At 42.9% G+C, this 288358-nt stretch overlaps 1 protein-coding gene across 1 annotated transcript; it reads left to right on the top strand.

Moving 5' to 3' along the window:
* The first annotated feature begins 66058 nt into the window (after positions 1 to 66058).
* Positions 66059 to 198782, top strand: KCNK2 (potassium two pore domain channel subfamily K member 2). Its single transcript, XM_069768497.1, has 7 exons — positions 66059 to 66362; positions 94902 to 95212; positions 112397 to 112514; positions 142331 to 142491; positions 147760 to 147946; positions 148251 to 148390; positions 193569 to 198782. The coding sequence occupies exons 1-7, from the start codon at positions 66356 to 66358 to the stop codon at positions 193884 to 193886; spliced, it is 1242 nt and encodes a 413-aa protein (XP_069624598.1). The 5' UTR covers positions 66059 to 66355; the 3' UTR covers positions 193887 to 198782.
* Positions 198783 to 288358: the final 89576 nt, after the last annotated feature.

Below are 288358 nucleotides of genomic sequence, written 5' to 3'. Positions count from 1 at the left end.
GATGCTGTGCCGGTCTCTGATTGGTCGAGGCCTGGCGGCCTCGACCAATCAGAGAGCCGGGATTTCCAGGACAGACAGACAGACGGAAAAACCCTTAGGCAATTATATATATAGATGGTCCTGCTCCCAGCATTATGATGTGTGGTGGCATAGTGTACAATGGTCCTGCTCCCAGGATTATGATGTTTGGTGGCATATTGTACAATGGTCCTGCTCCCAGGATTATGATGTGTGGTGGCATAGTGAACAATGGTCCTACTCCCAGGATTATGATGTGTTGTGGCATAGTGTACAATGCTCCTTCTCCCAGGATTATGATGTGTGGTGGCATAGTGTACAATGGTCCTACACCCAGGATTATGATGTGTGGTGGCATAGTGTACAATGGTCCTACTCCCAGGATTATGATGTGTGGTGGCATAGTGTACAATGGTCCTGCTCCCAGGATTATGATGTGTGGTGGCATAGTGTACAATGGTCCTGCTCCCAGGATTATGATGTGTGGTGGCATAGTGTACAATGGTCCCGCTCCCAGGATTATGATGTGTGGTGGCATAGTGTACAATGGTCCCACTCCCAGGATTATGATGTGTGGTGGCATAGTGTACAATGGTCCTGCTCCGAGGATTATGATGTGTGGTGGCATAGTGTACAATGGTCCTGCTCCCAGGATTATGATGTGTGGTGGCATAGTGTACAATGCTCCTTCTCTCAGGATTATGATGTGTGGTGGCATAGTGTACAATGATCCTACTCCCAGGATTATGATGTGTGGTGTTATGAAAGGCAATTCAGTACCACAATGGACATAGCGGTCAGAGCACATACAGTGATCTGAAAATAACTCAAAATCATAGAACGAGCTCTGAGACGTGGGAACTCTGCAGACCGCAATCCCTAATCCTCTCCAAACAACACTAGAGGCAGCCGTGGATTGCGCCTAACTCTGCCTATGCAACTCGGCACAGCCTGAGAAACTAACTAGCCTGAAGATAGAAAATAAGCCTACCTTGCCTCAGAGAAATACCCCAAAGGAAAAGGCAGCCCCCCACATATAATGACTGTGAGTAAGATGAAAAGACAAACGTAGGGATGAAATAGATTCAGCAAAGTGAGGCCTGACTTTCTTAACAGAGCGATGATAGGAAAGATAACTTTGCGGTCTACACAAAACCCTAAAGAATACCACGCAAAGGGGGCAAAAAGACCCTCCGTACCGAACTAACGGCACGGAGGTACACCCTTTGCGTCCCAGAGCTTCCAGCAAAACAATTAGACAAGCTGGACAGAAAAAATAGCAAACAAATAGCAAAGAAGAACTTAGCTATGCAGAGCAGCAGGCCACAGGAATGATCCAGGGAAAAACAAGTCCAACACTGGAACATTGACAGGAAGCCAGGATCAAAGCATTAGGTGGAGTTAAGTAGAGCAGTACCTAACGACCTCACCACATCACCTGAGGTAGGAAACTCAGAAGCCGCAATACCACTTTCCTCCACCAACAGAAGCTCACAGAGAGAATCAGCCGAAGTACCACTTGTGACCACAGGAGGGAGCTCTGCCACAGAATTCACAACAGTACTCCCCCCCTTGAGGAGGGGTCACCGAACCCTCACCAGAGCCCCCAGGCCGACCAGGATGAGCCACATGAAAGGCACGAACAAGATCGGGAGCATGGACATCAGAGGCAAAGACCCAGGAATTATCTTCCTGAGCATAACCCTTCCACTTAACCAGATACTGGAGTTTCCGTCTTGAAACACGAGAATCCAAAATCTTCTCCACAATATACTCCAACTCCCCCTCCACCAAAACCGGGGCAGGAGGGTCAACAGATGGAACCATAGGTGCCACGTATCTCCGCAACAATGACCTATGGAATACATTATGTATGGAAAAGGAATCTGGAAGGGTCAGACGAAAAGACACAGGATTAAGAACCTCAGAAATCCTATACGGACCAATGAAACGAGGTTTAAACTTAGGAGAGGAAACCTTCATAGGAATATGACGAGAAGATAACCAAACCAGATCCCCAACACGAAGTCGGGGACCCACACAGCGTCTGCGATTAGCAAAACGTTGAGCCCTCTCCTGGGACAAGGTCAAATTGTCCACTACATGAGTCCAAATCTGCTGCAACCTGTCCACCACAGTATCCACATCAGGACAGTCCGAAGACTCAACCTGTCCTGAAGAGAAACGAGGATGGAACCCAGAGTTGCAGAAAAATGGCGAAACCAAGGTAGCCGAGCTGGCCCGGTTATTAAGGGCGAACTCAGCCAAAGGCAAAAAGGACACCCAGTCATCCTGATCAGCAGAAACAAAACATCTCAGATATGTTTCCAAGGTCTGATTGGTTCGTTCGGTCTGGCCATTAGTCTGAGGATGGAAAGCCGAGGAAAAAGACAAGTCAATGCCCATCCTACCACAAAAGGCTCGCCAAAACTTCGAAACAAACTGGGAACCTCTGTCAGAAACGATATTCTCTGGAATACCATGTAAACGAACCACATGCTGGAAGAACAATGGCACCAAATCAGAGGAGGAAGGCAATTTAGACAAGGGTACCAGATGGACCATCTTAGAAAAGCGATCACAGACCACCCAAATGACTGACATCTTTTGAGAAACGGGAAGATCTGAAATAAAATCCATAGAGATATGTGTCCAAGGTCTCTTCGGGATCGGCAAGGGCAAAAGCAACCCACTGGCACGAGAACAGCAGGGCTTAGCCCGAGCACAAATCCCACAGGACTGCACAAAATTACGCACATCCCACGACAGAGATGGCCACCAAAAGGATCTAGCCACTAACTCTCTGGTACCAAAGATTCCAGGATGACCAGCCAACACCGAACAATGAACCTCAGAGATAACTTTATTCGTCCACCTATCAGGGACAAACAGTTTCTCCGCTGGACAACGATCAGGTTTATTAGCCTGAAATTTTTGCAGCACCCGCCGCAAATCAGGGGAGATGGCAGACACAATTACTCCCTCCTTGAGGATACCCGCCGGCTCAGACAAACCCGGAGAGTCGGGCACAAAACTCCTAGACAGAGCATCCGCCTTCACATTTTTAGAGCCCGGAAAATACGAAATCACAAAGTCAAAACGGGCAAAAAACAGCGACCAACGAGCCTGTCTAGGATTCAACCGCTTGGCAGACTCGAGATAAGTCAAGTTCTTATGATCAGTCAATACCACCACGCGATGCTTAGCTCCTTCAAGCCAATGACGCCACTCCTCGAATGCCCACTTCATGGCCAGCAACTCTCGGTTGCCCACATCATAATTTCGCTCAGCAGGCGAAAACTTCCTGGAAAAAAAAGCGCATGGTTTCATCACTGAGCAATCAGAACCTCTCTGCGACAAAACAGCCCCTGCTCCAATCTCAGAAGCATCAACCTCGACCTGGAACGGAAGAGAAACATCTGGTTGACACAACACAGGGGCAGAAGAAAAACGACGCTTCAACTCTTGAAAGGCTTCCACAGCAGCAGAAGACCAATTGACCACATCAGCACCCTTCTTGGTCAAATCGGTCAATGGTTTAGCAATACTAGAAAAATTGCAGATGAAGCGACGATAAAAATTAGCAAAGCCCAGGAACTTTTGCAGACTTTTCAGAGACGTCAGCTGAGTCCAATCATGGATGGCTTGGACCTTAACAGGATCCATCTCGATAGTAGAAGGGGAAAAGATGAACCCCAAAAATGAAACCTTCTGCACACCAAAGAGACACTTTGATCTCTTCACAAACAAAGAATTAGCACGCAGGACCTGAAAAACCGTTCTGACCTGCTTCACATGAGACTGCCAATCATCCGAGAAGATCAAAATGTCATCCAAGTACACAATCAGGAATTTATCCAGGTACTCTCGGAAGATGTCATGCATAAAGGACTGAAACACTGATGGAGCATTGGCAAGTCCGAATGGCATCACTAGATACTCAAAATGACCCTCGGGCGTATTAAATGCAGTTTTCCATTCATCGCCTCGCTTAATACGCACAAGATTATACACACCACGAAGATCTATCTTGGTGAACCAACTAGTCCCCTTAATCCGCGCAAACAGATCAGATAACAATGGCAAGGGGTACTGAAATTTAACCGTGATCTTATTAAGAAGGCGGTAATCTATACAAGGTCTCAGCGAACCATCCTTCTTGGCCACAAAAAAGAACCCTGCTCCCAATGGCGACGATGACGGGCGAATATGCCCCTTCTCCAGGGATTCCTTCACATAACTGCGCATATCGGTGTGCTCAGGCATGGATAAATTAAACAGTCGACCTCTTGGGAATTTACTACCAGGAATCAAATTGATAGCACAATCACAATCCCTATGCGGAGGTAGGGTATCGGACTTGGGCTCATCAAATACATCCCGGTAATCAGACAAGAACTCCGGGACCTCAGAAGGGGTGGATGACGAAATTGACAGAAATGGAACATCACCATGTACCCCCTGACAACACCAGCTGGACACCGACATGGATTTCCAATCTAATACTGGATTATGGACTTGTAGCCATGGCAACCCCAACACGACCACATCATGCAGATTATGCAACACCAGAAAGCGAATATCCTCCTGATGTGCAGGAGCCATGCACATGGTCAGCTGGGTCCAGTACTGAGGCTTATTCTTGGCCAAAGGTGTAGCATCAATTCCTCTCAATGGAATAGGACACTGCAAGGGCTCCAAAAAAAAACCACAACGCTTAGCATACTCTAAGTCCATCAAATTCAGGGCAGCGCCTGAATCCACAAATGCCATGACAGAATACGATGACAAAGAGCAGATCAAGGTAACGGACAGAAGAAATTTTGACTGTAACGTACCAATGGTGGCAGACCTAGCGAACCGCTTAGAGCGCTTAGGACAATCAGGGATGGCATGAGTGGAATCACCACAGTAGAAACACAGACCATTCAGACGTCTGTGTTCTTGCCGTTCAACTCTGGTCAAAGTCCTATCGCACTGCATAGGCTTAGGTTTAACCTCAGGTAATACCGCCAAATGGTGCACAGATTTACGCTCACGCAAGCGTCGACCGATCTGAATGGCCAAAGACATAGATTCATTCAGACCAGCAGGCATAGGAAATCCCACCATGACATCCTTAAGGGCTTCAGAGAGACCCTTTCTGGAAATCGCTGCGAGCGCAGCTTCATTCCATTGAGTGAGTACGGACCACTTTCTAAATTTCTGACAATATACCTCTATCTCATCCTGACCCTGACACAAAGCCAGCAAATTTTTCTCTGCCTGATCCACTGAATTAGGCTCATCGTACAGCAATCCGAGCGCCAGGAAAAAACGCATCAATATTACTTAATGCAGGATCTCCTGGCGCAAGGGAAAATGCCCAGTCTTGAGAGTCGCCACGCAAAAAAGAAATAATAATTCTCACTTGTTGAGCTGGGTCACCAGAGGAGTGAGGTTTCAAGGCCAGAAACAGTTTGCAATTATTTTTGAAATTCACAAACTTGACTCTATCACCATAAAACAAATCAGGAATAGGAATTCTTGGTTCAAACATAGGCTTCTGAACCACCAAATCTTGAATCTTTTGTACATTTATAACGAGATTATCCATTGAAGAGCATAGACCCTGAATGTCCATGTCCACACCTGTGTCCTGAACCACCCAAATGTCTAGGGGAAAAAAAAGGCAAAACACAGTGCAAAGAAAAAAAAATGGTCTCAGAACTTCTTTTTTCCCTCTATTGAGAATCATTAGTACTTTGGGCTTCCTGTACTGTTATGAAAGGCAATTCAGTACCACAATGGACATAGCGGTCAGAGCACATACAGTGATCTGACAATAACTCAAAATCATAGAACGAGCTCTGAGACGTGGGAACTCTGCAGACCGCAATCCCTAATCCTCTCCAAACAACACTAGAGGCAGCCGTGGATTGCGCCTAACTCTGCTTATGCAACTCGGCACAGCCTGAGAAACTAACTAGCCTGAAGATAGAAAATAAGCCTACCTTGCCTCAGAGAAATACCCCAAAGGAAAAGGCAGCCCCCCACATATAATGACTGTGAGTAAGATGAAAAGACAAATGTAGGGATGAAATAGATTCAGCAAAGTGAGGCCCGACTTTCTTAACAGAGCGAGGATAGGAAAGATAACTTTGCAGTCTACACAAAACCCTAAAGAATACCACGCAAAGGGGGCAAAAAGACCCTCCGTACCGAACTAACGGCACGGAGGTACACCCTTTGCGTCCCAGAGCTTCCAGCAAAACAATTAGACAAGCTGGACAGAAAAAATAGCAAACAAATAGCAAAGAAGAACTTAGCTATGCAGAGCAGTAGGCCACAGGAATGATCCAGGGAAAAACAAGTCCAACACTGGAACATTGACAGGAAGCCAGGATCAAAGCATTAGGTGGAGTTAAGTAGAGAAGCAGCTAACGACCTCACCACATCACCTGAGGTAGGAAACTCAGAAGCCGCAATACCACTTTCCTCCACCAACAGAAGCTCACAGAGAGAATCAGCCGAAGTACCACTTGTGACCACAGGAGGGAGCTCTGCCACAGAATTCACAACAGTGTGGTGGCATAGTGTACAATGGTCCTGCTCCCAGGATTATGATGTGTGGTGGCATAGTATACAATGCTCCTTCTCTCAGGATTATGATGTGTGGTGGCATAGTGTACAATGCTCCTTCTCTCAGGATTATGATGTGTGGTGGCATAGTGTACAATGGTCCTACTCCCAGGATTATGATGTGTGGCGGCATAGTGTAGAATGGTCCTGCTCCCAGGATTTTGATGTGTGGTGGCATATTGTACAATGGTCCTACTCCCAGGATTATGATGTGTGGTGGCATAGTGTACAATGTTCCTACTCCCAGGATTATGATGTGTGGTGGCATAGTGTACAATGGTCCTACTCCCAGGATTATGATGTGTGGTGGCATAGTGTACAATGCTCCTACTCCCAGGATTATGTGTGGTGGCATAGCGTACAATGGTCCTACTCCCAGGATTATGATGTATGGTGGCATAGTGTACAATGGTCCTAAGCCCATGATTATGATGTGTGGTGGCATAGTGTTCAATGGTCCTACTCCCAGGATTATGATGTGTGGTGGCATAGTGTACAATGGCCTACTCCCAGGATTATGATGTGTGGTGGCATAGTGTACAATGGTCCTGCTCCGAGGATTATGATGTGTGGTGGCATAGTGTACAATGGTCCTACTCCCAGGATTATGATGTGTGGTGGCATAGTGTACAATGCTCCTACTCCCAGGATTATGATGTGTGATGGCATAGTGTTCAATGGTCCTACTCCCAGGATTATGATGTGTGGTGGCATAGTGTACAATGGTCCTACTCCCAGAATTATGATGTGTGGTGGCATAGTGTACAATGCTCCTACTCCCAGGATTATGATGTGTGGTGGCATAGTGTACAATGGTCTTACTCCCAGGATTATGATGTGTGGTGGCATAGTGTTCAATGGTCCTACTCCCAGGATTATGATGTGTGGTGGCATAGTGTACAATGGTCCTACTCCCAGGATTATGATGTGTGGTGGCATAGTGTACAATGGTCCTACTCCCAGGATTATGATATGTGGTGGCATAGTGTACAATGGTCCTACTCCCAGGATTATGATGTGTGGTGGCATAGTGTTCAATGGTCCTACTCCCAGGATTATGATGTGTGGTGGCATAGTGTACAATGGTCCTGCTCCCAGGATTATGATGTGTGGTGGCATAGTGTACAATGGTCCTACTCCCAGGATTATGATATGTGGTGGCATAGTGTACATTATGCCTTCAACCCTTTAGCCTTCAGTCCAGGTGCCCAAACAGCACAGTGTAATATTGATTTGGTTAAAGGCTCCCATGAGTTGTTTTTTTAACACATGTTGCTCACGCTGCAGCCAGCATTGCCTAAACATGCTCCCCATGGCTGGGAACCTCTGTCAGAAACGATATTCTCTGGAGTACCATGTAAACGAACCACATGCTGGAAGAACAATGGCACCAAATCAGAGGAGGAAGGCAATTTAGACAAGGGTACCAGATGGACCATCTTAGAAAAGCGATCACAGACCACCCAAATGACTGACATCTTTTGAGAAACGGGAAGATCTGAAATAAAATCCATAGAGATATGTGTCCAAGGTCTCTTCGGGATCGGCAAGGGCAAAAGCAACCCACTGGCACGAGAACAGCAGGGCTTAGCCCGAGCACAAATCCCACAGGACTGCACAAAATTACGCACATCCCGCGACAGAGATGGCCACCAAAAGGATCTAGCCACTAACTCTCTGGTACCAAAGATTCCAGGATCACCAGCCAACACCGAACAATGAACCTCAGAGATAACTTTATTCGTCCACCTATCAGGGACAAACAGTTTCTCCGCTGGACAACGATCAGGTTTATTAGCCTGAAATTTTTGCAGCACCCGCCGCAAATCAGGGGAGATGGCAGACACAATTACTCCCTCCTTGAGGATACCCGCCGGCTCAGACAAACCCGGAGAGTCGGGCACAAAACTCCTAGACAGAGCATCTGCCTTCACATTTTTAGAGCCCGGAAAATACGAAATCACAAGGTCAAAACGGGCAAAAAACAGCGACCAACGAGCCTGTCTAGGATTCAACCGCTTGGCAGACTCGAGATAAGTCAAGTTCTTATGATCAGTCAATACCACCACGCGATGCTTAGCTCCTTCAAGCCAATGACGCCACTCCTCGAATGCCCACTTCATGGCCAGCAACTCTCGGTTGCCCACATCATAATTTCGCTCAGCAGGCGAAAACTTCCTGGAAAAAAAAGCGCATGGTTTCATCACTGAGCAATCAGAACCTCTCTGCGACAAAACAGCCCCTGCTCCAATCTCAGAAGCATCAACCTCGACCTGGAACGGAAGAGAAACATCTGGTTGACACAACACAGGGGCAGAAGAAAAACGACGCTTCAACTCTTGAAAGGCTTCCACAGCAGCAGAAGACCAATTGACCACATCAGCACCCTTCTTGGTCAAATCGGTCAATGGTTTAGCAATACTAGAAAAATTGCAGATGAAGCGATGATAAAAATTAGCAAAGCCCAGGAACTTTTGCAGACTTTTCAGAGACGTCAGCTGAGTCCAATCATGGATGGCTTGGACCTTAACAGGATCCATCTCGATAGTAGAAGGGGAAAAGATGAACCCCAAAAATGAAACCTTCTGCACACCAAAGAGACACTTTGATCTCTTCACAAACAAAGAATTAGCACGCAGGACCTGAAAAACCGTTCTGACCTGCTTCACATGAGACTGCCAATCATCCGAGAAGATCAAAATGTCATCCAAGTACACAATCAGGAATTTATCCAGGTACTCTCGGAAGATGTCATGCATAAAGGACTGAAACACTGATGGAGCATTGGCAAGTCCGAATGGCATCACTAGATACTCAAAATGACCCTCGGGCGTATTAAATGCAGTTTTCCATTCATCGCCTCGCTTAATACGCACAAGATTATACACACCACGAAGATCTATCTTGGTGAACCAACTAGTCCCCTTAATCCGAGCAAACAGATCAGATAACAATGGCAAGGGGTACTGAAATTTAACCGTGATCTTATTAAGAAGGCGGTAATCTATACAAGGTCTCAGCGAACCATCCTTCTTGGCCACAAAAAAGAACCCTGCTCCCAATGGCGACGATGACGGGCGAATATGCCCCTTCTCCAGGGATTCCTTCACATAACTGCGCATATCGGTGTGCTCAGGCATGGATAAATTAAACAGTCGACCTCTTGGGAATTTACTACCAGGAATCAAATTGATAGCACAATCACAATCCCTATGCGGAGGTAGGGTATCGGACTTGGGCTCATCAAATACATCCCGGTAATCAGACAAGAACTCCGGGACCTCAGAAGGGGTGGATGACGAAATTGACAGAAATGGAACATCACCATGTACCCCCTGACAACCCCAGCTGGACACCGACATGGATTTCCAATCTAATACTGGATTATGGACTTGTAGTCATGGCAACCCCAACACGACCACATCATGCAGATTATGCAACACCAGAAAGCGAATATCCTCCTGATGTGCAGGAGCCATGCACATGGTCAGCTGGGTCCAGTACTGAGGCTTATTCTTGGCCAAAGGTGTAGCATCAATTCCTCTCAATGGAATAGGACACTGCAAGGGCTCCAAAAAAAACCCACAACGCTTAGCATACTCCAAGTCCATCAAATTCAGGGCAGCGCCTGAATCCACAAATGCCATGACAGAATACGATGACAAAGAGCAGATCAAGGTAACGGACAGAAGAAATTTTGACTGTACCGTACCAATGGTGGCAGACCTAGCGAACCGCTTAGAGCGCTTAGGACAATCAGAGATGGCATGAGTGGAATCACCACAGTAGAAACACAGACCATTCAGACGTCTGTGTTCTTGCCGTTCAACTCTGGTCAAAGTCCTATCGCACTGCATAGGCTTAGGTTTAACCTCAGGTAATACCGCCAAATGGTGCACAGATTTACGCTCACGCAAGCGTCGACCGATCTGAATGGCCAAAGACATAGATTCATTCAGACCAGCAGGCATAGGAAATCCCACCATGATATCCTTAAGGGCTTCAGAGAGACCCTTTCTGGAAATCGCTGCGAGCGCAGCTTCATTCCATTGAGTGAGTACGGACCACTTTCTAAATTTCTGACAATATACCTCTATCTCATCCTGACCCTGACACAAAGCCAGCAAATTTTTCTCTGCCTGATCCACTGAATTAGGCTCATCGTACAGCAATCCGAGCGCCAGGAAAAAACGCATCAATATTACTTAATGCAGGATCTCCTGGCGCAAGGGAAAATGCCCAGTCTTGAGAGTCGCCACGCAAAAAAGAAATAATAATTCTCACTTGTTGAGCTGGGTCACCAGAGGAGTGAGGTTTCAAGGCCAGAAACAGTTTGCAATTATTTTTGAAATTCACAAACTTGACTCTATCACCATAAAACAAATCAGGAATAGGAATTCTTGGTTCAAACATAGGCTTCTGAACCACCAAATCTTGAATCTTTTGTACATTTATAACGAGATTATCCATTGAAGAGCATAGACCCTGAATGTCCATGTCCACACCTGTGTCCTGAACCACCCAAATGTCTAGGGGAAAAAAAAGGCAAAACACAGTGCAAAGAAAAAAAAATGGTCTCAGAACTTCTTTTTTCCCTCTATTGAGAATCATTAGTACTTTGGGCTTCCTGTACTGTTATGAAAGGCAATTCAGTACCACAATGGACATAGCGGTCAGAGCACATACAGTGATCTGACAATAACTCAAAATCATAGAACGAGCTCTGAGACGTGGGAACTCTGCAGACCGCAATCCCTAATCCTCTCCAAACAACACTAGAGGCAGCCGTGGATTGCGCCTAACTCTGCTTATGCAACTCGGCACAGCCTGAGAAACTAACTAGCCTGAAGATAGAAAATAAGCCTACCTTGCCTCAGAGAAATACCCCAAAGGAAAAGGCAGCCCCCCACATATAATGACTGTGAGTAAGATGAAAAGACAAATGTAGGGATGAAATAGATTCAGCAAAGTGAGGCCCGACTTTCTTAACAGAGCGAGGATAGGAAAGATAACTTTGCGGTCTACACAAAACCCTAAAGAATACCACGCAAAGGGGGCAAAAAGACCCTCCGTACCGAACTAACGGCACGGAGGTACACCCTTTGCGTCCCAGAGCTTCCAGCAAAACAATTAGACAAGCTGGACAGAAAAAATAGCAAACAAATAGCAAAGAAGAACTTAGCTATGCAGAGCAGCAGGCCACAGGAATGATCCAGGGAAAAACAAGTCCAACACTGGAACATTGACAGGAAGCCAGGATCAAAGCATTAGGTGGAGTTAAGTAGAGCAGTACCTAACGACCTCACCACATCACCTGAGGTAGGAAACTCAGAAGCCGCAATACCACTTTCCTCCACCAACAGAAGCTCACAGAGAGAATCAGCCGAAGTACAACTTGTGACCACAGGAGGGAGCTCTGCCACAGAATTCACAACAGTGTGGTGGCATAGTGTACAATGGTCCTGCTCCCAGGATTATGATGTGTGGTGGCATAGTATACAATGCTCCTTCTCTCAGGATTATGATGTGTGGTGGCATAGTGTACAATGGTCCTACTCCCAGGATTATGATGTGTGGTGGCATAGTGTACAATGGTCCTGCTCTGAGGATTATGATGTGTGGTGGCATAGTGTACAATGGTCCTGCTCCCAGGATTATGATGTGTGGTGGCATAGTGTACAATGCTCCTTCTCTCAGGATTATGATGTGTGGTGGCATAGTGTACAATGGTCCTACTCCCAGGATTATGATGTGTGGCGGCATAGTGTAGAATGGTCCTGCTCCCAGGATTTTGATGTGTGGTGGCATATTGTACAATGGTCCTACTCCCAGGATTATGATGTGTGGTGGCATAGTGTACAATGTTCCTACTCCCAGGATTATGATGTGTGGTGGCATAGTGTACAATGGTCCTACTCCCAGGATTATGATGTGTGGTGGCATAGTGTACAATGCTCCTACTCCCAGGATTATGTGTGGTGGCATAGTGTACAATGGTCCTACTCCCAGGATTATGATGTATGGTGGCATAGTGTACAATGGTCCTAAGCCCATGATTATGATGTGTGGTGGCATAGTGTTCAATGGTCCTACTCCCAGGATTATGATGTGTGGTGGCATAGTGTACAATGGCCTACTCCCAGGATTATGATGTGTGGTGGCATAGTGTACAATGGTCCTGCTCCGAGTATTATGATGTGTGGTGGCATAGTGTACAATGGTCCTGCTCCGAGGATTATGATGTGTGGTGGCATAGTGTACAATGTTCCTACTCCCAGGATTATGATGTGTGGTGGCATAGTGTACAATGCTCCTACTCCCAGGATTATGATGTGTGGTGGCATAGTGTACAATGGTCCTACTCCCAGGATTATGATGTGTGATGGCATAGTGTTCAATGGTCCTACTCCCAGGATTATGATGTGTGGTGGCATAGTGTACAATGGTCCTACTCCCAGAATTATGATGTGTGGTGGCATAGTGTACAATGCTCCTACTCCCAGGATTATGATGTGTGGTGGCATAGTGTACAATGGTCTTACTCCCAGGATTATGATGTGTGGTGGCATAGTGTTCAATGGTCCTACTCCCAGGATTATGATGTGTGGTGGCATAGTGTACAATGGTCCTACTCCCAGGATTATGATGTGTGGTGGCATAGTGTACAATGGTCCTACTCCCAGGATTATGATATGTGGTGGCATATTGTACAATGGTCCTACTCCCAGGATTATGATGTGTGGTGGCATAGTGTTCAATGGTCCTACTCCCAGGATTATGATGTGTGGTGGCATAGTGTACAATGGTCCTGCTCCCAGGATTATGATGTGTGGTGGCATAGTGTACAATGGTCCTACTCCCAGGATTATGATATGTGGTGGCATAGTGTACATTATGCCTTCAACCCTTTAGCCTTCAGTCCAGGTGCCCAAACAGCACAGTGTAATATTGATTTGGTTAAAGGCTCCCATGAGTTGTTTTTTTAACACATGTTGCTCACGCTGCAGCCAGCATTGCCTAAACATGCTCCCCATGGCTGCAGCATCTCCAGACTTGTCTCCCATCGAGCTAATCTGGGACATCGGTGATTATACAGGAGCTGCCAGCAGAGGATCTTGATGATTTGCCTTCAGAACTTTCTGAAGTTGAACATTAATAACCTCAGTGATAGCAGACGATGCTGTAAGTGTCCGGATTTCTGTACGTGATGCTCATTCTCAATACTGAATAAAACAAGATGTTTTGAAAAGGTTTACATTTTTGCCTCATTTCCATATCATCCATTAGCATGTCTAGCGATTTTGTGATTCCAATCATTCCACCACTTTTCCTTTGTGTTGTAATTTCAATGCGGAGCAGTGTATTTTGCTTCCCCAGTCCCGAAACCTAACTCTATCCCGAATGATAGAAGTTTTCCTAATCCTAGTTCTAACCTTAAGCTCAGTCCTAACTCCCCCCAGCCCTATACATACATTCTAGTAAACTAAGCAAGCCATTTGCTCCATGTGTTGTAATTTGTGCGAGAAATATAATGTTTTTTTTCTGTGTACGTTCCCAAGAAAATAAACCCCAGAAGTTTTATTATTTTAGAATTCAAATTATGTTCAAATGTATCACTAAGCAATGGATCCGTGAGACACAAAAGCAAATCAGAAGAGAATCAGAAGCCTCCAATTGTATCCCTGTGTTACAGATCATCATAGACTCGTATGGTTGAGTTTGATCCGCAAACAGGGATCTTCTACGAGTCTGAAGGATCTCTCACTCGGATCTGTGATTGTCAGGGATGAATGTATAGATCCATGAAACTCTATGAGAAGAAAACCAAATGGTACAGGGACACAGATGTGTGAATGTGGCCTGAGATAGTTCGTAGCTGCGACTCTGCTCTCACCAACTGCTGCACCTTCAGGAATATTAATACTAAGGCCCTAGTCACACTAAACGTATATATAAAAAAAAAATTGATCGGATTCTCACTGCTGAGAGTCGCACTAGTGTAATTCAAGTGTCATGCGAGTACAATCCGCTTTTTCACATCTAGCATCCAATTTACATCTGACTGCAATGCGATTTTAACATGAGCTTTTACATAGAGCAATTCTCTATGTCACTTACACATCGTTTTCAAAGGAAATATTCTTCAATATATATAGATAGATATGCATAGATATATAGATGCCAGTGACACACACACACATATATATATATATTACATAGATAGATAGAAGAAAAGCCAGCAATTCAGCAGCCACGTACTGTAGAATCACAGCAGGAGCCGACAGGATAGAAGAGATGGATTGCATACAGTAAAAACACATAGAATAGATAGATATATAGATGTCAGTGACACACACACACACATATATATATATGTATATATATATATATAGATATATATTACATAGATAGAAGAAAAGCCAGCAATTCAGCAGCCACGTACTGTAAAATCACAGCAGGAGCCGACAGGATAGAAGAGATGGATTACATACAGTAAATACACATACAGTAGATAGATATATAGATGTTAGTGACACACATATATACATACAGTATATGTACAGTATATATATTACATAGATAGTTCGATAAAAGAAAAGCCAGCAATTCAGCAGCCACATACTGTAAAATCACAGCAGGAGCCGAAAGGCTAGAAGAGATGGATTACATACAGTAAATGCACATAGAATAGATAGATATACAGATGTCTGTGACAATTATTATTATTATTATTATACATTTTTATAGCGCCATTTATTCCATGGCGCTTTACATGTGAATACGGGGCAAATATAGACAAATACATTAAACATGAGCAGATAACAAGGCACACGAGTACATAAGGAGGGAGGACCCTGCCCGCGAGGGCTCACAGTCTGCAGGGGGTGGGTGAGGATACACTAGGAGAGGGAAAAGCTGGCTGTGCGGCTGTTCAGTAGGTTGAGGATCACTGCAGGCTGTAGGCTTGTCGGAAGAGATGAGTCTTCAGGTTCTTTTTGAAGGTTTCTATGGTAGGCGCAAGTCTGATGTGTTGGGGTAGAGAGTTCCAGAGTATGGGGGAAGCACGGGAGAAGTCTTGGATGCGGTTATGGGAAGAAGAGATGAGAGGGGAGTAGAGAAGGAGGTCTTGGGAGGATCAGAGGTCGCGTGTAGGTAGGTACCGGGAGACAATTGCAATTAGTACAGTTTATGTGCAGCTTACTGTACATATATTTAATTAATAAAAGATTATTTTTCTGAAAAAAAATGGCATGGGCTCCTGCATAATTTTCTTAGCCAGCTGAGAGAAAGCCGACGGCTGGGGGCCGATGTTTATAGCCTGGGAAGGGGGTAATACCCATGGAGCTTCCCAGCCTATTAATATCAGCTCACAGCTGTATACTCACCAGGGATGCTGATTATCTGTCTATAGCAGTTATAGGTTAATGTCAGAATCCCTAGTATTTATGGGTTCTGGATTACATTTGGTGATCTAGAGCAATAACGGGTTAATGTAAGCATAACTGGTAGTCTACAGCAGTATTATGTTAACCCTTTAATGCTGTAGGCAACAATAGAACAGCTGATTGGCGAAGGTGCCGGGTGTCGGACCCCGGATGATCAGACATTGATGACCTATATTATGGATAGGTCAACAATGAAACAGTAGTGGACAACCTCTTTAATCACTTACTGCCCTAGACCAATACATTACATTAATCTTTTACTACCTGAGACCACCATAGATGTTGACATTGAGCCCATACTGCAATAGTATCTTCACTCATGTCAAACTCTTGGGGAATCCATGGAATCTTTTTGATGTCTCCCACACTCGTTGAAGTCATAGTAGCCAACAATCTTGACTTAGATGGAACAAAAAGGGTAAAACTTAGGTAATCTCGCCCCAAATTGGACGTCATTCACTGACACTATAGTCATCCTCCTATCTGACTGAAATGGGTGATAAAACGGAGCAGAAAATTGCATTCAATTGCACAGCAAAAAGTTAGGTTTTACAGTGTAGTATTCCTTTAAGACATAAAAGGCAATCCCATCAAAGAGACTTTATTATAAAATTCAGTACCATGATACAACTACTACAGCTGGGGCGCCGCATCAGAGGCGGCCGCACGTTCAGTTGTTACTATGGAGATAAGACGTCTCTATCTGTGCTATCTGGGAGTCATTGCCTTCAAGCGAAATTAACTGTTGGATGCACAATTTAGTCACATTTAGGAACTATTTTTAATAAATGTTAAATGTGAAGGATGTTATCTCTTCCAGATCTTTCCGTTTTATTTACTGTAATGATTAGAAGTTGCGAAATGTGCAAAAGAGGTGAATGGGGCAGAGCTGCAATAGCTGACATAACCTATAGACATAGGGGGCGCTTTTATAGACAAATAAAAAGATCAGGCATATGTTTTTACACTTTCCCGGGTGTTCTAGGATCTCTTGTGGCTTCCAGGACCCTGCTACGTGTCCACCTGTGGCTTCCAGGACCTCTGCTATGTGTCCACCTGTGGCTTCCAGGACCTCTGCTATGTGTCCACCTGTGGCTTCCAGGACCTCTGCTATGTGTCCACCTGTGGCTTCCAGGACCTCTGCTATGTGTCCACCTGTGGCTTCCAGGACCCCTGCTATGTGTCCACCTGTGGCTTCCAGGACCTCTGCTATGTGTCCACCTGTGGCTTCCAGGACCCCTGCTACGTGTCCACCTGTGGCTTCCAGGACCTCTGCTACATGTCCACCTGTGGCTTCCAGGACCCCTGCTACGTGTCCACCTGTGGCTTCCAGGACCTCTGCTACGTGTCCACCTGTGGCTTCCAGGACCCCTGCTACATGTCCACCTGTGGCTTCATGGATCTCTGCTACATGTCCACCTGTGGCTTCCAGGACCCCTGCTACATATCCACTTGTGGCTTCCAGGACCTCTGCTACGTGTCAACCTGTGGCTTCCAGGACCTCTGCTATGTGTCCACCTCTGGCTTCCAGGACCCCTGCTACATATCCACCTGTGGCTTCCAGGACCTTTGCTATGTGTCCACCTGTCGCTTCCAGGACCTCTGCTACGTGTCCACCTGTGGCTTCCAGGACCCCTGCTACGTGTCCACCTGTGGCTCCCTGGACCTCTGCTACGTGTCCACCTGTGGCTTCCAGGACCTCTGCTACGTCTCCACCTGTGGCTTCCAGGACCCCTGCTACGTATCCACCTGTGGCTTCCAGGACCTCTGCTACGTGTCCACCTGTGGCTTCCAGGACCTCTGCTACGTGTCCACCTGTGGCTTCCAGGACCTCTACTGCATGGCAGGCTAAGCCTTACAAGATATCTCCTGTCCGCCTGCAGCTGTGAGGACCTTTGCTACCTGTTTCAGGACTCCTGTCTGTCTGCGGTCACCCGTACCTCTGCTGCCTGCTTCCTGCTTGCCTCATCTGCCCGCTGCATTGATGACCGTGGCCTGTGTGCCCACCCAGACCTTGGGCATTTTCTGTATCTATGTTAAAATTTTCACACTGGCCATGAAGCTTAATATTAGACTCCTACTTCCTGTCCTTCATATGGAAATTAGTAGCAACAACCAGACTCAGACCCTATTTGATTGTATAGAACTATTTTCTGGGCATAGATAGGATCGGGTGAGCTCTGACATCACCATTTGAAATTATGGATTTTGTGTTAGATACTGTGTATAGAGGTGTTATCAAAAGAGATCAAAAGTGGTGCACTCTGTCAGGTATATGGTGCTTAAGGGCAAAAATGATATACAGTAAAAGAATAACCTTTGGCACTCAAGCAGTCAACAAAATGTTCAATTTTCAAATAGTTGTAGATTTATTAATGAACAGCCGACATAATAGGACAACAGACATCATTTTTTCCAACGTTTCAGCAACCTTTGCCTTTGTCAAGGAAGTCTATGAACATTAAGAAAAGATGAACAACTAGTGATTAACATCATCAACTGAACTTAGTTCACCATGTAAAACATCCGATCAACTAAAATATCATACGCGGCTGTACATCTCCATATAACCAGAATATGTATCACCAAACAGTGGTGGAAAACATGAAAGAAAGTGACCTGAAAGCCCGTGCCAACCAACATAAGTAACGTCAAAGGAAAGAAAAGGATAACTAATAATGATACTAATATTAATGCTAGAGGAGGGGATTAGCCCCCCGTGAAAATATCAGCTATCATTCACAGTGTGAAAGAAAAAATTAAGTAAATAAATAAATAAATACCTGTTAAGGGTAAGTTCAGTGCAGCATACTACAAATAATGCCTTACGGCATAAAAAGGAAGCAGCCCATATGCTAAGCACCAAAAAAAATGTATCGCATTCACAATATGTCCATAATAGACCGGTATGATAAGGAAGAGTAAAGTAACAAGTAAACATAAAACAAAAATAAAAAAACGCACAACAAGATCCGATTCGAAGGAAAAATGGATATATGTATGTACGGTATATATATACCTGTAGGAGCAAGATGCCGGCGTGTCTTCGCTAGTTCGCTAGTTGTTCATCTTATCTTAATGTTCATAGACTTCCTTGACAAAGGCAAAGGTTGCCGAACCGTTGGAAAAAATGATGTCTGTTGTCCTATGATGTCGGCTGTTCATTAATAAATCTACAACTATTTGAAAATTGAACATATTGTTGACTGATTGAGTGCAAAAGGTTATTCTAGAGGTGTTATCAGTCATTGTACAGGAGGAGGAGGTGAGCTGTGATATTACCTACTGTGATTGGTGGATCCTGTGTTATCTACTGTATATAGAGGTGATATAAGTCATTGTACAGGAGGAGGAGGTGAGCTGTGATATCACCTATTGTGAATGGTGGATCCTGTGTTATCTACTGTATATAGAGGTGATATAAGTCATTGTACAGGAGGAGGAGGTGAGCTGTGATATCACCTATTGTGAATGGTGGTGTCACGAAGTGACTGTCCTGGTGTAACACGACCTGACCGGTCGGTCACAAAACTACGGAACACACAAGGGTACACCGGGGACACTTTAACAACGGTGGGCCCTGACGGTAGGGAACGGGGAATGGATACCACCTGCACTCACCTGAAGCTGTGCCCTGATCTTACTACCGTCCCTATACGGGTTCTTTCAACCCGTCGCCGACCAGGATACCTTGTCCCTCACTTGCCCTGCTCTAATCCCTATGTAGGGAACTGGCAGGTGAGAGCACTGGTCCCACCGCTGCACTAATACAACACAAGGAGAGTTACACAACAAAGGGACAAAGAAACAATAACACCACATTTAGCTTTCTCTGCTGCAATGCACCCCACAGCAGAGTAAGACACAAGGAATGAGGATTCTGCTCCAGAACCAAAGCACTTAGCAAGCAGCAATTCCAGCAAGGTTGGTATCCAAAGGACCTGTATAACCAACAGTCAGCTGATGCACCAGGTGACATTTTAAAGGAAGATGGGAGTAGTAACAAACATCAGCTGACCCAGCAGCAATGCAATGCAATATCACCAGCGGCCACCGGGGGGAGAAAACTGCATTAACCCCCAATGACCAGAAAGGAAAAAACATTTTAATCTGAAGGAAACCAGATCTGCCACAGATCCAAACATAGATCGTGACAGGTGGATCCTGTGTTATCTACTGTATGTAGAGGAGTTATCAGTCATTGTACAGGAGGAGGAGGAGGTGAGCTGTGACATCACCTATTGTGAATGGTGGATCCTGTGTTATCTACTGTATATAGAGGTATTATCAGACCATTGTACAGGAGGAGGAGGGGAGCTGTGACATGACCTATTGTGAATGGTGGATCCTGTGTTATCTACTGTATATACAGGTGTTATCAGTCATTGTACGGGAGGAGGAGGTGAGCTGTGACATCACCTATTGTGAATGTTGGATCCTGTGTTATCTAGTGTACATAGAGGTGTTATCAGTCTCTGTACAGGATGAGGAGGTGAGCTGTGATATCACCTATTGTGAATGGTGGATCCTGTGTTATTTACTGTATATAGAGGTGTTATCAGTCATTGTACAGGAGGGGGAGGAGGTGAGCTGTGATATCACCTATTGTGAATGGTGGATCCTGTGTTATGTACTGTATATAGAGGTGTTATCAGTCATTTTACAGGAGGAGGTGAGCTGTGATATCACCTATTGTGAATGGTGGATCCTGTGTTATTTACTGTATATAGAGGTGTTATCAGTCATTGTACAGGAGGAGGTGAGCTGTGATATCACCTATTGTGAATGGTGGATCCTGTGTTATTTACTGTATATAGAGGTGTTATCAGTCATTGTACAGGAGGAGGAGGTGAGCTATAACATCACCTATTGCGAATGGTGGATCCTGTGTTATGTAGTGTATATAGAGGTGTTATCAGTCATTGTACAGGAGGAGGAGGTGAGCTGTGATATCACCTATTGTGAATGGTGGATCCTGTGTTATCTACTGTATATAGAGGTGTTATCAGTCATTGTACGGGAGGAGGAGGTGAGCTGTGACATCCCCTATTGTGAATGGTGGATCCTGTGTTATCTGTTGTGAATTCCGCTCTTGGGCTCCCTCCGGTGGTTGTAAGTGGCACTTTTGTGAGTTCTGCTCTTGGGCTCCCTCCGGTGGTTTTAAGTGGTATGGCTGCTCCTTGGATTTAGCAGTCTGCAGCTGCTTCCACTGATTGTCTTTCTGCTCGGCTTTTATGCCTGACTCTTCCCTTCAGCCAGTGCCACTTGTCAATGGTTCCTGGTTGGATTCACATCTCTCTTGGATTTCCCTGATATCCTGACCAGTTCAGCAAAGTTAAGTCCTTGCTTGCTCTTTTCTGTCCACAGATTGTGGACTTATTCATTCTGTGCTTTCTTTGTTTTGTCCAGCTTGTCAGTATGGATTAATTCAGTTAAGCTGGAAGCTCTGGGAAGCAGATTTACCCTCCACACCTTTAGTCAGGTGTGGAGAATTTTGTAAACTCTGTGTGGATTTTTGTAGTTTTTAATACTGACCGCACTGTATTCTATCCTGTCCTATCTATCTAGCTAGACTGGCCTCCTGTGCTACATCCTGGTTTCATTCTGTGTATGTCTTTTCTCTCTCCACTCACAGTCATTACTTGTGGGGGGCTATCTATCCTTTGGGGATTTTCTCTAAGGCAAGATAGTTTTCCAGTTTCTATCTTTAGGGGTAGTTAGTTCTCAGGCTGTGACGAGGTGCCTAGGGAGTGACAGGAGCATCCCACGGCTACTTCTAGTGTTGTGTTGAGCTTAGGGACTGCGGTCAGTACAGGTACCACCTCCTTCAGAGCTCGTCCCATGTTGCTCCTAAACCACCAGTTCATAACAGTTATCTACTGTATATAGAGGAGTTATCAGTCATTGTACTGGAGGAGGAGGAGGTGAGCTGTGACATCATCTATTGTGAATGGTGGATCCTGTGTTATCTACTGTATATAGAGGTGTTATCAGTCATTGTACAGGAGGAGGAGGTGAGCTGTGACATCCCCTATTGTGAATGGTGGATCCTGTGTTATGTACTGTATATATAGGTATTATCAGTCACTGTACAGGAGGAGGAGGTGAGCTGTGATATCACCTATTGTGAATGGTGGATCCTGTGTTATCTACTGTATATAGAGGTGTTATCAGTCATTGTACAGGAGGAGGAGGAGGTGAGCTGTGACATCCCCTATTGTGAATGGTGGATCCTGTGTTATATACTGTATATAGAGGTGTTATGTGTTATCAGTCATTGTACAAGAGGAGGAGGTGAGCTGTGACATCACCTATTGTGAATGGTGGATCCTGTGTTATCTACTGTATGTAGAGGTGTTATCAGTCATTGTACAGGAGGAGGTGAGCTGTGACATCATCTATTGTGAATGGTGGATCCTGCGTTATCTACTGTATATAGAGGTGTTGTCAGTCATTGTACAGGAGGAGGAGGTGAGCTGTGATATCACCTATTGTGAATGGTGGATCCTGTGTTATCTACTGTATACAGAGGTGTTATCAGTTATTGTACAGGAGGAGGTAAGCTGTGATATCACCTATTGTGAATGGTGGATCCTGTGTTATCTACTGTATATAGAGGTGTTGTCAGTCATTGTACAGGAGGAGGAGGTGAGCTGTGACATCACCTATTGTGAATGGTGGATCCTGTGTTATCTACTGTATGTAGAGGTGTTATCAGTCATTGTACAGGAGGAGGTGAGCTGTGACATCATCTATTGTGAATGGTGGATCCTGCGTTATCTACTGTATATAGAGGTGTTGTCAGTCATTGTACAGGAGGAGGAGGTGAGCTGTGATAGCACCTATTGTGAATGGTGGATCCTGTGTTATCTACTGTATACAGAGGTGTTATCAGTTATTGTACAGGAGGAGGTAAGCTGTGATATCACCTATTGTGAATGGTGGATCCTGTGTTATCTACTGTATATAGAGGTGTTATCAGTCATTGTACAGGAGGAGGAGGTGAGCTGTGACATCATCTATTGTGAATGGTGGATCCTGTGTTATCTACTGTATATAGAGGTGTTATCAGTCATTGTACAGGAGGAGGAGGTGAGCTGTGACATCATCTATTGTGAATGGTGGATCCTGTGTTATCTACTGTATATAGAGGTGTTGTCAGTCATTGTACAGGAGGAGGAGGTGAGCTGTGATATCACCTATTGTGAATGGTGGATCCTGTGTTATCTACTGTATATAGAGGTGTTATCAGTTATTGTACAGGATGAGGAGGTGAGCTGTGACATCATTTATTGTGAATGCTGGATCCTGTGTTATCTACTGTATATAGAGGTCTTATCAGTCATTGTACAGGAGGAGGTGAGCTGTGATATCACCTATTGTGAATGGTGGATCCTGTATTATCTACTGTATATAGAGGTGTTATCAGTCATTGTACAGGAGGAGAAGGTGAGCTGTGATATCACCTATTATGAATGGTGGATCCTGTGTTATTTGCTGTATATAATGTAGAGGTGTTATCAGTCAAGGTAATTATAATGAGTATACTGAAAAGTCATATTATTATTATTATTATTATTATTATTATACATTTTTATAGCGCCATTTATTCCATGGCGCTTTACATGTAAATACGAGGCAAATATAGACAAATACATTAAACATGAGCAGATAACAGGCACACGGGTACATAAGGAGGGAGGACCCTGCCCGCGAGGGCTCACAGTCTGCAGGGGAGGGGTGATGAAACACTAGGAGAGGGAAGGGCAGGTTGCGCAAGTCATATGCACAAGACAGGAAATATTAAAGAAGTATTAAGCCTAGTGGCCAGTATAACAATTGCAATATTTCTGATTTAGATATATTTTTTATTTATTCATTTTTCTTACTTATATAGCACCATTAATTTCCACTGTGATTTTCAGACTCTGCCATTACGGTCCCCATTAAGGCTCGCAGTTCCCTATAAGTTTGTCTCTGGAGTGTGGGAGGAAAGCGGAGAACCTGGATGAAAGTGGAATAAGAAGAGCCGAGTATTTCGAGAATGGCACCACGATGATTCTGACCCTGGAATCCAGGAGGTCTCCCCCGATTCACGGAGAGTGGGGAAGTAGCATGTGCCACCTGTTTTAGTATTTAACATAAGGCAGTTTGAAGAAACGTGCGTAGACATAGAACTGCCAGCCTCCTGACTATGTGTAGGAAATCATACCCATGGGGCGTCCTTGATGAGCTGATATGGTTTTTCTGTGCATTTACATAAAGTGATGTTCCTCTCTTGCATATTTAATTCTGGTTATTTGTCACCGTGGGAAGAACATCAGAATAAATCTCCTTTGCAATTTGTGCCATTTTATGTCTTTTGTCTATTTAGCTTTATCTTGAAAAATGCAACAATGTTCTCTTCTTTAATTTGAGCATTTAACTGTATATAAATGGGAAATTGTTGGCTGAAAGATGGAGATGAAAAAAAGAGACAACTCCACAGAAGATGTAACCTATAAATCACCAAATGTCCCAACAATCACTTAGGGCACCTCAACCACTATAAGAACACTAGTCCCATAGATATGATCAAGGGGCTAAGAAGAGATCCCAGCTAGAGTCTATCCTATAAAAAATAAATGGAGATCTGCAACAAATCTATATACCCGGGACCCTATTAAAATCTGGATCCCAATACCAAAGTCAGAGTATCAAGAATACCCCAGGCCATAATAGGCACCAAATACAATAGGCTAAGCCAGCCTCGATATGCAGGGGAATATTGTGCTCAAGCTATAGCTTATAGCTATATTGTAAAGTATATATTACCTGCTGCAGAGCTTCTCCAGGTGTCCCCTCACCCCGACGCGCGTTTCGCGGCCAGCTTCTTCTGGGGGCGTGCCAGGGTGAAGGGCGGCCGGATTTTTATATCAGTGATATCCAATAAAAATGGAGGGGTAAGAGTCAGGTGCCGGTGTTATCGGCGCATGGCTCGTCTGCCTGCCTCCAGAAAACCTTACTTCCTGCCGCCACTCAATGACACGCAAGCCAGAGGCTGCGTGTCAGTGTAAGAGCGTCACAGGAAGTGATGGAGGACCAGGACGGCACGCATGTGCTCCATCAGCAGCGACTCCACTACAACCAGAACAACGGTCTAATAGACCAGGGGAGGAAAACCAGCGAGGGAGAATATCGATACCGGACAGTGATGTACCAATAACAGTGAAGACATGCACGCGAAGCCGATATTACACTAAATAAATATACATATATTTATATAAAATGTTGCTACTAATAAATAGTGCTACTAATAAATCCTGAAGTGATGTAATCCAAAGGATATATATATATATATATATATATATATATATATATATAATTACTTAAATGTCTCAATAGTCTTCAATAGCATATGACATATACAAAACATTAATGTAATCCCCCACTTTGCGGCATTGCGCATGTATAAAAGACATTATAGAGAACTATTGAGCAGTGTAGCTGCAAATTCAGCTCTGGGATGAGATAAAACAGAAAGCAGCAGCACCATTTCTGTACAGTATGTGTCTTTCTGATTTTCTTTCTCACATGCTCCTCCTTCCTTCCTACTCCTCCACTCTCTATAGACTTCAATAGGCATCTGTAATCCGATCCCTCGGTTCACTGAAAATTAATGCAATCATGACAAAGATGAATTTTAGCAATTTTTCGTAGAGAATGATAGGTTCACAAAGTTTGTTAAAAAGACTGTGACCAATTTGTGATTAGTGCCACACTGTGCACATATAACTATCAGGACAAATGTCGTTCAGGCATACAGGGAAGCCAAGCAGGAGTCAGGATAGGCAGAAAACAGTATAATGGGGGTAAGAAACAGGCATGAAAGCTAAATTATGCAAGTAGAATCTTTCATCTTTGCACATTGAAGGATCCAAAATGACCTCATTGCTCAGGCACTGGGTTATGAGAGAAGAGTCCTTAAACTATGATGACTGAGCAAGTCTTGCCACAATGGGGATTTCGGTCTGAACTGTGACTTTGTTATTTAAACACATTAATATGCTTCAATCAAGTTTGATAGAATGATTAGGGTTGTTGTTCTGCAGAAGGTATTTAGCCCTATCCATCTTTGCATCAACTCTGACCAGCTTCCGTGTCCTGCTGAAGAAAAGCCTCCACACAGCATGATGCCAACACATTTGACGGTGGGGATGGTGTTTTTAGGCTGATGTTCAGTATTAATTTAACACCGCACATAACATTTGCATTTAGCCCAAAAAGTTCTACTTTGCTCTCATGTGACCAGAGCGCCATCTCCCGCTTGCCAGCTGTGGACCCTAAATTTTTTTTTGCAAACTGCAATTGGGACTTCTTATGGCTTGCATTAAAAAATGACTTTCTTTTTACCATTCTTCCATAAAGGCCAGATTTGTAGAGTATAAGACTAAAAGTTGTCATCATGACTCTGTTGTTGGGTATCCCAGAAGCAGGAGCCCCTTCCCTATCCATAAGGGGTGCCCTAGCTTGCCCTGTTCCACTGTTTACTTCTGATGGTGAAGATGCTGGGGCCACGTACCTTGCCTTAGCTCCTGAATCCACCCTCAGTCTGTACCCTTCCCTCACCCAGGGAAGAGGGGAGTAGTAGTGTACCATAATGCACCAACTAGACTAACAAGGTAGTACGAACAGGGATAAAGGAAAATAACAATCATAAAAATATTCTCACACAAACAACAGAGGTAAACAACAAGGAGTGGAGGATGGGGAAAAACCGAAGAAGGGGATTAGCACACACCCAAAACCTCGCACCAGTCTCAGATAAATCCACCAAACACCTTCTCAAACAACTACAACAAACCACCATTTCCTAACAATGCAGCATAAGCTACGCTGACAATGAGTGCTTGCCATGGCCAAGATTATATAGGATATGGGAATGGCTAACAGTGCATAGCTGAGAGCCTTAATGTAGGATTTCTTCTTCCCAGGATAATGATACAATTCTCTCTTTATACATATAGGCGTTGATACCCTAAGTATTTTCCACAGTGGCATTAAGGTGATTCTGTTTACATGCACTTGCACTTTTTATGGGAAATTTGGAATTTGTTTCTACATGAGCTGCCGGTATGCTTTTTATAACATCACTGTATGCTTTAGTTGCATTAGTATATGCAGCACCCCAGAGTCCTGGTTCGTTGCAGTAATGTTGTTCTTCCACCAGTGGGAGTGATGTTACGTCTGAAGGCAATGAAGGAGATCTTCTGTCCAGGTATCACAGCCACATACACCAGGGGGAGCAAAGGGTTCTATCTATTAGGCCACTCCTCACATTAGGGTAAAACTGGTGGGTTGGGGAGGAAGTTAGAGAGAGTCCCTGGCTGGGGACCGACGAGGAAAGGTCTCCAAGTCGAGCTGGCTGGAGTGATCTCCAGTCAGATCCAGACTACGGTCTGAGGAGGGAGAAGGACACGGAGCTGCGCCTGCAACCCATGCGGCAGCATCCCAGGAAAGGACACGAAGAGAATTGTGCTGTAGTGAGTGAGAAAAGAAGTCATAGCAACAGGAGTGAAACATCAGTGCGAGACCAGCTAGAAGCAGGCTGCCTCCATCTGAAGCGCAGAACCGGTAGCCAGAACACCGAGGGAGTAAAGAGCTCTATGCCGTTACTTCAGAGACTGGCAGGACAGTTAATTCCATGTTAGCTGCCCGACCTTTAATATCTAAGAAGACACGGTGGCAACTTGTGGGGGCTGGGGCGTCTCTAGGGTCCCTGTAAAAAGCCTCAGGCCATCAGTCATACGGGTTTGTTCTATCCGACCACGGGGAACAGTGAGAGGAGTAACAACAGTGAGGACCTTATTGGAGCTTATGCAAGTAGGGACCTACTGAGTTACTGTGCGCTAGGGGAAGGCTATTGAATTCCTCCTGGATAAGGAGACTCTGGATTTGCCTTCAGACCGGCCGGACTCTGCCTACCCTGTGGTCCCTACTCTGGACTGTGGATGCTGAAGCCTTCAGTAAAGGTAAAGAGACTGCAACCTTGTGTCCTCGTTATTCACTGCGCCTTACATCATCCACCATCCACCATCTACACTCTGGGAAGCCCTGGGGACACACTTCACCTGTGGGAAGGTATACCATCTAGCTGCCATAACATCACCCCAGCGGACCCCTAAGCAGCGTCGGTCACCCTGACCGAATAACACAGGTGGCGTCACGAACACTATACCATAAACTGTTGTCCTTTTATTGGACGCCCCTCAAAGGGCCACGGGCCGGGTCCAGCCACCGTGACATCCCCACCGACTACAGAAGAAGGGGGCCCGGTACCAAGTACCCCATTGCCCTGACGTGGGGGCAATCCATATATATTTCATTGTCCCTCACACTGGAGGCACTTGTTTTTGTGTATATTATGTGTTATTATTATGCATTATTTTGTTTATTTAATAAAATAAAATATCTTCTGTTGGGTGTTGTTCACTTTGCTCACCTAACCTTTTTCATGTTGGATACTTTGGTGGCAGTTTGGATTTATAGTCTTGATAGTGCATTGTGGAGTCTACGTTGGCATCACCGCTGAGTCCAGTGATTGGCTGCAGCAATTTTAAGAGCGGTAGGTGTGATGTCACCGCTGCAACCTGTCAACAAATATCAGCGCAGCAGGGAACAGACCGGGAGAGTGAGTAACAGCTCCAATTATTATTTTAGACCTCTGCAACCCTACGATACAATAAACCTTTAAAAGTCCTGCATGGATATTCAGGCTTTATGACCTGCCATCATGTATAGATCCAATCTGCAAAATGACCTTTCGACCATTTATAAGGACAACACTTGGATCTTTTCTAAAAAGCAGAGAAGCGTTGTCATTGCTCCATTGCATTGCGTGACGGGAATGGAACGCAGATTAAAATGTATTTAGAAAAACGTATTTTTTTTTTATTATTACAAGAACTGTTCTGCAACGATGGTACGGATATTTCACACATTTTATCACAGATTGTAGAGGTGCTACTTAAGTGCTAATGCAGCACAGCACGAGGGAACGACTGGGAACATTGCTCATACAGTGACATTATCGATCCCGATGTCTGAGCACCTCAGCTATTCAGGAAGTTAACCCACGGGTTGCACCGGTACTCCAACCAGCTCTTTCCTATTCACTGCAATGGAGCTGAGCTGCAATACCGGACACGTCCTGTGAGCAGAAGTAGCGCTGTTTTGGGGGGAGAAAACATTTATGTTTTTCTAATGCTATACAGCCCATTAATAAATATTTCAATTCAGAGGTAAAATATAATGAACTTTGTGAACTTTAAATACATTTATATACAGTATATAGTAAATATAGGACATATAGATATAATTGTGACGCTTATTATATACAGCGACAAGCAAGAGGGTAACAATGTGTTGAATTTTTGACTTTCAGGCTCCATATCTCGCCATCCACTACAGCTACAATCATCATTTTATAGAAAAATCATCTTGGCTATGTCATGCATAAATTTGACTTGCAACTATTTAGCATATGATTAGTTATGCAGATTCTTGTCGTGTCACCGCATTGTTACTGTTTTTGCTCTTAAAATTCCAAATTTGAATTTTTTATTATTTTGTAAATCCACCTTTGGCTTTCAACACCTGCCTGAAATCCTTCCGGTGTGGTCTCGATTCAAAGAAGTCTCCACCGAAATCTCATCCCAGGTCTCTTGTAGACGATCCCAAAGTTAGAGCATACTGGTCGACTCCTTTGGGTATCTATACAGCTTTTTCTTCGACACACGTTTGGAGTCACTGGCAGAAGCCCATAGGCTATAATGTTCACATGTTGCGTTTTTGCTGCGTTTTTTTCTGCAGGCAAAACCTGTTTTCTTGGCAGTAAAGGAGCTGCTTGCAATAAACAGGTTTTGCTGTGTTTTTATTGTCTCTTGTGCATGTTGATAAAGTTTAGTGCCCCCCCCCAAAAAAAAAACATGATGCAACTTTCCTTTAGGTTTTTGCATCAAAAATCACATTTTTTGCTACATTTTTGCAAAACAATGCGAAAACCGAAAATGCGCAGAAAAAAGTGACATGCTGCTTCTTTCAAAAAACGCAAAAAAAAAAAAACCCACAACGTGTGAACATAGCCTTAGTCCGGAAAGTCATGTGAAATTCAGCACATACAAATGTCGCTGGTGCAGAAAGAGAAGCAGAACTAAAACTATGGGTATAGATAAAGCAGAATAGAAGTCATGGAAACTAGAGTAGCAGAATGGGACAGCTGTATCCCGGAGGCGACCCAGAGAAGAGGAACGAGACAAGCAGAGCTGAGTGACACAGGAGGATCTGAAGCAAAAAAATGGACCAGTGATTTTGCAGAGTTAACTCAGCAAAATAGCAGAGCTGAATCCAACACTGGCACGCTGGTAAGGCAGGGTTATCCCATGATATAGGAAAGCTAGTGAGAACTGGCCAGTGAAGAAGCAGAGTTAACCTTGTGATTTAGCAGAGCTAGGTTTGTCTCAGAGTTCAGACAGAACCAGTCGGCTTCGAAGCAGAGTTACCCAGCATTATAGCAGAGGTGGGTTTGTCGCAGAGTCCAAACACTAGAAAGCAGTGCATGATATTGGTGTACATAGCAACTACCTGAATACTCAGGCGAGATGCCACCATTTGAGCCTGCCGTAAAGACGTTGGAATGTGAAATCACAGAAGCGCATCAGGATACCTTGGCAACCTGATGCACTTCTGTGATGAACAAAAGATAGGAATGAGCTGCCCAAGGTTGGAGGAGGATTCAGAGAGCCAACAATGGAGCCAGGACAGGTGAATAACAAGCAGGAAGAAGACAGGCGGTGCATGGGGCAGTTTCAGAATAGGATCCGTGGGATAAGTAAAATGAGAGTTCCTTAACCATTTCTGAAAATTTTGTACATCATTTTTTACTACTCAGAGAACCCCTTTAATAGTGTATCTGTATGTAAAAATTGGTCATTCTGGTTTCTCGATACTAGTCTCTTTTTCTTGCTGTTTGCTCACTGGTTGGTCAAGCTTGTATGATGTATGGCAGTGAACACACAGTATCGTTATTCCCAAGCTCAGTCCATTCCAGTCGCGGAAATACAAGGTTGAGTGAAAGATCTTCTAATGTATGGCATAACCGAATAAAGCAGAAGCATTAAATTTTAACGTAGCAAAGCACATAATGTCTCCCTGTAAAGCAAGGAACGTAATTTATGGCTTGTATCGGAAATGAATTTATTTTTCAAAGCGAAAACCACTGAACTCTGAACAAACAACTAATAAATGCCGTCCAGACGGCGTCTAAGAAGTTGTGCAACAGTAAGTAAACTAATTAAGGATCACTATAACCAATGTGTGTGAAATAACTACAGTATCTACTGTGCAAAGCGTCATTTTTTCTCAATAGGAACTCAATTTTTTCTGCTAATGCTGGCAGTTACCAGAAAATGTTCACCATATCATATGATAGAAAGTTAAATCTACCATATAATTATATAATAAAAAAAGCTTCTAGCCTGACATTTCCAAATTCTAAATAATTACTATGGCAGAAAAATTATATAACTTAAGTAAGAAAGGGAAAGATTTATAATTAGTCCCCCTTAAGGGGTGTGTCACAACCGCTGATACTTACCCGCCTGGCCGGCGTGCCCCCTCTTTCCCTCCTGACGTCCCTCCTCTTTCTTTTCTGCCCGGCTTCTCTGGCTCCCGGCACGTCGGTGGTCCGCGCATGCGCCGTAGCGTCTCTTCCGCCACTCGGGTTTCTGGGAGGTTGTGACCCGGTAACCCCGTGGAGCGCCCCCAGACACAGGGCCACAAGTCACTCGGTACCGGTCCCTTCTCCTTCAGTTCTGCGGTTGTCATGGTGGCTGGACCCGGTCGTGACCCTGCTAAGGGGCGTCCAATGAAGGTGGTAGTGCAGTCTGTCAGGGGTTCGTGACGCCACCTGTGGTGTTCGGTCAGGGTGACCGACGCTGCTGTGGGGTCCGCTGGGGTGATGGAATGGCAGCTGGATGGTATACCTTCCCACAGGTGAAGTATATCCCCAGGGCTTCCCAGTAAGGTGGATGGTGATGGTGTGAGGTGCAGGTAATAACGAGGACACAAGGTTGCAGTCTCTTTACCTTTTTACTGGAGGCTTCAATATACTCAGTCCAGGGCACGTTCAACCGGGCACACAGGTGCCTACCAATAGCACCTGTGTGTTGTAGTCCTACCCTGCTGAGCATTCGGAATAGTCCTCACAACTGCTGCTCTCATTCGTTCTCTACAGCTCTCTCTCTCTCTCTCTCGTTCTTTGGTTCCAGATGTTGCTAGTTTCTAACGTCCCCCAGATATGTTATGGCTAGGACGCCACCCGTATGACGGGAAGGCTTGGAGGTCTTCCGGGACCCTAGAGACGCCCCTCTCCCAATGTTGCCCCCTATGTCTTCGTAGGTGTAGAAGGTAGACAGCCAACCTATGATTAACTGTCCAGCGGAATTTGAAGTAAGGCCTGAAGTTAGTTACTCCTACGGTGATCCGGCCACCGACTACGCGCCTCAGTAAGATGTTGCCTTCCTCTCTCGGCACGACTCTTACTAGCTCTCCTTTGTGCTGATCTCGTTTGTTATGATTAGGCAATTCAGTACCACAGTGAACATAGAGGTCAGAGCACATACAGTGATCTGACAATAATCCAAAAACATAGAACGAGCTCTGAGACGTGGGAACTCTGTTGACCGCAATCCCTAATCCTATCCAACAACACTAGAGGCAGCCGTGGATTGCGCCTAACGCTACCTATGCAACTCGGCACAGCCTGAGAAACTAGCTAGCCTGAAGATAGAAAATAAGCCTACCTTGCCTCAGAGAAATACCCCAAAGGAAAAGGCAGCCCCCCACATATAATGACTGTGAGTAAGATGAAAAGACAAACGTAGAGATGAAATAGATTTAGCAAAGTGAGGCCCGACTTTCTGAACAGAGCGAGGATAGGAAAGGTAACTTTGCGGTCAACACAAAACCCTAAAAACTACGCAAAGGGGGCAAAAAGACCCTCCGTACCGAACTAACGGCACGGAGGTACACCCTCTGCGTCCAAGAGCTTCCAGCAAACAAATAGATAAGCTGGACAGAAGAAAAGCAAACAAAATAGCAAAGGAAAACTTAGCTATGCAGAGCAGCAGGCCACAGGAACGATCCAGGAGGAAAACAAGTCCAATACTGGAACACTGACAGGAAGCCAGGATCAAAGCACTAGGTGGAGTTAAGTAGAGCAGCACCTAACGACCTCACCACATCACCTGAGGGAGGAAACTCAGAAGCCGCAGTACCACTTCCCTCCACCAACGGAAGCTTACAGAGAGAATCAGCCGAAGTACCACTTGTGACCACAGGAGGGAGCTCTGCCACAGAATTCACAACAGTATCCCCCCCTTGAGGAGGGGTCACCGAACCCTCACCAGAGCCCCCAGGCCGACCAGGATGAGCCATATGAAAGGCACGAACAAGATCGGGAGCATGGACATCAGAGGCAAAGACCCAGGAATTATCTTCCTGAGCATAACCCTTCCACTTAACCAGATACTGGAGTTTCCGTCTTGAAACACGAGAATCCAAAATCTTCTCCACAATATACTCCAACTCCCCCTCCACCAAAACCGGGGCAGGAGGGTCAACAGAAGGAACCATAGGTGCCACGTATCTCCGCAACAATGACCTATGGAATACGTTATGTATGGAAAAAGAATCTGGAAGGGTCAGACGAAAAGACACAGGATTAAGAACCTCAGAAATCCTATATGGACCAATGAAACGAGGTTTAAACTTAGGAGAGGAAACCTTCATAGGAATATGACGAGAAGATAACCAAACCAGATCCCCAACACGAAGTCGGGGACCCACACAGCGTCTGCGATTAGCAAAACGTTGAGCCTTCTCCTGGGACAAGGTCAAATTGTCCACTACATGAGTCCAAATCTGCTGCAACCTGTCCACCACAGTATCCACACCAGGACAGTCCGAAGACTCAACCTGTCCTGACGAGAAACGAGGATGGAACCCAGAGTTGCAGAAAAATGGCGAAACCAAGGTAGCCGAGCTAGCCCGATTATTAAGGGCGAACTCAGCCAAAGGCAAAAAGGACACCCAGTCATCCTGATCAGCAGAAACAAAACATCTCAGATATGTTTCCAAGGTCTGATTGGTCCGTTCGGTCTGGCCATTAGTCTGAGGATGGAAAGCCGAGGAAAAAGACAAGTCAATGCCGATCCTACCACAAAAAGCTCGCCAAAACCTCGAAACAAACTGGGAACCTCTGTCAGAAACGATATTCTCTGGAATGCCATGTAAACGAACCACATGCTGGAAGAACAATGGCACCAAATCAGAGGAGGAAGGCAATTTAGACAAGGGTACCAAATGGACCATCTTAGAAAAGCGATCACAGACCACCCAAATGACTGACATCTTTTGAGAAACGGGAAGATCTGAAATAAAATCCATAGAGATATGTGTCCAAGGCCTCTTCGGGACTGGCAAGGGCAAAAGCAACCCACTGGCACGAGAACAGCAGGGCTTAGCCCGAGCACAAATCCCACAGGACTGCACAAAAGTACGCACATCCCGCGACAGAGATGGCCACCAAAAGGATCTAGCCACTAACTCTCTGGTACCAAAGATTCCAGGATGACCAGCCAAGACCGAACAATGAACCTCAGAGATCACTTTATTCGTCCACCTATCAGGGACAAACAGTTTCTCTGCTGGACAACGATCAGGTTTATTAGCCTGAAATTTTTGCAGCACTCGCCGCAAATCAGGGGAGATGGCAGACACAATTACTCCCTCTTTGAGGATACCCGCCGGATCAGATACACCCGGAGAGTCGGGCACAAAACTCCTAGAAAGAGCATCCGCCTTCACATTTTTAGAGCCCGGAAGGTATGAAATTACAAAGTCAAAACGGGCAAAAAACAACGACCAACGAGCTTGTCTAGGATTCAACCGCTTGGCGGACTCGAGATAAGTCAAGTTCTTATGATCAGTCAAGACCACCACGCGATGCTTAGCTCCTTCAAGCCAATGACGCCACTCCTCGAATGCCCACTTCATGGCCAGCAACTCTCGGTTGCCCACATCATAATTTCGCTCAGCAGGCGAAAACTTCCTGGAAAAGAAGGCGCACGGTTTCATCACTGAGCAATCAGAACCTCTCTGCGACAAAACAGCCCCTGCTCCAATCTCAGAAGCATCAACCTCGACCTGGAACGGAAGCGAAACATCTGGTTGACACAACACAGGGGCAGAAGAAAAACGACGCTTCAACTCTTGAAAAGCTTCCACAGCAGCAGAAGACCAATTGACCACATCAGCACCCTTCTTGGTCAAATCGGTCAATGGTTTAGCAATACTAGAAAAATTGCAGATGAAGCGACGATAAAAATTAGCAAAGCCCAGGAACTTTTGCAGACTTTTCAGAGATGTCGGCTGAGTCCAATCATGGATGGCTTGGACCTTAACAGGATCCATCTCGATAGTAGAAGGGGAAAAGATGAACCCCAAAAATGAAACCTTCTGCACACCAAAGAGACACTTTGATCCCTTCACAAACAAAGAATTAGCAGGCAGGACCTGAAAAACCGTTCTGACCTGCTTCACATGAGACTCCCAATCATCCGAGAAGATCAAAATGTCATCCAAGTACACAATCAGGAATTTATCCAGGTACTCTCGGAAGATGTCATGCATAAAGGACTGAAACACTGATGGAGCATTGGCAAGTCCGAATGGCATTACTAGATACTCAAAATGGCCCTCGGGCGTATTAAATGCAGTTTTCCATTCATCGCCTCGCTTAATTCGCACAAGATTATACGCACCACGAAGATCTATCTTGGTGAACCAACTAGCCCCCTTAATCCGAGCAAACAAATCAGATAACAACGGCAGGGGGTACTGAAATTTAACCGTGATCTTATTTAGAAGGCGGTAATCTATACAAGGTCTCAGCGAACCATCCTTCTTGGCTACAAAAAAGAACCCTGCTCCAAATGGCGACGATGACGGGCGAATATGCCCCTTCTCCAGGGACTCCTTCACATAACTGCGCATAGCGGCGTGCTCAGGCACAGATAAATTAAACAATCGGCCTTTTGGGAACTTACTACCAGGAATCAAATTAATAGCACAATCACAATCCCTATGCGGAGGTAGGGCATCAGACTTGGGCTCATCAAATACATCCCGGTAATCAGACAAGAACTCTGGAACCTCAGAAGGGGTGGATGACGAAATTGACAGAAATGGAACATCACCATGTACCCCCTGACAACCCCAGCTGGACACCGACATGGATTTCCAATCTAATTCTGGATTATGGACTTGTAGCCATGGCAACCCCAACACGACCACATCATGCAGATTATGCAACACCAGAAAGCGAATAACCTCCTGATGTGCAGGAGCCATGCACATGGTCAGCTGGGTCCAGTACTGAGGCTTATTCTTGGCCAAAGGCGTAGCATCAATTCCTCTCAATGGAATAGGACACTGCAAGGGCTCCAAGAAAAACCCACAATGCTTAGCATACTCCAAGTCCATCAAATTCAGGGCAGCGCCTGAATCCACAAATGCCATGACAGAATACGATGACAAAGAGCAGATCAAGGTAACGGACAGAAGAAATTTTGACTGTACTGTACCAATGGTGGCAAACCTAGCGAACCGCTTAGTGCGCTTAGGACAATCAGAGATAGCATGAGTGGAATCACCACAGTAGAAACACAGCCCATTCTGACGTCTGTGTTCTTGCCGTTCAACTCTGGTCAAAGTCCTATCGCACTGCATAGGCTCAGGTTTAAGCTCAGGTAATACCGCCAAATGGTGCACAGATTTACGCTCACGCAAGCGTCGACCAATCTGAATGGCCAAAGACATAGACTCATTCAAACCAGCAGGCATAGGAAATCCCACCATGACATCCTTAAGGGCTTCAGAGAGACCCTTTCTGAACATAGCTGCCAGCGCAGATTCATTCCATTGAGTGAGCACGGACCACTTTCTAAATTTCTGACAATATAACTCTATCTCATCCTGACCCTGACAAAGAGCCAGCAAATTTTTTTCTGCCTGATCCACAGAATTAGGCTCATCGTACAGCAATCCGAGCGCCAGGAAAAATGCATCGATATTACTTAATGCAGGATCTCCTGGCGCAAGAGAAAATGCCCAGTCCTGAGGGTCGCCACGCAAAAAAGAAATAATGATCAAAACCTGTTGAACTGGGTCACCAGAGGAGCGAGGTTTCAAGGCCAGAAATAGTGTACAATTATTTTTGAAACTCAGAAACTTAGTTCTATCACTAAAAAACAAATCAGGAATAGGAATTCTTGGTTCTAACATAGATTTCTGATCAATAGTGTCTTGAATCTTTTGTACTCTTGCCGAGAGCTGATCCACACATGAAGACAGACTTCTAATGTCCATTGCTACACCTGTGTCCTGAACCACCCAAATGTCTAGGGGAAAAAAAAGGCAAAACACAGTGCAGAGAAAAAAAAAGGTCTCAGAACTTCTTTTTTCCCTCTATTGAGAATCATTAGTACTTTGGCTTCCTGTACTGTTATGATTAGGCAATTCAGTACCACAGTGAACATAGAGGTCAGAGCACATACAGTGATCTGACAATAATCTAAAAACATAGAACGAGCTCTGAGACGTGGGAACTCTGTTGACCGCAATCCCTAATCCTATCCAACAACACTAGAGGCAGCCGTGGATTGCGCCTAACGCTACCTATGCAACTCGGCACAGCCTGAGAAACTAGCTAGCCTGAAGATAGAAAATAAGCCTACCTTGCCTCAGAGAAATACCCCAAAGGAAAAGGCAGCCCCCCACATATAATGACTGTGAGTAAGATGAAAAGACAAACGTAGAGATGAAATAGATTTAGCAAAGTGAGGCCCGACTTTCTGAACAGAGCGAGGATAGGAAAGGTAACTTTGCGGTCAGCACAAAACCCTAAAAACCACGCAAAGGGGGCAAAAAGACCCTCCGTACCGAACTAACGGCACGGAGGTACACCCTCTGCGTCCCAGAGCTTCCAGCAAACAAATAGATAAGCTGGACAGAAGAAAAGCAAACAAAATAGCAAAGGAAAACTTAGCTATGCAGAGCAGCAGGCCACAGGAACGATCCAGGAGGAAAACAAGTCCAATACTGGAACATTGACAGGAAGCCAGGATCAAAGCACTAGGTGGAGTTAAGTAGAGCAGCACCTAACGACCTCACCACATCACCTGAGGGAGGAAACTCAGAAGCCGCAGTACCACTTCCCTCCACCAACGGAAGCTTACAGAGAAAATCAGCCGAAGTACCACTTGTGACCACAGGAGGGAGCTCTGCCACAGAATTCACAACACTCGTTTACACTGTTCCACAATATTCTTCCCTTCGTGTCTCTCTTTTAGGATACCGCCACAAGGTGTGCAGGCGCGGTTCTGTTACGTTCTGTTCTGTTCGCTAGGCACCTGACAGGTTCCCACGCCTGACAGGGACCCCCCTGTGCCTTCTCCCTGCAACACCCCCTGCCACGGGATGTTGCCTGGTTCCAACCCAGTCAGCTTCTGACTAACTTCATCCGCAGCCCCTAGTTTTACCAGTGTGAGGAGTGGCCCAATAAATAAAGCCTTTTTCTCCCCCTAGTGGCCGGAGTGTGAAGTGTAATGTTTTCTAGTGATACCTGGTCAGGAGAACTCCTTAGTGCCATCAGACGTACCGCTGCTCCCCTTAGTGGCAGAGCGCTATACTGCAACGACCAGGTCTATGGGGCGCTGCACTCGCCTCCAATATGGCGGTGCCCAACGGGTATTTCTGCTTGGCGCTTACCCAGGTAAGTGCCTGTATATCTTTGCTGCTGCGATTCTACTTAGCGGCTGATCATGCATAGTTCTCCTGCCTTCTCCCTTGCTAGTTCCAAGTGCTCCTTCCCTCCCATGCTTGTCTCATCCATTCCTGGCTCTATTTTCCCTCTCTGTCTTCATACTCTCCAGTATTGCCATCACTTACTATTTTTGTTTCTTTTTCATCTAAACCATCTTGACCCAGTCGTCCCTTCGGCTCTGGCAGTTGCGGTTCCATCCTCCTTGGGCCTGCTCCTAACACTCCCTGCATAGGGGGTGCGTCCATCAGCTTTGCTCGCCCTTGGGGGCTCTGGGGCTGCGACCCAGAGGGTCCACTCTCATCTACATCAGTGTAACTGCAGCGTGTTTTTTTTCACCATTGTTAGCTGGTTTCTAGGATTTTAGGATTCTAACAGAGCTCCACTCTCATGTGCTTCTCCACAACAGAGCTTGTAATATCTAGGCAGTGCAGAGCTGAGTTGTGATTGTTGCCTGCTGCTAATAGATCAGTGATGTGAAACTGCAAACGCTGCTCTAATGATGCATATGGCAAAGGATAATATTCTGCCGTATGCATAAAGAGACCAGTATTTGCAATTTCACATCACTGTGCTGACTGCTGCAGGCAACACACACAGATGAACTTGTATCTACCTCGTTATTGCAATCTTAATTGTGGAGGAGTGCAGTAGAATAGAGCTCTGCTAGAAATCAGCTAACAATGATGTAAAAACGCAAAGACAAATCCCCGGATGTAGACAGCAAAAGATAAAATCTGTCAGAGTTGTGTGCAGGTGCAAAGAGTGTATTTTAAAGGTAGAATGTACTCTATGTCAGATGTGGAGGCAGAGCAGAACATTGCTGGATGCCATCTGAGAAATACAGCACTGTGCATGATCGAGAAGGAACAGTGGAACTAAAACAGGACGATTATAATAGTGAAGAACAGATACAGAAGTGCTGAAACAGGAGAATTGTGGAGACCAGATGCAGCAGAGCTGGAACACTGAAACAGAGTAATGGCGGCTTGATACAGCATAGCTGAGCAATGGATTAGTGGCAGGGATGGCAGCTACCTGAATACTCAGGCGGCGTAAAACTGCCTGAGCCTAGTTTAAAAGACGCGACAACATGACATTATTGGAGCACATCAGAGAAGAGCCAACGGCAGAGGCTCGGTGCTAGCTCCAGGACAGGTTAGTAACAAATATATATGTTAAGGCCAGAAAATCTTGTACTCCAACATGTTATTAAAATGAAGAGAAAATAAATGTAGCAAAATGTTTCCCATGGTTTGATACCAGTGTTTCACATCAATTCCTTGCTCAATTCTATAGTAAGGGCCAAAGGAGCTAATAACTATGGGCCAGCCCATAACCAATTAGGGGTCTCCACCACCAAATTCTCTCCAGTGCTTTCTGTACTGCGAACTAGATGAAATGTAACTACGTTTCTGGCCATATCACACTGTCACTTGGCCAACCTTTCTGTTCAGAGCTCTCCACCATTCTTGATCCAATACTATAGGATCATTACAAAAAAAAAAACGGCTGCTTACCTCCATAAACAGCTCCACACCAATCCACAATCTGTGTCTGCTATTACATCTCAACAAAAGTCAGGTGACAAGAAGGCACACGTATTAAAAAAAATAATAAAAAATCTCACAACTTCGCCCTTTTGCATCTCAAAATATTTCTATGTTTCTAAATTCCAAAGTTGTGATGAAAACTCCTCCACCCGTGTTTTATTAAACTATTCTGATTTGTGTCTTTAGTGATTTATTGGCCTCATATCTAGCACCGGAGGAAGATGCCGAGGTGTTATCCATCGTCGTGCAAATTTATAATTGAAAATTTTTGCAATAACTTTTTGGTATGAGTGATTAGGACTTATACTACGGCCATGAATCATGGTAAAACCACCTCAATATTCCATAATGGGGGGAAAAGTAATGCAATAATCACAAACATTCTGACCCTGCCCATATATTCTGGCCATCATCGTTTGTCACATGCAACTTTTACCCCTGGCAAAACATGTAAATTGCTTGTGAATCCCAGTGATGCAGCAAAACCAAGATCTTGGGCATCGACACTACAACTCATGCAACTGTCCTTATCAACAACCCAAATTCACTTATTTTGAAAAAGAGTCATAAGAAAAATTAAGTACACCCTCTGTGAATTCTATTGTTTTACGTATCATGATATATACATGAAAAAAATCATGATCTTACAAAATGATAAATGAGTTAAATGCAACATCAGATCAACAACACGTGACAAATTACACAGCATCATTATTAGGCCAATATGCAGAAGCAGTGTGTATAAAAAGTAAGTACACCTCATGAATCAATAGCTTGTAGATTCACCTAATTAAAAACTAAAAATATATTAAATACACAGCATGTCAGCTTCTTTCCGACCCTGGGTTTCACCTATCGGCTTCTTCTTGGGACATCCTTGGATTCCTGATTATGTGAATTCTGCTCTAAAAGTCTTAAATTAGATAAAGTTGCATTTTATCTGTTTTTACTGTGACATTTGTTAATACAATAATTGTATTATACTCACTCTATGTATATATATATATATATAGATGTATAATTATAGTAGTATAGTTGATTGCAATTCATTGATTCTTTTCTTTTTTCAGCCATTCTCATGAAGATTTGCTTTGTGTTTGGGAGCCTATTTCCAGTTGAACTTCTAGCCGCGGGATCATGCCGAAGAGTTGCCTCATCTAATAAAAGTCTACAAACTATTTACTTATCTTGTGACACAGCTTGACCATTCTTACTACCATTTACAGCACCAAACTCTGACCCATTGGTGATCTGTACTCCGACCTGTCTCAATGTAAGATGCCCAAGTGAGGTAGTCGTGGGCAAGCTTCGGTCCCCACTCGCTCTGGCATCCTACAGACAAGGTGTGTCTCAGTCCCGGTATGCAGCTGTATATGTGATGCTTTCCACTTCTGGCCTGCAGGACTCTTCTGACTCCAGGAATCCTTCTTCTGGAACCAGGGCAGCAAATAATCCAGGAGACATGTGGTTCATAAAAACCAAACTTTTACTTTGTGAATGGCAGTCTGTACAGTATTTACAAGCAGATTTAAAGGATAAGACCCAACAGGTCACCATCTTTCCCACACGTAGCAGATACAACTTCAGCCCTCGGTCTTGGTATAGGTGGCATTTCCCCCTCTCTGGCTTTCCTAGCTCGTGGAGATCTTCCTCACCTCTAGCAGTATATCTGGATTGCAATACCTTCCGCCCCATGTAGTCTGAGTCCATTTTTAGCTGTAACTTCACAAGCTGAGTGTGCCTCTGGCACCCAAAGAAGTCCATCTCGAGGTTGCCCCAGGCCATTAGACAGAATCACATGGAAGGGTATTTGCAGTAATCCACTGCCCCGAGTATTAGGCTCACACTGTCCCTAGCAGCCTTAGTACTGTTACGTTACTCACTGTTGCCCTCGCACTACTGATTGACTAGTCAATTCCTGCTCTTGTCACTAACACTCAGTTCCCCCTCCCACACTGGGCCGGCCACTACAGTTAACCCTGTTCCAGATAACTGCGGCTCCACTGGGTATACCTTTATCACATACATGAGGATCCAACACATTTAACATTTGAGTGTCAGGGAGCAATCCATCAGCTCCTACCACTGTTACATGAGCACAATGGTGACGGTTAGCAAATATGCTGGACATACTGCAAGTATAGGCAGGAATGGTTTATCTAGACAACCAATATTAAAAAGTAAGCAGCTATGTAAATAGTCTTGTTTTACCGTTTTGTGTCTGTAGCTCTTAAACAACTATGGAAAATGTGCCCAGACGTGTTAGCATAAAGCTGATGAATATGTAGATCTGGTTAATCAAGCAGTCAAATCATATGTGGCCATATCAGTCTTTAATGATTTGTCATGCCTTGCGATTCGATCTGGAGGGCCTGTGATTTGTCCACAGCAGGTTCTGACAGTGTCTGCACTCTGATTACGTTTTACTTTTCTCCATTCCTGATGCTACTATTTAAACCTTCCCTCTGCTGGTCTTCTCTGCTGGTGATAGTCATTTGTGGATCCTACTTGGTGTACTAGTCCTACTGTTGATCATCTAGGCTTGCCAGCTAACTGTTGGTAAAAGGTCTTTCAGGGAGCCAGGTTTGAGTTGTCAACTCTAGGTTTCCTCTCAGGGTTTATCAAGGTCACTCTGGAACCGCTAGGGACAGTGTTTCTAGATAATTTAATTTGTATGAGTGGGTCACGTTCGCCTGGGAGATCTGAGGTTAGAAGATCCTTACATATTGTGAATTGCAGATCTTCCATTTAGCCTGTGTGTTTGTGTTCCATATTCAATGGATTTTGTTTCCTTTGGTGCTGAAAAGGTTACCGATCCTTTCTATGCTGGTTAGAAACTTGCGCTCCATCTCAATGCTGTTCCTTACCTCGTAATTTCCTCTCATATAAAATCAGGCCAGACCTTCTCTTTCTTGGCAGTGAAAGTTTTACTTCCTAGCTCCTTGGAGTCACTGTGCTGAGTTGGAGATCATTGTTGCTGCTGAAGATTGTTGCGTGCTGTTTTGAGGTGGACGCTTTCCTCATTGTCCTATTTCCATTTGGTTTGTACATTCCTACCCTTCCCTGTATTCCTCTCTACCTTTTGATGAGTGTTTTGTATGTTAGTTGCTGTTTGTTATCCTTCTTTGTCTTGTGTGTTTATACCCTAGCATTTCTGTCCAGGCCTCCTGTGGAAGGTGGAGGGGACAGCTTAGGGTATAACAGGACAACAGTAAGGTTGGTGGTGCAAACCTCCTCAGCTTTAGATGTACCTTTGGAAGCAGGGATAGTTAGAATCCCAGCTCTGGGGACAGTGCAAGGGCTCCTTTCCTTATATACGTACAGTCACAGCGTGACAGGTTTATGCAGTTTTTCCTAGCTAGATCCCTCACTGCCATGTTTTTTACTATATTTGTATAACATGTCAAGTGATTGTTTGTCAAAATGGTTTAAGCCTCATGGAAGGAATGAAAGAACGATTATAAAGATTCTAAACGGAACTGTGTCTCCACGGTAACAGACTACAAACAAACACTGTGTAGTCTGATCCAACAGTCATACTTCTCTACTTTGCCACAGTCATATACTCTGCATAGCTCTGCATAAGACGGCTGTGTACACAACCAATATGAATTTTTAAGTAAGTATATTTAGCAAAATCATTAAATACACTTGTGCATGAATTTAATTCTATTTTGTCTGCTTTCTTTTACCCCATAATAAAATTGATCCAGACTAGAAGCACCAAGCGTTATTTTCACCTTTGATTAAAAATAGTAATGAGATGGAACGTAGTTACTTACAGGGATATATATTTAGGTAAGCAAGATCCTCGGAAAAGCTCGAATGTGTAGAGAAAGATCTGGGAATGTGAGGCTGTTCTTACATAGAAGACTGGCTTGTATGCTGTGTATATTATATGGTACACATGACTTATAAAATGAGCTCTCTTAGGTATAATTTCTGTCTCATTTGAGTCACTAACTTGACTAGATAAGATATACTGCCCGGTTATTTCATTTTACAGCCGACTTATTTCCACTTGTGATGAAATTAATAGTCAATTCCAGCAGAAACAGAACAATGTCTCTGTGATATATGGCCTTAGCTAATTAATTTGTAAATAATGGATTCCTACAAGAGTGGAAAGATGCATCTGTACAGTGTAAGCAAATACAATGCCCAGATCCAGGTTCTCTTGAAGGTTTTTTTGGTTGGAAATGTAACATTATGTGTCACCATCGAACATGTGCAGCCATATTGCTATAAAAGTCTTCTGGTATCCCACTCAACAGGTTATTAATTCAATCTCCTGGGATGACGGCTTAAAACACGAGAACATGTAAATATTATGTAGCGACAAACTAGAAATTAAAAAAAAGAGAGAAAAACTTGTATAACGTATTTTTCGGACCATAAGGCGCACCCCAAATTTGGTGTGAAAATTGCAGAAAAAAGATTTTTTATAAGATGGGGGTCCGTCTTATTGTCCGAATTTACAGTACCTTACCTGAGGGCTGGCGGTGGCAGAGCAGGGTCACAGGAGGCATGGTGTCGGCAGAGGTGGGGAGGTGCTGGGATGAGGAGGTGCTGGGATGAGGAGGTGCTGGGATGAGGAGGCGCAGTGAGAGGTATGGCGTGAGAGGGGTCCCTTTCCCCGGTATGGTGATGCAGCAGCCCGGTAAGCAGCAGAGCCAGTTGAATCCTGCGGTGGCAGAGGTGTGGCGGCAGAGGAGGCGCAGTAAGCGGGGTCCCTTTCTCCGGTGAGGTGATGCAGCAGCCCGGTAAGCAGCAGAGCCGGGTGAATCCTGTTGTTATCGGTGGGGGCGGCCATCTTCCTGAGGCCGCGCGTGTGCAGATGAAGCGCTCTGCTTCCCGGGGCTTCAGGAAAATGGCCGCGGGAGGCCACGCGTGCGCAGATGGAGATCGCGGCGGCCATTTTCCTGAAGCCCCGGGAAGCAGAGCGCTCCATCTGCGCACGCGCGGCCTCAGGAAATTGGCCGCCACCACCGATAACAACAGGATTCACCCGGCTCTGCTGCTTACCAGGCTGCTGCATCACCTCACCGGAGAAAGGGACCCCGCTTACTGCGCCTCCTCTGCCGCCACACCTCTGCCGCTGCACCTCTGCCGCCGCACCTCTGCCACCGCACCTCTGCCGCCACGGTAAGCCTGCATTGCGACTATTAGACGCACCCCCCATTTTCCCCCCTTTTTTTGGGGGGAAAAAGTGCGTCTTGTAGTCCAAAAAATACGGTAAACTGATTACAAGTAAATTAGGCAGCAGTACTCAATGTCAAGCAGCAGCTGCAAAAGCAAATATAATTTAAGGGTATGTAAAGGCGTTCGCCAATTTCTGAGTTAGCATATTGGGTAGAGTTTGTAGATTTTTTAAGTGATATATTTGACCAAGAATGTTTACTGTTACTCAGCTTTATTGCGGATTGGACAAAGCATGGCTACCAGCTATGAGCTCAGAAGGCACTGCTGGCCACAGGACTGAATTAGGGCAGCAAAGAAAGTGGATTTATGCCTTGGTTTGAGTGCATTGTGTGGGTGAATCCACAATACATTCAAGAAGTCAAATCGTGATTTAGCCTAATGTCAGCTAGAGGGTTGCAGGAACAAATCCATCATGATTAGGTAAAGTGTCTTCCCCACTGAAGTCAAATGAAACTCATTGGAAAATTGATGAATATTGATCTAATGTTATGCAGCCATTGTTCGATCCATCACCTAGAAGAAGAAAGAATATAGCCTGATTTATAATGGGTGCTGACTAGAGGTGTCTTAAAGTGGACTTTTCACTGGATATTTTTGATTTAAACCGAGCATCTCCTCCAATTTCTGCTGCTCTGCTGATTGTGGAACAATTTTTCTTTTTCTCCTGTGCGCCTTAATTCCAAAGTTATGCCTCCTGGTAATAATGCTGCAAAATTTTTCCTTCGACTAAGTGGGCGTAGACCAGAGAACTTCACTGTGGGTGTGGCCGTGTTTTTATTGGCCAGTGTCAATAAAGAATAAGTAAACATCCAGAGAGAGGTTCTGTGGTATTCCCTCAGTTGGCTGAAATGATAATTTGCATAACTTTGGAAAGGAGGAGCACGAAAAAAAAAGAAAACCTGGATCAGTGGAACAGCGGCAATTGGAAGAGTTACTCAGTATAAATTTAAAAACATCAATTGAAAAGTCCTCTTTAAATGGAAACTAAACTTTTATTTTTTTTTAAAAAGAATCTTGTCCGGCATAGAAAGTTATAAAACTTTGTAAAAACACTCTATGATAGGATTTGTCTTCATACCTTTAAAAATAATATGTAAGTGGTTTCCAAACCTCGGCTTCTCTTCATTTGTTTGACAGCCTTCAACTGCATTTGGAGTACAAGAGACAAGAAAAAATACAAAATGAGCAAATATCCAGTAGTAAGTAAATAGTAATAGTGTGTTAGGGCTGGCGGAACGCACCGAGTAATAGGTAGGTAGCTACAAGGTGCGTTCGCAGCCCGGGGTCCACCGTGCAGAGATATCTGCTGCTAAGTAATGGCGGATGGACTCTGAGCTCACACGTGGGTTAAGCTTCACCCCGTGTGAACTGGTAGCGAACTCTGTTGCCTCACAGAGTTGCGCTGTACACAAAACTAATACCCTAACTAGGGTTGTGCTTGCTCTGGGACTCTTCTATGCTAACCGCACACATGAAGGAACCAGATGCTAAGCCAAGGCTAATTGCCCCCATTGACGCTAGCTACCTGCCTGAGTGTACAGTCCCAATGCTAACAGCTTCACACCACATAAGAACAGAGTGGTATAGTATCCACTGGCATAAGCCAAAACACATTTGATACTAGTGGATCGCCCCCAGACACAGGGCCACGAGTTCTCGGTACCGGGCCTCTCTGGTTCGGTTCTGAGGCTGTCACGGTGGCTAGACCCGGTCCGTAACCCTGCTAAGGGGCGTCCAATAAAGGTGGTGCAGTCTGTCAGGGGTTCGTGATGCCACCTGTGGTGTTCGGTCAGGGTGACCGACGCTGCTGTGGGGTCCGCTGGAGTGATGGAATGGCAGCTAGATGGTATACCTTCCCACAGGGGAAGTATGTCCCCAGGGCTTCCCAGTAAGGTGAATGTGATGGTGTGAGGTGCAGTCAATAACGAGGACACAGGGTTGCAGTCTCTTTACCTATTTACTGAAGACTTCAAGATCCTCAATCCAGAGCACGCTTAACAGGGCTATCTGAGACCGGACGGTCCGATGGGCACTTCCAGAGTTTCCTTCACAGATGGAAATCGTTGCCTACCACTAGCGCCTGTGTGTTGTAGTCCTACCCTGCTGAGCATTCAGAATGGTCCTCACAACTGCTGTTCTCGTTCGTTCTCTACAGCTCTCTCTCTCTTTAGTTCCAGATGTTACTAGTTTCTCATCCCCAGGTATGTTATGGCTAGGACGCACCCATATGATGGGAAGGCTCGGAGCTCTTCCGGGACCCTAGAGACGCCCCTCTCCACGCTTTGCCCCCTATGTCTTCGTAGGAAATTTAAGGTAGACAGCCAACCTATAATTAACTGTCCTGCGTAGTTCGAAGTAAGGCCTAGAGTCAGTTACTCCAGCGGTGTTCCGGCCACCAGCTACGCGCCTCAGTAGGATGTTGCCTCGGTCTCACGGCACGACTCCTACTGGTACTCCTTTATGCTTGATCTCGTTTACACCGTTCCACAATATCCTTCCCTTCGTGTCTCTTTCTTAGGATACCGCCGCAAGGTAGTGCAGGTGCGGTTCCGTTACGTTCTGCTCTGTTCGCTAGGCACCTGCCAGGTTCCGACACCTGACAGGGACCCCCTGTGTCTTCTCCCTGCAACACCCCCTGCCACGGGATGTTGCGTGAATCCAACCCAGTCAGCTTCTGCCTAACTTCCTCCCCAACCCCTAGTTTTACCAGTGTGAGGAGTGGCCCAATAAATAAAGCCTTTTTCTCCCCCTAGTGGCCAGAGTGTGAAGTGTAATGTGTTCTGGTGATACCTGTTCAGGAGAACTCCTTTAGTGCCATCAGACGTACCATCACTCCCCTTAGTGGCAGAGCGTCATACTGCAACGACCAGGTCTCTGGGGCGCTGCACTAGCGCATGGCCGTGCGGCCATGCGAGCCTTATATAGCTGCAGCAAGTAAAAGACCTTCCTAGAAGGACCAATGAGAGACTGCCATACCTGAGCATGTGACCCTAAATCTCCACTGAGAGATCTTGCCCTGGGCATACTCAGTGTGTGCAAAGCAGGACTTAGTCCTAGCACTTACAGGACCTTTCTGAAAGGACCAATGGACTTAGGTGCCGTATCTGACCATGTGTGTCAAACAGAAATCAGTCCCAGGAGCGCTGAAGGAAACTCAGACAACATATGTCGTTTGCCACAACGCGTTTCAACGGTAAACACCGTCTTCTTCAGGTGGGAGTTACTCCCACCTGAAGAAGACGGTGTTTACCGTTGAAACGCGTTGTGGCAAACAACATATGTTGTCTGAGTTTCCTTCAGCGCTCCTGGGACTGATTTCTGTTTGACACACATTCTTATCCTCCTTTGGAGGTATTCAGCTGGAGCTGCGGTGGTGTTCGGCAACTCCCTTTTATTTCCCCTTCCCTGGGTCGATTCCTCTGCGCTCCCCTCTGACTGCTTTCACTTATCTTGTATCTGACCATGTGACCCTCGATCTCCACTGAGAGATCTTACTCTGGGCATGCTCAGAACGAGAAAAGCAGGACTTAGTCCCAGAAGCGTCTGCTCACCGCTGCCCAGCACTGACTTCAATGGTAGAAGGAGAAAAAGCAGCAGTAACTCTTTGTACAGAGTCAGACTGAGCAAGACGCTGGGACTGACGTCTCTGCTGAGCAGACTCCACTGCGGCAGGAGAAGAATGGGAGACCGCAGCGGAGATGGCCTGAGATTCCCCCCTGTGCAAAGGCGGTAACTCGACCCCTAATATAGTGCATGTAAATAACATAGGGGACTTACCGTAGTTAACACTATTTTGATTTAAAAAAAAAAAACCATCAACGCCATCCCACCACGACAAGGTGTACCTAATCGGGATGATGTGGCTTCCCTTTTCTGAGCTAGGCATTTTATCTATATAACCACGGATAGGTGTCTGAAAAGTCGGGGCTTCTGTCCTGCTCTACCTATATTCACATTGAAGTTGACTGACACAAGGTGAGGTTTTAATACTAGAGATAGGATAGGGCCATCCTGATTGGGTCACCTTGTCGCGGTGGGATGGCTTTTAACACTTTTTTAACTTTTTTAATCAAAATAGTGTTAACTAAGTTCCTTATGTTACTTTACATTCACTATTACTATTTACTTACTACAGGGTATATGCTCAGTTTGATTTTTTCCTTGGATTTTGGCCACAGCGTGAACGTGCTCCTACACATTGCTCGTATACTAACTTATACTTCTGAACATTTCTTTGGCTTTGCATTTGGAGAACAGATGAATGAAGACAAGTCCCTTAATAAAGTGATTTTCAAAGTTTCATAACATTCCACGCTGGACAAAATTATAAAAAAAAAAAAGAATGAAAGTTTAGTTAACTTTTTAGCATAATGTACATATTGTATAGAATATACTGACGATCTGTGAATAAAGGCGGAACCTGAAATAATAGTGTATCAGTGGGTAGGGTATCCATTATACTGAGTTGACTGGTTCTATTGAAACTCAATGGGAGCTGTATCGCCTGTAAAAGACACATTTCTACCATTTCACCGCACTTGGAGTCTGTTTTCTTCTTTTTATATTATATGGCCGAATGGACGGTGACATTTCAAAACACAAACCACAAAGAAAAACAAAAACAAAACAAGAACTTATACGGCCGTGTTGAAAAAAGTTCTACTGTTGGAGGAAGAAGAGGGAAAACTTGACTGCGCAAAAGTGGAAAATTTCAGGTCACGAAAGGGTTAAGTGTTCTACAGCGCACATTGAAGTCATTGTTCTGTCCGTGTAACGCTCGGTGGTACTTGTTCCGTCGGAGCAGCGTACATTGTTTACAGCCGTTCTCGGCGCAGGCGAATTGATAGATGGAAACATTATATACATGTCTCCAGAACACGGAGCTTTACAAGCCGCAAAAAGCCGAATTCTTGAATCATATTAAAAGGTCATACGAGCATCGATGCAGCGACTATGCAAATAGCTCGCCATAAATCAGGGAGCGGAAAAAAAATAAATAGACGATTGTATTTCACGAGCTGCCTAGAAATGGATGTAACGGGCAGGATTTACCGCCACCGGCAATGTTGCAAGTGTCACGAATACGGCACAATGGAAATAACTCAGTCATGTTACAAGTATACCAGAAAAGCAGCTGGAAGGAGCCGTCCTCTGTAATAAGCGCGGGTCTGGATGAATCTGCACAGCTGTACTAAAGACCTATTTATAATGAGTCTATAAACATCGCATCTAAACTCGCACATTGGAAGGGAGCGCTGACCTCTCCGCAAACTTCGGTGTCACACAGGGACAGGGTAGGTTTATATCCTGCCCGGAGTGCAAATAAAAGAAAAAAAGTATTGTTGTTATATAGCTATTGAATTATTTCAAAATTTCCCAACATCAAAGGCACTTTTTTCCAGTGTGTTTTTTGAACTGGTCTATTTCGAAATAAAGAACTCACAAAATAATCTTCCTATACTTTTCTATGCTGAAAAAAAAATTAAATTGGAGCACAACTTGCAAAATAGGAGCATGTTCATTCCCACTGGCCATCAAATAGACACAATCCAAGACAGAAACAAAATAAACATATCCCCTGCGGTAAGTAAATAAGTAAAAGCAAGTGCACATAAATAACGTATGGTACTTAGTAAACACCGTTTTTGATACAAAAAAAGTGTAGAAAAATAACGACAGTATAAAACGACCTGTGCTGTGAATAGGTGATGCCATTCCAGAGTAAAGCAGAAAAACTTTCTAGGGTATGTTCACATGTAGATGATTTGATGCGGAAATTGTCCTGACTCAATTCTGTCCCATACATCTAAATGGAGTATGTGCAAGGATTTCTGCAAACTCCATCCAGAAGAGTTGGACATTCCTGCAATAAATCTGCAACATGTCACCTTACCCTTACATAGTATAATGTCCGCACAGCTCCCTATACACAGTAGCATGTCCCCACAGCTCCCCTATACATGGTATAATGTCCCAATAGCTCCACTATACATAGTATAATGTTCCCACAGCTCCCCTATACATGGTATAATGTCCCAATAGCTCCACTGTACACAGTATAATGTTCCCACAGCTCCCTATACACAGTATGATGTCCCCACAGCTCCCATATATACAGCATGATGTCCTCACAGCTCCCCTATACATGGTATAATGTCCCAATAGCTCCACTATACATAGTATAATGTCCCCAAACCTCCCTTATACACAGTATAATGTCTCCACAGCTTCCCTATACACAGTATAATGTTCCCACAGCTCCCCTATACACAGTATGTCCTCAAATCTCCCCTATACACAGTATAATGGCTACACAGCTCCCCTATACACAGTATAATGTTCCCACAGCTCCCCTATACACAGTATGTCCTCAAATCTCCCCTATACACAGTATAATGGCTACACAGCTCCCCTATACACAGTATAATGTCCCCACAGCTCCTCTATACACAGTATAATGTCCCCACAGCTCCCCTATACACAGTATAATGGCTCCACAGCTCCCTATACACAGTATAATGTTCCCACATCTCCCCTAAACAGAGTATAATGTTCCCACAGCTCCCCTATACACAGTATAATGTCACCACATCTCCCCTAAACACAGTATAATGTCCTCAAATCTCCCCTATACACAGTATAATGTCCTCAAATCTCCCCTATACACAGTATAATGTTCCCACAGCTCCTCTATTCACAGTATGTCCTCATATCTCCCCTATACACAGTATAATGTCCCCACAGGTCACCTATGCACTGTATAATGTTCCCACAGCTCTCCTAAACACAGTATAATGTCCCCACATCTCCCCTATACACAGTATAATGTCCCCACATCTCCCCTATACACAGTATAATGGCTACAGAGCTCCCCTATACACAGTATAATGTCTCCACAGCTCCCCTATACACAGTATAATGGCTACACAGCTCCCCTATACACAGTATAATGTCTCCACAGTTCCCCTATACACAGTATAATGTCTCCACAGCTCCCCTATACACAGTATAATGTCTCCACAGCTCCCCTATACACAGTATAATGTCTCCACAGCTCCCCTATACACAGTATAATGTTCTCACAGCTCCCCTGTATACAGTATAATGGCTACACAGCTCCCCTATACACAGTATAATGTTCCCACAGCTTCCATTATACAGAGTATAATGTCCCCACATCACCCCTATACACAGTATAATGTCCCCACAGCTCCCCTATACACAGTATAATGGCTACACAGCTCCCCTATACACAGTATAATGTTTCCACAGCTCTCTTATACACAGTATGATGTCCCCACAGCTCCCCTATACACAGTATAATGTCCCCACAGCTCCCCTATACACAGTATAATGGCTACACAGCTCCCCTATACACAGTATAATGTCCCCACAGCTCCCCTATACACAGTATAATGGCTACACAGCTCCCCTATACACAGTATAATGTTCCCACACCTCTCCTATACACAGTATAATGTTCCCACAGCTCCCCTATACACAGTATGTCCTCAAATCTCCCCTACACACAGTATAATGTCCCCACATCTCCCCAATACACAGTATAATGTCCCCACAGCTCCCCAATACACAGTATAATGTCCCCACAGCTCCCCTATACACAGTATAATGTCCCCACAGCTCCCCTATACACAGTACAATGTCCCCACAGCTCCCCTATACACAGTATAATGTCCCCACAGCTCCCCTATACACAGTTCAATGTCGCCACATCTCCCCTAAACACAGTATAATGTCCCCACAGCTTCCCTATGCATAGTATAATGCCCTTTATACTTTAAAAATGCTTCTACGGCAGAACCCAAACTGCATGAAGGCCAACACACAGTATAATGGCCCCAACATTGTATGATGGCTCCCACTCTGTATGATGGCCCCCACACTGTATGATAGCTCCTTAGTAGCCCCCACACTTTATAATGACCCCTTAGTAGCCACTACACTGTTTGATGGTCCCTAGAATAGTCCCCACACTATATGATGGCCCCACAGAAACCCACACACCGTATGATGGCCCCCAACCTGTATGATGTCTCCTTAATAGGCCCCACACTTTATAACGATCCTTTAGTAGCCCCTACATTGTTTCATGGTCCCCAGAGTAGCCCCCATGCTGTATGATGGCCCAACACTATGTCATAACCCCCTTAGTAGTCACCTCTCTGTTTGAGGGACTCCTTAAAGGGAACCTGTTATCCCGAAAATCGCGGGGGAGGTAAGCCCACCGGCATCAGGGGCTTATCTACAGCATTCTGTAATGCTGTAGATAAGCCCCCGATGTAACCTGAAAGAGGAGAAAAAGACGTTAGATTATACTCACCCAGGGGCGGTCCCGCTGCTGGTCAGGTCGGATGGGCGTCTCTGGTCCGCTGCGGCGCCTCCCATCTTCATTCCATGACGTCCTCTTCTGATCTTCAGCCACGGCTCCGGCGCAGGCGTACTTTGTCTGCCGGGCCTCTCTGACCTTTCCGGCGCCTGCGCACTGCAGTACTTTGTTGTGCCCTCAACAGGGCAGACAAAGTACGCCTGCGCCGGAGCCGTGGCTGAAGATCAGAAGAGGACGTCATAGAAAGAAGATGGGAGGCGCCGCAGCGGACCAGAGACGCCCATCCGACCTGACCAGCAGCGGGACCGCCCCTGGGTGAGTATAATCTAACGTCTTTTTCTCCTCTTTCAGGTAACATCGGGGGCTTATCTACAGCATTACAGAATGCTGTAGATAAGCCCCTGATGCCGGTGGGCTTACCTCACCCACGATTTTCGGGGTGACAGGTTCCTTTTAATAACCCAACTCTGTATGAGAGCCCACTTAGTAGCCCCACTATGTATGAGGGCCACCTTAGTAGCTAACTCTATGTAAGAGGGCCCTCTATGTAGCCCCACGTTGTATCATGGCGCTCACACAATATTATAATAAAAAATAAACATATGATCACTTAACCCTGGCGAGTCCAGAGCCAGAGAGCGGCAGGTCCTTGGCCGACTAATGCAGAGAAGTCATTGTGCTGAGAGTCCTGGCGCGGTGACGTCATCAACAGCGTAAAGTGACCTGTGCGTCTCGCTGCTATATCTGAAGGGTTAACTGTATCGGCGTGCTCTGCAGTTGCAGTTAAGTGTGGCGATCCTGCCAGGTGGGCCCCTGTAAGCCCCTCTTCACTTCTCACCTGGTACCTACACTTTTGCACTGTCCCCTTGCAGCTCTGGGGTCCTGGGTTCAAATCCCACCAAGGACAACATGTGCAAAAAGTTTGTATGTTCTCCCCTCCCTTGTTTGTGTGGGTTTTCTCCGGGTTCTCCGGTTTCCTCCCACATTCCAAAGACATACTGATAGGGAATTTAGATTGTGAGTCCCAATGGGGACAGTGATGATAGTGTCTGTAAAGCGCTGTGGAATTAATGGCGCTATATAAGTGAGTAAAATAAGAACCTAAATCCCAGTATACGTTCATGCTGAATGGCTACAGAGGTCACATAAATGGAGGTACGTACTGCAGTGGATCCATCTGATAGATGAGAGGTCTGGTCACCAGCTCTCCCAACCTGCACGCACATGTTGCTGATGTCGTCCATTTTGTTTTTCTTAATTTGCTTTAGTTTTCTGAAGCTTTGAAAAGACAATGTGTTTTCAGCCTCAACTTCGGAGAAATACAACAAAAGAAAAAAAAAAAAACCACACTGTGGTTAAATCATGTGAACACAGCCCAAATACTCTATCTTGTGAACACTTGACACTTTATATTTTATTCATTTAATTCTTGCTCATTTTGGGCTTAGGACTTAGGAGTGTTTGGGTGGTCTTCATTCAAGAGGACCGTCCACTGGACTCCCAAGTCCAGAAAAAGCAGAGATTTAAAGGAAAATAAAATGCTGAATATTTTTGCACCAATCTATAGCGTGATGGAACATCACCTTCACTTTAACCCTTTCTGGATGTCTGAGGAACCACGTGAGAACGTGAGAGGTACCGTAAGTCATGCTATAATTACCTATACACGCACATTGCATATATATATATATGCTCGTATTTTATGGACTTAATGAGGTTTCCAAATGTCAAACACTTGAGACGCTGTATACACTCGGAGGATATTTCTTCCCGCTATACAGCTGTGTTACACTATTTTAGGAGACAACAGGTGGCCGCTGACCGTCGAGAAACTGCTCAATGGAAAATGGTTTCTTTCATCTGCACCAAAATATCCCATAAAATATCACATATCCGATGAGCACGCATTTTACTGAGGAGTGGTGTTCAGGGGTCACATTTCAGAGATGCCGGCCCCATGTCATGCGGGACTTGGGACTTTCTGGGTTTTGGGTGAATAACGATTAATTGGTGTCAAATTTAAAAATTCCGCTACTCTTTTTGTATTCTGTTTCTTTTCTCCACCATTTTCCAGCTCTCTGTTTGCAGTCAGTGAATAAGAACTTGTCTACTTGAAGGAGGCAGTTATCGGCTCCTGAGCTTGTGCTGCTCTCAGATGGAGTGGATACAACTGTATCCAGTGCGGACAATGCTCTGTGAGCCCATCGCCTGCGCTCCAGAGTCATCCAGTGCGGACAATGCTCTGTGAGCTCATCGCCTGCGCTCCAGAGTCATCCAGTGCGGACAATGCTCTGTGAGCTCATCGCCTGCGCTCCAGAGTCATCCAGTGCGGACAATGCTCTGTGAGCTCATCGCCTGCGCTCCAGAGTCATCCAGTGCGGACAATGCTCTGTGAGCTCATCGCCTGCGCTCCAGAGTCATCCAGTGCGGACAATGCTCTGTGAGCTCATCGCCTGCGCTCCAGAGTCATCCAGTGAGGACAATGCTCTGTGAGCTCATCGCCTGCGCTCCAGAGTCATCCAGTGCGGACAATGCTCTGTGAGCTCATCGCCTGCGCTCCAGAGTCATCCAGTGCGGACAATGCTCTGTGAGCTCATCGCCTGCGCTCCAGAGTCATCCAGTGCGGACAATGCTCTGTGAGCTCATCGCCTGCGCTCCAGAGTCATCCAGTGCGGACAATGCTCTGTGAGCTCATCGCCTGCGCTCCAGAGTCATCCAGTGCGGACAATGCTCTGTGAGCTCATCGCCTGCACTCCAGAGTCATCCAGTGCGGACAATGCTCTGTGAGCTCATCGCCTGCACTCCAGAGTCATCCAGTGCGGACAATGCTCTGTGAGCTCATCGCCTGCACTCCAGAGTCATCCAGTGCGGACAATGCTCTGTGAGCTCATCGCCTGCACTCCAGAGTCATCCAGTGCGGACAATGCTCTGTGAGCTCATCGCCTGCACTCCAGAGTCATCCAGTGCGGACAATGCTCTGTGAGCTCATCGCCTGCACTCCAGAGTCAACACGTTGTAGGAACTACCAGAGAGATGTATGCAGCTGCTGATCGTGTAATCACAGAGCACAAAGCATTATGGTGCTGATATATCATTACCGAAATATTATTTAGCTACATTTTGTCCATGTATGCTGTAACACCTGGCGTCTTATGAAGGTATAATTTCCAGAAATGTCAAAACTGGAGGAAGGAAGAAGGAAGGAAGGAAGGAAGGATGGAAGAAAAAGAGAAAAAAAAAGAAAAATGAAGATGAAGAAAAAATAAGGGAACAAAGGAAGGAAGGAAGGATGTATAATAAAGGAAAGACGGGATGAAGGAAAAAGGAAAGGAAGGATGAAGGAATAAGGAAAGGAAGGATGAAGAAAAAAAGGAAAGGAAGGATGAAGAAAAAAAGACAGGAAGGATGAAGAAAAAATAGAAAGGAAGAAATAGGAAAAAAAATGAATGAAGAAAAAAGAAAGGAAGAAAAAGAAAGAAAAAAATGAATGAAGGATGAACGAAAAAGAAATAAAGAGGGAAAGAGAGAGAAAGAAAGAAAAATGAAGGATGAAGAAAAAAGAAAGTAAGGATGAAAGAAAAGAAAGAAAGAAAGAGAAAAGAAAGAGAAAGAAAAAGAGAAAGAAAGAAAGAAAGAGAGAAAGAAACAACCCAGCAGCAGGACCGCTACCTCCGCCTTTGTGCAAGGAGGAACAGGAGGAGCACTGCCAGAGCCCTGCAAAATGACCTCCAGCAGGCCACAAATGTGCATGTGTCTGCACAAACGGTTAGAAACCGACTCCATGAGGATGGTCTGCGTGCCCGACGTCCTCAGATGGGGTTGTGCTCACAGCCCAACACCGTGCAGGACGCTTGGAATTTGCCACAGAACACCAGGATTGGCAAATTGGCCACTGGCGCCCTGTGCTCTTCACAGATGAAAGCAGGTTCACACTGAGCACATGTGACAGACGTGACAGAGTCTGGAGACGCCATGGAGAGCGATCTGCTGCCTGCAACATCATTCAGCATGACCGGTTTGGCAGTGGGTCAGTAATGGTGTGGGGTGGCATTTCTTTGGAGGGCCGCACAGCCCTCCATGTGCTCGCAAGAGGTAGCCTGACTTCCATTAGGTACCGAGATGAGATCCTCAGACCCCTTGTGAGACCATATTCTGGTGCGCTTGGCCCTGGGATCCTCCTAATGCAGGACAATGCCAGACCTCATGTGGCTGGAGTGTGTCAGCAGTTCCGGCAAGATGAAGGCATTGAAGCTATGGACTGGCCCGCCCGTACCCCAGACCTGAATCTGATTGAACACATCTGGGACATCATGTCTCGCTCCATCCACCAACGTCACGTTGCACCACAGACTGTCCAGGAGTTGGCGGATGCTTTAGTCCAGGTCTGGGAGGAGATCCCTCAGGAGACCATCCGCCACCTTATCAGGAGCATGCCCAGGCGTTGTACAGTAGGGAGCTCATACAGGCACGTGGAGGCCACACACAATACTGAGCATCTTTTCCTAGTGATGAGGCATTTCCACTGAAGTTTGATCAGCCTGTAATTTGATTTTCCACTTTGATTTTGAGCATAATTCCAAATCCAGACCTCCATGGGATATTCATTTTGATTTACATTGATAATTGTTATGTTTTATTGTTCTGAACACATTCCACTGTGCAATGAATAAAAATTTGCAAATAGAATATTTCATTCAGAGATATCTAGGATGTGGTATTTTACTGTTCCTTTTATTTTTTTGAGCAGTGTATTTAAGATGCCAATACATCTAAGTCTATGTGCACACAGAGGTTTTTTTGTGGTGATCAAAAAACAACAAGTTTTCCAGTGGCAACCACTTCAGGAAACGCTGATTCTTTGTGGAGTTTGTGTTTCCTGAAGCGGCTTTTGATGAGGTTTTTGAAACATTTTGGAAGAGTTTATTTCCTGAAGCATTTTTTTCAGCCCATTGATTGGACAAGGAGCTACTTCATCGAACTGTCATGCACTTTTTTTTTTCGTAACGTGTTTTTCAAAGTCTGAAGCAGTACAAATTGCTCAAAATCATGAACATATAAACAACAAAATGGTGGTTTTACAATAGAAATGAACAGAGAGTTTTTCAAGTATTTTATAACTTATTTTTCAGGTGGTTTTCTCAGCAAACCCGCTTCAAAAAACATCTCTTTCCTGGAAATTCTGTTCTTAAAGCCACCTAAAAAGCGCTTACTGTTAACATGTTCCGTCTATTGAGCATCGTTTAACTGTTTCATGTTTCCAAAGACGCTAAGCAGTTAAAGAAAGTGACCCGACCATTCTACAGGTGTTTTACGCTCTCAAATTACCTCTTCCGTGTGAAGGAGGACTAGAACTCTAATGCCATCTATTGGAAGTAGCGATCCTAAAGTCAATATTGACTCTCTAACTAGCCTTGTCACATGATTTACGATAAAAACCAAACTCAAAATCTCAATTTCCAGACACTTTGTTTTGCGGTACTGCACCTTGTCAGCGCAAAGTGTAAGATCTGGTTTGGCTGATTGAGAGGCGGATGACTGGGATCCAAGGGGTAATATTTCTCCTTGCGGAGAGTGACATGCCAAGCTTGACATGCCAAGGTGAGTGACATTCCAAGGGTCGTTAGAGGTCGATTGGATTGCTACTTCCTATAGGTGACATTAGAGTTTTAGTTCTCTTCGTCTCAGAAGAATAAATTGCCTATTTCCCAGAAGAATGTTGCAAGGCATAAAAGTCTCCTCATCTTGGCATATCAGTCTTGACATGTCACTTTCCGCAAGGAGAAATGTTACCCCTTGATTCCGCTCTCAAGACACTCTATAGTTTATAACAGAATTTAATGGGAAGGCTTAAAAAATTGCCCGGAAGACTCCTGGGCATCTTTCTGAGTCTTTTGCGCCAAAGTTTTTGCATCAAAAACAGTCAGCCATTTCTTCAATGTTCATTGGAGTTCAAAAAACATTCAGAAAATGCTATTAAGAGAGGCGCCACAAAAAAAAAAAGGAGTAATGCTCAGAAAATGCTCAGAAAACCGCTAGTGGTTGAAACCATCAAAAAACACTCGGTAATCGAACAAACAAACGTAAAAAGGCTGTAAAAGTTGCTTAAAGGGTATCTGTCACTAGGATCATCCCTCGTGAGCCGTGCACATGAGCATGCAGGTCATAGGAAATAAATGGCAGTATCACTAAACTTGGACAAATGAGAAAATCCGACATTCAGTAGGAACATGGCTCAGAAGGTCGTCATTGAGGGAATCCAACTTCACCTATTCTGTCGTCTACAGACTCCGCAAATGGTGTCCCGGAGCTTTTTGAGAAATAAGTAAGTCTTGAAGGAGTATGGAAAAAATAAATGTATATGTCTGAAACCCACCTCTGGTTCCTCGTAAAATGGGAGTGATGGTATTGGGGGGGTCACACTTGTCCATGGCCCCCCTTGCCTGGAGACTAGAGGCATTCTAAAAAGAGTTGCTACCTGGAATGGAAAAGTTTCCAGTAACGTCTCCACATCTCCTCGCCGTTCTGTTAGGATGTGAAGATTGGGCAAACTAGTAACGATGGTCATTTTGGTTGTCACCTCTAAAGCGAATCACTAAATGACCCCAATAATGCCTCTAGATGACCAGACGCGAGAGCCATGGCTTATGATCTGTTCTCCTTCCCATATAGACCTGATTCACCAAGATGGAAAAGATCAGCATGATCGGGGGTGTAGCTATAATGGGTGCAGGGGCTGAAGCTGAATCCGGGCCACGCAGTCTAGGGGGCACCAAAAGGTACTTTTTGTCCACATGAAAAGAGCAATACTATTAAATAATTATTATATTTGGGGCCCCATTGGAGTTTTGCATTGGGGCGACAAGCTTCAAGTTAAACCGCTGAGCATAATACTCCATTGTGAACCCCAAAAGGCAACGGGAAGACAGCGGAAAAGAACAATGGCGATTGTAAAAAAAAAAATCCCTTCCATTATCCAGTATGATCCCGCAGGTGCCATACTATTTATCTGTGTATGACCAATGGTCCTTTAGACCTTTTTTTATGCAGATGTTATTGTGCCTTTCACCCTTTTTGTTGCAATGTGCAGAGGCGTAGCTAGAGCTTTTGCCGCCCGGGGCTGATCCCGAGTTTGGCGCCCCCCCCCCCCCATCCTCCCCCCCCCAGCTCAATACACACAAAGGTTACCAAAAATGGTTTTGCTGTTTTGTAGAACTTAAACTGGGCCTAATGGTGTCACCCCCACATGCCACACCTGTGACTTAATACCACCACACCATGACCAGGCCACATAGTGACCGAATAATACTACATACAAGGGACAAATACCACCGCACCATTTCCAGACCACATATTACCACCACATAGTGACTGAATACTACAATACTGATCAGTAATAAAAAAAAAAACCACAATACTATCACCATAAGTGCCAGTATTCACAGGAGATCTGTACTTAGTATGCAGTGTCTGTGTAGAGGTAATACAGAGATCACTGGTGACATTATACACAGGACCTCTATATAGTATACAGTGTATAGTGTCAGTGTATAGGTAACACTGACTCACCAGTGACGTCTCTAGGTGAAGTCCTTCATCTTTCATCCAGCACAGACCGCCATCATTCCTTCCAGCCAGGACTCGTTTCTGCAGGAAATAACACAGTTATCTCGAGCTCCGCTTGCAGAACACATTACTTAATTTTTCACAACTTCTACATTACACCACATGAAGAAAAAAAGGTGATATAGTGTCACTCTGCACAGTAACAGGACCGCCCCCCCATTTAAAACAGTATACTCAAAAAATAAAATAAATACATCACTGCAGTAACAATATCCCTTAATTATCCCCTATGGTAATAATATTCCCCACCCTGGCCCCGTTTATCTCATTCCTGGCTCCAGCCATATGTTGTCGTATCCTGCCCTCATGAGTATCCATTCTACCCCATATGATCTCCCCATCCTGCCCCACCAGCCTCCATCGTATCCGTCCTGCCCCATGATCCAATCCTGCCCCGTGTCTCCAATCATGCCCCGTATCTACATTCTGCCCATGCCTCAAGTCCTGCCCCCAGTGTGTCCAGCATATTACCCCCATGTTGTCCAGCAATCTGCACCAGTGTGTCCAGCATATTACCCCCAGTGTGTCCAGCAATCTGCCCCAGTATGTCCAGCATATTACCCCCAGTGTGTCCAGCAATCTGCCCTCAGTGTGTCCAGCAATCTGCCCCAGTGTCCAGCCTTTCCCCAGTGTGTCCAGCAGTCTGCCCCAGTGTGTCCAGCATATTACCCCCAGTGTCCAGCATTGCCCCAGTGTGTCCAGTATATTACCCCCAGTGTGTCCAGCAATCTGCCCCAGTGTCCAGCATTGCCCCAGTGTGTCCAGAAGTCTGCCCCAGGGTCTCCAGCATTGCCTCAATGTGTCCAGAAATCTGCCCCAGGGTCTCCAGTATTGCCCCAGTGTGTCCAGCAATCTGCCCCAGGGTCTCCAGTATTGCCCCAGTGTGTCCAGCAATCTGCCCCATGGTCTCCTGTATTGCCCCAGTGTGTCCAGCATTCTGCCCCATGGTCTCCAGTATTGCCCCGGTGTGTCCAGCAATCTGCCCCATGGTCTCCAGTATTGCCCCAGTATGTCCAGCATTCTGCCCCATGGTCTCCAGTATTGCCCCAGTGTGTCCAGCATTCTGCCCCATGGTCTCCAGTATTGCCCCAGTGTGTCCAGCATTCTGCCCCATGGTCTCCAGTATTGCCCCAGTGTGTCCAGCATTCTGCCCCATGGTCTCCAGTATTGCCCCAGTGTGTCCAGCAATCTGCCCCATAGTCTCCTGTATTGCCCCAGTGTGTCCAGCAATCTGCCCCATGGTCTCCTGTATTGCCCCAGTGTGTCCAGCAATCTGCCCCATGGTCTCCTGTATTGCCCCAGTGTGTCCAGCAATCTGCCCCATAGTCTCCTGTATTGCCCCAGTGTGTCCAGCAATCTGCCCCATGGTCTCCTGTATTGCCCCAGTGTGTCCAGCATTCTGCCCCATGGTCTCCAGTACTGCCCCAGTGTGTCCAGCAATCTGCCCCATGGTCTCCAGCATTGCCCCAGCCCCAGACAGTCAGACATAAAGAAAAAAAAAAAAAAAGTAAAATCCTCACCTCTCCCGTTCCCAGCGCAGGTCCGGTGCAGTCAGCGTCTCTCCGGCTCTGCGACGCTCAGGACAGAGAGGCAGAGCGGCGCGCACAGTAGTGACGTCATCGCGCCCTCTGCTCTGAGACGTCGCAGAGTCAGAGGACGCTGAAGCCGCAGGAACCAGGAGAGGTGAGTATTAGAGCGGGGGGCGGGGGCGGGGGCGGGACCCGGGGGTGGGGGGAGCTGGCCCTGGTCGTGGCGGCGGACGGCGCCGCCCGAAGATTTAAAGGGGCGTCTTTTTTTTTTATTTTTTTTTTTATCTTCTTCTCCTGCAGCGCCGGCCGCCCCCCGCATTGTGCCGCCCGGGGCGGACCGCCCCCCCCCGCACCCCTCTTCCTACGCCACTGGCAATGTGTAAAACTAGCTGGAAGAAATCTTTGATTTGCCATTTATAATTATTATTTTTTTATTATTAAATTTAATGCAGTTAGAAACTATGAACTGAACAATCCCTTCCCAAGAAGAGAAGTGAATCAGTCACTTTGCTCCTTGTAAGGGAGTAATGTCAAGGGCTGAGGTGCATTTCTACAGTGGAGGAAGCTAATGGGCAGGCAGGTGGTGGCTCCTCTGCACATGCCATGCCTCTGTCTCCCTGCAGCTGCCTTGGTCTCTCTGTACCTGCCTCTCCTCTGCTGCCTCTGTCTCCCTGCACCTGACTCTCCTCTGCTGCCTCTGTGTCTCTGAACCTGCCTCTCCTCTGCTGCCTCTGTCTCCCTTACCTCTGCTGCCTCTGTCTCCCTGCACCTGCCTCTGTCTCCCTGCACCTGCTTCTCCTCTGCTGCCTGTCTCCTTGCACCTGCCATACCTCTGCTGCCTGTCTCCCTGCACCTGCCTCTCCTCTCCTCTGCCTCCCTGCACCTGCCTCTCCTCTCCTGCCTCTGTCTCCCTGAACCTGCCTCTCCTCTGCTGCCTCTGTCTCCCTGCACCTGCCTCTGTCTCCCTGCACCTGCCTCTGTCTCCCTGTCTGTCTCCCTGCACCTGCCTCTGTCTCCCTGCACCTGCCTCTCCTCTCCTGCCTCTGTCTCCCAGCACCTGCCTCTGTCTCCCTGCTCCTGCCTTTGTCTCCCTGACTGTCTCCCTGCACCTGCCTCTGTCTCCTTGCACCTGCCTCTCCTCTGCTGCCTCTGTCTTCCTGCACCTGCCTCTCCTCTGCTGCCTCTGTCTCCCTGCACCTGCCTCTGTTTCCCTGCACCTGCCTCTGTATCCCTGCACCTGCCTCTCCTCTGCTGCCTGTCTCCCTGCACCTGCCTGTTTCCCTGCACCTGCCTCTGTCTCCCTGCTCCTGCCTCTGTCTCCCTGCTCCTGTCTCTGTCTCCCTGCACCTGCCTCTCTTCTCCTGCCTCTGTCTCCCTGCACCTGCCTCTGTCTCCCTGCTCCTGCCTCTGTCTCCCTGCACCTGCCTCTCCTCTGCTGCCTGTCTTCTTGCACCCGCCTCTGTCTCCCTGCACCTGCCTCTGTCTCCCTGCTCCTGCCTCTGTCTCCCTGCTCCTGCCTCTGCTCTCCTCTGCTGCCTCTGTCTCCCTGCACCTGCCTCTGTCTCCCTGCACCTGCCTCTCCTCTGGTACCTCTGTCTCCCTGCACCTGCCTCTTTCTCCCTGCACCTGCCTCTTGTCTGGTACCTCTGTCTCCCTGCACCTGCCTCTGTCTCCCTGCACTTGCCTCTCCTCTCCTCTGCTGCCTCTCCTCTGCTGCTTCTGTCTCCCTGCACCTGCCTCTCCTCTCCTCTGCCGCCTCTCCTCTGCTGCCTCTGTCTCCCTGCACCTGCCTCTGTCTCCCTGCACCTGCCTCTCCTCTCCTCTGCTGCCTCTGTCTCCCTGCACCTGCCTCTGTCTCCCTGCTCCTGCCTCTCCTCTCCTCTGCTGCCTCTGACTCCCTGCACCTGCCTCTCCTCTCCACTGCTACCTCTGTCTCCTTGCACCTACCTCTCCTCTGCCTCTCCTCTCCTCTGCTGCCTCTGTCTCCCTGCACCTGCCTGTCTCCCTGCACCTGCCTCTCCTCTCCTCTGCTGCCTCTGTCTCCCTGCAACTGCCTCTGTCTCCCTGCTCCTGCCTCTCTTCTCCTCTGCTGCCTCTGACTCCCTGCACCTGCCTCTCCTCTCCTCTGCTGCCTCTGTCTCCCTGCACCTGCCTCTGTCTCCCTGCACCTGCCTCTCCTCTCCTCTGCTGCCTCTGTCTCCCTGCACCTGCCTCTGTCTCCCTGCACCTGCCTCTGTCTCCCTGCTCCTGCCTCTCCTCTCCTCTGCTGCCTCTGACTCCCTGCACCTGCCTCTCCTCTCCACTGCTACCTCTGTCTCCTTGCACCTACCTCTCCTCTCCTCTGCCGCCTCTCCTCTCCTCTGCTGCCTGTCTCCCTGCACCTGCCTGTCTCCCTGCACCTGCCTCTCCTCTCCTCTGCTGCCTCTGTCTCCCTGCAACTGCCTCTGTCTCCCTGCTCCTGCCTCTCCTCTGCTGCCTCTGTCTCCCTGCACCTGCCTCTCCTCTGCTGCCTCTGTCTCCCTGCACCTTCCTCTCCTCTCCTCTGCTGCCTCTCCTCTCCTCTGCTGCCTCTGTCTCCCTGCACCTGCCTCTGTCTCCCTGCACCTGCCTCTGTCACCCTACACCTGCCTCTCCTCTCCTCTGCTGACTCTCCTCTGTTGCCTCTGTCTCCCTGCCTCTCCTCTCCTCTGCTGCCTCTCCTCTCCTCTGCTGCCTCTGTTTCCCTGCACCTGCCCCCTCTCCTGGTGTCTGCACAGCTTGCTCTTTGTAGTTTCATTCACACCAGCTATTGCTCCAGTCCTTTCATTTCCAGCTAAACCCCTAGGATCCTGCCTGCCTTAAACCCTCCTCCTTTCCCACCATCATCATCATCATCACCATCATACACATTCCCAGACTTTCCACAGTAGCTGCTCCTCTCTCTTCTCCAGCATTTCCTCTCCTTGCCTCTCAGCCTTGGCACTCTCTGGACTTTATTATATACAATCTCTCCAGCTGGTGATTGATTTCTTCTGCCTCCTATTCTTGAATGCAACAGCAACACAAGATCAAACAATGCCTTGCTTCCCAGAGAAAATCCTGCAGAGAGCCTGGAAATGAAAAGTAAGTGATGTCTAGACATTGAACATTTGGGGAACTACAAGCACCAAGAATTCCCAGAACATCTGGAGGGGCTGCAGGTTGCAGGATGCTGTGCCCAGTCTATCACATTGATACTTTGTAGCACAATTCCTCTTTGTCCATTTTTCCATATATATTTATTCCAGTGAAACAATGTATCATTTTTTTCCCCCAGCTGAACTGGAGGATTTAACCTATTCACTGCCTCCATGCTTTAACTATATTTTACACCAGGGTTCTTTAAGAACATTTCTTTCTTTAGGGGGTGACCAGCATTTAACTCCTGCACTGCCGCCTCATGTCACATGAATTGGTGATTATTCCCTTTTGTGCTGTTTGCTGAAGGTGTGAAGAGGAGTCATCCTGCCCCAGCAGCCGGACTGGCAGGGATGGGAGAGGGACCCTGCATTCAGGGTGTTTTTGGAATAATGAGAATCTGGGGTAATTGATTGCTGAAATATTCAGATTTAGAAGAGCAGGAGGCGCAGCCGAATAATGTGAAGTCGTGTGTGAAGGATTTGTGGCAGTGATGAGACCCCCAGTCCCTGCTCTGTGGGCTCAGGACCATGAGGCTGGAGAGACCCCAGTGCACTGAATGCACAGCAATGAAGCATGTGCTAATGGTGAGCAGTGTGCTACTGGGACAGCTGGGCACTACTGGGATTCACTGCCAGATTCACTGCTGTCTGCTACTCAGGGAAGCATGAAAGGGTCTACAGTATGTGCAACTATCATCTATCATCTAATATCTATCTATCTATCTATCTATCTATCTATCTATCTATCTATCATCTAATATCTATCTATCTGTTATCCATCTATCATCTAATATCTATCCATCCTTCTATCATCTATCATCTAATATCTATCATCTAATATCTATCCATCCATCATCTATCAATCTATCTAACCATCCTTCTATTATCTATCTATCATATATATATTATCTATCATCTATCTATTATCTATCATCTAATATCTATCCATTCATCTATCATCTATCTATTATCTATCATCTATCATCTAATATCTATCATCTATCATCTATCTATCCATCCTTCTATCATCTATCATCTAATATCTATCATCTAATATCCATCCATCCATCCATCCGTCATCTATCATCTATCTATCTATCCATCTATCTCCCATCTATCTATCATTTATCTATCATCTAATATCTATCCATCCTTCTATCATCTATATATCTATCTAACCATCCTTCTATTATCTATCATCTATCTATCATCTAATATCTATCTATCCTTCTATCATCTATCTATCTATCATCTATCTCCCATCTATCTATTATCTATCTGTTATCTATCATCTATCTATCATCTAATATCTATCCATCCTTCTATCATCTATCTATAATCTATCTATCATCTATCTATCATCTATCTATTATCCTTTTATCATCTATCATCTATTATCTATCTATCTATCATCTATTTTCTATCATGTCATCTAATATCTATGTATGTATCCATCTAACTCTTATCATGTAATATTTATCTATTTATCTTTTTATCATCTATCTCTTCATCTATTATCTATCATCTCTCTATTTATCATAATTTTTCAATTTATTGATATGAACAATTTGAAGACTATTTTTTTTCTAAAAGTCCCTATTAATATTCAGGGTGTTTTTCGTGCTCACACTTCTCAGGAATCCCATGTGACTGCGGTGAGGGTTTGCACATTGACACTTGCTGTCATCCCTGTAGGTCACAGAGCAATGCAATGAAATTCTGAAAGTCCCAGCAGGTGCCACATTGCTATGAATGATAAACTGTCACCTGCCACATCTCACCCAATATCATCAAGAAAATAAGTAAAGCTATAACCAAGGAAATGTAAGGCTTACCAACAAAGGCAACTTTATTGCAATTTTCCCAGTCTATATTATTAACTCTTGTAATGTTTCAATGTAACTCTGTTGTTGGTTTTATCTGATATTGTGAAAGATGAGTGCTAGTAGTCAGTACTACTACTTCCACAAGTGGTATCATCACATTTTCCAAAATAGACCAGCAAATCTGCTTTCTTATGCAGAAATACAGTATTATTGGGTGACAACATATTTACCAGGAATGTCTCTATGGGGCAGTATTATAGCAGTTATAATCTTTGGTAAAGTATTATACTCAATGACGTTAAAGGAACTTGCATGCTCCAAAATATACAAGTTATAAGGCAGTGTTCATTGCTTCTACATGGGGGCAGTATTATAGTAGTTATATTCTTGTACATAGGAGCAGTATTATAGTAGTTATATTCTTGTACATAGAGGCAGTATTATAGTAGTTATATTCTTGTACATAGGGGCAGTATTATAGTAGTTATATTCTTGTACATAGGAGCAGTATTATAGTAGTTATATTCTTGTACATAGGAGCAGTATTATAGTAGTTATATTCTTGTACATAGAGGCAATATTATAGTAGTTATATTCTTGTACATAGGGGCAGTATTATAGTAGTTATATTCTTTTACATAGGGAGCAGTATTATAGTAGTTATATTCTTGTACATAGGAGCAGTATTATAGTAGTTATATTCTTGTACATAGGAGCAGTATTATAGTAGTTATATTCTTGTACATAGGAGCAGTATTATAGTAGTTATATTCTTGTACATAGGGGGCAGTATTATATTAGTTATATTCTTGTACATAGGAGCAGTATTAAAGTGGTTATATTCTTGTACATAGGAGCAGTATTATAGTAGTTATATTCTTGTACATAGAGACAGTATTATAGTAGTTATATTCTTGTACATAAGAGCAGTATTATAGTAGTTATATTCTTGCACATTGGGGGCAGTATTATAGTAGTTATATTCTTGTACATAGGGGGCAGTATTATAGTAGTTATATTCTTGTACATAGGAGCAGTATTATAGTAGTTATATTCTTGTACATAGGGGCAGTATTATAGTAGTTATATTCTTGTACATAGGAGCAGTATTATAGTAGTTATATTCTTGTACATAGGGGCAGTATTATAGTAGTTATATTCTTGTACATAGGGGGCAGTATTATAGTAGTTATATTCTTGTACATAGGGGGCAGTATTATATTAGTTATATTCTTGTACATAGGAGCAGTATTAAAGTGGTTATATTCTTGTACATAGGGGGCAGTATTATAGTAGTTATATTCCTGTACATAGGGGGCAGTATTATAGTAGTTATATTCTTGTACATAGGGGGCAGTATTATAGTAGTTATATTCTTGTACATAGGAGCAGTTTTATAGTAGTTATATTCTTGTACATAAGGGCAGTATTATAGCAGTTATATTCTTGTACATAGGATCAGTATTAAAGTGGTTATATTCTTGTACATAGGGGGCAGTATTATAGTAGTTATATTCCTGTACATAGGGGGCAGTATTATAGTAGTTATATTCTTGTACATAGGGGGCAGTATTATAGTAGTTATATTCTTATACATAGGAGCAGTTTTATAGTAGTTATATTCTTGTACATAGGAGCAGTATTATAGTAGTTATATTCTTGTACATAGGAGCAGTATTATAGTAGTTATATTCTTGTACATAGGAGCAGTATTATAGTAGTTATATTCTTGTACATAGGAGCAGTATTATAGTAGTTATATTCTTGTACATAGGAGCAGTATTATAGTAGTTATATTCTTGTACATAGGAGCAGTATTATAGTAGTTATATTCTTGTACATAGGGGCAGTATTATAGTAGTTATATTCTTGTACATAGGGGCAGTATTATAGTAGTTATATTCTTGTACATGGGGCAGTATTAAAAGAGTTACAGTTATTATTATTATTATTATTTATTCCATGGCGCTTTACATGTGAGGAGGGGTATACATAATAAACAAGTACAATAATCTTAAACAATACAAGTCATAACTGGTACAGGAGGAGAGAGGACCCTGCCCGCGAGGGCTCACAATCTACAAGGGATGGGTGAGGATACAGTAGGTAGGGTAGAGCTGGCCGTGCAGCGGTTTGGTTATGCTCAGTTATGCTCAAAAGTTTACATACCCCAGCAGAATTGTTGCTTTCTTGGCCTTTTTTCAGAGAAAATAAATGATAACACCAAAACTTTTTCTCCACTCATGGTTAGTAGTTGGACGAAGCCATTTATTGTCAAACTACTGTGTTTTCTCTTTTTAACTCATAATGACAACCAAAAACATCCAAATGACCCTGATAAAAAGTCCACATTCCCCATTTCTTAATACCGTGTATTGCCCCCTCTAACATCAATGACAGCTTGAAGTCTTTTGTGGTAGTTCTGGATGAGGTTGTTTATTTTCTCAGATGGTAATGCTGCCCACTCTTCTTGGCAAAAACCCTCCAGTTCCTGTAAATTCCTGGGCTATCTATCATGAACTGCGCGCTTGAGATCTCCCCAGAGTGGCTCAATGATATTGAGGTCAGGAGACTGAGTTGGCCACTACAGAACCTTTACTTTGTTCTGCTGTAAAAATAATAAACGGGAAAACACATATAACTATGGGACAACATATTAGTATAAAGTATCATAAGTACACATATAGCCCATAATATATCACAGGACATACACGGACACACTGAAGCCCATAAAGAGAGCACCACAAACACAAATCAGTGTAAAGATGTCCAAAGACTGACAACAAAGTTAAATGCAAAAGTTTATTAATAATTAACAAAAAGATCTGCAGACAGAACACATGGTTAAAAGAGTGACAAATCCTCCCACAACAAAGACCGGCGGTGAGGGAGCATATAAAAAAACCCTGGGAGACAACACATGATCATAAGCACTAGTAGATAGTAACCATAATGCACAGTGGCCGTGTCTCTGATAACGTACCTGTCAACACAGCAGGGTCACACGCGCACTCCCTCCCTCCCCGACGCGCGTTTCGGAAGTGGGAACTTCCTTCCTCAGGGGGCATGCCTGCTGTGTTGACAGGTACGTTATCAGAGACACGGCCACTGTGCATTATGGTTACTATCTACTAGTGCTTATGATCATGTGTTGTCTCCCAGGGTTTTTTCATATGCTCCCTCACCGCCGGTCTTTGTTGTGGGAGGATTTGTCACCCTTAACCATGTGTTCTGTCTGCAGATCTTTTTGTTAATTATTAATAAACTTTTGCATTTAACTTTGTTGTCAGTCTTTGGACATCTTTACACTGATTTGTGTTTGTGGTGCTCTCTTTGTTCTGCTGTAGCCAATGACAGGTTGACTTGGCCTTGTGTTTTGGATCGTTGTCATGTTGGAACATCCAAGTACGTCCCATGCGCAGTTTCTGGGCTGATGAGTGCAAATTTGCCTTCAGTATTTGCTGATAATGTGTTGCATTCATCTTTCCTTCAACTTTGACCAAGTTTCCTGTGTCTTTGTAGCTCACATATCCCTAAAACATCAGTGATCTACCTCCGTGCTTTACAGTAGGAATGGTGTTCCTTTCATCATAGGCCTTGTTGATCTCTCTCCCAATATAACGTTTATGGTTGTGGCCAAAAAGGTCAATTTTGGTCTCATCACTCCAAATTTCCTTGTTCCAGAAGTTTTGAGGCTTGTCTCTGTGCTGTTTTGTGTATTGTAGGCGAGATAGTTTGTGGCATTTCCGCAGTAATTACTTTCTTCTGGTGACTCGAACATCCAGCCCATTTTTCTTCCAGTGCCTCCTTATTGTGCATCTTGAAACAGCGACACCGCTAGTTTTCAGAGAGTCCACTAATTCAGCTGATGCTAATTGTGGGTTTTTCTTTGCATCCCGAACAATTTTCCTGGCAGTTGTGGACATTTTTGTTGGTCTACCTGACTGTGGTTTTGTTTTTACAGAGCCCCTGATTTTCCATTTTTTAATCACAGTTTGAACACTGCTGACTGGCATTATCAATTCCTTGGATATCTTTTTATATCCCTTTCCTGTTTTATAGAGTTCAACTACCTTTTCCCATAGATCCGTTGACAATTATTTTGCTTTCTCTATGACTCACAATCCAGAAATGTCAGTGGCTGGATGAAAGATGCAAGAGTCTGTCTGGATCCCAGAAACTCACTCAGCTTTTATGCACACACACTGATTACAAGCAAACAGGTCATAGGTGAGGATGTTACCTTTAGTAGCCATTCAACCCCATTTTTCTCAAATTCTGTGCATGTTATCAGGCCAAAATCACCAGGGTATGTGAACTTTTGATCAGGGTCATTTGGATGTTTTGGGTCGTCATTATGATTTAAATAGAGAAAACACAATAGTTTGACAATAAATAGCTTTGCCCAACCACTAACCATGACTGGATAAAAAGTTTTGGTGTTATCATTCATATTCTCTCAAAAAAGGCCAAGAAAGCAAAATTTCTGCCAGGGTATGTAAACTTGAGCACAACTGAATATTCTTATACAAAGGGGCAGTTTTATAGTAGTTATATTTTTCTACATACGAGCAGTATTATAGTAGTTGTATTCTTGTGTATAGAGGCAGTATTATAGTAGTTATATTCTTGCACATAGGGACAGTATTATAGTAGTAAGATAGGAGCAGTATTATAGTAGTTATATTCTTGTACATAGGGGCAGTATTATAGTAGTTCTATTGCATTATAGTAGTTATATTCTTGTACATAGGGGGCAGTATTATAGTAGTTATATTCCTGTACATAGGGGACAGTATTATAGTAGTCATATTCTTGTACATAGGAGCAGTATCATAGTAGTTATATTCTTGTACATAGGAGCAGTATTATAGTAGTTATATTCTTGTACATAGGAGCAGTATTATAGTAGTTATATTCCTGTACATAGGGGGCAGTATTATAGTAGTTATATTCTTGTACATAGGGGCAGTGTTATAGTAGTTATATTCTTGTACATAGGGGCAGTATTATAGTAGTTATATTCTTGTATATAGAAGCAGTATTATAGTAGTTATATTCTTGTTCATAGGGGGCAGTAGTATAATAATTATATTCTTGTATATAGGGGCAGTATTATAGTAGTTATATTTTTGTACATAGGGACAGTATTATAGTAGTTATATTCTTGTACATAGGGGGCAGTATTATAGTAGTTATATTCTTGTATATAGGAGCAGTATTATAGTAGTTATATTCTTGTTCATAGGGGGCAGTAGTATAATAATTATATTCTTGTATATAGGAGCAGTATTATAGTAGTTATATTCTTGTACATAGGGGCAGTATTATAGTAGTTATATTCTTGTTCATAGGGGGCAGTATTATAGTAGTTATATTCTTGTTCATAGGGGCAGTAGTATAATAATTATATTCTTGTACATAGGGGCAGTATTATAGTAGTAATATTCTTGTACATAGGGGCAGTATTATAGTAGTTATATTCTTGTACATAGGAGCAGTATTATAGTAGTTATATTCTTGTACATAGGGGCAGTATTATAGTAGTTATATTCTTGTACATAGGAGCAGTATTATAGTAGTTATATTCTTGTACATAGGGGCAGTATTATAGTAGTTATATTCTTGTACATAGGGGCAGTAATATAGTAGTTATATTCTTGTACATAGGGGCAGTAATATTAATATTAACTTTAAATGGCATTTCATGTAAATTGGACCCTAAGTCATGGAGTGCCACCACTATTGCTCTTGAAACAGCCCTTCTATGGTAATTTCGTCATTTAAGGTTTTTCTGAGCTGCTATTTCCGCACTGATGGAGAACACTTGCAGGTGTTTCTTAGCTGATACTGACAGTGTAATGTATTGTTTCTTTGCAGCCACTGCTTATCGTGGAGCTCAAGAAGAGTCATGCTTGGGTCACGGCATGGGTTAGCTGGAAACATTTTATAGTCATGGTGATGCTTATTAAGTTAAGCAGTAAATTTCCCTTTCCGTAATAGAATTTCACAATGTCCGCAGTCCTCAGTCCAAACACAAGGGAAGTCATGTTGCGCGAGTAATAGGAAAAGATCAGGGCAGGTGGCAGTGGAAGCCGAAATCCCCCAATGACTGTTCACCAAGACATCTCGGTCAGTAATGAGCGGCCCAGGCCCTGACCAACCGCCATTATACAAAGTCCATGAATCAGCACGGTATCATTATATGCACTTATAGCGCCATCCCCCGACTCATAATAAGAATATCTGTTCTCCATCTCGGTTTTATTACTGGGAGTCGGGATCTACATTTATAAGCCCCTAAGGCTGGAAGACTTGATAGTTTTGCAGTGAGTGGAAGCATTAACGCTGCAATCTAACAGATGGCGACTCTCAGAGAAGTTCTACTGCGGAGAAGCAGAACAATCCTAAAGGAGACATTTTGGTGAAAACATTTATCACCTCGCTGCTGCTTGGCGGTGGTCTGATTACTGTTGACTTCTCACCCGCAGAGTTTTCAGCTGAGAGACAGTGTGATAATTTAACCATCATTTTTTTATTGCCGCTATTGGAAAGACAAAAAAGAGCCCCCAATTTTAGTCATCACAGGTGGATGGACCCCTATTTGGTGAACTTACCCAGTGGATAAGGCAAGGCAAACTTTCTAATTTATCTTATCTTTCTCCACTTATAAGCCATGTCTTCCCTTCTCCTGCCACCGGTACTCACTATTCACTCTGATAAACAGCTCAAATCCGTCTTGGTGAAAATAAGACTGACTTCCAGCTCACTGAGGGATCATATTACACCTGCCTATTTTAAGTCTATGGAGATTAAAGGGGGAAGAAGGAGGAAGTAGTAGATTGAAATAAAAAATAAAAGATGGTGTTGCTGCTTTTCAGTAAGTGTTTTTGAGCTGCATTCACAGCTGCACTGCTCAGTATTGCTGTATAATGCCCTCCATGCTGCTGTTGTTTCTGAATAAGTACTACATAGAGAAAGGAGAGAAGGAATCCATCATGAAGGTAGAATTCTGTCATTTGCATTTGTTGCTCACCCAGATGCAGGGTTCGTTGTTTACACTGTAAAGTAGCATGAACTTGTATGATCATCACGAGACAAGGATTTACTCTCTCTATGTGTCAATAATCAAGGTTACGTTTTGAGGAGCTTGCACACTGGTCTGCTTCTCTGTCTTGTATAGACTGACTGGTCTCCTCACTCTGCACTTCTGTTTAATAGTGGTCCCCATAAACTGAGCAGCGCATCCCTATAGGTGCTCACTACGTAGACCTTTTAAGGGAATACTTGAGATGTTGCATTTACTTAGTGCATCCAAATCGAATCCTTTTTAGTAAAAATTTCAAAAAAGAAAGAGGATTGAAAAACCTAATATATGAAAAATCCCATAAAAGATGTACTGTATTGATAATTTAAAAAAATAAAAAATATATACAAATGATTCGCAATCGCAAAATATACTGACCTGGCAAAATGTATTCAAGTGATCACCAAAGGTCCTTAAAGCAGTTTTAACCTTGGACTAGAAACACTAGAGGCCCCTAAAAGAGTGCAGACCCTGGGTAATTGCCCAGTTTGAAGTCTATAGAGATGGGAGGGGAGGAAGGAGGACGTAGCAGACTAAAATAAACGTAGAAAAAGGGATTATGCTGGTTGCTTTTTAATAAGTATTTTAGAGCTGGATTCACAGCTACACTGCTCAGTACTGCTGTATAATGTCCTCCATGGTGCTGCTGTTTCTGAATATGTACAACATAGAGATAAATCGCAAAATATACTGACCTGGCAAAATTTGTTCAAGTGATAGCCAAAGGTCCTTAAGCAGTCTTAACCATGGACAAGAAACACTAGAGGCCCCTAAGAGAGTGCAGGCCCAGGGTAATTGCCCAATTTGAAGTCTATGGAGATGGGAGGAGAGGAAGGAGGCAGTAGTAAACGAAAAAAGAGTAGAAACAAAATGCTGGTTGCTCTTTAATAAGTATTTTAGAGCTGGATTCACAGCTATACTGCTCAGTACTGCTGTATAACGTCCACCATGGTGCTGTTGTTTCTGAATATGTACTATCTAGAGACAGGATAGCAGGGCTCTCTAATCTCTGTGCGTGCTGTGAATAATGGTAGCTAGTCTCCGCCCACTAGCTAACTAGAGAACTGAAATTTAGAGATACAGCCTGCAGAGGGCAGAAACTGGTGAAAAATACATGCCCGCCAGTTCTGATTGTAACTGGGGCTTATTTTTGGAGTAGGGCTTATCTATCAAGCATACTCCAAAAATCCTTTAAAATCATTTTAGGGCTTATTTCCGAGGTAGGTCTTATTTTCAAGGAAACGAGGTATTAGGAGATAATGGTGATTAAGGGGATGAGGCCGAGATATATAGACGCAAAGTAAACTTTAAGGTTTCCGTAAAAGCAACTTACCTGACAGTAAAGGTAAATAATGCCAGACACTGTCGTTTCACCCTAGGGACGGCCGGAGTAAAAGCACCCTACCTGACAGCAAAGGTAAACTATGCCAGACACTGTCGTTTCACCCTAGGGACAGCCGGAGTAAAAGCACCCTACCTGATAGCAAAGGTAAACTATGCCAGACACTGTCGTTTCACCCTAGGGACGGCCGGAGTAAAAGCACCCTACCTGACAGCAAAGGTAAACTATGCCAGACACTGTCGTTTCACCCTAGGGACGGCCGGAGTAAAAGCACCCTAACTGACAGCAAAGGTAAACTATGCCAGACACTGTCGTTTCACCCTAGCCTAGGGACGGCCGGAGTAAAAGCACCCTACCTGATAGCAAAGGTAAATAATGCCAGACACTGTCGTTTCACCCTAGGGACGGCCGGAGTAAAAGCACCCTACCTGACAGTAAAGGTAAATAATGCCAGACACTGTCGTTTCACCCTAGGGACGGCCGGAGTAAAAGCACCCTAATTGACATCAAAGGTAAACTATGCCAGACACTGTCGTTTCACCCTAGGGACGGCCGGAGTAAAAGCACCCTACCTGACAGCAAAGGTAAACTATGCCAGACACTGTCGTTTCACCCTAGGGACGGCCGGAGTAAAAGCACCCTACCTGACAGTAAAGGTAAACTATGCCAGACACTGTCGTTTCACCCTAGGGACGGCCGGAGTAAAAGCACCCTACCTGACAGCAAAGGTAAACTATGCCAGACACTGTCGTTTCACCCTAGGGACAGCCGGAGTAAAAGCACCCTACCTGATAGCAAAGGTAAACTATGCCAGACACTGTCGTTTCACCCTAGGGACGGCCGGAGTAAAAGCACCCTACCTGACAGCAAAGGTAAACTATGCCAGACACTGTCGTTTCACCCTAGGGACGGCTGGAGTAAAAGCACCCTACCTGACAGCAAAGGTAAACTATGCAAGACTCTGTCGTTTCACCCTAGGGACGGCCGGAGTAAAAGCACCCTACCTGACAGCAAAGGTAAACTATGCAAGACTCTGTCGTTTCACCCTAGGGACGGCCGGAGTAAAAGCACCCTAACTGACAGCAAAGGTAAACTATGCAAGACTCTGTCGTTTCACCCTAGGGACGGCCGGAGTAAAAGCACCCTACCTGACAGCAAAGGTAAACTATGCCAGACACTGTCGTTTCACCCTAGGGATGGCCGGAGTAAAAGCACCCTACCTGACAGTAAAGGTAAATAATGCCAGACACTGTCGTTTCACCCTAGGGACGGCCAGAGTAAAAGCACCCTACCTGACAGTAAAGGTAAACTATGCCAGACACTGTCGTTTCACCCTAGGGACGGCCGGAGTAAAAGCACCCTACCTGACAGCAAAGGTAAACTATGCCAGACACTGTCGTTTCACCCTAGGGACGGCCGGAGTAAAAGCACCCTACCTGACAGCAAAGGTAAACTATGCCAGACACTGTCGTTTCACCCTAGGGACGGCTGGAGTAAAAGCACCCTACCTGACAGCAAAGGTAAACTATGCAAGACTCTGTCGTTTCACCCTAGGGACGGCCGGAGTAAAAGCACCCTACCTGACAGCAAAGGTAAACTATGCAAGACTCTGTCGTTTCACCCTAGGGACGGCCGGAGTAAAAGCACCCTAACTGACAGCAAAGGTAAACTATGCAAGACTCTGTCGTTTCACCCTAGGGACGGCCGGAGTAAAAGCACCCTACCTGACAGCAAAGGTAAACTATGCCAGACACTGTCGTTTCACCCTAGGGACGGCCGGAGTAAAAGCACCCTACCTGACAGCAAAGGTAAACTATGCAAGACTCTGTCGTTTCACCCTAGGGACGGCCGGAGTAAAAGCACCCTACCTGACAGCAAAGGTAAACTATGCCAGACACTGTCGTTTCACCCTAGGGACGGCCGGAGTAAAAGCACCCTACCTGACAGCAAAGGTAAACTATGCCAGACACTGTCGTTTCACCCTAGGGACGGCCGGAGTAAAAGCACCCTACCTGACAGCAAAGGTAAACTATGCAAGACTCTGTCGTTTCACCCTAGGGACGGCCGGAGTAAAAGCACCCTACCTGACAGCAAAGGTAAACTATGCCAGACACTGTCGTTTCACCCTAGGGACGGCCGGAGTAAAAGCACCCTACCTGACAGTAAAGGTAAACTATGCAAGACTCTGTCGTTTCACCCTAGGGACGGCCGGAGTAAAAGCACCCTACCTGACAGTAAAGGTAAACTATGCCAGACACTGTCGTTTCACCCTAGGGACGGCCGGAGTAAAAGCACCCTACCTGACAGTAAAGGTAAACTATGCAAGACTCTGTCGTTTCACCCTAGGGACGGCCGGAGTAAAAGCACCCTACCTGACAGTAAAGGTAAACTATGCAAGACTCTGTCGTTTCACCCTAGGGACGGCCGGAGTACCCTAATAAGGAAACTCCTGTAAGCAAAGTGTAGTCCGACTGGAATCAGTGACTATCCCATGATGTTTGCAATCATGACCTAGAGATACACAAGGTACAGCCATAGACAAACTGCAATAAGGCAAACAAACACGTCACACCTTAGTCACTCAATGAGAGTCAATGAGCTCAGACGTGGATAATCCGCGAGGATCAGCAGGAGTCACTGTGATACATAGCCACATAGAAAACATAACAGGTATATTTGTAAGTAGCAGTTGTTAAAGTGCCACTCAAAAAATGCAATAAAGACCCATGTAGCTAAAATCCACCATGACCTCAGCGCGTTTCCCCTATATGGATAGAGCTTCATCAGGGGGATTGAAAGGTAATTGATCCCGGGGAATGGAATAATGACGTGTGGATGTCAGCTGCCCCCAATCGATCAATCCCTTTTTGTAAGAAGGATCCACTAATAATAAGCTGCTAAAATCCCAGTGCGGTCGGGAGTCCCAATGTACCCGCCACATTTCCCATTATCGGGGGTGATCTAGGAGCATGCTCTGCAGGCTGAACATGTCAGCAAGTGCTCAGCTTCTCTGCAGCGCCACCACAGGACAAAGGAAGTATTACATAGTTCTCTAAGCAATTAATTGGCTGTTCTTATAATTGCTAGATGCGTCATCAGTATCCGATTTGATTTCATTATGTTTTTATTTTAAACATTTTTGGTGTATTTTTTTGGAAATTGTTCATATGGTTATGTACTGTACCTTTTCCTAAAATCCTAAAATATGGCCTTATTTACTGTGACCTATAAGGTTTTTTGGACAATACTTGTCAATTATACATTAGTCCTGACAGGTAGGCGAAGACGCCACATTATTAGCACGGATGGCAGTGCAGAAGTGAACAACCCCTTCCAAGGGTTATTGCCGACTCAGACGTTCATGGCTATCCACGGCATAACTTCCCATAGCAATGCATGGAGAAAGTTGCACAAATGCACAGTGAAAGGTGACAGCAACCAGCAAACTAAGGGTATTTTCGTACATGACTACATGACATTTTTTTTGTTTTTTTTACAGCAAAATTGTATTGGCAGGAAAAACGGTGTAAAAGCTTCAGGTTTTTCATGCTTTTTATTCATGTGGTTTTCATGCTTTTTTCTTTAACGAGATAATTTTAGTCCTGTTTGCCATAGAAGAGCAAGTCACAAATACGGGCTCGCTAATGGTTTAAATGCAATTAGTACAATTTCTCCCATTCTACAGTTTCCATAACTCCCATTAATTACAATAGGAAAAGAGCACAAATGCACATTGTAACTGGAACTAAAGCCGTCTCATTCTAGGTCATAAAACATTATGGTGGCGCTTCTATTACCGAGGGAAACTCCCAAAAAAGGCTGCGTCGAGTACAGTCCCTCTTAACACCAACCATCCAGATGCAAGAAGACCCGCTTCATCTACGTACTGTACCGGGCGGGACCCTATGGGCCGACCCCAACACCCCACTCAGCCCTCCGCATTCAGCAGTACCAGCTTTGGCCATAACGGCTCTGTCATCAGTTTTTTGGTACATTAACAGTTATTTCAACAGATAGATCACGGACCCTCCTATTGCAATTATGGCCCTGTCACATTTCCGTTTTTTTTGTGGATAAATTGTCCAGAACCCCCCCCCCCAACACCCAAAGGAAAAAATAAAAACGGACTGGACCCACTAGGATCCGCACTATGGTTCAAACTCTCCAATGGCCCCGTCGTCAGTGTGATTAATGGGTAGAAATACATAAATATATGCAGCAGTCATGCTCTGTGGGTAGAGCCGCCGGCCAGTCCTAGCGTTGTGTTCCGATGTCGGTCTGATTTATACAGCCGTAAGTATAACCAATCAATAAAAGATCTTTGGGGTCATACTTTCTTCACCCTGCAGATTAGCCAAACTGCAATACCAGACACGGACACTGTAAAAAGAGCGGCACTGTGCCTGATATCAGACCATTGGCATAGAGGCGGAGAAGCAAATTTCCCCCTGGATTTTATATCCTATGGATAGGCAATGAACTCCTTACCAGTACAATGCGCCATGACATCACGCTGCAGGTGCAGGTACATGGAGCGGCCTACCTGGAGATATCGGCTGTGCTAAACAGCCGGCACCTGCCTGTATAATCAGCGATCAGAGCAAGGCTACGATGGCTGCTGTTAACCCCTCAAATGCATCTGTCAGTCTTTGACAGTGGCACCAAAGGCATGTTGGTCTTGGGTGTACGATGAGGTTGCACATGATTCGCCCTTGTAACTGGAGGGCTCCTGGAGACCCCAATGACTGCCAAGCCGGTGCTTCTTTGGAGACTGAGATTTTGCCCATACACCGTAATACAATGATATTGCAGTAATGAAAATAGACAATTAGATGATCGCAGGTTCAAATCCCCTGTGAAGGCCAAAAAATAAAATAAATAAAATAATAAAAATATATACAAAAATAATAAAAAGCATAGAAAGTTGGCTTAATCCCCTTCTACCCCATTAAAATAAAGCTATAAAAACAAATAATCCTATTTAGTATCGCTGCATCTGTGAAAGTATGATCTATCAAAATATAAAAGTGTCCATCCCGCATGTAAATGCTGTAATACAAAAAAGTGTGAAATAAGAGTTTCATTTATATATTTGCTGCATACACAACAACAAAAATGCAATAAAAAGTATTTCAAAAATGGTATAAAAAATGTCAGCTCGCCTCACAAAAAGCAAGCCCATAGATGGAAAAAATACAACTGGTCACACAAAACAATTTTTTTTTCATTACAAATTTCAGATTTTTTTTTTTAACACACAATAAACATTGGAAAAACAAAATGCAATGGAATAATTGTGTTTTTGCGTTTTTGCTTCGGCATTTTACTGCACTTGAAATTTTTTGTATCCATTTTCTGGTACGTTATATGGTAAAATAAAATTTGTCATTCAAAACTACAATGTGCCCTGAAAAACAAAATACAATGTGCCCCGAAAACAGAGGAGAAAAGAAAACCAAAAACGCGAAAAATGAAAAATTGGTTACTGAGCAAAACAGGTTAATATTCTAGTCCGGGAAAATCCCTTTTAAAGGTTCTGTGACGACTGCAGGGTCTCCACTCGGAGAATCGGTAGATGCAATAATGGAAGGCTTCTCTCCGGATGGCACATCCTCTTCATCTTTTGATTCATTTTGTTCTGGACGCCGGCCAATATTCCACATTAGGCATATCTCACGGCTGATTGACAGCCACAACACATGAGGGGTTGCCTAACAATCTGGCAATCCATATATGTGTTGCAGCTGTCGATAGCCTCAAGACATGCAGCCGCGAGGACTCAAGCATATTTTTCAGGCAAGCTGAAGTCAATCGGTTAGCACCCGAGCATGCTCAGATAACACCTTATCCGAGGACGTTCGCTCATCACTAATATGGAGTTATGGGGGGTCCTTATGTCACCCACTACTCTCCCCGGTATCGTATCGTACTCCTAGGGTGCCCATGATGGTATCATGTCTTCCATGTTTGTACGCCAATGAACCCCAATCTTTTAAATGTTACAAATATCTTTTTTTAAATGGAATAAAAAGAGTGCAGAAAGTTGTATTCATAGCAAAATCATACCAATAAAATCATACTGCACTTTTGACCAAAAACAAAACAAACAAACAAAAAATAGTATACATATATATATTTATTCTTTCTCTTTTTTCAGTATATTATGTGGCAGAATGAACGCTGTCGTTCGCATCTACAACTTTGCCCTGTAAAAAAAAAAAATCTTCACGGGAAAAAAAAAAAAGCTATGGATTTTTGAAGAAGTGGAGGAAAAAACGAAGAAAGAAAATGCATTGTCAATGGGTTAGCAATTGAATTACAGTAAGGCCGGCGTCACTGTCGAGTTTTACGGACGTATGAGAGGCGCAGAAAATACGCATTGCACACGGACCAATGATTTTCTATGGCCCAGCTCCTATCTGCCGTATTTTACGCATCCGTAATATACGGTGTTCTACGGCCGTAGAAAATCGTAGCATGCTGCGTTTGTCAGTGTATTGCGCAAAAAATTCACTAATGAAAGTCTGTGGGGGCGAGAAAATTACGGATTACACATGGACCAACAGTGTGACTTGCAAGAAATACGCAGCGGTGTTCTATAGAAAAGCCGGTAATTCAGTGCGGTGTACAGTAAAATCACACTGAATAGAATAGCTAAAATAAATGTCTACACACAGTATAGGGGTATATATATATGTAAGTGAGACACACACACATATATATATATATATATATATATATATATACAGTTAGGGCCAGAAATATTTGGACAGTGACACAAGTTTTGTTATTTTAGCTATTTACAAAAACATGTTCAGAAATACAATTATATATATAATATGGGCTGAAAGTGCACACTCCCAGCTGCAATATGATAGTTTCCACATCCAAATCGGAGAAAGGGTTTAGGAATCATAGCTCTGTAATGCATAGCGTCCTCTTTTTCAAGGGACCAAAAGTAATTGGACAATGGACTCTAAGGGCTGCAATTAACTCTGAAGGCGTCTCCCTCGTTAACCTGTAATCAATGAAGTAGTTAAAAGGTCAGGGGTGGATTCCAGGTGTGTGGTTTTGCATTTGGAAGCTGTTGCTGTGAGCAGACAACATGCGGTCAAAGGAACTCTCAATTGAGGTGAAGCAGAACATCCTGAGGCTGAAAAAAAAGAAAAAATCCATCAGAGAGAAAGCAGACATGCTTGGAGTAGCAAAATCAACAGTTGGGTACATTCTGAGAAAAAAGGAATTGACTGGTGAGCTTGGGAACTCAAAAAGGCCTGGGCGTCCACGGATGACAACAGTGGTGGATGATCGCCGCATACTTAATTTGGTGAAGAAGAACCCGTTCACAACATCAACTGAAGTCCAGAACACTCTCAGTGAAGTAGGTGTATCTGTCTCTAAGTCAACAGTAAAGAGAAGACTCCATGACAGTAAATACAAAGGGTTCACATCTAGATGCAAACCATTCATCAATACCAAAAATAGACAGAAAAACACCTCAAGAAGCCAGCTCAGTTCTGGAAAAGTATTCTATGGACAGATGAGACAAAGATCAACCTGTACCAGAATGATGGGAAGAAAAAAGTTTGGAGAAGAAAGGGAACGGCACATGATCCAAGGCACACCACATCCTCTGTAAAACATGGTGGAGGCAACGTGATGGCATGGGCATGCATGGCTTTCAATGGCACTGGGTCACTTGTGTTTATTGATGACATAAGAGCAGACAAGAGTAGCCGGATGAATTCTGAAGTGTACCGGGATATACTTTCAGCCCAGATTCAGCCAAATGCTGCAAAGTTGATTGGACGGCGCTTCATAGTACAGATGGACAATGACCCCAAGCATACAGCCAAAGCTACCCAGGAGTTCATGAGTGCCAAAAAGTGGAACATTCTGCAATGGCCAAGTCAATCTCCAGATCTAAACCCAATTGAGCATGCATTTCACTTGCTCAAATCCAGACTTAAGACGGAAAGACCCACAAACAAGCAAGACCTGAAGGCTGCGGCTGTAAAGGCCTGGCAAAGCATTAAGAAGGAGGAAACCCAGCGTTTGGTGATGTCCATGGGTTCCAGACTTAAGGCAGTGATTGCCTCCAAAGGATTTGCAACAAAATATTGAAAATAAAAATATTTTGTTTGGGTTATGTTTATTTGTCCAATTACTTTTGACCTCCTAAAATGTGGAGTGTTTGTAAAGAAATGTGTACAATTCCTACATTTTCTATCAGATATTTTTGTTCAACCCTTCAAATTAAACGTTACAATCTGCACTTGAATTCTGTTGTAGAGGTTTCATTTCAAATCCAATGTGGTGGCATGCAGAGCCCAACTTGCGAAAATTGTGTCACTGTCCAAATATTTCTGGCCCTAACTGTATATATATGTGTATTTATATTTTATACAGAGCTAGATATCTTAAAAGCCGGTAATTCATTTCTCCTTCCCAAACCCGACATGATATGAGACATGGTTTACATACAGTAAACCATTTCATATCCCTTATTTTTGTACATATTCCTCACTAATAATGTTCCAAGTGTCTGTGTGTAAAATTTGGGCGCTCTAGCTATTAAAATAAAGGGTTAAATCACGGAAAAAACTGGGGTGCGCTCCCGCGCAATTTTCTCCGCCTTAGTGGGAAACCGGTGACTGAGGACAGATATTAATAGCCCAGAGAGGGTCCACGGTTATTGCCCCCCCCCCCCTGGCTAAAAGCATCTGCCCCCAGCCACCCCAGAAAAGGCACATCTGGAAGATGCGCCTATTCTGGCTCTTGGCCACTCTCTTCCCATTCCCGTGTAGCGGTGGGATATGGAGTAATAAAGGGTTAATGTCCCCTTGGTATTGTAAGGTGACATTAAGCCAAATTAATAATGGAGAGGCGTCAATAAGACACCTATCCATTATTAATCCAATAATAGTAAATGGTTAATAAAACACACACACATTAGGAAAAAAGTATTTTATTGAAATACACAGGGTGTTGTAATAGTTTATTATACTCTCAATCCAATTGAAGACCCCTGTCACCTGAAACAAAGTGAAAATAAAAAATCAACAATATCCCATACCTTCCGTCGTTCAGTCTTGTCCCACGCTGTAAGGCTACGTTCACACTAGCGTTCGGCTAGTGTGCTTCGCGCTAGCGTCGGGCGACGCAGCGGCGACGCACGCGTCATGCGCCCCTATGTTTAACATGGGGGACGCATGCGTTTTTGATTGTTGCGTTTTCCGACACGTGCGTCTTTTTTGACGCTAGTGTCGGACCAAGAAAACGCAACAATTTGCATTTTTCTTGCGTCCGATTTTCGTCAAAAAACGACGCACGCGTCGCAAAACGCAGCGTTTTTGCGTGCGTTTGCACGCGTTTTTCGGTGCGTTGTGCGTCGCGTCGCCGACGCAGCGGCGCACAACGCTAGTGTGAACGTAGCCTTAATCCATCTGAAGGGGTTAAATAATTTTACAAGCAGGAGCTCTGCTAATGCAGCCGCCCCTGCCTGTAAAATCTGGGGAATGATTGGAAAGCAGGGGAACATAGCTACCTAGACTTGCGGTGCTGCGCCCCCTGCTGGCATAACCTCAGATGAACTCGAGCGTGGGAATTTTTCTGAATATTTTCCCACGCTCGAAATATATACATACATATATATATATATATATATATATATATATATATAGACTGTATATATGTTTTCATGAATATTTGAGCCCATGGATCCATTGTATGTCCGTTTTGCAAGCCGACGAGAAAATCTGTATGGATGCCATACGGATTACATACGGAGGTTTACGTGCGCAAAATACGCTGACACACCCTGCCTTTTGATGACATATGGATCATTATTTTGGGAATAATTCTGCGTATTACGCATGTAAAATACGGACCGTATTTCCCTACGCTGAGTGTGACCCCAGCCTTAGGGTTTAATAATTTTTTGCAAATGAGAATTTTTCTGAAGTTTCTTTTAAACAAAAAATGAGGCCTTAGGCCTCTTTCACATGTCCAGATAATTCCGGTACTGGAGAAATCGGTACCTGAATTATTCGTGTCCGTGTGTCCGTGTGCTCGCATGGCACATCAGTGTGGCACATGTGCGGCATCCGTGTGCCGCCTGTGTGCCGACTGAGGACCACACGGACCGTACAGGAGACAGCGCTACAGTTAAGCGCTGTCCCCTGCTTTTGGTGCTGAAGCCGGCATTCATTCCATCTCCCCAGCAGCGTTCGCTGGAGAGAAGGAATGAAAAATCAAGGTTTTTTGTTTTTTTCCCTTAAAAATAAAGTTTGTGAGTCACCACCCGCCTCCCATCCCTGGTGTGGTCCCGCCCTGCTTGCCGGGAAATACTCACCAAGCTCCTGAGATGTATGCTCTCAGCGCCGGCAACAGGTCCTGTGTGAGCGGTCACATGGTACCGCTCATTACAGTGATGAACATGTGCATATTCATCACTGTAATGAGCGGTACCATGTGACCGCTCACACAGGACCTGCTGCCGGCGCTGAGAGCATACATCGCAGGAGCTGGGTGAGTATTTACTGGCAAGCGGGGGGGGGGAGGGGGGGCGGCACGCACAGGGGATGGGAGGCGGGTGGTGACTCACAAACTTTATTTTTAAGGAGAAAAAAACCTTGATTTTTCATTCCTTCTCTCCAGCGAACGCTGCTGGGGAGAAGGGATGAATGCCGGCTTCAGCACCACATGCAGGGGGGACAGCGCTTACTGTAGCGCTGTCCCTCCTGCGGGCGGTACATGCACATGGAGGAGAGTGCACACTGTTCTCCGTGTGCACGTGTGCGGCACGTATTGCGGTACGTGCTGCTGGAGAAAAGCGGACATGTCTCCGTGTTTTGCACACGGACACACGGTCCGTGAAAACATGGAGACATGTGCATAGACCCATTCATTTGAATGGGTCTACGTGTGTCAGTGTCTCGGGTACGTGAGAAAACTGTCAGTACACATACCGGAGACACTGACGTGTGAAAGAGGCCTTAGGGAGAGTTTCAAGTAATTGGTATTACTGATCAATTCTGAAAAAGGATCAATACTGCAGCATCTGCAGCTAATAATCCTTATGGAAATCTGTGAACACTTTAAAAAAAAAAAGTTTTCTTTACCTCTAATGTCACATCCCAGAGTCAAGAGAAGAGCATGAAAAATAACCCGATCCATAAAATTAATCATGTCTTAAGGGGACGCGATGCATCCTCTGACATCAGCAGGGAACGAAGCAAAAGCACTAATTATTTTGATGAACTGACTCCCTAGAGAGAAAAATTTCGCCAGAATCAGCATAAGTGCCCTCATTTATATAGCGGCGTGAGCCTCAGATTGTAAATCCATATAATGATTTAACTCCAAACCCTTCCTGAATAGGATCATCCCCGGGGGCTAACACATAATACGGAGCAAAAGCAGAAATAATGGGCACGTACAAGTATTACGTAGGCTGTATGTGGCATGGACAGCTGTTGACCCCCTCCCCTCTATAAAAACAGAAAAATAAATTATACTTGATATGAATTCTGCTCAAATACATCTCGATTTGGCTGTAAATGTGACAAATTTTGTCACAATTTAGTTAAAAAAAATATCGTGTATTTAAAAAGTATCATTAGGAACAGAGGCGTGGCTTCATGGGAGAAAGGAGGCGTGGCTTCACAGGAGAAAGGAGGCGTGGCTTCACAGGAGAAAGTAGGATGGGCTTGAAGAGGACCTATCAGTTACGAGAAAAGTATATAAAGTGACAGTAGATGAAATTATAAGAAGTTTCTAAAATATATATTATTAGCAAATCTGATGATTTATGTCAGTATTACAGGGAAGCAGGCTTTAGGTTAATTTTATCAGAGTGTACAATCTGACAAAATTCTCCTTTCTAGGAGATGCCAACTATGAGGGGTGAACATATGACAATGACTGCCACGTTCCTGCCCCTGCAGACACCAATCGCGTTGTGTGTATCATGTCTTGCGTCTTTTGTATATAGATATATTGTGTCTTCCTGTGTGATGTAATAATATTGGTAATATATAGAGTAGGACATAGTGAACAGTACAGAATACGTGTAGGGTAAGACATACAGTAGTTTAGATCTTAGGACACAAGGTAAGTAGTATAAGGTAGTTGACTGTAGTTAGGTAATAACATTAGGTGTTGTGAATTCTGTTGTCGGGCTCCCTCCTGTGGTCATGAATGGTACTTCGGCTGGTTCTGTCCATGGACTTCCTCTGGTGGATGTTTCTGAGTTTCACAGGTGACGAGGTTAATTCATTAGCTGCTGCTCTATTTAACTCCACTTAGATCTTTGCTCCATGCCACCTGTCAATGTTCCAGTATTGGTCTAGTTCACTCCTGGATCGTTCTTGTGACCTGTCTTCCCATCAGAAGCTAAGTTCCAGCTTGTATTTCTTTGGTTTGCTATTTTTCTGTCCAGCTTGCTATTTAATTTGTTGTCTTGCTTGCTGGAAGCTCTGGGACGCAGAGGGAGCGCCTCCGCACCGTGAGTCGGTGCGGAGGGTCTTTTTGCGCCCTCTGCGTGGTCTTTTTGTAGGTTTTTGTGCTGACCGCAAAGTAACCTTTCCTATCCTCGGTCTGTTCAGTTAGTCGGGCCTCACTTTGCTAAATCTATTTCATCTCTGTGTTTGTATTTTCATCTTTACTCACAGTCATTATATGTGGGGGGCTGCCTTTTCCTTTGGGGAATTTCTCTGAGGCAAGGTAGGCTTATTTTTCTATCTTCAGGGCTAGCTAGTTTCTTAGGCTGTGCCGAGTTGCATAGGGAGCGTTAGGCGCAATCCATGGCTATTTCTAGTGTGTTTGATAGGTTTAGGGATTGCGGTCAGCAGAGTTCCCACGTCCCAGAGCTCGTCCTTATTATCAGTAACTATCAGGTCAATCCGTGTGCTCTTAACCAATAGGTCCATTATTGTCCTGACCACCAGGTCATAACAATTAGGGTAAGATAGAGGTAATGTTTGAGACTAGCCCATAGTAGGAGGGGCTTAGTGTTAGGGCTAGTGACTGCTTCCTGTAGATAGTTAGATAGGGACAAGTTGTAGTATGAAGTATTTGTGAGCCGTGCTGCCTTTGAACTACCGTGGAAAAGATCCTGAAGTGACCGACGAGACAGAGTGACCTTCCATACAAGGGGTCCTTGGGAAGGATGAGGTGTCACAAGAAACTATGAGCTTGCAAAACACCAAAGGTAGCCGGAGCCGGAGCTTCTATGATAAAACAAACAGGATTTTTTTTTTAAATTATATATACGGTATTTAAGAAAGGTTTTATATTTTGGTTTCTTTTCATGTTATGAAGTTTTCCTGGAGGTGATAAGTCCTTCTAAATGTTCCAAAATGTCTTGGTGTTTGATTACTCCCTCCCAGATCTTTTTTTGATACAGGAAAATTCAAAATTGTCCCACTAAGGCCGGCGTCACACTAGCGAGTTTTACGGACGTATGAGCGCATAAAATACGTCCGTAAAACACGCATTACACACGGACCAATTATTCTCTATGCCCCTGCTCCTATCTGCTGTATTTTACTGATCAGTATTATACGGCTTTCTACGGCCGTAGAAAATCGCAGCATGCTGCGTTTGTCACCGTATTGCGCAAGAAAATCGCCAATGAAAGTCTATGGAAGTCAGAAAAATACGGATTACACACGGATCAGCAGTGTGACTTGCGAGAAATACGCAGCGGTGTTAGAGAGAAAAGCCGGCAATTCAGTGCGGTGTACAGTAAAATCACACTGACAGCTTACAATAGAATAGGTAGAATAAATGTGTACACATAGAATAGGTATATATATATATATATATATGTCAGTGAGACACATATATGTATATATATATTAATATGTCAAACAGCGCTAGATAGCTTTAAAGCCGGTAATTCAATTGCCGGCTTTTCATTTCTTCTTCCTAAACCCGACATGATATGAGACATGGTTTACATACAGTAAACCATCTCATATCACCTTTTTTTTGCATATTCCACACTACTAATGTTAGTAGTGTGTATGCACAAAATTTGGCCATTCTAGCTATTAAATTAAAGGGTTAAATGGCAGAAAAAATTGGCGTGGGCTCCCGCGCAATTTTCTCTGCCAGAGTAGTAAAGCCAGTGACTGAGGGCAGATATTAATAGCCTGGAGAGGGTCCACGGTTATTGGCCCCCCCTGGCTAAAAACACCTGCCCCCAGCCACCCCAGAAAAGGCACATCTGGAAGATGCGCCTATTCTGGCACTTGGCCACTCTCTTCCCATTCCCGTGTAGCGGTGGGATATGGGGTAATGAAGGGTTAATGTCACCTTGCTATTGAAAGGTGACATTAAGCCAGATTAATAATGGAGAGGCGTCAATTATGAAACCTATCCATTATTAATCCAATAGTAGTAAAGGGTTAAAAAAACACACACACATTATTAAAAAGTATTTTAATGAAATAAACGCAAAGGTTGTTGTAATATTTTATTGTACTCTCAATCCACCTGAAGACCCTCGCTCTGTAACAAAGAAAAAATAATAAACCAACAATATACATACCTTCCGAAGATCTGTAATGTCCAACGATGTAAATCCATCTGAAGGGGTTAAAATATTTTACAGCCAGGAGCTCTGCTAATGCAGCGGTGCTCGTGGCTGCAAAACCCCAGTAAATGAATGGAAACTAGGTCAATTACCTATATTTACCTTCATTCGCGGTGAGGCGCCCTCAGGTGGCATTAACCCCTCATTACCCCATAGCCCACCGCTACACGGGAGTGGGAAGAGAGTGGCCAAGTGCCAGAATGGGCGCATCTTACAGATGTGCCTTTTCTGGGGTGGCTGGGGGCAGATGTTTTTAGCCAGGGGGGGGGGCCAATAACCATGGACCCTCTCCAGGCTATTAATATCTGCCCTCAGTCACTGGCTTTACTACTCTGGCAGAGAAAATTGCGTGGGAGCCCACGCCAATTTTTTCCTCCATTTAACCCTTTAATTTAATAGCTAGAACGGCCAAAATTTTGCATATACACACTACTGACATTAGTAGTGTGGAATATGCAAAAAAAAGGGGATATGAGATGGTTCACTGTATGTAACCATGTCTCATATCATGTCGGGTTTAGGAAGGAGAAAGCAAAAGCCGGTAATTGAATTACCGGCTTTAAAGCTATCTCGCGCTGGATGAAATATTAATATATATACATATATGTGTCTACTGACATATATATATATATATATATATATATATATATATACATAGACAGTATATATATTTTTTTTTAACACATGGATCCATTGTAAATCCGTATGTTGGTTTTGCAAGCCTGCGAGAAAAACACGCAGTACGGATGCCATACGGATTACATACGGAGGATGCCATGCGCAAAATACGCTGACACACCCTGCCTACGGAGGAGCTACGGACCACTATTTTGGGGACTTTTATGCGTATTACGGCCGTACCGTAATATACGGACCGTATTGTCTTACGCCGAGTGTGACGCCGGCCTAAGAGCTCTGCTAAGTATAGTAAACACCTTAAAACCCACAATTACATTTTTGGCCAGAATATATTGGTATGGGTGAACTCCGTTCATTTTGAAACTGCTGAATTTTCTTATTTTGAATACATGCAGTCTCCACTAGGGGGAGCTCACCGAACTCACCGAATGTGCGTCTACACTGCTATTATTGACCTATTGATCTATGGGAGCTGCGTTATTCTCTATGCAGTCGGCTACCTTTAGTTGAAGTTGAAGTAGCCACATTGCCACGGCAAGCATTTTTTTATTAAGTCCTCTCTCATTAACTTTTTTTGCATAAAGAGATTTTTTGCTAGGTGTATGTCGATTCTAATCCTTGTGGATTGATCAATTCTACCTAAACAATTCAGATTCATAACATGTTTTAGTTAACTGATTAATTTTAAAATAAATAATTACTGGTCTATTATATGTCTATTTTTTTACACATTAATATGGCTGTAATAAAATTTTATCTGCAAAAACACACCACTAGGGGGAGATAATCTGGATTTATGCAGACAATATCAAACTAAGCAGGGGAAGAAGATTGAAGGGACTTTTCGAGTTTCCCCCACCTATAAAAAAAAACATTAAAAAATGCTTTACACTGTGAACAGAACAAGATGTAACAATTTGTTTTGCACAGTCTTGTTCTCGCCAGCTTGAGCGCCATTTGTTGGTATTGCTGGGCCGCTAGTGTTTGGCATGTATGTTGTCTCCTCTTCATGCTGAAACTACATTTGTGAATGAATAATATAGACATAAATACATTTTTGAGAACTTTTATAAATGTACGTTAATGGCAGAGTAGCTCTTTTTTCCATGTTAGGAACACTGGACACAAAAAGAAATGTAACCTTGGAAAAATTCTTTTAGGGTATGTGCACTTAACGTCTTTTTCAGGGTCTCTACCCGCTCCCACACCCATCTGAAAAAGCACCCAGAAAATTCTCCAAAGAATCGTAAAAAAAACGACTCGTGTGCACATGTTCAGGCTTTTAAACGTCTTCTAACCGCTTCAAGTTTCCAAAGACTTCAGGAGTTTTCCGCCCTGAAGACGCTCTATACTTTACAATACAAGCCAATGAGAAGGTTCAAGAGGTGCCCGGGCATCTTTTTGTGAGCTTTTTGCCAGCTAGTTGTTCCTTAAATTATTGAAAGGAGTTAAAAAAAATTAGAAAAAAAATGTGCCGCAAGAGAATACAACAAAAAAAAGCAAAATGTCAAAAAAAAAAGATAAAAAAGACACTTTAGGAAAGCAAGTTAAAACAACAAAAAAGCAAGATGGCAAATAAATCATTAAAAAAACACTTCCGGAAAACGAGTTAAAAAACAACAAAAAGCAAAATGGCAAAAAAAAAAGATAAAAAAGACACTTTAGGAAATCGAGTTAAAAACAACAAAAAAGCAAAATGGCAAAAAAAATGATTAAAAAAACACTTCCAGAAAACGAGTTAAAAAACAACAAAAAAGCAAAAAAAGATAAAAAAGAAACTTTAGGAAATCGAGTTAAAAACAACAAAAAAGCAAAATGGCAAAAAAATTATAAAAAAAACTTCAGGAAAATGAGTTAAAAAAACAACAAAAAAGCAAATTGGCAAAAAAAAAATGATAAAAAAAGACACTTCAGGAAAACGAGTTAAAAAACCACAAAAAAGCAAAATGGCAAAAAAAATGATAAAAAAGACACTTCAGGAAAACGAGTTAAAAAAACAACAAAAAAGCAAAATGGCAAAAAAAATGATAAAAAAGACACTTCAGGAAAACGAGTTAAAAAACAACAAAAAAGCAAAATGGCAAAAAAAAAAAAATGATTAAAAAAACACCTCAGGAAATCGAGGTAAAAAACAACAAAAAAGCAAAATGGCAAAAAAATTATAAAAAAAACCACTTCAGGAAATCGAGTTAAAAAACAACAAAAAAGCAAAATGGCAAAAAAATGATTAAAAAACACTTCAGGAAATCAAGGTAAAAAACAACAAAAAAGCAAAATGGCAAAAAAATGTTAAAGACACTTCAAAAAACGAGTTAAAAAACAACAAAAAAGCAAAATGGCAAAAAAATGATAAAAAAGACACTTCAGAAAAACGAGTTATAAAACAACAAAAAAGCAAAATGGCAAAAAAAATGATAAAAAAGACACTTCAGGAAAAAACACCGCTGTTTCCTGAGGCAACGTCTTCTTGAGAAACTCAAATGGTTCAGCCAGCTTACAGAAATCTTACATGCACATACCCTAAAGGATTTTTTCCATAAATGTGGTCCCCAAACAATTACGACAAGTAACATAGATAATCAGCTGCAGCGGTGACATCACGACTACAATGCATATCTAGGCTGCAGATAATCACTGAGCTCAGCTACTCTGTTGATGTAGACGGTACGAGCTGCTGAGCTCAGTGATTGGCTGCAGCGGTGACATCACGACTACAATGCATATCTAGGCTGCAGATAATCACTGAGCTCAGCTACTCTGTTGATGTAGACGGTACGAGCTGCTGAGCTCAGTGATTGGCTGCAGCGGTGACATCACGACTACAATGCATATCTAGGCTGCGGATAATCACTGAGCTCAGCTACTCTGTTGATGTAGACGGCACGAGCTGCTGAGCTCAGTGATTGGCTGCAGTGGTGATGTGCACTAGTTCTATGGTAGGAATTTGACTTCTTCTTTGATTTCTTCATTTTGTGTTTTCTTCTTAGTGGCGGCTCCTGATTTACTGGACCCAAAAGCAGCGGCTCAGAACACCAAACCGAGGCTTTCCTTCTCAGCCAAACCCGCCGTACTGTCTACCCGGGAGGAGCGGGACATCACTGTGAATGTGATGAAATGGAAAACTGTGTCTACAGTTTTTCTTGTGGTGGTCCTGTATTTAATCATCGGAGCCACGGTCTTCAAAGCCTTGGAGCAGCCCTACGAGACGTCGCAGAGGACCACCATCGTGATACAGAAGAATAACTTTGTATCCGACCACTCTTGTGTTAACGCTTCTGAGCTGGATGAACTGATTCAGGTACTTTTATCAGCTTTCTGAAAATGCATGCAAATTACACTTACAGGTGAACAATCTATGCATTATATTAGAAGGGTCGGCAAGTGTTTGAGAAAGATGGCCGCCTTCTTCCAAGGCAAAGCTCCATACCTGTCTACAGGTTGGATCAGATATTCCTGCTCTAGCGGAGCTGCACTACCAGATGCATCATGTTGACAGGATGTGATGCTGTTTTTTGGAAGAAAAATGCCTTGTTTTTCCTATTGTGTACAAACCCTTTAAGGAATTTTGTAATCAATATACTTTAATGCAGAATTACAGCTTGGCAAAATGATTAAATTACTTGCCAGAGTGGAGAGCCGCTGCTAAGAGCATTTTTTTCTCTGGAGGACCCAACACTCATGCATTACACAGATTTATTGATTTTATTTAGCAGCATGTAATTCTGTTATTTGTCCTGTGGGGGCACTGCAGGGGAATTAAACACTTAGCGCCCGATTCATCATTTGTGATTTTTTAAGTCTCTTTCCTTTCCTTCTTTTGCGGTATTCATTAACTTTTTTTGACCCAAATATATCAAACTAGCTCTTAATCAAAATGTTCTTTATTTTTGCCTTTAAGTTTTTTAAGCAATACATTCTTAAGAATAGTTTTGAGGTTTGTCTTGTTTGATAAAGTCCAATTTAAAGGGAGTTGTCCAGAATTTAGATATTGATGACTTATCTATGAGATAATTGATCAAGTCACTTTGGGGGTCTGACACCTGATACCCCCACTGATTGGCTGATTACAGCTGCCTTGGTGGCTAGATAAATGCAGTGTACTACAGAGCTATAATCCCACAGCTCCATACACCCTGTAGTGGCTGCTCTTGGGTACTGCAGATAAGTTCCCATTAAAGGGGTTATACATTGCTGGGAAAGTTAAAGTGGTCATAATAAATTATTTTTTTTAAACCCCATATCCTTACGGTACCATCTGGGCTAGCGCTACTCCTCCGATGTCGGTTCCGTGTTTTCTGGTGGTCGTGGGCATCCACTTTGATGGAATAATGATTAATGTCACATGACCACCAGGAAAGACTTTGCTAACATTGGAGGAGCAGCGGCGGTCCAGGTGGTAAGTATATATTTTTTATGACAACTCCTTTAGGGTATGTGCACACGTCAGGATTTTTAGCGCTTTTTTTGTGGATTTTCGCCATAAAAACGCTATAAATCTGGTAAAAAAACGCTAACATTATGCATCCTATCATTTAGAATGCATTCCGCATTTTTTGTGCAGATGTTAGCGTTTTTTTCCGCAAAAAAAACGCATCCCGCAAAAAATCCGGACATGCTCATTATTTTTCCGGATTTGCTATCAAAAAGGTCATTCAGGAAAAAAAAAAATCCGCAAAAATTCCGCAAAAAATCCGCGCAAAAAACTCGCAAATTCCGCGCGAAAAAGACGCGGATTTCTGGCAGAATTCTCAGGATTTTGTCAGGAAATAATCCTGACGTGTGCACATACCCTTAAAGTGAAGGGTAGCTAAGCCAATAATGTCCAATACACAGTGTATGGAGCTTTGCTATACTGGCCCCATACATGGTATACATTATAGGAGCAGATAATGGCTTTTTTGGTGGGGGTATTGGGTGTCCAATTGTCAACGATTTTATATTGATGACCTCTTTCATATGAAGTTAATTCATTATCATCCCTTTTTTTTTCCGAAAGGATTCAAACTCACAACCTGTAGCATGGCAGACAGAAGCTCGATCTGCATGCAGCCTGTGGCTCACAGCTAATACTCCTGCTTGCCATGCTACAGGTTGTGAGTTTGAATCCTTTCTAAAAAAAAAACAAACTACATGATAATTAATTAGCTCCACATGATATGGATGACCTGTCTGAAGGACAGTCCTGGAAGGCCCCTATAAAGACAAGTTATAATGTGTATATGTGGCCTCTTGAGTTCGAGCATGGCTGCTACAGATCTGCTTGTAGAACGGAAAATGCAGACGATAAAGATGAATAATGTAACAAGGAGTCAGAGAAATATAGCTCCAGATCTCATTACAATTTGTGAAGCTGTGAAATGATCCGCGCAGAGGATCCGTCATATGATAATTTATGCTCAGAATCATTAAAGTGGTAATAATTGTGTTCATTGCTCCAATATGGAGTTGGAGTACGAGCAGCGATAACATAAATTGCAGGTATTTATGGCAGTCAGTGGAGCCCTCGTATTCTTAGAACTGGACAGACATCACACAGGGTGAAAATCAGAAGTTCGGTTCTTAAAATCCCATATACAGGTCCTTCTCAAAAAATTAGCATATAGTGTTAAATTTCATTATTTACCATAATGTAATGATTACAATTAAACTTTCATATATTATAGATTCATTATCCACCAACTGAAATTTGTCAGGTCTTTTATTGTTTTAATACTGATGATTTTGGCATACAACTCCTGATAACCCAAAAAACCTGTCTCAATAAATTAGCATATCAAGAAAAGGTTCTCTAAACGACCTATTACCCTAATCTTCTGAATCAACTAATTAACTCTAAACACATGCAAAAGATACCTGAGGCTTATATAAACTCCCTGCCTGGTTCATTACTCAAAACCCCCATCATGGGTAAGACTAGCGACCTGACAGATGTCAAGAAGGCCATCATTGACACCCTCAAGCAAGAGGGTAAGACCCAGAAAGAAATTTCTCAACAAATAGGCTGTTCCCAGAGTGCTGTATCAAGGCACCTCAATGGTAAGTCTGTTGGAAGGAAACAATGTGGCAGAAAACGCTGTACAACGAGAAGAGGAGACCGGACCCTGAGGAAGATTGTGGAGAAGGACCGATTCCAGACCTTGGGGAACCTGAGGAAGCAGTGGACTGAGTCTGGTGTGGAAACATCCAGAGCCACCGTGCACAGGCGTGTGCAGGAAATGGGCTACAGGTGCCGCATTCCCCAGGTAAAGCCACTTTTGAACCATAAACAGCGGCAGAGGCGCCTGACCTGGGCTACAGAGAAGCAGCACTGGACTGTTGCTAAGTGGTCCCAAGTACTTTTTTCTGATGAAAGCAAATTTTGCATGTCATTCGGAAATCAAGGTGCCAGAGTCTGGAGGAAGACTGGGGAGAAGGAAATGCCAAAATGCCTGAAGTCCAGTGTCAAGTACCCACAGTCAGTGATGGTGTGGGGTGCCATGTCAGCTGCTGGTGTTGGTCCACTGTGTTTCATCAAGGGCAGGGTCAATGCTTTATGGTGATGAAGATTTCATTTTTTCAGCACGACCTGGCACCTGCTCACAGTGCCAAAACCACTGGTAAATGGTTTACTGACCATGGTATTACTGTGCTCAATTGGCCTGCCAACTCTCCTGACCTGAACCCCATAGAGAATCTGTGGGATATTGTGAAGAGAAAGTTGAGAGACGCAAGACCCAACACTCTGGTTGAGCTTAAGGCCGCTATTGAAGCATCCTGGGCCTCCATAACATCTCAGCAGTGTCACAGGCTGATTGCCTCCATGCCACGCCGCATTGAAGCAGTCATTTCTGCCAAAGGATTCCCGACCAAGTATTGAGTGCATAACTGAACATTATTATTTGATGGTTTTTTTGTTTGTTATTAAAAAACACTTTTATTTGATTGGATGGGTGAAATATGCTAATTTATTGAGACAGGTTTTTTGGGTTATCAGGAGTTGTATGCCAAAATCATCAGTATTAAAACAATAAAAGACCTGACAAATTTCAGTTGGTGGATAATGAATCTATAATATATGAAAGTTTAATTGTAATCATTACATTATGGTAAATAATGAAATTTAACACTATATGCTAATTTTTTGAGAAGGACCTGTATACTCCATCTGCAGGGTCAGATTAAAGGTTGTACAGGATTAAAAGAAAACATGGAAAGAACACAGTTCCTGTCCATGGGTTATGTCTGGTATTGCAAATCAACTGCATTGATCTGAATAGGAATGAACTGCAATACCACACACAACCTGTGGACAGATGTGGCGCTGTTTTTGATGGAATAGAACCATGATTTTCAAGTTCAGTACTTTCCTCTTAATTATGTTCGTCTTCTTGTAATGAGATGTCAGCTGCCGCTCAGCCCCGATATTGTCTCTTTCTACTTCTCCCTTAGTGACGCGTGACATTTTAAAGAGCCAGATACACATAAGATATTGGGTGCCTTGACCTCAGATTTGTACAACCGTGTTTCTATACCTTTCTCTGAGGAAAAAAAAAAAGCCTGAGCAAATTATAAGCCGTTGCTAGTATGGACATTCCATGTACAAAGTCCATGATTAAGGGAGCCTAGTCTCCAGAAACGCGTTGAGATTCTTACCCATATGGTTGTGCTGAAGTCTGTATCCTCCATGTTTAAAGTTTGTTAATAAAGAAATCGCTTTTTTACGGACTCGGTGAAGCTGGACATTTCTTTCTTTTTTTTGGACAAAGTCCATACCCCTAAAAAAGAGCATTTTAAAAGGGGTGTCCATAACTTCAATATTGATGTAAATATACAAGTAACCACCTACCTATTCCTATAGAGTGACAAAGACCCCGTATAGAGATAAAGACCCACCAAACTTCCTGTAAAGAGTCATAGACCCTTCCCCTCTACTTCCTGTAGAGAATCAAAGATCCACCCACTTCCTGTAGAGTAACAAACCCAACCCTGACTTCCTGTCGAAAGACGAAGATCTATCACCACTTCCTGATGGAACACTAAGACACTCTCAATTTCCCATAGAGGGTCAAATACTCTCTCCCACTTCCTGTAGAGAGTTAAAGAACCCCCCACTTCCTGTAAAGAATCAAAGACCCCACTATTTCCTGTTGGATATCAAATACTCTCACTTATTTCGTGAAAAGAGACAAAGACTCTTCTCCAACTTCTTATAGAGCCAAAAATCGTCCTCCACTTTCTATAGAGTCAAAGTCCTTCCCACATCCTGTAAAGAGTCAAAGAACCTCACCCGATTCCTGTAGAGGGACAAAGACTCTCCTCCACTTCCCAAGGATAGAAAAAAAACCACCCCTACTTCCTGTAAAGAGTCAAAGAACCTCCCCACTCCCTGAAAAGAGACAAAAACCTCTCCTAGTTCCTGTAGTGAGATTAAGACTCTCCTCCACTTCTTGTAGGGAGGCAAAAAAACCTTCACCACTTCCTGTAGAAAGTCAAAGAACCTCCCAACTTCCTGTAGGGAGACAAGGACACAACCTCACTTACTGTAATCTGTCTTGGTGTTTCTGCTGCTAAAGTTGGATTACACTTGACAACCTGTCACCCACGGCCACCACGTGACAACCTGTCACCCACGGCCACCAGTCAGATGTTTTTAGCTCTTGTGGCTGCTGGAAGTATTAAATATATGAATTTGGGACTCCACAGCTCCATACATGGTTGATCTCGGGAACTGGAGCCCTGATTTACTACACATGTACATACTGTATTGCAACCAAATTTTTTGCAGATTTTTTTCTACCAAAATATAGGAGGCATCAGGGGGAAAACACTTTTTTTTTACAACGATCCACATTATCAGAATGCATAGCTCTAGGACATTTTCTGTACAGGGAAATGAATGTTCGGTAGATGAATAATTGTTTGTGTTGACTTCTATTCACAGCGCTGCCGGGAGAGAAAGAGACATTTCCATAATTTTCCCCCTGTGTATGCTTGACAGTCTTGAGGTGGCCTTACACATGGGAAGACTGCTTACATTTCTTTCTCTCCCTGTAGACTCGCTCACAAGTCATGAGCACTAAAGATGGAGAAAATTATGCAACTATAGAAAGAAAAGTCGGAGATATTTCAGTTGCCGCCTTGGTCTTCTGCTTCAGAATCATCTCATTTTTTTATGAAGCAGATGCACATTAATGAGTCAAAGATCAGCTTAATCTCATTTGGTAGATGTCCTAACAGACAACCTCCAAGTCACTTTATGTATAAATTATTTAGTTTTGCACCTGAAATATCTTTCCAAAGTTCCATCTTACCTGGCTCTCTTCTGTAACTTTCTGTCCTCTGCCTGCTGTCAAGTGTAATCCTACTATCAGCAGAGACACTAAGACAGGATAAAGAAAGGGAGAGCAGGTCTTGTGTCTGCTAAAAGGTTAGCTTTGTCTTTTTACATGAATTGGGGGGAAACACTTTGCTTCTTTACTAGATGTGGGGTGTAACTTTGTTTCTCTTCAAGAAGTAAAAAGAAGTAGGGTTTGTCTCTCCGCTCATGTTCTTCAGTTTGTCAAAATTATTTTTGGCATATTAGAGAGGCATGCTTTCAGTTTAGGGCAGGCAAGCCATTGGGCAATGCATATTGGGAAGTGGGGAACAGGAAGTTCATGCACCTATAGTGCTGGCACAATCCTGATAAAGAGGTTACACCCACTGAAAAAGAGTGAATGCCAAGTTAACAAAATGTAAACCTTGATACAGTTACTCCTCCATCTGTTCTGATGTGTACATCATAGTTATGATCAAGTCCTGTCCATGATGACAGTGCCTGCCGTTTGCTGATGACTAGGGTGTGATAGTTCATGTGGCATAGTGTCACATAGTAGTGATTGGTGGATGACCTTGGGTAAAATATTAGTGGGTAGCCTTTCCTGTTAGCAGTATCATAAAATGTGGATGAGGCTATGTTCACATGATGTTCTCCCCTATGTTTGGTGAATGCATCAGGAAGGATCCACATATCAATAGAGTCCCACTAAATTAACCCAAAATGATTGTGCTGTATTAGAAAAACATGGCTGATTTCTTTCCAAAACAGTGCTACACGTGTTCAAAGGATATATGTGGCATTATAGCTTTTAGTATTATAGTAGTTATATTCTTGTACATAGGGTCAGTATTAAAATAGTTACAGTTATGCTCAAAAGTTTACATACCCTGGCAGAATTTTTGCTTTCTGGGCCCTTTTTCAGAGAATATGAATGATAACACAAAAACCTTTTCTCCACTCATGGTTAGTGGTTGGGTGAAGCCATTTATTGTCAAACTATTGTGTTTTCTCTTTTTAAATCATAACAACTCAAAGCATCCAAATGACCCTGATCAAAAGTTCACATTCCCCATTTCCTAATACCGTGTATTGCCCCCTCTAACATCAATGACAGCTTGAAGTCTTTTGTGGCAGTTGTGGATGAGGGTCTTTATTATCTCAGATGGTAAAGCTGCCCACTCTTCTTGGAAAAAAGCCTCCAGTTCCTTTAAATTCCTGGACTGTCTAGCAAGAACTGTGCAGAGATCTCCCCAGAGCGGCTCAATGATATTGAGGTCAGGAGACTGAGATGGCCACTCCAGAACCTTCACTTTGTCCTGCTGTAGCCAATGCTGTAGCCAATGACAGGTCGACTTGGCCTTGTGTTTTGGATCCTTGTCATGTTGGAGCGTACAAGTACGTCCCATGCGCAGTTTCCAGGCTGATGAGTGCAAATTTGCCTCCAGTATTTGCTCATAACGTGCTGCATTCATCTTTCCTTCAACCTTGACCAAGTTTCCTGTGCCTTTGTAGCTCACACATCCCCAAAACATCAGCAATCTACCTCTTTACAGTAGGAATGGTGTTCCTTTCATCGTAGACCTTGTTGACCTCTCTCAAATGTAAACTTTTGAGCACAACTGTATTTAATGCCATAATCTAATCTATTATCTAATATATGTCATTGAAAAATTCTCTATCCTTCATGCTCCACACTATCTAACTGCTTTTATTTTTACTACTTCTTTTTTTTATGTCGCTTGGTTTGAGAATCCCACTGTATGCTCAAATGAAGCATAATCGGGGGGAGGCACTGGCTGCAGTCACTTCCGGAGCCTCTGTCCCATCCCTGAAATTAAGGGTCATAAGTGACTTTCCTTTCAGGAGCTGCACTTGTTCTTTATTGGCTATGTGTCAGTTGTCAATTCTGACATATGATCAGTAGATTCTTGTCACTATGCAATGTGCACAATGACAGTGCACTCTCTCTCTGGCGCTGATCTGAAGTAACGAGCTGGCAACAGTGCTCACTGTCAGTGACCTTTAAAGAGGATTACCCAGTGTGCAGACACCAGTGCCACCCCCGCAAGTGACAGAGGTGGTCTCTGCACACCGGCTAATCCTCTTACAACATCCACTGACAGTGTGCTCTGTTGCTGCTCCTTACTTCTGATCAAAGCTGGCGAGAAAGCGCACTGTCATTGTGCACATCGCACAGTGACAAGAATCTACTGATTTACCATCAGAATTGTCAACCAATTCTGATGGATGCTGAAACACTGTTATGTATAGCACAAGCAATCGGACAATTGCTGGTTCAAGTCTCCTAAGAGGACTATTGAAGTCAATAAAAAGTGTGAAAAAAGTTTTTAAAAATGTGAAAAAAATAAAAAATACACATTTTTGGTATCACTGCATTCATAAATGTCTCATCTATCAAAATATTAAAACAAATAATCCGATTGGTAAATAGCGTAATGAGAAAAAGCATAAAAACTTCAGAATTATGCTTTTTGGTCGCCGCAACATTGCAATAAAATGTAATGTGATAAAAACCAAAATTGTATCAGTACAAATGTCAGCTCAAGCTGCAAAAACTAAGCCCTCATCCAGCCCCTGATTCCGAAAAATGAAAACTCTATGGGTATCGGAAAATGGCCACATAAGGAAAATAAAATTTTTCCTACAAATTTCAGGATTTTTTTTAACCACTTACATATTTGGTATCTCTCTAACTGTACTGACCTGGGGAATCATATTGCCAGGTTAGTTTTACTGTTGTGGAATTACACTTTTTTTTTGCAATTTCACCGAACTTGGAGTTTTTTCCCCCATTTTTCAGGACACAATATGGTAATATCAAAGTGGGGCAGGCGTGATGCCTTTTCTGGATGAAAGCAGCCTTGTGCAACCACTTTGATTTGCAATCCACTCATTGTTTCCCTGTGTACATCGGCTCATCCATATGTGCGGATCTGTCTGGCATTTCAAGTCCTGTGTTCTGATGAGCGTCCTCTGTATCATTCCAAGGATGTGTCATAAAAATTTTATTACCGAAAAACCCCTATGAGATAATGGTATCTCAGACAGAATTATAAGAACCGAAAATCGAAAACATACCTGGGCCTTGATCATAAGGGAACATTCACCACCATTTTTTTCACAAGGTTTTTCTTGGGGACCTCTGTGGGTTTTATACCATCCCTGTGCATAATGTAAGAAAAGGGCTTATCAAGCCTGTGATGATGGAAAGTCAGTAGTGGGATGGAATAATTGCAGCTCGTATCAGTTTTTCGGTCCAAGCTATCTTTTAAAATTTCCTGTTTGGTATCGCGAGGCCCATTATTCCGAGTTTCTTGGCCATCATCCTTCCTCTTATTTTTGCCTTGTACCAGTTTCAGTATTCTGTGCAGCATTTCTCCCGTCACAGTTTTGTCTCTCTCTCACGTCGTCCTCTCCAACTCTTGTATCAGAAGCAATTCGAGCTTTGATCAAATTCTGTTCTAGCCGAGTCCCATCTCGGGCTTGTCTCCCAGCGTTTTGTACTGTAATCTGTCTCTGACGCGGGAACGTTTATTGCTTGTCAGCTTTTCCGTGCTGCTTCATGACTCCTGAGACGTTCAATCTTGCTGGAAGATCACAAGTTTTCTTGTGTGCTTTTTTTTGGCATCTTTTCCTCTATTTACTTCTTGTTGTGTTAAAATCTTAACCCCTTAGTGACCGAGCCAAATTTTTGAAATCTGACCAGTGTCACTTTATGTGGTAATAACTCTGCAATGCTTCAAAAAATCCCAGTGATTTTGAGATTGTTTTTTCGTGACACATTATACTTTATGATAATGGTAAATTTATTTCAACATTTTTTGTGTTTATTTATAAAAAATATCAAAAATTTGAGAAAAAAGTTAAAAAATTAGCAATTTTCTAAATTTGAATGATTATCCCTTTAATCCAGATAGTCATACAACAGCAAACCATTAATAAATAACATTTCCCACATGTCGGCTTTACATCAGCACCATTTGTAAAATGTTATTTTATTTTGTTAGCATTTTAGGAGGTTTAAAAATGTAGCAGCAATTTTTCATTTTTTCAAAGAAATTTACAAAATTTATTTTTTTAGGGACTTATCCATGTTTGAAGTGACTTTAGAGGTCTCATATATTGGGAAACCCCCAAACGTGATACCATTTTAAAAACAGCACCCCCTGACATATTGAAAACTGCTGTCAGGTCGTTTATTAACCCTTCAGGTGCTTTACAGGAATTAATGCAAAGTGGTATGACAGAAATGAAAATGTGTATTTTTACCACCTAAATGTTGCTAACTTCTAAACAGATTACTACAGCTGTCAGACTCTAAGGCCGCTATTTGGTCATGAACTGCCATGGCAAACATCAGGACAACAAAATCATGATCTGAGGGCACCAATTGGAACAAAGAAGAAGCCCCCACACTCTGTTAACCATTTATAATGATGTAGTCACTATTGACAGCAGCATCTAAGGGGTTAAACAGATTTAGATGGTGCAAATACTGATCGTGGCTGGTACAGCAAGTTGTCAGCTATAGTGTACAACCGACAGATGCTGGATTGTCATCTCTATGGGGAGGCTATTCTCTTATATCTCAGGTCAGTTAAAAGACGTATTGGCGGTCATTAAGGGGTTAAAGCTCGGTTATATAATCTAAACGGGAACGTTTCATCAGAAAATTACCAATCATTGAAAAAAAGAATTTCATTGTTTGGAATGTTGAAATATATTGACGACAGAGATGAGAAAATAGATTTGCAACAAAACACATTTATCACAGACTTCACCCCAAAAATTGAATGTGCCAGAATCAAAATTGTTTGGCGATTCAGTTAGCCAGCCACCATTTTTCTAGATTCTTTTGAACCCTGAAAATGGATTTAAAAGCCACCTCTCACCTTTGCTGCCACTACAGGTCCCAGCTTGGTCCTCCAGTCTGCGCTTCAGATTTTCCAGCCTTGGTCTTTGGATCTTTCAGTATCTGCTCTTCTGGTACTGACTAGGCTTCATGCGTTGACCGTGTGAGGCCTAGTCAAGCCTAGATGACTCAAACTTCGGAGGCCATAATAATCAAAGCCAAAATCAGAGGACTGAGCTCGGAGATGCGGCAGCAGCACATTTGGAAGGTGGTACTAGGACAGGTGAGTAGAATCTTTTATTATTTTTTAATCCCTTTCCTCTGCTCTATTTTTCAAGCTTTGTAGAGACCTCAGAGCATAATGAACATCTTTTCGGGGCACGTTTATTATTTAAAGAAGCACTTCTCCTTCCATCAAAGTCTTTATCCTCTTAATATATTGCAGCCATCATATAATATAGCACTTACTGTATTATTGCTCACTTTGCCTTTCTACCCAGTTAATTTTTCTCTTTTTCATTAGGTCCAATAACGGATCGAGCGGCCCACGACTGCCACCGGCGCTTCTGGCATTTGCCAGAACTGCCCGATGGCCAGTCCGGCCCTGATTAGGTCCATGACATCACGTGATTAAAAACTGACTAGCTGAATCCTTCTAAGCTCTATGTAGAAACAGTAGGTCAATTTTCCTAGTATGACTCATGAGTCACTCCAAAAGTTCCTAGCAGGGGGGAGAAAGGAACAGCTGGGTCAGGTCTCAGAGTTGAAGAGGGGGATGACTTCAGCAGGGACAAAAGACTTCCTGTTTCTACATAGAGCAGAGAAAAGAGAAGAATTATCTGGGTAGAAAGGCAAAATGAGCAATTGTAAGCACACAGTGCTGTATAATATGATGACTGCTATATATTAAGAGGCTAAAAGCATTTTCTAATATGCATGATATCACTTTGCTAGTATGTATTATCTTTTATCATATATGTGAACAATAAGCAATATTTGGTTCACCTAGCACTCTGTACTTTGTATATCCACTGCCGGTTCTTTGCAGTTCTCTCTTTTTTATCCATCCTGTGTTGTGGGTTATCTCCCTTTTCCTTGGTCACTGCTTTGGCAGTGCGCATGCGCTCGCTCCCCGCCCTGTTCTCCTCTGGATGCGCTCTTGATTGTACCATGTGAGCTCCAGCGTGCATTCCATTTAGCGCAGGTCCAGAGGAGACATTACATCAGGAAGTGGGGAGGAGCGCTTCATGCGCCGACATTGCCGGGCACTGACTTTGCAATCCCTCCGGTCACATGATCCTGTACTCCTCGCTGTATTAGTGCAAGTCTATCATAAAAACTCCATCCTTACCCACCCCAGACACGCCCCCGGAAGAAGCTAGTTGTGAAACGTGCGTTGGGGTGAGGTGGGACGCTGGGCCTGCTGCAGATAGATATTATTTTCGGTGTCTGGTTACACTTGTATATGCAATATTGTTGTTACTCTATGCACGCTTAGGCAGCTAGTAGATCTCCAGGCTACATTTAGATATACATGTACTACTCTGCAGTTTGTTTCATTTTTTCTGCATTTATATCATACATAATTATTCAGCCTCCCACCTTATGTTATGGTGCCTGTGCACTTATGTGCACCATTATTTATTTCTGCAAAATAAAGCTTTTTTGAATTTTATTCAATTCTGGATCTCTTCGCATCGGCTCCTTTTTAGGGTTAGACCGAATAGGGGTATCAGGTTTTTCTTTAAAACAAATAGCAACTGGGGACAGGGGTTTTCCAAAACGGGAAAATCCCTTTAAAAACTGGAAATAGTAACACATTTATCCGACCTTATTATATCTAGATGTTAAATATCAATAGTTTGTCATATTCTCAAGCTGCCACTTAGCAGACATTGTGCCAAGGCTTACAGGGGGATAAGCTAAGGTTTCCTAGCAACCAGTCGGAATGTTAGAGCTTTGTCGAGTTCCGATGTCACTTTATCTTCGGATATATTGATGAATGATAAATTGAGGCTTTATTATGTTGTATTGAAAAATCCATTTCCTCTGACAATGAGGTTCTGTATGCAGCTCTGAATCTCCGGATGATCTCCATATTGACACACTTCATTATGCCAGATGGTAACTACCGTACTGCTGTATGGAGCCAGCAATATGAGATATTCACCATGGAGTCCATTGCATAAGATACAGGCCAAGTTTCTGGACAAACCTTTAAAGAGCGTTTAAGAGTCATTTTAATTTATTATTTCATAACCCAATAGGACATATCAAAATAAGAACCTTTTGGAATATACTGTATCTTATCAGGAAAATCCGCTTCTTTCTCCTTCAAGACTGATATTTCACTTTCAGTTCATGAGTAAAACGGTCTACAGATTTTCCCATTACTGAAATAGAAGATGATAGTTGGTGCTTATGAGATTCTATGGAAAGGGGCGGGGTTAGTGGAGACACAGACATTCCCCTGAAGACAGACAGAAGTTACAGTTCTCCATACAACACGTTAAGAGCAGCGACTGCCAACTCCTATCTCAGTAATGGGAAAAGTTGCATTCACAGTGAATTGAGAACGTTGAGAATGAATGATCAGTCCGGGAGGAGAAAGACGTTTACAATTAATTACTAAAAAAAATAAAAATAAATGACGGTCACCCTTTTTAATCATTAAATAGATGAATAATATATTAAGGCTCAGATTCATAAAGATTACCATTTTGTAAGCAAGTCTTAGTGAGGCGAGCGGTGCAATAAGGCCGGGATCACACATGCGAGAAACACGTCCGTGCCTCGCATGTGAAACCCAAGCTGTGGCGCCGGCACTTGGGAGCGGAGCGTGCGGCTCCATGTGTTCCTATGCGGCCGCACGCTCCCCTCTGGAGTGCCGGAGCCACAGCTTGGGTTTCACATGCGAGACACGGACGTGTTTCTCGCATGTGTGATCCCGGCCTAAGATGCACCAAACTAATTAAGAGGTGTGGGTATTGGCACATCTTTCAGCTTCTGTGTGCCACCACAATAAATGCCAGAAGGGACATGGTGTATATTTCTGTTGTAACTTATGCAATGACACCTACCGGCAACGTTCCACTTATTTTTAAAAAATTAATAAAGTTGCCAGGGACTGGCATAAAAATGCCAAAAGACAGAAAATATTTTAAAAGAAAGTCAGAGAAGGTAGGCTTCTTTATGATGCTTTCCTGCTTTCACATCACATGCCAATAAGGAAGGATTATCACAGCCAGTATAAAAGCAGAAGCAGGGAGCGCAGCAGCCACTTTTTAATGAATCTGTATAGTGAGAGGACATCACTGTTCACAGTTTAGACATAGAGATAGGGAGAGAAAGCTACAAAGCACCAAATAAACATTATAGATAGTGTTTGACATCACAGCAATGAAGAACGGTTACCACCCTGCCTTTTACCCATAGGCATACATCAGTGTTCCCCAACTCCGGTCCTCAAGAGCCACCAACAGGTCATGTTTTCAGGATTTCCTTAGAATTGCACAGGTGATGCAATTATCACCTGTGCAATACTAAGGAAATACTGAAAACATGACCTGTTGGTGACTCTTGAGGACAGGACATGGGGAACACTGCCATACATTGTATGTTTAGGTCACTATGACATAACTAAGACTGTGTTTGCATTGAAGAGCTTGAAAGTGGTTGGAAACAATCCTTGGAGGCCTCACAATGTTACACAGGTTATTTTCAGGGAAATGCAAGGGTTATTTATACTTGCAATTTGTGGAGAATCTGGTAAATTCGAATTTTGAAAGATTTTCTCAACCCTAGTTAACAGCTCAACCGATCATCCTGTTGGGATCCACTGAGATCCTCTTGCTGGCATTATGACCCTAGAAAAATAGGGATTTCCATGACACTGGCTCTGTAATAGATCGTTTAGACAGTATGATTTCACTTCTCGTGAACATATAACGATTAATAATAGATTGTTTACTGCGTATTCTCGGCAACTTCTAACCAGTTAACACATGACAATGTGCTACTGAGGTCGATGATTTTTTTACAATGTACAGCCAAGAGTGTTGATTTTTAAGCAAGCTTAAAAAATCATTTCACCTGACGAACAACCATTCTGCTTGTTCACCAGGTGATCAGCAGCCTGTTTACATTGACCAATGTCGGGAAGCGAGTGTTTATTGGAAATATCTTTCTAGATACTCGGCCAGCGTAAATGCATCTTAATCCTTTGTGCACCAGAGAATTAGTCTATTCCCGCTTTGCATGGATTATACTTGGGCATTATGGTAATTAAATAACTTCTGATTGTTGCTGGGGCTTATACTGATATTATGCAATGCTATGAGCCGTTTTGCATATGCAGATGTATTATATACCGTAAATGATCTTTGAAGATTAATTTAATTACTCTCAGCTCATGAAAAATCAATTCATTATCTAGAGTTTACCTTACAATTACCAGGGATTATATCAGGATTATATAAGGTAGTATTTGGTCATTATGTTATAGTCATGATAGATTACTGGCTACATATATTATGCGTGTTTCATTGAATGACTGTAATATTCACATAAATCCCTCAAATTGCTGTCCGGCTGGCCACCATTTTGCTGGATTTTTTTGAACATCGGGAATGGGTTAAAAAATTATTGGATTATTCTCAACTGTCCTAGGCCTTCACCTGTCCGGATGATCAATAATGTTCTTCCACCCCCATATGATCACGTGAGACCTAGTCAGAGTCGGAAGACTCAAAGACTGGTGATTGGAAGTTCTAAAATGAAGACCGTAGGGTCAGGTGGAGAGCTGTGGCGATAGGGCAGGTAAGGGGTCGGCCTAGGACAAGAAAATATAATTTTTCATTATTTTTTTAGCCACTCCTGTCCCATTCTTTTATTATGCTTTGAGGTCTGTAGAGATCTTAAAGTATCATAAATCTATTTTTTGGTCACTTTCAATTCACAACATATCGATTTGGTTCAAAGTTTTAACCAAATAATATTAATTGAACCCAAACTGGATTTTTAAAAATTCACTAATTTCTATTAATTATCAATCTTTTGGATAGGTCATCAATATCAGGTCAATGGGGGGGGGGGGGGGGGAGGGTCTGACACCTGGCATCTGGAAATGGTAACAGCTACTTCTACAGTAAATGGAGCAAAATATACCACCACTGATCTGATATTGATGACTTATCGTATGATCATTTTGGATCCTCGGAATCAAAGATCACTTTTATCTAAAAGTTTAGGTTCTTGAACAGTGATTGGTCAGATAGTCAAATGCATTGCACACGAGCCATATCATAATCCTGCCTTCTCTGCTACACAATCCAAAAAGGAAAAATCTGGAAGGAGACAGATAGAATGGGATTGCTACATTTGTTTTGTTCATTTTTAGTCCGAGTTTCACTACAAAGAGGCTGCTATATTCCCTGCCTCGGCTTTTATATTGGCTCTGATAATGCTCTATTGTGCTATAACACGTTATGTGATAGCTGTAAAACATGCTATATTTAGTGTATATTTCTACGTATGACTATGTATGTGCATGCAGGAGATTTGGAGCTCTGTTTCAGGAAAACTAAGTTTCAACTCTCATGAAGAAAGTATAAGAAAGTAAATCACAAAAAAATTAGGCAAATGAATGTCAGCGTTGTTATGAATTGACATCCACTTTAAAAAAAGTTTTCCCATCTATGGGGTCATGTATTATTGCCTCCATTTATTTGGAGGAAAATGTGACGTTTTGTGGTAGTTTTTTTTTTCTACATGCTCCAAATTTATTATAAACTTTAGCCAAATTTCCATAAATTTTCAACACAACCGACAATTTAAAAAAAAAAAAAAACTCTAGATATTTTACGATGGATTTATCAATTTTGATCTTTAAAAAAAAAGTTTGAAAATTCACTTTAGTAAGTAACGGGGGACATAAAAACGAAGTAACAGTTGTAGACTGAAGTGTTTTATTTAAAGATGTGCCAAGTAGGGCAAACATTGTGCAAAATTTGGTGCAAAACTTAATGATTTCGAATTTATCTCTAACTCGAATAAAAATGATTTTTATAAATGCCCCTGATAAAATGTGACCCCCCCATTAATGATCACCTAAATATTTTATAAAAGTCTGGTGATTCTGAGAAGTGACTTTGGTGCCAAGTGTCAGTAATGATATGAGCATCCGATGGTATGGGTGCCGCCGCCAGGAAACCATATAGGATGGCTACACCATTGAATTACGGCCATATGTCTCAGTATCACCCGATATCACGTGTTTCATGTTTTCTAACAGCTTCTATTTCAATTTACAGCACATTATGGCGGCAATAAACGCAGGGATTATACCGTTAGGAAACGCGTCCAGCCAGAACAGCCACTGGGACCTGGGCAGCTCGTTCTTCTTTGCGGGAACTGTGATCACCACTATAGGTAGGTGCCCGTAATACCTGGTGGATTATTTTGCAATGTACTGTACAAAAGCTTTTTGTTTAATAAACAGTGTCCTAAAAAGAATTTCTTCTAATCATTTTAATAATTTTTTTATTTTATTTTTTATACCTTAACCCCTGGATAAAGGCAGTCGTCCGCGTTGCTATCCGTAAGTGCGGAGTTGGATCAGTAGCTGATTCTGCCCCACACACAACAGATAGCGGCTGTCTTATATACAGCCGGCATCAGTATATAACAGCAGCAACTGGAGCATGTTCCAGTCGCTGCTGTTTAACTATTTAAATTCTTCGGTCACTCTCTCTTTTGATACAGGAAAGATATATATCTTGGTACCGTGTTAGCCAGTAGATAGAAAAATATTTAGAATTGAGAGTCCTCAGTGGTTGATACCTTTTAATGGCTAACTGAAAAGATGGGAACAAATTGCAAGCTTTCGAGACTACACAGGTCTCTTCATCAGGCAAAGACTAAAATAAATTCTAAAGAATCACATATTTATGCACAACATAGCACAGAAAAAAAAAAGAAAAACCATGGATAAGACAGGTGACATGAAGAGGAATTACCATGAGTGATAAACAGTTATGTCCATAAATATTGGGCCAGTTCTTAGATAAGGATTGTTTTATTGTCCTATGATTGGGGTCTGGTTCTGTTGTGACGACCCCACATGGTCTGAGGGGCAAGTTCCTTAGTTGATGTAAAAAGACGTAAATCCGTGGGACACATTCATTCCTGCAGTGAGACTGTCAAAGGTCGTCATCAGTTTATATTCCCAGACTCTTCTGTCTCTCTTAGATTTGAAGCTACCTTTTAACACAAGTAATTTCATGTCCATAATGTTATGATTTGGGAGACAAAAATGTATTGCCACAGGTAGATCCATTCTTTTTTCTCTTATTGTATGGCAGTAAGAATTTATTCTTGTTCTAAGGGTACCGTCACACTATACGATTTACCTACGATCACGACCAGCGATATGACCTGGCCGTGATCGTAGGTAAATCGTAGTGTGGTCGCTGGGGAGCTGTCACACAGACAGCTCTCCAGCGACCAACGATGCCGAGGTCCCTGGGTAACCAGGGTAAACATCGGGTAACTAAGCGCAGGACCGCGCTTAGTTACCCGATGTTTACCCTGGTTACAAGCGTTAAACTAAAAAAAAACAAACAGCACATACTTACATTCTGGTGTCCGTCAGGTCCCTTGCAGTCTGCTTCCCGCACTCAGTGACTGCCGGCCGTAAAGTGAAAGTGAAAGCACAGCCGCTGTGCTCTGCTTTCACTTTACGGCCGGCAGTCACAGTGCGGGAAGCAGAGACGGCAAGGGACCTGACGGACACCAGAATGTAAGTATGTGCTGTTTGTTTTTTTTAGTTTAACGCTTGTAACCAGGGTAAACATCGGGTAACTAAGCGCGGTCCTGCGCTTAGTTACCCGATGTTTACCCTGGTTACAAGCGAACGCATCGCTGGATCGCATCGCTAGATCGCTAGATCGGTGTCACACACACCGATCTAGCGATGACAGCGGGAGATCCAGCGATGAAAGAAAGTTCCATACGATCTGCTACGACGTACGATTCTCAGCAGGATCCCTGATCGCTGCTGCATGTCAGACACAGCGATATCGTAACGATATCGCTGGAACGTCACGAATCGTACCGTCGTAGCGATCGAAATGTTATAGTGTGACGGTACCCTTAGGCTAGGTTCAGATTGCGTTAGTGCAATCCGTTTAGCGCCTAGCACTAGCGGATTGCGCTAACTCAATGTGTTGTAAAAGGGTCGCGTTAAACGTTCCCGCTCTCACAGATCTCCGATCTGTAAGAGCGGGGAATGGACCGCGGGCGCGCCTCGGACGCTGCAAGCAGCGTCCGCGGCGCGCCACAAAACACCGGCACATCGCTAGCGCGTGCCGAAAATGGCACGCGCTAGTGATGCGCGTCCCCATTGCTGTTAATGGGCGCGCTAACGGACGCGTTGCACGGCGTTAAATTTCGTCGTGCAACGCTGTCCGTTAGCGCGGTCCCATTAACGCAATGGGAACCTAGCCTAAGCCTTTGCCCTGTCTCCCCCACATACAGACCCCCAGTTGGACATTTAGTACAAATAATTAGGTACACCACATTAGAAGTGACGCAGCTGAAAGTACCTGGGATCTTGTAGTCCTGATGTGAATTGGGGATCTTTGTCTTGTCCGTGGTCATTATAAATGGACAGGTTTTACATTTTTTCTGATTGCAAGGAAAGGTTCCTGGAGCTGTTGGAGAGGACAGGGAGCTCTTGACAATGAGGCTTCTTAGATTTGGGGGCTGCCTAAAACACAGTAGTGGGGGGTCTGGAAAAACCTAGCTTCATTCAGGACACAACTGACCTATTGAATAAACTATCAGCAATAGGTATTCTACCAGAAGGACCATCCTGGCCACCATGGATGTGGAATCTTTGTACTCCAATGTCCCACACCAGGATGGATTAAATGCCTGCAAATTCTTCCTGGAAAATGTAGGGACTGATGCAAATTCTGTGGTGAAACTTATAAAATTCATCCTCACCCACAATTACTTTGAATTTGACAAGAAGATCTATCTACAGGAGACTGGCACAGCAATGGGAAGTAAAATGACCCCACAGTATGCAAATCTTTTCATGGCCAAGCTTGAAAGCGACATTTTGTCCTCATGTCCCATCAGGATATTAGAAAAAAGAATGGATCTACCTGTGGCAATACATTTTTGTCTCCCAAATCATAACATTATGGACATGAAATTACTTGTGTTAAAAGGTAGCTTCAAATCTAAGAGAGACAGAAGAGTCTGGGAGTATACGCTGATGACGACCTTTGACAGTCTTACTGCAGGAATGAATGTTTATGTCTTTTTACATCAACTAAGAAACTTGCCCCTCAGACTATGAGGGGTCATCACAACAGAACCAGACCCCAATCAGAGGACAATAAAACATTCCTTATCTAAGAACTGGCCCAATATTTATGGACATAACTGTTTATCACTAATGGTAATTCTGCTTCATGTCACCTGTCTTATCCATGGTTTTTCCTTTTTTTTTCTGTGCTGTGTTGTGCTGTGTATGTGATTCTTCAGAATTTCTTTTAGTCTATGCCTGTGTAGTCTCGAAAGCTTGTAATTTGTTACCATCTTTTCAGTTAGCCATTAAAATGTATCAACCACTGAGGACTCTCAATTCTAAATATTTTTTGGTCAATCTCTGACAGCGGCATTTAACCCCTTAATGACCAATGACGTGCTATGTCCATGACAGGTCATCAACTCCCCCTCTTTGGTGCGGGTTTCGGCAATGAGCCGCTCCTTTTCTGGGACATGACAGCTGAGCTGGAAGCATTTTTGGCATCTAGACCTGCTCTCATCGGCCACTACGATGCCTTCTGAAGACCTCCATGTTATTAATTTCTCCTATATATATATATATATATATATATATGTAGATGCCAGATCAGCTGTCATGTGCTGGAAAAGGCGCAGGATCATTGCCGGAGCCCGCACCTTTTTTCGGCACATGACAGCTGATCTGAAAGCATTTTTGGTACGTTCACTGGCTCCCATCGCCCCCCGTAATGCCTTCTAAAGACCCCCATGATATTAATTTCTCCTGTATATATATAGATGCACACCTTCATAGTTTTTAGTAATGATTTTGTATCTCTTGTTCCTATGGAGACATGTATCAGGAATCTCACCATATCTCAGTGTCTATAAGTAATATCTGCACGTTACTTGTCTCTGTTATTAAATGGTTGAGCTACAGAAATAATGAGGTCAATGGGCGCTGACCGGTTATCTCAATGAATATTAATAATATGTTCATTATTATAATCAGAATAGTTCCTCATTTATTTATGCTAATATCTCATTATTGTTTGTCCAGGTTAAATATCCATTGATGTAGAACTCGCCTTTTCCATCCTTTATTAAAATGCTTGTCTGCTTTCAACAATTTCCACATGCTTAAAGGATCCATATATAGATTAGTGTGTAAATTGGAAAAACAGATAGTGTCTGCTTGTCGGGATCCCAAACGATCACCTGTAATCAGTAACATAGTAACATAGTAACATAGTTAGTAAGGCCGAAAAAAGACATTTGTCCATCCAGTTCAGCCTATATTCCATTATAATAAATACCCAGATCTACGTCCTTCTACAGAACCTAATAATTGTATGATACAATATTGTTCTGCTCCAGGAAGACATCCAGGCCTCTCTTGAACCCCTCGACTGAGTTCGCCATCACCACCTCCTCAGGCAAGCAATTCCAGATTCTCACCGCCCTAACAGTAAAGAATCCTCTTCTATGTTGGTGGAAAAACCTTCTCTCCTCCAGACGCAAAGACGTAGGGACCCATGGAAATAAGTATTCAGTGTCCCTGCAGGTTGTATGTGTAATGAGGACAGAGCAGGTCCTCCAGAGCGAGACGCCCCCTCCGGCCTAAAGATGAGGACCCTGAACAAATGATAACACCCCTGGGAAAGGAATGAAGACAACAATTGCTTCTGCTATTGTTGTACTGCTTTTGTTTTTACTTTTTTATTTTACTTTTATTTTGTCTTTTCAATATTTTTTCCAAAATATTCATAGTTATATTCCTGTGTGTGGCATATTACTTATATGGCATATACTCAATAATCTGGTAATCAATGGTGCTTTATATTACATACTGAATTCTACTTTCTGTGTCTGTTTCTTTGTCTCGGCCACTCCAAAATATTTCCATGTTTCCCCTTAAACCACTCGAGTGTTGCTTTAGCAGTTTGCTTTAGGTCATTGTAATATTGAAATGTGACCTTTCTTCCAGTCTCAAATCACTGACAGACTGAAACAGGTTTAGTTCAAGAATATATCTGTATTTCGCACCATCCATCTTCCCCTCGACTCGGATCATTTTCCTTATCTCTGCTTCCAAAAAATCTTGCCACATCATGTTGCTGTCACCACCATGTTTCACTGGGGGGATGGTGTTCTTGGGAAGATGAGCTGTGTTTGTTTGGCACCAAACATAGCGTTTACCTTGGTGGCCAAAAAATTCAATTTTGGTCTCATCTGACAAAACCACCTTCCCCCGTACATATGTGGAGTCTCCCACATGTCTATTGGCAAACTCAAAATGAGCCTTTCAATTTTTGTGTGTAAGTAAAAGCTTTTTTTCTGCCCACTCTTCCATAAAGGCCACCTCCTATGGAGTATAAGGCTTATTGTGGTTGTATGAACAGATACTCCAGTTTCTGCTTGATAACTCTGCAGAGTTACCTTTTGGTCTCTGTTCTGCCTCTCTGATTAATGCCCTCCTTGCCTGGGATGAGAGCTTGTTGTGGTACCATGTTCTTTCTATTTGATGATAATAGATTTGATGGTGCTCCGGGGGATCATCAGAGTTTTGATACATTTTATAACCCAACCCTGACTTCTCAACAACTTTGTCCCCAACTTGTTTGGAGATCTCTGTTGTGAATTCTGTGGTCAAGCTCCCTCCTGTGGTCATGAGTGGTACTTCTGCTGGTTCTGTCTATGAGCTTCCTCTGGTGGATGTGAGTGGGTCTGTGGCTTCTGAGTTTCCATCCTCAGGTGATGAGGTTAAGTCGTTAGGTGTTGCTCTATTTAACTCCACCTAGTTCTTTGTTCCTGGCCTCCAGTCAATGTTCCAGTATTGGCCTTGCTTTCTCCTGGATCGTTCTTGTGGCCTGTCTGCCCTGCATAAGCTAAGTTCTGCTTGTGTTATTTTTGTTTGCTATTTTTTCTGTCCAGCTTGCTATATTGGTTTGTCTTGCTGGCTGGAAGCTCTGGGACGCAGAGGAAGCACCTCCGTACCGTTAGTCGGTGCGGAGGGTCTTTTTGCGCCCTCTGCGTGGTTGTTTGTAGGTTTTTGTGCTGACCGCAAAGTTATCTTTCCTGTCCTCGGTCTATTTAGTAAGTCGGGCCTCACTTTGCTAAAATCTATTTCATCTCTGTGTTTGTGTTTTCATCTTTGCTCACAGTCATTATATGTGGGGGGCTGCCTTTTCCTTTGGGGAAATTTCTCTGAGGCAAGGTAGGCTTATTTTTCTATCTTCAGGGCTAGCTAGTTTCTCAGGCTGTGCCCGAGGCGCCTAGGTCTGGTCAGGAGCGCTCCACGGCTACCTCTAGTGTGGTGTGATAGGATTAGGGATTGCGGTCAGCAGAGTTCCCACGTCTCAGAGCTCGTCCTGTGTTGTTAGCAACTATCGGGTCATTTTCTGTGCTCGTAACCACCAGGTCCATTGTGGTTCTGAATCACCTGTTCATAACAGATCTCCTTGGTCTTCATGGTGTTGTTTGGTTAGTGGTGCCTCTTGTTAATGGTGTTGCAGCATCTGAGGCCTTTCAGAAAAGGTAAAGTGTGTATAGAGATGTGACGCTTAGATTGCACAGAGGTGGACTTCCTTTCGCTAAGCATGTGACTTTTGAAGATAATTGCTTGCACCAAAAATTTTTAGGGGCTTCATCACAACAGGAGTTAAAGGGAACCTGTCACCTGAATTTGGCGGGCTCTGTTAACGGTCCGATGGGCGTTGTTTTCTGTTCTTTCATGCACCCCTTCCTTTCCCGCTGGCCGCAATATTGTCTTGAATTTGATTAGGTTTCCTCCGTAATACATGCGTGCGCAATGCAATCTCGCCTTGCGCACGCGCAGTATGCTTTGCCGAACTGCGGGCAAAGCCGAAAAGAATTAGTGCGCATACGCCGGCGCACTATGTCCCGGAACACAGCAAAATACTTCCGGGACATAGTGCGCCGGCGCGTGCGCACTAATGGTTTTCGGCTTTGCCCGCAGTTGGGCAAAGCATGCTGCGCATGCGCAAGGCGAGATTGCATTGCACACGCGTGTACTATGGAAGAAACCTAATCAAATTCAAGACAATATTGCGGCCAGCGGGAAAGGGTGCATGAAAGAACAGAAAACACCGCCCATCGGACCATTAACAGACCCCTGCCAAATTCAGGTGACAGAGTCCCTTTAATACATATGCACATGCCAATTTTTTGTTCTTTGATGCCATAAATTTAGATTGAGTCACCACATCGGCCTTCTCCTCAGACCCTCGCACACGTTTCGATCCTACTTCTTCTGGGGTCTGGCTACCTTTTGTACTGTAATCTTATTTTCATTTTCTTATGTGTCTCTCATTGGCCTCCCTTGGCTTTCATTGTTCCTTGTTTTAATGATTAACTTTAAAATGTTGTTTTTAGTGTGTAGCTGTGTATCTCAATAAAAGATGTATTGTGTATACGGTATATACATTTGTCTAATTTTTTATTAAATTGGAGTAACACATGGTATATAAAAAACATGTTATGGTCTGGAATTTTGGGATCATGAAAAAAATGATCTTTTGCTGCTAAGTACCGAAGCTTTAGTCCAAGTTCTAACCAAGTCCCCCACCTTCCATGTGCCATTTGTAATGTCTGCTTATGTGACAGCGGGACCGTTGGACCTCCCCAGTCACTAGTCCTTGGTGCTATTGTTACCTCTGCCCCCCCCGGCTGACTACTTTTTAATAAATGGTGTTGCTGTATTTGTGCAGATATTGTGGCAGCAGGTGAAGTATCGGTCCTGGCAGTCAGAGATAGACTGAAGTGCCGTGTCGTGCCCGAGGTGAAGCTGTATTTTTCTTAGAAAGGGCAATCCAGTCTATAGCCATTCCACATCCACGGGAAGCCAGCGACATTTTTAGCTGAATAACCCAGCACGAAGTTTCCAGAAACTGTCAGAAACATTTAGGTATCAGGATATAATGCTTTCCATTGGTGAAAAGTAAATATTTTACGAGGTTTTTTAGCATTTTAACAGCTAGGATTGTTTGAGGTTCTCGAGTTCACCTCTGTGTAATTTCTAGAAGGATTTATTTGGATCTTAGTCTTAATTGGTATATCTAATGCGTCCCCTGTAAATATCAGGAATGAGGTCAGAATGTATTCACTTAAATGTAGGAAATGGAAACAAACTAGAACATTTCAAGCATTAAAGAAAAAAAGAAAAAAAACTATTGTAAAAATCCCTGATTCATCCTCATATCATGGTTTCCTACCAGTGGAAGAGAGGGGTCCAAATAGCAAATATTTAAAGGAACCTGTCACCAGTTTTGTTATCTGTCAACTAAAACTATCACCTTATTCAGCTCCCGTGCTGCATTCCATAAATGCTTATATAACCCCGATTCCTAAATGTATAATCCTCAAAAACCTTTTAAAGTTCTCCTGTGCAGTATGTCTGCCCAATCCAAAGGGTGTCCATTCTGGGCTCTCTACCCCTCCTGCCGGATGGTGCTCACCGCCCTCCCTCTTTTATTTACATGGATGACGCCTCCTGCGTCATCCACGTTGCCAGGCAAAATCCCATGCCTGCGTAGAGAGATTCATCAGCTCGCGCCTGCGCGCTAGCTTCTGCCCTACTGCAGACAGAGCCGAAAACATCAGTGCGCATGCGCACAGCAATGGTGGCGAAATAATTCCAGTAGATGAGCCGGAAAGACGTGTGTCGGCGCATGCGCACTGATGTTTTCAGCTCTTCCCGCATTAGGGCAGAGCATAGTGCTCAGGCGCGAGCTGACGATTTCATTGCGCAGGCGTGATAGTTCACCAGGCTATGGTCATGTCAATCAAAGCAGGAGGATGGTGAGCAGCAGCCGGGAGGAAGTGTAGAGAGCCCAAAATGGACGCCTCTCGAACTGGACCAACAAGATTAACATAGAGCAGGTTTTGGGGTGTATACAGGGGAGGTCAGTGTTTTTTATAACCATTTATTGACTGCAGCACAGGCGCTGAATAAGGTGATAGTTTTAGTTGACACATGACAAAACTGGTGACACATTCCCTTTAAATTATGGTGCCATGTTTTGCCGCCTGGGACAGAAGGGTGTGGTGGAGTTTTGCATTTTATTGTTTCTTTTATTTGAGACTCTATTATGGTTGCCCTATGGTCTTGTGTCATGTATCAGGATACGCCACTCCTAGACACCGCAGAAACCTTCCGGAAAGCAGCGCTCATTAGACAGAGCTGAGTGACCAAACACATTGGCAGCAAAGAGTTGTCAGGTATATTTATCTATCAAAAGTTGATCTACATTCTGCAGAGGAATTATTCAAAGAGTACATGTTAGCAGGCTTTACTATATACCTGCATACATAATTAAATAGATTACTTAGCCCAATGAGGCTAGTGGACTTTAAATGAATACTACATTCTAAAAGTTAAACTGCAATCTCTTCCACGTACGCCGACTGATAGTTCCCCACTTCTCTGCCGATGCTGAATTTTCACCCATCTAGGCTAATTGACACCTCCTCAGTGTACTTCCTCCCTGATGCTGCTCAATCTTCACCTACCTGGCCTGATTGATAGGTTACCAATGTCCCTCCCTCATCCTGGTTGAATTTCTGCTCACTTATCTAGATTGACTGATCCTCAGTGTTCCTCCTCCCTGCTGAAATCTCACACTACTCAGTACAAGCTGCAGCTGTCTGTAAGGCTGAGTGGAGATTGAATACAACGAATCTGCCAAATCCTGATTTAATCAACTCACTGAAATTTGTCTAGGAAATTAGATTCCAATCAAAGTTATTTGCTGTAACTCAATTTTTTTTTATTATGCTCTGGGGTTGACACACAATGTGACAAGTAAAAATGACGGAAAAGCCGAATAAGACACGAGCATCGAACAGCCTGTCCCAATTTTGGCAAATTCATTCAAAGTGAATCACAAAAATTCAGAATCGGGAGAATCCACTTGTTTTTTTTTTTTAAGACAAATTCAGTACGCCTCGAATAGATTCACTCATCTTTAACACTCGTCTTTCTCAATCTGATTTACCTTAACTATTAGCTAAATATAAGCTGCTGAGGCCACGTTCTACCATGTTCCACATCTTCTTTCTTCTGCTCCACAGCAGGAGTCAGCAGGCAGCATTTCTGCTGGTGACTGAAGTCCCTTCGCGATGATTTACTGGTAATAACCAGGAGTACGGCAGTGAAGTCTAGAGATGAATTGGGCTGCAGCCCGAGGTCTCTCACTGAAGGGATCGTGAAGCTGTCAGAACTATTCTAGGTGGGATATGTATCCATATATTATCCATAAGGTTCTTCACGAGAAGCATGACATATATCTAGAGATGAGGAGAACAAGGCATCAGTCACCAACATCAGGGACACAACAAACATTCCGAAGTTACATGGCAAATATATTTTTCTATCAAGGTTGAGGATGGAACATAGATTCATATTTTTCTTTACCCAGAGAGGAATCTTCACCTGCTCTCACTGTAGCTCCCTAGTGACTAATACGTTTGATCTGTTTTCCCTTAGTGCTAACAGCAGCACAAAAATAGGATTTTTGCAACCAAAAGGAATAGATAACAGGAAAGAGGTACCCTTCTTTTCTGTAAGTAAAACTATTATAATACCGCCTCCTGTTTACAAGAGTAAAACTATTATAATACTGCCCCTATATACAAGAATAGAACTACTATAATACTGAACCCCTGTGTACAAGAATATAACTACTATAGTACTGCTCCTATGTACAAGAATGTAACTACTATAATACTGCTCCTATGTACAAGAATATAACTAGTATAATACTGCTCCTATGTACAAGCATATAACTACTATAATACTGCCCCTATGTACAAGAATATAACTACTATAATACTGCTCATATGTACAAGAATATAACTACTATAATACTGCCCCTATGTACAAGAATATAACTACTATAATACTGCTTCTATGTACAAGAATATAACTACTATAATACTGCTCCTATGTACAAGAATATAACTAGTATAATACTGCTCCTATGTACAAGAATATAACTACTATAATACTGCCCCTATATACAAGAATATAACTACTATAATACTCCCCCTATGTACAAGAATATAACTACTATAATACTGCCCCTATGTACAAGAATATAACTACTATAATACTGCTCATATGTACAAGAATATAACTACTATAATACTGCCCCTATGTACAAGAATATAACTACTATAATACTGCTTCTATGTACAAGAATATAACTACTATAATACTGCTCCTATGTACAAGAATATAACTAGTATAATACTGCTCCTATGTACAAGAATATAACTACTATAATACTGCCCCTATGTACAAGAATATAACTACTATAATACTGCTCCTATGTACAAGAATATAACTACTATAATACTGCCCCTATGTACAAGAATATAACTACTATAATACTGCTTCTATGTACAAGAATATAACTACTATAATACTGCTCCTATGTACAAGAATATAACTAGTATAATACTGCTCCTATGTACAAGAATATAACTAGTATAATACTGCTCCTATATACAAGAATATAACTACTATAATACTCCCCCTATGTACAAGAATATAACTACTATAATACTGCTTCTATGTACAAGAATATAACTACTATAATACTGCTCCTATGTACAAGAATATAACTAGTATAATACTGCTCCTATGTACAAGAATATAACTACTATAATACTGCTTCTATGTACAAGAATATAACTACTATAATACTGCTTCTATGTACAAGAATATAACTACTATAATACTGCTCCTATGTACAAGAATATAACTAGTATAATACTGCTCCTATGTACAAGAATATAACTACTATAATACTGCCCCTATGTACAAGAATATAACTACTATAATACTGCTCATATGTACAAGAATATAACTACTATAATACTGCCCCTATGTACAAGAATATAACTACTATAATACTGCTTCTATGTACAAGAATATAACTACTATAATACTGCTCCTATGTACAAGAATATAACTAGTATAATACTGCTCCTATGTACAAGAATATAACTACTATAATACTGCCCCTATATACAAGAATATAACTACTATAATACTCCCCCTATGTACAAGAATATAACTACTATAATACTGCTTCTATGTACAAGAATATAACTACTATAATACTGCTCCTATGTACAAGAATATAACTAGTATAATACTGCTCCTATGTACAAGAATATAACTACTATAATACTGCTCCTATGTACAAGAATATAACTACTATAACACTGCTTCTATGTACAAGAATATAACTACTATAATACTGCTCCTATGTACAAGAATATAACTAGTATAATACTGCTCCTATGTACAAGAATATAACTACTATAATACTGCCCCCTGTGTACAAGAATATAACTAGTATGATACTGCTCCTATGTACAAGAATATAACTACTATAATACTGCTCCTATGTACAAGAATATAACTACTATAATACTGCTCCTATGTACAAGAATATAACTACTATAATACTGCTCCTATGTACAAGAATATAATTAGTATAATACTGCTCCTATGTACAAGAATATAACTACTATAATACTGCTCCTATGTACAAGAATATAACTACTATAATACTGCTTCTATGTACAAGAATATAACTACTATAATACTGCTCCTATGTACAAGAATATAACTAGTATAATACTGCTCCTATGTACAAGAATATAACTACTATAATACTGCTCCTATGTACAAGAATATAACTACTATAATACTGCTTCTATGTACAAGAATATAACTACTATAATACTGCTCCTATGTACAAGAATATAACTAGTATAATACTGCTCCTATGTACAAGAATATAACTACTATAATACTGCCCCCTGTGTACAAGAATATAACTAGTATGATACTGCTCCTATGTACAAGAATATAACTACTATAATTCTGCCCCTATGTAGAAGAATATAACTACTATAATACTGCTCCTATGCACAAGAATATAACTACTATAATACTGCCCCTATGTACAAGAATATAACTACTATAATTCTGCCCCTATGTACAATAATATAACTACTATAATACTGCCCCCTATGTACAAGAATATAACTACTATAATACTGCTCCTATGTACAAGAATATAACTACTGTAATACTGCTCCTATGTACAAGAATATAACTACTATAATACTGCCCCAATATACAAGAATATAACTACTATAATACTGCATCTCAGTACAAGAATATAACTACTATAATACTGCATCTCAGTACAAGAATATAACTACTATAATACTGCTCCTATGTACAAGAATATAACTACTATAATACTGCCCCTATGTACAAGAATATAACTACTATAATACTGCCCCTATGTACAAGAATATAACTACTATAATACTGTCCCCATATGTAGAAGTAAGGAACACTGCCTATTTCCAGCTTTTAGCTTGTATACCTGGGAGTACACGAGTTCCTTTAATGGTATTGAGTGTCTTATGACGGTAATATGATGTATATTGCTCATATAATTGCACTAAACAAAAATCAATAGCACTTGTTCCACACTGTAATAAAATCTCAGCCTCCCCATATTCCAATGATAACCCTGTGTGCTCTCCATAAATTGTCAGACGAGTCTCCGACATTAATTGCTAATAGATTTTCCAACTCTTACAGCTGCCCATAATCCAGTCATCAATGTATTTCACGTATGTCTTTATTTCGGAATAAATCCACATCTATTCCCTTTATTTATGAAGCATTTTTTCCGATAGGAGGTGATGAACAAGTATGTTATATATAATGTTCTTTTGTCATAATCTTATTTTGACATCACAACAAGTTTGGCTTTAAAGGGAACATGCAATCAGAAACCAACTTATTAATATGGAAATTATTTTTTGTACAAATCTTTTGGTGTTAATATTTTAAAATTTATTTTTACATAATTATCCATATAAAAAAGTAGAAATGTTTAGCAGGTTGCTACAGCACAGATAATAAGCTGACATTTCCTGTTTTCAGCAAATCAACATTTAGCTTTGCTGTACAGACTGGGACATGATCAGCAGGGGGCAGAGAGTCTAATAACAGATCTGTTGTACTGCTGAATACATAGGTATTGCTGACTAGGAATTATATCCTCACCGGTAAGATTCTGTATGCAGCTCTCCTGCTGTGCTCCATCAATTCGTGGAGACTAGTGATGAACGAGTCTGCTCGTTACTCGAGTTTTCTGAGCATGCTCTGGTGTTCTCCGAGTATTTTGGGCATGCTCGTAGATTAAAACCAAGGAAAAGATGCACTCAACTGAGCCTTTCCTTCACGACACTCTGAGAAGATGGTCTACTGTTGAGCCTGTCTACCATTTTGGGCTCGAGCAGCACTCTGTTGAGCACTTCTGCACCATCATTTTAGTAATCTGAGGGTTCTCAGTATCCAGGCACACTGATCGAAACTTTTGATTTATGGCCCAATTAACTGTTAGCTAGTATGACCTCTACAAGAACCAGAAAAGTTGTTCAAAGCTCCTGGCCTGGTTGTGAAATCTGTAACAGAGCCTCCACTTACTATGTGCTACCTAGACTACTGGTGGCATAGGGATTTTTGGACCCTTCAGTCATCAGGTCCCATGTGCTACCATTGCTACCTCTGTGTCTTCTACAACTTTGCCAATGACAATGACTATTATAAGGATTGAATGACTCATTATGAAGAAAATGATGATTACAGTGTGTCCAGGGCATATGTTGGGTGGGAACATACACGGTGTGAGAATGCTGACCATGTATGTCTCTGGTTATATAAAGTTTTTGGACGTTCTGATTGTTTACATATCTCCAAAAGAAAGAATAACACATGTGACACGAAAATCCATGTCCTGCATCTGAAATAACAGGTGAGTCACCGTGGCGTGATTCTGTATGTTTTACTTTATTTCTCAACGGAAATTGAGCTAAAAACTACTTTATCCGCCTGTTACGGGCAGCCTGTCACATCAGTCAATCGCCAGTAGTCGAGGACAAATCTAGCCTGTTCCAGTAATTCACAACGCTGAGAAAATTACAAGAACTTGGCTGGGAAAAAATTTTTTTTTGAGCAGTAAGAATTTTTGTAAATTGTTGGTGTCTTTTGGACAATCATTTTACGAGTAGGAGTCATTCTGGTGAAAGGAAAGGGTAGACATGGGGAAGCTAAAGAGGCTATCCTGAGATATAAGGTAGAAGGTCTATCTGGTGTTATCCATGAGAGTCAGCCCTTGAGAACGGCCATCAATCAAGAAAATTAACGGGAAATGTTGGGGGTCCTTAAAATTAGTTTTGTAATGGAATTTAGGATGATAACTACTATTTTTGATACAATTAAAAATCTTAGTATGTTAGTGAAGTTTCTTCCAGACATCAATGCTTTAGAGGGGCCTTTCTCCTAATTCCATAGCTGGGACGTTTTTTTCTTATTTAATACTTGGAAATCCTCGGAACATTAAACAAATTAAAGTTAATGAAATCTTCTACATCCAATGTACAAGAAGATGTAGATGTGTGATAAAATTAAAACAGTTAAATTTTTATTTGAAAAATGCTCCAATGATCATATGATTTGCAGGCAGTCAGAAAGTGTTCAATTTCCCTACAGTGCCCCCGCAGGTGAAATACAGCATTACACTGTCCTCATTGAAACTAATAAGTGCAGGTCCAGAGCATGAGATAATCTTTGCAGGAGACCACCTGTTAACTTATAATTAACAAATTGGTTATTTGGAAAAGTTTTTTTCTAACCAGTCTCCATCTTTAAGGTGTATTTTCACTGCTGATATAGTTATCTTGAAGAGGATTCTCAGCTGAATCTTTCCAACAGAAACAAAAAAGTAAAGAAGAAAAACTCAAATAAGAAAGTTTTTGGCTTGAAAAGGCCATTTGTAACCGAGACATTACCAATATCTGTCTTTGAATAAGATGCAATAAAGGAAATATCTTGAAAATATTTGAGGCCATATATTTTCTATTGATTTAGAACAAGTGGATGGGACTTGTTCCTAAGAAATCACAGATTTAAATGAATTGTGCAGAGAGGCCAATACACAACTACTGGAAAGTTCAGCAAACTTTCCAATACAGCAGCCCGCTGTAAAAATCATCATTCATTTGCGCTTTTTTTTTGTCTAGATTTTGGTGTTTTTTGCCCATTTTTCATTTATGCCTTATTCTTCCTTTAATTTTTGCTTTTTCTAAAGTACATGTTATGTGTTCACTTGCTTTTTTTTAATGTTCACCTTTATGAGCAGGGTTTGGTGTTTCCAGATGTTTATTTGCTCATTAACCAATTGCAACTTTTTTAAAATTAGCTAAATATTTGTGCAAATTTACAAATTTTTCCCTTGGAGTAATTTTATGTACCGGTACTCTGCAATTTTTAAAAAAAAAAGTTTTGTGACATTTTAGAAGAATAAAGTTTGAAAAAAAAGTCTAAAACAAAGGCTTAAGACCAAAATAAAGAGCATTTTGATTTTGACCAAAATTCATGAATTCATATGTGGCCGTTTTGAAGAGTATGGTGCTAAAATAGCAACGAATACTAAAAGACTAAAAAAGAACAGTTACTTAAAAAAAATACAAAATACAAATATAGTTTTTAAAAAAAGGCTTTAAAAAAGCCTAAGACCAAAATAAAGAGCATTTTGATTTTGAACAAAATTCATTAATTCATGTGTGGCCGTTTTGAAGAGTATGGTGCTAAAATGGCAGTGAATACTAAAAGACTAAAAAAGAACAGTTACGGTACTTAAAAAATACAAAATACAAATATAGTTTAAAAAAAGGCTTTAAAAAAGCCTAAGACCAAAATAAAGAGCATTTTGATTTTGAACAAAATTCATTAATTCATGTGTGTCTGTTTTGAAGAGTATGGTGCTAAAATGGCAGCTAATACTAAAAGACTAAAAAAGAACAGTTACTTAAAAAAATACAAAATACAAATATAGTTAAAAAAAAAAGGCTTTAAAAAAGCCTAAGACCAAAATAAAGAGTATTTTGGTTTTGAACAAAATTCATTAATTCATATGTGGCCGTTTTGAAGAGTATGGTGCTAAAATGGCAGCGAATACTAAAAGACTAAAAAAGAACAGTTACGGTACTTAAAAAAATACAAAATACACTTATAGTTTTAAAAAAAGGCTTTAAAAAAGCCTAAGACCAAAATAAAGAACATTTTTGATTTGGGGAAATATTCATCAACCGTGTGTGGCCGTTTTGAAGAGTATGGTGCTAAAAATGGCAGAGAATACCAAAAGACTAAAAAAATAAAAGTTAATTTAAAAAAATACAAAATACCAATGATGAATCGGTGAAAATAAGCGATATAACCCATTGGATGCTCATACAGTGGGTGAAGGGGGATATATCGCCCTCCATAGCCGGATACAGTTTTCAGGAGCTCACTTGGCAGGAGGCAAAGTTCCGGTTTTGGAGGATCCAGATCACTTCTTTCAATTCCTCGATACCCTCTTGTAATTCCAATATATAATTATTATTTACTTGCATTTGTATGCATATGCCTATAATTACAATTAATTACAAAACACAATTATATCAGTCAGTGTACAGGACACTGATCACAGGAAGCGAACGATTAATTACAAATCATTCACGAGAATTCCATCACATGGGTTACCGCTAACCGGTATCAGACATTAATTAGAGATGAGTTCCACCCTGGAACAAACACTTTACCACATATTAATAAATCAGAGATCCATGTTTGGTCATTTTCTTCATCTTTATATTTTCCTATTGAATTATCGAGAACATTTTTGCAGAAGCGAAAAGACGACGTGATGCCAAATTGGGTTTAAATAAGATAACTTCTCAATTAAAGCACATTTTCCTTAGAATCTTGCGTAATATGAATGTTATTACCACACTACTTATTTAACGGAGTTTAGATTTACTTACGGAAAAGTAGGGAGACGGATAGATATGAGATAGACAGATATTTGTATACAAGGTTGGATAAAGTTAGCTACCGTTTTGTGTAAACAACTCCTATGCAGTGCTATGTGTCTCCATGGTAACAGACTACATACACACCCTTTGTGTAGTCTGATCCTGCAGCCATGTATATTCCTCCCTTATTTTCCTGATGACATGTAACATTCCTGTTTTTGTTATGTCACCACATTGGTAAGATGTGTCAGAGAAAGACTGAGGTTTGCATCGAGGTATTGACACATCATCATGAAGGAAAGGTTGGCACCTGGTCGGCGCCCGATGCTCTGGGGTGTAGGTAAAACAGCTTGAATATACATAAAGCTGAAAAATAAATATAGGGAGGAACAGAAAGGAAGCGACAAGAATTCATAAAAGTGAAATCTAATAGTTTAATATGAGATAACATGTAACTCTCCCGTGTGGGCGTCATGGTGTAGACCAGAACATGGCACCAACTAGAAATGATCCTAGATGTCTTAGGCTACACAAGTGGCCATTTACCTGTAAGATAACGTTAGGCTGGAGCAAAGCAAGACTTCTCTCCAATGAGATAAAGTACATTCCTCGTTATATGAAAGTTGGGATACACGGAGACGAGACGAGACGCTTTTACTGGAGTTTTCCTTTAAATACCTTTTAGCACATGTCTTCTACTGTACATGATCATCGGCCCAAGCCTGGATGTAACACCGGAAGATAATGACTGCAGATTACATTAGGAGAGAGAAAACCTGAACAATATGAAAATCCCAGCAGGAGACCTCCCTAATAATGCAAGAACAAAAATGTCAGCGGTCACGAACAATAGAATTACAGAGTTATAGAAGCAAAATCTCCTAGGAAAACTGCGGAATAGAGTGAGAGAAAAACATCATAGAGAAAATGCATCTATCTATCTATTATCTATCTATCTATCATCTATCTATCTGTCTATCTATTATCTATATATCTATATATCTATCTATCTATTATCTATCTATCTATTATCTATATATCTATATATCTATTATCTATATATCTATCTATTATCTATATATCTATCTATCTATTTATCTATCTATTATCTATCTACTATTTATATATCTATTATATATCTATTATCTATCTATCTATCTATCTAATATCTGTCTATCTATCTATCTCTCTATTTATCAATCTATCATCTATCTATCTATCTATCTATCTATCTGTCTCATATCTATCAACCTAATTTATCTAATTAATCAAAAGAGGAAGGCGGTAGTCCAAAAAATAATGCAAAAAAATGGACTTTAATGTCCCGGGTGGCGACGTTTCGGTCCTAAACTGAACCTTTCTCACGCAATAAAATGGTTTGTCAGTGATACTTATATACATGTACAGTACAGACCAAAAGTTTGGACACACCTTCTCATTTAAAGATTTTTCTGTATTTTCATGACTATGAAAATTGTACATTCACACTGAAGGCATCAAAACTATGAATTATCACATGTGGAATTATATACTTAACAAAAAAGTGTGAAACAACTGAAATTATGTCTTATATTCTAGGTTCTTCAAAGTAGCCACCTTTTGCTTTGATGACTGCTTTGCACACTTTTGGCATTCTCTTGATGGAGCTTCAAGAGGTAGTCACCGGGAATGGTCTTCCAACAATGTTGAAGGAGTTCCCAGAGATGCTTAGCACTTGTTGGCCCTTTTGCCTTCACTCTGTGGTCCAGCTCACAACAAACCATCTCGATTGGGTTCAGGTCTGGTGACTGTAGAGGCCAGGTCATCTGGCATAGCACCCCATCACTCTCCCTCTTGGTCAAATAGCCCTTACACGGCCTGGAGGTGTGTTTGGGGTCATTGTACTGTTGAAAAATAAATGATGGTCCAACTAAACGCAAACCGGATGGAATAGCACGCCGCTGCAAGATTCTGTGGTAGCCATGCTGGTTCAGTATGCCTTCAATTTTTAATAAATCCCCAACAGGGTCACCAGCACAGCAACCCCACACCATCACACCTCCTCCTCCATGCTTCACGGTGGGAACCAGGCATGTAGAGTCCATCCGGTCACCTTTTCTGTGTCGCACAAAGACACTGTGGTTGGAATCAAAGATCTCAAATTTGCACTCATCAGACCAAAGCGCAGATTTCCACTGGTCTAATGTCCATTCCTTGTGTTCTTTAGCCCTAACAAGTCTCTTCTGCTTGTTGCCTGTCCTTAGCAGTGGTTTCCTAGCAGCTATTTTACCATGAAGGCCTGCTGCACAAAGTCTCCTCTTAACAGTTGTTGTAGAGATGTGTCTGCTGCTAGAACTCTGTGTGGCATTGACCTGGTCTCTAATCTGAGCTGCTGTTAACCTGCGATTTCTGAGGTTGGTGACTTGGATAAACTTATCCTCAGAAGCAGAGGTGACTCTTGGTCTTCCTTTCCTGGGGCGGTCCTCATGTGAGCCAGTTTCTTTGTAGCACTTGATGGTTTTTGCCACTGCACTTAAGAACACTTTCAAAGTTTTCCCAATTTTTCGGACTGACTGACCTTCATTTTTTAAAGTAATGATGACCCCTCGTTTTTCTTTACTTAGCTGCTTTTTTCTTGCCATAATACAAATTCTAACAGTCTATTCAGTAGGACTATCAGCTGTGTATCCACCAGACTTCTGCTCAACACAACTGATGGTCCCAACACCATTTATAAGGCAAGAAATCCCACTTATTAAACCTGACAGGGCACACCTGTGAAGTGAAAACCATTCCGGGTGACTACCTCTTGAAGCTCATCAAGAGAATGCCAAGAGTGTGCCAAGCAGTCATCAAAGCAAAAGGTGGCTACTTTGAAGAACCTAGAATATAAGACATATTTTCTGTTGTTTCACACTTTTTTGTTAAGTATATAATTCCACATGTGTTAATTCATAGTTTTGATGCCTTCAGTGTGAATGTACAATTTTCATAGTCATGAAAATACAGAAAAATCTTTAAATGAGGTGTGTCCAAACTTTTGGTCTGTACTGTAGTTACATGATTATAAACTCATTAGATGATCATTTTGCATAATTCATAGATTACAATGATCCTTCATTGTGTTATTCAGTATATGGACTTTCCCTATAGAGTTTAGAGCACAAACTTGATCTGTGCATTGATCCTGGGTTACCACATTCTGCCTGACCCGTCACAGCTGTAACACTTTTCTCAGGCAGGTACAGTAAATTCATTAGAATTCCAATATTTGGCTTGTTGCACTTTCATATAGGTGAATCAAGGTTTCCGCATGAGTCACGTAGATTTATTATGCAGACACTTGTGGCTGATTATTATCTATTAATGCACATAGCATTTTATATCGTACTTTACTGTACTTGAGAAATAGTCACTCCTACACTCTATTTTTAAAAAGAACCTTTGACCAGTTTGTGCTTGTTAAACTGGCCACATTATGGAAAAAAAAGGATGCAAAGCTGGATAAAATATTGGCGCTCATTCATCAAAACAATTTAATCAGAATTCTTGTGTAAATCACTTTGAATAGTCAGAAAATTTCACACTATTTTCTATCAGCTCCGTCAAAATGGCTGGAACTGGGGACCGATGGGGGCATGATTCTGGAGCTCGTCTAATTCAGGACAGACTGTGTACTCCTTACGCCAGAAACTTAAGAAAGAAACCTCAATCACTCTCCATATGGACCACCAGGAAGTACCCAAACCAGGATAGATATCTGAATATATTTTATTAAATTGTAATTAAATGACAGTACATAATATAAAATCTCATATAAAAACAGATAATTCTGTGCGTGATGCAGGACCTCTACAAATAGTAGAACACAGGCTAACCCAATATTGCACAATATGTCCCAATAGTGAAAAAAATAGATATTTTGTGTAAAATATATAGTGTAACCAAGTCATGCATATATGAATAATCACTTTTATTTACCCCATAAAAACAGAACCATAAAATTTATAACGGGATCCACCGTGATTAATATAAAGTGTAAAGTGCAAAAAGAAGCTCAAAAATGTGCTAATTACTGCCCAAATGAGCACACACCTACGCTTAAACAAATATGTGCAAATAGGCAAAATGGGACTGATATAGATGTATAGCGGTATATACCTTTTTGGGTAGCCTGGACCTGCAGTGAACGCACCCCGACGCGCGTTTCGGATAATTCTCCTTCGTCAGGGGGTGTACACATCTATATCAGTCCCATTTTGCCTATTCGCACATATTTGTTTAAGCGTAGGTGTGTGCTCATTTGGAGCAGTAATTAGCACATTTTTGAGCTTCTTTTTGCACTTTACACTTTATATTAGTCACGGTGGATCCCGTTATAAATTTTATGGTTCTGTTTTTATGGGGTAAATAAAAGTGATTATTCATATATGCATGACTTGGTTACACTATATATTTTACACAAAATATCTATTTTTTTCACTATTGGGACATATTGTGCAATATTGGGTTAGCCTGTGTTCTACTATTTGTAGAGGTCCTGCATCACGCACAGAATTATCTGTTTTTATATGAGATTTTATATTATGTACTGTCATTTAATTACAATTTAATAAAATATATTCAGATATCTATCTTGATTTGGGTACTTCCTGGTGGTCCATATGGAGAGTGATTGAGGTTTCTTTCTTCACTTGGTGGTAGTAGTCACCACTATGACACAGTGTACTTGAGTGGTATATGTCCCTGAGTGGGAGACATATAAAGAGTGAAATATATATAAGAATTATTGGAATATATTAGAATTTTATATATCTTTTGTCCACCAGTACTTCTGTGGTTTAACATTTACGCCAGAAACTTGTATAATTTTTGGCATGGCACACAGAAGCACTTACCAGTTGTCATACATCCATAATTAAAAGATGTGCAACTCTTAAAGAATTGCTTAGATTTTATTTTTTAATTTCTCCATTCCGTTGTGGAAATATCACCTTGTAAAGATTAGGCTATGATTTATGTGATTTGTCTCTGGGGGTGTGTACTTCTTCCTCTACATGAGGTTGACCAATCATTAGCAAGCAACATCATGAAGGGGAATAAACAACACGCCCTCCTCTCCTCAATAATTTCTGCAGCTCCTGCATAGAGACAAAGCAGAGCTGAATTAAGTATAGGGTTCAATGTAATATTTATGTAATGTTTATACAACGTAAAAGTTATGTACTAGAATAAAAAAATAAAGTAAAAATGAAAGCAAAGTTTAAAAAAAATATAAAAAATATATTAAAGTTTAAATAATGCCCCCATTTCCTCTTCAAAAATGAAGAAACAAACAAACAAAAAGACATATTTGGCATCATTGTGTCTAAAAAAAGGCCAATCTATCAAAATATAAAATTATATAAATCATAAGTTAAACGCTTCCCCCCAAAAATCGAAACACCAATATTGCAGTTTTATGGTTGATCCACTTATCAAAATATGGAATAAAAAGCAAAAAATGATATGTACCCTGAAATGATATCAGAATTTTTCTTCCACCACTAAAATATTAATGAACCTGGACAAGCTTAGTATCGCCGTAGTCATACTGACAAGGAGAATTATGTTCACAGGTTATTTTTACAGCAGAATGAATGTCGTAAAAATAAAACCCAAACAAGGGCGGAATTGCATTTTTTCCATAATTTCACTGCATTTGGATTTTTTCCTGTTTTCCTGAACATTGTAGAGAATAAATAATGTTATTCAAAACTACAACTCGTCCTACAAACATCAAGCCCCAATACGGACATATCAGTGGAAAACAAACCAAAATATTATGCATCTTGACACAAAGGGAGCAAAAAACCAAAAGCGCAAAAAATCCTGGTCATTAATTGGATAAACAACTGCCAGTCGCTAAACTACTGGGCTTAAAGGGCATCTGTCAGTAGTATTAACCCTCCTAAATCAGCTATATGGGCATGTAGGTCATAAGAAGCTGAGTAATATGATATATTGATATCTGTGATCTGATGTCTTATTGCAGAGAAATCCTCGTTTTTTCTCATATGTAAATAAGCTGTTAAGATCTATGGGCTGGACATAGATCTCCCTGAGAATCTGCCTCTAGAGCTTATTGTAAAAAGGGGTGAGACATGTAATGACTGACAGTCTGCTCTCCTGATCCACATGTCTCACATGGATAACATCTCATTTGATTTAAAATAAGCTCTGGAGGCAGATTCTCAGGTAGTCCGCCTGAAAAAAGCAATGTGTGTACATACCCTTATGGGTTTAATCCTTGGACTATCTTTGCCTATTGTTTCTCATTGACTTCCTGGCTCAGTTTCCCCATATAATTGAATTATATCTTGTTTTTATCTTTGTTTCTGTCTTGCTGCTGCTGATGCAGTTTGTTGGTGTTTAATTCCTCATCTTGCTCCATCAGTCAGCAGCTTCTCCGCAGTCACAACCTAGGAGCCCCTGCTGCAAGGACCAGATCCCTGTGTTGTGCTTAAAATGTAGCTGTCACTTTATGAAAACTTTTTATGCATTATTAGGTGGTGCAAAGTGTTGCCGGTTAGTTGGGGGTCCAGATTCTGAGACCCCACCGATCAGTGAAAACACCACTCTGAAGTACATAGCTCCTACATAAAAACGGTGATAAATAGTAAGTCTATTAGTCCATACATCCATACATTCGTTCTCACTGAGCCATGTACAAACCCATAAACTTACTACTGAGCCCAGACACCGCTCTGTGTGCGCAGCTCATGCAGGAGTTTCGGGCTTCGGAGCAGTGTTTTGATCAATCGGTGGGTGTTTCAGGACCCGCAATCATCTGACCCCCGAATTATCTACACTATTTAGAGCCTTAAATGCATACAAAGTTTTATTAGGTGACAACTGAACTTTAAAGGATAAAAATCTGGTAGTACCTGGACCTTGGTGGCACCAAGACTGTCTGTGTTCCACTTTGAGTTTAGAGATTAGTTCCAGAACTGCAGCTCTATCCCATTCCAGTGAAATGACGCTTACTGGGGTTCTGGGAGATGGACCCCCAACAATCTGATATTGATGGCGTAACAATGTTACATTGCATGGTATATACATATTACAGTCACAGAAAACTCTTCTATAGGGAACAATACACATTTTAAAAGGTGTACACCTATGTGGGTTCCTTTAAAGTGGTTGTTCCCCTTTGGGGACAATTTTTTTTCGTATTTGGAGCTAAAAATCATTTTTGCAATCGGCTTTCATTAAAAACTTTGCCCCGTGTGCCTTCCGTAGACTCTGGGTTGCTGTCTACAGAATAAATTAAGCGAGTACAGACTAGACGTGGGTGGGCTCTATGCAAGTGAGGCTCGACACGTCTAGTCGGAATGTGACCGGATGTATGTAAATCACATACTTGTGCCCACGGCTCTTGGCACCGGAAAATGCTCACAGCGCGCAGTAAAGTAGGTCAAATAGAGTGACTGCAGACTTTTACCCTAAGGCCGACAAACCCTTTAATTGTTTCCAGTGGAATATACCATCTCCAGAAGGTGTGCCTTGAATTAATATCTGTTTACACTATGGCCCCATAGACTATACGGGTGTTTACATCTGGGAGGTTGTGCGCAGTCGTAATTCCCTGGTGTATACGAGACCCTACTTCGAGGCCAATCATAATGACATTTTACTGATTTTGACATGATCCTTGGTTTAAAATCGGACATGTCTCTGATATTCTCCGCAGACCGCTCGGTCCGTGGAAAAAATTGGACATGTGAATGATCCATTAGACTATCCTAGGTACGAGTGCTATGCGTAAAAATCATGGACAGCACCGGTACACAAAAAAATCAGATGTCTGAATGAGGTATAACGTTGTGTTACCGTGGGTAGGTATGCCATGGATTCAAGATCAGGGTTTCCAAAAAACGTTAGATCCCGGTTAAGTGATCCCCGGAACAATTTCCCAGCGAGGGACATTACTGGTACAGTAGGAATGCCAAATTGATTTCCGCCTGCAGACAGATGCTGTACGAAGCAATCGACATTTCTTGGCCAAATAATAGCATTGGCCAAGAATGACAGATTGCTCTTTCCGCCTCTGCTCCGAGCTTCTTTTGATTTAGGAACTGCACAAGGTGTTCCCTTAAAAGTGTAAATATTTTTTAGAGGTTCCATCCGAGATATTAAGGTTGGGAGTCACTGATATGGATGTAAAAAGCGCAGATGCGAATATATTGGAGTAAAATACAGATATATCTACCCTTAGATTTCCGTAATTTCGTTACTTATTCCATGTGGCAAGGGTGCTGGGTAATTTCTCGAACTCCATTGTACAAATGCACGAAGAGCGCGGCATAGGTATGGCCACCTCTCTGTTTCCAACCAGGGTTGCAAAGTTGACTTTTCGTTTTCATCTGGTCATCTTATCAAAAATCACAGACAGACAATATTTTTTACAGGCGCTTTGGAAGAGCACAATAAATCATTATGGTTAGAAGTGATAAATGTCCACAGCACATAATTCTGATATGAGACATCTGCTGCATTCGCTGTGAACTGTAAAATAATGAAAACAGTCAAAATAACTTGTATTGGTTTCTTTAGCTTCAAAAAAAAAATCACAGAAACCTTAATTTTTTTTCACAGAGAGGGCAAAAAAGTGACCAATTTTTACTGACTGTCCTGGAATTTCTGGACAGTTGGCAACCTTGTTTCGGCAGTACAAGATGTAATCATGCACATATTGGGAGGTCCAGTGTCTGATACCATATTGTTTTACAAGTTAACTGCAATCAGTCGCTTCCTATAACCTTCTTACACCACTCAAATGGAATTTTGGAAACTTCTCCAGGTCTTTCATATTTGAAGGGCAACATCTCCCAACAGCAATTTTAAAATCTCTCCACAGGTGTTCAATGGGATTTAGATTTTTACTTTTTTCTGGCCACTTCAGAACTCTCCAGTGCTTTGTTTCCATCCATTTCTGGGTGCTTCTTGAGGTATGTTTGGGGTCATTCTCCTGCTGGAAGACCCATGACCGATGATGCAAACCCAACTTTCTGACACTGGGCACTACATTGAGATTCAAAATCCTTGGGTAGTCTTCAGATTTCAAGATGCCTTGCACACAATTAAGTCACCCAGTGCCAGAGGCAGCAAAACAACCCCAAAACATTTTGAACCTCCACCGTATTTGACTGTAGGTACTGTGTTCTTTTCTTTGCAGGCATCATTCCATTTTCAGTAAACAGCAGACTGATGTGTTTTACTAAAAAGCTCTATCTTGGCCTCATCTGTTCACAAGACACTTTCGCAGGAGGATTTTGGCTTACACACGTACATTTTGGCAAACTGCAGTCTGGGTTTTTTATGTCTCTGTCAGCAGTGGGGTCCTCCTGGATTCTCCTGTCCTAGCGTTTCATTTCATTCAAATGTCAATGGATAGCTCACGCTGACACTGATGTACCATGAGCCTGCAGGACAGCTTGAATTTCTTTGGAACTTGATTGGGGCTGTTTATCCACCATCCAGACTATCCTGCATTGCAATTTTTCATCAATTTTTTTTCTGATGTCCACTACCGGGAAGATTAGCTACAGTGCCATGGGTAGTAAAATTCTTGATAAAGTTGGGCACCGTGGACAAAGGAACATCAAGATCTCTGAAGATGGACTTGTAACCTTGGGATTACTAATATTTTTCAACAGTTTTGGTTGTCAAGTCCTCAGACAGTTCTCTTCTCCTCTTTCTGTTCTCCTTGCTTAGTGTGGCACACACAGATACACAATGCAAATGTTGAGTCCACTTCTCCCCTTTTTATATGGTTTCTGGTGTGGTTTTCATATTGCCCACACCTGTTACTTGACACAGGTGAGTTTGAACAAGCATCACTTGCTTGAAACAAAGTTGTTTACACACAATTTTGGAAAGATGCCAACAATTTTGGAGGTGTAAAATTTTGTCCAATACACTCAAAGGAAATAGGTGTACAACAAAACATGTAATTGTAGTAATTTTCTGGGAGAAATACCGTACCTCATTTTCTTTAACGATATCAAGGATTCCAACGCTTTTGTATGTACGGTTTATTCATTGGTGATTAGAAATGGACGGATCGATTCTCAGGACTCCATTCCATCTGCCAAGTCAGTACTCTCAGGCTGTTGAACAGAAGGCTTGTGAATCTCTTACCTCCTGAGATCCCGGAATGGCTTTTGCACAGCCCTATCAAATATACTGTACCGATAATAACAAATTTTTTATGTTGATAGTCTTTCTTGTCAACATTATTTTACTGTGATCTTGTCAATGTGATCTTACGCCAGTCACTATGTGAATCTCATTTACATGAGAAATTGGAAAAATCAGTTTCCAGTCTGTCTGAACTGGGGTTTCATGATGCAAGAGACCATCGAAACGCCCCTGTAAACCAGCGAACACAGTGGTCCATAAGTATGTGAACTATATATAACTATAACTATGTTTGGAATAAGTACTTCCAACGAGAGCTAAAAAATCCCACTTGTGCTCAGCTGGCAACCCATTCCTCATTATACTTACATAGTCCCCACTCTATTAGGGGGTCTTCTGCACAGGTATGACAATTTGGAACAATGTTCATCACAAATGATTGCATTGCAACGAACATTACACAAAAGACGTGATAATTAGTTGCACGTCTCAAATTATCCTATGATCGACTTCACAATTAGCTCAGGATCGGTGATCGAACGTTTTCTGGGTTAATGATTTGCAATTTTCTACTATATTCTGTATTTCAACAATTTTACCAAAATTTGTGATTTCTATCGGTGAATGAGAGTAAAGGTACCTTCACACATAACGATTTCGTTAACGATATCTTTGCAACGTCACGCTTTTTGTGACGTAGCAACGATCCCGCTAACGATCTCGTTATGTGTGACAGCGACCAACGATCAGGCCCCTGCTGGGCCAGACTAACCCGATATTTATCCTGGTTACCATTGTAAAAGTTAAAAAGAAAAAACAGTACATACTCACATTCCGATGTCTGTCACGTCCCCCGCCGTCAGCTTCCCTGCACTGACTGTCAGCGCCGGCCGTAAAGCAGAGCACAGCGGTGACGTCACCGCTGTGCTCTGCTTTACGGCCGGCGCTGACAGTCAGTGAGGGAAGCTGACGGCGGGGGACATGACAGACATCGGAATGTGAGTATGTACTGTTTTTTTTTTTTATAATGGTAACCAGGGTAAATATCGGGTTACTAAGCGCGGCCCTGCACTTAGTAACCCGATGTTTACCCTGGTTACCCGGGGACTTCGGCATCGTTGAAGACAGTTTCAACGATGCCGAAATCTTTCCCCTGATCGTTGGTCGCTGGAGAGAGCTGTCTGTGTGACAGCTCCCCAGCGACCACACAACGACTTACCAACGATCACGGCCAGGTCGTATCGCTGGTCATGATCGTTGGTAACTCATTTAGTGTAACGGTACCTTAACTCTTGTTTCCAATCAGAGACCCTGTACCTCAATGGAAAGGTGGATACAGTTGTACCTATCTAGTCTAGGCAATGCTCTGTGTGCTCAGCAGCCGGCACTCCAGACTAATACATTGCATCAAACTGCCATAGAGAATTGTGTTTAGCTTACAGAGCATTATCTTCAATGGATACTATTGTTTCCACATCTTATCTGAGAGCAGGACTATATACCAACAAGATTACACCCTCTGCGTGGAAACAATGGTGTTCTCATTAGAATCAGATGAGGACCTGCCTAAATTTTTCTGCAGCATCTGCCAGCTCCGGATTATGTGGCCGGTTGTTCCGTTCTTCTCCAATGTTTATCATATCTGGAGAATACATGTTTTTTCCCTTTCCAGCTGCAAACATTGACCTTGTGTCCTCTGTAACCCAAATAAACTGTCAGAACATTTTGGTATGGTCTACTCATACATTTATGGATGGCCATTTCCCTTCATCTACGATCTTCTAGCATAAAGAAATCTATTCCAAACGCTTTGCATGCCTATTACTTACTGCTGGAACATTTGACATTTTTGTTATTTTCGTCTCCAGGTTTTGGGAACATCTCACCACGCACAAAAGGTGGTAAAATCTTCTGCATTATCTATGCTCTTCTCGGAATTCCTTTGTTTGGGTTCTTATTGGCCGGTGTTGGAGACCAACTTGGAACCATATTTGGTAAAGGGATAGCACGAGTGGAAGATATTTTTGTAGTAAGTATAATCATTTTTCTCTTATTTAAAGGGGTTTTCAAGAACTATGTCTCCTGGCACTCCCACTGATCAGCTGTTAGCAGATCCTGGAAGCCGCCAGAAGAACACAGTGTTCCGAGCTGGAACACCACAGGACCATAACCAGTGTAGTGTCTGTTCTCAAGAACCGATACTCAGATCCCAATTACTTCAATGGGAATTATTCTGCAGCACTAGGAGCCAGAATGGTGGAACTTCACCGATCTGATATTTTTGACCTGTTCCAAGGATAGGTCATCAAAAGCTTAGTCCTGAGATAGGTCATCAAAACCTTAGTCCTGAGCAACCACGTTAAGTCTAAAGTAGAATAACTCATATCTTATGATAACCAATATTTATTCTGTTTTCCTAAAGTCTCATGTATACTGCTATAATGGGACATCTATTCTAGTGCATGCACCCTCTACTTTACCTTTGGATGCTTCCAGAGCTCCTTGACTATCATACCGGACATAGTCTTTACCAGTGGAAGCCGTGTGTACAACATAATAGGGAGCCACAAAAGCTCATTGCATCGGCATTTTGGATCCATACACACGGTTCTGCTGTCACTTTTTTCTCCAACCCAATGAGGCAGAGTCTTCTACACTGTAACCATACAATCCTCTCCTCTAGATATTGGGCCACGCAATGTCTTGAGGTTACACTTGACTCAGTCCTACTTTTTCTTCATCCTATCCATCGCCAAGTCCATATTAAAAAATATTTCTCATACTCGACCCTAATCATTTCTTACCTGGACTACTGCAACCTTGTAATCATAGGCACTATGTTATCCATTACTAATGCAGTAGTCAGGCAGATACTGTAACACCTTGTTCTCTGTTGCTCAGGACACTTCTTAACTATCATTGGAGACATAAAACTAATCCTCTCTTTCTCATCTCCAAACTCTCCAGTGCTCTATGGTCAGGCCCCTGATCTACGAGTCTCAAAATCCTTTCATGGGTGGACATATCATTGGTGCAGCCAGGGGTCCAGATGGTTAAGGGGCCCATTTCGACCTTCAAAGAAGATGGAATTGTGCATTTTGATGAGTTATTATACTATAAAGGACCCGTGTATCGTTCTTGCTCATCAGTCCACCACTGAATCCCTTATTATGTGTCCTCAGTCACCGGCAGCAGGACTTCTCTTGTGCTGCACCTTTTGCCCTGGAATATAGATGTGGATGAGTCCAAAATTACGGTAATATGTGTGCGATGTACCACACTTGGACTATTAGCAGCCAATGTGCTACTGCCCACAGGCGAAGGGACCAATGCACTGGCAGATATAGACAGAAAATGGCTCTTGTGCAATATTTGGACCATCTGCCGTCCAGTAGCTCCACATAATGCACAATTCCCCCTGTTTTGGAGGTGGATATGGCCCCCTTTACCTCTTGGATCGGTACATGGCTGCAGTCCCGATCTACAATTTTCCGAAAATCCTACAAATGTGAATAGATTTGCCTGTACAAGGATAAGGCTGGCACCATAAACTTTTTTTCTTATACCTTTTTGTTTGACTGTTTGGATTGTAAGCTCTCTCATTTCGGTTCGTAGTTTTATTCATCTGTTTTACCATTTGACTTGTTTGTTGCTTTACAAAATTGCAGAATGTGTTGGTGTCACGTAAATAAAAGTTATTCTAATATTTATTATTTTTATCTTTCTCGCTTACTCACTGGAAGAAAAAAAAGGTGGGCAATAGTCATACAAAGCAGAGAAGACCCTTACTACACGATGACTGGTTGCCTATTTATGTAGCTGAGTGGTTGGGGAGAAGGTTGTGCAAACTTGTTTTTCTAATTTATTTATTATTAATTAGAAATATTTTAGTAGATTTTGCCATTTCATATGGAAATTTTTTGCTCTTCCCCATTCTCTGAGAAACAGATACAAAATAACAGGGATAGACGGGTTTAATAACTATTGTATTTCTCTATGTATGGATAGCCCTTGTTGCATTGATGGGAGGATATTCGTGTAGGATCCTACATAACCATGAATATGGGGGGCACAACTTACGATATCACATGTCAATAAAGCCATAAAAAAATATTTAGGGATGGCCAGTGTAACCCTTCATGAAAGCTGCCCTGCCCCCTTGACTCTTCAGCAAAAATTTGCATATTATTGAACATACATAAAGGATTAATAAATACACAAAAGGTAAATTTTAATATTTGTTGTCTATGGTGTATCTTAACTGGTCTGAGGTCTATATAATGGGGATCTGATCTGGGGGTCTGTGTAGATAGGCAACTGGTCTGAGGTCTATATAATGGGGGATCTGATCTGGGGGTCCGTGTAAATAGGCAACTGGTCTGAGGTCTATATAATGGGGATCTGATCTCTGGGTCTGTGTAGATAGGCAACTGGTCTGAGGTCTATATAATGGGGGATCTGATCTCGGGGTCTGTGTAGATAGGCAACTGGTCTGAGGTCTATATAATGGGGGATCTGATCTGGGGGTCTGTGTAAATAGGCAACTGGTCTGAGGTCTATATAATGGGGGATCTGATCTGGGGGTCTGTGTAGATAGGCAACTGGTCTGAGGTCTATATAATGGGGATCTGATCTCGGGGTCTGTGTAGATAGGCAACTGGTCTGAGGTCTATATAATGGGAGATCTGATAGGGCTTGTTCTGGGGTTGTACAGGAGGAGTCTGCTTCAGAGTCTGTCTATATACTATATTTACATACCAGAGGGAGGACTGTTCTAGGATCTATATTTATTTTGGGGGTCTGAATGTCCGTTTGTGGGTTTTGTACTTGTTTAGGGCGTCTGTTCTGTGGTGTGTTGGAATTTTGTGGTGTTTATGAATGTACATATTGCATTTTAAGGTCTGAAAATTGGGGAAAATTCAAGATAACTGGACAGAGCCAAAAATATTGCACTGTGCCCAAAGCACACCTCTTTTTATTATCGATTGTGCCCTTCTAAAAATTTGGAAGTATATTTTCCTTATTGGGATATTGGCACTTTTCGATATTGCGATAGCGGGTAGTCCAACCATATCAGTTCTCAGTTTGTAATTATCTTAGAACTCTCCAAATTTTAACCTTAAAGTGGTTTTATCAGGCACTTTCCAAAACCACTGACTTTCTGCATCAGAAGTGAGCGCTACCGATGAGGTTATGACCGCACCACCTGCCAAGACGCATGCACCATCGGCATATATCATGACCATGACATGTTCCAATCGTGCACCTGTGTCGATAGGTGTGCACAGTTGTAACATCATTGGCACCACTAAGTTATGATGCTGGTGGATGGTGCCCTTTGATATTTTAAAGGGCATCTGTCAGTAGGATCAACCTTCCTAAGCCATCTATATGGGCATGTAGGTCATAGAAAGTTGAATAAAATGACACCTTGATGGCTGCGATCTGAAGTTTTATTCCAGAGAAATCCAAATTTTTCTTAATATGTAAATGAGCTGTTAAGATCTTTGGGCCGGACATAGATCCTAATGAGAATCCGTCTCCGTGGCTTATTTTAAATGTAAGACACATTACCAGGGTGAGAACATGTAATGACTGACAGTCTGCTCTCCTTATCTACACTGGTATCATCCCCTTCATTTACTATAAGCTCTGGAGGAAATTTTTTGGTAAGATCTATGTCCGGCCCATAGATCCTAACAGCTTATTTATGGAGCGCCCCCAGACACAGGGCCACGCGTTCTCGGTACCGGGCCTCTCTGGTTCGGTTCTGAGGCTGTCACGGTGGCTAGACCCGGTCCGCGACCCTGCTAAGGGGCGTCCAATAAAGGTGGTGCAGTCTGTCAGGGGTTCGTGATGCCACCTGTGGTGTTCAGTCAGGGTGACCGACGCTGCTGTGGGGTCCGCTGGGGTGATGGAATGGCAGCTGGATGGTATACCTTCCCACAGGTGAAGTATGTCCCCAGGGCTTCCCAGTAAGGTGGATGGTGATGGTGTGAGGTGCAGTCAATAACGAGGACACAGGGTTGCAGTCTCTTTACCTCTTTACTGAAGACTTCAGGATCCTCAATCCAGAGCACGTTTAACAGGGCTATCTGAAACCGGCCGGTCCGATGGGCACTTCCAGAGTTTCCTTCGCAGATGGAAATCGTTGCCTACCACTAGCGCCTGTGTGTTGTAGACCTACCCTGCTGAGCATTCGGAATAGTCCTCACAACTGCTGCTCTCGTTCATTCTCTACAGCTTCCTTTCTCTCTCTTTTTAGTTCCAGATGTTGCTAGTTTCTCGTCCCCCAGATATGTTTTGGCTAGGACGCACCCATATGACGGGAAGGCCTGGAGGTCTTCCGGGACCCTAGAGACGCCCCTCTCCCACTGTTGCCCCCTATGTCTTCGTAGGAAATTTAAGGTAGACAGCCAACCTATAATCAACTGTCCCTCGGAGTTCGAAGTAAGGCCTAGAGTCAGTTACTCCCGCAGTGTTCTGGCCACCGGCTACGCGCCTCAGTAGGATGTTGCCTCGGTCTCACGGCACGACTCCTACTGGTACTCCTTTTTGCTTGATCTCGTTTACACTGTTCCACAATATCCTTCCCTTCGTGTCTCTTTCTTAGGATACCGCCGTAGGGTGTGCAGGCGCGGCTCCGTTACGTTCTGCTCTGTTCGCTAGGCACCTGCCAGGTTCCCATGCCTGACAGGGACCCCCCTGTGTCTTCTCCCTGCAACACCCCCTGCCACGGGATGTTGCCTGAATCCAACCCAGTCAGCTTCTGACTAACTTCCTCCCCAACCTCTAGTTTTACCAGTGTGAGGAGTGGCCCAATAAATAAAGCCTTTTTCTCCCCCTAGTCGCCGGAGTGTGAAGTGTAAAGTGTTCTGGTGATACCTGGGCTGGAAAACTCCTTCAGTGCCATCAGACGTACCATCACTCCCCTTAGTGGCAGAGCGTCATACTGCAACGACCAGGTCTCTGGGGCGCTGCATTTACATATTAAGAAAAAGAAGATTTCTCTGAAACAAAACATTGGATCGCAAATATCAAAGTATAATTTTATTCAACTTTCTATGACCTACATGTCCATGTAGATGGCTTATGAAGGTTGATCATATGGACAAATTCCCGTTAATGGTTTGTCTGGTTTAAAAAACAATTTTTAAGATATTTTTAGGAGAACAAAAAAGCAGGTTGACTCATTAGTGGAGTGCTGGTTGCTCATCAATACGACATAGGATTATATAAGTTCTTCTTTATGATCTGTGGTAACAATCATGGGGTATTTTTCTCTTTGTCTTTACAGAAGTGGAATGTAAGTCAAACGAAAATTCGTATCATCTCAACCGTCATCTTCATTATTTTCGGATGTATATTGTTTGTGGCCATCCCAGCTGTCATTTTCCAGCACATTGAGAATTGGCATACTTTAGATGCCTTCTACTTTGTGGTCATCACTCTTACCACCATTGGATTTGGAGATTACGTGGCCGGTAAGTTGATGACGTTATAAAGTCAAACCTTCTTGAGATAAATAAGTATCCTAAATATGAGACCATATCCTCTCCATTACATTATACGATATAAAACTGGGGAACGGCAAAGCCACTGGCAAAGTGAGTCAATGGCAAAGCCACCACTGGCAAAGCCAACGGCAAAGTTCTTCAATAAACACAGTTTTGCCTTCAGACATTTGTCCTCCAACGGAGAGGCCAACCTTGTTTCCAATTCATTTCAACTTGTGTTCATCACATTTGCCTTGCCATCTACTCACTTGGTTGTCCATTCATTTTCTAGGTGGTTCGGATGTTGAGTACTTTGATTTCTACAAACCCGTTGTGTGGTTCTGGATCCTGGTGGGCCTTGCCTATTTTGCTGCGGTGCTTAGCATGATCGGTGACTGGCTGAGGGTGCTGTCAAAAAAGACAAAAGAAGAGGTAAGAAAACCTAAAACAATAAGAAACAAAATGCATGTACAGTAGATGAATTCTCTGGTCTGAAGAATACTTGGCTGTTTACTGAGCTTTTATGATTTTATTGCCCTATAAACAATCTTCTTTCAAAAATAATTTATGACTTTTTAATCTTATTGATGCCTCTGATTGTTGGCTCTCTGTATTAGAGAGTACAAAACGTGAAATTATTTTTTTTTTAGTATTCTATGGATTTTCATCTTTTTGGTTTAGTGTGGATTTCCTGAACATTATTTATTATCTTGTGATGTCTAAACTACAAATTAAGCATTCTGAAAACAATTGTATCTATTTAAGGATGTTTTTTACGAATGGATAGTTTAGATGAACAATAAACATTTCTGAATTTTCTTCTCCATCCCGACCAGACCACTATGACTACTTCTCCCTGACTTGACTTATTTTTCTCCTTGTTTTCAGCACTCTCTTCACCTACACTTCAATTTCTACACAAACTCCCTGGCACCCCGAATAATGAGCCCTTGCTGCCTGTCCCTGCCCCCAAAAACTGCACAATGGGTAACCCACAAAATTAAAAAAAACCTGCAAAAAAGATAATGTTCCAAAAAGTGGAGGAAGCAGATAGATAGATAATAGATAGATAGATAATAGATAGATGATAGATAGATAGATAGATAGATAGATAATAGATAGATAGATAGATAGATAGATAGATAGATAGATAGATAATAGATAGATAATAGATAGATGATAGATAGATAGATAGATAGATAGATGATAGATAGATAGATAGATAGATAGATAATAGATAGATAGATAGATAATAGATAGATAGATGATAGATAGTAGATAGATAGATAGATAGATAGATAAATAGATAGATAGGTAATAGATAGATAGATAGATAGATTGATAGATAGATAGATAGATAGATGATAGATATATAGATAGATAGATAGATAAATATACTAATAGATAACAGATAGATAATAAATAGATAGATAGATAGATAATAATAGATAGATGATAGAACGATGGATAGATAGATGATAAATAGATAGATAATAGATAAATGCTAGATAATAGATAGATAATAGATAGATAATAGATAAATGATAGATAATAGATAGATAATAGATAAATGATAGATAATAGATAGATAATAGATAGATAGATAGATAAGATAGATAGATAAGATAGATAGATAGATAGATAGATAAGATAGACAGTGGGTTCTGGGGTATAAACCTTTCTTAATCAGTGATAGGATACAAATGCCATATATTTAAAGACAAAGTGGTTATACAATGTTATAAAAATACATATACAAGGTGAATATAGAATATACAGAAATGACCATGTGCATATAAATTAAAAATTCCTGTAAGCGAAGGTATTGCAGTATCACAATGTGCAGAAAAGTGCAATAGTATTTAATAAAGCAGGTAAATACCAGGTGAAGAAAAATCACAATAATTAAATATAGCTCGGATGACGCCCCCTATAGGTCATAGGAGCATCTAAGTAACAAAAGCGCCATTTTCAGATCCTAATTAGCCCACTGCACATGTCAGGTCACAAGGCAGGTGTGAAATGTGATTTCGCACATGCACAGTGATGAGTGAAGTCACCAGAGCCATGTTGAGAAAGGTTAGTGAGCGCTGTGCACATGTCTGGCCTGATTCAACAGTATGTCTGTGAAGGAAGCCAGATGCATTGCTGCACATTAGATGGTGTTGAAAATGCCATCTTACTAAAGGGCAAATGTACTGGCAGTAGCAGCATCACTCTATAGAGAGGCAGGAAAGATCCCAAGCTGCACGCTGGAACGACCCATGAGAATCCCAGGGAACCCCTAATGGCTGGAGCTGGATAATTGAGGATGGCTGGAGCTAATTAAAGACGCAGCAAACACTCACAATCCCTAATGGGTGCAGATCACCTAGAGAAACTGAACATAAAAGGATCAATTGTAACAGAGAAGTGGAAATAATGATATTCATCCCAAACAGCACTTGGCATTCACAGGTGGTCTTGCATCGAAGCACTAACCAGATCAGGGGACACTAGAGCGATAGGGGGCAAGCAAACACCTCCTTATAGGATATAATTCAGTTTATACTCCACATTCAGGCCATTAGGTCTCACGTATTCAGTTTTGAAATCCACATCAATTCTCTCTTTTTGAGCGCCTCTACCAAGGGGAGATAAGGGGTAAATTATCCAAAACCTAAATGTCTTTCAGTATGTGTGTGTTAGGAAAAATGTTTAAAAACCGGTAATTCAAGGTTTTTAGGGCTTGTTTGTTTTTGACAAATAGTGTAACAGTGATGATTGATCCTGGTCTTAAATTCCCCGGTGGTCTCACCTACGTACCACTATTTACATGGGCACTCTAATAAGTCGATGACGTACGCAGAATGGCGTCTTACAATTTTTTGCAATTTCATTGCTTTTCCTCGCTATATGTCAAGATAAAAGGAATATGTCAAAGTTCATTTTTATGAACCTTACTGTCCGAGCAATACACATTGCTTTATTTTTCCAATTATTCAGTAGAGGTACGGGATTGACTCTATCTTTAAATGTATCTGCCATGGTCAGAAATGATATATCGCCATCAACTTTATCACTGACTATTCTATTGAATAGACTATTCTGTTGAAAAGACCAGATTGGATGGACGAACCAGGTGGACGGATGGACAGACTGGTTGGACAGATAGGTATTAGAACGACAGATTTGTGATCACTTCTAATCATATAACCTTGAATATACAGTGAATATTTTTTGTTGTAGTGACCGGCTTTATTGCACTCCCCAGGTTTCTGCTGGTCACCGTATATAGGAGGCGGCAGCTTTTTTTCTGCCCGGTTTAGAGCTTGCACTGTAGAGTAAGTGTTAAGATGATTTGATGCGCTATATTTGCATTTCCGCAGCGGCTGCCGATCATCGCCTTATGTTATATACGTGTTAAATGTTTCAGCTGGAAAATTAGCCTGAAATGATTTTGTTGAGATGAAATGAGTTTGGCACAAATCTTAAAGGTGTCAATAAACGATGCGGAAACCGACACCTTAATCTTATGCCTGGAGATTGTGTTAATAAATGTGATAATTTTGTAAATCTTTTTTTTTTAACGCTTTTTATGATTATTTAGCAGTATCTCATATTGAGTGCTTAGGGAGTGCTGTTAATTTACAGAGAAGATGAGAGGCAGCGCGCTTAGTGGTTAATGAGAGGCAGCCCCCTTATTGATTAATGAGAGGCAGCGCGCTTAAAGGTTAATGTGAGGCAGCGCGCTTAATGGTTAATGTGAGGCAGCGCGCTTAATGATTAATGAGAGGCAGCGCGCTTAATGGTTAATGTGAGGCAGCGCGCTTAATGATTAATGAGAGGCAGCGCGCTTAATGATTAATGAGAGGCAGCGCGCTTAATGGTTAATGTGAGGCAGCGCGCTTAATGATTAATGAGGCAGCGCGCTTAATGGTTAATGAGAGGCAGCACGCTTAATGGTTAATGAGAGGCAGTGTGCTTAATGGTTAATGAGAGGCAGTGCGCTTAATGGTTAATGAGAGGCAATGCGCTTAGTGGTTAATGAGAGGCAGCGCGCTTAGTGGTTTATGAGAGGCAGCGCGCTTAGTGGTTAATGAGAGGCAGTGCATTTAATGGTTAATGAGAGGCAGTGAACTTAATGGTTAATGAGAGGCAATGCGCTTAGTGGTTAATGAGAGGCAGAGCGCTTAGTGGTTTATGAGAGGCAGCGCACTTAGTGGTTAATGAGAGGCAGTGCGCTTAATGGTTAATGAGAGGCAATGTGCTTAGTGGTTAATGAGAGGCAGAGCGCTTAATGGTTAAGGAGAGGCAGCACGCTTAGTGGTTAATGAGAGGCAGCCCCCTTATTCAATAATGAGAGGCAGCGCGCTTAATGGTTAATGAGAGGCAGCACGCTTAATGGTTAATGAGAGGCAGTGCGCTTAATGGTTAATGAGAGGCAGCACGCTTAATAATTAATGAGAGGCAGCGCGCTTAATGGTTAATGAGAGACAGTGTGCTTAATGGTTAATGAGAGGCAGCGCGCATAGTGGTTTATGAGAGGCAGCGCGCTTAGTGGTTAATGAGAGGCTGTGCATTTAATGGTTAATGAGTGGCAGTGCACTTAATGGTTAATGAGAGGCAAAGTGCTTAGTGGTTAATGAGAGGCAGAGCGCTTAATGGTTAAGGAGAGGCAGCACGCTTAGTGGTTAATGAGAGGCAGCCCCCTTATTCAATAATGAGAGGCAGCATGCTTAATGGTTAATGAGAGGCAGCGCGCTTAATGGTTAATGAGAGGCGGTGGACTTAATGGTTAATGATAGGCAGCGCACTTAATGGTTAATGAGAGGCAGCGCGCTTAATAATTAATGAGAGGCAGCGCGCTTAATGGTTAATGAGAGGCAGTGCGCTTAATGGTTAATGAGAGGCAGCGCGCTTAGTGGTTTATGAGAGGCAGCATGCTTAGTGGTTAATGAGAGGCAGTGCATTTAATGGTTAATGAGAGGCAGTGCGCTTAATGGTTAATGAGAGGCAATGTGCTTAGTGGTTAATGAGAGGCAGAGCGCTTAATGGTTAAGGAGAGGCAGCACGCTTAGTGGTTAATGAGAGGCAGCCCCCTTATTCAATAATGAGAGGCAGGGCGCTTAATGGTTAATGGGAGGCAGCGCGCTTAATGGTTAATGAGAGGCAGTGCGCTTAATGGTTAATGATAGGCAGCGCGCTTAATGGTTAATGAGAGGCAGCGCGCTTAATTATTAATGAGAGGCAGCGCGTTTAATGGTTAATGAGAGGCAGCGTGCTTAATGGTTAATGAGAGACAGTGCGCTTAATGGTTAATGAGAGGCAATGGGCTTAGTGGTTAATGAGAGGCAGCATGCATAATGGTTAATGAGAGGCAGTGCGCTTAGTGGTTAATGAGAGGCAGTGCGCTTAATGGTTAATGAGGCAGTGAGATTAGTGGATAATGAGAGGCAGAGTGTTTAATGGTTAAAGAGAGGCAGTGGGCTTTGTGGTTAATGAGACACAGAGAGCTTAATGGTTAATGAGAGGCAGTGCGCTTAATGGCTAATGAGGGGCAGTGGGCTTTGTGGTTAATGAGAGGCAGTGCGCTTAAAGGTTAACGAGAGGCAGGGCACTTAATGGTTAATGAGAGGCAGTGTGCTTAGTGGTTAATGAAAGGCAGCGCGCTTAATGGTTAATGACAGGCAGCGCGCTTAATGGTTAGTGAGAGGCAGTGCGCTTAGTGGTTAATGAGAGGCATTGCGCTTAATGGTTAATGAGAGGCAAAGTGCTTAGTGGTTAATGAGAGGCAGAGCGCTTAATGGTTAAGGAGAGGCAGCACGCTTAGTGGTTAATGAGAAGCAGCCCCCTTATTCAATAATGAGAGGCAGAGTGCTTAATGGTTAATGAGAGGCAGCGCGCTTAATGGTTAATGAGAGGCGGTGCGCTTAATGGTTAATGATAGGCAGCGCGCTTAATGGTTAATGAGAGGCAGTGCGCTTAATGGTTAATGAGAGGCAGCGAGCTTAGTGGTTTATGAGAGGCAGCGCGCTTCGTGGTTAATGAGAGGCAGTGCATTTAATGGTTAATGAGAGGCAGTGCGCCTAATGGTTAATGAGAGGCAATGCGCTTAGTGGTTAATGAGAGGCAGCGCGCTTAGTGGTTTATGAGAGGCAGCATGCTTAGTGGTTAATGAGAGGCAGTGCACTTAATGGTTAATGAGAGGCAGTGCGCTTAATGGTTAATGAGAGGCAATGTGCTTAGTGGTTAATGAGAGGCAGAGCGCTTAATGGTTAAGGAGAGGCAGCACGCTTAGTGGTTAATGAGAGGCAGCCCCCTTATTCAATAATAAGAGGCAGCGCGCTTAATGGTTAATGAGAGGCAGCGCGCTTAATGGTTAATGAGAGGCAGTGCGCTTAATGGTTAATGAGAGGCAATGTGCTTAGTGGTTAATGAGAGGCAGAGCGCTTAAAGGTTAAGGAGAGGCAGCACGCTTAGTGGTTAATGAGAGGCAGCCCCCTTATTCAATAATGAGAGGCAGCGCGCTTAATGGTTAATGAGAGGCAGCGCGCTTAATGGTTAATGAGAGGCAGTGCGCTTAATGGTTAATGATAGGCAGCGCGCTTAATGGTTAATGAGAGGCAGCGCGCTTAATTATTAATGAGAGGCAGCGCGTTTAATGGTTAATGAGAGGCAGCGTGCTTAATGGTTAATGAGAGGCAGTGCGCTTAATGGTTAGTGAGAGGCAACGCGCTTACTGGTTAATGAGAGGCAGCGCGCTTAGTGGTTAATGAGAGGCAGCGCGCTTAATGGTTAATGAGAGACAGTGCGCTTAATGGTTAATGAGAGGCAATGGGCTTAGTGGTTAATGAGAGGCAGCATGCATAATGGTTAATGAGAGGCAGTGCGCTTAGTGGTTAATGAGAGGCAGTGCGCTTAATGGTTAATGAGGCAGTGCGCTTAGTGGTTAATGAGAGGCAGAGTGTTTAATGGTTAAAGAGAGGCAGTTGGCTTTGTGGTTAATGAGACACAGAGCACTTAATGGTTAATGACAGGCAGCGCGCTTAATGGTTAGTGAGAGGCAGTGCGCTTAGTGGTTAATGAGAGGCATTGCGCTTAATGGTTAATGAGAGGCAGCACGCTTAATGGTTAATGAGAGGCAGTGTGCTTAGTAGTTAATGAGAGGCAGTGCGCTTAATGGTAATGAGAGGCATGTGCTAGTGGTTAATGAGAGGCAGTGCGCTTAATGGGTAATGAGAGGCAGTCCTCTTAGTGGTTAATGAGAGGCACTGTGCTTAGTAGTTAATGAGAGGCAGCGCGCTTAATGGTTAATGACAGGCAGTGCGCTTAATGGTTAGTGAGAGGCAGTGCGCTTAGTGGTTAGTGAGAGGCAGTGCGCTTAGTGGTTAATGAGAGGCAGTGCGCTTAATGGTTAATGAGAGGCGGGGCGCTTAATGGTTAATGAGAGGCAGCATGCTTAATGGTTAATGAGAGGCAGTGTGCTTAATGGTTAATAAGAGGTAGAGTGCTTAGTAGTTAATGAAAGGCAGGACGATTAATGGTTAATGAGAGGCAGTGCGCTTAGTGGTTAATGAGAGGCAGCGCGCTTAATGGTTAATGAGAGGCAGTGCGCTTAGTGATTAATAAGAGGCAGTGCGCTTAATGGTTAATGAGAGGCAGCGCGCTTAGTGGTTAATGAGAGGCAGCACGCTTAGTGATTAATAAGAGGCAGTGCGCTTAATGGTTAATGAGAGGCAATGTGCTTAGTGGTTAATGAGAGGCAGCACGCATAATGTTTAATGAGAGGCAGTGTGCTTAGTGGTTAATGAGAGGCAGAGCGCTTAATGGTTAAAGAGAGGCAGTGTGCTTTGTGGTTAATGAGACGCAGAGAGCTTAATGGTTAATGAGAGGCAGTGCGCTTAATGGCTAATGAGGGGCAGTGGGCTTTGTGGTTAATGAGAGGCAGTGCGCTGAAAGGTTAACGAGAGGCAGGGCACTTAATGGTTAATGAGAGGCAGTGTGCTTAGTGGTTAATGAAAGGCAGCGCGCTTAATGGTTAATGACAGGCAGTGCGCTTAATGGTTAGTGAGAGGCAGTGCGTTTAGTGGTTAATGAGAGGCATTGCGCTTAATGGTTATTGAGAGGCAGCACGCTTAATCGTTAATGAGAGGCAGTGTGCTTAGTAGTTAATGAGAGGCAGTGCGCTTAATGGTAATGAGAGGCATGTGCTAGTGGTTAATGAGAGGCAGCATGCTTAATGGTTAATGAGAGGCAGTGCGCTTAATGGGTAATGAGAGGCAGTGCTCTTAGTGGTTAATGAGAGGCAGTGCACTTACTGGTTAATGAGAGGCAATGTGCTTAGTGGTTAATGAGAGGCAGCACGCCTAATGGTTAATGAGAGGCAGTGCGCTTAGTGGTTAATGAGAGGCAGTGGGCTTAATGGTTAATGAGAGGCAATGTGCTTAGTAGTTAATGAGAGGCAGCGCACTTAATGGTTAATGAGAGGCAATGCGCTTAGTGGTTACTGAGAGGCAACGTCCTTAGTGGTTAATGAGAGGCAGCGCGCTTAGTGGTTAATGAGAGGCAATGCGCTTAGTGGTTAATGGGTGGAAGCATGCTTAATGGTTATTGAGAGGCAGTGTGCTTAGTGGTTAATGAGAGGCAGCGCGCTTAAAGGTTAATGAGAGGCAGCACGCTTAGAGGTTAATGAGAGGCAGCGTGCTTAGTGGTTAATGAGAGGCAGCGCGCTTAGTGGTTAATGAGAGGCAGCACGCTTAATGGTTAATGAACGGCATTGTGCTAATAGTTAGAGAGGTAGCGTGCTAAGTAGTCAATGAGAGGCAGTACGCTTAATGGTTAATGAGAGGCAGTGCGCTTAGTGGTTAATGAGAGGCAGTGCGCTTAATGGTTAATGAGATGCAATGTGCTTAGTGGTTAATGAGAGCCAGCACACTTAATGGTTAATGAGAGGCAGTGTGCTTAATGGTTACTGTATTTCTTAAGTGTTTTAAGCTTTATGGTTACAGTGTCTTAAGAGGTACAACGTTCGGTTACTCTCACACTTGGTTATTCTGATCAATCTGATTGAGAATCTTTGGGTTTTGACAAAAAGCAAATGCAATCAATGGAGGAACCACCACGTAAGTTGCTGAACTTAAACCATCTGCTGTTAATGTTTTGGGTCCAAACACCATTGGACACCTACAGAGGTCTTGTGGAGTCCATACTGGACCATACATGTCAATGTTGAAGGTTTGTCTTGTGAATATAATGACATATTAAGGTACAGAGGTCTCAAAACGGGCACCCACAACTGGAGAAACAAATGGGCAGTTGTGTATTCAGGAGGTTTCCATTTTAAGGGACATGAAACCTGGAGGCTATGCCATGTCAACTACCTCTTTAGAAATTAGTATCTTTTTGACTATGGACCAAGACCAAGGCAGCAAGAAGCACCGTTTGGCACCAATGAGGACCACATGGCCTTAAGTTTAGGGAACAAATCTTCCTTCATCTCAAACAGTCTTGGAAAAAGGAGATCTTGGTTGAGGAAGTTAATTCAGGTCAGCAAATCTCCAGTTAGTCATGAATATTTAGCTCAACCATTCACCAGGTACGTGCTGCCCGCTCGGATGATTACACTCATTTCCTTTGATTACTATGGAGGTTCACTAATAGCTTCTTAGAGTAATATTCTCCAAAGTTGCAATGCACAATCACACTTTTTAATTATACATTTATGGCAGTGTTACTCTACACAGTTCAGCTACAGAAATTACTTTTCAGAATCCAATTACTTTTTTTTAACATTTCGTGACTTTTTTTTGTCTTTTCCCCTATATAATACAGGCCCTAATCTTCTCTTGTGTATTCCTCAATTTTTTTGGTCTGCTCAGTTTTGCAATTGGTGTAATTGCCATCATGACTTTCCAATCATAGTCAGCTGTGCGGAGGGTATCACGGGTTGTATTGGGTTACATAAATACCTTTTTGCGGACAAGCCCCTCCACATGTTTCTTCCCTATCTGTGATGCTTTTCCTGACATCAGATGCCAGGACACTAAATAAAAATGGCGGGTCCTACCATCATACACAGGAAACCTTCCAGAAGTACCGCTTTCTGGGAGGTTTAGGTGATATCTGGAAGATTTGCCAACTCATACGGGAGTCCAAAGATCTCCCTTTTTTTCTGGAGCCTCACAGATATTCCAGGAGTGTATGGTTTTGGGTGCGTGGCCTTCCCCTCACACCCTATTCAACCACAGCGACTCACATGGGCATGTTTCAACTAGAATGGGTGTTTGCTCAATATGAGACATCTAGAAGTATGATGTCTCCACCCAGCCACCCACACAGCATGATGGCCTCAGAGAGCCCCCAGATCTGCCTTAATTGGTTTATTTTGCAATTAAATATTGTATTTTTTTATTGGATCAGGCAAAACAAAACAAATTTTCGACTAAAATAATTAAAATATTGTTCCTGTTTGTAAATATTGCTGTTACATACTTGTTATGTTGCATCCCTATTTAAATAGCCACTAAAAGTGTTTAGTGCTGGTGAGAAGAAGCTTCCTCTTGTGCTAATTCTTATTGGCTTGCTTCTTAAAGGAAACCTGTCACCTGAATTTGGCGGGACCGGTTTTCGGTCATATGGGCGGAGTTTTCGGGTGTTTGATTCACCCTTTCCTTACCCGCTGGCTGCATGCTGGCTGCAATATTGGATTGAAGTTCATTCTCTGTCCTCCGTAGTACACGCATGCGCAAGTGCGCATGCGCCGGCGCACGATGTCCCGGAACACAGCTAAATACTTCCAGGACATAGTGCGCCGGCGCATAGTGCGTCGGCGCATGCGCACTAATGCTTTTCGGCTTTGCCCGCAGTTGGGCAAAGCATACTGCGCGTGCGCAAGGCAAGATTGCTTTGCGCAGGCGTGTACAGAGGACAGAGAATGAACTTCACTTCAATATTGTGGCCAGCATGCAGCCAGCGGGTAAGGAAAGGGTGAATCAAACACCCGAGAACTCCGCCCATATGACCGAAAACCGGTCCCGCCAAATTCAGGTGACAGGTTCCCTTTAAGAATCGCCCCATTGCCAATGTACAAGAAGTGATAAGACTCAGCTACTGAGCATGTGTGACCACCGACACAGGACATATTAGGTGGACATTCTAAGAGGCAACCTAAGGAATACTAGGGGGCGCCATAACAAGTATATAACAGCAATATTTACCCATAGGAGGATTTTTTTATGATTCCAATTTAGAAAGTTGAGTAGTTTTGCAAGATCAAACAGAAAAATATAAGTGGACGACTGCTTCAATTCAGTATCTGTCATTCCGAAGACTCCAGTTGTCAATGAAGAATTGCTGCCAAAAGTTTTTTTTTTTTTCGTTTTTTTTTTTTGGGGGGGGGGGGGATTGGACACCAATAATAATAATTCAGAGAATAAAAAAAGTCAATTCTGTTTTGTTTAGCTTTTAATGAATAGTCCAGACTCTTGTGAGTTGAAAAGGGGGAGCGGGATTTAAAGATTCCGGAATCTTTCGATTTCAGGTGTAACACTGTCGGAACTTGCCGGCACCATGTTGTAATTGATAAGGTCAGCTATTTCATCTTAGCATTCAGGTGTAGTGTAAAGATAATGTTTTTTATGTTTTCTTTACTTCTTTAAGACATTCATTAAGCGCTCGGCTCTGATCTCCTGATTAGCTGGCGCTGACTGAGATGGTTATTACCTGATGTGGTTTAGAAGTCTCAAGGCAATCTACAATCTCATTAAAGTGTGGCTGATGGACCAGGAGGCCAATTATCACTTTAAAAAGAAAAATATTACATCCAAGAATGCAAAAATGACAAGATTAAGAGAAATAACGTCAGTAAATATTGTAACCAATTACTAGCATTATCCTTTTACTGACAAAATGCCAACAAACTGGAGATCGGTGTTAAAATAAAAAAGACTCGTGTGAAAACTGACTCAGAGAATTGTCTCACACTTGACTACTTTTGTGAAATATTACATGAAGAAATAGTTCGGAGGGTCTCTGAGGGCAAATTCTATCTAAAAAAAACTTGACTATCACATCCGAACATAATACAGTAACTGTGAACAGGTGCAGCCTCTGTAAGCGCTAAAATCAGAGGTGGAGCTAAGGGTTCAGCTAGGGGGGCTAGGGGGATGGACCACTGAGTGGGCCCCTAACCGGTAATCCTGTTCTCAAATATGGTGGCGCACCTAACTGCGTCTAGAGCGGAATCTCTGAAACTTGAGTTACTGAAAATAACTCAATATACAAAAACCAACACTAATATTACTGTCATATGGTGACCATATAGTGGCAGAACAAATAAGAGATTGCAGTACAGTTATTGATGGTTACATACAGCTGACCTTCTTTCTGGTGGAGTCGTTCCCTTTTCCCGTCTTTTCCATCTGGCCCAGACCGACTTGACAACTTCTCCAGCCAGGACTCGTCTGCAGAGTTTACAACGAGGACACATTTGACTCCTCACATTTCCAGCACAGTCCCCATCTATTCCCAACCTGCACAAACTCCTCATCCTTCTCATAACCCAATACTGAGCTCCTGCTACCGCGTGTGTCCCTATTACAGCACCTGATGTTTAGCACAATAACAGTTATCCTCTTTCTGCCTCTCATAATAACGCCCACCACTGTACCCCCCAAATAATAGTGCCCACCACTGTGTCCCTTACAAAGTAACATGCCTGCTTTATGCCCACTAGATGATAAAATTGCCACCTAGTGCTCTGTGCAACTGCCCTAAAAATAGTGTCCACATTTTGTCCCTAGAAAGTAATAATGCCTTATGTGCACCTTTGATGGTCAGAGTACCCTATGTACTTAAGTGCCCACTTAATATTTAATAATGTTTCTTGATCCTCCCATGTAAAACTCCCCTATACACAGTATGATGGGCCCATCATACTGTGCATAGCAGAGCTGTGGGCCCATCATACTGTGTATAGCAGAGCTGTGGACCCATCATACTGTGTATGGGGGAGCTGTGGGCCCATCATACTGTGTATAGCAGAGCTGTGGGCCCATCATACTGTGTATGGGGGAGCTGTGGGCCCATCATACTGTGTATAGAGGAGCTGTGGGCCCATCATACTGTGTAAAACAGAGCTGTGGGTCCATCATACTATGTATAGCGGAGCTGTGGGCCCATCATACTGTGTATGGGGGAGCTGTGGGCCCATCATACTGTGTATGGGGGAGCTGTGGGCCCATCATACTGTGTATAGCAGAGCTGTGGGCCCATCATACTGTGTATGGGGGAGCTGTGGGCCCATCATACTGTATATAGGGGAGCTGTGGGCCCATCATACTGTGTATAGCAGAGCTGTGGGCCCATCATACTGTGTATAGCAGAGCTGTGGGCCCATCATACTGTGTTTGGGGGAGCTGTGGGCCCATCATACTGTGTATGGGGGAGCTGTGGGTCCATCATACTGTGTAAAACAGAGCTGTGGGTCCATCATACTGTGTATAGCGGAGCTGTGGGCCCATCATACTGTGTATGGGGGAGCTGTGGGCCCATCATACTGTGTATGGGGGAGCTGTGGGCCCATCATACTGTGTATGGGGGAGCTGTGGGCCCATCATACTGTGTATGGGGGAGCTGTGGGCCCATCATAATGTGTATAGGGGAGCTGTGGGCCCACCATACTGTGTATAGCAGAGCTGTGGGTCCATCATACTGTGTATAGCAGAGCTGTGGGCCCATCATACTGTGTATAGGGGAGCTGTGGGTCCATCATACTGTGTATAGAGGAGCTGTGGGCCCATCATACTGTGTACAGCTCCCCTATACACAGTATGATGGGCCCACAGCTCCCCCATACACAGTATGATGGGCCCACAGCTCCCCCATACACAGTATGATGGGCCCACAGCTCTGCTATACACAGTATGATGGACCCACAGCTCTGCTATACACAGTATGGTGGGCCCACAGCTCCCCTATACACAGTATGATGGGCCCACAGCTCCCCCATACACAGTATGATGGGCCCACAGCTCTGCTATACATAGTATGATGGACCCACAGCTCTGCTATACACAGTATGATGGACCCACAGCTCCCCTATACACAGTATGATGGGCCCACAGCTCCTCTATACACAGTATGATGGACCCACAGCTCCCCTATACACAGTATGATGGGCCCACAGCTCTGCTATACACAGTATGATTGACCCACAGCTCTGCTATACACAGTATGGTGGGCCCACAGCTCCCCTATACACAGTATGATGGGCCCACAGCTCCCCCATACACAGTATGATGGGCCCACAGCTCCCCCATACACAGTATGATGGACCCACAGCTCCTCCATACACAGTATGATGGGCCCACAGCTCCCCCATACACAGTATGATGGGCCCACATCTCTGCTATACACAGTATGATGGACCCACAGCTCCCCTATACACAGTATGGTGGACCCACAGCTCCCCTATACACAGTATGATGGGCCCACAGCTCCCCCATACACAGTATGATGGGCCCACAGCTCTGCTATACACAGTATGATGGGCCCACAGCTCCCCCATACACAGTATGAAGGACCCACAGCTCCCCTATACACAGTATGATGGGCCCACAGCTCCCCCACACACAGTATGATTGGCCCACAACTCTGCTATACACACTATGATGGACCCACAGCTCTCCTATACACAGTATGATGGGCCCACAGCTCTGCTATACACTGTATGATGGGCCCACAGCTCTCCTATACACAGTATGATGGGCCCACAGCTCTGCTATGCACAGTATGATGGACCCACAGTTACTCCATACACAGTATGATGGACCCACAGCTCCCCTATACACAGTGTGATGGGTCCACAGCTCTCCTATACACACTATGATGGACCCACAGCTCTCCTATACACAGTGTGATGGGTCCACAGCTCTCCTATACACAGTATGATGGACACACAGCTCTCTTATACACAGTATGATGGGCCCACAGCTCCCCCATACACAGTATGATGGGCCCACAGCTCCCCCATACACAGTATGATGGGCCCTCAGCTCTGCTATACACAGTATGATGGACCCACAGCTCCCCTATACACAGTATGATGGGCCCACAGCTCCCCCATACACAGTATGATGGGCCCACAGCTCTGCTATACACAGTATGATGAGCCCACAGCTCCCCCATACACAGTATGAAGGACCCACAGCTCCCCTATACACAGTATGATGGGCCCACAGCTCCCTCATGCACAGTATGATGGGCCCACAGCTCCCACACACACACAGTATGATTGGCCCACAGCTCTGCTATACACAGTATGATGGATTCACAGCTCCCTCATACACACTATGATGGACCCACAGCTCTCCTATACACAGTATGATGGGCCCACAGCTCTGCTATACACTGTATGATGGGCCCACAGCTCCCTCATGCACAGTATGATGGGCCCACAGCTCCCCCACACACAGTATGATTGGCCCACAGCTCTGCTATACACAGTATGATGGATTCACAGCTCCCTCATACACACTATGATGGACCCACAGCTCTCCTATACACAGTATGATGGGCCCACAGCTCTGCTATGCACAGTATGATGGACCCACAGCTACTCCATACACAGTATGATGGACCCACAGCTCCCCTATACACAGTGTGATGGGTCCACAGCTCTCCTATACACACTATGATGGACCCACAGCTCTCCTATACACAGTGTGATGGGTCCACAGCTCTCCTATACACAGTATGATGGACACACAGCTCTCTTATACACAGTATGATGGGCCCACAGCTCCCCCATACACAGTATGATGGACCCACAGCTCCCCCATACAGAGTATGATGGACCCACAGCTCCCCCATACACAGTATGATGGGCCCACAGCTCTCCTATACACAGTATGATGGACCCAGAGCTCCTCTATACACAGTGTGATGGGTCCACAGCTCTCCTATACACAGTATGATGGACACACAGCTCTCTTATACACAGTATGATGGGCCCACTGCTCCCCCATACACATTATGATGGACCCACAGCTCCCCCATACAGAGTATGATGGACCCATAGCTCCCCATATACAGTATGATGGGCCCACAGCTCTCCTATACACAGTATGATGGGCCCACAGCTCTCCTATACACAGTATGATGGGCTCACAGCTCCCCATACACAGTATGATGGGCCCACAGCTCTCCTATACACAGTATGATGGGCCCACAGCTCCCCCATACACAGTATGATGAGTCCACAGCTCCCATATATACAGTATGTTGAGCCCACAGCTCTCCAATATAAAATATGATGAGCCCACAGCTCGCAAACATAGTGTGGTGGGACCACAGCTCCCCTACACACAGTATGAAGGGCCACAGCTTACCTTTGCACAGCATAATAGACCAACAGCTCCCCTATACAGAATATAATGGTCCCACAATTCCACTATACACACTGTACTTAAGTGCCCAATTAACATTTAATAATGTCCCTTGATCCCACAAGTACAACTCCCTTATACACAGTATGGTGGGCCCACAGTTCTCCTATACACAGTATGATAGAACCACAACTCCTCCATACACAGTATGATGGACCCACAGCTTCAATATATACAGTATAATGGGCCCACAGGTCAACTATATACAGTATGATGAGCCCACAGCTCCCATATATACAGTATGATGAGCCCACAGCTCCCCTCTAAACAGTTTGGTGGGACCACAGCTCCCCTATAGACATTATGATTTACCAACAGCTCCCCTATACACAGTATGCTGGTCCCACCCTCCACCCTCCCGGTAGCTACATTGCTTGCTAAAATGTATGCAAACATTGAGTACGGTATATGAAATTGTCATGGCTGATGGGCTCACAGAAATTAGACAATTTTCGTGCTAGGTACCTTCATTTTATAAATATATTTTATATTGCAGTAATGCCATCCAGATTTCTTTTATTCAGTGTTTGGTTTACATACATCTTAGCGCTTATAGAGTGCTGCTGTATTTTCTTGCTTCTATCTATCTATCTATCTATCTATCTATCTATCTATCTATAGATCAAGAAACAAAAACTGATGAGCACCTCCTAACAGAATGAATCAAATGTGAAGAGGTGCAATCTGCTGTCACAGCAATATATAAATAGCAAAGAATACAGCAGCCACTGAGCACCGAGATATAAGCAGACATTGAATATATGAAATACTGTATAAACTATCTTACTGCCGTGAAGATTACACTTATAAAACTGAGGTGCTTAGTACACACATTGGCTGATTTCTTTGTGCCCACAAACTATTACAAGACAATCACATTTTTTATACTCACCTTTCCCAGCCCCAGTACCTGGTACTCCTTCCTTCACGTAGCCTGTCCCCTCTATGCTAGCTCATGTAGAATTACTGGTACCTCTGATGTCATCACCCAAGGCCTTTTAAGGCTCAGGTGGATGTGTGCCAACTAAATATTGCGGTAATAATGTACTCGCTACCACATTGTTTCCTGAAGTCAAGCTACGCTTCTACTTGCTTCAGCCAGGTGTCTGATTACCTAATATCCTGCAATCAGCTTCTATTACCAAGCTCAGTCCTGCTAACACTGGTGTTGTTCACATCTACAACTCTACCAGATCAAGATACCTGTTAAGAAACTATTGTCTGTTGCTAGAAGGTACCTGATTATCTAATCTCTGCTTATACTGGTACTGTTTATACTTACAACTCTGCTGCAACGAGGTACCTGCTAATTATCTCATCTCTGCTAATACTGGTACTGTTCACACTTACAACTCTCTGCTGCAACAAGGTATCTGCTAATGATCTCATCTCTGCTAATACTGGTGCTGTTCACACTTACAACTCTGCTGCAACAAGGTTCCTGCTAATGATCTCATCTCTGCTAATACTGGTACTGTTCACACTTACAACTCTCTGCTGCAACAAGGTATCTGCTAATGATCTCATCTCTGCTAATACTGGTGCTGTTTACACTTACAACTCTGCTGCAACAAGGTTCCTGCTAATGATCTCATCTCTGCTAATACTGGTGCTGTTCACACTTACAACTCTGCTGCAACAAGGTTCCTGCTAATGATCTCATCTCTGCTAATACTGGTGCTGTTCACACTTACAACTCTGCTGCAACAAGGTTCCTGCTAATGATCTCATCTCTGCTAATACTGGTACTGTTCACACTTACAACTCTGCTGCAACAAGGTTCCTGCTAATGATCTCATCTCTGCTAATACTGGTGCTGTTCACACTTACAACTCTGCTGTAACAAGGTACTTGTTAATGATCTCATCTCTGCTTATACTGGTACTGTTCACTCTTACAACTCGGCTGCAACGAGGTACCTGCTAATGATCTCATCTCTGCTAATACTGGTACTGTTCACACTTACAACTCTGCTGCAACGAGGTACCTGCTAATGATCTCATCTCTGCTAATACTGGTACTGTTCACACTTACAACTCTGCTGCAACAAGGTACTTGTTAATGATCTCATCTCTGCTTATACTGGTACTGTTCACACTTACAACTCTGCTGCAACAAGGTATCTGCTAATGATCTCATCTCTGTTAATACTGGTACTGTTCACAATTACAACTCTGCCGCAACAAGGTACTTGTTACTGATCTCATCTCTGCTAATACTGGTACTGTTCACACTTACAATTCTACTACAACAAGGTACTTGCTAATGATCTCATCACTGTTAATACTGGTACTGTTTATACTTACAACTCTGCTGCAACAAGGTACTTGTTAATGATCTCATCTCTGATAATACTGGTACTGTTCACACTTACAACACTGCTGCAACAAGGTACCTGCTAATGATCTCATCTCTGCTAATACTGGTACCGTTCACACTTACAACACTGCTGCAACAAGGTACCTGCTAATGATCTCATCTCTGCTAATACTGGTACTGGTACTGTTCACACCTACAACTCTGCTGTAACAAGGTACCTGCTAATTATCTCAGCTCTACTAATACTGGTACTGGTACTGTTCACACCTACAACTCTGCTGTAACAAGGTACCTGCTAATTATCTCATCTCTACTAATACTGGTACTGTTCACACTTACAACTCTGCTGTGACAAGGTACTTGCTAATGATCTAATCTCTGCTAATACTCGTACTGTTCACACTTACAACTCTGCTGCAACAAGGTACTTGTTAATGATCTCATCTCTGCTTATAGTGGTACTGTTCACACTTAGGCTATGTGCACACGTATTCTTGGCCACTGCGGATTTTTCCGCAGCAGATTTGATAAATCTGCAGGACAAAAACGCTGCGTTTTTGCTGCAGATTTATCGCGGATTTACCACGGATTTACCGTGGTTTTCACTGCGGTTTTACAACTGTGGTTTTCCATAGGGGCAGCTGTAAAACCGCTGCGGAATCCGCCGAAAGAAGTGACATGCTGCGGAATGTAAACCGCTGCGCTTCCGTACGTTTTTTTTCCGCAGCATGTGCACAGCGTTTTTGATTTCCCATAGGTTTACATTGAACTGTAAACTTATGGGAAACTGCTGCGGAAACGCTGTGGATCCGCAGCAAAATCCACATCGTGTGCACATACCCTTAAAATTCTGCTGCGACAAGGTACTTGTTAATGAACTAATTTTTGCTAATACTGGTACTGTTCACACAGCTCTGCTGCAACAAGGTACTTGTTAGTGATCTCATCTCTGCTAATACTGGTACTGTTCACACAGCTCTGCTGCAACAAGGTACTTGTTAGTGATCTCATCTCTGCTAATACTGGTACTGTTCACATCTCTGCTAATACTGGTGCTGTTCACACTTACAACTCTGCTGCAACAAGGTTCCTGCTAATGATCTCATCTCTGCTAATACTGGTGCTGTTCACACTTACAACTCTGCTGCAACAAGGTTCCTGCTAATGATCTCATCTCTGCTAATACTGGTACTGTTCACACTTACAACTCTGCTGCAACAAGGTTCCTGCTAATGATCTCATCTCTGCTAATACTGGTGCTGTTCACACTTACAACTCTGCTGTAACAAGGTACTTGTTAATGATCTCATCTCTGCTTATACTGGTACTGTTCACTCTTACAACTCGGCTGCAACGAGGTACCTGCTAATGATCTCATCTCTGCTAATACTGGTACTGTTCACACTTACAACTCTGCTGCAACGAGGTACCTGCTAATGATCTCATCTCTGCTAATACTGGTACTGTTCACACTTACAACTCTGCTGCAACAAGGTACTTGTTAATGATCTCATCTCTGCTTATACTGGTACTGTTCACACTTACAACTCTGCTGCAACAAGGTATCTGCTAATGATCTCATCTCTGTTAATACTGGTACTGTTCACAATTACAACTCTGCCGCAACAAGGTACTTGTTACTGATCTCATCTCTGCTAATACTGGTACTGTTCACACTTACAATTCTACTACAACAAGGTACTTGCTAATGATCTCATCACTGTTAATACTGGTACTGTTTATACTTACAACTCTGCTGCAACAAGGTACTTGTTAATGATCTCATCTCTGATAATACTGGTACTGTTCACACTTACAACACTGCTGCAACAAGGTACCTGCTAATGATCTCATCTCTGCTAATACTGGTACCGTTCACACTTACAACACTGCTGCAACAAGGTACCTGCTAATGATCTCATCTCTGCTAATACTGGTACTGGTACTGTTCACACCTACAACTCTGCTGTAACAAGGTACCTGCTAATTATCTCAGCTCTACTAATACTGGTACTGGTACTGTTCACACCTACAACTCTGCTGTAACAAGGTACCTGCTAATTATCTCATCTCTACTAATACTGGTACTGTTCACACTTACAACTCTGCTGTGACAAGGTACTTGCTAATGATCTAATCTCTGCTAATACTCGTACTGTTCACACTTACAACTCTGCTGCAACAAGGTACTTGTTAATGATCTCATCTCTGCTTATAGTGGTACTGTTCACACTTAGGCTATGTGCACACGTATTCTTGGCCACTGCGGATTTTTCCGCAGCAGATTTGATAAATCTGCAGGACAAAAACGCTGCGTTTTTGCTGCAGATTTATCGCGGATTTACCACGGATTTACCGTGGTTTTCACTGCGGTTTTACAACTGTGGTTTTCCATAGGGGCAGCTGTAAAACCGCTGCGGAATCCGCCGAAAGAAGTGACATGCTGCGGAATGTAAACCGCTGCGCTTCCGTACGTTTTTTTTCCGCAGCATGTGCACAGCGTTTTTGATTTCCCATAGGTTTACATTGAACTGTAAACTTATGGGAAACTGCTGCGGAAACGCTGTGGATCCGCAGCAAAATCCACATCGTGTGCACATACCCTTACAATTCTGCTGCGACAAGGTACTTGTTAATGAACTAATTTTTGCTAATACTGGTACTGTTCACACAGCTCTGCTGCAACAAGGTACTTGTTAGTGATCTCATCTCTGCTAATACTGGTACTGTTCACACAGCTCTGCTGCAACAAGGTACTTGTTAGTGATCTCATCTCTGCTAATACTGGTACTGTTCACACTTAAACTATATTTTTAATAATATTAAAGTTATGAAAAATTGCAGAAAAGTTTATCCAGGCAGGAAGGAGCACAACTTTAGTGGGTGTAGGGGTTGTATTCAGACACGGGATTTTGGCTCACCTAAGATGCTCGAAACTCTTAAACACCTGTTATAGTTGGAGGTTTTGCATGGAAATCCACTTTCGTCAAGTTACTCCATTGTATCCAGGAGTTGTGGGAATATAGATCTGATGAAGACTGGAAAACTGCTGACAATGATTTTTCTAGGTCTCTCGGGCCTGTGTGCATCCTGATAATTACTTCATGTTTGCAGGATTTTTTGTTTTTTGCTTAATGCTGTGGAGAAAAGTCCAAGCAATTAATGTATTAAGCCTATACAGAATCCGTTGTACAGTTAATAAGCCGGCCGGTGAATCCTGCCCCGAGGCACAATGTGCTGTGTACACAACAGCCGACCGGGAGGTGATTCCGTGAAATGTAGCAGCAGCTTATTAGAGGCATTCATTTGTGTTCATATGATTTATACTAAGCACGACACATTGTTTCCCTCCCCAGATTATTATTCTTATGGCTGAAAATATTTGCCTGTAAATAAAAATATCACATTGCAATAAACACATAATATAGCAATACATTATGAATATGCAAATACGTATCTCCTCCTGAAAATGTTATAAGGAACCTAATTTTAAAGGGAACCTGTCAGCAGGATTGTTCACAGTAACCTACAAACAGTGTCAAGTCGGCGCCATTATACTGGTTAAAATAACACCTTGGTTGATGAAATCCGTCTTGTGGTTGTTGTATAATCTTTATTTTCGGTTTTGAGTTAATGATATGCTCGTGCTTTGGGGTGGGCTGTGGGCGGGGCTGTGGGTGACCTGTAGGTGGGGCTACGGGGGTCTTCATGTGGTGCTCTGATTAGGTATTCATCAGTATGGCTTCTGATAGGTCACTGATCCCTCACTGACCCGTCCTCTATTTTACATAATGAATTTTGAATATTTTCTTTAAAATTGGCAAACATGACAATGGAAACCCTTAGATAGTCATTGCATCAGGCAGTGGCGTAGCTAGGGTCTGATGGGTACCCTATCACCATTTGGGTGCAGTTTAAGTATATTCTGTTTTTCTCTTTTGGATGTTCTGTCATCCTGCTATAGCTTAAAGCCAGTCAGTGAAATTTCAGCTACGGTTTATATGTTTGCTGTTTCTGTTCTGTACCCTCCACCTATCTTCTGTTTCTTTTAGGAAGTAGGCAGCATATTATGTAACAGTACATATTTTATACTTTATTCTGTATTATGTTGTGTATGTTACTCACTCTGGGATCTTTCCTTTTTCAGCACATTTATCCCTCTGTCGGTCATTTGCACTCTGCTCTGCTCTCTGGTTCTTTAGGAGGAACATGAAGTGCTTGACAGCCTTTCAGGCACCATAGGTCCGAGTTGCCATTTTCTAGTTTGTGGTTAGGGATATCTCTGCCCACGCAGGAACCACTAGGGACTGCAGGGTCAGGATCTCTAGTCTGTACAGGAATCGACAGGGTCAGTTGCAGTTTTTTAGCTTTTTCTCTGATCCAAATGAGTTGCTACTCTAGCAGAACACTGGTATACATGTAGCCTTGAAAGGATTGTTAAGAAAAGGCCATTCAAAAATTTGGGGGAGATTCACAAGGAGTGGACTGCTGCTGGAGTCATTGCTTCAAGAGCCGCCACACACAGACGTATCCAGGACATGGGCTACAAGTGTCACATTCCTTGTATCTGGCCACTCATGACTAATAGACAATGTCAGGAGCGTCTTACCTGGGCCAAGGAGAAAAAGAACTGGACTGTTGACTTGTCAGTGGTCCAAGGTCTTATTTTCAGATAAAAGTAAATTTTGCATTTCATTTGGAAATCAAGGTCCCAGAGTCTGGAGGAAGAGTGGAGAGGCCACAATCCAAGCTGCTGGAGGTCTATTGTGAAGTCTCCACAATCAGTGATGGTTTGGGGAGCCATGTCATCTGCTGGTGTAGGTCCACTGAGTTTTATCAAGACCAAAGTCAGCGCAGCCGTCTACCAGGAAATTTTAGAGCACTTCATGCTTCCCTCTGCCGACAAGCTTTTTGGAGATGGAAATGTCATTCTCCAGCAGGACTTGGCCCCTGTCCACACTGCCCAAAGTACCAATACCTGGTTTACAAACAACTGTATCACTGTGCTTGATTGGCAGCAAACTCGCCTGACCTTAACCCCATAGAGAAATAGATCACTCTGATATACATATCTCCATCCTGGCATATATGTCTCTTATTCGGGGCCCCCTCTTGGTATATACAGGTGCATCTGACAAAATTATAATATCATCAAAAAATTATTTTATTACATTTCTTCAATATAAAAAGTGAAACTCGTATATTATATAGAGTCATTACACACAGAATGATCTATTTCAAGTGTTTATTTCTGTTAATGTTGATGATTATGGCTTACAGCCAATGAAAACCCAAAAATCAATATCTCAGTAAATTAGAATTACTACATTAATGCGGCATGCCATGGAGGCGATCAGCCTGTGGTGCTGCTGAGGGGTTATGGAAGCCCAGGTTGCTTTGATAGCAGCCTTCAGTTCGTCTGCATTTTTGGGTCTGGTGTCTCTCATCTTCCTCTTGACAATACCTCATAGATTCTCTATGGGGTTAAGGTCAGGCGAGTTTGCTGCCAATCAAGCACAATGATTCTGTTCTTTTGAGTGATACTGATACCACTTCTGAAGCCGGCAGCTGACTTCAGCGTGCAAGCGATGGGAGCACATGATGTCACTGTCATGCGCACCCAGTCACGTGCATGCCAATGTAAGCTGCTGGTCTGCTGATTAACCGGCAGTGTGTATTGACGCGCCCGGACATCATGGGTGTCTTTGACGCACTACACTTCAGCTGAATGTGCGTCTGAGGACGCACATCCAGTAGAAGTTTCTGCTGGCATCGACGGGCCCCTCACACTCACGAGACCGATAGTGGTTGCAATAACTGCGACCACGGTAATTATGCATCTGGCAATAATAAAGGAGAATATAGAAAACGTATTTGTTTTATATAAGGTATGTGTAATATATATTATGAGAGAAATATGCTTTTTTAAGGTTTTTAAATAGTTAATAATAAATAAAAAAGGCGCTGCTGATTTCTTAAGACTGGCAGAATAGAAGTATCAAGTTTATTTAGGATATAGCAGGCAACGCATTTTGGCACCAGACCAGAAAGGCCGTACTGGGGGCCCACGGCACGTAAAGGGAGGCCGCCATGACGGGGTTACGTGGGACCTGGGGAGCTGGAGCAGTTAGAAGGGATACGGTGGTAAGGGGTTAACTGGGAACTTGAGGGGTGGCTTTAGGGGCATTTTTTGAAAATAAGGGGTGGAACTAGGGGACTGTGGGGAGGGGGCACATAAAAAGGGGCACGCTCCTCACGCAGGCATCCATTTTAGGTGCCTGCGTGACAAGTGAGGAATCTCTGTCACACTTACCAGAATGGACGTTGAAGCGATCCTCCAGCGTCTCCGGACGGCAGCCAGCTCCCAGGGGACAGATTGGCTGAATGCATCCGTTAACAGCCTTCTCCAGGGGACATCGGGAGCACCATCGCAGGCACCGCAGGACGGGCGCCGGCCGCGGAGGACTAGGCCTCCGGCGCGCCTAAGCCCGGACATCATCCCCAGGGCCCGGCGCCGAAATAGGAGCCCCTCTGCGGACCCTCCGGTAAGCAGCGCTGTTCCCTCCACCTCACAGCGCGGCGCCGGGAGGAATCCTCCAGTGCGGCGGGGCCTACAACGGGGGGTGGATCCTTCCTCCCCTCCTTCAGTGTCCGGGCGACGTGGGGCGGCAGGAGCAGGAGCCGGTACGGCGGCCGCCAGCATGCCCGCTGGCGCCGCTCAGCGTGGGAGGCAGCGACAGCCGAGGAGACGGGGGTCAGGTGCGGTGGCCCCTCAGCGCCGAGGATTATGTGGGCGGCAGTCGGCTGGCCCTGGCATCAGCGTGCGGCCTTCTGCAGTGCACAGCTCTGGAGTCTTCAACGCAGCAGCGCCCTCTGCTGGTGGTGGCCTGGATATTGCAATTTCTGCGCCCTCTGCTGGTGTTGGCCGGGATTTTCCTGCAGCTGCGCCCTCTGCTGGTGATGGCCGGGATTTTCCTGGATCTGCGCCCTCTGCTGGTGATGGCTGGAACTTTCCTGGATCTGCGTCCTCTGCTGGTGGTGGCGGAAATTTTCTGGATTCCGGCAGGCGACATTCCGTCGCTTCGGTACGCAGTGCCGGGGACGTATCCGCGGCAAGGAGCCGCACATCTTCCATCGGGCGGCAGGATGCTGGCTCGGCCTTTTCCCTTTCCGCAGCACCAGGGCAGTCGACGGCATCACCGAGTCGCCAGGACATGGATACGGCCGCCAGGAGTTCGGCGGGCAACATCGCGGATCAAGCCGGTCGGGATGCAGGACACCTTCGGCTGGGAGCTGGATCTTCGGCTGCTGGGCTCACAGCACCCAGGCAGCTAGGTGAGAACATTTTTCCTATCTTTAATTTGCCAGGCATAGTTTCCCCTGAAGCTAGGAATAGTGACATTACTTCGGGAGTTGCTAGCGGGGGTATGGGTTTAATCCTTAGAGGTTTAGGGGAGCTAGCGGGCTTGTGGGGGTCTTTGCCGTCAGCTGCTTGGTTGGGAAATACGGGGTCGTTTGAGGGGTCTAGACAGTTGTCTGAAGTTACGGGTACATCCAGCAGTGCGGGTCCTGCGGCAGACACGGGGAGCTCATCAAGGGAGAAGGACGGAACAGCACCAGGGCCTGGGTCAGGAATTGATGCACCAGGTGAGGGAGCTTTGCAGGATAAGGAAAAGGAGGATGTACCGCAACTAGACGATGCGGCTAGGGGGGAGGTCTATGTCTGCTTCGAGGGCCCGTTAGGGGCACATTTAAAACAAGAGGTTAGGGAAAAAATCTGGAAAGGGGAGTACATAGAAATATTTTCTCTTTTACCCCTAGAGAGATTTAATTTGGATAGACCTAGAAGGGAGGACTCTAAAAAAGAAGATGAGGAGAAACGGAGATATAGGCTGATTCCCAGATCATTTTCAAATTGGCTGCAAGCTTTCGCTATTATGGCTAGCGTAATCGGGGAGAAGGCCCCGGAAAATTGCTCGGCATTATTTTGTTACTTAGATGCCATAGGGGAGGCTTACAGGACCTATGGGGGACAGGGTTGGTTACGCTATGACGAACAGTTTCGTCAGCGTAAGGCTTTTAGGCCAAGTATCAGGTGGGATCACAAGGACATAGCGTTGTGGATGAGAGTTATGGTCCGGTCCCGTGTAGGTCAGACTAGCCAGCCTTTTCACGGGGGCGCCGGGAGTTCAGGGCAGTCAGGACACTCGGCGGCTTTGCAGAAGGGACTGTGTTTCGCCTTCAATGATGGCATATGCAGATTCGGGAGCAAGTGTAAATATAGGCACGAGTGTTCAACCTGCGGGGGGGTGCATAGCGCTTCAAAATGTTTCAGGGGTAACAGGCAAAAAGTTGGAGATTCAGCTGACAAAAGGGGTGACTCCGGTGCAGTGGGTCGTGATGGAGGCCTTTCTAAGTAGATACCCTGATAGGTCAGCTGCAGTTTTATTGCGCGACGGTTTTAAGGAGGGTTTCAAAATCCCTTATGTTGAGCAGGATGTTAGTTTAAAAAGAAAAAATTTGAAATCGGCGTTACAATTCCCGGAGGTCGTGTCGGAGAAGTTGAATAAGGAAGTTGCTCTGGGAAGAATGGCAGGCCCGTTTGTCGCCCCTCCGATTGCAAATCTGAGGGTGTCATCTCTTGGCGTGGTCCCTAAGAAAGAACCTAATAAATTTAGGTTAATCCATCACCTGTCATTTCCGAAGGGATCTTCGGTTAATGATGGTATTGATCCCGAGTTGAGTTCGGTGTCATACTTATCATTCGATTCAGCGATGGAGTGGGTTAGAGCATGTGGAAAGGGGGCTAAGCTGGCTAAGACCGACATCGAAGCGGCCTTTCGTTTGTTGCCAGTTCATCCTGACAGTTTGCATTTATTGGGTTGTTTTTGGGATGGCGGCTTCTTTGTTGATCGTTGTCTTCCCATGGGTTGCTCGATTTCATGTGCTTACTTTGAGGCCTTCAGCACGTTCCTAGAATGGGTGGTGAAAGATGTGTCTGGGATACGCTCATGTTCGCACTATCTGGATGACTTTCTGTTTATAGGGCCAGCGGAATCAGCAGATTGTTCGATTTTGTTGCATACAATGGAGAGTGTGACAAAAAACTTCGGGGTGCCTTTGGCGGAGGATAAAACAGTTGGTCCGGTGACAGTGTTGAGCTTCCTAGGCATTGAAATCGACACGGTAGCAATGGAATGTAGGCTACCTGCAGACAAGGTTACCGCGTTGCGCCAAGATGTGGTTAATACGATTGGTTTGAAGAAGATAAATTTGCGCAGTTTGCAATCGTTGTTAGGGAAACTGAACTTTGCATGTAGGATCATGCCGATGGGTCGAGCGTTCTGCCGCCGCCTATCCTTGGCAACAGTAGGGGTAAAGTCCCCTTTGCATTTCATCAGGATAAAGAAAGAGTTTCGGGACGATTTGAAGATGTGGGCGGATTTTCTGGACGAGTACAATGGCAGATCTCTGTGGATTCAGCCGGTGGCAGATGCTACCTCCTTGGGCATTTTGGTGCATGTCGTTGAAATGAGTGGCTTTGGTCTTTTCTTTCATGGTAGCTGGTCAGCAGCGGCTTGGCCGGAAGAATGGAAGGAGGAGGGGTTAACAAACAACCGGCTACTGATGCATTTGTTCCCCAGGGTAGTTGCGTTGGCCCTGTGGGGTGACAAATTGAGGAATTTGAAGATTTCTTTTCATTGTGAGCATGTTGGAACGGTGACGGCGGTAAACTCGTTGTCAGCGGCTACGCCTGCAGTAGTGAAGGTCTTGCAGCACTTGGTTTTCCTGGGTCTTAAGTTTAACTTATGGATTGTATCTGAAGTTAGCTTGTCAGCACCTGATCCAATAGTTGTTGCTCTTTCTCAATTTCAGTGGCAGCTTTTCCGGGATTTGGCACCACAGGCGGAGAGCGCGGGCCGGGATTGTCCAGTGGAGTTGTGGAACCTGCCGCGAGGGCCGTAACAGAGTTATTTACCAAATCGCTCGCGGATTCATCTTGGTCTCATTATAATCAGGCTTGGAGCTTGTGGGAATCCTGGATGTCAAGTATGGACCAGGATATGGAGGAGGAGTATGGTTTGTTGTTGTTCTTAGGTCATCATTGGGAGGCAGGTTGGTCTGTGACACGTTTGAATAAGTTTCTGGCGGGGCTAGCCTTCAACCTTAAATGGAGGGGGGGTAAGGATATAACGAAATCCTTCTTGGTTCGGCAAGTTGTTGGAAGAAAGGCTGGAAGGCTTCGGACGGTCGCCGACCCGTATCTTATGAGGTGCTCTCAGCCATTGAGCGGAAGTTGCAAGAGGTGTGTTTTTCCGAATGGGAAGTGGTTCTGTTCTGTGCAGCCTTTTCTTTGGCCTTCTTTGGGGCATTTCGGTTAGGTGAGTTGGTTAGCCCGTCCGTTAGTAAAAAAGGTATTTTGTTAAGAGAAAACGTGGATGTCGAAGGGAATAAGGTGGTAGTGTTTATTAAGGCTTCCAAAACGGACGTGTATGGGAAAGGGTGCAAAGTGGTGTTGTTCAATGTTGAAGGATCCCCGGTGTGCCCGGTGGCATCCGTGAAGAAGTACATGGCAAAAGGCGGGGTGTTAGACGAGCCATTCTTGGTGCACGAAAATGGGTCTTTCTTGTCCCATTTTCAGTTCATTTCTGTTTTTAGGAAATGTTTGGCGGCAGCGGGCTTACCTGCAACACAATATAGTGGTCACTCCTTCAGGATCGGGGCAGCGACTGAGGCCGCTAGGTGGGGCCTTGGTGAGGATGTGGTTCGGAGAATTGGGAGGTGGGAATCTTCAAGATTCCAGTCGTATGTTCGCCCAAACCTATTGTGAGTTAGAAGCTGTGTTAAGTTAATTGTTTGTTGCCTTTCTTTCTGTGTTGCAGGGCCTGATCCGATGCTCGTCTGGATCATGGGGCATTCGTATGTTGTATGGGCTGCGTTGCGTGCTGCGGTTCGTCCGGACGGTCGTCAGTTGGGTCTTTCTCGAGAGACAGTGACTTTACGATGGATCGGTAAAAGGGGGATGGTGTGGAAGGAATGGTTACCTGAATTTCATCGTTTTGTTAGACTGGATAGAGTGCCGGAGATCGTGGTGATACATTTAGGGGGGAATGATTTGGCTAAACGGTCTTCTAGGGAGCTGATTAAGGATATCAAATTCGATATCCTGAGGTTCTGGGTCATGTTTCCAAAAGTGTTGTTGGTGTGGTCCGACATCATTCCCCGTAAAAGATGGAGAGGTGCTAGATCACACGAGGGGGTGAACAGGGCCCGGATTAAAATAAACAGGGCCATATCTCGGTTTATGGTGAGGAATGGCGCGTTGGCCGTGAGACATGTGGACTTGGAATCGGGTCAAGGAGCTTACTGGAGAGCTGATGGCGTGCACCTGAACGCGGTGGGTAATGATATGTGGTGTTTGGCTATCCATAGTGGCATTGAATTAAGCTTGAAGGTGTGGAGGGACATGAATGGCTAAGGTGTCAGGCCATTCGTGTTCGTGGCGGGGGTGGAGGTCCTCGAAGTCGGTGGAAATGGTAAATCGTGGTTCAATGGGGTGGGGATCTTGAGAGGTCCTGGACACCCCATGAGAGAATTTAACAAGGCGCGGTACGGTTATTCCGCGTGAGGTGGATTTATGGACCCCTGGCATGGGGGTGGGTTCGGTGGACCAGGATTGGTTGTTATCTATCCCTGAGCTGGTGCTTTACGGCTGGGGGTAAGACTCATCCTGGGCTGAACATTGTGGAGTTTTTGGGATACTGAGTTTTTTATAACTTTGGGGCTTCGAGGACCGCCCCTCCTATTCTGGGTTGTCATAAAAGTTCTGTTATCTTTTATTTAATAAAATGGCTGCTGTGGCCAATTAAATCCAACATATGTCTCCGTCTGCTGTTTTGAGTACGTTAGAAGTTTATTCTTTAGATTGTTAAGAGATCTGTTTAAGGGGGTTGGAGTAATTTTTTCCAGGTCACGGAACTCATGTATACCCTATGTCAAGAAAGGCCGTACTGGGGGCCCACGGCACGTAAAGGGAGGCCGCCATGACGGGGTTACGTGGGACCTGGGGAGCTGGAGCAGTTAGAAGGGATACGGTGGTAAGGGGTTAACTGGGAACTTGAGGGGTGGCTTTAGGGGCATTTTTTGAAAATAAGGGGTGGAACTAGGGGACTGTGGGGAGGGGGCACATAAAAAGGGGCACGCTCCTCACGCAGGCATCCATTTTAGGTGCCTGCGTGACAAGTGAGGAATCTCCCGCCCACCCTCCCTTTTTTGGTTAGGGTAATGGGGGGGGGTGAAGTCGGCATATGTGGGCTTTTGGAGTATTGTTTTAAGAGGCGTCTAAATGTATTTATTTTGTTATGTGAATGCTGTCAGGGTATTGTCACGGCAGTTGGCGGGGGTGGAGGTCCTCGAAGTCGGTGGAAATGGTAAATCGTGGTTCAATGGGGTGGGGATCTTGAGAGGTCCTGGACACCCCATGAGAGAATTTAACAAGGCGCGGTACGGTTATTCCGCGTGAGGTGGATTTATGGACCCCTGGCATGGGGGTGGGTTCGGTGGACCAGGATTGGTTGTTATCTATCCCTGAGCTGGTGCTTTACGGCTGGGGGTAAGACTCATCCTGGGCTGAACATTGTGGAGTTTTTGGGATACTGAGTTTTTTATAACTTTGGGGCTTCGAGGATCGCCCCTCCTATTCTGGGTTGTCATAAAAGTTCTGTTATCTTTTATTTAATAAAATGGCTGCTGTGGCCAATTAAATCCAACATATGTCTCCGTCTGCTGTTTTGAGTACGTTAGAAGTTTATTCTTTAGATTGTTAAGAGATCTGTTTAAGGGGGTTGGGGTAATTTTTTCCAGGTCACGGAACTCACGTATACCCTATGTCATGTGCTTTCCTCACTCCATATTACAGTAACAAACAAAACCTGATACTTCTATTCTGCCTATTTTCATAAATTATCAGTACTAATGGTTTATTTTGTCTAATTGGGTTTGTTATGACAACCCAGGATTATGGGTCAAGCTGCAGCTGATTTATCATACTTTGGCTTTTAAACAGTGTTGTGCCTGGCAGCAGAATATCCTCATAAAGTGAGCATGGATGGCTTTACTGTCACCACTAAATTCATAAGGATATCTACACTATGGAGAGCCCTGCATTTTTCTTTTATTAAGTATCCTGAATTCATCAGCCACTACCAAAATCCACCTTAATCAAAAGAAGATGGCCTGTAGACTCACTGAGGGATCAGATTACAGCTGCCATTGAAGTCTATGGAGAGAGAAGGGCCACCTATCTCACTGAGGGATCAGATCACTGCTGCCAGTTGAAGTCTTTGGAGAGAGAAGGGCCACCTATCTCACTGAGGGATCAGATTACAGCTGCCTAACTGCCAATAAGACTCCATTATAGTTACACCAGTTAGCAGAAAATATAAGAGCTGCCTTTTTTAATAATATATATGTAATATATTGTATCAGAGAATAGTTTTTTACCCTCTTATGAGCCTCTTCTTCTCCACTCTCTGCCTCTTAAATTTAAAATCCATTTTGGTCAAATAAGGTGTGCTACGGAGTCACTGATGAATCAGATTATAGCTTCCAATAGAAGTCTAAGGAATAAGGAAAGCCTATTGAGGTTTATGGAGAGGGAATGGGGAGCAAGAGTGCGGCAGAGAAATCCACACAGATGAGTGAGGCTGATTTCTATTCATTATTTTTATTTACTCTCCCTAGTAATGGATTAACAGCTACACTGTTCTGTGCTACTGTTTCTCCTGTGTATAGGAGGCCATGTTTCTGAATATTTGCCAATTAGATTGTGTGATTTATTCTATCTATTTCTGGACACAAGCAAACATTTTTTTAAGTGTAATGAAAACAAATGAGTAAGGCTGATTTCTATGAAGTCTTTTATCTATTCTCCCCAATGCTGGATTAGCAGCTACACTGCTCTGTACTATTGAATAATGTCTTACATGCTGCTGTTTCTGCTTTTTAAAGGTACCGTCACACTTAGCGACGCTGCAGCGATACCGACAACGATCCGGATCGCTGCAGCGTCGCTGTTTGGTCGCTGGAGAGCTGTCACACAGACCGCTCTCCAGCGACCAACGATGCCGGTAACCAGGGTAAACATCGGGTAACTAAGCGCAGGGCCGCGCTTAGTAACCCGATGTTTACCCTGGTTACCATCCTAAAAGTAAAAAAAACAAACACTACATACTTACCTACAGCTGTCTGTCCTCCAGCGCTGTGCTCTGCTCTCCTCCTGTACTGGCTGTGAGCCGGAAAGCAGAGCGGTGACGTCACCGCTCTGCTTTCCGGCTGACCGACGCTCACAGCCAGTACAGGAGGAGAGCAGAGCACAGCGCTGGAGGACAGACGGCTGTAGGTAAGTATGTAGTGTTTGTTTTTTTTACTTTTAGGATGGTAACCAGGGTAAACATCGGGTTACTAAGCGCGGCCCTGCGCTTAGTTACCCGATGTTTACCCTGGTTACCAGCGAAGACATCGCTGAATCGGTGTCACACACGCCGATTCAGCGATGTCTGCGGGGAGTCCAGCGACGAAATAAAGTTCTGGACTTTCTTCCCCGACCAGCGACAGCACAGCAGGGGCCTGATCGCTGCTGCCTGTCACACTGGACGATATCGCTAGCGAGGACGCTGCAACGTCACGGATCGCTAGCGATATCGTCTAGTGTGACGGTACCTTTACATGTGCAACATAGAGATAGAAGATAAGTTATCAATCAGGTCTCTGTGATCCGTGTATAGAAGATATCATAGCAGCTAATCTTCATCCACCAGCTCAGAGACAACTGAAGATTAGAGCTAGAACCTGCAGAGGGGAAAAAAATGGAGGAAATGCAGGATACGTCATACAGTTACACCCCTTCAGAGGCTAGAAGGCTTGAGAGGGTAGATGGCCTATACAATCTTAGTGGGCATGGACCATGTTTCTGAACATTTAATTGTAAGATTTACTCTTTCTATTTCCGGACACAAGTAAACAATTTTCAGTATAATGCGTGTAGTGGCACTTGAATCAATTATATTTTCCAGTTCATAGTCTATTAGGCTTTCAATTAGAAATTCTGCCTGTCATTAGTTACAGATTTCTAATGAGTTTTCAGTACTAATGCCATTCGCCGTGCTGAGAAGACGAAGCGCAGCTCTCTAGCGGTAATGAATTCTAAAACTTCCTCTTCATTCATTTCGAGCCATTCGGTTTATAGAACCCAATGTTCTCGCCGTTGATGATAACTGAGTTTTTTTGTTTTTTTTTACGGATCTGAAAATATAAAATCAAATTATCCTTTAAAACAAAAACATTTACGGCCCCAGCTAAGTATGGTGCAGATGCCATTTAAAGGGGATTGAAAAGGATGATGATTGGACAGTGTTTTATGGAGGATGCGGCGCTGGAGCACTCAAAGCAAAAACTATAATATTTTTATTATAAGGCTGCAATGACACCGCTCTTCGCCTCCCACAAGCCTACAATCAGCTGCTCGACTATATAAGTTTTTACATTCGTGACATGAATATCCCAGTTTTATCCTTGAATGCACCTACCTGCTGGTCTAGCAGAGTCTGATGTTTCACATCATTTATTGTATTTTCCTAATGTGATATAATTACTTTTGCATGGGACTGCAGGCACATTTAGTGTATTAATGTCAGGTGACTTTTCAGAATAAGCTGTCGCGTGTGTGTACATGAGGAATAACACTATTTCTGGCTATTACACAATTCCAGTAATATGTCTGGTGTAAGGAACTTCGACACTTGCTAAATTTGTCAGGTGGACGCTGCTTCTCCCGTTTTGGTGGGGCTGGTCAAAAATAGCGTGAAAACCCAAAAAAGTTGCTAAATTTTTGTGCGACTATACATTTCACTAAAATATTGTGACTTTTCAAAGTGTTTTACCCCAGAATTCAGAAGTAAGCACTTTGATAACCCAGGACCTATGTGTGTCTAAAGACTAGTCTGAGGCATGTCCCCCATGGATTCTCCCTGTCCCACTCCGTTACACCGACAGGCCACTGCCTACATGCACACTCATGGATATACGTGTCAGTCCAGGGAAGTAGGGTGTGGAGAAGCCTTCTGAGATGTATGTCCCATTCCGGCTTTCCAAAGCATGCACTTCACTTCCCGATAAGACATAAATGGCTGCAATAATGTTAAGAACTAGAAAGCTATGAAAGGTCCTAGAGAGGAGGTTAGAGACAGATGAGTGGTAGATGGGAAGAGTGGATAATCAATTGAAATGTTAAAGCACCACTCCAGTGGGGTTTTTTCATTTCAGTGCTGGAGTGGTGCGGTTAAACTAAGTTCCCTGTCCCTAGTCTTATATTCACCACCCGCTGTCTTCAGCTGTTCCCAGTGCTGCTCCAATCCCATCCACCATCTTGTGATCTGAACTTCTGATTGACCAGAAATTAGAGGTAACGGTCACAAAAAAAATATTGCAATTACACATGTTTTGCTATACTCAACTCAATATTTGGTTGCACACCTTTTGGAATAAATAACTCCAATCATTGGAATTTTGGACCTCTCTTATTTTGCAGACTGCTCCAGGTCTCTCATATTTGAAGGCGCCTTCTCCCAACAGCAATTTTAAGATCTCTTCACAAGGGTTCAATTGGATTTAGATCTGGACTCATTGCTGCCAATTCAGAACTTTCCAGCGCTTTGTTTCCATCCATTTCTGAGTGGTTCTTGAAATATGTTTGTGGTCCTTGACCTGCTGGAAGACCCATGACGTAGGACGCAAACCCAGCTTTCTAACACTAGGCACAAAATCCTTTGGTAACGTTCAGATTACATGATGCACTCAGTCAATGCAACCAACCAGTGCCAGAGGCAGGAAAACAACCTCAAAACATCTTTGAACCTCCTCTATATTTGACATGAGGTACTGTGTTCCTTTCTTTGCAGGCCTCATTCCATTTTCAGTAAATAGTAGAATGATGTGCTTTACCAAAAAGCTTTACCTTGGTCTCGTCAGTCCACAGAATTCTTTCTCAGAAGGATTTTGGCTTACTTACGAACATTTTGGCAAACTGCAGTATAGCATTTCTATACATCTGTCAGCAGTGGGGGCTTGCTAGCGTTTCATTTCATTCAAAAGTTGACGAATAGTTTGAGTTGACACTGATGCACCCTGAGCCTACAGGATAGCTTGAATTTCTTTTGAAATTGGGGCTGCTTATGCACCATCTGGACTATTCTGCGTTTCAAATTTTCATCATTTTTTCTGTGTCGTCCATAACCAGGGAGATTAGCTACAGTGGCATGGGTTGTAAATTTCTTGATTATGTTGCACATCATTGGTAAAGGAACATCAAGATCAATGGATATGGAGATTGTTGATATTTTTCATCAATTTTGGTTTCTCAAGTCCTCAGACAGTTCTCCTCTTTCTGTTCTTCGTGCTTAGTATAGCACACACAGACACACAATGCAAAGATCGAGTCAACGTCCCTCCTTTTTATCTGGTTTCAACTGTTATTTTCATATTGCCCACACCCGTTACTTGCCACAGGTGAGATTGAACGAACATCACATGCTTGAAACAAAAGTTGTTTACACACAATTTTGGAAAGGTGCAAAGAATTTTGATCAGCCCATTTTTGGGGTTTTGTGAGAAATGATGTCCAAATTTGATTTTTTTGTATGTTGATCCAAAACATACAAATGAAATAAACGTGTGTATAACAAAGCATGTGTAATTGCAAATCATTACCTAGGAAAAATATTTCATTTTCTGGAGCGATTTCAAGGGTGCCAACACTTTCGTCCATGACTGTAAATTATACAAATAGATGTGGTAAACACAGTTTGTGACACAAGATTGCTTTATTATTCCTACATCTTAATCTCCCCCGGATCTCACATCGCAGGTGGATTTACAGCCCACGAGGAATTCATTTACTGTACATAATGGATATGAAGAACATTACATACTTGTTAATGAAGCAAGCTGTTTCATTACTGTGAGCAAAATATGTAATGCTGACATTAGAAATGTCTGAGATATACTGGTATATATCACCGCCACGGCTATCTCATGTATTTACATTCATCACTGCATGGGCTAGAAGATGCTCGAAGCATCGTTACATTGGAACGACATTTATGGAGCTCTGCAGATGACAGAGGAGTAGATTTCACTACCTTTCTTTCATTAATTAAGGCTGTCTGGTATTAACATTTATGAGGGGGAATTTCAGCATGGGAACAGTATACACCTCCTCTCTCGGTTGTGGCAATTGTCTCCTTTGCTCTGGCCTGGAATTACATTGGAGACATCTCTACGGAAATGTTGCTCTATATATCCTCCAGATTTTACAGCTGGCCCTAAGTGCCCCCAGTATCACAATAATTAGCAGTGTATACTATTACAGGGACACAGTATAGCGCTTATACCGGGGCATGCATGTATGTTTTTTGCTAGAGCAACTATATAAGACTATTTTTTTTAGTTGTACTTGGTATTGTTTATCTGGGCACTGTAAGATGCTACCTGAGCAATGCTTGGCACTGTTAATTAGTAAATGGGCACTGTGTAGCACTAATAAAGTAGTATATTTAGACCTTTCAACAACAAAAACACCTATATAAGGCAATTTTCTTATCATTATTGAACACCATTTATCTGGGCATTGTAAGGCGCTATCTGGGAAGTGTAAAGGTACCGTCACACTCAGCGACGCTGCAGCGATATAGACAACGAGCCGATCGCTGCAGCGTCGCTGTTTAGGTTGCGGTAGAGACATCAAACACGGCAACACCAGAACGATGCAGGAGCGATCCTGTGACGTAACGTCGACTCACTTATCATTCTCGCTGGTTGTTCGCTCCATGTAAAATGTTGCTGGCATCGTTGCTTTTGCTGTCAAACACGACGATACACGCCGACCTGACGACCAAATAAACTTCTGGACTTCTAGCTCCGACCAGCGATATCACAGCGGGATCCAGATCGCTGCTGCGTGTCAAACACAACGAGATCGCTATCCAGGACGCTGCAACGTCACGGATCGTTGTCGTTCTCGTTGGAAAGTTGCTGAGTGTGAAGGTACCTTAAAGCTCTGTCTATCAGTGAAAAGGCTCTATATGGAACTCTTATCTTCATATTTATGAGCACTATTTATCTGGGCATTTTGATGTGCTATCTGGGCAATGTAGGCCATTATTTTACAGTAAAAAGATAGTGTTTAAAACTAATTGTAGAGATATGAATAGTCCTTTTTAAAGTACTATATTACCTCTATTTTCTTAACGTCTGGCATAATTCAGTAGGCCCGGAGACATAGGCTATTGTCTGAATGTTGACTAGTGAATTTATATGTTTCTCTCTTTGGTTGGTCATAAAACATGAACTATTGTCATATTGTCTGAATGTTGACACTTGAGTTGATGTTTGTTGAAACATAATGTCTGTTATCTCTGGAGGACAAGGATGCAGGGTCATGGAACAATTGATGTTTGTTAATATGTTGATTACACATTATACAAGGCTAGCTAGTTTGTTGACTTGCAAAACAGAGAAGGACCAACTTTGCAGATTGATTAAATACTCAAACAATGAAAGTTAAATTCATCCTACCTCCCCAATGACCTGTGGATGATGACCTGAGCCATAGATTTGGGTATTAAAAGGGATTTCTATCATTCTGCAAGGAGAATCAGAGAGACTTTTCAAAACCACAGCCAGGAACATTCTACAGGATGTCAGCTTAGGGGACCACAGCCCCAGCTGGAAGAACATAGATCTTCTCTATTGACCATCGCTAAACCCTCAGAGACGCCTTGAGTAATCTGCGGTGAAATCCCTGCTAGCTCACGGTGCTAGCAGGGATCTCACCGAGGTCACTGCAGTTCTGCTCAGTGTAGACACAACTTCAGTGACAGGAGGCAACCTCGATGACGTCACCGCCGGTCACTGAAGCTGCTCATTCACCAGTGGTTCTCAGCCTGGACGGTCGCATCTTGGCAATGTCCAAGTTGAAAACTATTTTTTCTCCAGACATGGATTACGGCGTGGGGCAGAATGATGGATAGGTGAGGGATATTGTTGTTTATTATTTTTGTTTTATTACAGGAGGATTCAGTGGAATTAGGTGTTAGGTGAGTATAACTGTATTTGTTATTTTTAAATAGCCTCCCTCCCCAGAGCATGAAGCTATCACCACCATGTTTGACGGTGGAGATGTTTTTGGGATGAAGTGAGGGTTATTTTTACGCCATACATAGCGTTTTGCATTTAGCTCATAAAGTTCTACTTTGGTCTCATCTGACCAGAGCACCTTCTTCCACATGCTAGCTTTGTCCCCCTACATGGCTTTGCAAACTGCAAACTGAACTTCTTCTTGCCACTGTTCCATAAAGGCCTGATTTGTGGAGTATACGAATAATAGTTGTCCTGTGGACAGATTCTCCCACCTGAGCTCTTCCAGAGTGACAATGGGCCTCTTATCTGCTTTTCTAATTAGTACTATCCTTACCTGGAATGTCAGTTTAGGTGGATGACCATGCCTCGGTAGGTTTGGGTTGTGCCATACTCTTTCAATTTTTGGATGATGGATTAAACAGTGCTCTGTGAAATGTTCAGAGCTTGAGCTATTATTTTATAACCTAACCCAACTTTACTCTCCTCTAAAACTTTATCCCTGACCTGTCTGGTGTGTTCCTTGGTTTTTCATGATGCTGTTTGATCCCTAATGTTCTCAAACAAAACCTGTGAGGCCTTCACAGAACAGCTGTAGTTATACTGAGAAGAAATTACACATGGGTGCATGCAATGTACTAACTATGCGAGTTATGGGAGCAATTGGTCATTCAGGTTTTTATTTAGGGTATCACACTACATGGGGATCAATACAAATCACGTCACAATTTTCTAATTTAGATTTTTAAAATGATTAAAAGACCATGCATTATTTCCTTTACAATTCATAAATACGTGCTACTTTGTGTGGGTATATTGCATAAAATTCCAATAAATTACATTAGAGTTTCTGGGTGTAATGGGAAAAAAATTGTAAAAGTTCACAAGGTATGAATACTTTCTCAAGGCACTCTGTATATGTGTGCCATAAAAGACTGTTTTCTTGCCACTATTTAGCACCATTTACTGAAAGGCACTCTCTGTGCTATTTATGTCACTGGCTACCAGTAATAGGACACTGTTTAGCATTAATAAAGTGGTATATGGCTTTTTTTTATAAGTAATGTATGATGCTATTTATGTTTTTACTACTGTTTTTAGCACCATTTATCTGGCTGATATAAGGTGCTATCTGGGCAATGTATGGAACTGTTACCAGTAAATGAGGACTATATGACACTAATAATTATAACATATATGTTTTATTTTTACAGATACTGTACACTATTTTCTTGGCATTAGTTAGCACAGTATATTGTAAGGCACTATCTAGGCAATTTACGGAACTGTTTATCAGTAAAGGAGCACTGCATAGCAATAACAGGGTCCTTTTTTACACGTACTATATGAGGCTATTTCTTGTTACTATTTAGGACTATTTACTTGGGCATTGTATGACGTTATCTGGAAAAGTATGGCAATGTTTATCATTAAAGGGGCACTCTATAGAAATAAACGGGTCTCATATTTCCTTTTCTAAGTGTGCTATAAGATAGTATTTTCTTGTTACTATTTAGCACTATTTATCTGGGCATTGTGTGACGCTATCTGGGAACTGCACTCCATAGAAATAAAAGGGTCACGTATTTCCCTATTGTAGATATGTTATAGGATAGTATTTTCTTGTTACGATTTAGCACACTGTATCTGGGCATTGTGTGACGCTATCGGGGAACTGCACTCCATAGAAATAAAAGGGTCTCGTATTTCTCTATTTTAGATATGTTATAGGATAGTATTTTCTTGTTACGATTTAGCACACTTTATCTGGGCATTGTGTGACGCTATCTTGGAACTGCGCTCCATAGAAATAAAAGGGTCTCGTATTTCTCTATTTTAGATATGTTATAGGATAGTATTTTCTTGTTAAGATTTAGCACACTGTATCTGGGCATTGTGTGACGCTATCGGGGAACTGCACTCCATAGAAATAAAAGGGTCTCGTATTTCCCTATTGTAGATATGTTATAGGATAGTATTTTCTTGTTACGATTTAGCACTATTTATCTGGGCATTGTGTGACGCTATCGGGGAACTGCACTCCATAGAAATAAAAGGGTCACGTATTTCCCTATTGTAGATATGTTATAGGATAGTATTTTCTTGTTACGATTTAGCACACTGTATCTGGGCATTGTGTGACGCTATCGGGGAACTGCACTCCATAGAAATAAAAGGGTCTCGTATTTCTCTATTTTAGATATGTTATAGGATAGTATTTTCTTGTTACGATTTAGCACACTTTATCTGGGCATTGTGTGACGCTATCTTGGAACTGCGCTCCATAGAAATAAAATGGTCTCGTATTTCTCTATTTTAGATATGTTATAGGATAGTATTTTCTTGTTACGATTTAGCACACTGTATCTGGGCATTGTGTGACGCTATCGGGGAACTGCACTCCATAGAAATAAAAGGGTCTCGTATTTCTCTATTTTAGATATGTTATAGGATAGTATTTTCTTGTTACGATTTAGCACACTTTATCTGGGCATTGTGTGACGCTATCTTGGAACTGCGCTCCATAGAAATAAAATGGTCTCGTATTTCTCTATTTTAGATATGTTATAGGATAGTATTTTCTTGTTACGATTTAGCACACTGTATCTGGGCATTGTGTGACGCTATCGGGGAACTGCACTCCATAGAAATAAAAGGGTCTCGTATTTCTCTATTTTAGATATGTTATAGGATAGTATTTTCTTGTTACGATTTAGCACACTTTATCTGGGCATTGTGTGACGCTATCTTGGAACTGCGCTCCATAGAAATAAAATGGTCTCGTATTTCTCTATTTTAGATATGTTATAGGATAGTATTTTCTTGTTAAGATTTAGCACACTGTATCTGGGCATTGTGTGACGCTATCGGGGAACTGCACTCCATAGAAATAAAAGGGTCTCGTATTTCTCTATTTTAGATATGTTATAAGATAGTATTTTCTTGTTACGATTTAGCACTCTTTATCTTGGCATTGTTTGACGCTATCTGGGAACTGCACTCCATAGAAATAAAAGGGTCACGTATTTCCCTTTTGTAGATATGTTATAGCAGAGGTCCCCAACTCCAGTCCTCAAGGCCCACCAACAGGTCATGTTTTCAGGATTTCCTTTGCATTGCACAGGTGATGCAATTATTACCTGGGCAAGACTAAGGAAATCCTGAAAACATGACATGTTGGTGGGCCTTGAGGACTGGAGTTGGGGACCCCTGTGTTATAGGATAGTATTTTCTTGTTACGATTTAGCACTATTTATCTGGGCATTGTGTGACGCTATATGGGAACTGCACTCCATAGAAATAAAAGGGTCTCATATTTCCCTTTTGTAGATATGTTATAGGATAGTATTTTCTTGTTACTATTTAGCACTCTTTATCTGGGCATTGTGTGACGCTATCTGGGAACTGCGCTCCATAGAAATAAAAGGGTCACGTATTTCCCTTTTGTAGATATGTTATAGGATAGTATTTTCTTGTTACGATTTAGCACTCTTTGTCTTGGCATTGTTTGACGCTATCTGGGAACTGCACTCCATAGAAATAAAAGGGTCACGTATTTCCCTTTTGTAGATATGTTATAGGATAGTATTTTCTTGTTACGATTTAGCACTATTTATCTGGGCATTGTGTGACGCTATATGGGAACTGCACTCCATAGAAATAAAAGGGTCTCATATTTCCCTTTTGTAGATATGTTATAGGATAGTATTTTCTTGTTACGATTTAGCACACTTTATCTGGGCATTGTGTGACGCTATCTGGGAACTGCGCTCCATAGAAATAAAAGGGTCACGTATTTCTCTTTTTTAGATATGTTATAGGATAGTATTTTCTTGCTACTATTTAGCACTATTTATCTTGAAATTGAATGGCGCTATCTGGGAAAGGAAAGACACTGTTTACCAGTAAACGACAATTGCTAATAAGGAGGCATGTACATGTATTGTCTCTCCCTTTTTTTTACAGATTCTGTATGGGACTCTTTTCTTTGCCCTACTTAACACTGCTTATCTGTGCATTTTATGGCACTATTTATCTGGGCATTGTACTAGATTTCTTTTCATTGTTTTGGAAGAAAAAAATTTGTATATTATCTATATATTACAGTTCCATGTTCGTGACCATAATCTGCTCTAGGCCCATATTGCACTTCTGAATGCTTTTTATTTTATATGTTGGATTTTTTTTAAGCAGTGAATATTAATCTGTGCGAAAAACATGCCCCATAAGGACCCTTTGAGATACCATACCTTCGCATTGCTGTATGCAGTAGATTTTCTTCCTCTTTATGAACAATGATCATGACATCGATGGATTTTTTTAAAACCTTGATGGCATTTGTACAGAAAAAAAAAAGTCCTGAAACGAAAAATATTCTGATCTGGATCAAAGTGTTACAAACAAGAGAACACCGTCTCGTATATGGCGGTCACTGTTCTTTAAGAATTATATTTTAAATTAATGGAAAATAAATGAGATCTAATTCTGCAGCCATTTATGTTTCCAGGAATATATATCAGTCTGTTTACCACCGTGTGCGGAGGACAAATTGAATCCAATTTTCACTAATGCAACAGAAATTCTCTTGATCAATCAGAATACAAAGTGCTCCCATAATTATGAAGTGTAGCGAGTGCTTAGAAGAGACGGAGAGAACTTCAATAAGACTTGATTTAATATATTCCTGGATACAAGACATTAGAAAGTAATAATTATAGATTAGGTTAGCTCTGCGCCTCCGACTAAAAACTCTACTGACCTCTCCTATCATGACGCTTCACTCATTAACGCTCGTCTACTTGGGAGACCTAACATGGAACGTAATGCAGAAATCATAATTACATTTTGCTGTAAATTGCTTCATGTTGCCATTTAAAGGCACTATGTCAGGATGAGTTCACTACAGAAACCAGTGATACGGCTGTATAGGTCGTATCGTAACAATAAAAATGATACCTGTTTTGTAGAGATCTGATGTGCCAGCACTGAGAAATCAAGCTTTGAAGCCACATGCAAATTCACCTGGAAGTGCATTGGGGGCGTGTCAGTGCACTCATAATGCACTTCCAGGGTAATTTGCATAAAACTCAATATCTCAGCACTGGCTCATCGGATTACTACAAGACAAGTATCATTTTTATTGTTGTACTAGGATCTATACAACCATAATATCAGCTTCAGTAGCAAAAAAATTATACCCACAGATTAATTTGAAAAAGTAATTGGTCACCGATGCTTATGTAGGAGACTTTAAGAGCACTGAACTCCATCTCATCATCTGAAAAGTTTTACATAGAATACCTAGAAGCTTCTAACTCCTAATAGCTCCCAATTAACCCTTGATCTGATCTGTTATATAGTTTTTTCCAGTTATCTTGTTGTTCATTATTGGGGTATCACAACTGCTTTTTGGATGCAAAACTATATCAAAGGACTATTACGATAGCCATAACATGAAATATTGCATGGTCAGGACCTTAGACACTCTCTAACTAAAATAGAATACACATTATCCTTTTGTTCTTGGTGAAAATTATGCATGTCAGAGCACATGTTGGCCCTGATGGCACCAGTATATTCTATGGCCTTATCGGCGCATGCTCCCGAATCCCGTTCTGCGGGGGTAGTTTGGACGCAAGCCTTGGTGGGACTAACGAATGCGGGCAAGAACACAATGTGAAAGGCGCCTTAGTTCGGGCTGCATCTGCCATGTGCAGCCACAAACACACCCGCATATGGTGGCCAATGGTGAAATAATTCATTGGGGTAAATGGAGCTGATACCATTAAAATTGTGCAAACATTGGCCACCGAATGTGGGCATGGCTTTGCATCTGCAATGTGAAAACCCTTAGAGAACAAAGGTTTGCACCTTCATGTTTTATCAAGAGAAAGCAATGACATCTTTTTGGAAGTTTCACTCCTTCATTAACCCTAAGACTCACCACAACAATCCGTATCCATATTTATTACTGGCATTTAGTGGGCAAATAAATGTCTTCGAGGAAAGTCTACCAGTTTAAAGAGGTCTTTTGCCTCTTTGTTCCAAAGTCAATTGCTGCTCTGCCCCATTTCCATTTTTGTGCACCCAAAGCATTTATGCATTACATGGACAAACAGCCATATATTTAGCTTTCTTCTAGTGATAATAGTTTGGGGTTGAAAGGTCACATACCAGGTGATCCTTTTTTGTTAGTTTGGTTCCCCAAGTTAATTTTATGTTGTCTTGTTGCTGGGACCACTAACAATTAAAGTTGTCTTTCTGAAGAACCTATCCATAGAGGAATTTAAGCATGACACATTCTCTATTAATATCATTGGAACAACCATGTAGTGCTTGCTTGTGCTAAGTCCTCCAGGGCTGAATGAACATTATCAGATAGTTTTCACTATCCAATCATACAGGCAGCAACATACTGGAGAAAAAAAAGAACACACCCCATGATAACTTTGAGCAGGTTTCTCCATGTGGGAGATAAAAAAGATACAGCTCTGATCTCCTGGTCTAACCTCCTGTATGATTAGAAAGTGAAGATGGATTAGAACACCAAAGAATACCATACCAAACACAGAATAAGTGGATTTTATAAACCAGTTGACCCCATAATGACCATGTTATGCTTATTTGTAAACCAAATCTCTTACACTATCTCTATTTCTGCCTCTCTACAGGTTGGAGAATTCAGGGCACATGCTGCCGAGTGGACAGCAAATGTAACAGCAGAGTTCAAGGAGACCCGGAGGCGTCTGAGTGTGGAGATCTATGACAAGTTCCAACGGGCTACCTCTATCAAGCGAAAGCTGTCCGCAGAACTTAGTATGAGCCCAAGTCAAGAAATGACTCCTTGCAAGAGAACCTTATCGGTCAACCACCTGACCAGTGAGAAAGAGGTGCTGTCCTCGATGATGAGATCCGACAGCATGTACCTGAATGGATTGACTCCTCACTGTGCTGCTGAAGAGATCGCCGTCATTGAAAACATGAAGTAGCTCTCGCCTACCGACTCCACTGTCGCCTAAAAACTACATTTGCCATAATAAAGACTACCAGCATTTTTAAAGCCTGCATGAGCTCGGAAAATGACAAAGGCTAACAATCAACACTAACAACTATCCAAAATGTAGTTCAAAAAGACTCTTGAATTTCACAACGTCTGATGCCTTTTGGTGCCCAGACTGTTTTTTTTTTTTCTAATGTGCCATAATACATGCAATGTTATATATTATAATCTCAATAATTTCGGGGGAAAACCCCCCCCCCCAAAATCTAGAAATTGGGATCTGACTGTCAAATGGAATGGACGGTCCATGGACTATGTTTTTGTAACTGGAGAAGTTGTTACGAAATACTGTACAGCCTATAACCTAAGAAACTTTCTATCAGTGCCTTATTCGCGCATAGATCACACAACCTCCATAGCTGTTATTTTTTTAATTTAGGCATGAGGAATGTATTTTATTGGCAAATTTACTTTTGCTTGACGAGAGCGTACAATGGTGCCTCAATGCACGTGTCAGGAAAAGATAGAAGATGTAAGAAACGCTAAAGCTACAGTAGTCATAAGTGGAATGTCAAACACCTGAAAACAAAAATTTGAGTTTTTTTTATTTTGTTTGTGGAAGGGGTAAAATTTAAACTCATGTTGCTAAAATAATTAATAAACTTAGCCATCATTGATGCCATTACCTAGATTTCCCCAGTGGTAGTCAAGGGTACATATGGTCATAGAGGTGGCTGGGTAAAAGTGATATCCCAACTTAAATTGTCCCTATATTCCTTCCTCATGGGTGGGAACATTTGGTTTCCCCTCCTTTTCACAGGTATAACAATCTTAGGAAACAAGGGAAGAGAAATCGGCCCAGATATGACATTGCCTTTCTTTCATACAAACAATGTTGACAATTGAGAGTGATGTGTCCCGCTTTTTGCAACAGACCGAATTTTTCTGCAAGATCACTTCAATTTTATGTAAACCTCTAATAGTGATAAAACATTTTAGCAAATAGGTTTTATATAAAAATAATATACTGTACATCTTTGTTCACTGGTCTTACAATTGGGATCCATAGCCAGCGACAAAGGAAACTGACATTTTTGGTGAATCTGTGTTGTTATCTCATTGTGTGGCCCACAAAAGACAAAAATGGCTGGCTACATTAATTTTGGATGATGATCGATCCATGTAAAGGCACTTTTATTCATCATTTTTAACTTCTTTCTTAATTTTACACTAGGAAGTATAGTTTTAAACTCTGTAGAGCAATTTATGTGTTGACCATGGATTAAAGGGTCTTCTTGACTGGTAACAGTAATTTAAAAATTTAAATTATTTTTAAGATCAAAAGTCGTCAACAAGACTGATGATGACTGGACCATTTATGGATTATCTAGTTAAGTTCTAAATTAGGAACATGTAACTGGTGAAATAAGTATTGAACATGTCACCAATTTTCTAAGCAAATATATTTCTAAAAGGTTATTGTTAAAGGTTCTAAAAAATATTGACATGAAATTCTCACCAGATGTCGGTAACAACCCACCCTATCCATACAGGCAAAATCAAACCATAATGTCCATAAGTTAAGTTATGTTTAATAATGAGAAATGACACAGGGTAAAAGTATTAGGGATATGAAGAAAGAAAGGTGCAAAAAGCTATGAAAAGTCATGACACCAGCTGGAATCTATCTATCTATCTATCTATCTATCTATCACTAATTAGAAAGCAATTCTACTACTTAATGAAGAATAATATCAGCTGGTTCATCTGATGTTCTATAAAAAGGTGCCACACAAGAAATGTCTTATGATGGGTAAAATCAGTGAGCTATCTCAAGACCTTCAAAACCTTATTGTTGGAAAACCTATTGACAGAAGAATTTTTAAACTACTGATGGTTCCAGTGAAGATTCCACTGTTGGGGCCATAATCCAGAAGTGAAAAGAACATTATTTCACCATAAACTGAAAGAAGAGTTGTCCAAGAGCCAAGGACCACCCGTGGTGAGCCACAGAAAGACCTGAAATCAGCAGATACAATTGTTTAAAAAAAAAAAAGTAATGCGCTCGACGTCCATGGCCTGTGTGCACACTCACCACACAAGACTCCATTGCTGAGCAAAAAGCAAGTTCAAGAGCATTTAAAATTTGTTAAACAACATTTAGACAAGCCCTTGAAATACTGGGAGACTATAGTCAGGTCAGATGAGACCAAAATTGAACTCTTTGGATGCCATAATATATACCATGTTTGGTGGCCAAAAGGCACTGTATATCACCCTAAAAACACCATACCAACAGTGAAGTTTGGAGGTGGGAACATCATGGTGTAGGGCTGTTTTTCAGACTATGGTACTGGCACATTTCATGTTATTGAGGGAAGAATGAATGGACAAATGTACCGAGACATTCTTCATAAAAATATACTGCCATCTCCAGGATGATGAAGCTCAAGCGAAGGTGGACATTTCAGTAAGACAATGATCCCAAACACACAGCCAAGGAAACTCTCAGTAGAGAGAAAGAAAATAAAGATGTTAGAATGGCCGAGCCAATCACCTGACCTGAATCCAATAGAAAATGTGTGAAAGGAACTAAAGCTGAGAGTTAATAGAAGGAGCCCACAGGACCTTCAGTATGTGAAGAATGTTTGTGTGGAAGAATGGGCCAAAATCACACGTGAGCAATGCCTGCAACTAGTTTCTCCATGCAGGATTTGTCTTGAAGCTGTCATCACCAACAAAAGCTTTTGTATGAAGAATTACATTTCAGTCAGTGTATTCAATACTTTTTCCCTGTGTCATTTCCCATTGTTACACATAACTTAATTTATGGACTTCTGTGGTTTGATTTCTTTGCCTGTGTGGTTGGATGGGTTGTTACCTACACCTGGTGAGATTTTCAGGTCAATAGCACCTTTAGAAATATATTTACTTACAAAATTGGTGACGTTTTCAATACTTATTTCACCCGGTGTGCATTCAATGATGTGTAATCTTAGGGGAGGAAGTATAACACAAGACTTCTCCCTTTGGTGTCCTTGGAATCACTGTGTAATGCTCCGCCCCCTCAAGCCACGCCCACTCATAACGTACCCAAAGTACCTTTGCATATCCCCTTTCTATATGCTATACTAACACATATAGAGGTAATAATGGGATCCCTTACTTTAGATTCTTTTCATCTAGCAAGTCGGGAAATCAACTGTATAAAACTTATTTGAGGAAGTAGGGGCATAAATATACTGGTGTAGTGACGCGGATGCTTTGGGCTTCCTACCCCTTATGAGAAAACCAATATTATATAAATTATATGTGACGGTTGGGGGACCCTATAGAAGAGTTTATGCCTCCTATGTTCCACTTCCAGTCCTGTGCTCGATACTCGAGAGAGCTTTCTGTGTTACTACATCACCAATGCTTGAAAAGAGAAAGGGACTGGCTTAGGGTTTGAAATATGCAGTCGGCCAGCCCCCTTCATAAACTGCACAGATGGTGTGCCATTAAAGGCTGGTCATTCCTGTGTGGAGCACAAGGTCAGAAGATGAGTTTCTGAACCCAAGACTGAAGGAGCTAACTAAAGATCAGGGGTCTTAAATTACTATGTTACGCACAATAAATTATGGTTAAATAACTGGATAACCCTTTTAAATTTTAATTTTCCTGATATACCAGAATATCCAGAAGGTTACATTCTGATTTCATTCAATGAGACTACTGGGTGTTCTAAAGGCTGGGATTCTTAGGACAAATCCCCCCTTGTAATATATCAGGAAGGAAATGGCCATGATGAAACTCAGAGGTTTAACATAATTGCAAACTTACCCTTAAAGGTCTCCATCTAACCGGCATGAGAAACGGCATCATTCTCACCTTTAAGACTTTAAAAAACTCTGTATGACATTATCAGCCCCTGCTTAAAAATGATCAACCATGTGTCATAAATATGTATTTTTTTTTACCTCGTATAAATTCGGCTGTTCTGCTGAATCCGGCGATGTTTTTCTTTTTTCCCTGCACCTCTCGGTTCCTGAGATATGACCCCCTTTTTCCTGTATAAATCTAGTCTTTTTTAGCCAACTGGGCTTGTACCTTAAGAAGACACACACACAGAGAAGAGTTGACTATCACGCCCACTTGGCTAAAAGGACTAGATTTATAAAAAGGGGAGAAAGGGCCGTATCTCAGGAACGGAGAGGCGCAGGAAGAAAAGAGAAACTACGCCGGATTCAGGAGAACAGCGGCATTTATATCAGGCATGAAGAAATAAAATTAAAAAATAAAACATTTAAGGCAAGCGATAGGTCACGTTTAAAGGTAATGTTAGAATGTGATTACAAACTTGGCTTTATAAATATACTGAATAGAATCATTCTAAGACTTGTTTCTGCCTATAATATGCAAATTTATTTAATAAATTCTGGACAGACAGTAATGAACCTAAAACGTGAAAAGTAACCAGAACAGAGAAACGTATCCAAAGGCTCCAAGTATGAACCAACGATTCTCCAAGTAACAATCCGGAGGCAATAAGATGTCCGCTGACGACATCCTTCGTGCAGTATGGGCGGTAGCTTTCAGGATGAGCAATATCCACAGGGCAGAACACTGTTATTTCCACTTTACCTTTTTTCGGTGTTTTCCCATTTTTGTTTTCCTGCCTCCTACAGGTAACATGGATTCCACATATGAGACTAAACTAATGAGCACAGCACAAGGAACGGGTGCAAATAGTATCGCAACTGCCGAGATTGTAACATTGCAGATGATCAGTATGCCTGTACAATGTATCATTAGGGAATACAGAATGGACGTTGATGATTTCATGGACAATGGAACACTCATGGAAGAGTTTTTAATTTTATTAAATTATATTTTACAAAACAGACGATTTATGTTCTGGTTTATTCATTTAACAGATATCTTAGTAAAAGGTAATGTACCGTATTTTTTGCACTATAAGACGCACTTTTTTCCCCAAAAAAATGTGAGGAAAATGGGGGGTGCGTCTTATAGTTGGAATGCAGGCTTACCGGCAGTGGTGTGGCAGCGGCAGAGGTGCGGGAATGATGATGCGCAGTGAGCGGTATGGCGTGAGCGGGGTCCCTTCCACAGCGACCGGGTATCCAAGGTAAGCAGCAGAGCCGGGTGAATCATGGCTTTATCGGTGGCGGTTGCCATCTTCCTGAGGCCGAGCATGCGCAGATGGAGTGCTCTGCTTCCCGGGGCTTCAGGAAAATGACCGCGGGAGGCCACTCGTGCGCAAATGGAGATCGTGGCAGCCATTTTCCTGAAGCCAAGATCTAAATCCGCTCACTGCGCCTCATCATCCCCACACCTCTGCCGCCACCACAGCACTGCTGCAACCCCTCCATGGACACCAGGCCGTGGCGTCGCCCACCTAAACAGGAAGGGACCCTGCTCAGGTGCACGCCATATCGCCCACTGCATCACCGCACCTCTGCCAACACCATGCCTCCTGTGACCCTGCTCTGCCACCGCCAGCCCTCAGGTAAGATACTGTAAATTCGGACAATAAGACAGACCCCCATCTTATAAAAAAATCTTTTTTTCTGCAATTTTCACCCCAAATTTGGGGTGCGTCTTATGGTCCGGTGCGTCTTATAGTCCAAAAAATACAGTATTTAAGTTAGTATGGCCGCTTAGCCAAATTCAAGTGAAATAGCGCCACCCTTGCCCCATGGTAGTGACCGGAATTGCAACTGAAAATGAATAAGGCTGAGCTGCAATACCAGACACGGCCCCTAGCTGGAGCTGCGTTAAGATGAAGGTAAATATTTTTGTTTTCATCCACCTTAGCTGGACATCAGACTGCAGAAATGTAAAGGGATTGTCCCAAAAACAACATGTACTACCCATCCAGATGATAATAAATGCATGAATGCTGGGGGTCTGACTGCTGAGACACCCACCGATCTCAATAGTGGAAGGGTCAAAAGCTGCACTGAACATGTACGACCACCAATCCTATCGACCGGAAATGGAGCCACTTGGGCTATGTTTCAACGATGAGGTTTTGGTGAATTTTTGATGTTGCATATTTTCTGCACCCATTAAGTAAAATTGGTTACTTACAATTTTTCAAAAATCAAATTTTTCAAAAATCTGCAGCATAAAAACACTCACCAAAAACTCATTGTGTGAACATAGCCTAACACTCCATTCACATAAAGAATTTTGGGACCCCTGTCCTTGTGATTGGAGGGGTCTCCAGCAATGGGACCCCCAGCAATCATTTATCTTTTACTTATCTTTTGGATAAGTGATAACATTTGCATGTACAACTCTTTTAGGCTGTGTGCCCACATTCCGGATTTTTAGCGATTTTTAGCGTTTTTGCGGCTGTTTTCCGCTGCAAAAACACTTTAAAAATGCTTATTTTAAGCATCCCATTTTTTTAATGCATTCCGCAATTTTTGTGCCCATGCTGCGTTTTTTCAGCAAAAAAAAAACGCAGCATGTTCATTAATTTTGTGGAAAATCTGCGGATTTGCCACTATATAGTATAGTATTGGGACGCTCTGGAAAAATACACCAAAAAAGTGAAAAAAACGCAAGCGGATTTCCTGCGAAAGGAGTCCGGCTTTGTTCAGGAAAATTCTGTGAACATTCTGCAATGTGGGCACATAACCTTAAGCTCTGTTCACACTAGTTAAGGGCAGCAAACTAGAATCTTCATTCATTCACATATCGAGCTCATTGCAGTTGGTACTAGCATGTAACAATATTATTTTTTCATTAATATTCATATTTTTTGCAAAATTGTTCCTGCTGTGAACACAATTTCACTGCCTGTAAAATGAGCGGATTTCTGCAGGATTTTGTGCAGAATGGCAATACATGCAGAACACATCTAAGAGGGTAAAATGTGTGATTTATTCATGTCCTCCCGGTCATAGCAGTTACACGGGGATTTATTTAAGGTCTCAGCTCCTAAAAGTTTAATGTGGTTAATGTAGCATACAGTCGTATGAAAAATAAATGCAAAGACAGAAAAATCACAGCAATCTCTCGCTTAACGAGGTCTGAGGATTTTATATGAATGATCTAATGGTAAGGACACACACGGAGGCGACCATGTGAGTGTGGCTGTGTCCGGTACTGTAGCTCGGCCCGGTACTGTGGCTCAGTTTGGTACTGCGGCTCGGTCCGGTACTGCGGCTCGGTCCGGTACTGCAGCTCGGTACAGTCCATCCGGAGAGCACTGGACCATTGTTCTGCGGATTGGTGTGGAGTTTGCATGTTGGGACATCCTCCAATTATTCAATAATGGTCAATGATTACTGCAGATAGGGGATGAAATCTGAAGTTTGTAGAGCTATACATCCTGGTCAAAAAGAAATAAAGCTATTAGATTACAGAGGGAAGGGTACGAAATTTTTCATTCATTCATATTACAAAAACTATTACGTTATTAAAATAAAAAGAGAAGAATTTAGGATGAAAATCAATATTAGCTTTGGACCGCCTCTTTAACCCCTTCACCCCCGGAGCTTTTTTTAGCGTTTTCGGTTTTCGCTCCCCTCCTTCCCAGAGCCATAACTTCTTTATTTTTCCATCAATATGGCCATGTGAGGGCTTATATTTTGCGGGACGATTTGTACTTTTGAACGACACCATTGGTTTTACCAGCGGTGACATCATTGAGGCCTGGCTGAACTGCGGTGACATCAGGACCGTGGGAAAATGCCAGTGATGATGTCACCACTGATCAATGATGCTGCACTAGCAGCAGCTCATTCATCAATGGTTCTCAGCCTGGATAGTTGCAGCTTGGCACCATCCAGGTTGAAAACTATTAAGCCCCAGAAATGGATTACGACGTGTGACACAACGACGGACAGGTATAGCATAGTGTCGTCTTCTTATTTTACTTATATTACAGGAGATCGAGGGCTTTGGTGGAATTAGGCAAGGTCTTAACTAAGTTTTAATTGAGATTATTAAAGGAGTCTGTCTCATTTTTTCAATTAAAAGACTTTACTCTGGCTGTGACTTTATTTACCATATAACTATAGGATTAGTAATGGAGAGGTGTCTTATAGATACCTTTCCATTACTAAGCCATGGGCTTGATGTCACCTGACAATACAAAGGTGACATCAACCCCACAAGTATGATCCCCACTTGCCACCGTTACAGGGCAAGTGGGAAGAGCCGGGCAAAATGCCAGAATTGGCACATTTAATAGATGTGCCTTTTCTGGGCAGCTGTGGGTTGCTGTTTTTAGGCTGGGGGGGCTATATCAATGGCCCCTTACCAGCCTGAGAATATCAGCCCCCAGCCGTGAGCTTTAGCAAAGCTGGTTGTCAAAAATGGGGGGACCCCACCGCGTTTTTAAAAATTATTTATTTAAATAATTAAAAAACAGTGTGGGGACCCCTCTATTCTTGATAACCAACCTTGATGAAGCTGAGGGTTGCAGCCCCCAACTGTGAGTTTTGCTTGGTTGGTTAAAGAAAATAGGGGCATCACACGGCGAGTTTTTAATTAATTTATTTAGTTATATCGCCGGAGGCAGGTGATGAATACTCCCATCATCTGCTCCTGCCGTTGCTGTTATTAGTGGCAGCAGGTGTCAGATGATGGGAGTAATAGTCCCAAAAGCCCCCACCTGCTGTCATCATTCTGGCTTTAATATAACTCTCATCATTCTCTTCTGCTCGCGCCGATCGCCGGCAGAGCAGGGGAGAATGATGAGATCCGTCTTCAGCACCCGCCGCCGGGGAACAGCGCTTACTGTAGCGCTTCTTCCACAGTGGCCGTCCGTGTGGTGCTGATGCGGCACATGGGCGGCACACGTTTGCCACACATGTGCCACAAGTATTACACACACAGACACATGAACATCCAGTACCGGAAATATCAGGACGTGTGAAAGAGTCCTTAAACATGTTGGGTTATATATGATTAAAAAGTAAAGCACAGTGAGAAAACACTAGGGACAACACGTAACAGGAGGGGATGAGATAGCTAAGGATACAAAGTATGTTAAGCAGCAGATATAATGAATAAAAATAGAATAAAAGACCCTGTAAAGTTTTATGAGGCTGCAAATAACCTATAAAAAAGTTATTTCAGTGGTAAACGAGTTAGGAAGATATACTCGTATCTATGGGTTTACCTGCATTCATCTCCACCTGTTGGAATGGCGTCAAATCCCAATGTGCGTTTTGGCAAGCAGCCTTTATCCGGGGGCTGGCCAGATTGCTGGATGCAGCCAGATGTAGAGCCCCTTGCTCTTCCCATGCTGCAGAGGCAACGTTACCTCTGCTAGCAATATTGGATAGTGCTCAGTTTAGGTCACTGGCTCTACCGCGCCGACGGTTCCAACTGTCAACCTTTAGGAGCGCATCACCCACTAGAAAAGCAGGAAGTCGAGAGGCAGGGGAGTCTTGTGCTCCTGATGAACAAACATGAAACAATCCCTTTAATGTTATGTTAGTTTTACCTATTCAATTTGGAAATGGAGGAACTTGTGTCAAAATTCCACAAGATCGCCTGTTTACAGCTATGTTATCGGGGAGATTGTTGGTTTTGGTTATGATAATACATAGGAAACATTCGCTAGAGCTGCGGCCACCCCTGAGAGTCAATTTATGGCTGAAGCTGAGACAATTCTATATTGGTAGGTGTTAAGTCTTCAGGCTAAAAGACAGACAGCTGAAGAAGAGATTTACACCCAGGGATCCACTCATCACAAACAGGAAAAAGCGGGAATGAACCGATATAACAGCAGAAAGACACATAAATAAATATATACAGGACGGATTATGTATCCAGTGTTCAGGTCATGGAGGGAACTGGGTGAAAATATTTGTGCAAGTTTATGGTAAAGGAATGGGAATATGAGGCTAATGGGGTGCAGTAAGTTTAGATGAAGAGTCAGATGGGTCCGTGGCCCGAGATGGAAATTATTATTATTATTTATTTATATAGCACCATTAATTCCATGGTGCTGCACATGAGAAAAGGGATTACGTACAGGATTATAGATAACATTTACAGTAAACAAATTTACAATGTGGCCTCCACAGTACACAATGGTACTGCTAATACTGTCAGAGGATGTGGCCGCTAAGGGGCGCATGAGTTGGGGATCCGGTGCCGGTTTGCAGTGCCCTCTCCTCCTCTGCCTCGATTTCAATGGTATATGTATCCTCAGGATACTGACACAGCTACATACAATCATGGAGCAGGGAAAGCCACCGACAGCACAGACCAGAGCAGCTCATCGACAGAACGGAGCTAAAAGAGTAGGTTTTCTTTTTGCTCGTTTTTATTTTATTTTGTGAGTCACTACTGGGGGGTGTCATAATGTGTGTGGTGGAACTTTGAGGGCATCATAGTGAGTTGGGAACACTCTAGGGGCATTATACTGTGTTCAGGGACTTGTGGGGCCTTACGATGTGTGGGGAACTATTGGAGCATCATACTGTGTATGGGGGGCACTGTAGGCGCATCTTATTATGTTGGGGATACTGTGGTGGGATCATACTCAAATGGGGGCATTTTGGGGACAGTATCCATTGTTTTCATACTACTTTTAACCCCTTAATGACAGCCAATACGTCTTTTAATTGACCTGAAATATAAGAGAATAGCCTCCCCATACAGGTGACAATACAGCAGCTGTCGGCTGTACACTATAGCTGACAACTTGCTGCATCAGCCACAATCAGTGTTTGCACCGTCCAAATCTGTTTAACCCCTTAGATGCTGCTGTAAATAGTGACTACATCATATAAATGGTTAACTGGTGCCCTCAGATCATGATCGTGTGGTCCTGATGTTTGCGATGGCAATTCACGACCAAATAGCAGCCTTAGAGTCTGCCGGCTGTAGTAATCTGTTCAGAAGTTAGAGGCATTTAGTTGGTAAAAATACACATTTTCATTTCTGTCATGCCACTTTGCATTAATTCCTGAAAAGCACCTGAAGGGTTAATAAACTACCTGACAGCTGTTTTCAATATGTCAAGGGGTGCTGTTTTTAAAATTGTATAACTTGTGGGGGTTTCCCAATATATGGTACACCTAAAAGCACTTCAAATATGGATAAGACCTAAAAAAAATTTTTTGTAAATTTACTTGAAAAAATTAATAATTAATGCTACATTTTTAAACCTCCTAAAATGCTAACAAAATAAAATAACATTTTACAAATGGTGCTGATGTAGAGCCGACATGTGGGAAATGTTATTTATTAATGTTGTGCTGTGGTATGGCTATCTGGAATAAAGGGATAATCATTCAAAGTTTGAAAATTGCTTTTCTTTAACATTTTTATCAAATTTCTGATCTTTTTTATAAATAAACACAAAACATATCGACCTAAATTTACCATTATCATAAAGTATAATGTGTCCCGAAAAAACAATCTCAAAATCACTGGGATTTGTTGGCGCGTTTCAGAGTTATTACTACATAAAGTGACACTGGTCAGATTTAAAAAATTTGGCTCCGTCACTAGAAAGTAATAAATATTTTTACTTTTTATCTGAGAAGAGTGCTGGCTCAAATCGTGGACCATTGTGTTTGTTACAGCGGTAATTGCAATGCACCAAGTAGGTGAGCTGATTGACTATTTACACTGTTGGGGCAACATATTGAGTTAGGGGACACTGATGTGGCATCATATTATGTTGGGGGCTCATGCTGAATTGGAAGGAACTATAGGGACATTGTACTGTATTGTGCACACTGTCAGGTCTTATAATGTGTGTCGGAATTGAAGAAACATCATGCTGTGTTGGGGGCTTGGTGGGGACAGCATATTATGTTGAGGGCACTGTGGAAGCATCATACTATGTTGGGGCACTGTGGAGGGATCATGCTGTGTGGGGAGCTGTTGAAGGCACTGTAGAGACATATTGAGTTGGGTGCACTGTGGGGGTATCATACTGGGTTGGGGGGCACAGTAGGGGCATAACACCATGTTGCAGGCATTGTGGGGCCTTACAGTGTGTGTGGTGGAACTGTGGGGGCATCACATTATGTTGGAGGACTGTGGAGGTATCATACTATGTTGGCAGCATCTTAGGGGCATCATACTATGTTGGCGGCATCTTAGGGGCATCATATTGTCTGGGAGCCTGTGGTGGCATCATACTATGCAGGCGGCATCTTAGGGGCATCATATTGTGGGGAAGGCTGTGGTGGCAACATACTATGTTGGAGGCACTGAAGAGACATTATATTTAGTTAGGCCAGAGTCATACTAAACGTATGAAAAATCGGTATGAGTATCCCTGTCGAGAGTCGCACGAGTGTAATGCGACACAAACCTTTCCCATGGTGGTCGCGCTGACGTCACATAGGTGAAGTGAGTTCATTGACTGTGAACTCGTAGAACCCGTCTGACGGCACCACGAGCAGCAGAACTTTCCCACCCTCGTGGTGCCCTCAGATAGGTATAAGGAGTTCACAAAGAGACACTGAGCACACAGTGATCAGTATCTCTGCTGGATGACAGGCTGTATGGTCGCATCACCGCATCATGCAACCATGCAGCTTGCCATCTAGATGTAGCAGAGATGGACCCGTCGTGGGACAAATGGATTAGCAGCATCTCTACAGAAAGGTAAGGAATATTGTTGTTTGTTTTTTTAAACTCTTTTGCAGATGACGAGGGCATCGGGGAATGGACGAGGTCGTAAGTATGGTTTTATTAAGAAAGGAGTCTGTGTCATTCTTTCAATTAAAGGATTTTTTCTCTGGGTGTCTGTATTTTCATAAAATGTGACTATGGGGTTAGTAATGGGGGCGTCTTATTGACGCCTCTCCATTACTAACCTTGGGGCTTAATGTCAGCTGACAATACAAAGGTGACATCAACCCCCCAATTATCACCCCACTTGCCACCACCACAGAGCAAGTGGGAAGAGCGAGGCTATGTGCTAGAATTGAGGCATCTTAGAGATGCACCTTATCTGGGGAGGATGAAAGCTGATGTTTTTAGCCTGAGGGGCAGTATCCATGGCCCTTCCTAGGCTAATAATATCAGCCCGCAGCTGTCTGTACAGCCTTTGCTGGTTATTAATTATAGGGTGACCACACATCATTTTTTTGCTGGAGTACCCCATTTTAATAGCCAGTAAAGCCTAATTATACAGCTGTTAGCTGATATTAATAGCATGGGAATCTCCATGGGTATTACCCCCTTCCCAGGCAATAAACATCGGCCCCCAGCCGTTGACTTTCCCTCTGCTGGTTACGAAAATTGCATGGGAGCTCACACCATTGTTTTCCAAAAAATAATCTTTTATTAATTAAATACATGTACAGTAAGCTGCACACACACTGCACTAATTATACAGTATTTGTATTTATTGTATGCAATCCATCTCTTCTATCCTGTTGGCTCCTGCTGTGATTTGACAGTAGATGGCAGATGAATTGACGGCTTTTCTTCTATCTATCTATCTATCTATCTATGTATCTATCTATCTATCTATCTATCTGTCTGTCTGTCTGTCTATCTATCTAATACATATATAGTGGGAGAAAAAGTATTTAGTCAGCCACTAATTGTGCAAGTTCTCCCTCTTAAAAAGATGGGAGATTCCTGTAATTGATATCATAGGTAGACCACAACTATGAGAGTCAAAATGAGAAAACAAATCCAGAAAATCACCTTGTCTGATTTGGCATGTTTTATTTTGCAAATTATGGTGGAAAATAAGTATTTGGTCATTAACCAAAGTTCATCTCAATATTTTGTTCTATATCCTTTGTTGGCAATGACAGAGGTCAAACGTTTTCTGTAAGTCTTCACAAGGTTGCCACACACTGTTGTTGGTATGTTGGCCCATTCCTCCATGCAGATCTCCTCTAGAGCAGTGATGTTTTGGGCCTGTCGCTGGGCAACACGGACTTTCAACTCCCTCCAAAGGTTTTCTATGGGGTTGAGATCTGGAATAAATCCTACTACTTTCTTGCTATTGTGTTTTCTACGACCTGTCAACTCAAAAAAGTAGCGGTATATATTCTTCATTTAAGTTGTTGTCCCCTCAATGACGTTGCTGTTTACTCCGCTGGGATATTTCAAGTAGTTCTGGTACAAAACGAGCTTACTTTTAACAAAATTATCTGTCTTAGGAACAATAATACCGTGTCATGCAATAGCAAAAGAGGAAACAAACAGCAGAGGACGTGCCATATGGCCCGGATAATAAGAGTGCGGAGAACACAGATGTCTATAAATGCAATGCTCATTCAATGTTTATATCATTTTAAGCTTAGTAATCACTTAAGAAAAGTTGAGAAAGTTTTTTTTTAAGGTCGGGAACTACTTAATTTGGACAGAACACCTGTGAGCTACACCCAACGGAGGAAACCAAGTTTTTACAACCATAAAGAGAAAATTCTTGAGTGGCAAAGTTTATGGCATGGGATGTGACATTTACCATCTCCATTGAGTTTGGTTATTTTCCAAATCCTAGTTAAATTGCAATATTATAAGATTCTTAAAGGGGTATTCCCAAAAACAAAAAACTTGGTCTTATAATATAATATATTTGCTTATGTTCATTTGTGGCAATATGACCCATTTTTAATTCATCCCTGTTTTGCACATATCACCCCCTAAAAATGACCCCCCAGGCTCTCTTTGTCCTTCAGTTTCCATTGAAACCATCCTTCTTTATAGTTTCACTGCTCCTGGTCAACCATGCACAGTCCAGTCTCTTTCAGCTAGCTTCCTGCTTACAAAGCTCTGCTCCAGGATATCTGTAAAGCGCCATTAATTCCACATCGCTTTACAGACATTATCGGTACTCCCCATTATGGCTCACAATCTAATTTCCGTATCAGTACCCGTAGGAAACCATGTAAACACGAGAAAAATATTCAAACTCCTTGGTGGGATTTGAACCCAGGACCCCAGCACTGCTAAGCACTGAGCTACCGTACTGCCCTCACTATTGATGTGAGACTGCAAATGCCACTCGATTAATGCATATGGCAGAGGATTATCTTTTGCTGTATGCATTAATAATAATTGCATGGTAAGGTTAGCGGTAATGTTAATTAGATATTGTACGGTGGTATTATTTAGGCAGTATATGGCAGTAATATGTAAGCATTACATGTTAAGGTTAAAGGCAATATTATTTATATATTGTACTGGGGTCTCCAGGACATTTGCTGTTCCCGGTTTCCAGTGCTTCTGCTACCTGTTTTCCGTGTGCCATTACATGGCAGTAATATTTAGGAATTACATGGTAAGGTAAAGACGGAAGAGAAATATTATTTAGGTATTATATGGCAGTATTATTTAAGCATTATATGGCAGTAATATGTAGGAATTACATGGTAAGGCGAAGAGTAATATTATTTAGATATTTTACGGCAGTATTATTTAAGTATTATATCGCAGTAATATGTGAGAATTAAATGGTACGGTGAAGAGTAACAATATTATTTAAATATTGCACAGCAGTATTATTCAAGCACTATATGGCAGCACTATGTAGGAATTACATGGTAAGCTTAAAGCCAATGTTATTTAGATATTGTATGGGAGTATCATTTAGGCCTCGTCTGATGATTTTATTTGGGTAATGAATGTACTGTCTGAATACTTTCTGTTAGTGATGAGGGTCCTGTGAATGATCAGATTCGACGAATAATACAGTTAAAAGTTGACCCTGAACCCGAAGCCAATGCAAGTCAATAGGTACTCAAACTTTGATGCTGAAAAATGTTCAGAGTAAAGGCTAGGGGGCTGCAAAAGGAAGCAAACAGGGTTAAAAGCAGGACAATTGCCCTGCAAAAAAATGTGGACAATCCCTTAAATTAGCTATTATTGAGTTAATTAGATAACCCAACTGGCTGGATAGAATCAACAGAATACTATTAGGCTAGACAAGACACAGTCCAAAAACATAAGTCAATGAAGACTATTCTTAACAATGTCATGTGTAAATACCATCCATTGAAATCCACCCAGAATTAAACCACATTAGTAAAGGTACCTTCACACTAAGCGACGCTGCAGCGATACCGACAACGATGTCGATCGCTGCAGCGTCGCTGTTTGGTCGATGGAGAGCTGTCACACAGACAGCTCTCTAGCGACCAACGATCCCGAGGTCCCCGGTAACCAGGGTAAACATCGGGTTACTAAGCGCAGGGCCGCGCTTAGTAACCTGATGTTTACCATGGTTACCAGCGTAAACGTTAAAAAAACAAACACTACATACTTACCTTCAGCTGTCTGTCCTCCGGCGCTCTGCTTTCCTCTGCACTGTCAGCGCCGCTCAGCCAGAAAGCAGAGCAGTGACGTCACCGCTGTGCTTTCCGGCTGGCTTTCCGGCTGACACAGGATGCAGGAGGAGTGCAGAGAAGCAGAGCGCCGGGGACAGACAGCTGAAGGTAAGTATGTAGTGTTTGTTTTTTTAACGTTTACGCTGGTAACCAGGATAAACATCGGGTTACTAAGCACGGCCCTGCGCTTAAGGTACCTTCACACATAACGATATTGTTAACGATATCGTTGCTATTTGTGACGTAGCAACGATATCGTTAATGAAATCGTTATGTGTGACAGCGTCCAACGATCAGGCCCCTGCTGGGAGATCGTTGGTCGCTGAATAAAGTCCAGAACTTTATTTCGTTGCTGGACTCCTGCTGACAGAGGCGTAGCTAGAGCTTTTGCTGCCCGGGGCTGTTCCCGAGTTTGGCGCCCCCCCCCCCCCATCCCCCCATCCCCCCCCCCTCCAGCTCAATACACACAAAGGTTACCAAAAATGGTTTTCCTGTTTTGTAGAACTTAAACTGGGCCTAATGGTGTCACCCCCACATGCCACACCTGTGACTTAATACCACCACACCATGACCAGGCCACATAGTGACCGAATAATACTACATACAAGGGACAAATACCACCGCACCATTTCCAGACCACATATTACCACCACATAGTGACTGAATACTACAATACTGATCAGTAATTAAAAAAAAAACCACAATACTATCACCATAAGTGCCAGTATTCACAGGAGATCTGTACTTAGTATGCAGTGTCTGTGTAGAGGTAATACAGAGATCACTGGTGACATTATACACAGGACCTCTATATAGTATACAGTGTATAGTGTCAGTGTATAGGTAACACTGACTCACCAGTGACGTCTCTAGGTGAAGTCCTTCATCTTTTATCCAGCACAGACCGCCATCATTCCTTCCAGCCAGGACTCGTTTCTGCAGGAAATAACACAGTTATCTCGAGCTCCGCTTGCAGAACACATTACTTAATTTTTCACAACTTCTACATTACACCACATGAAGAAAAAAAGGTGATATAGTGTCACTCTGCACAGTAACAGGACCGCCCCCCCATTTAAAACAGTATACTCAAAAAATAAAATAAATACATCACTGCAGTAATAATATCCCTTAATTATCCCCTATGGTAATAATATTCCCCACCCTGGCCCCGTTTATCTCATTCTTGGCTCCAGCCATATGTTGTCGTATCCTGCCCTCATGAGTATCCATTCTACCCCATATGATCTCCCCATCCTGCCCCACCAGCCTCCATCGTATCCGTCCTGCCCCATGATCCAATCCTGCCCCGTGTCTCCAATCATGCCCCGTATCTACATTCTGCCCATGCCTCAAGTCCTGCCCCCAGTGTGTCCAGTATATTACCCCCAGTGTGTCCAGCAATCTGCCCCAGTGTCCAGCATTGCCCCAGTGTGTCCAGAAGTCTGCCCCAGGGTCTCCAGCATTGCCTCAATGTGTCCAGAAATCTGCCCCAGGGTCTCCAGTATTGCCCCAGTGTGTCCAGCAATCTGCCCCAGGGTCTCCAGTATTGCCCCAGTGTGTCCAGCATTCTGCCCCATAGTCTCCTGTACTGCCCCAGTGTGTCCAGCATTCTGCCCCATGGTCTCCAGTATTGCCCCAGTGTGTCCAGCAATCTGCCCCATGGTCTCCTGTATTGCCCCAGTGTGTCCAGCATTCTGCCCCATGGTCTCCAGTATTGCCCCGGTGTGTCCAGCAATCTGCCCCATGGTCTCCAGTATTGCCCCAGTATGTCCAGAAGTCTGCCCCAGGGTCTCCAGCATTGCCTCAATGTGTCCAGAAATCTGCCCCAGGGTCTCCAGTATTGCCCCAGTGTGTCCAGCAATCTGCCCCAGGGTCTCCAGTATTGCCCCAGTGTGTCCAGCATTCTGCCCCATAGTCTCCCGTACTGCCCCAGTGTGTCCAGCATTCTGCCCCATGGTCTCCAGTATTGCCCCAGTGTGTCCAGCAATCTGCCCCATGGTCTCCTGTATTGCCCCAGTGTGTCCAGCATTCTGCCCCATGGTCTCCAGTATTGCCCCGGTGTGTCCAGCAATCTGCCCCATGGTCTCCAGTATTGCCCCAGTATGTCCAGAAGTCTGCCCCAGGGTCTCCAGCATTGCCTCAATGTGTCCTGAGATCTGCCCCATGGTCTCCAGTATTCAGAGTGTCCAGCATTCTGCCCCATGGTCTCCAGTATTGCCCCAGTGTGTCCAGCATTCTGCCCCATAGTCTCCTGTACTGCCCCAGTGTGTCCAGCATTCTGCCCCATGGTCTCCAGTATTGCCCCAGTGTGTCCAGCATTCTGCCCCATGGTCTCCAGTATTGCCCCAGTGTGTCCAGCATTCTGCCCCATGGTCTCCTGTATTGCCCCAGTGTGTCCAGCAATCTGCCCCATAGTCTCCTGTATTGCCCCAGTGTGTCCAGCAATCTGCCCCATGGTCTCCTGTATTGCCCCAGTGTGTCCAGCAATCTGCCCCACGGTCTCCAGTATTGCCCCAGTGTGTCCAGCAATCTGCCCCATGGTCTCCTGTATTGCCCCAGTGTGTCCAGCATTCTGCCCCATGGTCTCCAGCATTGCCCCAGCCCCAGACAGTCAGAAATAAAGAAAAAAAAAAAAAAGTAAAATCCTCACCTCTCCCGTTCCCAGCGCAGGTCCGGTGCAGTCAGCGTCTCTCCGGCTCTGCGACGCTCAGGACAGAGAGGCAGAGCGGCGCGCACAGTAGTGACGTCATCGCGCCCTCTGCTCTGAGACGTCGCAGAGTCAGAGGAGGCTGCAGCTGCCGGCGCCGCAGGAACCAGGAGAGGTGAGTATAGAGCGGGGGGCGGGGGCGGGGGCGGGACCCGGGGGTGGGGGGAGCTGGCCCTGGTCGTGGCGGCGGACGGCGCCGCCCGAAGATTTAAAGGGGCGTCTTTTTTTTTTTTTTTTTTTTTTTATCTTCTTCTGCAGCGCCGGCCGCCCCCAGCATTGTGCCGCCCGGGGCGGACCGCCCCCCCCGCACCCCCCTTCCTACGCCACTGCCTGCTGACATCGCTGGATCGGCGTGTGTGACACGACCAACGATCCCGAGGTCCCCGGTAACCAGGGTAAACATCGGGTTACTAAGCGCAGGGCCGCGCTTAGTAACCTGATGTTTACCCTGGTTACCATCCTAAAAGTAAAAAAAAACAAACACTACATACTTACCTACAGCCGTCTGTCCTCCAGCGCTGTGCTCTGCTCTCCTCCTGTACTGGCTGTGAGCCGGAAAGCAGAGCGGTGACGTCACCGCTCTGCTTTCCGGCTCACAGACAGTACAGGAGGAGAGCAGAGAAGCAGAGCGCAGCGCTGGAGGACAGACAGCGGTAGGTAAGTATGTAGTGTTTGTTTCTTTTTACTTTTAGCATGGTAACCAGGGTAAACATCGGGTTACTAAGCGCGGCCCTGCGCTTAGTTACCCGATGTTTACCCTGGTTACCGGCATCGTTGGTCGCTGGAGAGCGGTCTGTGTGACAGCTCTCCAGCGACCAAACAGCGACGCTGCAGCGATCCGGATCGTTGTCGGTATCGCTGCAGCGTCGCTTAATGTGAAGGGGCCTTTAGTGTTATGATCTGGTGGTTTAGGAACAACATGAGACAAGCTCTGAAGGAGGTGGTATCTGTACTGACCGCAGACCCTGAACCTAGCAACGCAACTAGAAATAGCCGTGGGGGGTACCTGACGCTCCCTAGACCCCTCGGCACAGCCTTAAGACCCCGTCACACATAGCGAGATCGCTAGCGAGATCGCTGCTGAGTCACAAGTTTTGTGACGCAACAGCAATCTCAGTAGCGATATCGCTATGTGTGACACGTACCAGCGATCAGACCCCTGCTGTGAGATCGCTGGTCGTGTCGGAATGGCCTGGGCCATTTTTTGATCATTGAGGTCCCGCTGACATCGCTGAATCGGCGTGTGTGACGCCGATTCAGCGATGTCTTCGCTGGTAACCAGGGTAAACATCGGGTTACTAAGTGCAGGGCCGCGCTTAGTAACCCGATGTTTACCCTGGTTACCATCGTTAAAGTAAAAAAAACAAACGCTACATACTTACCTACCGCTGTCTGTCCCCGGCGCTCTGCTTCTCTGGTCTGGCTGTGAGCACAGCGGCCGGAAAGCAGAGCGATGACGTCACCGCTGTGCTCTGCTTTCCGGCTGCCCGCCGCTCACAGCCAGACCAGAGAAGCCCAGCGCCGGGGACAGACAGCGGTAGGTAAGTATGTAGCGTTTGTTTTTTTTACTTTAACGATGGTAACCAGGGTAAACATCGGGTTACTAAGCGCGGCCCTGCGAAGACATCGCTGAATCGGCGTCACACACGCCGATTCAGCGATGTCAGCGGCACCTCAACGATCAAAAAATGGCCCAGGCCATTCCGACACGACCAGCGATCTCACAGCAGGGGCCTGATCGCTGGTACGTGTCACACATAGCGAGATCGCTACTGAGATCGCTGTTGCGTCACAAAACTTGTGACTCAGCAGCGATCTCGCTAGCGATCTCGCTATGTGTGACGGGGCCTTTAGGCTGTGCCGAGGGGTCTAGGGAGCGTCAGGTACCCCCCACGGCTATTTCTAGTTGCGTTGCTAGGTTCAGGGTCTGCGGTCAGTACAGATACCACCTCCTTCAGAGCTTGTCTCATGTTGTTCCTAAACCACCAGATCATAACACTAAGCGCAGGGCCGCGCTTAGTAACCCGATGTTTACCCTGGTTACCAGCGTAAACGTTAAAAAAACAAACACTACATACTTACCTTCAGCTGTCTGTCCCCGGCGCTCTGCTTCTCTGCACTCCTCCTGCATCCTGTGTACTCAAAAAAGTGGCCGTATATATTCTTCATTTCAGTTGTTGTCCCCTCAATGACGTTGCTGTTTACTCCGCTGGGATATTTCAAGTAGTTCTGGTACAAAACGAGCTTACTTTTAACAAAATTATCTGTCTTAGGAACAATAATACCGTGTCATGCAATCGCAAAAGAGGAAACAAACAGCAGAGGACGTGCCATATGGCCCGGATAATAAGAGCGCGGAGAACACAGATGTCTATAAATGTAATGCTCATTCAATGGCCTGGGCCATTTTTTGATCGTTGAGGTCCCGCTGACATTGCTGAATCGGCGTGTGTGACGCCGATTCAGCGATGTCTTCGCTGGTAACAAGGGTAAACATCGGGTTACTAAGCGCAGGGCCGCGCTTAGTAACCCGATGTTTACCCTGGTTACCATCGTTAAAGTAAAAAAAACAAACGCTACATACTTACCTACCGCTGTCTGTCCCCGGCGCTGGGCTTCTCTGGTCTGGCTGTGAGCGGCGGGCAGCCGGAAAGCAGAGCACAGCGGTGACGTCACCGCTCTGCTTTCCGGCCGCTGTGCTCACAGCCAGACCAGAGAAGAAAAGCGCCGGGGACAGACAGCGGTAGGTAAGTATGTAGCGTTTGTTTTTTTTACTTTAACGATGGTAACCAGGGTAAACATCGGGTTACTAAGCGCGGCCCTGCGCTTAGTAACCTGATGTTTACCCTGGTTACCCGGGGACTTCGGCATCGTTGAAGACAGTTTCAACGATGCCGAAGTCTTTCCCCTGATCGTTGGTCGCTGGAGAGCTGTCTGTGTGACAGCTCTCCAGCGACCAAACAGCGACGCTGCAGCGATCCGGATCGTTGTCGGTATCGCTGCAGCGTCGCTATGTGTGACGGGGCCTTAAGATCTAACTTCCCCTAAAGATGGAAACAGGAAACCTATCTTGCCTCAGAGAAAATCCCCAAAGGAAAGATAGCCCCCCACAAATATTGACGGTGAGAGGAGGGGAAAATAACATATGCAGAGATTAAATCAGATTTTAGCATAGGAGGCCAGTCTAGCTTGATAGATAGGACAGTAAAGGATACTGTGCGGTCAATATAAAAACTACAAAACAATCCACACAGAGTTTACAAAATCTCCACACCTGACTAAAGGTATGGAGGGTAAATCTGCTTCCCAGAGCTTCCAGCTAACAGAAAAAATTCATAATGACAAGCTGGACAAAAATAGAATGCACAGAACAATAAGTCCACAACATGTGGACTGAAATGAGAAAAGCCAGAACTTATCTTAGCAGAACTGGTGAGGAAACCAGGAGAATCCAAGCAGAGATGTGAATCCAGCCAGAAAACATTGACAAGTGGCATAGGCTGAAGACTAGAGCCAGGTTAAATAGCAGAGCCAGGAGAGACGATTAGTGAAAGCAGCTGCTAAAGCTAAACCCAAGGAGCAGCAGTTCCACTCAAAACCACCAGAGGGAGCCCAAGGGCAGAATTCACAAAAGTGCCATTTACAACCACCGGAGGGAGCCCAAGAACGGAATTCACAACAGCTTAGTAACCCGAAGTTTACCCTGGTTACCAGTGAAGACATCGCTGGATCGGCGTCACACACGCCGATCCAGCAATGTCAGCGGGAGATCCAGCGACGAAATAAAGTTCTGGATTTTCCTCAGCGACCAACGATCTCCCAGCAGGGGCCTGATCGTTGGTCGCTGTCACACATAACGATTTCCTTAACGATATCGTTGCTACGTCACAAAAAGCAACGAGATCGTTAACGATATCGTTATGTGTGAAGGTACCTTAAGAAAAGCAGACAGCTGTGAGCTGGTGTTATTATTCTGGGAAGGGGACAATATTCATGGATCTTGCCAGCCTGTTAATATCAGCTCACATATGTCTGCATAGCCTTTACTAGTTATTAAAAATGGGAGTCCAAAAAAAATGACAAGGGGTACCCCTTATTTTTCATAACCAGCTGAGGGAAAGCAGACAGCAGGGGACTGGTGTTACTGTTATATGAAAAAGTTTGGGCACCCTATTAATCTTAAAGGGACTCTGTCACCTGAATTTGGAGGGAACAATCTTCAGCCATGGAGGCGGGGTTTTCGGGTGTTTGATTCACCCTTTCCTTACCCGCTGTCTGCATGCTGGCTGCAATATTGGATTGAAGTTCATTCTCTGTCCTCCGTAGTACATGCCTGCACAAGGCATGAAGGGATGAAGGTATTTTTGACCATTCCTCTTTACAAAACAATTCCAGTTCAGTTAAGTTTGATGGTCGCCGAGCATGGACAGCCCTCTTTAAATGATCCCACAGATATTCAATGATATTCAGGTCTGGGGACATGGATGGCCATTCCAGAACAGTGTAATTGTTCCTCTGCATGAATGCCTGAGTAGATTTGGAGCGGTGTTTTGGATCATTGTCTTGCTGAAAGATCCATCCCCTGCGTAACTTCAACTTTGTCACTGATTCATGAGCATTATTGCAGCAACTGGACATACAGTAATTTGGGTTGGTGATGACTGTGATCCTACAGAAATATGTTGGCACAAAAGCCAATATGATGGAAAACCCAGAAGAAATCAGGGTAAATTAATAGATACCCCCATCTAAGATGGTATTGTGATGGTGACCTGCCAGTAACAAAGCTGGAATGATATTAAAAAATTATAATAGGCAATTTTCCTTTAAAATAGGATGTAGAATGACAATGAGCCATTTGCCGGAACAGGTGGCAAGGTTTACGTGTTGAGGTCCTGTAATGGGAATTAATCTGTCACTTTCACGGATCACAGGAACAAATGTTCTGGAACAGAAGTGTTTGACACGGTTGATAATAGCTATGGGGGTGTAAGGGAGTTATTACCAGAAAAATACATTTAGAAGAAATCCTCCAGCTTTTTACCTCTAAGTGGTTATAGTAATAGCATCTGATAAAATGATGCCGATATTTGGTGAAGTCAATAAAATAGGCAGAGGGCGCTAAGACATTCTCACCACAGCTATCCTAGTTCTTGTCATTTTGCAAAAATAGAAACATTCCTAATTATATGGCCTCTGTGCTTTCAGACATTTTTATCTTATTTGGTGGATAATGTAACAAATAGACCATGTTGCTCCTGCTACTGTGAGCTGTGAAAAATGGCCTAAGTGTGCTATTATGGCCTGCAGCATCTCCAGAATTGTTTCCCACAATTACACAGGAGCTGCCAGCAGCAGATTTTGATGATTTGACAAAATGAATAAGCGTTGCAGAACATTTTTCAGGCAACTATTAACTCCTGACCCATGACCTACCATGTCATGGAATGTGTCAGGGACTTTGGTGCTAGGAGGAGACCAAAAAATGAAAATTCTAAATTGAAAACAATGTGAAAATTTTAAGGATCAATGGCCCATACTCAATAATAAAAAAAAAATATAAGTATATTATAAGCTAGAAAAAATATATATTTATATGTAGTGAAGTATACTACCATGGAAGGCACATTCGTACTGGTAACAGCCAAGGAACAAGATAAATAACATATAAAGAAATGGATACCCACAAAATGTATATTCTCTGCCCCAGCGCACATGACAACTTTGTCAAAGAAATTATATCTTGTGACAAGCAAGTTCACTTTCTCTGACGGACACTGATTTCAGATTTTTTTTTCTATAAAAAAATAATGGGCTGCTTTGCTGCTGCTTTCTAACGCATTAAGAATAATGAAAAGAAAAAAGTGAATTTCAAATGCAACTTGACAAATGCCAAGCACACAATATCAAACCATATCAGAGCTCAATCACACTGTGTCTGGCACTGCTGCTGGCACCTCTCCTATCTTTCTCTCTCCTCTTCTTCACTCTTCTCCTCTCATCTTATTCATGACTGAAGTTGTAAATTACTGTCTAGAGTATCTGTCCAATTTTTTTTTTTACTTTATCTCTATTGCTGAGCTGTGATGTCCTCTCACTATCCAGAATCACACTAAATTAGCTGCTGCACTCCCTACCTGAGCTTTTATACAGGCTATGATAGTCTCTCCTGATTGCACTGTACCTTGAGCTGTAATAGCTGGAAGATATTGATGGTGAAGCCCGCGAGACCACGCCTGAGGTCATGTGAGCCCACTATGGTGGATACAATTTAAAAATGTTGATGGGTATTTTTTGGGGGGTGATTTTTGTATATCAAATTCCAAACTTTTCCTATTTGTCAGAACCTTCGAATCTCCTAAACTTCAACAAGAATTTAATTTGCATTGAATCAATTCAGTCATCTCTAGTTATTAATTTTTTTTTATTTGTCTGCTGAAGAGCACTAATATTTAAGCACTATATGGATCTGCTATTTAGACCTGGTCACCAAGATTAGGTCAGTTGCGGGTTGATATCCGGCACCCCCATCTATCAGCTGTTCGCTGCTCACACGGTAGTGGAATGTACGCAGTGTATGGAGCTAGAACATCATATTTCCTTACACTCTGTAGCGCCCGTTCTTTGGTACAGTAGGTCAGGACCAATTCACTTCAATAGGAGCTAATCTGAAGTACCCAAATTGCCCATTACACAGTCTATAGAGCTGTCCTATATATTTCCAAGGAACTGATAACTGGTCTTTTGGGGGTCTACGTGTCACATACCCACCAACCTGATATCCTACGAATAGTCTTTCAAAATCAAAGTCCTGAGCAACCCACTTCAAGGTACATAGGAACATTTCTTAGCTATTTTTAATTCTCTTACGCTCTTTTTTGGTGTTTGTGTATATATAATGACGACTTAATATCGTACATACCACCACTGTTGCCCATTTATTCTATGGGTCACTGCCACAGACTGGTACCATTCACATAAGAAGGATAGAGTCACATCCATGGTGCTGTAGGAACTTTAAAGATGATCCTATTGTGGTGAATGAGAGATTCCAGAGTTAAGGTACTGTTACACTAAACGACTTACCAACGATCATGACCAGCGATACGACCTGGCCGTGATCGTTGGTAAGTCGTTGTGTGGTCGCTGGGGAGCTGTCACACAGACAGCTCTCTCCAGCAACCAACGATCAGGGGAACAACTTTGGCATCGTTAAAACTGTCTTCAACGACGTCGAAGTCCCCGGGTAACCAGGGTAAACATCGGGTTACTAAGCGCAGGGCCGCGCTTAGTAACCCGATATTTACCTTGGTTACCATTGTAAAAGTTAAAAAAAAAACCACTACATACTCACATTCCGATGTCTGTCACGTCCCCCAGCGTCAGCTTCCCGCACTGACTGTGTCAGCGCCGGCTGTAAAGCAGAGCACAGCATTGACGTCACCGCTGTGCTCTGCTTTACAGCCGGCGCTGACACAGTCAGTGCAGGGAAGTTGACGGCCGGGGACGTGACAGACATCGGAATGTGAGTATGTACTGTTTTTTTTTTTAACTTTTACAATGGTAACCAGGGTAAATATCGGGTTACTAAGCGCGGCCCTGTGCTTAGTAACCCGATATTTACCCTGGTTACAAGTGAACACATTGCTGGATCAGCGTCACACACGCCGATCCAGCATTGACAGCGGGTGATCAGCGACCAAAAAAAGGTCCTGATCATTCCCCAACAACCAACGATCTCCCAGCAGGGGCCTGATCGTTGGTCACTGTCACACATAACGAGATCGTTAGCGGGATCGTTGCTACATCACAAAAAGCGTGACGTTGCAACGATATCGTTAACGAAATCGTTATGTGTGAAGGTACCTTTAGACTTTGGTATCAGAAGACCTTCAAGTGAAAAATCAAAGAGGCACCCTGGTGAGATCAACGAAGAGAAATCCAGCTCTACGGACATAAAAATCTTTTATGCACAGACGCGTTTCTGTTGTGCCAAAGGTGCTTGACACTCTAGAAATTTGTGGGTAGTTTTTTATTATTCTAAGTCGGTATGGATGTTATTTGCAATTTTAACAGATGCCAAAGATTTTTAAGTCGAGGAGCTGGATCTGTCCTTCATGCTTCCAGTTTTGGGTGTTTTTGGCAGTAACACTATCAGTTCTCTGGACAGGACTGGGTTCAGGCATTACTGGTGAGCTGTTTTTTGTTTCTCCACGGTGGTGGGAAGAACACTATGGCTCCTTCATTCTACTGATCCATGTAGTTTTCCAGGTACAGAGCCCTGACCATGTTGCTAGCACATCTGTAAAGTACATGATCCATTGCAGTTAATTGGAGACTTTAGCAAAGGTCTTCAAGTCAGAAGATGGCAGAACACAGTGCTAGGATGAAAGCTGTGAACATTTGTTGTAGAGATCAGTCTCGATCACTCAGCACCACAGACATTGCATGACATGTCTCAGAGACACATCTGAAGATGTTTATAAGTGAGTATTGCCTTTAAAGTGAACCTGTCAGCAAGATTTTACTAAGTATTCTACAGGCACTTTCAGGTTGGAGCTGTGACACTGATTAAAATGATACTTGGGATGAAGAAATCCGTCTTGTAGTTCTTGTGTAATCAGTGTTAATTAGTGTTGCCCCTCATCATAGAGATAGAGAGACAGACTGTTTGTGCTGCAGGGCGGCCTGTGGGCAGGTCTTTCCTTGATTTCTCTGGCTTAGAGAAGGAAAATAACACTCTGCCTACAGTCCTGCCCCGGAGAAAGAGCATGTCATAAACTGAAAACTTCTTACACTAACTACACAAGAACCACAAGACAGATTTCTTTACCCCATCTATCATTTTAATCAGTGTAACAACGTCAACATGACAATGCCTGTAGTTTACTTAGCAATATCCTGCTGACAGGTTCGTTTTAAGGCTGTTAATTGTGTGTTATTCAGAAAACTAACAAGAGTGCAAGTGATTTATGGGGCGGATTCACTTTCTGCTCTTCCTAAGTGGTTTATTACAAATTAGGTCTTCTTAAGTGGTTTATGATAAATTGAATGTTCTTCCAGAAAAAAAAACACGAAACAAATTAATGTATCTGCAATTAGAAATGAACTAATCATGCTGGATATACTGCAGATTTTAGTGTCCACACAGTCCTGGCTATTATGACTGCTCCATATTAATCAGGTGCTGTAAATAGCATTGCTTGGAAACAGCCTCCTGTCTTCTGTAACTTGAAACTGCAAGTGACGAGCAGGAAGAAAAAAACAGATCTGAATATTCAGCAGGTTATTAGGACGGTAGACTTGTTCTGTTTCTGAAATCCATCCAGTGCAAGAATAAAGGAGTCACCCATCTTCACCCATCTAGGAATATACAGTATCAGGGACATATGGATTGACAAGTTCTTGTCTTCTCCATCACCCATGCTCCAATAATGACAAAAGTCTTTTACATTTTAAAAGTTAAAGCAGTTTTCCACTTTTTTTATTACTTTAAAAATTGACTGACCAGTGAGACCACACAGTTCCTCAAGTTTCCTTTCAATGTCCTATGTGAGTCTTCTCACCTCCTCTTCTAGCTAAGGCTACTTTCACACTGGCGTTTTTTGCAATACGTCGCAATGCGTCATTTATGGCAAAAAACGCATCCTGCAAAGTTGTTTGCAGGATTCGTTTTTGCTCCATAGATTAACATTAGCGACGCATTGCGACGCATTGCCACACGTAGCAACCGTCATGCGACGGTTGTGCCGTGTTGTGGCGGACCGCCGGGAGCAAAAAACGTTACATGTAACGTTTTTTGCTGCCGACGGACCGCTTTTTCCGGCCGCGCAAGTGCGGCTGGAACTCCGCCCCCAACTCCCCGCACCTCACAATGGGGCAGCGGATGCGCCGGAGAAATTTATCCGCTGCACCCGTTGTGCGGCGCATCAAACGCTAGCGTTGGAATCTCGGCCCAACGCACTGCGACGGGCAGATTCCGACGCTAGTGTGAAAGTAGCCTAAGACAGCACATGACTACTGCAGCCAATCAACAGCCATGGATTTGTTGCAGTGGTCATATGATATAAACCACCAAGGAAGCAAGGAAACTGGAGGAGGAAATGGGCAGCAGTGGAATGGAGGGGCTGTGCTGATGGGAGGCAATAAATTGAGGTGAGTACTGTGCTGATTGGGATGACAGCAGCCAAATAGGGGAAAAAACCTGTATAAACCTGCTATCCCTGTAATCGCATTGACTCAGAGAATAAAGTCATCTAATTACTTTAACCACACAAGGAACGATGTAAAAAATAAATAAAATCAATTCTTCACCTGCTAGTAAGCGAAAAATGGAGGTATCGCGCTAAGAATATTGAGTTAGCTGTAAACAATAAGCTTTACCATTCAAGAAGACTTGTGTTCCACTCGACCAATTGTATTATAAATATTGCTGCTGCTAGCGGTCACATGTAAGGAATTACAAACACTTACTAGTTCCCTGAGTTGTGGGATGCGGTCCTGATTAGTGTGGTGAATTGTAGGTGCTGCAGTACAGGATACCAAATACCCAGGCGGCAGGAACAGCTGAAAGACGCGCAGAGCCAGAAGGACCCCGGCCGGTGGCGTACCTGGATGCGCAGCTGAAAAAATGGCCGACAGTGCTCGGCAGAGTGTGACGTCACAAGGCTTACGGAGCCTTGCTGGGGCAAATACAAAGGTTGCTGTCGATTTGTTCATTTTGTCTCCCAAAGATAGCAGTAAAGCTCAGCGCAAATTTATCTTGCGTTTCTATGTAAATCTATGAAATACGTGTTTCAGATGGAAACCTCAACAGAAGATTCCCTAAAATGTGGCAGATGGAGGCACTATGGACTCTGTTTGTACTGTGATCCGGTGGTGTCCATCTTCTAAGGTGTGCCCAAAATTGCTAAAAAGAAGAATACTGCTGAGCAGAAGCCAGACTGAGTCCAGAGTGACTCTGCTGCCTCATTATAGTGAATGGATCCCTCAGGGGTTTCATCTTATTCACCTCATTCAGAGATTTAGATGGAATCCCCGATGTGAGTTCTCAGCGTAGAGCACAGGATAAATGTGATATGAAATGTTGTGTAAAATGTTCCAATAAGAGATTCAACTCAATCCACAAAAAAGCAAGTCCCCACTCAGGTCCGTCATTTATCAATGGAAATATAGGGGCTTCCACATTACTGGTTGTACAAAGGTTCTGGAAAAGCAAAATGGCTCTTCGACTCCCAAAGAAATCCATTGTGGCTTGCTTCTGGAAAACACCCCTGGAGTCAAATCATCACTACACCTGTAGATAAATTCCCAGAGGGGTGGAATTTCCAGAATGGGGTCACTCGAGGGGGATTTCTGCTCTTCTGGCACTTTGGGGCTCTGTATATGGATTCTGCAAACTATTCTATGAAATTTTGTTCACCAAGAGTCAAGTGTGACAAATTTTTGTGCCATTTTTACCCATTTCGCCATGTGAAAATGTAAAATCTTGGGCTAAAATAAAATTTTTGTGGTAAAAATGTTATTATTTTTTCTTCACTACCTAATGGTATAAAATTCTGTGACATACCCATGGTGTCAATATGATCACTGCACCCTTAGATTAATTTAGAGCACCCAAATAATAGTTTTTCACTATGTATGGGGTGTCTGTTTACTCAGGAGAAATTGCACAACAAATTAAATGGTCCATTTTCTCCTGTTACCCTTGTGAAAATGAAATATTTGGGGCAAAAGCAACATTTGTTTGTAGGAAAATTTAAGTTTTTATTTCACGGATCAACGTTATAAAACTCTGTGAAGCACCTGCAGGTTCAAGGTGCTCACCACGCAGCTAGATACGTTCCTTAAGGGGTCTAGTTTCCAAGATGGGGTCACTTGTGGGGGGTTTCCACTGTTTAGGCACATCAGGGGCACTGTAAACATTACATAGTGTCCGCTATCTATTCCAGCCAATTTTGTGTTCCAAAAAGTGAAATGTTGCCAAACAATGGTTTTCCACCACATTTGGCATATCGGCGTACTCAAGAGAAATTGCACAAAAAATTGTATGGTAAACCTTCTCCTGTTACCCTTGGGAAAATGCAACCCTGGGAAATACAAGAAGGGTTAATAAACTTCTATAATGTGGTTTTGAGCACTTTGTGGTATGCAGTTTTTAGAATGGTGTTACTTTTGGGAATTTTCTGTCATATAGACCCCTCAAAATCATTTCAAATAGCACGTGATCGGTAAAAAAATTGGTTTTGTAAATTTTGGTGGCAAAATTAGACAAAAAATGTTTTAAAGATGATGCTGATGTAAAGTGGAGATGTGATAAATGTTTTTTTTTTAATTTTGTGTGATATAACTATCTAGTTTAAGAGCTTAAAAATTAAAAGTTTGAAAATTGTAAAATTTTTGCCGTGATTCCAATATTTTCACAAATAAGCGCAAGCAATATCAACATAAATTTATCACCAACATAAAATACACTATGTCACAAAATTAACAGTCTTAGAACTACTGAGATTGACGCTGGTCATAATTGTAAAATATGGCCTGGTAAAGAAGGTGCAAACAGGCTGTTAGGAGTGAACAGGTTTTATTGATATAAATGAAAAAATTATTTTTGCTTTACAGGATATTAGCTTTTAAGGGCTCGTTCATTTCAGCGTAGTAGTATGTGTGCTTTTCATGGTAAAATTATGTATCACAATGGCTTATTGTTTATTATTGTTATTGAATAGAGCTGTTCAGATGAGGAAAAAAAAACTCTGACCGAGTCTGAATGACAGCTGCAATTTGTACTGAGCAGTGCAAGATTTTAGCAGGGAGGAGGGACATTGAGGAGCTGTCAGTTTGTCTAGGTGGGTAAAAATTGAATTAAACATTCACAAAGGATTATACTGCCATGCTGATGTAACGTGACCACGGGCGGTACGCCATGGTCGAGCTGCTGCTCTATTGCACCCTGGCACTTTACAGGAAAATCATGTCCTAGTCCCAACTTAGTGACAAGTGTGGGGTGCATCACACTCACCTGTAGACCGCAGGCCTCTGCTTTCTCCAGGTCTCCTTCCTCAGGAGACACCACACACAACTCATGCTTTCTCCAGGTCTCCTTCCTCAGGAGACACCACACACAACTCAGGGAACACACAGTTCATTGTAACACGCAAATATTTATTGGAAAGTTCAAGTTCATCAGACTGTAACACGCAGTTTCGGGCACATCACTTCCTATTCCTTGTTTCTTTAGTACAGTCTGTCCCCAGCATCGCTCTCTCTTCCCCTGGACTATCCTCACGTTAACTGGTTTTCCAGGGATTTTCTGTACAGTCCCGCAGTGCAACATGGATCCATTACCTACCATTAACGCGGTTTCATATCCACTTCCTCTGTACTCTAGAGGACAAGGCACTCTTTGTAGTATCTGTACCGAGCCCTAGGCTCCGGATGTTGCAGGAATGTCTGCAAGAGATTCCAGTAAGGTCTCCCACTGCCTTGATCGATGGCTGCACACTATACTGTACTTCCCTATCTATCAGGAAGTAGTCCTCTTTTACTAGGGCTTTCCCCTCCCACTATGGACCGTCCCAAGCTTTAACTATGTCTGTCGCTACAGTATATAGCTGGTCAGATCACCACCACAAATACTAAGGCTAGCTTCACACTAGCGTTCTGCAGGGCTGCAGATGAAAGCTTTCTTCCTCCGTTAAGCCCCACCCACTGCCACGCCTCTTTCTTCAGCTCCACCTACGTCTACATGCGTCCTGCGTACCCTATTTTTAACATTGGGTATGCAGGCCATGCTGATGTATGTTGATGCCTTCGCATGCGTAGTTTTGATGCTGCGCTGACCTGCGTCGACCGCAACATTTTTTTGCGGTTGGCGCAGCTTCAAAAAGACGCATGTGGAGGCATCCGCATACATCCTCATGGCCTGCGTACCCAATGTTAAAGATAGGGTACGCAGGACGCATGCAGACGTAGGCGGAGCTGAAGGAAGAGCCATGTCAGTAGGTGGGGCTTAACGGAGGAAGAAGGCTGCCGTCCGCAGCCCTGCCGAATGCCAGTGTGAAGCTAGCCTTATTATACCAAGGCTTTGACTGGCACACAAGAGAACAGGAAAATCCTCTGGTGGGTCACTGTGCAAGAGTGGACCACCACCCTCTGATATGAGCAGTACTTGGCATAATATACTTTGTTACATGAATAAGATGCTTTATATAAATTTGTGATTGAGGATAATGTCACATTTGCATGTAGATGTAAAAGTGGGGCCCTGGAGTCGGTTACTGGTGGGCCCTTAGCACGCCTACCCTACACTGCTTCTGTCTCTTGTATTCTGCATCTCGGTGTCCCTGTCTTCATTCTTCTATCAGGTAGTTTGTTGTGTAGGACATATACTATTTTAGGGCAGTGCCTCCATAACAGTTTTAATGTAACTTGGCTCCTTTTAATGTAACTTGGGACTTGAGTGGAGCTATATGTGGTCTGCCTTCTGTAACTGGCGTCCAACCCATAATTCCCGGTTCAACTTGTAGAGTATTGAGGGTAGTAATGATCACTCCCATCATTGTAACAGTATAAAAAGAAAGTAATTACAAAAAAACTCCCATGACAGTTTTATTTTTTCTTTTAATTTTTTTATTGGAATAGCAATAAGCAACACTGTAATAAAAATATTACTGGCCCTTTAAGAAGTTAAACCATGATCACAATGACTCTCAGGTCATGCCCTATACAGACCACAGAACTAGCTGTGGGCATTGAGGACTGGCTGAGAGCCACTGGACCAAAAGATCCAGAGGAAGGCGAAGAAACCCCCCGGAGAGTTCTGCCTCAGGGGGGGAAAAAATTCCTTCCTGACCCCAATTGTGGCGATCGGATATTTCCCTGGATCACATCAGTCCTGCTGCATATTGCTGTATATCTGCATGTATTATAAACTCAGAAGAGTCGATTTGGAAGGCAAAAGATAAATATACCCTGCTCCTAGGAGCCTACAATTTAATGTACAATATACACCCTGCTCCTAGGAGCTTACAATCTAATATACAACCTCCCTGCTCCTAGGAGCTTACAATCTAATATACAATATACACCTTGCTCCTAGGATCTTACAATCTAATATATAATATACACCCTGCTCCTAGGAGCTTACAATCTAATATACAATATACACCCTGCTCCTAGGAGCTTACAATCTAATATACAATATACTCCCTGCTGCTAGGAGCTTACAATATAATATACAATATACACCATGCTCTTAGGAGCTTACAATCTAATCTGCAATAAACACCCTGCTACTAGGAGCTTGCAATCTAATATAAAATATACACCCTGCTCCTAGGAGCTTACAATCTAAGGCCGGTTTCACATTAGCGTTTACCTGATCTGCGGTGGGCTGCGGACTTCCTCCGTGAAGCCCCGCCCTCGGCCGCACCTCCGCCGCTAGCTCCGCCTACTTCTGCATGCGGCCTGCATGCAGCCTGCGTACCTATCTTTAACATTAGGTACGCAGGTCGTGCGGCTGTATGCGGATGCTGCCGCATGCGTCATTTTGACGATGCGGCGACCAGCGTAGGACGCAGCCTGTAGCATTTTTTTTCCGCATCAAAACAACGCATGCGGCAGCATCCGCATACAGCCGCATGACCTGCATACCTAATGTTAAAGATAGGTACGCAGGCGGCATGCAGGCCGCATGCAGAAGTAGGCGGAGCTAGCGGCAGAGGTGCAACTAGCCTAATATACACCCTGCTTCTAGGAGCTTACAATCTCATCTGCAATATACACCCTGCTCCTAGGAGCTTACAATCTAATATATCTAATATACAATATACATGCAGGTATATTGGACTCTCATGAGATGTCGGCGCTGATGAGTGGGAGTCTCCTTTTCCATGGATTTCCCTATGGTGAGCTTCAGCAAAATAGCTGCCAGAGGTGGCGCATGCGCAAGATTGAGATATTGGCATATGAGATCTCGTCTTCCAAGATCTCGTCTCCTAAGATCTCAATCCATACATGCGCGGCCTCCAGCAGTAATTTTCCAGGAGGCCACCACAGGAAAATCAATGGGAAAGGGAACTCCACTCACCGGGGCAAACATCTTATGTGAGCCAGGGCCCGCAACATCGCCCCACTCCTGATGCTGCCGGCTTCCTGAAGCAGTGACCATGCCTCCTGTGATGCCACCCTCCAGCAAGCTACCGTTAAATCTGACTATAAGACACATCTCCATGTTATTTAACAATGTTTTTCCCTATTTTCCACCGTGCATCTTATGGTCAGGTGATTCTTAAAGTCAAAATACACACACATATATATAATAGAATTGCAGACTCTGATCAGGCTTTGATCAGAATGTGATCAGAGTGGCATCACTTTCTCTTGGACCTATAGAAGGGGGAAAGAAAGTTTCTCCATTTTGTCAGCCTGTGAAAATCGGAGAGCAAATATATTTATTTATATATATTTAATTTATGTATCTATAGTATGTATACATAGCGCTGTGGAATTAATGGCGCTATGTGAGTGAGTAAAATAAATAAATAAAGTGTTTGTGTGTATTTGTGCAATTCTATAAACCTGCGCACAGAGTAGAATACAGGCTAATAGACTTTCTATCGAGCCTGTACATAGATTTGGGCCCGCTCAGGAAGGAGCTCTGTGCTATAGAGCAGCTGTTTGGAGCGATCAGTGGGTTTCTCAGGACCCAGTCACCCACTGATCCACTCCACATAAGGGATCGTGCACACGACCAATTTTGTTATCTGAATGCTATCCTTGGTTTTGATGGATAGCACTTGTACCTATGATATCCTATGGGCCTGTGCAAATGTCAGATTTTTTCCTCGAACGCGGAAAAAAACGTAGACAAGTGCCAGATGAAAATTGGCAATGCAAGTCTACAGGCCCGTGAAAAAATTGGACCCTGCTTGCATGGATGACATTTGAGTGTGATCCGATTTTCACAGACTGACATAATAGAGAAGGTGGAGAAACCTAATTTTTCCCTCGTCACGTCTGAGAAAAACTGACGCCACTCTGATCTGAGTTTGATCAGAGTCTGTAACTCTATTATGCCATTTGCCGTTAAATCAATTCTGCTCATGATATCCTGTGGTTCCAGTTCTCGTCCTCCTGCTGCCATCAAGCTACTACGTTCTCCGTTGTTTCTGCTCGGCCGTCCTGCTGCGCCACCGTCATCTGTCTGCGCTTCATTACAGCCGCTCATCTGAACTAGATGAGAAGTAACACCTATCGTTACAAAAAAAGAGGATTAAATGGTAGGTCCTATTTAAGGAATCATTCTGATACACAAGAGAGAACACGACACTCAGAGATGTTTGCTGAGATTTTTTAGGGGTAAAAGGTGCAGTTCTAAACTTCACCACAAACATCCTACAGCTACACAATGTGTGAACAGGGCCTTAGTATTAAGTGAGCAGCTACCTACCGGGACTTGTCTTCCTCAAGCTGCTGCTTCTGGGGACACAAGGTGGTTCAGGATAATAACTTTCTACATTCTGTACCAATTGTGATGTCATGTGATAGCTATGATGTCATGTCCCCTGTGATGTCATGTGCCCTATGATGTCATGTCCCCTGTGATGTCATGTGCCCTGTGATGTCATGTCCCCGGTCGTAATAGCTGCCGCTGGTGGGTTATGCATCAAGTTTCCAACATCAAGAGTAGAATTAATAAAACAAAATCACAGGCTGCAAATAACCACCAGCCTCATTTTTAATTGAGCATACATATTAGTCCATAATCCATGTACAAGAACACATTCAATAATTCATACGCACTCAAAGACCCCTCACATAAATAATCAGAGGGATCACATGAATGTATAGTTCAAAATATAAAACAATTCTTTATTGAAACATATAATTAAAACACTTTTTTCCCACTATACAGTAGGTCATAAAATTGAGAATACCTCCGATCTACAAAATAGCAGGTCTTATGCCCTCATGTGAACAAAATACCTATAAAAGCCTATTGTTGGTCAACCTAAACATCAAAATGACCTAAACAATGGCACAATAGTTGTGGTAACTGTAAAGTATCTGTAAGTAACAATAATATAAAGAGTGTAACACATATAAATATAGCGCTCTGTGATTGCAATAAATTACACAGTAAGAAACATATCTGTAAATATCATTTATGCATTTATATTAATACTCAAACTGCGTAACACCAATCCATGCAGGTAACCGGTACTACAAATGTACCAAACAATACATCACTACTAAAATTGCATATTTCCCATTTTGCACAATGTGCTAATTGAATGTCTAAATGCAGAGAGGAACGTTGTGCCTACACCAATACTAAGCCAATAGTGCAAATTATGTCAGGTGTTGTAATTACCACCGTTACCACTGCCCAATGAGCATAGATGTAATGAAGCGCTATATATATGCCACGTACTCAACCGCTACTCTAATGCGATGTATTTGCCTCTAAGTAATTAATATGGAGATAAAGACTACCACTGTTACACTCCATGGTGATAAATCAATTATACCACACAAAGAAAGCTGGAAATATATTTACCATGTGTCACGGAGCACAGGACCTGCTCGCCCGACGCGCGTTTCGATAGAATATCTTCTTCTAAGGGCGTACGTGTAGGTAGGAAGTGGGATGTATTTAACCTAATGCCGACCAATCAGGTGTTATGCGGCTGCTCATAGGGGTTGAAACAAATCTGACGGCATTATCCCCACGTGGGGATGTAACCTGGATACCAGGACGCTTTACTCGCCGAACTCCAAGAACAGTGCACGAGAATAAATCTATGTGACACATGAAGCAGTGTGTACTTGTAGTCATAATTATTTGTAAGATACTATCATTGTGCCTATACTGACCTACTAAGCTTCACACATATAAGTAATCTAAACTGGTATTGGCGGCGCATGCGCACCTGAGATCCTCACGCTTCAGGGATCCACCCTCCGACGGCAGTGAACACCCCAGCACCCTGACCCAGCATATCCAGGTGAGGATACCAAGCCGTCCCGAGCCGTCAGGGGGAGGGTCCGGCGGGGACCACAAAGCGCATGCGCACTACCAGTGTCTAATCACTGTGCTAAGTGAACATACATTTCTTCATACCATCATTATACAGTCACATAAATACAGTAAATAGACATAGTAAGAAAATATATCTATGAAAAAAATGTAACTGAAGTCAAAGGTTTCTGTGTTCTGGCAGATATTCTATCAGCAAATCATGCAATTCCGCCACTGCAAGTATATTTCTTCTTGATAAATTCACGTGACAGTTCAGCAAGCCATGTACTATAATGCCGATTCCAGTTCGTTATATGGTGTATACACGCAGCCATAAGTAATCGATCCAAGGCAAATGACGTACACTAATAATGAAACAACAGAACATTATTAAAAGCAGATAAAAACAACCCAATTTCCCATAAAACTATGTCAGAAAAGAAGAAAAAGAAGGGGAAAAAGAAAATAGGCAGACAAGAACACGCCACAAAATCATAGGAAAGCACCAAATCCCAGACTTTCATTTAGACCCTGAGGGGTCATGGTACCCAACCTATATATCCAGCGGCTCTCAGTTTGTGCCAATACTCTGCCCAAATCACCACCCCGAACACCCATGGAGATCATATCAATACCCTTCACCACCAAACCTCTTGGATTAGAGTTATGGAATTTTTTAAAATGGCGAGGTAACGTTTTTAAACTGATCTCATCCTCACTTGTTTTAGCTCTTTCGATATCCCTGCAATGTTCACGAATGCGGATCTTGAATTCGCGAGTAGTGAGACCAATATAGATCTTCCCGCATGGGCATGTGGCGTGATAAATCACGCCTTTGGAGGAACAGTTGATGTTTTTCCTGATATCGAACTGTTTTGAGCCGTCAAAATTGGTAAAAACTTTTGTTTTTATTGTATTTGCACAAGCCTTACAAAGGCCACATGGATAAAATCCAGCATTCAAGCCTAACTCTGATTTCTTGTGGGTATTCAATTCACAAGGGTTATAAAAACTATGCACCAGAGTGTCGGATAAGTTCCTAGATCTTCTAGCTGTTACCAAGGGCTTGGTGGGCAGGATCTTTCTCAATATTGGGTCAGTCAGTAGCACTTGCCAATGTTTATCCACGATTCCTCTAAATTGGCCCCATTTGTTGTGGTATGTGGTAATCAACCTAACATATCCTTGGTCATTATCTCTTGTTTTATTTGATGCCCCATATAACAGTTCTTGCCTGGAGCTGCCGGCTGCCCTGTTGTAACCTCTTTTTATACTCTTCTTGCTGTAGCCCCTATCTCGGAACCGTTCGGCTAATATTTTGGCCTGAATTTGAAAATCGTTTGGATCAGAGCAAATCCTTTTGGCCCGAAGAAACTGACCAATTGGAATACCCCTTATAGTGGAAAGGGGGTGGGATGAAGTGGCATGCAAGAAAGAGTTAGTCGCCGTCGGTTTTCTGTAGAGATTAGTTTGAAGCTGACCACTAGGATCTACGCTGATAGAAAGATCAAGAAATTCAACCACTCTACCAGCATGGAAAGTGAGCTTGATGTTCAGTTTGTTATCGTTAAGTTGATCCATAAACGTAGTCAGATCATTCATTGAGCCCTCCCATATAAACCAAATGTCATCGATAAACCTCATCCAGGAACTTATCCGACACTCTGGTGCATAGTTTTTATAACCCTTGTGAATTGAATACCCACAAGAAATCAGAGTTAGGCTTGAATGCTGGATTTTATCCATGTGGCCTTTGTAAGGCTTGTGCAAATACAATAAAAACAAAAGTTTTTACCAATTTTGACGGCTCAAAACAGTTCGATATCAGGAAAAACATCAACTGTTCCTCCAAAGGCGTGATTTATCACGCCACATGCCCAGGCGGGAAGATCTATATTGGTCTCACTACTCGCGAATTCAAGATCCGCATTCGTGAACATTGCAGGGATATCGAAAGAGCTAAAACAAGTGAGGATGAGATCAGTTTAAAAACGTTACCTCGCCATTTTAAAAAATTCCATAACTCTAATCCAAGAGGTTTGGTGGTGAAGGGTATTGATATGATCTCCATGGGTGTTCGGGGTGGTGATTTGGGCAGAGTATTGGCACAAACTGAGAGCCGCTGGATATATAGGTTGGGTACCATGACCCCTCAGGGTCTAAATGAAAGTCTGGGATTTGGTGCTTTCCTATGATTTTGTGGCGTGTTCTTGTCTGCCTATTTTCTTTTTCCCCTTCTTTTTCTTCTTTTCTGACATAGTTTTATGGGAAATTGGGTTGTTTTTATCTGCTTTTAATAATGTTCTGTTGTTTCATTATTAGTGTACGTCATTTGCCTTGGATCGATTACTTATGGCTGCGTGTATACACCATATAACGAACTGGAATCGGCATTATAGTACATGGCTTGCTGAACTGTCACGTGAATTTATCAAGAAGAAATATACTTGCAGTGGCGGAATTGCATGATTTGCTGATAGAATATCTGCCAGAACACAGAAACCTTTGACTTCAGTTACATTTTTTTCATAGATATATTTTCTTACTATGTCTATTTACTGTATTTATGTGACTGTATAATGATGGTATGAAGAAATGTATGTTCACTTAGCACAGTGATTAGACACTGGTAGTGCGCATGCGCTTTGTGGTCCCCGCCGGACCCTCCCCCTGACGGCTCGGGACGGCTTGGTATCCTCACCTGGATATGCTGGGTCAGGGTGCTGGGGTGTTCACTGCCGTCGGAGGGTGGATCCCTGAAGCGTGAGGATCTCAGGTGCGCATGCGCCGCCAATACCAGTTTAGATTACTTATATGTGTGAAGCTTAGTAGGTCAGTATAGGCACAATGATAGTATCTTACAAATAATTATGACTACAAGTACACACTGCTTCATGTGTCACATAGATTTATTCTCGTGCACTGTTCTTGGAGTTCGGCGAGTAAAGCGTCCTGGTATCCAGGTTACATCCCCACGTGGGGATAATGCCGTCAGATTTGTTTCAACCCCTATGAGCAGCCGCATAACACCTGATTGGTCGGCATTAGGTTAAATACATCCCACTTCCTACCTACACGTACGCCCTTAGAAGAAGATATTCTATCGAAACGCGCGTCGGGCGAGCAGGTCCTGTGCTCCGTGACACATGGTAAATATATTTCCAGCTTTCTTTGTGTGGTATAATTGATTTATCACCATGGAGTGTAACAGTGGTAGTCTTTATCTCCATATTAATTACTTAGAGGCAAATACATCGCATTAGAGTAGCGGTTGAGTACGTGGCATATATATAGCGCTTCATTACATCTATGCTCATTGGGCAGTGGTAACGGTGGTAATTACAACACCTGACATAATTTGCACTATTGGCTTAGTATTGGTGTAGGCACAACGTTCCTCTCTGCATTTAGACATTCAATTAGCACATTGTGCAAAATGGGAAATATGCAATTTTAGTAGTGATGTATTGTTTGGTACATTTGTAGTACCGGTTACCTGCATGGATTGGTGTTACGCAGTTTGAGTATTAATATAAATGCATAAATGATATTTACAGATATGTTTCTTACTGTGTAATTTATTGCAATCACAGAGCGCTATATTTATATGTGTTACACTCTTTATATTATTGTTACTTACAGATACTTTACAGTTACCACAACTATTGTGCCATTGTTTAGGTCATTTTGATGTTTAGGTTGACCAACAATAGGCTTTTATAGGTATTTTGTTCACATGAGGGCATAAGACCTGCTATTTTGTAGATCGGAGGTATTCTCAATTTTATGACCTACTGTATAGTGGGAAAAAAGTGTTTTAATTATATGTTTCAATAAAGAATTGTTTTATATTTTGAACTATACATTCATGTGATCCCTCTGATTATTTATGTGAGGGGTCTTTGAGTGCGTATCATTTTTAATTGAGTCAGGACTAGAGTTGAGCGAATATGTTCGGAATTGGTTGCCGAATCTGAATTTGCCATATTTGTGCCGTATTGGTACACTAGTCATGCTGAATTTATGTGTGCTGAATCAATTCTGAACATATTAGTTCATTTCTACTCCAATGACGTACGGAGAATATTGCAAAAACAATATTCGCTTCTTGATTATAATTGGGACCGAATTTTGAAAAATTCGCTCAACTCTAGTCATGACGCACGGTAAAACCTAAACATTTCCACCCTTTTATTCTAATCCATATCACCTACTGCTCTATGAACTAAAGGAAATCACAGGACGCCATACTGCAATTCCTGATCACGATAAACCGTCAGTTCCCGGTCACACCTGATCTGACAGGACCAAAGGAGCTGATGGTGGAGAACTGTAGCAGTCTGCAATTAAATTTATGTTACAATGACGATTTCACAACATTAACGGCAAAGTTACCCAAAAATGGAACCAAATGGAGTTGTCTCACCTGGTCCACCCCTTCCTATATGCTTTTATTAGAGCACATGGGTGTTACAGAGGGCAAAACCACCCAATTTGTGAGGGTCTTGAAGACCAGTGACACATGATCAGTTGATCGCCAGCAAGTCCTCATTTAGGGAAGGGGTTTTCCTGATTGGTAACCCCTGTTAGTCCGGGCTCACACTGGCTTAATAAAGAACCAACATGTTCATATTTTCCTTGGAATCTGGTCAATAACTTTTTTTTAAATCATAGCATCATTACGACAATCACAGGACTCATTATACAGCACTTTTTGCTATGATTTTCAGGTGAATGATTCTTTTCTGAATCCCACTACTAACTCCCATCTATACAATTTGTGTGTGAGGTCGTAAGTGAAGAGTTTCTTACCAGGACTCGGTTCCTTCACGCTGTCAGGCTCTAATGAAACAAGATGGCTCTGGTGCTGCACTTTGCACATTCTATGCCAATTGTGATGTCATATGATGTCTATGATGCTTATGTGCTTTGTGATGTCATCCAAACTGCCTATTTAACCCCTTCCCACCCAATGACATACTTAGTGAAAAGGTTATTTGGAAGCAACGGCACAATGAAGGGACAATGGTAATCATCCAAAACTTTATTTTTCTATCACAGGAAGGAAATCTAACTATAGGGACACACATATATATATATATATATATATATATATATATATATATATATATATATATATATACAGTTAGGTCCATATATATTTGGACAGAGACAACATTTTTCTAATTTTGGTTATAGACACTACCACAATGAATTTTACACAAAACAATTCAGATGCAGTTGAAGTTCAGACTTTCAGCTTTCATTTGAGGGTATCCACATTAAAAATGGATGAAGGGTTTAGGAGTTTCAGCTACTTAACATGTGCCACCCTGTTTTTAAAGGGACCAAAAGTAATTGGACAATTGACTCCAAAGCTATTTCATGGACATGTGTGGGCAATCCCTTCGGTATGTCATTCTCGATTAAGCAGATAAAAGGCCTGGAGTTGATTTTAGGTGTGGTGCTTGCATTTGGAAGGATTTGCTGTGAAGTAAACATGCGGTCAAAGGAGCTCTCCATGCCGGTGAAACAAGCCACATCCTTAAGCTGCGAAAACAGAGAAAAAACCATCCGAGAAATTGCTGCAATATTAGGAGTGGCAAAATCTACAGTTTGGTACATCCTGAGAAAGAAAGAAAGCACTGGGGAACTCATCAATGCAAAAAGACCTGGGCGCCCACGGAAGACAAGCGTGGTGGATGATCGCAGAATAATCTCCATGGTGAAGAGAAATCCCTTCACAACAGCCAACCAAGTGAACAACACTCTCCAGGAGGTCGGCGTATCAATATCTAAATCTACCATAAAGAGAAGACTGCATGAAAGTAAATACAGAGGGTTCACTGCACAGTGCAGCCACTCATAAGCATCAAGAATAAAAAGGCTAAAAAACATCTAAAAAAGCCAGCACAGTTCTGGAAGAACATTCTTTGGACAGATGAAACCAAGATCAACCTCTACCAGAATGATGGAAAGAGAAAAGTATGGCGAAGGCGTGGTACAGCTCTTGATCCAAAGCATACCACATCATCTGTAAAACACGGCTGGAGGCAGTGTGATGGCTTGGGCATGCATGGCTGCCAGTGGCACTGGGTCACTAGTGTTTATTGATGATGTGACACAGGACAGAAGCAGCCGAATGAATTCTGAGGTCTTCAGAGCCGCCATACTGTGTGCGCAGATCCAGCCAAATGCAGCCAAACTGATTGGTCATCGTTTCATACTACAGATGGACAAGGACCCAAAACATAAAGCCAAAGCAACACAGGAGTTTATTAAAGCAAAGAAATGGAATATTCTTGAATGGCCAAGTCAGTCACCTGATCTCAACCCAATTGAGCAGCATTTCACTTGTTAAAGACTAAACTTCAGACAGAAAGGCCAACAAACAAACAGCAACTGAAAACCACCGCAGTGAAGGCCTGGCAGAGCATCAAAGAGGAAGGAAACACAGCGTCTGGTGATGTCCATGAGTTCAAGACTTCAGGCAGTCATTGCCAACAAAGGGTTTTCAACCAAGTACTAGAATGAACATTTTATTTAAAATTATTGAATCTGTCCAATTACTTTTGGTCTCTTTAAAAACAGGGTGGCACATGTTAAGGAGCTGAAACTCCTAAACCCTTCATCCAATGTTAATGTGGATACCCTCAAATGAAAGCTGAAAGTCTGAACTTCAACTGCACCGGAATTGTTTTGTTTAAAATTTACTGTGGTAATGTCTGTAACCAAAATTAGAAAAATGTTGTCTCTGTCCAAATATATATGGACCTAACTGTATATATATATATATATATATATATATATATAAACGGATAGAAGCAGGTAAACAATGTTAGGAGTAATAACAATAAGAGCGGCACTGTACTTTACCACACTAAACTAAATGCAATATCTTATTCAGCGTTCTATGTGTATACATTATCCTTATGGTTCAAAAGTCAAACGAATATTTATGCCTTTCTGTCTTAGCTGAATGGGCGCCACTCTCAGCACTAGACCTGTCACTGTCGTATTCTTTACAAGCATTTTTGATTGTTAAACTGGCAGTAACAGGGGTCACCAGTATTTGCCACTAGGCCGCAAGTGAGTCACTTAGTACCCTGCACGTGCTCGCCACACTATCCACCCTCGTTCTCTTCTGAAGCGTCACCACATCCGGCACCGTATGTCTATGCTGGAAGTAACGGCCCAGAGGAACAGTCCTCCGCTACAGCCTGTAAACACGGTGACTTTGGCAGCAATGCTCATCATGCAGCACAATCACAACACAAGTATCGCATTGCAACCACGAGGGTGCTGAGACAAACTAGTTGTAAAAAATTCAACTGGGTATGATTTTTGCATCTTGTTTGTCATGGTCGCACTACATTAGGGTTGCAATGCGACCTGGTTCACTTGTATTATTCTGCAATGCTGCAGTAACATCTAGCAATGTTTGGTCGCCCGACGTGTCGCGGCAAAAGTCACCAGCCTTACAATGTCATGAATTAAAGGTATTCTGAGAAAAACAAGCCAGTAACTTGATGTTTGCCACTGAAACTTCAGCTAACCTTTGCTCTCTGTTATCTCTCTCATATTCAGCCTTATCCAAGTGGCTGCAATTTGCCAACCTGCTTGTAAAGTAACTAGCAGACATGTGGGACACATTAAATCCATCACAGTGGAAGGTTTCTATAACCATTTTCTGAGACCCATAACTTTTTTTTATTTCTCCATAGACAGAACTATATGAGGAATTTTCTTTTTTCTTTTTTTTTTTGCGTGGAACTGTAGTTTTGGGATCAGGATACATTTGGACTGTTTTGATTATTTCTTACTACATTTTTTTCAGCAAGGAGCAGAAATAAAAAATATTAATTCTGGACTTAATTTTTTCTTTATGATGTTTACTGTATAGTTTCACACCATTTTGACTTTTAAGTATGGAGCGATGCCAAATATGTTGCTTAATTTATTAATTTTAGTTAGAGAATGGGAGGACGATTATATACAGTATACTGTGTATATGCCGTATATAAACAGTTTAAAGTTTCCACATTGAATATTTAGTACGCTTTGATGCTGGACAAAAAACACACAGTTCCAGCAAAGTGGATGGGATGTATAGTAATCTAATGTCCAAAGTATTCATTTTTTATGCTGTGTAAACCAACCAGCGGTTCCTTTTTCGAAATCCACATGCTAATTTCTCTGACGAGTATGCTGAGTTTTAAGTGCAGATTTTTCTCATAGAATTGCATCAAATGTGGAAAATCCATAGGTAAAAAATACATATGCATATCTTGTGCGCACTAAACCACATACGACTGTATCAATAAAGTTTGTCAGAGCCAAATACAAAAACTGCAGCATCAAAAAGATAATAAAAACACACAAAAAATAAAAAACTTAATAACGCAATTAAAAAATGCAAGTAACCTAATGTATATACCGTAATAGGTACAGAAGTGTTTTACAGAAGATCTGCAACATCAAAAACTCACCAAATACTCAGGGAATGTATCACCAGAAAACAACAAACAAAACTTGTTTAAATCATTTTTTTTTTCATCATTACTTATTTTTACCTTTTCTTTTGCTCGTCATATGTTCAGTCTTTTTAAGCGTTTTTATTCCACATCAGGTTGTGGAACACACTTGATGGGACAGTGTAAGTCAAAGATTACTAGGTGTGGCATCTCCTGATGAAAAAAGACTACAAAAATAAAACTCTTCAGGAAACAAACTAAGCAAAAACTCTTTTAAAAAAAATTCAAAATGGTTTAAAGAAACTAAAAACTCTTTAAATTTATCCCTAAAGGAGAAGCATTTACTTAAAGGGGTTGCCAATTCCAAATGGATAAGTCTGCAGTCCCCCTGTGCATGCACTGTGCTCTGCGGGGATTCGACAGTTTCTGACCTGGGACTGGCGGGAATGTATGAGCTATACCCCGACACTAGCGATACTTACCTCTCCCTGCTCCACAGCTGCGGCATCTTACGCTCTCTGCGCTCTGACATTCATGTCAGAGGGCACGATGACATGACTAGTGTGCACCCTCTGCCTGAGCAGTCACAGTGCAGAGCGCTGGAAGATGCCGACGCTGAGCCGTCCGGGGCAGAGCAGCAGCCATCGACAAGAGGTGAGAATTTCATTTTTATTTTTTTACTAGCTGTACTACCCGGCTTCGCCCGGGTTATCGAGTTTTATGTGTGGTGCGTTTTGAGTATGTGCAAGTTTTGTGTGAGGCAACTTTTGCATGTATTGCAACTTTTGTGCATGTGGCAATTTTTCCGCGTGTGCAAGTGTTGCGTGTGGCGAGTTTTCCTTGAGGTGAGTTTTGCATGTGTAGCGAGTTTTGCGTGAGCCTAGTTTTGCATGTGGCGAATTTGGCGTGTGGCGAGTTTTGAGCGGTGACTTTTGTGTTTCAACTTTTATGTGGAGAGGTTGGTGTATGTGTGGTGAAATATGTCCTGAGGGTGATATATGTGTTCAAGCACGTGGTAGTGTGTGGCGCATTTTGTGTGTGTGTTCATATTCCGGTGTGTGGCGAGTATCCCATGTCGGGGCCCCACCTTAGCATCTGTACGGTATATTCTCTTTGGCGCCATCGCTCTTGTTCTTTAAGTCCCCTTTGTTCACATCTGGCAGCTGCCTTTTTCCCCTGTATGTAGATAGGGGCAAAATTGTTTGGTTAATTGGAACGCGCGGGGTTAAAATTTCGCCTCACAACATAGCCTATGACGCTCTTGGGGTCCAGACGTGTGACTGTGCAAAATTTTGTGGCTGTAGCTGCGACGGTGCAGATGCCAATCCCGGACATACAGGTCCTTCTCAAAAAATTAGCATATAGTGTTAAATTTCATTATTTACTATAATGTAATGATTACAATTAAACTTTCATATATTATAGATTCATTATCCACCAACTGAAATTTGTCAGGTCTTTTATTGTTTTAATACTGATGATTTTGGCATACAATTCCTGATAACCCAAAAAACCTGTCTCAATAAATTAGCATATTTCACCCATCCAATCAAATAAAAGTGTTTTTTAATAACAAACAAAAAAACCATCAAATAATAATGTTCAGTTATGCACTCAATACTTGGTCGGGAATCCTTTGGCAGAAATGACTGCTTCAATGTGGCGTGGCATGGAGGCAATCAGCCTGTGACACTGCTGAGATGTTATGGAGGCCCAGGATGCTTCAATAGCGGCCTTAAGCTCATCCAGAGTGTTGGGTCTTGCGTCTCTCAACTTTCTCTTCACAATATCCCACAGATTCTCTATGGGGTTCAGGTCAGGAGAGTTGGCAGGCCAATTGAGCACAGTAATACCATGGTCAGTAAACCATTTACCAGTGGTTTTGGCACTGTGAGCAGGTGCCAGGTCGTGCTGAAAAATGAAATCTTCATCTCCATAAAGCATTTCAGCCGATGGAAGCATGAAGTGCTCCAAAATCTCCTGATAGCTAGCTGCATTGACCCTGCCCTTGATGAAACACAGTGGACCAACACCAGCAGCTGACATGGCACCCCACACCATCACTGACTGTGGGTACTTGACACTGGACTTCAGGCATTTTGGCATTTCCTTCTCCCCAGTCTTCCTCCAGACTCTGGCACCTTGATTTCCAAATGACATGCAAAATTTGCTTTCATCAGAAAAAAGTACTTGGGACCACTTAGCAACAGTCCAGTGCTGCTTCTCTGTAGCCCAGGTCAGGCGCCTCTGCCGCTGTTTATGGTTCAAAAGTGGCTTTACCTGGGGAATGCGGCACCTGTAGCCCATTTCCTGCACACGCCTGTGCACGGTGGCTCTGGATGTTTCCACACCAGACTCAGTCCACTGCTTCCTCAGGTTCCCCAAGGTCTGGAATCGGTCCTTCTCCACAATCTTCCTCAGGGTCCGGTCTCCTCTTCTCGTTGTACAGCGTTTTCTGCCACATTGTTTCCTTCCAACAGACTTACCATTGAGGTGCCTTGATACAGCACTCTGGGAACAGCCTATTTGTTGAGAAATTTCTTTCTGGGTCTTACCCTCTTGCTTGAGGGTGTCAATGATGGCCTTCTTGACATCTGTCAGGTCGCTAGTCTTACCCATGATGGGGGTTTTGAGTAATGAACCAGGCAGGGAGTTTATAAAAGCCTCAGGTATCTTTTGCATGTGTTTAGAGTTAATTAGTTGATTCAGAAGATTAGGGTAATAGGTCGTTTAGAGAACCTTTTCTTGATATGCTAATTTATTGAGACAGGTTTTTTGGGTTATCAGGAGTTGTATGCCAAAATCATCAGTATTAAAACAATAAAAGACCTGACAAATTTCAGTTGGTGGATAATGAATCTATAATATATGAAAGTTTAATTGTAATCATTACATTATGGTAAATAATGAAATTTAACACTATATGCTAATTTTTTGAGACGGACCTGTACATACACACATACACACATACACACATTCAGCTTTATATATTAGATATTTGGAGCAATATATGGGCCCATCATACACTAGAGCATCATATATGGGGCCCATTATACACAGGAGCAATATATATGGGGCCCATTATACACTGGATTATCATATATGGGGCCCATTATACATTGAAGCATCATATTTGGCCTATTATATATGGAGCATTATATGGGGCCCAATATATGGAGCCTCATATATGGAGCCCATCATATACTGGAGCATCATATGGGGCCCATTATATATGGAGCATCATATGGGGCCCATTACATATGAGGTCTATTCTGTATGGAGCAATATATGGGGCCCATCATATACCATATGGAACATTATATGGGACCCATTGTGTATGTAGCAATATAAGGGTTTCATTATACTGTATGGAGCATTATATGGGGCGTATTATTCTGTATAGAACACTAAGTCGTGCCCATAATACTGTATGGAGCAATGTATGTGCTCATTATACTGTATGAAAGAATATATGGGGTTTCATTATACTGTATGAAGGAATATATGGGGCTCATTATACTGTATGAAGGAATATATGGGCTCATTATACTGTATGGAGCAATACATGAGTCCATTATTCTGTAAGGGGCAATATATGGGGTTCATTATTCTGTATGGAGCACTATGTGGTGCCAATAATACTGTATAGAGGACTATACTGGTTTCTGAGCTATTGCAGAATTTAAAATAGATATCACTCATATAATGTAAAAAGTAAGTGAAATCTTTAGCATTGTACTATCCCTATATTTCTCTGTCGTGTCTGTGCATCATGAATTGTGGTATGTGTTAAAGTGGCCCACTGAGACTCCTTCGCCCGTGGCACACGAAAACCTGGAGCCGGCCCTGGATGTTTCCATTGATGACATTTTGGAGTTCATGAAAATATTTTGCTTGTTCTCTAAGGCCTATTTCACATGTCCTGATATTTCCGGTAGCGGAAAAAACGATGTCCGTATGCCTGTGTGTGTAATACTTGTGGCACACATGTGGCAACCATGTTCAGCCTGTGTGCCGCATCAGCTCCACATGCACTGTCACCGTCAGGGAAGCAGCGGTAGTGCTGTTCCCAGGCACGGGGTACTGAAGACGGCTCGCATCATTCTCCCCTGGTCTAGCGGCAATCAGAGCCAGCAGGTGAGAATGATAAGAGTTATATTCAAGTGATAGCAGTGAGAGCAGGTGGCGGCTGATGGGACTACTACTTCCATCAGCCTACACCTGTTGCCACTAATAACAGTGAGAGCAGATAGTGGCTGATGGGAGTATTCATCAGCTGGTACCTGCGCTATAAATAAATTAAAAAAAGCAGGGGTCCCCTTGTATTTTGATAACCAGCCAGACAAAACTGAAAGCTTTGGGCTGCAATCCTCAGTTGTCAGCAAGGCTCGTTATAAAGAATAGAGGGGTCCCAACGCTTTTTTTAAATTATTTAAATAGTTAAATAATTTTTGACAACCAGCCAAGCTAAAGCTGACAGCTGAGTGCTGGTATTCTCAGGCTGGTAAGGGGCCATGGATATTGACCCCCCCCAGCCTAAAAATAGTAGCCCGCAGCTGCCCAGAAAAGAAACATCTATTAGAGGCACCAGCTCTGGCTCTTTGCCCGGCTCTTCCCACTTTTTTTTTAAACATTCTTTTTCACTTTCTACTATATTTGTTAGTCCCCGTAGGGGACTTGAACCAGCAATCGTTCGATCACTTGTACTTTACTTAGCAGAACAACAGCACTGCTATGTGTAGTGAAAATTCTGGTTTCCTATGAATGCCAGCTACAGGCTGGCTTTCACAGGTGGGCCCTCATGACAGGCACGGGGGTCTTCAGCAGACCCCAGGCCTTTATGGGACCCATCGATTCCTCATCACATCATGGGTGCATTGATGGGCGCGAGAATGACACGCCCTCTTGTTGGCACTTGTTAAATGCCACTGTCAGAGATTGACAGCAGCATTTAACAGGTTAACAGCCCCGTTCCACCCTCGGCTATTAGAAGAACATGATGGTTCATTATCACATCCATCATCTGCCGGGAAAGATGCAAGCTCAGCCTGTGAGCCTGCATCAAAGTTAGGGAGCTGGCATATGACATAAGGGATTATTATCAGGCATAAAAAGAAATTGTCAAAAAACACTATTGTGACTTTTATTTTCCAAATAAGTAGACAAGTTTCATCAGGTCTACGAGAGCAATTTAAAAGTGTATGCGGTCTACTTTGGGGAATCTGTTAGTGAATTTGCTTTAATACGCAGTAGAATGTTTTTCCACCATATGTTTGAAAAATTCAAATCATGGATAAAAATTAGAAGACATGATGAGTGGAGCGTAAAAATGTGATTCCTTTGCAAAAGTGAACATACCCTTACCTACTGTATTACTCCATACTATATTTGAAAAAAAAACTTTCAAGTCAGCGCCAGTCTCTAATTTCCTCGTGGGTGTGATAGATCATGTCAGTTTTTTAATTAAGCCTTGACTTACTCATTTTACAATACAAACATATTACCCTTAGCATTTTCAAAGCTGTCAGCATCGGGTTACGACGATAAATCCGATCCCATTAATATTATTTCAAAGAATTGTCTTAAGGCAAATACAAATTAATTTATAAAGTGCCTGGGAAGAAAATGAAGCTATATTTTCTGTCGTTCTAGAACGCGGCATAGTGGTAATGAAAATTGTGTTATTTACTGTTAGGAATTGTTAATTTCACACTGTCGTGATTACAATAACAGCTGCAGGAGTCGTTCTATTACTCTTTTTACGCCATGAAAGAGGAAACAACGATCTGGAGGGCATCAATCAGCCCCCGGTAAAACGTTACTTAAGGAGAAATGATACAGATGAAGTTTGACTTTATTTCCCAGGGTTGTGATGAGGAAAACAGTTTAGCAGACTTTTTAATGAATTCTTTTCCTACGGAATGTTGATATCTGCTAAATTGCTGCAAAGTGTTCTATTAGGAACAGGTGGGAAAACCCCTGGTTCGATAAAAGGAGGAATATCATTAAACAAGGACTGTCAATATGATAAGTAACATGATATTTGCTTTAATAAGCTCTGATACAGTGTTGCAGCCGACCTGCAGGGAAGCTAAGAAAATCCTCATTTACTTTAGAGGTCATTATGTAGTGAACCTGGAGTTCATAACTACAGATAAGAACTATTTATTTTACGTGCTGCAATAGCCCCATTAATTCTACAGCAATTCAACATCATCACTGTCCCCATTGGGGCTCACAATCTAGATTCCCTATCAGTATGTCTTTGGAGTGTGGGAGGAAACCGTAGAACCCGGAGGAAACCCACGCAAACATGGAGAGAACATACAAACTCTTTTGTAGATATTGATCTTGGTGAGATTTGAACCCAGGACCCCAGCGCATTATCTTTGTTCCTGACTAAATATATGTTTACTGATGAATGGCTGGACAGTACAGAGATTAATCCGCTGCCAACAGGTTATGGGCCAAGAAACCCAAAGAAGCAGAGAACAGCGCAAATGAGAAAAAAACAACAGTGTACTAAGAAGAAGAAGCAAAGATGGCGGCCAAGAAGCAAAGATGGCGGCCAGCAACAACTCTTTGAAGTTCACAGTGTCAGATCTGACTACCAATCCTGGAGATTGAAGGTAAAGATGCTGCTGATAAGAGAAGGCATGTGGAAATACACACAGGAGTCTAGATCAGACCCACAATCAGAAGACTGGGTAAGAAGGATCAGAAAGCACAAAGTACTCAGTATAGATAATGATCAGATTGTGCATATATGTAAATGTGAAACTGCAAAAGAAATGTGGGAACAGCTGCAGAAAGTGCATGGAAGGATAAATCACAGCAATAAGCACTATTTATCGAGAAAGCTGTGTCAGTCTGAGCTAAATAAGGGCCAAGATATGTAGGATTACATAGGAAATACTATAGGAATTGTGGAGCACCTGCGAGGCATTTGGGAAGATCTAAAGGATTTCTATGTTGCTGAGGTCTACCAGAAAGCTATGACACATTTGTAACTGCACTAAATGCGCGCCCAGATTATGAGCTTCCATTGTAGTATATCAGAAGAAAGCTTGTGAATGAGTATAAGTGAAAGATTGAAAGTGCAAGTAAGCAGTAGTGGGGTATCCAAGGCAGGTAAAGGCTGACTGCAGAGTCTGGAAAGTTAGAATGAATCAACTGAAAAAGCAAAATAATATCAAAGGGTTAAAAGCAACATTAATGAAGAATATGACACTTCAAGTACTGAAACTGCATTTACTGTTAATGCAAGTACATCAAAGCATGCATGCTGTATGGGCTCAAGAGCTATGTCATTTGACTAAATGACAGAAGCTTCTTCCCTAATCTTGACCAAAAGTAAGTAAAAAAAAATGAAATTGGCTAATGTTCAGTATATGAATTCAGAGGGAATTGGACATGGTTACATTAATTGTCAAATCTTCCCAACAGAAAGCAGAAAGATCCCAGTAAATGGCGTGCTCTATATCTCTAGTCTTGAAAGCAATCTGTTACCTGTAAATAAACTCACAAGACAAGGAAATGAAGTTAATTTTAAAGATAACACCTATATCATCTCAAAAGAAGGTCACACACTAGCAGAAGTTAAAATCAAAGATGAGTTGTACCAGCTAAAATGCAAGGAAAGTGTATACGCTGCTAAACATGAACAGCACAATAATTGTATCTATGTATGGCACAGGCATTTTTGCACCCAGAAGCAAAAAGAAAGTTAGTTCAAAAACAACTTGCTGATGGTATTACAGTCAATCTGTGTAATGTACTTGCTATCTTAAAGGGAAAATGTCAAGAAAATCTTAAGAAAAGTGCTACTAAATCAGAACAGCTTCTGCACTTAATACACACAGATGTTTGTGGTCCAAGTAATATTTAAACTCCTGGAAAGATAGATATTTTCTCACATTTTTCAACAATTATTCAAGATATACAATTGTCTATCTGCTTCACAGCAAAGATGAAGTTCCAGAGAAACTTAAAATATACCTCTCTGAAGTATATGACAAATTTTGGAGAATGCCAAAGATTCTGGGTGCAGATAATGGAACAGAAAATACAAGTAAAGAGACACAAAACATTTTAAGAAAAAAATGGAATCGTGTTTCAGACCACTAGTAAATCCAACCCTGAACAAAATGATGTAGCGGAAAGAAGGAACCGGACCCTTTGTGAAAGTGGAAGAAGTATATTATTTGACACAGATTTGCCAAGAACATATTGGGATGAAGCAATCATGACAGACTACCAGGTAAAGCTACTAAAAAAACAATTAAGCAATGGAGCAGCAAGAAGCCTGAACTACAACACATAAGAATATTCGGAAGTAAAGTATTTGTACGTTTTGCCAAAGAAAAAAAGTGGAAATATCATGTAAAAGAGGGTATACTGGTGGGCTATAGTGAAATCCAAAAAGGCTATAGAATCATGCACCCAGAAACGAACAAGGTCACAATAGGCAGAGATGTTATGGTTGATGAGAACTTTGTATCGCTCAAGTTTCATGGCATCATACCAGTAGTCCATCTGAAGCAACAACCATGTTGTTTTTTGGCCTACATCTATTGATCATTGGTTTCAAGGACAAAGTCAAGTACCTGGAGTTTGGACAATTCCAACTTTTGCTTTGCTACTGTTTTCTAAAAAGGTGCAAACTTCAGCCTCAAAGGTAAGTTATTGAAGTGGACTAACAATTTTTAAAGAGAAACTCTAGGTCAGAGCCTAAAGAGGTGGTGCATTGAGATTCCAAAAAACTCCAAAGAGCGCACTCATTTGTTATACACCACCCATGTATGCTGTGCTAGGCGTGATACAGTGTATCAGTTTTGAATTATCTCTTCCATTAATGTTTAATTATCATTTTGTAAAACTTTTTGCATATTGTAAGTGTTGGATACTGTAGTGTTACTGAATGAAGTGGTTCTAGGTCCCGAGACCTCCACCGATAGGTCAAAACTCAGCTCTAAAATGCTCTTACATGAGCTGTGTGTGCATAGAGCGGTGTATGGGCTCAATAGTGAGACTATAGTTTTATACTCTTTAAAGGGTATCTAAACTTTTTTTTTTAAAAGAAAAGTTTAATTTGTTATAGCTGCCATTAAGTGGTGTTGACCAAATGGGTTCTGGGTCATGAGATATCCACTGACTGCGCAACGGAAAGGGCAGAAGCACACAGTTTATTCACCAGAATGAGCAAAGTGACGCAAAGTGACGCATGGACCCAAAGACTTTAAACTAGGCTTGTAGACCCTTCTAATGCTTCTGCTCTACGATTTGGGCGGAGAGTGGGGATCTCAAGATCTGGATCCCTACCGATCAACACTACTAAACAGGGGCATTAACATATCATATATTACTAGAAAAATATGGGCTACAGTACAATACAACACATTTTTCACTGAATATCACATCATTTGTACTAATGATTACAATGAGCCTTTATTTTTGTATTCTCTAAAAATGAAACATTTCCACATTGTTTTTCACAATGAATCATTTACGTAATTTTAATTGGAAAATACATATGAACAGATGCTTCGCTCTACAAGAATACCACGGGAGAGAGCTTTATCGTACTTGCCCACAGCCAATTTCTGTCGTTTCTAATGATTTAATGAGAAGTAACATTATGTTTACAGAACTTCCGAAAAATTTTTTCACTGCTTTGGAACAATCACGAAAAAAATTCTTACGACGGTGCCTGGGGCGCATGCTTATTAACAAGCAGTGGAAATGGCTGTATAGCAACAGCGATGATCGCCTCTGCAACAGATGAAAATGATGTCTAATAAAGGGAGAAATTAACTTTTATTTCATTACCAAAGGAAAAAATAAGCAACAAATACAAAAAAAATTATTTCCAGTAGTTACATAGAAAATTATATAAGACTCGAAAATCCCAGGTACAAACACAATACAAGTACCTATGTTGTGTGTTTAATATGCAATTGAGTAAAAAGATTTGCTGTACCATGGTCTGGTGTCTGGTCCAGTCCTCCCTTGCACCTAGGCAAGGACAGTCTCTCACTTCCATGGTCCAACATTGGGCACCTCCTGCCCTTTCTAACCCCTGTGATGTCATGACAAGGTGTCATAGTCACTAAGCAAAGCACAAGGTCATGACATATGTTAAGTCGCAATGTTATCACGCTCCGAGCCCAGTAAGGGCAAAAGGTGTAGGTTTTTTTCCTTTCATGCTTTTATTTATTTATTTATTTATTTTAGACATTGTCATGAAAGACCTTTGTTGGCATTTCAACATTTAAATTATATATATATATACGGTATATATATATAGAGGAAAAAAAAACCAATCAGCACTCCCAATGTGAATATGTGCAAGCTGCAAACTGCAACATACAGAGAGAAAAAATCACAGCAGCACATGTATATGAATCGGCCATGTGAAAACACAAACAAATAAACATTTCTCAAAAATATTTTTTCATAAAAATTTTTTCAAAAAATTTTTTTTCATAAAACTTACAGTTAAAGATGAAATGGAGATTCTTAGTGCATAAATTGGCCAATTCATGTATGCCCATCAACCACGGCAAAAAAATTTTTTTTTATGAAAAAATATTTTTGAGTAATGTATATTTGTTTGTGTTTTCACATGGCCGATGCATATACATGTGCTGCTGTGATTTTTTTCTCTCTCTCTCTTTCTGTCTCTCTATAATTTCCCCTGTAACTCGGGATGGTATATTGGCCCCAGTTACAGAGCAAATTCAGCCTCCCATCTGCACTGCAGAGGTGAATTGGGTCTCCTAGGATCCAGCAGTTCCAGATCCTGGGTCACATGATCGTTTAGATTGGAGGAAATGCTATGAGCGCTTCCTATGCTGTATATACAGTGCTCGGTCAGCACTGCACATACAGCTATCAGGTAGGTGTATCATCTGTCAGAGGTTGTAGGCTCAAAAAGGCAACCTCAGACAGACTTGGCACTAGCTGCTCTAGTCAGGCAAATTCTGGCCTTCACTCATTAACCCCTGTACATGGATCTGGTATTACAAACAGGGTCCACAGGATTGATCCCACTGCTGGCTGGAGGAGCGAACCAGAGGCAAATGAAGTCAAAGTAGCCGGGTCAGAACCAGCAGCAACAGAAAGAAATCATCAGACAGAGGATGGTTAGGAAAATGGCTGCAATCAGACAACAGGAATTCAACAAGCCACCCAGGATCAGTTAGCATCAGTCAGAGCCAGAAAAGAACTTTGGCTGGCAGTAAGCATCAGAGGTTCAGGGGTTTAAACAGAAGATAACCCCACCCAGGGCTCACAGAAAGGAGCCAAGAATTAACCCCAGCTCCTTAACTAAGTAGTATACAAAAATCCAAGAATTTTAAAAAACCCTGCCGCTTTGTTGCCCTGCTTTGTCCACAACTAAGCTGTGATGAATCCTAGTGACCGAAGTGAAAGCAGAGGAGACAGGTACCTGCCTGGATGTTACAGAAGGCAGGGATAGTAATAAACCCTCACTGCCTTCTGTATGGGGAGTCTGGCTGTGTCTGACAATGTTTCCCGGTTCCTGCAGCTGTATGATCTCTGTTCAGCTGCTGACTCTGCAATGTCATTGATGGATATCACCGTAGAGTATTATGCAAACTAGTCTATTGGCATTTGAAGTCTATGAGTAGTGCAGAAGTAGCTAAACTAGAAGAAAAAACGTTTAACCAATTCAGGAAACTTATTTTTCCCACCCCAAAAAATTGTAAAGGACTAATTTTCCCTACACTATAAAAGCCCTACACCGGAGAAAACAGGGATGTTATCATAACTGCACTGAGCAGTCCAGTAAGTGATTCATCGCTGGAATCAGGGTCTCTGCATCTACATCATGCTGTTCTTAGCTTACATAGCAAAAACCTGCTGACATATTCCCCTTTTTCCTATCTAGAAAAAAAGTGTGGTGAATTTGTATTTTTTTCTGCAAATTTTTAAAATGTTGCAAATGATAAATAAAGCATAACCAGACACTATTGATGAGTGAAGCAATTTGATTCACATTCACTTGGAATAAAAAAAAATGTTTGCAATTTGCTTCAGGCAAAACCAGCAAAAGGCATCACTGTGCTGGACTGTAAAGGCCAGGAAAGGGTTAAAAAATACATAATACTCATGGCTCCCCAGCCCTCACTTGTCTGTCCATGCAGCTTACTGCTCAGTCATCTGGTCCTCTTCTAGTTGCCTCTTGTCCTCTTCTAGGTGCCTCTTGTCCTCTTCTAGGTGCTTCTTGTCCTCTTCTAGTTGCCGCTGGTCCTCTTCTAGTTTCCTCTTGTCCTCTTCTAGGTGCCTCATGTCCTCTTCTAGTTTCCTCTGGTCCTCTTCTAGGTGCCCCTTGTCCTCTTCTAGGTGCCTCTTGTCCTCTTCTAGGTGCCTTTCGTCCTCTTCTAGGTGCCGCTGTTCCTCTTCTAGTTTCCTCTTGTGCTCTTCTAGGTGCCTCTTGTCCTCTTCTAGTTTCCTCTGGTCCTCTTCTAGGTGCCCTTTGTCATCTTCTAGGTGCCTCTGGTCCTCTTCTATGTGCCTCTTGTCCTCTTCTAGGTGCCTCTTGTCCTCTTCTAATTTCCTCTTGTCCTCTTCTAGGTGCCTCTTGTCCTCTTCTAGGTGCTTCTGGTCCTCTTCTACTTGCCTCTTGTCCTCTTCTAGTTTCCTCTGGTCCTCTTCTAGGTGCTTCTTGTCCTCTTTTAGGTGCCTCTGGTCCTCTTCTAAGTGCCCCTTGTCCTCTTCTAGTTGCCTCTTGTCCTTTTCTAGGTGCCTCTTGTCCTCTTCTAGATGCCTTTTGTCCTCTTCTAGGTGCCTCTTGTCCTTTTCTAGTTGCTTCTGGTCATCTTCTAGGTGCCTCTTGTCCTCTTTGACTTCCCAGTAGTCTCCAGCGCCTCCGTCATGCTATGATGTCGTGTGAGACCATGTGACTAGTACCGGAGGCTCTCGAGACCACTGTGAAGTAGGAAGTGGACAGGAAGGCCAGGGAGGGAGCTGTGTAGAAGGACAGGTGAGGGCTGGGGAGAGGGGAGTATACGTTGTCTTTCCAGAACTCTATGTTAATTTTGCTTTGGGGTCTGTATAGACCTTACAGCACAATAAGGTCTATACAGACCTAAATTTGATGCAAATTTGGATTTGTTAATTCTGCCAAATTTGAATTTTTACAGATTTCGACGTCTCTTCCAGACACAAAAAAGGAAAAACACTCCCCTCCTTTTTTTCATACAAAACTCTAAACATCTAGATATGACACAAAAGGAATCAGAAGAGCGCAAAAGCTTGATAAATGTGACCAAAGCAAAAACTCACTCCACTAAAAATAAGAATAAAAAATGACAACTCCTTTATTTCTAGTCTTGTCCCGGACTTTATTGGTAATTTTCTGGACATATAACAATATTTTGATATTGGTACATCTGCGTGGGAAGCGCATCTCAATATGTTTTGTGCTTTGTATAGAAAACTTGCATCTGAATTGCTCATTTCAGATGATTTCTTTCCAGTATTCTCCATGTGGAGGACGACAGAGGGTTTATCTATATGTAAAAATGCTAATTTTGAAAGAAAACAGCATCTCGGCCACATTGTATCCTTATGTTTTCATGTATATTTTAGGTTACCTCCAATACCAACTCACCAAATTGTAACAGATCCGCCTGCAACGTTCAATCATCCGGATTTAGATGATATTTTTGTTTAGTCTTCAAGACAGTATGCCATATGTCATCCCGCATCATTATGGGCACTGAGTACAAGCTCTGCTCCATATTAAAGACCCCTTATGATACAGTATTTGTAGGTGTAGATCTGGGGTGCTCGCTGGATTATGGTCTGTATAGAACACGAAAAACATTGCTCCTTTCAGTTTGTTCGCTGTATTGCACTTACTAGGTTGTATTTTGCTGCTTCAATACAATCAGTGTTTTATTAGCAAGGGATTATTTCAACAGGACTAAGTGTCTTGTGCCTCCTCCTGTTCCAACCCTGCCCCTAGTACTGATTGGCCGCTTTCTGTCAATATTTAATGTGCACTGAAAGAGGCCAATCAGTGATGTGGGCGGGGTTATACAGGGCTCAGCATTCCGAGCTCTGCTTGATCAGCTGAAGAGAAATCAGTAATTTTATAAAAACTACAGCAAGCAGCCAAGTAAGTGACACATCGCTGGAATCAGCGTCTCAGTCCCTACGTCATGCTGCTCTTGGATTACGCAGCAAAAAATCTGCTGAAATATTCTCTTTAAAATGTGACAAACTAAAAAAGCGACAATAAAAAAAATGTAAGAAAAAATTGTAAAAGTAACTTAAGAGGTGCAGACAAGCTGCGACATAAAAAAACCCTCACCAAATACTCATTGTGGGAACGAAGCCTAAATCAGACGGATTGTGCCGCCGTAAAATAAAAAATGCTACAAAGAGTGAACATAACGCACAGCGATATAAAAACGACTTTCCGTGCACGTGTTCCGTCTTTTGTCTGTTGAATGGGGAGGAAAAAGCAAAGGTGAAAAAATGAGTGGGAGGAAGGAGTTAAAAAAGCGACTGTTCCATTGATCTTTGCTGTTCCTCGGCCACATAAAAAGACATTGGCTTTATAAATGATGCCCGATAATTGGGGGCTGTCGGAGACCTTTTTGTTGGATGGGAGCCTCTTATCTCCATGATCACCAATGGATTACGGTTCTTTTTCAGAAATATCATCTTCACCTTCCGAAAAAGAGTCCTCTCCATTGGTTTTACTAAAGAAAGACGAGAGTCTCTTGCAGGGAGGATGGCAGCCTGACCCGTCGATACACTTCACGTCTCAGATTTTCTTTGTGTTGGAGAAAGGCTTTAAGATTCTGCTAATTACTGAATTATTGTGACTCCGGGTGAGGGGACACGGTGACATTGCACACCGCGGCTGTCATTTTTTAGCTAAGAGCTCAGTCAGCGTTTGGTATCTACCAGGTGCTATATTTACACGCTCCTCAGACGCGGAAAATGATTTTGTCTTGCTCCTTAGGTTGCCAAAAGATGTCAGACACTTTTTGCAATATTTTTTTTGCCGCTTTCTTACTAAAGGCAACTGTAAAAGAGATATAGGTTATGAGTCTCCCGCCAGGGCCGTGGGGTACTCCGCACCGGGTCCGGTTTCAAAGGGGATGTCACGGTGGCTGCTACCAGGTCCTTGGCCCCAGGCACCCGACAAAAGAGGAAATGTTTTTTAAGGGTATTTGATAATAAATTCTATTGTTCGTGACGCCACCTGTGGTTCTCGGTCAATAGGGACAGACGCTGCTTAAAGAGGTCCTCTGGGGTGATGTTTCAGCAAGATGGTAACGCTTCCCACAGGTGAAGCGGGGTCCCCAGGGCTTCCCAGGTGTAGGGCAGCGAAGGTGTGGTGCCGATGGTATGGCAAATAACGAGGACGCAGGTTTGCAGTCTTTACCTGGTTTACTGATGGTAGCAGTCCTCAGTCCAGGGTACCAAGTGCAGGGTAGCTGTGGTCCGGCCGGCAATATTGGATCCCTCTCCCAGGTGAAGTCCGTAAGTCTTTCCTACTTGCGGCACTTTAGTTGGCGAGCTCCCTGCTGCTTGAAGTTTGGTTGCAAAGTCCCCTCTCTCCTGTCCTTAAGGTACCGTCACATTTAGCGACGCTGCAGCGATCTAGACAACGATGCCGATCGCTGCAGCGTCGCTGTTTGGTCGCTGGAGAGCTGTCACACAGACAGCTCTCCAGCGACCAACAATGTTGGTCCCCTGGTAACCAGGGTAAACATCGGGTTACTAAACGCAGGGCCACGCTTAGTAACCCGATGTTTACCCTGGTTACCAGCGTAAATGTAAAAAAAAAAAAACAGTACATACTTACATTCTGCTGTCTGTCCCCCGGCGCTGTGCTTTCCTGCACTGTCAGCGCCGGCCAGCCGTAAAGCACAGTGGTGACGTCACCGCTGTGCTTTACGGCCAGCCGGCGCTCACAGCCAGTGCAGGAAAGCACAGCGCCGGGGGACAGACACCGGAATGTAAGTATGTACTGTTTTTTTTTTTTTTACATTTACGCTGGTAACCAGGGTAAACATTGGGTTACTAAGCGCGGCCCTGCGCTTAGTAACCCGATGTTTACCCTGGCTACCAGTGAAGATATCGCTGAATCGGCGTCACACTCGCCGATTCAGCGATGTCTGCGGGAGTCCAGCGACGAAATATATTTCTGGACTTTCTGCTCCGACCAACGATGGTACAGCAGGATCCTGATCGCTGCTGCCTGTCACACTCAACGATATCGCTAGCCAGGACGCTGCAACGTCACGGATCGCTAGCGATATCGTTCTGTGTGAAGGTACCTTAAGACAGTTGTCTGTATGATAGGCAGTGCGAGCCTGTTTATAGGGTCTCTATCATGACCCGACTCTGTTTACTGCTTAACCTCAGATTTGATGCGGGCAATTGACATACAGTCCTATGCCCTCCGGTTCTGCTATGTGTCTTAGAGTCCCACAAAAACCTCGGGCTCCCGGTCCCCGGTTTCTGCGCTCTGGCTCCTAGGTTGTCCTTTCCGCTTTTTCCCTCCTGAGCCTCTTCCTGTTCTGTAATTCTTCCCTCTAACCTCCTCCACTATTCAACTCCTTCAAGTTCTCACGCTCTCCAGAGGCGGCAGCTCCCTCGTGGCTGCTCGGCCTCTCTCTGTCTGCTCTCAGTTCCAGACTTCCTTCTCCTCTCCTCACTCCTCTACAACTGGCTGACTCCTCCTCTAGACCAGGACACATAAAGTCTAAGGAAGGTCACCTGAATCCGGGTCCTGAGCTCCCCCTCCTGGCCTAGATTCAGATGTGTTCAATGTGTGTGCCTTACCTGGTAGAAAGAATCCCCCTTGCCTCCAAGCGAGACATCACCCTTCCCGAAAGGAAGGCAACATCACTGCAGCAATCGGTTACCTCGAGGTCTGCAGGTTACATAAGGGGATTTAGAAAATGGCCTATAGGGTTAAAAAGTGTCATCGGTGCAAGCCTGACCATCAGGACCCCATTGTTCAGTAGGACTTCAACCGATTCAGGTACAGCAGCTCACCCAGACCAAACGGAAGGTGCAGAAGAGCGTATTTTAGGTCCAAGTGAGATCCGACAAAGCATAAGATTGCACTCGGACCAATATTCGTCTATGGGGCCATGGACATGTCCGATATTTTTCTTGGACTGAGTCGGTTCAAGGAAGGAAGTCTGATCTGATGTTCAAATGGCACTTGGCCATAAAATAAATGGGTCCATCGAAATCATCAGACTGCAATCGGATGACATCTGAGTGCATGGACTGAAACAATGGAGAAGATGTAGAAAAAAAAATTCTGCCCTAGGGATAATCTGCATCTGCCCTAGGGATAATCCATCAATGAGGTTTTCTGAAAATCTTTGACGTAGCTAAATTTTCCCAATCTTTCATATTTTGCAAGCACTTTAATCCCCTACAGATCGGTGGGTGTCTGGGTTCGGAGACCCCCACCAATCGCTCAATAGACCCCTGAATGGTGCACAGATAAGCAGATAGGAGTGCACAGTTCCTGTCTCAGCACACACACAGAACAGAGTATGGATTCAATAGAAAGCCAATAAAATCCAGGTATGGATTCAATAGAAAGCATAGGCTTTTAAAGGATCGATAGGGGTCTCAAAACCCCACCAATCTGCGGGTAAAGTCAATTAAATAAATAACACACAGTGTACCCACAGTTGGTTAGAAAAATCCGTCACATCATATTTCAATATAGAAAAATACATAAATTAATGGCACTAGAAAATAATCAACCACCAGGGTGCGCTGTGCCCGACTATAGTGAAGCCACTGCACAAGAGATGTCAAAAACAATGCAATGCCACACGGATCAAAAAGAAAAACCATGCAAGGCGTAGGAATACTAAAATATGGCTTTATTGGAGGAAATGCCAGTGATTACATAATCAAAAAGGAATATTTAAAACCATAAACAAATTCCACAGACCTGACCTGGAGTCCTGGTTCCCCGCGTACATGTAGCCGTGGCAACGCTGGGTACTCCGTCCCCATGCGGCCGGTCATGTGACGCGGGGACCGGAACTTCCGGACCTCCTGACTGCGCATGCGCCGGGCATACCCGGGCTGCAGCGTTGTAAATTCAGGACGCATTATATAAACCCCCATCTACACATGTAAGCCACCCCCTGACGAAGGATATTTCCAAAACGCGCGTCGGGTACGCGCTGGCACAGGATCGAGCCCCCCCAGGTATATGCAATATATTATAATTACGGCTGTACAATTGCACATTTAGATATATGGATCTGGGCAGACGCCATCACTTCTTAACCTCGTGGTAGCTATATGCAAGTGTGCACCTTAATCTTAGATGTTTTTTGGCCAGGTTCTGGCACATCACCACATTTTTTACCCTGTGGCAAGTTCCTCACTATTGCACTTTATATATGTATTTGCGGTTTATCTTATAGGGTTTACACCCCCCTTTTTTTATATACATTGAGTTTTTTTATATGGTTATACTTGTGCAATATTACTTATTTACATTTTCATGTGCACTTTATGTGTGTTATTTTAATTAGCTTTTTATACACTAATTCACTTTATATCGCCATATGGGTAGATTTGCACATTGAAAAATATATATATTTTATATATAGATAATTTTGTACCATTTAGTCCTTTTTTTCTGCACTTTATATTGCTTTTTGTATAGCTTTCCTTATTAAAAATCCTGGTGTTGTGGAGGTCATATTGCTGGAAAATAATATACAGCCCTGAAATCCTGTTGTTGCGCGGAATTTGTTTATAGTTTTAAATATTCATTTTTGATTATGTAATCACTGGCATTTCCTCCAATAAAGCCATATTTTAGTATTCCTACGCCTTGTATAGTTCCTTTTTGATCCGTGTGGCATTGCATTGTTTTGGGTAAAGTCAATGACAACCCCACAAAGAACACCTTAGGGCATGCTCAAACTCGCGTATCAAACAGCCGAGTGTCCGATGTTTTATCGTATAGCACTTGGCCCATCGCTCAGTGTTATACAAGTGCATCTCACTAAATTAGATTATCAGCAAAGAGTTAATTTATTTCAGTTCTTCAATACAAAGAGTGAAACTCATATATTCTATAGAGTCACTACAAGCACAGTGATCTATTTCAAGTGTTTATTTCTGTTAATGTTGATGATTATGGCTTACAGCCAATGAAAACCCAAAAGTCATTATCTCAGTAAATTAGAATACTTTATAACACTGGCTTGAAAAATGATTTTAAAATCAGAAATGTTGGTCTCCTGAAATGTATGTCCAGTAATTGCACTCAATACTTGGTCGGGGCTCCTTTTGCATCAATTACTGCATCATTGCGGCATGGCATGGGGGCGATCAGCCTGTGGCACTGCCGAGGGGTTATGGAAGCCCAGGTTGTTTTGATAGCAAGGAATGTGACACTTGTAGCCCATGTCCTGGAGATGTCTGTGTGTGGCGGCTCTTGAAGCAATGTCTTCAGCAGCAGTCCACTCCTTGTGAATCTCCCCAAATTTTTGAAAGGCCTTTTCTTAACAATCCTTTCCAGGCTGCGGTTATCCCGGTTGCTTGTGCACCTTTTTCTACCACACTTTTTTCTTCCACTCAACTCTCCATTAATTTGCTTGGATACAGCACTCTGTGAACAGCCGGCTTCTTTATCAATGACCTTTTGTGGCTTATCTTCCTTGTGGAGTGTGTCAGTGACTGCCTTCTGGACATCTATCAAGTCAGCAGTCTTCCCCATGATTGTGGAGCTAGTGAAACAGACTAAGGGACCTTTATAAATGCTTAGGAAGCCTTTGCAGGTGTTTTTGTTAATTATTCTAATTTACTAAGATAATGACCTTTGGGTTTCCATTGGCTGTTAGCCATAATCATCAACATTAACAGAAATAAACACTTGAAATAGATCACTCTGTTTGTAATTACTCTAATTTTTGTATTGAAGAACTGAAATAAATTCACTTTTTGATGATATTCTAATTTAGCGAGAAGCTCCTGTACTATGGGGCAGCGCAGATCTGCTCCGATACTCAAGTAAAAGTCTATGGGTGTGTATGAAACATTGTCTTGCGCTTGGATGTTCCTCTGCCATGCTTTACACTGCATGTCTACTTAGAGGCCTAACAAAAAAAGATGAAATCTGCTTTTATGACCATTTTGTACTTGACTCGGGGGCCCCTGTTATTTAGTCACTCTAGGTATAATATGTTCTCTCCTTCCTCCGAAGCAGTCAGGAATCATTGTAATCGCTGATAATAGAGCAGGGATTTGGTATAAAAAACTCCTGGGGCCATGGAAATGAATTTTCACTGATAGAATGAATTATATTCAAGAGCAGACAGAAGCCGTATAAAGAAGAGGCTCTTCAGGGGTAAATGAAGGTCACGACGATGTGTGAAGGCACAAAAGAAGAAAAAAGCCCCAAAAATGATATACTGGCTCCGCGTTAATGAAGACATTACTGGGAGGTATTATCCCGCTCCAGCGACTCATTGAAGGACTCGATAGTTTAATGGTTATTTCCTTTCTCGACAGAACTTTTCAGAACTTGGAATCTGTGACGGGAAGATTCAGCGGCCGCTCGGTGACAATCTCCATTTCTGATTTTTTTTTTCCTCCTTTATTCCATCTACTGTATCCCAAAATACGCTAAATTCAACGTCCTGCCTGACGGAACAAAGAAATCTACAAAGAACGCTGGATAGTTATTTAGCGGGTTGTTCGAAAACACAGCGCCATTCGCACAACTTGGCCCCGGGACCATCACATGAATAGAGTTAGATTGCAATAACAGCAAAAACTCATGGACAAATGTTGCGCTAATTTTGGAAACCTTTTTTGCCAAATCGGGGCAATCCCTTTAACTGCCATTTACATATGTGGCGCTACCGCAAAAGGGTTCATACAATCTGCCATGCATGTACTGCATGGTATAATGTAGACTCAGGAACTGAGACCACCCAATCCACAGTGGGTGTCACCTGTACACTACAGCTGATACTTTGCTTCAACAGCCAAGATCACAGATAATTCGGATCTTGGCTGTTTGATCATTTGATGCTGCAGTCAATAGTGGCTAGATGGAGGTGGCTGATTGTAGGCTGCTATTGCTGCTGGTTATACCCAAAAGTGCTAGGTTATCCCCTACCCATAGAATAACTTATGGAGTACTGAGGGTCCGACAGCTGGGGCACCTTTGGAACAATTCTCTGCAGAGCCTCATGGTGAATGGTAAAGGTGTGCTTTACCTCAGCTCCATTCATTGTCTATAGGACTGAAGGCAGTAACTCAGCACAGTACTCGGCTTACCCTGACAGTCCCATAGACAATGAATAGAGCGTTGATTGAGCAAGTGCTTCCTTTACTCCATTCATGATGGGACTGCAGAACCCTGTTCATAAGCTCAAGTGCCCTAATCTCAGGATCGCGTGGGTCTCGGGTTGCTGAACCTAAAGCAAACAAAAGGTTACCTCCTATCCTAAGAATAGGAATAATATGACGCTGAGTCACATCTCACGGACAAGCCGTGAGTCAGGGTAGTGAAGGCGTCCAAGGTCAGGAGGCAGAAGGGTACGTCATAAACAGAGGGAATAGATAAAAGCATTGTCAGGTCACAGTCAAGAGTCAGAATACCAGGGTGAGAGTGCATCCAGGCAGGAGGGGTAATACAAACGGGTAGTCATAAGGCAAATCCAGGGTCCGGCAACAGAAGATCAGAATGTTTGAATTCAAAGCACAGAGAACAGAGAACACATCATACTTAGCTGAAAGCTACGGCTGGCAGCTATCTGGGACTGACAGCTTAGTTAAGTAGCTGGGTAATCAGACGGAACAAGGAACACCTGAAGGAAGCTCAGAACCTCCCAGGCTCAGATTGGACGGCTGAGCTGTCAATCAAAAACCAACAGCTCAACACACCCTTGTACTAGATTGGACGACTCCCTGCATCTAAGACACACTGAGCGGAGGAATCATGACAAATAAAGTAATATTTCGGGAATAGCACTTTAATGGATTCACCTTTGTGCACCTATCAGGTGATAATATGGCCGGCATTATAACGTATTGTAGAATATTATATATATTATTATATATTAGATTTGAGTGATTGAAATATAAATCATATGTTTAAAAAATTACACAAACACAATTTTCCCAGTTAAAATATTAGCATTCTGCTTTATTACACCAGAAATTCAGAAATATTTTTAATAAGCCATTAGTGTCATCATTGCTGTTTTTTATTTATCATTCTGAAACCACTCCTCCTCCTCAAAAAAAAAAGTGATCAACTCATCCCACAAAAAAAAAAAAAAAGCCCCTCCTGGTGGAAAAGGAAAAAAGATATAGCTCTCGCAATATGGCAGCACAAAAACAAATATCAAAAAGGTTAAACTCCACTCCTTTATCAAGGGGGTGCTCAAGTAGGATTCGATTCCGGATTTGATAAAGATTTTGGCACTCCAAAACTGATGCAAAGAAAAGGAAAAGATTTAATTTATTTTCACACAGGTCTATGTGAAATACAATAAATATCAAAAAAATCAATTTTGCATCATTTGCTTGCTTGGACAGATGGTCTATCCGGGCCTGGTGATATTCAGTAGGAAAAAATACACAGGGCCATGATGTTCAGCCTTTAGCTACCAGTTATACAGTCATGGCCGAAAGTGTTTGCACCCTTGAAATTGTTACAGAAAATGAAGTAATGCTTTGTTATATATGTGTTTATTTCCATTCCATTGTGTGTATTGGAACAACACAAAAAAAAAGGAAAAAAAGGCATCATTTCACATAAAACCCCACAAATGAGCAGGACAAAATTGTTGGCACATTTCCAAAATTGTGTTTAAATAACTTTATTTCAAGCATGTGGTACTCGGTTAAACTCACCTGTGGCAAGTAACAGGTGTGGGCAATATGAAAATCACACCTGAAACCAGATAAAAAGGGGAGAAGTTGACTCAGTCTTTGCATTGTATGCCACACAGCATGGAGAACAGAAAGAGCAGAAGAGAACTGTCTGAGGACTTGAGAGCCAAAATTGTTGAAAAATATCAACAATCTCAAGTGTTATGGACCTGGTGGTTAGGAGCACCCGGAACGACCTGATGGTTAAACTCGCACAGGACAAGCTCTGGGAAGTCGGAGCTCTGCTGACCGCAACCCGTAATCCTATCACACAACTAGAAATAGCCGTGGAGCGTACCTAACTCTACCTAGACGCCTTTTCACAGCCTAAGAGCTAACTAGCCCTAGAGATAGATAATAAAGCCTACCTTGCCTCAGAGAAATTCCCCAAAGGAAAAGGCAGCCCCCCACATATATTGACTGTGAGTAAAGATGAAAGTCACAAACACAGAAATGAAACAGGTTTCAGCAAAGGGAGGCCAGACTTACTAAACAGACTGAGGATAGGAAAGGTATCTTTGCGGTCAGCACAAAAAACTACAAAAAGACCACGCAGTGTGTGCAAAAAGACCTCCGCACCGACTCACGGTGCGGAGGTGCCACTCAGCATCCCAGAGCTTCCAGCTAGCAAGGCAAAATCATGATAGCAAGCTGGACAAGGAAACAATGAACAAATAATTAACTAGCAGGGACTTAGCTTCTGCTGGAGTAGACAGGTCACCAGAAAGATCCAAGAGCGAACTGAACCAGTACAAGAACATTGACAGCTGGCATGGAGTAACGATCAGAGTGGAGTTAAATAGAGCAGCCAGCCAAAGACTAAACTAGGTCACCTGTGGAAGGAACCTCAGAACCAGCAGCTCCACTCACAGCCACCAGAGGGAGTCCATGGACAGAACTCGCCGAAGTACCATTCATGACCACAGGAGGGAGTTCGATAACAGAATTCACAACAGTACCCCCCCTTTGAGGAGGGGTCACCGAACCCTCACCAGAACCCCCAGGCCGATCAGGACGAGCCAAATGAAAGGCACGAACCAGATCGGCAGCATGAACATCAGAGGCAACAACCCAGCAATTATCTTCCTGACCATAACCTTTCCACTTGACCAGGTACTGGAGTTTCCGTCTCGAAATACGAGAATCTAAAATCTTCTCCACCACATACTCCAACTCCCCCTCGACCAACACTGGGGCAGGAGGGTCAACGGAGGGAACCATAGGCGCCATGTATCTCCGCAATAACGACCTATGGAACACATTATGGATGGCAAAAGAAGCTGGAAGGGCCAAACGAAATGACACAGGATTGAGAACTTCAGAAATCTTATACGGACCAATGAAACGAGGCTTAAACTTAGGAGAGGAAACCTTCATAGGAACATAACGAGACGACAACCAAACCAAATCCCCAACACGAAGTCGGGGACCAACACAGCGCCGGCGGTTAGCGAAACGTTGAGCCTTCTCCTGGGACAATGTCAAATTGTCCACCACATGAGTCCAAATCTGCTGCAACCTGTCCACCACAGTATCCACACCAGGACAGTCCGAAGGCTCAACCTGCCCTGAAGAGAAACGAGGATGGAAACCAGAATTACAGAAGAAAGGCGAAACCAAAGTAGCCGAGCTGGCCCGATTATTAAGGGCGAACTCAGCCAAAGGCAAGAAGGACACCCAATCATCCTGATCAGCAGAAACAAAGCATCTCAGATATGTTTCCAAAGTCTGATTAGTTCGTTCGGTTTGGCCATTTGTCTGAGGATGGAAGGCAGAGGAAAAAGACAAATCAATGCCCATCCTAGCACAAAAGGACCGCCAAAACCTCGAAACAAACTGGGAACCTCTGTCCGAGACGATGTTCTCCGGAATGCCATGCAAAAGAACCACATGCTGGAAAAACAATGGCACCAAATCAGAGGAGGAAGGCAATTTAGACAAGGGTACCAAATGGACCATCTTAGAGAAGCGATCACAAACCACCCAAATGACTGACATCTTTTGAGGGACAGGGAGATCTGAAATAAAATCCATGGAAATATGCGTCCAGGGCCTCTTCGGGACCGGCAAGGGCAAAAGCAACCCACTGGCACGAGAACAGCAGGGCTTAGCCCGAGCACAAGTCCCACAGGACTGCACAAAAGAACGCACATCCCGTGACAAAGAAGGCCACCAAAAGGATCTAGCCACCAAATCTCTGGTACCAAAGATTACAGGATGACCAGCCAACACCGAACAATGAACCTCAGAGATAACTCTACTAGTCCATCTATCAGGGACAAACAGTTTCTCCGCTGGACAACGGTCAGGTCTATCAGCCTGAAACTTCTGCAGCACCCGCCGCAAATCAGGGGAGATGGCAGACAAAATTACCCCCTCTTTGAGAATACCCGCCGGCTCAGGAACACCCGGAGAGTCAGGCACAAAACTCCTTGACAGGGCATCAGCCTTCACATTCTTAGAGCCCGGAAGGTACGAAACCACAAAATCAAAACGGGAGAAAAACAGCGACCATCGAGCCTGTCTAGGATTCAACCGCTTGGCAGACTCGAGATAAGTCAGATTCTTGTGATCCGTCAAGACCACTACACAATGCTTGGCTCCTTCAAGCCAATGTCGCCACTCCTCGAATGCCCACTTCATGGCCAAAAACTCTCGATTGCCAACATCATAATTGCGCTCAGCAGGCGAGAATTTTCTAGAAAAGAAGGCACATGGTTTCATCACCGAGCCATCAGAACTTCTTTGCGACAAAACAGCCCCTGCTCCAATCTCAGAAGCATCAACCTCGACCTGAAACGGGAGCGAAACATCTGGCTGGCACAACACAGGGGCAGAAGAAAAACGACGCTTCAACACCTGAAAAGCCTCTACAGCCTCAGAGGACCAATTGACCACATCAACACCTTTCTTGGTCAAATCAGTCAACGGTTTAGCAACACTAGAAAAATTAGCGATGAAGCGACGGTAAAAATTAGCAAAGCCCAGGAACTTCTGCAGGCTCTTCACAGATGTCGGCTGAGTCCAATCATAAATGGCCTGAACTTTAACAGGGTCCATCTTGATAGTAGAAGGGGAAAAAATGAAACCCAAAAATGAAACCTTCTGAACTCCAAAGAGACATTTTGACCCCTTCACAAACAAGGAATTCGCACGAAGGACCTGGAACACCATTCTGACCTGCTTCACATGAGACTCCCAATCATCCGAAAAGACCAAAATATCATCCAAATATACAATCATGAATCTATCCAGGTACTCTCGGAAGATGTCATGCATAAAGGACTGAAACACAGATGGAGCATTAGAAAGCCCGAATGGCATAACCAGGTACTCAAAATGGCCCTCGGGCGTATTAAATGCTGTTTTCCATTCATCGCCCTGTTTAATTCGCACAAGATTATACGCCCCTCGAAGATCTATCTTGGTGAACCAACTAGCCCCTTTAATCCGAGCAAACAAATCAGACAGCAGCAGCAAAGGGTACTGAAATTTGACTGTGATCTTATTAAGAAGGCGGTAATCAACACAAGGTCTCAAAGAACCATCCTTCTTGGCCACAAAAAAGAACCCTGCTCCCAACGGTGATGACGACGGGCGAATATGATCTTTCTCCAAGGATTCCTTTATATAACTCCGCATAGCAGCATGCTCTGGCACAGATAAATTAAACTGTCGGCCCTTAGGAAACTTACTACCAGGAATCAAATTAATAGCACAATCGCAGTCCCTATGAGGAGGTAGGGCACTGGACTTGGGCTCATCAAATACATCCTGGTAATCTGACAAAAACTCAGGGACTTCAGAAGGAGTGGAAGGCGAAATTGACAGCAATGGAACATCACCATGTACCCCCTGACAACCCCAGCCGGACACAGACATAGATCTCCAATCCAATACTGGATTATGGACCTCTAGCCATGGCAACCCCAAAACGACCACATCATGCAGATTATGCAACACCAAAAAGCGAATATCCTCCTGATGTGCAGGAGCCATGCACATGGTCAATTGAGTCCAGTACTGAGGCTTATTCTTGGCCAAAGGCGTAGCATCAATTCCTCTCAATGGAATAGGATACTGCAAGGGCTCCAAGAAAAAACCACAGCGCCTGGCAAACTCCAAGTCCATCAAATTCAGGGCAGCGCCTGAATCCACAAATGCCATAACAGAATAGGATGACAAAGAGCAAATCAGAGTAACGGACAAAAGAAATTTAGACTGTACCGTACCAATGGTGGCAGACCTAGCGAACCGCTTAGTGCGCTTAGGACAATCGGAGATAGCATGAGTGGAATCAACACAGTAAAAACACAGCCCGTTCCGACGTCTGTGTTCTTGCCGTTCAGCTCTGGGCAAAGTCCTATCACATTGCATAGGCTCAGGCCTATGCTCAGAGAATACCGCCAAATGGTGCACAGCTTTGCGCTCACGCAAGCGCCGATCGATCTGAATGGCCAAGGACATAGACTCATTCAGACCAGCAGGCGTGGGAAATCCCACCATGACATCCTTAAGGGCTTCAGAAAGACCCTTTCTGAAAATTGCCGCCAGGGCACACTCATTCCACTGAGTAAGCACAGACCACTTTCTAAACGTCTGACAATACACCTCCGCTTCATCCTGACCCTGACACAAAGCCAGCAAGATTTTCTCTGCCTGATCCACTGAATTCGGTTCATCATAAAGCAATCCAAGCGCCAGAAAAAACGCATCTACATCACGCAATGCAGGATCTCCTGGCGCAAGGGAAAATGCCCAGTTTTGAGGGTCACCACGCAACAAAGAAATAATGATTTTTACTTGTTGAACGGGGTCACCAGAGGAGCGGGGTCTCAAAGCTAGAAACAGTTTACAATTATTTTTGAAATTCAGGAACTTAGATCTATCCCCAGAAAACAAATCAGGAATTGGAATTCTAGGCTCTAACATCGGATTCTGAACCACAAAATCTTGAATGTTTTGTACCCTTGCAGTGAGATGATCCACACAAGAGGACAGACCTTGAATGTCCATATCTACACCTGTGTCCTGAACCACCCAGAGGTTAAGGGGAAAAGAAAGACAAAACACACTGCAGAGAAAAAAAAAATGGTCTCAGAACTTCTCTTATCCCTCTATTGAGATGCATTAATACTTTGGGCCAGCTGTACTGTTATGGACCTGGTGGTTAGGAGCACCCGGAACGACCTGATGGTTAAACTCACACAGGACAAGCTCTGGGAAGTGGGAGCTCTGCTAACCGCAACCCCTAATCCTATCACACAACTAGAAATAGCCGTGGAGCGTACCTAACTCTACCTAGACGCCTTTTCACAGCCTAAGAGCTAACTAGCCCTAGAGATAGAAAATAAAGCCTACCTTGCCTCAGAGAAATTCCCCAAAGGAAAAGGCAGCCCCCCACATATATTGACTGTGAGTAAATATGAAAGTCACAAACACAGAAATGAAACAGGTTTCAGCAAAGGGAGGCCAGACTTACTAAACAGACTGAGGATAGGAAAGGTATCTTTGCGGTCAGCACAAAAACTACAAAAAGACCACGCAGAGTGTGCAAAAAGACCTCCGCACCGACTCACGGTGCGGAGGTGCCACTCAGCATCCCAGAGCTTCCAGCTAGCAAGGCAAAATCATGATAGCAAGCTGGACAAGGAAACAATGAACAAATAATTAACTAGCAGGGACTTAGCTTCTGCTGGAGTAGACAGGTCACCAGAAAGATCCAAGAGCGAACTGAACCAGTACAAGAACATTGACAGCTGGCATGGAGTAACGATCAGAGTGGAGTTAAATAGAGCAGCCAGCCAAAGACTAAACTAGGTCACCTGTGGAAGGAACCTCAGAACCAGCAGCTCCACTCACAGCCACCAGAGGGAGTCCATGGACAGAACTCGCCGAAGTACCATTCATGACCACAGGAGGGAGTTCGATAACAGAATTCACAACACTCAAGGTTATAAGTCCGTCTCCAGAGATCTTGTGGTTACTTTGTCCAACATAGTCAAGAAGTTTACAACTGGTGGCACTGTAGCTAATCTCCATGAAAGTGTACAAAAGAGAAGAAAATGATGAAAGGTCGCAACGCAGGATAGTCCGGATGATGGATACGCAGCCACAATCAAGTTCCAAAGAAATTCAAGCTGTCCTGCAGGCTCAGGGTGCATCAGTGCCAGCGCAAACTATGCGTTAACATTTTAATGCAATGAAACACTATGGCAAGAGCCCCAGGAGGACCCTACTGCTGACACAGAGACATGAAAAAGCTAAAAGGCAGTTTGCAAAATGTACATGAGTAAGCCAAAATCTTTCAAGGAAAGCATCTTGTGGACAACTTTTTGGTACAGCACATCATTCTACTGTTTACTAAAAATGGATGTCAACACAGAAAAGAACACAGTACCTACAGTTAAATATGGTGGAGGTTCAAAGATGTTTTGGGGTTGGTGTGCTGCCTCTGGCACTAGTTGCCTTGGCGATGTGCAAGGCATCATGAAATCTGTCACAGTGTCAGAAAGGTGGGTTTGTGTCCTAGGTCATGGGTCTTCCAGCAGGATAATGACCCTAAACATACTTCAAGAAGAAATGGATGGAAACAAAATGCTGGAGAGTTCTTAAGTGTCCAGAAATGAGTCTCAATGTAAATCCAATTGATCACATGTGGAGATTTCTTAAAATTGCTCTCTATTCCAGTTAAGAGGTGTAGGAAGCTTGTTGATGGTTATAGGAAGCGATTGATTGCAGTTATTTATTCCAAAGGGTGTGCACCCAAATATTGAGTTGTGTGAAGCAGTAATTTTGTTTGGCCCATTTTGGGGGTTTGTGTGAAATTATGTTCAATTTCCCTTTTCTCTCTGTTTTTTTGTGTTCCAATACACACAGAGGAAATAAACATGTGTAACTCTTGTGGTAGCGCATGACATGGTAAGGAAAAGTGATGTAATTAAAAACTACTACTTGTCCAACAAATAAACAAGACCCCGCATGGTCTGTTAAAAAAATAAAAAGTTGTCAATCTTGGAAGAAAATGAGGAAAAAATAGCTGTCGGCGGAAACAAATAAAAGGAAATTGCCCACGGTGTGAAGAGGTTATATGAAGATTGTTAAGAAAAATAATGGATAGCTTGAAAAATATAAAATACTTGTAGCAACAATATATTAATACTACAAAATTAAATAACATAATGCTATATCACAAAACATTGCATAAAACAAACTTTGCTATAGGCAAATGGAAATCTTTGCATGTGACATGTAAGCCCTCTGCGGAATCTGAGCTAATATTAGTGTTGAGGTCAATATGTTCACTGAGCAGTAATAATGATTGGATGACAGAGGTAACTAAACATATTAATAAGATATAACAGCTTAGCTCTGGTGCATCAGGCTGCAGGGCTCCCATAGTGAAGGTTAAGCTCATGGTGACCCCTCTTTTGTTAGGTGCCAGTTACTGGGGGATTCTTTAACTCCACAATCCTATAAAATAAGCTTGCTCTCCTGCGTGTGATCAGCACAGTCAGCTATTCCCACTTTACCGTGTATCCTTCCTGATTAATGATCCAAATGGAATTTCCCAGGTTTATTGTGTCCCATAGCCCAGGTCTGTTTTGTACTGTGTGGGTGCGTGGTGATGGTGGATTTCTCGCACCAACTTATTTATGTGTGTTGATGTTGCTCCTTTTGTTTTGTAAGAAAGGATTAGTGGTATCATGCCATGGGAAGATTCCTCTAAATCAATGGGCTGGATAGGGCCAACATTACAATAAAAGTCTGTTTTATTGTGTCTGGATTTTGAATGCTCAGTGATCTATCTAAAATTGTCTTAAAGCTGATGATTAGTTTTGTAGAAAAATAAAAGACAGGTGGACAAAGGGCTGGCCATAGGTAGATGCCCGTTATGGTACCTTCTACTAGTGCCACCCCTATATGGTGTCCTGTAATACATGGTAAAATTGCCATAGTCTTATTTTACTGTGTGGGTGCAAGGCGATGGTGGATCTATTATGCTAATTTATGTATCTGAGTCAATATTGTTCCTTTCATTTTGTAAGAAAAAAATTGTGGTATCATGTCACAGAAAGATTCTGCCAATGGGCCAGACAGAGCAAACATTACAGTAAAAATCTGTTTCGATTTGTTAGGATTTGAAATGGTCAAGAATCTCACTAAAATTGTCCTAAAGCTGATGGTTTGTTTTATAGAACATGAAAGATAGGTAGGCACAGTGCTGACCATAGGTTGGTGCCCATTACGGTACCCTCTTATGTCATACTATAATATATGGTAAAATTGCTAAACTATAAAATTTGGTGATGAGTGTCCAACAGAATTCTACCCAAAATAAGAATATACATTGATGGTTAATGAAAAAAATGAATATAATGAGTGCCCAACTTACAGTGCCACACAGTGATAAATTAAACACTAACCTACAGAGATCAAATAAACATACAAACATACAGTGCTCAGATAACAGCTCTATGCATAAAGTATGCTAATGAAAATGATACAGCTACACAGCTGATATTATAAATGTGTGGGTGCCAGGTCATTAGTGGCATCCCCATCAGTAGACAAGGCCATTGTGTTCTGTGTGACCTATGTCATGTACAGATAAAAGGTATTCTTTTTAAAATTTCTTTTAAGGTTTATTTGTGGAATTTTGTGACTAGACAAACTCTTCAAGACTAGGTTCACATTTATACTGTGATCTCTGCAGAACACTACATCAGAACTTCTGACAACTGTGTCCTGGCCTCCGTCCTGGAAGGATCTTTTTCAGACAGTCATAAAAGCATGATTTGCCATGATGAAGATCACTGTGTTTATGTGAACCTAGCGTAAAGGGTTTTTCCATCTATACATTGTTAACTCCATTATCTTGCTGTAGTTAATAATACCAGCTGAACTCCCGTGTTCCAGAACAGCCTCTCTGCCGCAGCTCCGTGTGATTGTTTACAGGCTGCAGCGAGGGTATCACAACTACAGCTAAACACTGGGTTCAGCACTGAGGCCGATGTAGATGGAATGATCCTGTAAGGGGGTCGACAGCACTGTGGGTACCTGCGTGCCAGGTCCAGAAATAGAGAGGCTGCATCCCCTGTTCCTGCGGGAAAGCCTGAGTGAGCTAGACCTTTCCCTATTGACTGGGGGAAGCGCTAGTGGGGCGGACCTTCCTGCTGTCTCAGGAGGGTGGAGAAAGAAAAGGAGAAAGTGCACGCAGCAGTAGAGGGATAAAAGAGAAAAGCGGGCGCAGGGGGTCAGTTTGGCGCGAACGCAGAGCAGCGCGCAGAGCAGTAAGCGGCGTGCTCTGCCTCCCCTGCCCTCACCACAGATTACCGGCGCTGCATCAGATGGCATAGCGAGAGCTCCTGTCACATGCAGAGGGACTGCTGCAGAACAGAGCAGAGCCATGCACACCGAACAGACTAGAAGGAAAGGGACTGCTGCGCTGAGGGGAGCTGTGTGTCCAGCAACATCAGTAGCAGCCAGAGAGAGGAGTGCTCTGTCCGAGGAGCACCAGCATTGTGCAGGCCAGCATCCCCCATCTCCCGCCATGAGCAGCGGGGATTAGAGAGGGAGAGTGATGTGCAGTGTGTGCCTGGCGACTACAAAGAGAGGTGCAGTGTACCGGTGACTACCAGAAAGCAAGGCGCCAAATGCACCGTGTCCGTGAGTACAACACACGTGCCCCATAAGAGTGACCGGGGACAGGACAGACCCTTGCACCCTGACTGTGCCATTATAGATTTGCCGAGCCACCTTGGGCTCGTACAGGACTGTGGCTGGTATCCTTGTCAGACACTACAGCAGGGACCAGAGTATACTTCGGTCCCAGAGCATCCGTACAGCGTAGGCCCACACCCAAACACCGCCACTGCTGACAGAGACTGTGAGGAGAGACGTGCAGGGGCCACGTTGGGATCAGACAGTGCCGTGGCCCACGCTCTTACGGTCATATCAGTATATGGACTAGGGCTCAGCGGAAGGTACCGGAGACTGACCATTGCCACCAGAAGATGGGGCATTGATGCCCACAGGACCTTCATGGAAAAGCTACGGCGCCAGCTGTTGTCAGCGCTAACCATTTCATGGACCTAGGAATCATTGACTCTCATCAAAACTGCCGTTACTATTACCATTATTCTTCACCTCACCATATCCTATGCCATTGAACTCTTTTATTCCCTGTTTAATCCTTTACCTCCATGCATGGAGTATTCCCATAGAGGTCCTTACTCCCTCGGTGTTCCGGCTACCGGGATTTTGTGCCTCAGAAGGAGGCAGCCTGAGCGGGGCTTGTCCCCTTCTGGTATCCTCTCCTTTGCTTCGACTTCCTTCACGCTCGCTGCAATACAAGTCTGCCTTTCAATGTCTCTTTCTGGGATCTGCGGCTCTGAGGGCATGCACAGCTCCTTTAACCTTCTGTCCTTCTCAGACTACTGTCTGGAACTGAACTCCTACAGAACTCCTGTCTGGAGATCTGTCAGGAACTAACTCCTGTCTGGAACTGACTAACTTTCCCTACAGACTACCAGTTATATATATGTGGGGGGGGTGTCCTAGTAAATAGGAGCAGTAGCTCCCCCTGGTGGCCTGGAATGAGAATGTGTTGCATGTTTGTGATACCTGGATGCAGTTATCCTTCTTTGCCTCCAAACGTAGCATCACTCTCCCCGAGAGGAAAACAATACCACTGCGACGACCTGGACCCTGGGGAGCTGCACTTACAATCCACTGAATCCAGAAATTGGCTGCCGTTGTCACAGGCACTTTTGTAGTGACATCAACACTGCAGTAAGTAAACCATCACAGGAAGCAGCGGCAGAGAGGCAGTGCTGGAGTACGGGAAGTTAAGTACAGCTGATTTTAGAATCTTTAAATATAGCAAGCTGCTGGGATAAAAAAAAATATAGATGCGTAACTCCTTTTAAAAAGATTTTCTCGTCAAAAAGTATACCAATAAACCTAAACAAATAAATTATAAATCTTACTCATATAGTTCAATTATATTGGGCACCCCAATCCTGTAATAGCTCCAGTCACTTCTGGTCCAGTGCTGAACATTGTTTCCAGTATTCGCAATGGCCCAGAGCTGTGTGTGAAGGGGGCTGGCTTATTGTTCATATCAACAGACAAAGATTTGTCATGGCTGATGCATAAACATAGAAGGGGGCTGGCTTAGCTATTGCAATCAACAGGTCTCCGCCACACACGGCTCTCGCATGTGCCAATATAGGTGACTGGCATATCGAGCACAAGAGTGAAATGGAGTCAAATCGCCTTACTAACGATAGAGCGACCTGGATTAGTTCAACTTTATTAGTAAACTTATCAACTTACAGGGAATCAGCAGGCTTTTGATACCTAATCTGAGAGCAGCATAATGTACAGACAGATACCCTGATTCCAGTGATGTATCACTTACTGGGCTACTTGATGTAGTTTTTATATAATCATTGTTTTATCAGCACGAGATTATCATTAGAGACTAGTAAACCTGATGTCATGTAGTCCAACCACTCCCCTACCACTGATTGGCAGCTTTCTGCCTATGCACAATGTACACAGAAATCGGCCAATAAGTGCTGTGTGTGTGTGTGTGCGGGGGAAGGGTTATACAAAGCTCAGCATTCAGAGAGCTGCTACACTGCCTTGAAAAAGTATTCATATCCTGTAAACTTTTCCACATTTTTCACATTACACCCATAACTTAACTGTATTTTATTGGGATTTTATGTGATACTAGATGGTGGCCCGATTCTAACGCATCAGGTATTCTAGAATATGTATGTGTGTATATAGCACAGGCCACGTAGTATATAGGAGTACTACGTGGCCTGTGGTATATACCATGTGGCCGCTATATACATACAGTGGGGCAAAAAAGTATTTAGCCAGTCAGCAATAGTGCAAGTTCCACCACTTAAAAAGATGAGAGGTGTCTGTAATTTACATCATAGGTAGACCTCAACTATGGGAGACAAACTGAGAAAAAAAAAATCCAGAAAATCTCATTGTCTGTTTTTTTAACATTTTATTTGCATATTATGGTGGAAAATAAGTATTTGGTCAGAAACAAAATTTCATCTCAATACTTTGTAATATATCCTTTGTTGGCAATGACAGAGGTCAAACGTTTTCTGTAAGTCTTCACAAGGTTGCCACACACTGTTGTTGGTATGTTGGCCCATTCCTCCATGCAGATCTCCTCTAGAGCAGTGATGTTTTTGGCTTTTCGCTTGGCAACACAGACTTTCAACTCCCCCCAAAGGTTTTCTATAGGGTTGAGACCTGGAGACTGGCTAGGCCACTCCAGGACCTTGAAATGCTTCTTACTAAGCCACTCCTTCGTTGCCCTGGCGGTGTGCTTTGGATCATTGTCATGTTGAAAGACCCAGTCACGTTTCATCTTCAATGCCCTTGCTGATGGAAGGAGGTTTGCACTCAAAATCTCACAATACATGGCCCCATTCATTCTTTCATGTACCCGGATCATTCGTCCTGGCCCCTTTGCAGAGAAACAGCCCCAAAGCATGATGTTTCCACCACCATGCTTTACAGTAGGTATGGTGTTTGATGGATGCAACTCAGTATTCTTTTTCCTCCAAACATGACAAGTTGTGTTTCTACCAAACAGTTCCAGTTTGGTTTCATCAGACCATAGGACATTCTCCCAAAACTCCTCTGGATCATCTAAATGCTCTCTAGCAAACTTCAGACGGGCCCGGACATGTACTGGCTTAAGCAGTGGGACACGTCTGGCACTGCAGGATCTGAGTCCATGGTGGCGTAGTGTGTTACTTATGGTAGGCCTTGTTACATTGGTCCCAGCTCTCTGCAGTTCATTCACTAGGTCCCCCCGCGTGGTTCTGGGATTTTTGCTCACAGTTCTTGTGATCATTCTGACCCCACGGGGTGGGATTTTGCGTGGAGCCCCAGATCGAGGGAGATTATCAGTGGTCTTGTATGTCTTCCATTTTCTAATTATTGCTCCCACTGTTGATTTCTTCACTCCAAGCTGGTTGGCTATTGCAGATTCAGTCGTCCCAGCCTGGTGCAGGGCTACAATTTTGTTTCTGGTGTCCTTTGACAGCTCTTTGGTCTTCACCATAGTGGAGTTTGGAGTCAGACTGTTTGAGGGTGTGCACAGGTGTCTTTTTATACTGATAACAAGTTTAAACAGGTGCCATTACTACAGGTAATGAGTGGAGGAAAGAGGAGACTCTTAAAGAAGAAGTTACAGGTCTGTGAGAGCCAGAAATCTTGATTGTTTGTTTCTGACCAAATACTTATTTTCCACCATAATATGCAAATAAAATGATAAAAAAACAGACAATGTGATTTTCTGGATTTTTTTTTCTCAGTTTGTCTCCAATAGTTGAGGTCTACCTATGATGTAAATTACAGACGCCTCTCATCTTTTTAAGTGGTGGAACTTGCACTATTGCTGACTGACTAAATACTTTTTTGCCCCACTGTACATACATATTGTAGAATACCCGATGCGTTAATATAGGCCACGCAGTAAATAACACAGCCCACGTAGTATATAACACAGCCCACACAGTATATAGCAGCCACGCAGTATATAGCAGCCACGCAGTATAAAAAACAGCCCACGTAGGATGTAACACTGGCCACGTAATATATAGCACAGCCCACATAGTATCTAACAGTGGCCACGTAGTATATAGCACGCAGTATAGAACACAGCCACGTAGTATATAACGCTGTCGATGTAGTATATAGCAGCCATGTAGTATATAACGCAGCCCACGCAGTATATAACACTGGCCACGTAATATATAGCACAGCCCACGCAGTATAGAACACAGCCCACATAGTATCTAACACTGGCCAGGTAGTACATAGCAGCCACGCGGTATCTAACACAGCCCACGTAGTATTTAGCAGTGTGGGCACCATATCCCTGTTAAAAAAAAATAATTAAAATAAAAAATAGTTATATACTCACCCGGCGGGATCCAGCGTAGATCCAGCAAACTTCTTTTGCAATGCGCGTGGTTGCCGCCATCTTGCATTCCCAGGATGCATTGCGAAATTACTCAGATCACTTAGCGGTCTTGCGACACCGCTAAGTCTTCTGGGTAATTTAGCAATGCATCCGGACCGGAAGATGGCGGCAGGCGCGAGCGCATCGTCGGACTACGGAGGGTGAGTATAGCAGGCTTTTTGTTTTTTTTTATTATTTTTAACATTAGATATTTTTACTATTGATGCTACATAGGCAGCATCAATAGTAAAAACTTGGTCACACAGGGTTAATAGCGGCGGTAACGGAGTGAGTTACCCGTGGCATAACGCGGTCCGTTACCGCTGGCATTAACAATGTGTGAGCGGTGACTGGAGGGGAGTATGGAGCGGGCACTGACTGCGGGCAGTATGAAGCGGGTGCCGGGCACTGACTGCAGGGGAGTAGGGAGGGACTAATCGGACTGTGGCCATCGCTGATTCGTCGCGGCAGCCATGACAGGCAACTGGCGAGACCAATCAGCGGCTTGGATTTCCATCACAGACAGATACATATATGCTAGCCACCTTAGGGAGAGACCCAAGTTGGGCTAAATGTAGCGGGACGAAAGAGACCGAAAAGCCCACTATGCATCACAGACAGAGGTCGCGACCAATGAATATCCCGGACAGACAGACAGATGGAAGTGACCCTTAGACAATTATATAGTAGACTAGATGGTGGCCCGATTCTAACGCATCGGTTATTCTAGAATATGCATGTCCACGTAGTATATTGCCCAGCCACGTAGTATATTGCCCAGCCACGAAGTATATTGCCCAGTCACGTAGTATATTGCCCAGCCACATAGTATATTGCCCAGCCACGTAGTATATTGCCCAGCCACGTAGTATATTGCCCAGCCACGTAGTATATTGCCCAGCCACGTAGTATGTTTCCCAGCCACGTAGTATATTGCCCAGCTACGTAGTATATTGCCCAGCCACGTAGTATATTGCCCAGCCACGTAGTATATTGCCCAGCCACATAGTATATTGCCCAGCTACATAGTATATTGCCCAGTGACGTAGTATATTGCACAGCGACATAGTATATTGCCCAGCCACGTAGTATATTGCCCAGCTACATAGTATATTGCCCAGTGACGTAGTATATTGCACAGCTACATAGTATATTGCCCAGTGACGTAGTATATTGCACAGCGACATAGTATATTGCCCAGTGACGTAGTATATTGTACAGCTACATAGTATATTGCCCAGCCACGTAGTATATTGCACAGCGACATAGTATATTGCCCAGTGACGTAGTATATTGCACAGCTATGTAGTATATTGCACAGCGACATAGTATATTGCCCAGTGACGTGGTATATTTTAAAGCCACATAGTATATTGCCGAGCCACGTAGTATATTGCCCAGTGACGTAGTATACAGCACAGAGCCACGTAGTATATTGCCCAGCTACATAGTATATTGCCCAGCTACGTAGTATATTGCCCAGTCACGTAGTATAGCGCCCAGCTACATAGTATATTGCCCAGCTACGTAGTATATTGCCCAGTCACGTAGTATAGTGCCCAGTCATGTAGTATATTGCCCAGTCATGTAGTATATTGCCCAGTCACGTAGTATATTGCCCAGCCATGTATGTCACAGGTTAAAAAATAAAAATACTCACCTTCTGATCCGAGGGCCCCTTGTAGTTCTAACATACTCACCTTCCGATCCGAGGGCCCCTAGTAGCGCGCGGCTGCCGCCATCTTCCGTTCCCAGGATGCATTGCGAAATTACCCAGATGACTTAGCGGTCTCGCGAGGCTGCTAAGTCTTCTGGGTAATTTCGCAATGCATTGCCAGGAAAGGAAGATGGCGGCCGGCTCGGCGGACAACGGAGGGTGAGTATAGCAGGTTTTTTGTATTTTAAACATTACATTTTTTACTAATGAGGCCGCATAGGCAGCATCAATAGTAAAAAGTTGGGGACACACAGGGTTAATAGCGGCGGTAACGGAGTGTGTTACTCGCGGCATAACGCGGTCCGTTAGCGCCGGCATTAACCCTGTGTTAGTGGTGGCTGGAGGGGAGTATGCGGGCCGGGAGTAAGGAGCAGCCATTTTCCTCCTCATCGCTGATTGGTCGTGGCTGTTTTGCCGCGACCAATCATCGACTTGGATTTCCTTGACAGACAGAGGCCGTGACCAATGAATATCCGTAACAGAAAGACGGAAGTGACCCTTAGACAATTACAGTTAGGTCCATATATATTTGGACAGAGACAACATTTTTCTAATTTTGGTTACAGACATTACCACAATGAATTTTAAACAAATCAATGCAGATGCAGTTGAAGTTCAGACTTTCAGCTTTCATTTGAGGGTATCCACATTCAAATGGGATGAAGGGTTTAGGAGTTTCAGCTCCTTAACATGTGCCACCCTGTTTTTAAAGGGACCAAAAGTAATTGGACAATTGACTCCAAGGCTATTTCATGGACAGGTGTGGGCAATCCCTTCGGTATGTCATTCTCAAGGTCTGGAGTTGATTTGAGGTGTGGTGCTTGCATTTGGAAGATTTTGCTGTGAAGTAAACATGCGGTCAAAGGAGCTCTCCATGCCGGTGAAACAAGCCACATCCTTAAGCTGCGAAAACAGAGAAAAAACCATCCGAGAAATTGCTACAATATTAGGAGTGGCAAAATCTACAGTTTTGTACATCCTGAGAAAGAAAGAAAGCACTGGTGAACTCATCAATGCAAAAAGACCTGGGCGCCCACGGAAGACAACAGTGGTGGATGATCGCAGAATAATCTCCATGGTGAAGAGAAACCCCTTCACAACAGCCAACCAAGTGACCAACACTCTCCAGGAGGTCGGCGTATCAATATCCAAATCTACCATAAAGAGAAGACTGCATGAAAGTAACTACAGAGGGTTCACTGCACGGTGCAGCCACTCATAAGCATCAAGAATAAAAAGGCTAGACTGGACTTTGCTAAAAAACATCTAAAAAAGCCGGCACAGTTCTGGAAGAACATTCTTTGGACAGATGAAGCCAAGATCAACCTCTACCAGAATGATGGAAAGAGAAAAGTATGGTGAAGGCGTGGTACAGCTCATGATCCAAAGCATACCACATCATCTGTAAAACACGGCGGAGGCAGTGTGATGGCGCGGGCATGCATGGCTGCCAGTGGCACTGGGTCACTAGTATTTATTGATGATGTGACACAGTACAGAAGCAGCCGAATGAATTCTGAGGTATTCAGAGCCGCCATACTGTGTGCGCAGATCCAGCCAAATGCAGCCAAACTGACTGGTCTTCGCTTTATTCTACAGATGGACAATGACCCAAAACATAAAGCCAAAGCAACCCAGGAGTTTATTAAAGCAAAGAAGTGCAATATTCTTGAATGGCAAAGTCAGTCACCTGATCTCCACCCAATAGAGCAGCATTTCACTTGTTAAAGACTAAACTTCAGACAGAAAGGCCCACAAACAAACAGCAACTGAAAACCACCGCAGTGAAGACCTGGCAGAGCATCGAAAAGGAGGAAACACAGTGTCTGGTGATGTCCTTGTGTTCAAGATTTCAGGCAGTCATTGCCAACAAAGGGTTTTCAACCAAGTACTAGAAATGAACATTTTATTTAAAATTACTGAATCTGTCCAATTACGTTTGGTCCCTTTAAAAACAGGGTGGCACATGTTAAGGAGCTGAAACTCCTAAACCCTTCATCCAATTTTAATGTGGATACCCTCAAATAAAAGCTGAAAGTCGGAACTTCAACTGCATCTGAATTGTTTTGTTTAAAAATCATTGTAGTAATGTCTATAACCAAAATTAGAAAAATGTTGTCTCTGTCCAAATATATATGGACCTAACTGTATATAGTAGATACCAACACAAAGTAGGCAGTATTTGTGAAGTTTAAATAAAATGATACATGGTTTTCTAAATATTTTAAAAATATAAATCTGAAAATTGGGATGTGCATTTGCATTCAGCCCTCCATAGTCTAATACCCCTACATAACATCCTGAGTGACCAATTGCTTCCATAAGTCGCATAATTAGTATTTTGAGTTACCTGTATGTAATTTATTTTCAGTATAACTACAGCTGTTCTGTGAAGGCCTCAGAGGTTTGAGAACTTTTGGAATCAAACAGCATCATGAAAACCAAGGAGCCCACCAGACAGGTCAGGGATAAAGTTGTGTAGAAGAGTAAAGCAGGGTTAGGTTATAAAATAAATAGTCCATGCTCTGAACATCTCACCAGGTTCCTTTTAAGGGCATACATATAAGGCCGGTTTCACATTTGCGGTTGTGTCCGCAGCGTTTCTTCTGCAATTATCCGCATGCGTTGTGTTTTCCTATATTTAACATTAGGGATGCATGTGTCTGCGATCGGTTGCGTTTTGTCGCATTTGACGACACATGCGTCGTTTTGTCGTCTGCGGTTTGGCGCGGTAAACGCAGCATGTAGTAATTTTAGAGGCATCAATTTGCTGCCTAGAAACGTTAGCGCAAGGAATGTGGCAAAAAAACCGCATTACTGTCTATGGGAACGCATGCGTACACATGTTTTTGCGTACGCATGCGTTTGATGCGCTTGCGTACTTCGGACTGCGCATGTCCAGGAACTGATAATTGAGAACGTTTTGGAGAAAAGGAAGCAAATTAGGCTTTGGGACTTCTCCTATCAATGGGAAACGATTAAATGACTTGGTGTCTTCTTTCATTCTACATTACGGAGCTGCAGTGGGGATTTAGACGTTCTTTACCTTTTTCCTGCGATTTCCTGGAATGTAAATGATAAAAGATTCAATAGAGTGTTGACCTTGCCTGCAGCCCATTAAACACAATGCCGCGCACCACAAATGTAGAATAAATGGTGCAATAAGATTCATAACTGTCTCCTTCCACATAACGATAATTGTTTTTATAATTAAAACTAACCCTCTTTATATATGGATTTTTATTAGAAATGCTATAAATACATTATTATTACTTGATGTGTGTTGCTATGGAGCCAGCGAGAAAATCTAGCCGGCATTGTTGTATGATAATGTGTGCAAAGCTGTAAAGCGCTGCGGAATATGTTAGCGCTATATAAAAATAAAGATTATTATTATTATTATGTATTAGATATAGACTGCAGAGAGCCTGTCCAATGGAACAAGTGGCTTAACCCACTTGCAAACCTCTCACCTCTGTGATTACAGATTCCTTTATCCTTGCCCTGAAGGTTCCTATTGATCAATGTTAGGCCGGCGTCACACTCAGCGTATAAAAATACGCTCCGTAATTTGCGGCCGTAATACGCAGAAAAGTCCCCAAAATAGTGGTTCGTAGCTCCTCCGTAGGCAGGGTCTGTCAGCGTATTTTGCGCATGGCATCCTCCGTATGTAATCCGTATGGCATCCGTACTGCGAGATTTTCTCGCAGGCTTGCAAAACCGACATACGGATATACAAGGGATCCATGTTCTCAAAAAATCGTAAAAACATATATACTGTCTATATATATATATATATATATATATGTCAGTGAGACACATACAGTGGGGCATACAGTGGGGCAAAAAAGTATTTAGTCAGTCAGCAATAGTGCAAGTTCCACCACTTAAAAAGATGAGAGGCGTCGGTAATTTACATCATAGGTAGACCTCAACTATGGGAGACAAACTGAGAAAAAAAAATCCAGAAAATCACATTGTCTGTTTTTTTAACATTTTATTTGCAGATTATGGTGGAAAATAAGTATTTGGTCAGAAACAAACAATCAAGATTTCTGGCTCTCACAGACCTGTAACTTCTTCTTTAAGAGTCTCCTCTTTCCTCCACTCATTACCTGTAGTAATGGCACCTGTTTAAACTTGTTATCAGTATAAAAAGACACCTGTGCACACCCTCAAACAGTCTGACTCCAAACTCCACTATGGTGAAGACCAAAGAGCTGTCAAAGGACACCAGAAACAAAATTGTAGCCCTGCACCAGGCTGGGAAGACTGAATCTGCAATAGCCAACCAGCTTGGAGTGAAGAAATCAACAGTGGGAGCAATAATTAGAAAATGGAAGACATACAAGACCACTGATAATCTCCCTCGATCTGGGGCTCCACGCAAAATCCCACCTCGTGGGGTCAGAATGATCACAAGAACGGTGAGCAAAAATCCCAGAACCACGCGGGGGGACCTAGTGAATGAACTGCAGAGAGCTGGGACCAATGTAACAAGGCCTACCATAAGTAACACACTACGCCACCATGGACTCAGATCCTGCAGTGCCAGACGTGTACCACTGCTTAAGCCAGTACATGTCCGGGCCCGTCTGAAGTTTGCTAGAGAGCATTTAGATGATCCAGAGGAGTTTTGGGAGAATGTCCTATGGTCTGATGAAACCAAACTGGAACTGTTTAGTAGAAATACAAATTGTCGTGTTTGGAGGAAAAAGAATACTGAATTGAATCCATCAAACACCATACCTACTGTAAAGCATGGTGGTGGAAACATCATGCTTTGGGGCTGTTTCTCTGCAAAGGGGCCAGGACGACTGATCCGGGTACATGAAAGAATGAATGGGGCCATGTATCGTGAGATTTTGAGTGCAAACCTCCTTCCATCAGCAAGAGCATTGAAGATGAAACGTGGCTGGGTCTTTCAACATGACAATGATCCAAAGCACACCGCCAGGGCAACGAAGGAGTGGCTTCGTAAGAAGCATTTCAAGGTCCTGGAGTGGCCTAGCCAGTCTCCAGATCTCAACCCTATAGAAAACCTTTGGAGGGAGTTGAAAGTCCGTGTTGCCAAGCGAAAAGCCAAAAACATCACTGCTCTAGAGGAGATCTGCATGGAGGAATGGGCCAACATACCAACAACAGTGTGTGGCCACCTTGTGAAGACTTACAGAAAACGTTTGACCTCTGTCATTGCCAACAAAGGATATATTACAAAGTATTGAGATGAAATTTTGTTTCTGACCAAATACTTATTTTCCACCATAATATGCAAATAAAATGTTAAAAAAACAGACAATGTGATTTTCTGGATTTTTTTTTCTCAGTTTGTCTCCCATAGTTGAGGTCTACCTATGATGTAAATTACAGACGCCTCTCATCTTTTTAAGTGGTGGAACTTGCACTATTGCTGATTGACTAAATACTTTTTTTGCCCCACTGTATATGTATATATAATAATAATAATAATAATAATTTTTATTTATATAGCGCCAACATATTCCGCAGCGCTTTACAAATTATAGAGGGGACTTGTACAGACAATAGACATTACAGCATAACAGAAATACAGTTCAAAACAGATACCAGGAGGAGTGAGGGCCCTGCTGCTCGCAAGCTTACAAACTATGGGGAAAAGGGGAGACACGAGAGGTGGATGGTAACAATTGCTTTAGTTATTCGGACCGGCCATAGTGTAAGGCTCGGGTGTTCATGTAAAGCTGCATGAACCAGTTAACTGCCTAAGTATGTAGCACAAGGAAATAGGTATTATATAGGAACATCACGTAACACAATATCTAAATGTTGCACCTATATCGGACGTGCTGGCTGTGACCGGGTTGCACCGAGTGTGGTCCATTGGAGGTAATATATGTCTGTATAGCGTTTTGCTGTGTGTTTATTTCTGGTAGCAGTGTGAGCATGGTGCACTTTACATCAGCGCACGGGCATTTTGGCTGACTATGTGCGGTCTGTGGTGCAGGGGCCTTCTTTCTTACCCAGTGAGGTATATATATAGATAATAGGATGGACACCAATTTTGTCCTTTGAGGTGCCCTGGACATTAGCAATATTTTGCCCACCTGCCTTAATAGTATTACCATCCGGTTGCTTCATCCCCCTATACGTACATCTTTTATTTGGGGACCTAGGTTACGCGGTCTGCATGTCTTTTTGCATAGTGACAGTTTGGTGTAGTGTCTCGCACCATATGTCCACTTTTGTCACATTATTGTCCTATTGCTTGTTTGTAATTTTATTGTTTACATGTTCTAATAAAGTGTATTTTCTGATCTCTACCGGGTTTGGTCGTTCCTTGTGATTTTCACACCCCCACTAAGTATGTAGCAGTACAGACACAGTGGGCTATTAACTGCATAAAGTGTATGAGAACATGATGCGAGGAACCTGATAGTTTTTTTTTTTATAAATAGGCCACACAGGGATCGTTAGGTTAATGCATTGAGGCGGTAGGCCAGTCTGAACAAATGAGTTTTTAGGGTACGCTTAAAACTGTGGGGATTGGGGATTAATCGTATTAACCTAGGTAGTGCATTCCAAAGAATCGGCGCAGCACGTGTAAAGTCTTGGAGACGGGAGTGGGAGGTTCTGATTATTGAGGATGCTAACCTGAATATATCATACAGAGCTAGATAGCTTAAAAGCCGGTAATTCAATTACCGGCTTTTGCTATCTCCTTCCTAAACCCGACATGATATGAGACATGGTTTACATACAGTAAACCATCTCATATCCCTTTTTTTTGCATATTCTACACTACTAATGTTAGTAGTGTGTATGTGCAAAATTTGGCCGTTCTATTAATTTAAAGGGTTAAATCACGGAAAAAATTGGCGTGGGCTCCCACGCAATTTTCTCCGCCAAAGTAGTAAAGCCAGTGACTGAGGGCAGATATTAATAGCCTGGAGAGGGTCCACGGTTATTGTCCTCCCCCTGGCTAAAAACACCTGCCCCCAGCCACCCCAGAAAAGGCACCTCTGGAAGATGCGCCTATTCTGGCACTTGGCCACTCTCTTCCCATTCCCGTGTAGCGGTGGGATATGGGGTAATGAAGGGTTAATGTCACCTTGCTATTGTAAGGTGACATTAAGCCAAATTAATAATGGAGAGGCGTCAATTATGACACCTATCCATTATTAATCCAATAGTAGGAAATGGTTAAAAAACACACACACATTATTACAAAGTCTTTTAATGAAATAAAGACACAGGTTTTTGTAATATTTTATTATACTGGTAATCCACCTGAAGACCCTCGTTCTGTAAAAAAGATAAAATAAAAAAACAAACAATATCTCTTACCTTCCGTCATTCTGTCACGTCCAACGATGTAAATCCATCTGAAGGGGTTAACTAATTTTACAAGCAGGAGCTCTGCTAATGCAGCTGTGAATGTAGGTCAATGACCTGTAGTTACCTTCAGGTGCGGTGATGCGCCCTCTGCTGGCTGTCCTCATATGAACTCGAGCGTGGGAAAATATTCTGAAAAGTTCCCAGGCTCGAGTTCATATGAGGACACATATCAAGAGCATGTTAGATGCGTTATATACCCCTTTGATAATTTTATTCGTATCATATGCTATTTATTCCCATGAGCAATTTTTGGTAGATTTAAGAATAAAATGAGAATAGGCAAATGCAACATACACCGCAGAGATATATTGCATATACACTACAGAGTACACACATATTCTGCTTGTGTAAATTGGGGGACAGTGAGAATTTTGTCTTCCTCATTGTACAGAGAATGAATAGAAAATCGAATCCAGAACAAATGTGGAATAAGAGCGACATCTAGTGGAGAAATAGTAGAATGCAAAAAAATTATTTATATAATTGGTCAGTATTTTACATCAGTATTTGTAAGCCAAAACCATGGGGTGGAATAATCAGAGGAAAAGTATAATAGAAACACGTCACCAGTTCTGTATTTATCACCCACTCCTGATTTTGGCTACAAATACTGATGTAAAATACTGACTAAATACTGAATGTGTAAACGTGGCATATTGTGGTAGCTTCTTATTGTAAATTAGATAGGATAATCTGACACCCTACTATAAATTAGATATGGGATGTGACCGCTTACTATCAATTATTCATGGGGTAAGGTGTACACCCGCGTTTCTGCAGATATCGATTTAAGAGTTCACTTTGCAAGATAATTCTAGATTCATTTTGGAAAAATAGCCAAAATTGCACATCGCCATTTTACAGATCGTAATAAAACAAAGAAGGATCACATGACCTGGGGCATAGCTAGGTGGGCTTCCCCATAATGTTTTGCAGGCACCCCACCCTCCGGCACAGTCCTCACGAGGGACTAATCGGAGGTCATTGATGACTTCTAGCCGCTTATAAGAGTCCAAGCAGGAGATGCTGCTGCCATTTTCTGGGGAATGTTGATAGTAGAAAGGACCCCAGAGCTCAGTTACCGAGACATAGTGCACACAAGGGCTCATACCCATCACCGTAAAAAAAGGGTCCTATTTCAGTCCAGAAAAGTGATATGAGTGTCATGCAACTTTCTTGCTTGTACATTGTGATTTTTATCCCCCATCATTTGTATGACATCCGATTTCCATGCAAATGCGATCCCATTGCAATGCGATTTTAACATGTGCTTTTACATAGAGCAATTCTCTCATTCACACATAGATTTCCAAGGAAATATTCTTCAATTTCAATATATATATATATATACATATATATATATATATATTTATTGAGAGAGGTTAGATACATGTACACTTAGATATAAACATGTGAGTGAGATATATTATCAGTGCTTTGCGCGTGTAGTTTACTGTACATGTATTTTAATACTAAATAAATTATTTAAAAAAAAAATAGTGTAGGATCCCTGTACATTTTATTAACCAGCAGAGGGAAAGCAGTCAGGTGGAGGCAGATGTTTATAGCCTGGGAAAGGGGTAATACCCATGGAGCTTCCCAGGCTATTAATATCAGCTCACAGCTGTATACTTAGCCTTTCCTAGTTATTAAAATGGGGGACTTCCCCAAAAAATGACATAGGGTCCCACTATAATTAATAACCAGCAAAGGCTAGGCAGACAGCTGCGGGCTGATATTAATAGCCTAGGAAGGGGCCATGAATATTGCCCCCCCCCCCCTCCCAAGCTAAAAACATCAGCTCTCAGCCGCCCCAGAAATGGTGCACCCATAATATGCACCAAGTCCGGCACTTAGCCTCGCTTTTCACACTTGCCCTGGTGAGGTGGCAAGTGGGGTGATAGCTGGGGGGTTGATTTCACCTTTG

Source organism: Ranitomeya imitator, chromosome 5 (genome assembly GCF_032444005.1).
Source record: "Ranitomeya imitator isolate aRanImi1 chromosome 5, aRanImi1.pri, whole genome shotgun sequence".
NCBI lineage: Eukaryota > Metazoa > Chordata > Amphibia > Anura > Dendrobatidae > Ranitomeya > Ranitomeya imitator.
This window is presented reverse-complemented; position numbering and strand designations above follow the sequence as displayed.

Coding starts and splice junctions, on each gene's coding strand:
- KCNK2 (XM_069768497.1), top strand. Junction 142,492..147,759: donor GAGTGGAAGATATTTTTGTA/GTAAGTATAATC, acceptor TTGTCTTTACAG/AAGTGGAATGTAAGTCAAAC. Junction 148,391..193,568: donor CAAAAAAGACAAAAGAAGAG/GTAAGAAAACCT, acceptor GCCTCTCTACAG/GTTGGAGAATTCAGGGCACA.